The 206,690-nt window shown below is 42.4% G+C and overlaps 2 protein-coding genes and 2 pseudogenes across 7 annotated transcripts; 2 read left to right on the top strand and 2 right to left on the bottom strand.

Annotated features, from left to right (window-relative positions):
* Nucleotides 1–26,652: 26,652 nt before the first annotated feature.
* On the bottom strand, nt 26,653–27,287 carry LOC101143439 (large ribosomal subunit protein uL11-like; annotated as a pseudogene).
* A 1,418-nt stretch (nt 27,288–28,705) lies between these two features.
* LOC109029052 (chloride intracellular channel protein 1-like) lies at nt 28,706–29,513 on the bottom strand. Its single transcript, XM_055358191.2, has one exon. The coding sequence runs from the start codon at nt 29,473–29,475 to the stop codon at nt 28,798–28,800; it is 678 nt and encodes a 225-aa protein (XP_055214166.1). The 5' UTR covers nt 29,476–29,513; the 3' UTR covers nt 28,706–28,797.
* Nucleotides 29,514–39,599: 10,086 nt separating this feature from the next.
* SPPL3 (signal peptide peptidase like 3) lies at nt 39,600–177,414 on the top strand. 6 transcript variants are annotated; one of them, XM_063694410.1, is made up of 13 exons: nt 39,652–40,106; nt 72,273–72,396; nt 73,971–74,006; nt 129,717–129,794; nt 149,070–149,158; nt 156,045–156,164; nt 156,886–156,964; nt 157,884–157,996; nt 171,548–171,654; nt 172,150–172,313; nt 173,069–173,268; nt 174,286–174,395; nt 175,565–177,414. In XM_063694410.1, exons 3-13 carry the CDS (start codon nt 73,984–73,986, stop codon nt 175,634–175,636), a joined length of 1,155 nt encoding a protein of 384 aa, XP_063550480.1. In that variant the 5' UTR covers nt 39,652–40,106; nt 72,273–72,396; nt 73,971–73,983; the 3' UTR covers nt 175,637–177,414. The 6 variants fall into 6 exon arrangements, with proteins under 6 accessions (XP_030856922.1, XP_063550480.1, XP_063550481.1 ...); XM_055358174.2 differs by lacking the exon at nt 39,652–40,106 and adding an exon at nt 40,440–41,899; XM_031001062.3 differs by lacking the exons at nt 72,273–72,396; nt 73,971–74,006 and having other exon boundaries at nt 39,600–40,106.
* Nucleotides 88,208–101,198, top strand: LOC129525889 (ADP-ribosylation factor 1-like; annotated as a pseudogene).
* Nucleotides 177,415–206,690: the final 29,276 nt, after the last annotated feature.

The following is a 206,690-nucleotide window of genomic DNA, read 5'->3' as shown; positions in this document are numbered from 1 at the left end:
CCCTTTTCTTTCTTTAAACAACTTTTTTTTTTTTTTTTTTTTTGAGACAGTCTCACTCTGTTGCCCAGGCTGGAGTGCAGTGATGCAATCTCCCCTCACTACAACCTCCCCCTCCTGGGTTCCAGTGATACTCATGCCTCAGCCTCTCAAGTAGCTGGGACCACAGGCACAGACCACCACGCCCGGGTAATTTTTGCATTTTTAGTAAGAGATGTCATCTACTCCACTAGAGCCACCGTGCCTGGCCTAAACAACTTTTTTTTTTTTTTTTTTTTTTTTTTTGAGACGGAGTCTCGCTCTGTCGCCCAGGCTGGAGTGCAGTGGCGCGATCTCGGCTCACTGCAAGCTCCGCCTCCTGGGTTCACGCCATTCTCCTGCCTCAGCCTCCCTAGTAGCTGGGACTACAGGCGCCCGCCACCACGCCCGGCTAATTTTTTGTATTTTTAGTAGAGACGGGGTTTCACTGTGTAAGCCAGGACTAAACAACTTTTTAAAAACTGCATAAGAAGCTGGCACAGTGGCCGGGCGTGGTAGCTCATGCCTGTAATCCCAGCACTTTGGGAGGCCGAGGCGGGTGGATCCTGAGGTCAGGAGATCAAGACCATCCTGGCTAACACAGTGAAACCCCGTCTCTACTAAAAATACAAATAAATTAGCCGGGCGTGGTGTCGGGCGCCTGTAGTCCCAGCTACTCGGGAGGCTGAGGCAGGAAAATGGTGTGAACCCCGGGAGGCAAAGCTTGCAATGAGTCAAGATTGCACCACTGCACTCCAACCTGGGTGACAGAGCGAGACTCTGTCCCAAAAAAAAAAAAAGAAAAGAAAAAGAAAAAAAGGAAGCTGGCACAGTGGCATGCACTTATAGTCCCAGCTACTCAGGAGGCTGAGGCAGGAAGATTGCTCAAGCCTAAGAGTTCAAAGTTGTAGGATGCTATGATTGCACCTGTGAATAGCAACTGCACTCCAGCCTGGGAAACATACCGAAACCCTATCTCTTAAAAAAAAAACCATAAGCTGCATAAGGAATATGTACAATCTTTCACGTGAATGCAGCCTAATTCATTTAGTCAGTTTCCTATTCCTGCAGGTTGTTTCTGTTTTTTCCCCCACTGTCATAAGCAATCATTCCATGAATATCCTTGTAGCTAAAGATATATGCATAATCCTTCATTGTTTCTTTGGGATAAATTCTTAGCAATGGAATCTCTGGGTCAAAGTGCTTGCACATTTTTTTTCTTAGGCTTCAGAAATACATATAGCAAATAAATCCCACGCCCTTTCTATTGCCCTATGCTGGTTCCCAAGCGGTTGGCTGATGACTGGGAGGTGCCTTGAGGTTTCTTTGACGTCTCTGGCCTCAGCTGTAGGACAATGGGGAAGTGGACCCAGAGCTGCTGGCTGCATGTGGGTCTATGAAATCAAGCAAGGAAGAAGTCTGCTGGGGAAGCAAGCCCAGCTGACCAGAGGGTCTTTTTTTTTTTCTTTTTTTCTTTTTTTAAGAGAATCTCACTCTGTTGCCCAGGCTGGAGTGCAGTGGCATGATCATAGCTCACTGCAGCTTCCATCTCTTGGGCTCAAGTGATCCTCCAGCTTCAGCCTCCTAGTAGCTGGGACTACACCGCCACACCTGGCTAGTTTTTTTATTTTGTATTTTGCAGAGAAGGGGTCTCACTGTATTGCCCAAGCTGGACAGGACTTAGCCATTTTTGTATAGAGAGCATGAAAAGGGCTTCTTTTTCCAGCTCCATTCATTCATTCAAAAATTTATTAAAGATTATGTATTATTTGAATAGCTAAGCTGTGAACATAGTAAACATTCAGAAGACAAAAGGTATAGAGTGAAAAGTTCCCTTTCCACCTCATGTAGACATGCAGGTTCCCACTGTAGAGACAGCTAATCTCCTATGGATAAGCAAGCCAAAATGTACATATACTTTTTTTTTTGACTGGTTGTGGAACTGTGAGTTTTACCTTGCTGAGTATTTTTGTAATCCTATGTATATTCCGGAGCTTTTGTCTTTGAAAATGCCTACTTTTTTAAACACAAAGAATAGCATACTATACATACCATTCCACACCTAGCTTTTTTTCACTTAGCTGTACACTTTGGAGATTGTTCTATATCAGTGCACATCCATCTACTTTGTTCATTTTTAAAATCTTCCTCCTGCCTCAGCCTCCTGAGTAGCTGGGGACTATAGGCATGCACCACCATGCCTGGCTAATTTTTTCTATTTTTTGTAGAGATAAGGTCTCACTGTGTTGCCCAGGCTGGTTTCAAAATCCTGGCCTCAAGTGATCCTCCTGCCTCGGCCTTCTAAAGTACTGGGATTACAAGCGTGAGCTACTGTGCCAGCCCTGTTCATTTTTAATGGGTGTATAGTATTCCGTTGTACAGCCATGCTATGATATATTTAATAATTCTCCTTTTATGGACATTTAGGTTGTTTTCCATCTCTTGGTATTATAAACAGGGTGACAAGGAACATCCCTCACCAGATATTTATTAGGGTCCCCCAAGGTGCCAGGTAGTGAGTATAAGGTAGAAAATGAGACAGATGAGGTTCCTGCCCTTAGAGAACTTAAAATCAAGTTGGGGAGAGGCCATCAACAGTAGGGCTGGGTGCAGTAGCTCACATCTGTAACCCCAGCACTTTGGGAGACTCAAGTGGGGAGGACCACTTGAGCCTGGGAGTTCAATACCAGCCTGGGCAATACTGTAACACCTCATCTCTATAAAAAGTAAAAATAAATAAATAAATAAATGAACTGGGTGGGGTGATGCACACCTGTAGTTCCAGCTACTCCAGAGGCTGAGGCAGGAGGATGGCTTGAGCCTGGGAGGTGGAGGCTGCAATGAGCTGTGATTGTGCCACTGAGCAATGAGCTATGATTGTGCCACTGAACCACATCCTGGGCAACAGAGTGAGACCCTGTCTCTAAAAAAACAAACAGTCACAAAAACAAGTGAAGAATGTAGGGGCGGCAAGTGTGTCGTGCCCTGGGAAGCACTCACAGGGTACTGACCCACAGGGGCAGTGCCAAAGAGGGGTTGGGGGTGGGTTTAGCCTTCCTCCCTTTCATTTCCATGAGCAGGAGTAGGGAGGGGAAAGGCTGGATATTGACATGGACAATTTGTCAATCTCATGGAAAGGAAAATATTATCTTATTTCTGAATTCCCTAGAAGTGGAGTCTGAGAAAGGCATACACGATTCACTAAGGAGTGAGGGAGAGGAAGCAGGATGGGGAGGATCAGGGTCCAAGCCTCAGGTAAAGTCTATTCTTGGCCTGACCCACACCATGGGGAGGGTGTGCACTAGAGTCTAAACTGCGCCATGGAGTCCTCCCACCTTGAGGCAAGGAGGACAGCCTTTTTTTTTTTTTTAGATGGAGTCTCGCTGTGTCACCCAGACTGGAGTTCAGTGGCATGATCTTGGGTCACTGCAACCTCTGCCTCCTGGATTCAAGCGATTCTCCTGCCTCAGCCTCCGGAGTAGCTGGGATTATAGGCATGCACCATCATGCCCAGCTAATTTTTGTATTTTTAGTAGAGACGGGGTTTCACCGTGTTGGCCAGGCTGGTCTTGAGCTCCTGACTTCAGGTGATCTGCCCGCCTTAGCTCCCAAAGTGTTAGGATTACAGGCGTGAGCCACTGAGCCTGGCTGAGGACAGCCTTTTGTACCCGTTTGATGTCATTGCAGGCTGCTAGGCAGGGGAGTGGAATGGAGATGTCGTAACCTCCCAGGAGCGGCAGGGCCCCTTGCGTGAACACAGTTCTCTGGAGAAGGGAGCAGCCAACACTCCTAGCAGCTGGGGAATGGAAGCATCTGCTGAGAAAAAGGATCTGGGCAGGACACCCACAACGTCTTCTACAGTGACCAACAGGTAGCTCCAAGACAAACCCCCTCACTCTGCCCTTCCAACCTCATTACCCACCCCTAGTGCCTCTTAGTGGGAAGATCAGTGAAGGCTTCCCTACCAGGCTGGGCAACATAGCCAGACCCCGTCTCTACAAAAAAACTAAAAAATTCAGGCCGGGCGCAGTGGCTCACGCCTGTAATCCCAGCACTTTGGGAGGCTGAGGGGGGGGTGGATCACCTGAGGTCAGGAGTTCGAGACCAGCCTGACCAATATGGACAAACTCCATCTCTACTAAAAATACAACATTAGCCGGGTGTGATGGTGCATGCCTGTAATCCCAGCTACTCGGGAGGCTGAGGCAGGAAAATTGCTTGAAGCTGGGAGGCGGAGGTTGCGGTGAGCTGAGATTGCACCATTGCACTCCAGCCTGGGCAACAAGCGCGAAACTCTGTCTCAAAAAATAAATAAATAATTCACCAGCATGGTGGTGCGTGCCTGTGGTCCCAGCTACTCAGGAGGCTGAGACCCAGAGGTTGAGGCTGCAGTGAGCCGAGATCGCTCCACTGCACTCCAGCCTGGGCGACAGAGTGAGATGCTGTCTCAAAAAAAAAAAAAGAGAGAGAGAGAGAGAGAAAGAAGGCCTCCCTGAACCCTGATTTTCCCTGGAGACCTGAAGGATGAAGAAGAGTTAAAGGCAGAAGGGAATAAGGAGCCGGAGAAGCATTCCAAGCAGAAGGCCGACACTTGCAGAGGGAGGGAGGCAGGAAGGAGGATTGCTCATTTGAGGAACTGAGAGCCAGCCAGTGAGGAAGAAGTGGGGCTGGAGCTGGGGTGGAGATTGTGCTGGGTCTTCAACTTTATCCTCAGGGCACTGGGGAGCCACTGGTGGTTTAGAACACAGGAATGACATGACCTGACTTTCAAAGGACTCCTCTGGCTGCTGTGAGGAAGATGGACACTTGTGGGTTAAGGGCAGAGGCTGAGAGTCCAGTGAGGAGGTTAACGGTCTCATCCAGGCAAGCAGTAACCATGTTCACACAAAAACTTATATATGAAAGCTCATAGCAGCTTTATAGTAGTTCAAAAGTGGAAACAACCCAAATGTCCATCCACCGAGGGAACAGAATGTGGCCTATCTGTACAACAGAATAATTCTGACCATAACAAGCAATGCAGCTGGGCACAGTGGCTCATGCCTGTAATCCCAGCACTTTGGGAGGCCAATGTGGGTGGATCACTTGAGGCCAGGAGTTCAAGATCAGCCTGGCCAACCTGGTAAAATCTCATCTCTACTAAAAATACAAACATTAGCCGGCTGTGGTGGCACAGGCCTGTAATCCCAGCTACTCGGGAGGCTGAAGCATGAGAATTGCTTAAGCCTAGGAGGCGGAGGTTGCAGTGAGCTGAGATCGTGCCACTGCACTCCAGCCTGGGCAACAGAGCGAGAGTCTGTCTCAGAAAAAAAAAAAAAAAAAAAAAAAGAGGAATGCAGTACTGACACACTGCAACATGGATGAACCTTGAAAACATTCTGCAGAGTGAAAGAAGCCAGACACAGAAGACTGTAAATCGTATGATTCCATTTATATGCAATGTCCAGAATAGGCATCTCCATAGAGATAGAAATTAGATTAGATGTTGACAAGGGCTTGAGGTTGGGGGTGGTGAGAGAATGGGGAATGACGGTGAATGGGCGTGGGGTTTCTTTGGGGAAGATAAAAATGGTTTGGAAGTAGATTATGAAAGTGGTTGGGCAAGTTGACAGCTACACTAAAAACCACTGAACTGCACACTTTAAAAGGGTGAATTTTATAGTTTGTGAACTATATCTCAATCAAAAAAGGAGGAGGAGAAGGAAGAAGAAAAGAAGAAGAGGCTGGGCACGGTGGCGCACGCCTGTAATCCTGGCACTTTGGGAGGCCGAGGCAGGCAGATCACTTGAGACCAGGAGTTCAAGACCAGCCTGGCCGACATAGTGAAACCCCATCTCTACTAAAAATATAAAAATGAGCCAGCTGTAGTGGTGCACACTTGTAATCCCAGCTACTTGGGAGGCTGAGGCAGAAGAATCACTTGAACCTGAGAGGCGGAGGTTGCCGTGAGCCGAGATCACACCACCGCACTCCAGCCTGAACAGAGCGAGACTTTGTCTCATAAATAAGTAAATAAATAAATAAATAAATAAATGTGAGTAACATCCTATATTAGTTTCCTACTGCTGCTGTAGAACTTACCACAAATACTGACTTTACACAAGCTTATTCTCATAGTTGCGGAGGTCATGAATCTGAAATCGGTTTTATAGGGCTGGTTCCCTGTGAGGGCTCTGAGGGAAGAACGTGTCCTTGCCTTTTTCATCTTCTAGAGGACCACCTGCATTCCTTGGCTCACATTCCCTTCATCGATCACTACAACCTCTTGTTTCCATCGTCAAATCTGCTACCACTCACTCTGGTGTGCCCACCTCTTCCAAGGACCTGTGTGATTATATTGGGCCAACAGAGATAATCCAGGATAATCTCCTCATCTCAAAAATATTAATTTGATGCATCTACAAAGTCTCCTTTCCTATCATCATAGGTTCTAGAGTTCTAGAGATTAGGACATGGACATCTTTTTTTTTTTTTTTTTTTTTTTTTTTTTGAGACAGAGTTTTGCTCTTGTTGCGCAGGCTGGAGTGCAATGGCGCGATCTTGGCTCAATGCAACCTCCACCTCACAGGTTCAAGCAATTCTCCTGCCTCAGCTTCCTGAGTAGCTGGGATTATAGGCATGTGCCACCACGGCCAGATGATTTTGTATTTTTAGTAGAGAGGGGGTTTCTCCGTGTTGGTCAGGCTGGTCTTGAACTCCCAATCTCAGGTGATCCGGCCGCCTTGGCTTCCCAAAGTGCTGGGATTACAGGTGTGAGTCACTGCTCCCGGCAGGACCTGGACATCTTTTAGGGGTCATTATTCAGCCTACCACACACTTACCAGATTTAAAATTCTATGATGTACACTTACCTACAGTATCTCATTTAGATACTTATGAGGTGTTATCATTCCTATTTAATGAATGAGAACGCGAGTCTAGAAAGCTTCATTGCTTAGCCACAGTCATATAGTCAAAGAATTAGAAACTCAAACCAGAGTATATGGCCCTAGAGACCATGTAACAGCACCATACACCACTTCTCCTCCACCAGGCTGCCTATAAATCACTGGCCTTTGGCCTCTCATTTTCTTGTACAACTCAAAAAAAAAAAAAAGAGAAGAAGAAGAGGAAGAAGAAGAAGAGGAAGAGGAGGAGGAGGAGGAGTAGGCGGCGGCAGTGCCATGGCTCAAGCCTGTAATCCCAGCACTTTGGGAGGCCAAGGCAGGAGGATTGCTTGACCCCAGGGGTTTGAGACTAGCCTGGGCAACATGACGAGACTTTGTCTCTACTAAAAACAAAAACAAAAAAAACTTGGCTGGATGCAGTGGCACACGCCTGTAGTTCAACTAGTTGGGAGGCTGAGGCAAGAGGATTGCTTGAGCTCAGAAATTCAAGGCTGCAGTGAGCTATGGTTGTACCACATCACTGCACTCCAGCCTGGGTGACAGAGCAAGACCCTGTCTCTCTGACAGAGGAGAGAGATAGAAAGAGAGAGAGAGAAGGAATGAATTGACCTAAGAAGGAAAATGGCTGAATTTGGGATATATTTTGGATGTGGGTTACTTAGGGGACACAGTGGGGCAGGAATTGGTCCTATGTGAGTCCCTGCATCCCTCAAATGTGCCACTGGAAGAAAAGCAGAAGGAGCAGCAAGTATGGAGCCCATGTCAGGGGGTCACCAGCTCCCCAGTGTGAGCCACTCACAGAACGCAAAGGCCATGCAGTGCTGGGATTCAGAAAGTATCAGATTTCAAGGCCTGTGTGTCCTTGGGTGAGTAGCTTGGCCTCTCTGGGCCTCTGGATGGACTGGGGGCAGCAAGTCTATAAAGCCCTGAGCTGCCTTTCCTGCATTCTCAGCACATTGTTGGAACCTGAGTGCATCGTGACAGCCCGGTGTGCTGACAGCTGGCGGAGTCCACACGCCTCTTCTACGCGTGGCTTCAGCGTCCTCTCATAAACCTGACCCTGCCCGGTCAACCCCAGCTCTAAAAAGAACTGTCCAGCCCTGAGTTAGGACAGCATTTTCTCCTCTGTGACTTCACTTCTGTTGCACCCTTTTTTTTTTTTTTTTTTGAGACAATCTTGCTCTGTCGCCTAGGCTGGAGTGCAGTGGCATGATCTCTGCTCACTGCAACCTCCACTTCCCAGGTTAAAGCAATTCTTGTGCAAAGCCTCCCGAGTAGTTTGGACTACAGCTGCATGCTGCCACCACGCCCGGCTAATTTTTTTTTTTTTTTTTTTTTTTTTTGAGGTGGAGTTTCGCTCTTGTTGCCCAGGCTGGAGTGCAATGGCACCACCTCGGCTCACCGAAAGCTCTGCCTTCCGGGTTCAAGCGATTCTCCTGCCTCAGCCTCCCGAGTAGCTGGGATTACAGGCATGCGCCACCATGCCCAGCTAATTTTGTATTTTTTTAGTAGAGATGGGGTTTCTCCATGTTGGTCAGGCTGGTCTCAAACTCCCGACCTCAGGTGATCCGCCCACCTCGGCCTCCCAAAGTGCTGGGATTACAGGCGTGAGCCGCCGAGCCTGGCCTAATTTTTTGTGTTTTTAGTAGAGGAGGGTTTTCATCATGTTGCCCAGGCTGGCCTTGAACTCCTCAGTTCAGGCAATCTGCCCTCTTCGGCTTCCCAAAGTGCTGGGATTACAGGCATGAGCCACCATGCCAACCCCTTTATAGCATTGTTTTATTTTCATTTCTCCCCTGTGTTCCCTCCCAGCTTTAGCCATCCTTTAGGATGTTCCTCCATCTTCCACCCTCCACTTCCACCAAGGTGCCTCATTCCTGGCCGCCATGCCTCACATTCCTCTGCCTTCTCATGAGTCCTGAAGCACTTTACAGTTCGATTAGAAAACCAGAGTCCAGAGGTCTGGATTTGACATGTGGCTTGACCACAAGCTTTCTGTGTGACGTTGGGCAAGTCATGAGCCTGCTCTGAGGCTCAGTTTCTTTATTCTGATATTGAAAGACAAGAGGGTCAAATACTTGCCCTCACCAAGATGGATCATTTCGATGAAATCTCTAGGGTGGATGTGGTGGCTCACGCCTGTAATCCCAGCACTTTGGGAGGCTGAGGCAGGCGGATCACGAGGTCAGGAGATCGAGACCATCCTGGCTAACATGGTGAAACCCCATCTCTACTAAACATACAAAAAATTAGCCGGCTGTGGTGGCGGGCGCCTGTAGTCCCAGCTGCTCAGGCTGCTGAGGCTGGAGAATGGCATGAACCCGGGAGGCAGAGCTTGCAGTGAGCTGAGATCGCACCACTGCACTCCAGCCTGGGTGACAGAGTAAGACTCCATCTCAAAAAAAAAAAAAAAAAAAAAAATTAGCCGGGCATGGTGGCGTGTGCCTGTAATCCCAGCTACTTAGGAGGCTGAGGCACAAGAATTGCTTGAACCCGGGAGGCAGAAGTTGCAGTGAGTCGAGATCATGCCACTGCACTCCAGCCTGGGAGAGAGCAAGACTCCATCTCAAAAAAAAAAGGAAAGTAAAAAGAAAAAAAGAAATCTCTGGAAACACAAGGTGGGGGGTACCTAGAAAAAGGGATGGTCTAGAATTAATGTGGTCTCCTATGTCCCACAGTGGCAGCAGCTGTTTCTGGCAAAATCCTTAGCACTGGTTGCAGCCATTCAGCTCCCCTTGGTTTCTGCCAATTTCCTGATCCTATTTCTCTTGCCAATTCTCTAAGCTTCCAGATATCCTTCTAACAAATTCCTTTCTGGCTAAGTTACCCAGAATTAGATTCCATTTTTGGCAACTGAAGCCCCTAATGAGTTCAGACCTTCAAGTGGTCCTGTGATAGAATGATAGAGCCACACGTCTTTCCTTAAGTGTGTTATGCCTTTTGGTTGTGCATGTCTTGTGAATCTTCTGCTTTCAACCTTCTCTCCCCAGAAACAGGGGTATCTTGAGGGTCTAAACACAGTACAAAACTCAAAAACGGCTGGCTTATAGGCCCGGAACCCTTCCAAACATCACGGAGGATCTTTTAGTTCGGAGGCTCAAATTGTCAGCCTGATAGAGCTAGCATTGGATGTGCTTTGTCTGGAAATATATTAAAGTTTCAGATTCCTAGATTTTCTTGAAAAATCAGAATATCTGGCCGTACCGACCCACAGTCCCACATAGCAACATTCAGCTGAAGTTGAGTGGAACCTACCCCCTTTAGATGGGATGCGACCACTTCACTAATTTAAATAATCTATTTGGGGCCAGGTGCAGTGGATCACACCTGCAATCCTAGCTATTCAGGAGGCTGAGGCAGGAGGATCACTTGAACCCAGGAGTTCGAGGTTACAGTGAGCCGTGGTTGTACCACTGCACTCCAGCCTGGGCAACAGAGTGAGACCCTGGCTCAAATAAATAAATAAAAAATTTTTTTAAATTAAATTATTTGAATCCAGGAGGCATTTGAGTTTGCACCTCTTGGCCGGGCATGGTGGCTCAAGCCTGTAATCCCAACACTTTGGGAGGCCGAGGTGGGTGGATCACTTGAGGTCAGGAGTTCAAGACCAACCTGGCCAACTTGGTGAAACCCTGTCTCTACTAAAAAATACAAAAATTAGCCAGGCATGGTGATGCGTACCTGCAATCTCACCTACTCAGGAGGCTGACGCAGGAAAATTGTTTCAACCTGGGAGGCGGAGGCTGCAGTGAGCCAAGATCGCTCCATTGCACTCCAGCTTGGGCGACAGAACAAGACTCTGTGTCAAAAAAGAAAAAAAAAGAGTTTGCACCTCTTGTTTAGATGAGTAGAATGTTGCGGGTCATGCCTCGTTTTCCTTGAGCCTGTCTTTGGAGGCCACAACTGGGCATGGGATGTGGCTAAGTGAGAGGAGCACAGGCCCTAGCGTCACTGGAGAGCTGTGTAGCCCTGGGCAAGTCCCTTAACCTCTCTGAGCCTCAGTCTTTGCAACTCTGAAATGGAAATAATAGTTCACAAGAATGCTGCGAAAATTCATTCAGGTCCATAAAGTATGATACAGAAAAGTAGGTGTTCACTAAAAGTTTATGAAAGAGGGGATTCTGAGATCTTACATTTGGAAGGACCCAGTGGGATGCTTCGCTCATAGTGAGTGCTTGAGAAATGTTCATTCTCTTCCCCTGATTTTTTTTTTTTTTGAGACAGAGTCTCGCTATGTCGCCCAGGCTGGAGTGCAGCGGCACCATCTCAGCTCACTGCAACCTCTGCCTCCCAGGTTCAAGCGATTCTCCTGTCTTAACCTCCAGAGTAGCTGGAAGTACAGGCACATGCCGCCACATCCAGCTAATGTTTGTATTTTTAGTAGAGACGGGTTTTCACCATGTTGGCCAGGCTGGTCTCGAACTCCTGACCTCAAGTGATCTGCCCACCTCGGTCTCCCAAAGTGCTGGGATTACAGGCATGAACCACCACGCCCAGCCTCTTCCCCTGTTTTTTGTATTGTTGGGCAGAGTTCTTGGGTTTTTATTTTGCTTTTGGCTGGGCCAGGGCGGAGCAGTCACACCACAGTGCCCATCAGAGGGGTCCTATGGGCTCTGGAAAGACGCCCCCTGATAGCTGTGGAGATGGAATATGAGTGGGTAGGCACGACACCATGTGGAATGTGTGCAGCCATCCCCCTGATTTACGTGGGACCCACAGGCTTCTTGGGAAAGAAATGACATCATGTCCGGTGTCTGAACCTGGGATTCCGAAAACTCCAAACCAGCCCAACAGGCTTGGCAGGTACAGACAGAAGTTGCAGGGGCGAGAGGGGATGGGGGGGCTCCAGGAGAAAACTGCAGAAGGAAGACACCCGGCCTGCCTGACCTGAGGGCTGAGTCTGGAGATTGGAGAGAAGAGGGGTTCCAGAAACAATCTGAGGCTGTGTTTGAACCCCCAGATTCAGCCCCTCTTCATCCTCCCATAGTCTTCGCTGCTCTGAGACGAAGAGGGCTCACTTGGGGCCCAATCCACTCTTTCACAGAGCTCAACAGAAGGCACTGCAGGGGCTGGCTGGAGAGAGGGGTCAGGAGTAAGCGCCGGAGAAAGACAGGCCCTGGAGGGAAGTGGGCCGTGGTGCAGTGCCTGAGACCCACAGACAGCAGGCAGAGGGCCTTCTGCCTGCAAAGAGCAGCTCTAGCCACAGCTGAAGCATCCGCTTCCAGACCTAGAAGGAGCCCTGCTGACAACCCACAGCCCCATCGGAACCCAGAGCATTCCTGGGATACTTGGTGAAGGGAACCTGTGTGGAAGACAGGACTTTCTTCCTACTGGCCTAGATGTGGGTGTTTGGAGCATCAGGACAGAGGGTGTGGCTGTAAACAGGGCCCCTTTATATATATATATATAAAATATACATAACATATATAATACAGATATTATATATAACATATATAATACAGATATTATATATAACATATATAATACAGATATTATATATAACATATATAATACAGATATTATATATAACATATATAATACAGATATTATATATAACATATATAATACAGATATTATATATAACATATATAATACAGATATTATATATAACATATATAATACAGATATTATATATAACATATATAATACAGATATTATATATAACATATATAATACAGATATTATATATAACATATATAATACAGATATTATATATAACATATATAATACAGATATTATATATAACATATATAATACAGATATTATATATAACATATATAATACAGATATTATATATAACATATATAATACAGATATTATATATAACATATATAATACAGATATTATATATAACATATATAATACAGATATTATATATAACATATATAATACAGATATTATATATAACATATATAATACAGATATTATATATAACATATATAATACAGATATTATATATAACATATATAATACAGATATTATATATAACATATATAATACAGATATTATATATAACATATATAATACAGATATTATATATAACATATATAATACAGATATTATATATAACATATATAATACAGATATTATATATAACATATATAATACAGATATTATATATAACATATATAATACAGATATTATATATAACATATATAATACAGATATTATATATAACATATATAATACAGATATTATATATAACATATATAATACAGATATTATATATAACATATATAATACAGATATTATATATAACATATATAATACAGATATTATATATAACATATATAATGGATATATATAACACATACAATATTGATATTATATATAATATATATAATATTGATATTATATATAATATAGATATATTATTATATATAATACAGATATATTATATGTTGTATATTATATATCTATAATATATAATATATAATACATAATATATCTATATATTATATAATAATATATGTATATATAATATATAACATATAATATATAATATATAATATATAATATATATAAAATTAATATTATATATTATATATAATTATATATTATTATATACTACATAATATATTATTATATAATGTATTATATATTATTATATATTATATATATTATTACATATAATAATATATATTATAATATATATATTATAAAATATATAATATATGTATAATATGTGATATATGTATAATATATTATATATAATATATAATATGTCTATATTATACATATATTATATATAATATATAATATGTCTATATTATACATATATTATATATAATATATAATATGTCTATATTATACATATATTATATATAATATAATATATCTATATTATACACATATTATATATAATATAACATATCTGTATTATACATATATTATATATAATATAATATATCTGTATTATACATATATTATATATATCTGTTATACATATATTATATATATTATAATATATCTCTATTATACATATATTATATATAATATAATATATCTCTATTATACATATATTATATAATATATCTCTATTATACATATATTATATATAATATAATATATCTCTATTATACATATATTATATATAATATATCTCTATTATACATATATTATATATAATATAATATATCTCTATTATACATATATTATATATAATATATCTCTATTATACATATATTATATATAATATATCTCTATTGTACATATATCTATATTATACATATATATAATATCTATATTATACATATATAATATCTATATTATACATATATAATATCTATATTATACATATATTATACATATATTATATCCATATTATACATATATAATATAATATATTATATTATACATATATAATATAATATATCTATGTTATACTATATAATATAATATATCTATATTATAGTATATAATATAATATATCTATATTATACATATATAATATATCTATATTATACTATGTAATATAATATATCTATATTATACATATATAATATAATATATCTATATTATACGTATATAATATATCTATATTATACTATGTAATATAATATATCTATATTATACTATGTAATATAATATATCTATATTATACTATATAATGTAATATATCTACATTATACATATATTATATATATCTATATTATATATTATATATATTATATCTATATTATACATATATTATAATATAGATATATTATATAATAGATATATTATGTAATTATATATATTATATAATATATGTATAATATAGATATATATAATATCTGTATAATATGATATATTATCTTACATATAATATGGTATAATATAGATATATTATATATGATATATTATATTATATATAATATATGTATAATATAGATATATTATATTATATATAATATAGTATAATATAGATATATTATATTATATATAATATAGTATAATATAGATATATTATATTATATATAATATAGTATGATATAGATATATTATATATAATATAGTATGATATAGATATATTATATATAATATAGTATGATATAGATATATTATATATAATATGTATAATATAGATATATTATATATAATATAGTATAATATAGATATATTATATGTAATATAGTATAATATAGATATATTATATATAATATAGTATGATATAGATATATTTTATTATATATAATATAGTATAATATAGATGTATTATATATAATATAGTATAATATAGATATATTACATTATATATAATATAGTATAATATAGATATATATTTTATAATATATCTATAATATGATATATTATACAATATATCTATATTATACATATATTTAATATACATATATTATATTATATAATATATGTATAATATAGATATATTATATATAATAGATGTATAATATAGATATATTATATTATGTATAATAGATGTATAATATAGATATATTGTGTATAATAGATGTATAATATAGATATCTTATGTATAATATAGATGTTATGTATAATATATGTATAATATAGATATATTATGTGTAATATATGTATAATATAGATATATTATGTATAATATATGTATAATATAGATATATTATGTATAATATATGTATAATATAGATATATTATGTATAATATATGTATAATATATGTATAATATAGATATATTATGTATAATATATGTATAATATATGTATAATATAGATATATTATGTATAATATATGTATAATATAGATATATTATGTATAATATAGATATATTATGTATAATATAGATATATTATGTATAATATATGTATAATATAGATATATTATGTATAATATATGTATAATATAGATATATTATGTATAATATATGTATAATATAGATATATTATGTATAATATATGTATAATATAGATATATTATGTATAATATATGTATAATATAGATATATTATGTATAATATATGTATAATATAGATATATTATGTATAATATATGTATAATATAGATATATTATATTATGTATAATATATGTATAATATAGATATATTATATTATGTATAATATATGTATAATATAGATATATTATATTATGTATAATATATGTATAATATAGATATATTATATTATGTATAATAGATGTATAATATAGATATATTATATTATGTATAATAGATGTATAATATAGATATATTATGTATAATATATGTATAATATAGATATTATATTATGTATAACATATGTATAATATAGATATATTATATTATATATAACATATGTATAATATAGATATATTATATTATATATAACATATGTATAATATAGATATATTATATTATATATAATATGTGTATAATATAGATATATTATAATATATAATATAGATATATTATAATATATAATATAGATATATTATAATATATAATATAGATATATTATAATATATAATATAGATGTATTATAATATATAATATAGATGTATTATAATATATAATATAGATGTATTATAATATATAATATAGATGTATTATAATATATAATATAGATGTATTATAATATATAATATAGATGTATTATAATATATATAATATAGATATATTATATTATATATAATATATGTATAATATAGATATATTGTATTATATGTAATATATGTATAATATAGATATATTGTATTATATGTAATATATGTATAATATAGGTATATTGTATTATATGTAATATGTGTATAATATAGGTATATTGTATTATATGTAATATGTGTATAATATAGGTATATTGTGTTATATGTAATATGTGTATAATATAGGTATATTGTGTTATATGTAATATGTGTATAATATGGATATATTGTGTTATATGTAATATGTGTATAATATGGATATATTGTGTTATATATAATATGTGTATAATATGGATGTATTGTGTTATATGTAATATATGCATAATATGGATGTATTGTATTATATGTAATATATGTATAATATAGATGTATTGTATTATATGTAATATATGTATGATATAGATGTATTATATTATATATATCTATAATATAGATATTATATATGTATAATATAGATATATTATATATTACATATTATATATATTATACATATATTATACATATATTATATATAATATATATTATATGTTATACATATATTTTATATGTTATACATACATTATACATAAATTATATAATATATATATTATATTATATATATTATATATTGTGTATATATATATTTTTTTTTTGAAATAGAGTCTCACTGTCGCCCAGGCTGGAGTGCAATGCCATGATCTCGGCTCACTGCAACCTCTGCCTCCCAGGTTCAAGTGATTCTCCTGCCTCAACCTCCTAAGTAGCTGGAATTACAGGCGTGTGCCACCACACCTGGCTAATTTTTGTATTTTTAGTAGAGATGGGGTTTCACCATGTTGGCCAGGCTGGTCTTGAATTCCTGGCCTCAAGTGATCTGCCTGCCTTGGTCTCCCGAAGTGCTGGGATTGCAGGCATGAGCCAGTAAACTGGGTCCCTTTATATTCACAGCTCATCCATACCGGTTCTGCACCTGCTCTGTGCCAAGCTCTGTGCCCAGCTCCGTGCCAGGTGGGCAGCGAGGAGCAACAGGGTAGAGCTTCCAGGGTAGTAAAGGAGATAATAGTCAAGTAACCAGATGAGTCAAGGTAAACTCAGCAGTGATACGTGAACGGCCGAGGTGCTGGAGCTGAGAGGCCAGGGAAGACTCGGTTATTTGAGTCACCATGGAATGAGCTAGGAGCAGAAGGGTCACATCTGTTTCCTTTTCTTGGGTAGCATTCCCAGGCCTCGCCTTGTTGGGGGTCCTTGTCTCACCTGAGAAGTCAGGTTCTCCCAACAGCTGACTCAGGATAGCAGATCAGCTCTGTTTTTCCCCCATCAAGCCAACGCCAGGGGTTTCTCAGTTGGGGAATGAGGCTGACTGCGACAGGATCCTCTGAACCACTGGCAGGGGCCAGAGGGGTTTGAGACATGCTTCTACCTGCCCAGGTAGGCCCAGGCTGTAGGGCAGGGGCGTCACCTGTGACTCATCTCAGGCAACGCTGGGAGGACTATTGTCATTCTACCCTAGTGCTAGGCCTCTGGGATAGGATCTGAGCAGAGACGCTCATGAAAATCGGGGCTTGTGATCACTGGCACAACCTCCACCCCCATCCCCCAGCATGGGCCTTGGTGAAATTTGAGATTCATTTCCAACTCCTGCTGTGGGAAGGAGGTGTGGACCTTGATGTCAGCATTTCTTAGGGAGTGGCTGGACCTCAGAGACAGCATCTGAGACACTGGCTCAAGGGGACAGCCACGGGGCAGTGATTCCCCCCAAATACTCACCAGCCATTTGTTTGTTTGTTTGGAGACCGGGTCTCACTTTGTCGCCCAGGCTGGAGTACAGTGGTGTAATCACAGCTCACTGAAGTCTTCACCTCCTGGGCTCAAGTGATCCTCCTACCTCAGCCTTCCCATAGATTGGACTGCAGCGTGTGCCACTATGCTGGCTAATTTAAAAAAAAAATACTTATCATGGCACCGGCTAATATTTTTATTTTTTGTAGAGACAGCGTCTGGCTCTGTTGCCCAGGCTGGAATGCAGTGGCGTGATTATAGCTCACTCCAGCCTTGAATTCCAAGGTTCAAGTGATCGTCCTGTCTCAGTCTTCAAAGTAGCTGGGACTACATGAGACTACAGGTGTGTGCCACCACATCTGGTTTTGTTTTGTTTTGTTCTGTTTTTTGGTAGAGACAGGGTCTTGTTATGGTGCCCAGACTCGTCTCAACCTCCTGGCCTCAAGCGATCCTCCTGCCTTGGCCTCCCAAAGTGCTAGGATTACAAGCGTGAGCCACAGTGCCTGGCTGCCCTTTGCTCCTTCTTCCTTAGAATCACCTCCTTCAATGCCCACTCAGTTCCTCCCTTTGTGCCCCCATCTCAGTCACTCAAACCCAGACCCTTCCACTTCCTGGGGTACCACATGGCCCTGGATTCAAAACCTAACCCCACCATCCACCTATGACCTGTCTGCCCTTCCACCATCTCTTTACCTTCTCTATGTGTCCGTTTCAAGTTTTTGTTTTGTTTTGTTTTTGTTTTTTGAGACGGAGTCTCACTCTGTCGCCCAGGCTGGAGTGCATTGGCGCGATCTCGGCTCACTGCAACCTCTGCCTCCCAGGTGCAAGCAATTCTCCTGCCTCAGCCTCCCAAGTAGCTGGGATTACAGGCACACACCACCACACCTGGCTAATTTTTTTGTATTTTTTTAATAGAGACGGGATTTCACCATGTTGCCCAGGCTGGTCTTGAACTCCTGAGCTTAAGTGATCTGCCCGCTCCAGCCTCCCAAAGTGCTGTGATTACCACGCATGAGCCACCGCACCCAGTCTAGTTTTATGTTATATAAAACAGGAACAAAGAGTCCAGCTTATCTGGGTGTGGTGGCTTACACATATAATCCTAGCACTTTGGGAGGCTGAGGTGGAATGACTGCTTGAGCTCAGGAGTTCAAGACCAGCCTGGGCAACATGGTGAGAACTCATCTTTATTTTTAAAAAATGAAATAAAACAGGCCGGGGGCGGAGGCTCATGCCTGTAATCCCAGCACTTTGGGGGGCTAAGGCAGGTGGATTACCTGAGGTCAGGAGTTTGAGACCAGCCTGGCCAACATGGTAAAATGCTGTCTCTATTAAAAATACAAAAAATTAGGCGGGGGTGGTGGTGGGCACCTATAATCTCAGCTACTTGGGAGGCTGAGGCAGGAGAATTACTTAAACCTGGGGGGCGGAGGTTGCAGTGAGCCAAGATCGTGCCACCACACTGCAGCCTGGCTGACAGAGCAAGACTCTGTCTCAAAAAATAAAATAAAATGAAATAAAACAAAAAGAGTCCAGCCTTATAGCGTTGTTATCAAAATTCTCACCCAGCAAATATTATATGAGTTAAGAGATATGAGGCACTTTGAAGAGTCCCTGACAAATAGTAAGCCCTCAATAAATGGTAGCTGTTTTACTGCTGCCATAATTAAATAGTTAGCAAGTATCTATTCTACTAGATGTTGGGGATTTGATGAGGAAAACAGATACCATTGCAGTGATGATGTAAGATAAAGGATGTATAGCACCTGTCACCTAGGGGGGCCCCAATTAATGGTGGGTCCTCCTCTCTTCCTTCCCAGCTCTGAGGCCCCTCCATCGTTCTCATTGTCCACGGAAACCTACAGATCTGACATGTGCTGGAGGCTGAGTGAACTCTTCTGGCTGCAGAGGAACCCCAAAGGACTGCTCCAGGTGCTAGTCATCTTGGGGTGTGCCACTTAGGAAAGCTTTCCCTGGGAAGGAGTCCTGAAGAGAAATTTGCCAGATGGGAGGATGGGAGCAAGCTTTGAGGGTGTTGGCTGAGTCCTCTTCTATCCACCAACCTGCTCATCCAGCATCTAGAAATAGGGCGTTAAGTTTGACTTAGGCTGGGGGTGGTGGCTCACGCCTGTAATCTCAGCACTTTGGGAGGTTGAGGCTGGCGGATCACTTGAGGTCAGGAATTCAAGACAAGCCTGGCCAACATGGTGAAACCCCATCTCTAATAAAAATACAAAAATTAGCTGGGAGTGGTGGCAGCTCCTATAGTCCCAGCTAATCAGGAGGCTGAGGCAGGAGAATCACTTGAGATGGAGGTTGTAGTGAGCCAAGATCGTGCCACTACACTCCAGCCTGGGCAACAGAGTAAGAATCTGTCTCAAAAAAAAAAAAAAAGAAAAGAAAAGAAAAGAAAAAGGAAAACCAATTACACTCTGATGAATAATACAATCTTTATTTAAAAAAAAAAAAAAAAAAAGACCAGGCACGGTGGCTCATGCCTGTAATCCCAGCACTTTGGGAGGCCGAGGCGGGCGGGTGGATCACGAGGTCAGGAGATCGAAACCATCCTGGCTAACACGGTGAAACCCCGTCTCTATTAAAATACAAAAAATTAGCTGGGCGTGGTGGCAGGCACCTGTAGTCCCAGCTACTCGGGAGGCTGAGGAACCCAGGAAGTGGAGTTTGCAGTGAGCAGAGATGGCACTTCAGCCTGGGCGACAGAGCGAGACTGCATCTCAAAAAATAATAATTAAAAAAAATAAAAAATAGAAAAAAAAGAAAAGTTTGACTTAGCCTGGGTAACATGGTGAAAACTTGTCTACAACAAATATAAAAATTAGCCAGGCATGGTGGCATGTGCCTGTAGTCCCAGCTACTTGGGAGGCTGAGGTGGGAAGATGGCTTGAGCCCAGGAGGATAAAGCTGCAGTGAGCCATGATTGCACCATTGCACTCCAGCCTGGGTGACAGAGAGAGACAAAAAATGAAAAAAAAATTTTTAAAAAGAACTTGCCTTTCTTGGGTCCTCTTAGTTGAGCGTGGTTTCCACTTAGAATCCTCTGTCTCAGGCCCAACTCTCAGGAACAGAGGTGGGCACTTTCAACTATCTAAGTCTGGCTTTGTGATTTTAATATCCCATTCTGGTATTCAAAGTTGCCCTCACGGTGTCACTGAAGGTGTGGCCTCTAATAGGCAAGAAGGGGTAGAGCCTGGGGCTGGGAACATCTGAACCACTCCTAAGAAGTTCTTTGAGGCTTTGGGCTAGATGTAAAATGCTTCCCGTTTACCAAAGAGGGACCCAGCATGGGGGATGGATCTGTTGCAAGGATAGAGGCTGGGAGAGGGGAATTCTGAAATAGCTTAGAAGACCTAGGCCGGGTATAGTGTCTCATGCCTGTAATCCCAGCATTTTGGGAGGCCCAGGCGGGCGGATCACTTGAAGTCTGGAGCTCGAGACCAGCCATGGCTAACATGGTGAAACCCCGTCTCTACTAAAATTACAAAAATTAGCCAGGCGCCTATAATCTCATCTACTTGGGAGGGTGAGTCAGGAAGATTGCTTGAACCCAGGAGGTGGAAGTTGCAGTGAGCTGAGATCACGCCACTGCACTCCAGCCTGGACGACAGAGCAAGACTCCATCTCAAAAAAAAAAAAAAAAAAAAAATAGAAGACCTAAGTATAGTCTAACTCTAGAAGCTGGATTTAAATAGGACATATAACAGTTCATGACGGCAGAAAAACAGAGAGAATATGAATAGTTACAATCTATTGAGTGCTTATCAGGTGCCAGGCACTGTGCTAAACACTTCACATGCATTATCTATCTCATACAGAACAGCCCTTTGAGGCTGGTGTTATTATCCCCAGTTAGGAGATAAGAAAACAGTAGGCTCAGAGAGGTGGAGCCACCTGCCCAAGTTCACACAGCTAACAAGCAACAGAGGCAGAATTTGAACCTACATGGAGTGACTCCAGAACCCTCAGTATTAACCTTACCACCAGTGTCACCAACTAGGCTAGGCATGATGGAAAAGTTAGTCTTGGGCTACAGTAGACAGAATACTGGTGTAGGTACTTTGCCTTTACCACAGAAGTTCTCAACCCTGACTGGACATTAGAATCACCAGAGAAACAGAAAAAAAAAAAAAAAAAAGCCAGACTACCACTTGATCACAGGAGTTGAGGCTGCAGTGACCTATGATCGTGCCATTACACTCCAGCCTGGGCAACAGAGAAAGACCCTGTCTCTTTTTTTTTTTTTTTTTTTTTTTTTTGAGACAGAGTCTCACTCTGTCGCCCAGGCTGGAGTGCAGTGGAGCGATCTCAGCTCACTGCAAGCCCCACCTCCTGGGTTCAAGTGATTCTCCTGCCTCAGCCTCCCGACTAGCTGGGACTATAGGCGCCTGCCACCACGCCTGGCTAATTTTATGTATTTTTAGTAGAGATGGGGTTTCACCGTGTTAGCAAGGATGGTCTCGATCGCCGGAGCCCGTGATCCACCTGCCTCGGCCTCCCGAAGTGCTGGGATTCCAGGCGTGAGCCACCGCGCCCAGTGACTGTGTCTCTAAAAAAAAAAAAAGGCTGGAAACAGTGGCTCACACCTGTACTCCAGCACTTTGGGAGGCCAAGGCAGGAGGGTTGCTTGAGTCCAGGAGTTTGTAACCAGACTGGGCAACATAGTGAGACCCTGTCTGTACAAAAAAAATCAAAAGATTAGCCAGATGTGGTGACACATGCCTCTAGTCCCAGCTACTTAGGAGGCTGAGGTGGGAGGATTGCTTGAGCCCAGGAGGTTGAGGCTGCAGTGAGCCAAGACTGTGCCACTGTGCTCCAGCCTGGGCCACAGAGCAAGACTCTGTCCCCCGCCAAAAAAAAAAAAATGTTGGCCAGGCACAGTGACTCATGCTTGTAATCCCAGCACTTTGGGAGGCTGAGGCAGGCAGATCACTTGAGGCCAAGAGTTCGAGACCAACCTGGCCAACACGGTGAAACCCCGTCTCTACTTAAAATGCAAAAATTAGCTGGGCTTGGTGGTGTACGCCTGTAATCCCAGCTACTCAGAAGTCTGAGGCAGGAGAATTGCTTGATCCCGGCAGGCAGAGGTTGCAGTGAGCCAAGATTGTTCCACTGCACTCCAGCCTGGGCAAAAGAGCGAGACTCTGTCTCAAAACAAAACAAAAAAGTAGATTCCCAGTCTCTACCACTAGAGCTACTGATTCAGTAGATGAGGCCTAGCATCATAGTTTCTCAAATGACTCCGATGCTCTGGGTTGAAAGCTACTGCCCTAGCCTGAATAGGAGTTTTGAGGGCTCTTTCCTCCTTCCAGCCCCAAATACTTTCCAGAGGGCTCTAGGCTGGAATCCAAACCACCTTGAGGTGTTTAGGAATAGTGGTGAACTGGAGCAAGCATAGGATTATGTAATCTGACTGGTTTTAGATTTTGGCTCTTCCACAAACTAGCTATGTGAACTTAAACAAATGGTTTCCCTTGCAGTGCCTCTGTTTCCTCAGTTTAAAAATGGGGGACAATTATATTAGCCTTAAAGAGGTGCTCTGAGGAATAAAATGGTTAAAAAATGTAAGGGGATGGTAATAGCACAATAATTTGGTCAGAATAATCATGCCTCAGATAGCAATTATAAAACTGAAACAAGGGCCAGGTGCCGTGGTTCACGCCTGTAATTCCAGCACTTTTGGAGGCTGAGGAAGACAGATCATTTGAGGTCAGGAGTTTGAGACCAGCCTGGCCAACATGACGAAACCTCATCTCTACTAAAAATACACAAAAAATTAGCCAGGCTTGTGGTGCACACCTGTAATCCCAGCTGCTCGGGTGGCTGAGGCAGGAGAATCACTTGAACCCAGGAAGTGGAGGTTGCAGTGAGCCAAGGTTGTGCCACTGCACTCCAGCCTGGGCCACAGAGCAAGACTCTGTCTCAAAAACAAAAACAAAAACAAAAACAAAAAAAAACCTGAAACAAGGCCAGGTACAGTGGCTCATGCCTGTAATCTTAGCACCTTTGGAGACTTAGGTGAGAGGATCGCTTGAGGCCATGAGTTCAAGACCAGCCTGGGCAACACAGCAAGACTCCATCTCTATCAAAATAGTTTTCAAAAAATTAACTAGGCATGGTGATATGCGCTGGTAGTCCCAGCTACTTGGGAGGCTGAGGCAGGAGGATTGCTGGAGCTCAGGAGTTCAAGGCTGCAGTTTGCTATGATCATACCACTGTGCTCCAGCCTGGGCAACAAAGCAAGATCCTGTCTCTTAAAAACAAAACAATAACAACAACAACAAAAAACCTGGCTGGGCACAGTGGCTCACACCTGTAATCCCAGCACTTTAAGAGACCGAGGCAGGTGGATCACCTGAGGTCAGGAATTCATGACCAGCCTGGTCAACATGGTGAAACCCCTGTCTCTATTAAAAATACAAAAATTACCCAGGCGTGGTGGTGCATGCCTGTATTCCCAGCTACTCAGGAGGCTGAGGCAGGAGGATCACTCGAACCTGGGAGGCAGAGGTTGCAGTGAGCTCAGATCGTGCCATTGCACTCTAGCCTGGGCGACAAGAGCAAAACTCCATCTCAAAACAAAACCAAAACAAAAAACCAAAAACCTGAATAAAATAAACAACAACCAAACCCAAATATTTGAAGGCACTAAAGAACACCTAACAGCAATTAGAAATGTGAGGAAAATCAACTCTTGAAAGGTGGGAGCTGCCCTGTACTAGACTTATATTTTTGTGGTTATTTGTGTGAGGGCACTCTGTAATTTGTGTGGGAGGTGGAAATGCATAGAAAGCTACGGTCTTACTGGTTTGAGGTGCCGAGTACAGAGTTCTAGGCGAGAAGTGTGGCTGGAAAATTAAGAGGGAACTCACAGAAAGAAATTCTATAGAGCAAACAAGTCCCAAAATCTGTATATAAACTCTGTCCAAATCCTTGGTTGTCCAACTGCACATATGCGCAGGAGTCTCCAGGAGTCCCAGTAAAATCAGCAGCTGGGAGCAAGAACAGAGTAGGAATTCCAGCTACTGCCTTTCACAAAGATTGGAGTTTCAGTCCAACCAGGTTAATTGCCTGTTAGAACAAAATTAACACTCTTCAGAGGAACATAACAAAATCCATAGTCTTGACAATGTCCAGCTACAATAAACAAGTACTAGGCATATGAAGAAACAGAAAATGGAATCATACTCAAAACTCACTCCCAAAGAGAAAAAGTTATGACTCAGATGTTGGAATTTCTAATCTTGGGAATTAGCAGCAAGGATTTTAAAGCAACTTTTATAATTATTTTCTCTTTTTGAGATGGAGTCTCCCTCTGTTGCCCAGGCTGGAGTGCAGTGGTGTGATCTCAGCTAACTGCAGCCTCCGCCTCCCAGGTTCAAGTGATTCTACTGCCTCAGCCTCCCAAGTAGCTGGGATTACAAGTGTGCGCCACCACACCCAGCTAATTTTTGTATTTTTAGTAGAGATGGGGTTTCACAATGTTGGCCAGGCTGGTCTAAACTCCCGACCTCAGATGATCTGCCCGCCTTGGCCTCCCGAAGTCCGGGGATCACAGGCGTGAGCCATCATGCCCAGCCTTATTTTCAAGGCCTTACAGGAAAATGTAGTCATAATGAAGGAACAGATATGGAACTTCAGAAGAGAAATTTTAACTATAAAAAAAAACAAATGGAAATTCTAGAACTGAAAAGTACAATAACTGAAATGAAAAATCAACTTGACAGATTTAATAGAATGAAGATTACAAAGGAAGGAGTCAGTGAATATAAAGATAAAGCAATACAAATTATTTATTCTAAAGACCAGAGAGAGAAAAAATAACTGAAAAAATTAAACAGAGTTTTATGGATTTGGGAGGCAACATTAAAAGATCTATATACCCAGCCTGGCCAACATGGTGAAATTCCATCTCTACTAAAAACACAAAAATTGCCAGGCACAGTGGCTCACTCCTGTAATCCCAGCACTTTGGGAGGCCGAGGCAAGCAGATCACCTGAGGTTGAGAGTTCGAGACCAGCCTGACCAACACGGAGAAACCCTGTCTCTACTAAAAATACAAAAATTAGCCAGGCGTGGTGGAACATGCCTGTAATCCCAACTACTCAGGAGGCTAAGGCAGAAGAATCGCTAGAACCCAGGAGGCAGAGGTTGCAGTGAGCTGAGATTACGCCATTGCACTCCAGATTGGGTGACAAGAGTGAAACTCTATCTTTTTTAAATTTTAAAAATAAAAATAAAAATGTTTTATATACCATATGTAATTTGAATTTCAGAAAAATAGAAGAGGGAGAATGGGGCATTAAAATATTTGACAAAGTATATGCTGGTTTCTCAAATTTATTCGAAGACAATTTTTTTTTTATTTTTTTATTTTTTCCACAGTTGTCAAATGATCCTTTATTGAAATATTTTCCTTTGTGCTTAACTGGCTGGGCATTCCACAGCACCACTGTTGATGTCATCTATGATGTCTTCAGGGTGGTGGCCATCAACATTATAGCCCACAGACTGGGCAGTCCCCAGGATCTCTTTAATGGTACCAGATAGTTCTCTGGCTAAGAATCAGTACTGCATCTGTCAAGCAATGTTGACAATCTCATCAAAAGTGATATTCCCACTGTGTTTAATGTTTTTCTGTTTCTTTCTGACTCTTGGTGGTTCCTTGAGGGCTTTGATGATCAGGGCAGAGGCAGAAGGCACCACCTCAATCTGGGCTTGTCTGTTCTGAATGGTCAGTTTCACTGTAATACTCAGGCCCTTCCAGTCACCTGTTGCCTTGGCAATGTCATCACCAATCTTTTTTGGAGACAGCCCCCGGGGGCCGATCTTGGGGGCCACCGCAGAAGTGGCACCGACTTCACCTCTGGTGCACCTCGGGTATACGACTTTGATCTCAATGGGGTTGAACTTTGGCAGTGTGGTGGAGGCGGCTGGTGTTGGATGAACCCGGATTCGAGAGACTGAAGAAAGTTGCACCTTGGCCTCCTCCAAGCCAAAAGCCGAGAGTTGAAGACAAATTTATAGATTCAAAAATCTCAGTGAAGCCCAAGCAGCCTGAATACAAAACAATCTGCCAACGTATGGCATAGTCAATTTTTTTTTTTTTTTTTTGAGACAGACACTCGCTCTGTCGCCCAGGCTGAAGTGCAGTGGGGCAATCTCGGCTCACTGCAAGCTCCGCCTCCCGGGTTCATGCCATTCTCCTGCCTCAGCCTCCCAAGTAGCTGGGACTACAGGCACCCGCCACCACACCCAGCTAATTTTTTCTATATTTAGTAGAGACAGAGTTTCACCGTGTTAGCCAGGATGGTCTCGATCTCCTGACCTCGTGATCCACCTGCCTCGGCCTCCCAAAGTGCTGGGATTACAGGCATGAGCCACTGCGCCTGGCTCAAATTAGATTTCTATATCCAGTAACAGTATCCTTCAAAAATGAAGACAAAACAGAGACATTGTCAAATAAACAAAAACTGAGTTTGTCACCAGCAGACCTGTATTGTAAGGAACACCGGCTGGGCACGGTGGCTCACGCCTGTTATCCCAACATTTTGAGAGGCTTGGAAGGGCAGATCATTTGAGGTCAGGAGTTTGAGACCAGCCTGGCCAACATGGTGAAACCCTATCTCTACCAAAAACACAAAAATTAGCCAGGCATGCTGGTGGGCACCTGTAATCCCAGCTACTCGGGGGGCTGAGCCAGGAGAACAGCTTGAACCCAGGAGGCGGAGGCTGCAGTGAGCCAAGATCATGCCATTGCACTCCAGCCTGGGCAGCAGAGTGAGACTCTGTCTCAGAAAAAAAAAGAAACATCAAAGAAAGCTCATCTGGCTGAAGGAGATGATACCGGATTAAAAACTCAGATCTATAGGGCCGGGCGCAGTGGCTCACGCCTGTAATCCCAGCACTTTGGGAGGCCAAGGCAGGTGGATCACGGGGTCAGGAGATCGAGACCATCCTGGCTAACACGGTGAAACTCTGTCTCTACTAAATATATAAAAAATTAGCCGGGCGTGGTGGCGCATGCCTGTAATCCCAGCTACTCTGGAGGCTGAGGCGAGAGAATGGTGTGAACCCAGGAGATGGAGCTTGCAGTGAGCCGAGATGGTGCCACTGCACTCCAGCCTGGGTGACAGAGCAAGACTCCATCTAAAAAAAAAAAACAAAAACTCAGATCTATAGAAAGGAATAAAAAATACTTGAGATGGTAAACAGGTGAGTAAATATTTTTAAATTGTATTTACATTTTTTCTTTATTTCTTTAACAGATGCGGCTGTTTATTTTTTTCATTTTTTTCTCTATTTTATTACTGAAATATGTTGTCCTGCCCATCCCACCTCACAATAAAAATCTCACCCAGCCCCCCATTTCTTTCCCTCATCCCCTCTTCCCCACACCATCCCAAAACAAGTCTTCCAGGATTCCCTGTCCACTGGCCATTTTGGAGTGTGTCCATTGGGTTGCAATATGGAAACCACCAGGGCCTTTGTGGAGAAAATGGAGGGGGTTGAGGGAGTCCCAGGAGGGGCTTATTTGAGGGCATTGGCCCCTTGCTCATAGGCGAGCCGGATCTCCTCATCATCTGGGCAGGTGGAGACGGATTCTTCCCATGCATAAGCATTGCTCAAGTGCTGACGCGTTCCCGGGAAGGCCTCAGGGATGTTAAATCCCCGGTACTTCTTACACACCACCTGTACTATGTGTAGCTTTGGCAACAGGTTGCAGTCAGCCAGGGTGAGCTCGTTGCCATTCAGAAACTTCCTCTGCGAGATGCCCTCATCTTCAGCACTGGTTTCATCCACTTCTTTTGGGAGGGGGGATGTTAAGTAATTGTCTAAAACCTTCAGGGCTTCCAGGAGTCCCTTCTGCAGATTATCATTGAGTGCTGGGTTTGAATTCTTGATGTAGGCAGAAAATTTGGCAAATATGTCCAGCCCAGCTGTGTTGGACTCAGGGTTCAGAGCTGCCAGCTTGGGGTATCTCGGAGGGCACAGTACTGCCTCCAGAAATTCCACCATCTTGTTGGTGTCTGTGTGCACTTCAGTGCCATGCAGCAGGAATGGGAGCTGCCCTCCTGGGCACAGCTTCTGCACTCTCTCAGTCTGTCTCTTGGTGTCAGTGGTGGTAACGTTGAAGGTGACTCCTGTGACCCACAGCACTATGAACAGTCTCAGGGAGAAGGGGCGGTTTCCCAGTCTCGGCCCCATCACTGCCAGCCTTCACGCACAGTTAGACTGGCAGTTGTTCTTCCGCTGTGGTTGCATCCCTCTTTTTTTTTTTTTTTTTTTGAGACAGAGTCTTGCTCTGTAGCCCAGGCTGGACCCAGGCTGGAGTGCAGTGGTGCGATCTTGGCTCACTGCTACCTCCACCTCCCGGGTCCCGGTTCAAGCAATTCTCCCGCCTCAGCCTCCTGAGCAGCTAGGATTACAGGCACGCGCCACCATGCCCAGCTAATTTTTCTATTATTAGTAGAGATGGGGTTTCACCATGTTGGCCAGGCTGGTCTTGAACTCCTGACCTCGTGATCCACCCGCCTGGGCCTCCCAAAGTTCTGGGATTACAGGTGTGAGCCACCGTACCTGGGCCTTCCTTTTTTTTTTTTTTTTTTTTTTTAATCATATAGGCACACTGACAGATGTGGCTATTTAAGAGCTAAAGTTATGACACTGTATTGTGGGGTTTATAACAGATGTCATTTATATAATAACAACAAAAGAGGGTGGACATGGAAATAAATGGAACGATATTGTGCAAAGTTCCTACATTTTATGGCAAATAGTACAATATTAACTTTAAGTAGATTGTGGGCCGGGCGCAGTGGCTCACTTCCATAATCCCAACACTTTGGGAAGCCGACATGGATGGATCACTTGAGGTCCAGAGTTCAAGACCAGCCTGGCCAACATGGTGAAACCCTGTCTCTACTAAAAATACAAAAATTAGCTGGGCGTGGTGGTACGTGCCTATAATCCCAGCTACTTGGGAGCCTGAGGCATGAGAATCACTTGAACCTGGGAGGCGGAGGTTGTAGTGAGCCGAGATGGAACCACTGCCCTCCAGCCTGGGTGACAGGGTGAGACTCCAGCTCAAACATGATGATGATGATGATAATAATAATAATAATAATAATAATAATAAAAAATAGGCCGGGCGCGGTGGCTCACGCCGGTAATCCCAGCACTTTGGGAGGCCGAGGCAGGCGGATCACGAGATCAAGAGACCGAGACCATCCTGGCTAACACGGTGAAATGCCGTCTCTACTAAAAATACAAAAAATTAGCCAGGGGTGGTGGCGGGCACCTGTAGTCCCAGCTACTCGGGAGGCTGAGGCAGGAGAATTGCTTGAACCTGGAAGGTGGAGCTTGCAGTGAGCCAAGATCGTGCCATGGCACTCCAGCCTGGGCGACAGAGCAAGACTCTTTCTCAAAAAAAAAATAAATAAATAAAATAATAATAATAATAACAATTTTAAGTAGATTGTGATAAGTTAAAGCTCATGAGATTCACACTCACTATAGCAGCCACTTCGACTACAATTTAAAGAGGGTACAGCTTTAAAAAAGCCAGTAAAGCCGGGGACAGTGGCTCACACCTGTAATCCCAGCACTTTGGGAGGCCAAGGCAGTCAGACTGCCTGAACTCAGGAGTTCGAGACCAGCCTGAGCAACATGGTGAAAACCCATCTCTACTAAAATACAAAAGATTAGCTGGGCGTGGCCGCGTGTGCCTGTAATCCCAGCTACTCAGGGGGCTGAGGCAGGAGAACTTCTGGAACCCGGCAGGCAGAGGTTACAGAGAGCCGAGATTGCACCACTGCACTCCAGCCTGGGCAACAAGAGCGAGACTCTGTCTCAAAAAAGAAAAAAGCCAGTAGAGATATTAAAATATAATCATAAAAATTACTCAGTTAACTCAAAAGAAGGTAGGAAAGGAGAAACAGAGGAACAACAACAAAAAAGATGGAATGAGTAGAAAACAAATAGCAAAATGGCAGAACCAAACCTAAACACATCAACAATTACATCAAATGTAAATGAAATAAATATTCTAATTAAAACACAGAAATGGTTAGGCAGGAGCCGGGCACTGTGGCTTATGCCTGTAATCTCAGTACTTTGGGAGGCTGAGGCTGAGGCTGAGGAAGGTGGATCACCTGAGGTCAGAAGTTCAAGACCAGCCTGGCCAACATGGAGAAACCCTGTCTCTACTAAAAGTACAAAAATTACCCGGGCGTGGTGGCAGGCGCCTGTAATTCCAGCTACTCATGTGGCTGAGGCAGGAGAATGGCTTGAACCTGGGAGGTGGAAATTGGAGTGAGCTGAGATTGCACCACTGTACTCCAGCCTGGGGGACAGAGTGAGACTTTGTCTTGAAAAAAAAAAAAGAAAGAAAGAAAGAAAAAGAAATGGTCAGGCAGAGCAAAGAAGAATATATAAGTATATGCTATCTACGAGGCACATACGTTTTTAAAAATTTTTATTTATTTATTTATTTTTAGACAGTCTCGCTCTGTTGCCCAGGCTGGAGTGCAGTGGCACCATTTTGGCTCACTGCAACCTCCACTTCCTGCATTCAAGCGATTCTCCTGCCTCCGCCTTCCTAGTAGCTGGGATTACAGGTGCATGCCACTACCCCCGGCTAATTTTTATATTTTTGTAGAGACAGAGTTTCACCACATTGGCCAGGCTGGTCTCGAACTCCTGACCTCAGGTGATCTGCCTCCTTGGCCTCCCAAAGTGCTGGGATTACAGGTGTGAGCCATCGCGCCTGGACTAAGGCACATAAATTTATTTACTTATTTTTGTTTTTTTTTTTCATAGAGTCTCACTCTGTTGCCCAGGCTGGAGTGCAGTGGCATGATCTGGGCTCACTGCAACCTCTGCCTCCCAGGTTCAAGCAATTCTCCTGCTTCAGCTTCCCGAGTAGCTGGGACTACAGGCATGCGCCACCACACCTGGCTAATTTTTTTTGTGTGTTTTAGTAGAGACGGGGTTTCACCGTGTTGCCCAGGCTGGTCTTGAATTCCTGAGCTCAGACAATCTGCCCGCCTCAGCCTCCCAAACTGCTAGGTTTACAGGCGTGAGCCACCACGCCCAGCTGGCACATACTTTATTATTTATTTATTTATTTATTTATTTATTTATTTTTTGAGACAGAGTCTCGCTCCATCTCCCAAGGTGGAGTGCAGTGGTGTGATCTTGGCTCACTGCAAGCTCCTCCTCCCGGGTTCACACCATTCTCCTGCCTCAGCCTCCTGAGTACCGGTGACTACAGTCACCGGCCACACCTGGCTAATTTTTTTTGTATTTTTTTAGTAGAGAGTGGGTTTCACCACGTTAGCCAGGGTGGTCTCCATCTCCTGACCTCGTGATCCACCTGCCTTGGCCTCCCAAAGTGCTGGGATTACAGGCACGAGCCACCACGCCCGGCTGGCACATACTTTAAATACAAACCCACACTGAGGTTGAGAGTAAAAGGTTGGAAAAATGATCTAAAATAAAAACACACATCATAAGAAAGCTATATTAATATCAGATAAAGTAGACTTCAAAACTAAGAACTTAAGACAGGTATTTCATAATGATAAAAGGGGCACTTCATTAAGAAGATATAACAATTTTAAGTATCAACCTAATCATAGTTCCAAATACATAAAGGAAAAATTTGATATAATTAAATGAAGAAGTAAACAAATTCATAATTGGAAATTTACTTATCTCAATAATTGATTGAGCTGCTAGACAAAAAAATCAGTAAGGACATAGAATATCTGAACAACATTATCAGCCACCTTGAATTAGTTGACTATTATAGAACACCGCACCCCAAAATAATAGAATTCTTCTAAAGTGCACCTGGAATAGTCACTACAATAAACCATATGTTGGCCATAAACAAGTTCCAATAAGCTTCAGAAGACTGAAATCTTACAGAATATATTCTCTGACCACAACAGAATTAAATTAACATCAACAACAAAGAAGATATCCAGGAAAGCCCCAGGTATTTGGAAATTAAACAAGATTCTTCCAAAAAATACATAGTATCCGTGGTATACCCAAATAAATTGAAAACATGTCCACACGAAACCTGCACACAAACATTGAGAGCTGCTTTATTCATACTTGCCAAAAGTTGGAAGCAACCAAAGTGTCCTTCAATAGGTGAAGGGATAAACAAACTCTGGTACATTCATACAATGGAATATTATTCAGCAATAAAAAGAAATGAGCTATCAAGCCACGAAAAGACATGGAAAAATATCAAAAGTATACTGCTACATGAAAAGCCAGCCTGAAAAGGCTACACGCTGTATGATTCCAATGGTAGGACATTCTGGAATAGGCAAAACTATGCAGACGGTAAAAAGATCCGTGGTTGCCAGAATTTGATGGGGAGGGAGGGATGAATAGGCAGAGGGTGGGAGATTTCTGGGGCTGTGAAACTATTCCGTATGACATTATAATCGTGGTTACATACCATAGTGTATTTGTCAAAGCCCGTAGACTGTACAACATGAAGAGTAAAACCTAATATCATTATTGGCTCATCAACTGTAACAAATGTACTTACACTAATATACCATGTGATTAATAGGGGAGATTTACTGGAGGGAGAGGCCTATATGGGAACTCTCTGTACTTTCCCATCAATTTTTCTGTAAGCCTGAAACTTCTCTAAAAAACGTTTTCTGAAAACCCATGTTCAAAGAATGCAAGTGACCCCGTGTCTGATAAGCTCACCATATACCTTACTTCTGATCTGTCTTCCCGTATCTCTCTCCCCTTAAGAACTCTCACTCTTAGTCAAGGAGGGAGTTACGGAGGACAGAAGTGGATGTTGAGTATGACATCAGGCAAAACAAGTTGTTCTGGATCCTGGCTTGCCTTCCCCTTCACTCAAACATTCATTCTACAGACATTGAGCTTCTATTCTGGGCTAATCTCTCTGCTGGGCACACAGGATATAACTGGCAACCAGTTACAATCCCTTCCCAAGAAGCATTCACAAGCTAAGGGAGAAACTGACAAGTAAACAGTCGATGACAGTTCATTATGCCAAGTGTCACGTGGGTAAATTCAGAGGACAATAAGAGTGCAGAGAAGCATCTAACCCAGCCTAGGTTTTGGTCAAGTGAGATTTCCTGGAGGATGTGACATTGCAGTCAAGCCCCGAAAACTATAAGCAGCAGTTAAGAGGCAATGGGAGGCCGGGCACTGTGGCCCACACCTGTAATTCCAGCACTTTGGGAGGCAAAGATGGGTGGATCACTTGAGATCAGGAGTTTGAGACCAGCCTGGCCAACATGGCCAAAGCCGTCTCCACTAAAAATACAACAAAAAATTAGCTGGGCACGGTAGTGGTGGGCAACTGTAATCCCAGCTACTCGGGAGGCTGAAGCAGGAGAATCACTTGAACCCAGGAGGCGAAAGTTGCAGTGAGCTGAGATGGCGCCACTGCACACCAGCCTCGGCGACAGAGTGATACTTTGTCTAAAAAAAAAAAAAAAAAGAAAGACCCAATGGGAAACCTCCTGGACTTGATCAGAGGATTGGAAGCAAAAAAGAACACAGCCCGTGGGGAAGCTGCAAGCAGGTCACTATGGAATATAAACAAAGTGCACATGCGTGTGTGTGGGGGCAAGGGGTGGATGACAGAGGGGAGAAATGGGCTGGAGGGACTGGTAGAGCCAGGTCAGACCTAAGCCTTGATGTTCTCAGAAACAATGCTTAAGCAGCCCAGACAGACCTTGTAATGCCAGCTCCCTGGAGTCTGTGCCTAAAGCAGAGGACCCATCCTGGGGGAGACTCCCCAAGTCTCTTTTGAACACACTTGGTGGAAGAAGCTATCCTATAATTACTGTGGTGATAATTAGAGGCACCTGCATGGCCTCTTTCTTTCTTTTTTTTTTTGAGACGGAGTTTCGGAGTTTCGCTCTTGTTGCTCAGGCTGGAGTGCAGTGGCACGATCTCGGCTCACCGCAACCTCCGCCTCCCGGGTTCAAGCGATTCTCCTGCCTCAGCCTCCCGAGTAGCTGGGATTACAGGCATGTGCCACTACCACCCGGCTAATTTTTGTATTTTTAGTAGGGATGGGGTTTCTCCATGTTGGCCAGGCTGGTCTTGAACTCCCAACCTCAGGTGATCTGCCCGCCTAGGCCTCCCAGTGTGCTGGGATTACAGGCATGAGCCACCGCACCCAGCCTCCATGGCTTCTTTCAGCAAATACTGCACAAGCTGTAGCGCTCTCACCTGCAGTGGGGTGCAGAGAGACAAAGCACCCCTCCTGGGGGGAGCCTAATGCCTGAGTCTCTCGCGAAGCACACCTGACTCCCTGGCTGAGGCCCAAAGGTGTCACAGATACACCTGGGGCTGCTATAGCTTGGAGCTGAGTGCTGCTGGCAGGGAGACTAAAAGTCACTCCCAGTCGGGCGCGGTGGCTCACGTCTATAATCCTAGCACTTTGGGAGACCAAGGTGGGCAGATTGCCTGAGCTCAGGAGTTTGAGACCATCCTGGCCAACATGGTGAAACCCCGTCTCTACTAAAAATACAAAAAATAGCTGGGCATGGTGGTGGGTGCCTATAATCCCAGCTGCTTGGGAGGCTGAGTCAGCAGAATGGCTTGAACCCAGGAGGCGGAGGTTTCAGTGAGCTGAGACTGCGCCACTGCACTCCAGCCGTGTGACAGAGCAAGACTCTGTCTCAAAGTAAAATTAAAATTAAAAAGTCACTCCCCAGATGCCACAGTCTGGGCAGCTCCCAGCCAAGCCACAGGCTTCAGATTTATTCCAACCTTGCCCTCTGGGGAGACTTCAAGCCTGTAAAGATGTTGACTAGGATCTAGAGGTGCTGTCTACTTCTCAGCAACCTTAGCCTGAGATGCTCAAGCCATTAGTCTCTGGGCCCACACTTCATCTTCCTGGGACCAGGTACACGGTATTTCCATGGCCTGGACATCATCCCGGCCCTGGCAAGTGCTGTGTAGCTTCTTATAGGGTCTGCAGCCACATTTCCTCAAGAAACACTTCGGAAGTCTCTGGTTCACACAGAGAGAAGAAAACCTCTCCTCATTCACCACACCTTCACCAAACCCCTTCTCCCTCCTTTCTTCCACCAGATTTTTCCCACTGAAAAGAATGGTCCCTTTGCTTCTGGGAAGGCCTTGACTTTCCTACTCTAGCAGCTCCCGTTTCATTCATCCAACACCAACTTTCCATTTGGCTTTGACTTCTATGACTCACTGGGAACCAAAGCCCAAGTGAATCGCCCAGAGGCTCAGCGTGGCATTTTCGTTTCAAAAGTGACATGTCTGGTCTGTTTTGTTCTTAGCTCTCCAAAGAAAAAGCTTCTGCATCACCCAAAGCCACTTCCAACGGCTTCTGGCCTTTCCCATGGGACCTAAAGCCTCACTCTGTGCCCCTTTGAAACTCAGAATGACTGCATCACGTTCAAGGACACAGTTGGCTTTATGTAAAAGCACTTGGCAACGTTGTGAGAGCTAAATGAATGTCAAGAATTTAGCCCCTGGCCGGACGCGGTGGCTTATGCCTGTAATCCCAGCACTTTGGGAGGCCGAGGTGGGCAGATCATTTGAAGCCAGGGGTTTGAGGAGTTTAGCCAACATGGTGAAACCCCATTTCTACTAAAAATAAAAAATTAGCTGGATGTGGTAGCGCACGCCTGTAATCCCCGCTACTTGGGAGGCTGAGGCAGAATTGCTTGAACCTGGGAGGCAGAGGTTGCAGTGAGCTGAGATCACGCCACTGCACTCCAGCCTGAGTGACAGAGCAAGACTCTGTCTCAAAAACAAACAAACAAAAAAAGTAATTAAATTAAAAAAAAATTTTTTAAAAGAATTTAGCCCCTTTGCCTTCTCATCTCCCCTTAATATCCCTGCATCTGGTGGGTTTATGGCTGGACAGATCTTTGCAGGCCGGTGTCTTCTTGTGAATAGTGAGACTAAGGGTCCCTGGTGATTTGATATTTTCTTGTTGCCCTGCCTCAAACCCTCCCCTGGACCTCGATTTTTTTTTTTTTTTTTTTTTTTTGAGACGGAGTCTCACTCTGTCGCCAGGCTGGAGTGCAGTGGCGTGATCTAGGCCCACTGCAACCTCCACTCCCTGGTTCAAGCGATTCTACTGCCTCAGGCCTCCCAAGTAGCTGGGAATATAGGCATGGGTCACCACGTCCAGCGAATGTTTGTATTTTTAGTAGAGATGGGGTTTCACCATGTTGGCCAGGATAGTCATGACCTCTTGACCTCATGATCCACCCGCCTTGGCCTCCCAAAGTGCTGGGATTCCAGGCGTGAGCCATCACGCCCGGCCTGGACCTCAATCTCATCAGTGAGCCTTTTCCCAGGGCTCTCTGATAGAGCTTCGGAGGAAACACTTGGAACCTAACTGGTCCTGGCACCTGGCAGTGGGGGAATAAGGAAGGAGAGCTTTGCTTCTGAAGGGAAAGTGTACTTGGCTTTCTCTTTAAAGGGTTTCCCTTGGGGAACAGGCAAGCGGCAGATGTATGGGCAGTGGCCAACTGATCCATTTGGAGATAGATTCAGGGTGTGGTGTTCCCTGTAAGCCTGGGCAGGCCCTGGGAAACTGGAGCAGAGCTAAATTCTGGCCTAAAGTTGGGCAAGCTGCAGAGAAGCTGGAGTACGTTGGTTTCAGGTGTGTGAGTTTCGCCTTCTGCAGAGAAACTGGGGGGTGAAGGGTGGGGGTGGAGGGGTGTCCAGGAGGGTTAGTGTATCTGTTGCCCAGGCATGTTTCTAAATTCTGAAGCTGCACTGGTTAATCATTTTTATTCATGAACACAGTAACTGGCAGGGAGGCTTAGCTGGGCCCTCAAAGTCTGGCCTCAGTGCACCTTCTCAGTATATTTTCTCAACACTCCAGCACAAATCACCCATCCCACTCTTGGATTCAAGCTCACCAGGAATTGGGCCTTACTTCATGCCATTCTTTCTTTCTAGAATGCCTTTTCTTTTTTTTTTTTTTCTTTTTCTTTTTCTTTTTTTTTTTGAGACAGAGTCTCGCTGTTGCCCAGGCTGGAGTGCAGTGGCGCAATCTCGGCTCACTGCAAGCTCTGCCTCCGGGGTTCACGCCATTGTCCTGCCTCAACCTCCTGAGTAGCTCGGATTACAGGCGTCCACCAGCACGCCCGACTAATTTTTTGTATTTTTAGTAGAGACAGGGTTTCACCGTGTTAACCAGGATGGTCTCGATCTCCTGACCTCATGATCCACCCACCTCGGCCTCCCAAAGTGCTGGGATTACAGGCGTGAGCCACCGCGCCCTGCCAAAAGAATGACTTTTCTTTGATAAGCCTCTCACCCTTTCAGACGGCCTCATCCACTCCTGGGGAACCATTCCGCAGTACCTGGGGCCTCAATTAATCTCTCTCTTCTCTCTCCCTCTAAGCTCCAGATTCACTCTGTTGGTCTCTGGTCTAGCTCTACCGTGTTTATTTCTGTGCCGGTTTCCAGACCTCCAAATGGACGGTTTCCTGAGCCTTCTGCCCTTGCTGTTCCCTCTGACGGGAACTCTTTTCCTGTGGATCTTTGCAAGGCCAGCTCTCAGTCATCATTCAATATCAGCTCAAATGTCACCTCCTAAGCGAGGCCTTCCTTGACCACCCTGTCTAAAGTAACCCACACCTCTGCTCACTCTCTTTCCCCTCACCTTGTGTTACAAAATGTGTTTTTGTAAAACTTAGCAGCATCTGAAATTATCTTATTTGTGGGCTTGGACTATGTCTCTTCCTTTAGAATGTAAGCTCTAGGAAGGCAGAGTGAGTTGACACATGGTTGGCACCCAACAAATATCTGTTGATTGATTCTGTGAAGGCAAGCGTGGGGTATTCGACTTGGTGCCGGGCCTGGGTGCAATAAAGGTTGGCTGCCTGGAATATTTGCTACCTGAATGAATGAACCAAGGAACATACGAACGAAGGAATGCAGCCCTCTGCCTGTTGACTGACAGGTTGACTGACAGTTGGGGGGCCCGTGGCCAGCAGACTGTTGACTGACGGTTGACAGCTGAGTGGCAGCCAACAGACGCGCATCGGGGTTCCCGATTGGCTGGTGCAGCAGCCCCTCGGAGAGGGGCGGAAGAGGGTACCCGAGGCGACATCTCCGCGTGGGGAGGGGGGCGGCACCAGGCAGCGGGAGGCGCCCCGACAGCTCCGGCTGTGCGAGCAGCAGCCGCCTAGAACCCAGGAGCCGACGTCTCCGCGCATGGGCCCGGCTCGAGGGGCGGGGCGCGCGTCACGTGAGCGTGTTTTGGGCACGTGACCCGCGCGGGGCCAAGGCTCGCCCCCGCCCCCGCCCCTCCTCCCCTCGGCGGGTGTGATCGTGTGGCCTCGCTTCATCGCCTAGCGCCCCCCTCAGTCGCCGCCGCCTCCGCCCGCCGGCCATGTCCCCCGGCCGCCGCCGCCGCCGCCCGAGCGCGGCGCTCCCGCGGCCCCGCGCGCAGTGAGCGCGGGCCCGTCTTGCCGTTCGCCCGCCCCAGGGCCCCCTTGTTCTCCGCGCCGCCGCCGCCGCCATGTTGGGTTTGGAGCTGCAGCGGAGCCGCCGCCGCCGCCGCGGGTGAGGGAGGCCGAGAGCGGAGCCCGCCCCGCCCCGGGGCCCAGGGAGCGGGGCCGCCTCGGAGCCCGGCCTCTCCCCGCCAGCCGCCTTCCCGGACCGCCGTGCAGCCAGCGAGCCAGCGAGCGAGCAAGCACCGGACCCCGGCCGCGCCTTCAGCTACGGCCCGAGCGAGCCCGCCGCCGCCGGGCCCGGCCACAGTCTGCAGCGGAGCCCACGAGAGGCAGCGCCATGGCGGAGCAGACCTACTCGTGGTGAGTGCGGGGCTCCGGGAGGCCGGGAGGTGGCAAGGGTGGGGGTTGGGGCGCCGGCGCGGCCCGCCGAGGGGAAGAGGAGGAAGAACAGGTGCGTGTCGTGGGGGGGGGGGGCGCGGGTTGGGGTGCACGCCCCCCTCTTCCCCACCGGAGGGGGCGGCTGGCGCGCACGGAGGGCGGTGAGTGGCCGGGGACCTGGCGTCCGAGAAGGGGAATGGAGGAGGAGGCAGCGGCGGATGTCATCTGGCTATGGGTGGAGCAGGTGATGGAGAAGGGGAGCATGACCCCGGGGGTGGGAATCCCACGGATGGGAAGTTGAATCCGACACGCACCCCGGAACTGACTCGTGGGGGTGTTTCCTGGGCAGGAGGACTCGAAAGGGTGGAGAGAGGCAGGCCAGGGCAAAGGTGGGCCGCTGGGCTGAGAGGAAGCTCTAGTGAGAACAGGTGATAGAGGCAGAACTTCTAAGTTGGGAGAGTGGAGCAGCCGCCGCAGCTGCGGGGCCGCCGCTTGGCTCTGGGACAGGGAGCGCAGGGAGAGTTGGTGAGGTGGGCAGAGGCCCGGGAGTGAGGGGAGGAAAACTGCGGGGGGAGAGTCCGCGAACCTTGGAGGGGAGTCACTGGTGAAAAGGTTGGAAGAGGAGCCTGAAGAACCTGTTTCCTTTTCCTTCTGGAAAAGGAATTCGTTGGTGACGGTGGGGCATGGGCAGAGTCTTTGTAAGGGTTGGTACTATTATTTTCAGAGGAATGGCGCCCAGGGCCAAGTGTGGAGGTGGAGGACCTGCAAGTTAAGTTCATTTCTGTGGGGCTTTTAAAGTTAGTAAGTAGCTCGTTCAGGGCCGAGAAGCGAGAAGCTACTGTGTAGTTTATGGGGTGACAACCTACATACCCGGAGAAGGGAGTGCCAGGGTTTGGGGGAAGGAACATGAGTGGTTTCCCTTTAGCATGTAGAGGTGGGATATTTGCAGGACGGGTTGAAGGAATGATGGCAGTATCCATGAAGAGTGGAAATCGGGTAGTGAGAAGGAAGTCATAGCTGGAGAGTGAGGAAGCAAGAAATGGCATGATTGTAGGAGTGGGGGACCTGATTGCAATTTAGAGAAATGGTTTGAAGATGGTTTACTCTTGAAGCAAATGTGGTTTGGGACAGAACTGTAGACATTCCCTTCTTAGAAAAGAGCATAATAGAACGGGACGAGCACGGCGTGTGGAGTTGGAAGACCTATTTCGGAGGTCCGGTTTGCCACCAACTTGCTTTGTTGATACGACATGGTAGTGAGTTCTTCGGTCCTTTTTCCTTACCTATAAAATAGAGGGAATTACCTTTTCCACAGCCTGTAAGGATTAAGTGAGTACATTTAGAAAGCACTTGGCAAACTGTGAAGTGCCACAGATCTTACTACATTAATTATAATTATCCTAGAGAAACATCTAAGAAATGGGTAATATCAGAAAATAAGGAATGGTTTTAGGTAGAAGACTTTGAGTGGATTATTTATAGTGTTAGAGGTTACAAGTCAGTAACTCGTTGAGTCTTCACATAGAGAAAGGGAGTTGGGGATTGAAGATGATAATTCTTAAGAGAACTTCATTGATGTATGTGCAATCTCAAGAAGAAGGTAACTGAGAGACAAAGTAACCCTAAAGGAAGAATTAAAATCTTGGTGAACACGTGCTCTAAAAAGAGGTTTAAGCTAATTTCATAGTTTTGCGTGACAGCTGCCTTTCAGTAGCAGGTCGTAGGGAACACAAGATTACAATTTCAGCTTCCTTCTGGACGAGTAAGAAATGAAGGTAAAGGTGTTTCTGTCATGCCTTGTGGTTACTCATCTTGAGCTTCTCATACTCTGGCCCTAATGGCTGTGGCCCTGAGAGTCCTAATGGCTGCTTTGCTGTTTTTACTGTGCTGTACAGAGGCCATGGATGGTTGAAAGAATAGAAAACTCAGTGGTCAAGAAATGGGGAAAATGAAAATGTTTTACTAGGTAGGTTGGACACACACGACTCTGACATTAGTTGGCTCTATTAAGGAGGGATTACTTTGTGAAGTTTGACAATTTACAAATTTATTCTACTAAAATATTTCCTTCAATGTCAGCTCTGTTTGCTTTACAGGCAAAGAAACTCCTTGAAATCGGGGAGCTTAGCCCCTCAATCTTTAGCAGGTTTTGAGATGAAGAAAATTTTTACATCATCTGGAGAGAGGGTGGCATATAAGGGGAGACTGGGGAAAGCGGGCAGTTTCCTTTTTTTTTTTTTTTTTTTTTTAGGACGGAGTCTCGCTCTGTCACCCAGGCTGCAGTGCAGTGGCGCCATCTCGGCTTACTGCAGCCTCCGCTTCCCGGGTGCAAGCAATTCTTATGCCTCAGCCTCCCGAGTAGCTGGGACTACAGGCATATGCCACCATGCCCGGCTTTTTTTTGTATTTTTAGTAGAGATGGGGTTTCACCATGTTGGCCAGGCTGGTCTCAAACTCCTGACCCAGTGATCTGCCCACCTCGGCTTCCCAAAGTGCTGGGATTGCAGGCGTGAACCACCGTGCCCGGCCACAGCTTCCTATTTAATAGTTGTTCCTGATTCAACTGACTAATAATATAATAAAATAAGGAACTATACACATGGCATTAAATATACACATTTAATTCTCACAAGTTTGTGAGGTAGGTGATATTTCCCTGTTTCACAGAGGAAGAAACAGGCTTGGGAGGCCAAGTGATATGTTTAAAGTACTTCACTTGTGATGCGTTATTTTGTTTGACATGAATTCTCCCATCATTTTACTCATTCTTATTGAAATATAAATATGGAAAAGGTATTCCAGTAGTCTATGTAGACTGATTTTTGGATTATCTGTCATTTTGCAGTTATCTTTGACACTCTTCCCTTGGCTTATGCAAACAATCAAGAGTTGATTACTTTTTTTTTTTTTTTTTTTTTTGTGAGACAGGGTCTCACTCTTTCGCCCAGGCTGGAATGCAGTGGCCCGATCTAAGCTCACTGCAGCGTCTGCCTCCCAGGTTCAGACAATTCTCCTGCCTCAGCCCTGCAGGTGGCTGGGACCACAGACGTGCACAACCACGTCTGCTAGTTTATTTATTTATTTATTTTGTATTTTTACTAGAGACAGGGTTTTGCCATGTTGCCCAGGCTGGTCTTGAACTCCTGACCTCAAGCAGTCTGCCTGGGATTGGCCTCCCAAAGTGCTGGGATTACAGGCGTGAGCCACCACACCCGGCAATTGATCTCTTTTTTTTTTTTTTCCTTGAGACAGGGTCTCACTTTGTCATGCAGGCTGGAGTGCAATGGCAAGATCACAGCAGCGCCTCCAGGGCTTAAGTGATCCTCCCACCTCAGCCTCCTGAGTAGCTAGAACTACAGGTGTGCCCCACCACGCCCGGCTGATTATTGCATTTTTTGTATTGTGTTTCGCCATGTTGCCGGTGCTGGTCTTGAACTCAGCCCAAGTGATCCGCCTGCTTTGGCCTCCCGAAGTGCTGGGATTATAGGCGTGAGCAACAGTGCCCGGTCCTGCTGTTTTTTTTTTTTAAACAGACTTGCACTTTGTTTGTATGTGACCTTTGGAAAAACCAAACTGTGGAGACTGTTGTGCCACTAAAGATTTGTCTGAGGACGGACTCGGTGAAGAATATAAAGGCATATGCAGATGGGCTCCCTTAGGATTTTTGTATAATAAGACATGTAAATTATTGGCAGTGAGTTGATCATTACTGGAGCTGGATGATGAGTACATGGAGGTTTGTTATTCTGTTGACTTTTACATGTTTAAATTTTTCAGAATAAAAAGTTTTTTCAACAAGGCCCTTATATGTAAGTTCATGTGTGCTTGCTCTCTTCCTAGCAAATTCTATCAAAATCCTGTACTCAAGGGTTCAACTCATTCTGCTTAGCTGTGAAGCATTTTCTGACCATCCCACATGAAAATGATCTTTTTTTTTTTTTTTGAGACAGGGTCTTGCTCTGTCGCCCAAGAGTGCAATGGCATGATCTCCGCTCACAGCAACCTCCGGCTCCTGGGTTCAAGCGATTCTTGTGCCTCAGCCTCCCGAGTAGCTGGGATTACAGGCGTGTACCACCATGCCCCGCTAATTTTTTTGTATTTTTAGTAGAGATGGGATTTCACCATGTTAGCCAGGATGGTCTTGATCTCCTGACCTCAGGTGATCCTCCCACCTCAGCCTCCCAAAGTGCTGGGATTATAGGTGTGAGCCACTGTGCCCAGCGATCTTTTTATTTTTAATACTTACAGTTCGGTCTGCATAATTCCTTCCTTATCTCATGTAAATGCCTAATCTAACTGGATTGTAAACTCCTTGAGAGTAAGGACCATATGACACTAACCTTGGTTCTCCCATAGTACCTAGCACATTGTAGTACACGTAGCCCCTACTGAGTAAATACCAAGTGGTAAATATGACACTGAATTTCAGGATGGTTCATCCTTTGTTGAAAGAATATTAAACATAAGGAGGATGCTACTGAGTGAAAAATAAGTGTTTATAACCCATGTACTTATCAAAGAGGGCTTTTTGTGACTTGGTTTCCTCATGTACCAGTGCTGCAAGAATGAGGAATGCCATCCTTTATTAAAGTTCTAAATAAAAGCTATTAACAGAATAAGTTGAAATAATTGGTAGTAACATCAGAATCTTTATCACAATTCAACTACAAGATTCTGCTTATAACCTTTTTTCTCACATACACTGAGGAAGTAAAAGAATGCATGTGAAAACACAGATTGAATGTGCTAACTAGACTTTTATTAATTTGAGAAAAACACCTTTCTTCCTGTGTATTTATGAGCAGTTTTAGTGTAAGTTCTGTGAGAAACAGGAGCTCGTCTCTTGATGAAGCAAAATGTGGTACTTATATATAACTGCTATTGAACCCCTGCTCAACATTACTAATGTTGGTGTGAGGGAAAAGGAAGTCAATTTATTTGAACTCCTTCAAGTGAATTTTGTTACCAAAATGCTATCATAATAACTTGTGTATTTTCTATGTGATAGAGTTTTACAAGCATTGCTAAGTAAGGAAATTGAGACTCAAAGCATGTAAGTAACTTGCCCAAGGATGTAAATGGTAAAGGGCTCAAAGTGAAGATTATCTGACACCAAAATTCTGACACTGAATCTGTCCACTTAATGTTTGCACAGTGTTGACTGTAAGCCAGCCCTCTTTTGCTTGAGTTCCTGTATTAGCCTCTTTGCTGGGTTTCTTCCATTATCTACCTGTTGGTACCTTCTTGGCCTTCTAACAACCTAAGTCAGATCTTGGCAGTTCTCTGCTTAAAAGTATGGGTTTTGGCCACACTTAGAATAAAACCCAGATTCCTTAGTGTGGTTCTTCATGGTTTGATCTTGTGTGTGTCTCTGAGGGATGACAGACGATAAACAAAATAAGCTACATAAGGATAAAACCCTTTCTGTTTTTGGTACTCTGTCCAGTGCCTGGCATTTAATAGATATAAATAGGTGGCTGCTCTGTGCTACCCATCTTTTTTTTTTTTTTTTTTTTTTAAAAACAGAGTCTTGCTCTGTCCAGGCTGGAGTGTGGTGGCGCGATCTCGACTCACTGCAACCTCCGCTTCCCAGGCTCGAGCAATTCTTGTGCCTCAGTCTCCTGAGTAGATGGGACTACAGGCAGGCTCCACCATGCCCAGCTAATTTTTTGTAGACATGAGGTTTTGCCATATTGGCCAGGTTGGTCTCGAACTCCTGACCTCAAGCAATCCACCCACCTCGGCCTCCCAAAGTGCTGGTATTATAGGCATGAGCCACCACGCCTGGCCCATGCTACTCATTTTAAGATCTAATCTCAGGGCTGAATTATATTGAGGTGATGTATTGTTGTGATAATGGACATTACATGTCAGGTATTTGCAAATATTATTAAACCTGAGAATGACAAATAACACAGGTCTGCATATCTAGTGGAAGTCAGTTCTACTTTTGGATTACTGTTGTGTATTGTTGTATCTGGTATGATCATATCCAATTGTAGCTGATGGAAGTTTTTCAGAGAGAAAGTAGTTGAAAATTTGTGTCTAGCATTATAGAGTTTAGAAGATTTGCTCATTATTATTATTATTTTTTGAGACGGAGTCTCGCTGTGTAGCACAGGCTGGAGTGCAGTGGTGCGATCTCGGTTCACTGCAACCTCCGCCTCCCGGGTTCACGCCATTCTCCTGCCTCAGCCTCCCAAGTAGCTGGGACTACAGGCACCCGCCACCACGCCCAGCTAATTTTTTGTAATTTTAGTAGAGACGGGGTTTCACCGTGTTAGCTAGAATGGTCTTGATCTCCTGACCTCATGATCCACCCACCTCGGCCTCCCAAAGTGCTTGGATTACAGGTGTGAGCCACCGCTCCCGGCCCTTGCTCATTATTTTAAAAACATATTTTGCCTATAGTTAAAGTGCTATGATAATGTTGTTTGGGTGATGTGTGATTTAAACTAAAATTAGCCAAAGTTAACACCATGAATTTATATTTAAATCATTTTCCTCAAGGTTTTTTATAAAGCCTTCAGGGGGTAAAGAAAGCTGGAGAGTGTACCCTGTCAGCCTGTAAGTATCAGGTAGTACTATCAATTTAAATGCTTAATGATCATTCATTTCTCAAAAAGATTTCTACGTGATCATTTATTTTAGAGATGACAAATGCCATTGGATTGTGACGTGTCATTCTATATAATTGTATTTTATTTCAACATTAATAACATTAATTATTTAGTTCTCATCATTCATATCTGTTTTATCAAACCATCTCGTGAAAATTTAGAGACGTCCTAAAAAGAGAAAGAGAGTGTTGATAACCAAGTGCTGTTTTATTTAGTTGGCTGTTTTTGGCATCTGAAACTTTGTGTGACTGCTGTCATGGCAGTTCGCCATAAGTATAATTTGATTTTTAAAATTCTATAATCTATTTTTGATGTTTCTAGACTTTAATGGTTCCTTCTTAGGAATTAAAATACTGATTGTATGTGATGTATGTATAAATTAAGAAGTGTTTGCAACTTTCACTTTCCTTTTTTTTTGAAACGGAGTCTTACCCTGTCACCCAGGCTAGAGTGTAGTGGTGCGATCTCAGCTCACTGCTGCCTCCACCTCCCAGGTTCAAGCAGTTCTCCTGCCTCAGCCTCTGAAGTATCTGGGATTACAGGTGCACACCACCATGCCCGGCTAATTTGTTTTCTGTATCTTTAGTAGAGACAGGATTTCACCATGTTGGTCAGGCTGGTCTCAAACTCCTGACCTTGTGATCCACCTGCCTCAGCCTCCTAAAGTGTTGGGATTACAGGCATGAGGCACCATGCCTGGCCAACTTTCACTTTCTATAATGTATTTTCTTATCCTCACTTAAAGAGTTAGAGGCAGAATACTTTCTTCTGGAATTTTAACGTCTGAGGTGCTCAGAGGGGCTCTAAATGATCAAATTCAGTTTTACAGGGAAAAATCTAGTTAGTCCCAATGATCCTCTCAATGAATTGTTACCCCTCAGATTTTATTAATAAGTCAAACTAGGGCCACAGCTTTAAATGAAACAGCCCCACTTCATTGTTGTGGAACGACTAGGTTGAGCTCCTAAGAAAAAGTTTTTGTAGGTATCTTTAAGGTATTAGACTAAGGAGTATGCCTTAGCCTAATAGAGACCTTATGGAAAATCCCATTTCTTGGTTTGTAGGGTTTTCTCTAACCTGGTAGGAAAACTTAGTTATCTCTCTTTTGGAGTTACAGCATGGATAGTGAAGAACCACCAAAGGATTTTTTTTTTTTTTAAGTGCTCTGAAATGGAGATGTATCCTAGTTGTTTCTACATATTTTGAATTGTATCGAATATAAGTGATTATTCAAAAAGTATTCAGTTGTGTTATGCCACTCATTAAATTTTCATTTGAAATCTTGAGATATGAGCACCTCATTCTGTTAACGGTTTCTTCGAATCAGGAAATCTTTAGTGTGAGGGTGGTTTTCATCTCTAGTTAACTGTGACCTAGCCATGTCTTAGTCCTAGTGTTGTATTTGGTACAATAGTTATGCCTGTTGTACTTCACAGGGTCGTTGTGAGGATTTAGTGAGATAATGCACATAAAAATGCTTCATGCATTGCAAAGTGCTCCGTGAAAGCACGCTGTTTGTTCTGTACATTATTTGTTAGAGCCAGATAGGTTCCAGATAGAGTTCCTCACTATAGAAATGACTTTTCTTGTTTCACAATTTAGCCAGCACTTAAACTTTGAGATGTCCTTTATATTGAGAATGCCACATAATGCTATATAAAAAGAAATAATAGTCTCCAAATTGTCACTGATTTCTTAGTTTCGTAGTCCATGGCTACATTCCACAAGAAGAAAGATGATGAATAAAGCTATGTTTCTTTTTTTTTTTTTTTTGAGATGGAGTTTCGTTCTTGTCACCCAGGCTGGAGTACAATGGCGCGATCTTGGCTCACTGCAACCTCTACCTCCTGGGTTCAAGCGATTCTCCTGCCTCAGCCTCCAAAGTAGCTGGGTTTATAGCTGCGCGCCAATACACCCGGCTAATTTTGTATTTTTCGTAGAGACGGAGTTTCACCGAGTTGGCCAGGCTGATCTCGAACTCCTGATCTCAGGTGATCCACCCACCTCTGCCTCCCAAAGTGCTGAGATTACAGGCGTGAGCCACCATGCCTGACCTGTTTTTTCATGTTAGTTTTATCTTGATTTTGAAGACAGTTTCCTTCATAATCTACTTAAATGAAGAAAGAACAGTAGAGTGGATGATCCTCATCTTTCCCTGCTTTTCCTTGGAATGCATGGTACGGTTTTCTACCCTTCTAAAAATGCCTGAGGAGGAGCTGTTAGCAGGTTGGTTTGTTTGTTTGTTTGTTTGTTTTTTTGAGATGGACTCTCACTCTGTTGCCTGGGCTGGAGTGTGGTGGCACGATCTCAGCTCACTGCAACCTCCGCCTCCCAGGTTCAAGGGATCCTCCTGCCTCAGCCCCACTAGTAGCTGGTATTACAGGCATGCGCCACCACACCCGGCTAATTTTTTGTATTTTTAGTAGAGACGGGGTTTCTCCATATTGCTCAGGCTGGTCTTAAACTCCCGACCTCAGGTGATCCACCCGCCTCGGCCTCCCAAAGGGCTGGGATTACAGGCATGAGCCACTGCACCCGGCCAGCAGTTTATCTGTTTCCTTATCCCACACCATGCCTGACAGGCACACCCACTTCCCTTCATCTGAGGCCTCAGGCTTGGGCTTCACTCTTGACCTAGATAGGGCAGGTGTAGCAAAGAAAGTTTTGTTCATTGCTTCTTCAAGCTAGTTATACAGTCATTGTGACCTACGTACAGTGCCTGACATTGTTTTGTTGTTTAAGTTTTGTCTAGACCTTGTTTAGCTTGACCTTCCAAACTTGACTAAATCTTCAAGCTTTGCCTGATAGCCTTTGACTGTATACTCTGACTTTATAAACTTCTGAAATTTACACTCATTTCTTTTTTTTGTTTGTTTTTGAGATGGAGTTTCGGTCTTGTTGCCCAGGCTGGAGTGCAGTGGCACCATCTTGGCTCACCGCAACCTCTGCCTCCCGGGTTCAAGTAATTCTCCTGCCTCAGCTTCCCAAGTAGCTGGGATAATGGGCATGTGCCACCACGCCCAGCTAATTTTGTATTTTTAGTAGAGACAGGGTTTCTCCATGTTGGTCAGGCCGGTTGTGAACTCCTGACCTCAGGGTCATCTGCCTGCCTCAGCCTCGCAAAGTGCTGGGATTACAGGCGTGACCCACTGCACCCGGCCCCCTACACTCATTTCTTATAACCGCTTGCAAAAATACTACTTTTAGAAGTAAAGATTAGTTGTGAAAAACAAATACCTTTGCCACTGATTAGTGCAAATGTTTCTAGAAATGCCATCTGGGACTATGGCTAGGCTGGCTAGAACTAGTTGAAGATTTGAGGTAAGAACAATTAACCAAAAGGTAAGAGTATGGAGAGGAAAAAATGGAAGACCAGAAATTGAGGCTTGGGAAACTCACAATTAAGAAATGTCAGGAAGAAGAGGAATCAGAAGAGGCTCCATCAGAGGTAGGATAATTAGGAAAGTGCAGTGGCGATGAAAAGGCATAAGAGAATTTTTAGGGGCAGGAGTGTAAAAAGCTACAAGGATTCAGAGAGAATGAAGAAAAAGCAGGCTATTGAATTTGTAAAGGAAGTCATTACTGAGAGTGCACTGCTAAGATCAGAGTAGTGGGGGTGGAAGCCCAGTCGGGTAGGTCATAAAGAAATAAAGGCATCTTCTGGGTACTGGCCATTTGTTTGAGATGTGAAAGACTTGAGGAAAGAGAATGGTTGGTATAGACAGCAGGGTCATAAAGGTCTTATTTTTGTTTTTTATAAATAAGGGAGATAATTGTATATTTGCAGGCAGGGAGAGAAAATTGATCTCGGAAAAAAATATATTTTTTTTCACACCATTCTCCTGCCTCAGCCTCCCAAGTAGCTGGGACTACAAGCGCCCGCCACCACGCCTGGCTAATTTTTTGTATTTTTAGTAGAGACAGGGTTTCACTGTGTTAGCCAGGATGGTCTCGATCTCCTGACCTCATGATCCGCCCACCTCGGCCTCCCAAAGTGCTGGGATTACAGGCGTGAGCCACTGCACCTGACCCAGTATTTTTTTTTTTACTGTAGTTTCAGTTTAGAGATTTCTACCTTTTAAAGAATTATTAAGGGTTTCAGTTAGGGGTTGTAAAGAGAATTTCAGAGGAGTCCTTAGTGTGTACATTTAGTTTTTGTCTCTCTTGGTTTGTATATTACCCACTAAATTTTGGGTTGTATTTTTTTTTTTTTTCCGAGACAGAGTCTCGCTCTGTCACCCAGGCTGGAGTGCAGTGGCACCATCTCGGCTCACTGCAACCTCTGCCTACCGGGTTCACGCCATTCTCCTGCCTCAGCCTCCCGAGTAGCTGGGACTACAGGCGCCTGCCACCATGCCCGGCTAATTTTTTGTATTTTTAGTAGAGACAGGGTTTCACCGTGTTAGCCAGGATGGTCTCAATCTCCTGACCTTGTGATGCACCCGCCTTGGTCTCCCAAAGTGCTGGGATTACAGGCGTGAGCCACCGCGCCTGGCCTCTAATTTTGGGTTGTATCGTATTTTAATAGCCTTTGTGTTTTTTATTGCTGGAATATAAAATCTACCCTCTACAATCTGACTTTCAAAACAATCTGGTCTTATAACCCTGCTTCCCTATATTTCCTTTAAATATTACTTGTTACTTCAGCCAAACTGGGTTACTTCTGTTTCCTCTTTTATGTACGGGGACTCTTCTGCCTCGTTTGCCCTTCCAAGTCTCTAAACATGTTGACTCCTACCCATTTTTCAAGGTCTGACTGCAGTGTTTTCCCCTTGCTGTGGAGCCTTCTTTCTGATTGGCCCAGGAGAAATGTTCTTCTGATGCCTACAGCTCTTTATCTGTTCCTGTCATGTGGGCAGCACTGAGGATTTTCTGACCTTGTATTGAATGTATTTAATATGACCATCTTCCCGTTTTGACAATGAACTTTGTAAGGGTAGGTTCAAAGCCATTAATTTCATGGTGCAAGGACCTACAGATAGTAGGTGCTCAGATTTTCTTTGTAAAAGAATGAATATTTTAGGGGTGAAATTTGTTAGATGCTGGATTTTAGAATAGAATGTCTCCCTAAAAATATGGTGACAAGGCACATGGAAGAGAGGAGAGAACATCTTACTGCTCTTTGAAGGAAGTACAGAAATAAAATGGTTACTGTCAAGTTGGTTCAAGTGTTATGTCCAAATTTGCCTAACTTTCTAATATCCTGACAACACGTGGAGAAAGAAAGGGACTCAGCTAAGGGAGACATTTACAAAGGGCCACAAGCGCTTTAGAGCGCTCTTCTTCATTCAGCTTAGTCTTCTTGAACATGACCACTGACTCACTTATAAAAGTATAAGTAAAATATAAGTTTATTTATACTTTATATTTCCCAAACAGCCACTTATTAAATATGTGGCATATATTACTTGTTTCCTAAAGTGGAGACACTCAGCTGCTTTTTTTTTTTTTTAGAATTTGCAAAACAGTCTTAGGGAAAAAAATTTCAGTAACATGCTCATGTGAAAATATTTTGCAGGAAACATCTCGAGATATGAGTAACTATAAGCTGTATGTAAACTAGCTTTTGAACAATGTAATATTTCTCTCTCACTACTATTTCAGGAATTCATAGTCTTTGTATTACGCTTTTGTTTAAAAAGCTAAAAAAAAAATTTTAATAGAAACTTATTTTGCCGTTTTTTTCTCCTTTTTCTAAAAGTGTGTTTTCTTTTTCAGCTCGTTTCTTGTCCTTTGCTTTATAATTATTCAGAAAGGGCAATTGAAAAATCTCGTGGCCTGATGTGTGCATATTTTAAAGTTAATAGATATAGCAGTGCCTCAATCTTAGGTCAGAATTAAATAACACCGTCATCTGGAATAGGCATAAACCAGACATTTGGGAGATTAGGAGTTAGTTTTGTTTTTGAACCTTTGTATGCTTTGCAGTGGTGAAAACTCACAGGCCTAAGGATGATGTATTAGGCTGGATTCCTGGATAGCAAAGGTTATAAAACCATGGGCAGATGTTATCAACCAGCTTAGGAAAAAGGGAATAACAAGTAGAAGTAGGGAAGAAATGTGAATGGCAAATGTGATTGAGCAATAGAAGCAGAGGCGAAGGTTAGAGATGAAGTGGAAAAAGGAGGCAGCTACCAGAAAGTAGACAGCTAAACCACAGTCATTGTGTAGCAAAGGTGCAGATGGCCCAAGACATCTCTGGAAATCCACCTTTGTGTTCAGGTTAGATTTACCAAGTTGATAATGAGTCAACCTTTAGTGATAGGATAGATAGTCTTAGCTTGTCCTGTTAGCTGTTGAGAGCATCGAGTTTCGGCTTCACAGCTAGATACCTCGGAGACATTCTTGATTCTCATCAAATAAGTCAATAAGGCCTGTTGACTTTTCGCTCCGTGTTTGTGTGTATATGTAGAATATTATTTAATATATTTTAAATTTGCTTCCTCTCCCTTCTCCTAAATTTTTGTTCCAAGATGACCCTTCCCTTTTTTCCCTTAAAGTTTTGAGGACATGAATAATGTTCATGTGTTTATCCTCAGTGGTCTGGCACATAGTTTATTAAAAGTGAAGATTATTCTGGATTTGATTTTTTTTTTTTTTTTTTTTTTTTTTTGAGACGGAGTCTGGCTCTGTTGCCCAGGCTGGAGTACAATGGCGCGATCTCTGCTTACTGCAACCTCCGCCTTCCAGATTCAAGCGATTCTCCTGCCTCAGCCTCCCGAGTAGCTGGGACTACAGGCGCCTGCCACCACGCCCAGCTAATTTTTTGTATTTTTAGTAGGGACGGGGTTTTACCATTTTGGCCAGGATGGTTTCGATCTCTTGACCTCGTGATCTGCCCGCCTCAGCCTCCCAAAGTGCTGGGATTACAGGTGTGAGCCACCGTGCCCCGCCCTGGATTTGATTTTTTGAAAATACCCTGAAAAAGTAAAATTTTTTATTTTATTTTTTTGGGATGGAATTTCGCTTTTGTTTTCCAGGCTGGAGTGCTATGGCGCAATCTCGGCTCACCACAACCTCTGCCTCCCAGGTTCAAGTAACTCTCCTGCCTCAGCTTTCCCCAATAGTTGGGATTACAGGCATGCACCACCACGTCCAGCTAATTTTTTTGTATTTTCAGTAGAGACAGGGTTTCTCCATGTTGGTCAGGCTGGTCTCGAACTCCCGACCTCAGGTGATCCACCCACCTTGGCCTCCCAAAGTGTTGGAATTACAGGCGTGAGCCATCGCCCCCGGCAAAATTATTTTTTTTTCAAAGTAAAGTGGAAGAATATGTGATGTCTTAAATTGCTATCAGTCCTCAGTTAAGAGCCTAAAGGGACAAGCATCAAACATCGTTTATGCTTGTCTTATGTTAAGTGAAAAACTATTATTCAAGGTGTTAGGCTGGACCTACCTTCATAACAATCACTATTTAATTTGTAGGACCTCTTCATAACACAGTGGGAGAATTGGTGACTATATCGGTTAGCTATTGCCACAATAACACTGCATGACAAATTATACCAAAACTCAGTGGATTAAAATAACAATAAAATATACTTATGAATCTACAGATTGGCTGGTGCAACTCTGCTTCTTCCGATCTGTAAGTTGGTTGAGATGACTCTGCTTCACATGTGTTCATTTTAGGCCCAGAGTGAATGGGCAGCAGCCACATAGGGGAAGCTCTTCTCTAGGCAGTGCCAGGGGCACAAGAGGGCAAGTGGAAACCTGCGAGACCTCTTAAGGTTTAGGCTTAGAACTGGCACACTGCCATTTCTGCTCCATTCTTTTGGCCAAAGCAAGTCATATGGTTGAAGCCAAAGTCAATGAGCCACAAAAATAAATCTTACCCCTGTTAGTGGGAAGAACTGCAAAATCATATGGCTAAGGAGTAGATCCTGGAAAGGATGAGGAATTAGCGCCTGTAATGCAGTCTACCACAGTTAAAGTTCCCTCTTCTGTTTCAATAGGGCTACTTATTGCTTTTTCATTCTCTTCTAAAATGAAGCATTTCATATAGGCACATTTCATAGAAGTCCCTTTCTGTGGCATTCTGTTTTTCATTCTGATGTTTATATTTTATAAATAGCTTTTGAAAGATATGATTCACGGGCCGGGTGTGGTGGCTCATGCCTGTAATCTCAGCACTTCGGGAGGCTGAGGTGGGCAGTTCACCCGAGGTCAGGGGTTCAAGACCAGCCTGGCCAACATGGCGAAACCCCATCTCTACTAAAAATGCAAAAATTAGCCAGGTGAGGTGGCATGAACCTGTAATCCCAGCTATTTACTCGGGAGGCTGAGGCAGGAGAATCGCCTGAGCCCAGGAGGTGGAGGTTGCAGTGAGCTGAGATTGCACCCATTGTACTTGGCCCTGGGTGACAAAGCAAGACCCGGTCTCAAAAAATAAAATACAAGATGTAATTCACATACTGTACAATTCAGTCATTTAAAGCGTACAATTAAGTAGTTTTTATTATATCTACAGAGTTGGGCAGTCGTCACCACAATCATTTTTATAACATTTTCCTCATCCCAAAAGAAACTGTACATATTAGCAGTTACTGCTCATTACCCTTCTCCCCAGCCCTTGGCAGCCGCTAGTCTGCTTTTGGCCTCTATGGATTTGCTCTTTTTCTGTTAATCGAATGATACATAGCTTTTGTTTTGTTTCTGGCTTCTTGCACTTAGTACAGTGTTTTTAAGGCTCATCCATGTTGTAGCATGTGTCAGTGCTTCATTCTCTTTATTGCCAAATAATTTTCCTTTTTTATACCACATTCAGCTTCTGCACTCATTAGTTGACAGGCATTTGGGTAGTTTCCGCATTTTGGCTACTATGAATAATGTGGGGCCAGGTGTGGTGGCTAATGCCTGTAATCCCAGCACTTTGAGAGGCTGAGGCAGGTGGATCACCTGAGATTAGGAGTTCGAGACCAGCCTGGCCAATGTGGTGAAACCCTGTCTCTACTAAAAATACAAAAATTAGCTGGGCATGGTGGCGGGTGCCTGTAATCCCAGCTACTCGGGAGGCTGAGGTAGGAGAATCACTTGAACGCAAGAGGCAGAGGTTGCAGTGAGCAGAGATGGTGCCACTGCACTCCAGCCTGGGCAACAGAGCAAGACTCTGTCTAAAAAAACCAAAAATAGTAATAGTTATGCGATGAACATTTGTATACAAGTTTTTGTGCAGATGTATGTTTTTATTTCTCTTGGGTGAATACTTTGGAGTAAAGTTGCTGGCTCATAGTTTCTGTTTTTAACATTTTGATAAACTGCCAAACAGCTTTCCAAAACGGCTGCACCATTTTACATTACCACCAGCAATGTGTGAGATTCTAATTTCTCCACGTCTTCACCAACACTTGTTATTGTCTTTTAAATTATTGCCATCCTAGTGAGTGTAAAGTCATATCTCATTGTGGTTTTATTTGTGTAGTGTTTATATTTAATTAAGGGTTTGTAGAGGAAAAAAGCAGTAGTTTAAAATGTTAGGTCTGATTGTTTTTAGAAGTGTACTACCAAAGTTGAACCTCTGTTTTAGTCAACTAAAAATCTTGTATCAAGAACAGAAATTTAGTACACCTTTGGTTCACAGATTTTTCTTCAGGCTACTTCTTATTTCTTTTGCGTGCTGGAATAATTTAGAAAGAAATTAGCCTCAGATAATTGTTAAACTAGTTTCTTCCCTTTGGTTAAGTGATTAACCAAATTACTCTGGCAACCTGCTGCATCATCAGTAAGCTTGGGACTAGGAGTGGTTTCATGACTGAAGGTTTGGTGGGTGGAAGTGGCTGTGAGGGGTGCCTTGATGTGTCATTTCTTTGCCAGGAAGATAATCACTGGAGGAGTTAGTTGTAAAATACTACCTTTTCTAGAGCTGCACTGCCCAATAGAAGTATAATATATGGTACATATGTAATGTAAAGTTTTCTGGTAGCCACATTAAAAAGTTTTTTTAAAAAGGTGATACTAATTTACATAAAAATATTTATTTCACGCCTGTAATCCCAGCACTTTGAGAGGCCGAGACGGGTGGATCATGAGGTCAGGAGTTCGAGACCGGCCTGGCCAGTATGGTGAAACCCCATCTCTACTAAAAATACAAAAATTAGCCGGGCGTGATGGTGGGAGGCTGAGGCACAAGAATTGCTTGAACCTGGGAGGCAGAGGTTGCGGTGAGCCGAGATCGTGCCACTGCATTCCAGCCTGGGTGACAGAGTAACTCTGTCTCAAAAAAAAAAAAAAAAAATTATTATATCACTGATGGTATGTAATCAATATACAAATTAATGAGACATTTTAACATTTTTTGGTACAAGATCTTCTCAATTCAGACTAGCCACATTTCAAGTGCTCAGTAGCTACATGTGGCTAGCAGCTCCCATATTGAACAGTGCGGTTCTAGAGGTGGTAAATAACTTATGATCTAGATTTTTGCTCACATGTATGATCTATGTATCTTTAGGAAAAACAGATGAGTGTGTGAACAGTCTGTATTTCTAGTTCTTTAGTTTTATATTGTTACTGCCGGGTTTTCTTTCAGTGGGGAAGAGGGTGTTTAGAGGGTTGCAGAGAGGAAGCTCCTCATAGCTCAGATTTTTGGTTGCGAGCAGATAAATTCACAGGAGGAAGAAAATTGCCTCCCTCCTCATTAGAGATGTACCAGATTCTGTAGTTCTCAGCAAGTAAATCTGTTGGAACTGTTATTGTTTGGTCCTTGTTCTGATGGTTATAGATGTTCAAGGTCTGCTTTGGCCTGTTGTGTATCAGTTATATACCACTTGTACTGCCTAACCACACAGCTCACTTGGTTAGACAGAGTAAGGTTGTGAATTTGATCTCTGTGTTTAATGAATGACTTTATGCCTTTTGGGGCTCTGCTATAGTAACTAAAATAGAATAAACCACATCCTTTTTCATCAGAAGTTTATAGTGTTAGAGACTGGGTGTCAAATGCCAGCAGATGTAATTAAGACAATTTAGAGACAAGGAGATTTCAGAGTGGGCCGTTGTATAGATTGTGTCTCCTAGTCAGTCAGTTGATTACTAGAAGGACTGAATTTGGAAAAAAAAAATTTTTTTTTTTTTGGCCAGGCGTGGTGGCTCTGGCCTGTAATCCCAGCACTTGGGGAGGCTGAGACAGGCAGATCACCTGAGGTCAGGAGTTCGAGACCAGCCTGACCAACATGGACAGGTTAAAAATACAAAATTAGCTGGGCATGGTGGCGCATGCCTGTAATCCCAGCTACTCAGGAGTGTGAGGCAGGAGAATTGCTTGAACCCGGGAGGTGGAGGTTGCGGTGAGCTGAAATCGCGCCATTGCACTCCAGCCTGGGCAACAAGAGCAAAACTCTGTCTCAAAAAAAAAAAAAAAAAAAGTTTGAATGTTTGAATCACTTTACTCACAGCTTACATTTTCTAATTTGGCTGAGTCCCCATCACTTTCTGTTTACTGTACACTGAATCTCTACCTCGCTAATTTATGCTGTTTACCTAGCTCCTGGAGGCAATTGAGTTGTGATCCTTTAGTAATCATAGTTGTAGGTCATTGCCTCAAGGATGGTTGAAGATAGGGATAGCTGATCAGTGCTCCAGTGATAGAGGATTAAAAAAACAACTTTGTTATGGGCACTTGCATGTTTAGATACAAATACTTTAACAGGATTTGACCATTGCATTATTACTGACTATTAGATGCCTTAAGGACATGTAGTTATTCTAAGTGGTACTCACATGCTTTTGAGTTGGAGTCCATAAATGGTATTCTGACCAAGAGAACAAGGGTCATGACTTAATTTACATGCTGTACCCTGGCATTTGTGATAATATGGACCCAGGGCCCATTTGTGAGTTCACTGATTTGTTTGAATTTGAAGGCCATGTGAAATACTTATGTGTTGTAGGTCCCGTGCACAATTATGGAATTAAAGAACACCATAAGTGGTACTATCTTTTTAATCAGTTTATTTGGTGGTTCTGTTGAGTTTTTGTATACATTATTATTTTGATAATTTCCAAATATTTTATACTTTGACACTTGTTCATTAGCTTCATTTTTGAAATGTGTCTGAAAGCCTTAGCCTTACTAAGAAAGAAATGTCTTTTAGTTGAGTTTGAAATGCTTTGATTTGTTGGTATTACAAAGTATTAATATAAGGATTTTTTTGTTTGTTCCCGAGTGCAGTCTGCAGTGATTAAGCTCCAAATTAGTTGGACCAGTAGGGGTGGAATTGGAAGCCTTACTTACACTAAATAATGCCATTCCTTTAGGGGATAAAATCTGGTTTAGACCTCTTTGGTAACAAAACAAGACCTTAACTGAAGTTATTTCTAGTATCTATTTATTGAATAGGTGTGACTTGTCACCCACTTTACACGCCATTGTTACCTTTCTGAAAGCCAAAAAAAAGCTCTAGCCATAATTTTGAAACATCTCCAGCCATAAGGGTGTCAGATAAGGAATTATGAAACTGTAATACCATATTTTATTGGTGAAAATATTGAAAAGTGCAGATAAACACAAAAAGAATAGAAAAACTACCCACAATTCTACCAACACAGAGAGATCTTTCATTAAATTTGTTGCATATCTTTCAGGTTTAAAAAAAATCCATATATTGTGACAGTTGGTTTTTTTTTTTAAATTATACAAGTTGTTGAAACCCAGAAATCCCAAATAGAAGTAAAAAAAGAAAAATCCTAATTACCTAATATTTAACTTACTTAGAAAATTTATGGTAACATTTCATGTTACACTTTTGGGCATTACATATAGGAACTGTAGATCATTTTTTACACAAAAGCAGGAACAGGTTTATACTGTGCTTTCATTTTTATGTGATATTTAATATCTACAGAAGACTATATGTTTTGTATGTGTGGATTACCAATGTTCTGGAAGCCCCCTGTGTACTCTCCTTTGTCCTTCCTCATGCCTCTGTCCCCTGCCCCCGTTTAGGTGGAACCACTGTCGTGAATTTTGTTTACCATCCCTTTGCTTTTTAAAAAAACTAGATTTACATCTGCATTTTTTTTTGAGACATAGTTTCGCTGTTGTTGCCCAGACTGGAGTGCAGTAGCGTGATCTCAGCTCACAACAACCTCCGCCTCCTGGGTTCCAGCGATTCGCCTGCCTCAGCCTCCTGAGTAGCTGGGATTAGAGGCATGCGCCACCACGCCCGGCTAATTTTGTATTTTTAATAGAGACAGGGTTTCTCCATGTTGATCAGGCTGGTCTTGAACTCCCAACCTCAGGTGATCCACCCACCTTGGCCTCCCAAAGTGTTGGTATTACAGGCGTGAGCCACCACGCCCGGCATACATCTACATTTTAATGTTTTACTGTACAACATGTTTTGTTTTGCTTTTTAAAATAAGTTTATAAAGACATATATTGTCTTTTATAATTTGTTTTTTTCAGTCAATATTTTTTCTAAGATTTGTCCCAGTTGTTGCATTCCTTTCCAGTGCTGTATAATGTTCCATCCTGTGAATATATAATCACATTATTTATCTGTTCTGATAAATATTTAGTTTCCAGTTTGAGGCTATTTCAAAGGAGTCTTGTGAACATTCTTGTATATTTTCCTGGTATTCATGTTTCAGAGTTTTCTTAGGGTTTATATACCTGGGAGTAGAATCTACCATTCTCTTTTATGGTGAGTGCTTTTTGTGTCCTGAGAAATTCTTCTCTAGCCTGAAGTCTTGAAGATAGTCTCCTATATATTCCTCTAAATAGGAATAGGTTAGTGTTCAAGCTTTGCCTTTCACATAGAAGTTTTTAATCCATCTAGAATTGAGTTTGTTTTTTGTTTGTTTGTTTGTTTTTTGAGACGGGAGTCTTGCTCTGTCGCCCAGGCTGGAGTGCAGTGGTGCGATCTCGGCTCACTGCAAGCTCTGCCTGCCAGGTTCATGCCATTCTCCTGCCTCAGCCTCCTGAGTAGCTGGGATTACGGGTGCCCGCCACCACGACTGGCTAATTTTTTTGTATTTTTAGTAGAGACGGGGTTTCACCGTGTTAGCCAGGATGGTCTCGATCTCCTGACCTCGTGATCTGCCTGCCTCAGCCTCCCAAAGTGCTGGGATTACAGTCGTGAGCCACCACGCCCGGCCTTTAGAATTAAGTTTTATATATCTATGTATGGATTAGTTAGGAATCCAATTGTCCCAGAACTATATGTTGATAAAATAGTCCCTGCTTTCCTCAGCGATCTCTAGCATTACCTCTGTGATTGGTTTTAAAGAGCCAGGGTCTAGCTCTGTTGCCCAGGCTGGAGTGCAGTGGTGCCATCATAGTTAACTGTAACCTTGAACTCCTAGCCTCAAGCAATCCTTCGCCTTGGCTTCCCACAGCACTGGGTTTACAGATGTAAGCCACTGTGCCCAGGTGGAGATTGTTTTTGTATGTGTGTTTATGAAAGTAATGTTAAAATGGTAAATAGTGTTTTGTTATATGCTTTTTAAAATTTAATATATCTTGAATGTCTTTTGATACCATTTAATATATAATCAGTTTTTGTGGATACATAGGAGACCACTGTATTCAATCCCTCTAGTTTTTATTATATCACTTTTATTCCTGATCTTCCAGTCGCCCTGTCTCAAGAAAGCTTATAACCAGTTTTCTTTCTATCTTTCTAGAAATGTGTGCATGAAAACACATGTGTATACAAAGTCCTATGCAGTACCCCTGTTATATTGCAGTAAAATATACATAGCATAAAATTGACCATTTTTAGTGTCACTGAACTCAGTGGCATTAAGTACATGCACATTATTGTGCAACCTTCACCACCATCCATTTCCAGAACTTTTTAATCTTCCCAGATTGACACTGTATACAGTAGTCCCCTCTTATCCACATCCCAAGACTCCCAGTGGATACCTTGAAACCGCCGATAGTACTGAACCCTGTATGTACTGTTTATTCAATCTGATAACCAAGATGGTTACCAAATGTCAAACTGGTGGGTAGGGGTAGTGTATGTATATAGCATGAAGATGGTAGACAGAGGGATCAGTGACATCCCAGGCAGGAGGGAGCAGGATGGCATGAGACTTCATCATACTACTCAGAATGGTCCACAGTTTAAAACTTACGACTTTTTTCTGGAAATTTCCATTTAATATTTTCAGACCACGGTTGACTGCATGGAAGGTGAAACCATAGATAAGTTTAATCGGAACTACTGTACCCATTAAACTTTTAACTCCTCATTCCCCTCTCTCCCCACACCCTGGCAACCTTTGTTCTCCTTTCTGTCTCTGTGAATTTGACTATGCTAGGTACCTCATATAAATGGAATCTAACAATTTTTTTTTTTTTTTTTTGGTTATTGGCTTTTTCACTTAGAGTAATGCCCCCCGAGCTTCATCTATATTTAGCGTGTGTCAGAATTTTCTTCCTTTTAAAGGCTGGATAATACTTGACTGTATGGGTAAGACCACATTTTGTGTATCTATTCATTTGTTGATGGGCAGTAGTTGCTTCCACCTTTTAGTTACTGTGAGTAATGCAATGAATATTGGTGTACAAATATCTGTTCGAGACCCTGCTTTCAGTTCTTTTGGATATAAACCTAGAAGTGGGATTGCTCAATCGTATGGCAATTCAACATTTAATTTTTTTCCTTCTCTTCTCTTCTCTCTTTTTTTTTTTTTTTTTTTTTTTGAGGCAGAGTCTCACTCTTTTGCCCAGGCTGGAGTTCTGTGGTGCTGTCTTGGCTCACTGCAACCTCTGCCTCCTGGTTCAAGTGATTCTCCTGCCTCAGCCTCCCAAGTAGCTGGGATTACAGGCACACACCAACACGCCCGGCTAATTTTTGTATTTTTAGTAGAAACAGGGTTTCACCATGTTGGTTAGGCTAGTCTTGAATTCCTGACCTCAGATGATCCTCCCGCCTCGGCCTCCCAAAGTGCTGGGATTACAGGCGGGAGCCACCGCACCTGGGCAACATTTTAATTTTTTGAGGCTCCACCATTACCATTTTCCATAGTGACTGCAACATTTTACATTCCCACCAGCAATGTATAAGGGTTTCAGTTTTTCCACATCCTTGCCAACACTAGTTGAATTTTGTGTGTGTGTGTGTTTTCTTTCAATAGCCATCCTAATGGGTATGAAGTGGTATCTCATTGTGATTTTGATTTATATTTCCCTAGTGATTAGTGATGCTGAGCATCTGTTCACATGTTTATTGACCATTTGTGTATCTTTGGAGTAGTGTTTACTCACGTCCTTTGTCCGTTTTTTTTTTTGGCTGGGTTTTTTTTGGGCGCGAGCCACCACTCCTGGCTGGGTTATGCTTTTTCTATATGGCAGGGTTTGATTTGCTAACATTTTGTTACAGATTTTCACGTCTCTATTCATGAGACACACTGGTCTGTGATTTTTTTATGTCTTTGGTTTTGGTATCAGGGTAATGCTGGCCTTATAGAATGAGTTGGGAAGTGTTTTCTGTCCTCTTCTGGAAGATGGTGTAGAATTGATAATTCTTTCTTCAAATGGTTGGTAGATCACTAGTGAAGTTATCTGGACTTGGAGTTTTCTTTGTGGGAGGATTTTAAGCTACAATTTCAATTTTGTTACCAGATATTGGCCTGTTTAGGCTATATATTGATTTAGGGTTTGTATGTATCTTTATCCCAATTTATGTTGAAATTGGTAGTTTGTCTGTTTCCATTTCATCTACGTAGTCTAATTTGTTGTTTGTATAAGTTTGTAGGTTTTTTTTTCCTACCTTTTAAATGTTTATGACGTCTGTTGTGATGTTCCTTCTTTCATTCCTAGTGTTAGTAATTTGTACTTCTCCCTTTCTCCTGATCAGTTTAGCTAGATGATTTTATCTTTTCAAAGAATTGCTTTTAGTTTCATTGCTTTTTCTCTAGTGTTTTTCCATTTTTTTGATGTCTGCACTCATGTTTATCATGTCCTTCTTTCTTTGCATTTAATTTGTTTTTGTGTGTGTGTGTGTGTGTGTATGTATGTGTTTCTCAAGGTAGAAGCTTAGATCATTAATTTGAAAACTTTCTTCTTTTCCAGTATAGGTATTGAAAATTATACGTTTCCCTCTAAGCATTTTTTAGCTGCATGCTGTACATACTGTACATTTTGGTCTGCTTGATTTTCATTCAAGTCAAAATATTTTCTTTCTTTCTTTTTTTTTTTTTTTTGAGACAGAGTCTTGCTCTTTCACACAGGCTGGAGTGCAGTGGCGTGATCTCGGCTCACTGCAAGCTCTGCCTCCCAGGTTCACGCCATTCTCCTGCCTCAGCCTCCCAAGTAGCCGGGACTACAGGTGCCTGCCACCACGCCCGGCTAATTTTTTGTATTTTTTTTTAGTAGAGACGGGGTTTCACCGTGTTAGCCAGGATGGTCTTGAGCTCCTGACCTCATGATCTGCCCGCCTTAGCCTCCCAAAGTGCTGAGATTACAGGCGTGAGCCACTGTGCCTGGCCCATTCAAGTCAAAATATTTTCTAGTTTCCCTTATTATTTCCTTTGACCCATGAGTTATTTAGAAGTGTTTTTTCTTCTATTAATTTCTAGTTTAATTCTCCTGCAGTTAGATAATATGCTTTGTATTATTTCAGTCTTTTTAAATTGAGGGATGTAGGTTGTGTGTTTTTGGTGGTCTAGAATATGGTCCATGTTGGTGAATGTTTTAAGTACACTTGAAAATAATGTATATTCTGCTGTTACTGGGTAAAATACTGTATAAGTGTCTATGAAGTCAAGTTGGTCAGTAGTCCTTGGTGATTTGGGGGAGGGGGGGTCTGTTTGTTTTGCCAATCACTAATAATTTTGTAATATCCCTCCTAATATTCCTTGTTCCAAAGTCTACTTTGTTGATATTGACACCACTCCAGCTTAGTGCCTGTATGGTGTATGTATTTTCTTTATCCTTTTAATCTGTGTATTTATATTTAAACTATGTTTCTTATACATAGCATGTGGCCGGATCTTACTTTTTTGTCCAGTTTGACAATCTGCCTTTTAGACTAGGTGTATCATTTACATTTGATGTAATCATTGATATGCTTATGTTAAAATTTTTTTCCTTCTTGGAATTTATTTTCATCTTTTTTCTCCTTTTCCATGTTTTCCTGCCTTTTTAAAACATGAAGTATTTTTGTGATTCCATTTTATCTCTTTTCTTTTTTTTTGAAATGGAGTCTCTGTCGCCCAGGCTAGAGGGCATTGGCACAGTCTCGGCTGACTGCAACCTTCACCTCACGGGTTCAAACAATTCTCCTGCCTCAGCCTCTGGAGTAGTTGGGATTATGGGCGTCCGCCACCATGCTTGGCTAATTTTTTGCATTTTTAGTAGAGATGGGGTTTCACCATGTTGGCCAGGCTGGTCTCTTCTTGATTTACTAGCTTCACATCTTTGTTTTATATTTTTAGTGGTTGATACAGGGTGTATAGTATGCATCTTCATCACCATCTATGTTGAAATAATGTTACACTATTTCACCTGTAACTTAAGCATAATTTTAAAAATTTTAAATTTTTTCTATTTTAATTTTTTTCTGTTTTAGTTATTTTCATGGCATAAAAGGCCACCAGTAATTAGTGCCTTAAAACAACACTATTGCCAACTTAGTCTGTGGGTTAGGCATTTGGATGGGGCACAGCAGAGATGTTCTGTCTCTGCTTCATGATGCCTGTGTCCTCTGCTGACGCAGCTCAAAGCTGGGGGCTGGGAGTATCTGAAGGTTTACCCACTTGCATGTTAAGCAGTTGATGCTGGCTCAGACCTTAGCTTAGTCTGTTGGCCGGAACCCATGCACATGACCTTTTTATGTGGCCTAAATTTTCTTACAATCTGGTAGTTGGGTTCCAAAGGCAAATGTCCTAAGAGAAGAGAGCCAAATAGAAGCTATATTGGCTTTTGTGACCCAGCCTTGACTAGTGTCACTTCTGCTATATTTTTTAGGTGGAGGCAGTTACGGAGGTTTGTCTGAATTCAAGGAGAAGGTGCATAACCACCTCCTATCCCACCAGCACACACACACACACTCACACTCACACATCCTCTCCTATCCCAAACTCTCCCCCACATCACACACACCCTCTCGTATCCCAGCCCACATGCTCTGCTTCCATTGTGACATCGACAGGAATATTGATGCCATATTGGAAGCAGCAAGGCATGTGGGCTGGGAAAGGAGGCAGTCTTTGGAAAATATAGTCTACCACACTGCTGCCTTTGTGCTGCTATTACCAGGCATTTTAATTCTTTGTATGTTATGTTACACAATACATTATTATTTTTGTTTTAAACATGTCTTTTACATTTATTCTTTTTTTTTTTTTTTTTTTTTTTTTTTGCGACAGGGTCTCACTCTGTCATCTAGGCTGGAGTGCAGTGGCGCAATCTCGGCTTACTGCAACCTCTGCCTCCCAGGTTCAATCAATTCTCCTGCCTCAGCCTCCTGAGTATCTGGGACTACAGGCACCCATCTCCACGCCCAGCTAATTTTTATATTTTTAGTAGAGATGGGGTTTCACCATGTTGGCCAGGTTGGTCTCGATCTCCTGGCCTCAGGTGATTCGCCTTCCTCGGTCTTTCTAAGTGCTGGGATTACAGGCGTGAGCCACCACGCCTGGCCATATTTACCATTTCTTTCACTCTTCATTTCTTTTTGTAGATGCTCATTTCCATCTGGTATTTTTCTTCTGTGTGGAGAAATTCCTTTAACATTAGTTGTAGTAGGGTTCTGCTGATAATGAATTATCTCAGCTTTTATTGGTCTGAAGTATTTTGTCTCCATATTTGAAAACTATGTATCACGGGGTGAAGAAGTTTATATTGACTTTTTTTCCTTCAGTACTTTAAAGATCTCCCATTTTCTTCTTGCTGCATGATTTCTAATTTCATTTTTTAATTAATTAATTAATTAATTTTTTTGAGATGGAGTCTAGCTGTGTTGCCCAGGCTGGAGTGCAGTGGCATGATCTTGGCTCACTGCAACCTCCGCCTCCCGGTTTCAAGTGATTGTCCTGCCTCAGCCTCCTGAGTAGCTGGGATTACAGGCACGTGCCACCACACCTAGCTAATTTTTGTATTTTTGTTAGAGACGAGGTTTCACATGTTGGTCAGGCTGGTCTGGAACTCCTGACCTCATGATCCACCCACCTCAGCCTCCCAAAGTGCTGGGATTGCAGGTGTAAGCCACTGTGCACGGACTCATTTTTATTTTTGTTTCTCTGTGAATAATACGGCCTTTTCCTTCTGGACACTTGAAGTTTTTCGTTTTACCACTGATTTTTAGCACTTTGGTTATGATGTGCCTTGATGTGGTTTTATGTATGTTTCTTTTGTTTGGGGCTTTTTGAGTTTCTTAGATCTGTGAGTTTATGGTTTTCATTATATTATGAAATTTGCAGCCGTTATTTCTTCAAATTTTTTTTCTGCTTTCCCTTTTGCCCTTCCTGTATTCTAGTTCAGCTGTGTTAGACCACGTGATCGTGTTCCACAGGTTACTTAGGCTTTGTTAATATTTTTTCAGTCTTCACTGTGGGTACTTTTTACTGCTGTGTCTTCAAGTTAAACCATCTTTCCTTCTGCAGGGGGTCTCATCTGCTGTTACTCTCAGCCAATGTGTTTTTCATTTGAGATACTGTACTTTTAAAATCTTTACAGTTTCCATTTGGGTCAGAAAAACTATTTGTCTCCTTTCCACATCACATTCATATGAACTGTATATTGTTTGTTTTAATGTCCTTGTATTCTAATTCCATTATTTCTATCATTTGTAGATTTATTTCAATTAATTTTTCATCTGGATATGGGTCTTTTTCACTTCTTCGTATGCCTGGACATTGTGAATTTTATATTGCTGAACACTGGATTTGCTGTATTCCTCTAAAGACTGTCAGATTGTATTTGGTCACACAGATAAGTAATGTTTGGATCAGTTTGATCCTTGTGAAGCTTACTTTTAAGGTTTTTGTGGCTAGTAATAGCGGCCTTTAATCCTTGGACTAACTTGGCCCCCTACTAAGGTGTTGATCCTTCTAAGGGCCCCATGCTTTTTTCATGGTCAGAGTGACCAGCCCTGTGGGAGCTCTGGGAAGTGTTGGCCCTATTGCTTTCCAGTAGATTGTTCCCTGACCTTGGGGAGACTTCCTCTCAAGCACTTGGAAATCCGAGACTGAAAGGAACCCTTCTGCGAGACCTCCAGAGCCCTCTGCATGCAGCCCCCGCTTCTCCAGTACTGGGTCCTGCAAATTCTGGCTGCCTCAGCTTCCCCCAGCTCTGTTGGCTCCTCAGTGCATTGAGACCCTTGGATTTGGTTTCAGTGTTCTGTCCCTGAAGTACGAAGCCTGGGAGTTGTCTCCAGGCTTTAAGTTTGGTTAGTCATAAAATTTACCTTCTTTTTTCCTTTCCTGTGATCCAGGGGGATCACAGTCTTGTGCTACTTTTTGCCCAGTGTCTAAAACTTGTTATTTCATGTGTTTTGTCTGGTTTTCTAGCTGTTTATAGTGGGAGGACAGTTATTGTAGCAGTTACAACTTCATGTTCCGAATTGAGAGTCCTCCTGTTTAAATTTTGTTAATACAGTCAGCCCTCTGTATCTGTGGGTTCTGCATTATTGGATTCAACCAACCATGGATCAGAATTTTTGGAAAAGAAAATAATAACAATACAATGATAAAACAACACACATTCTTTAAAAATACAGCATAACAACAACAGGTTGAGTATCCCTAATCCAGAAATCTGAAGTGCTCTAAATTCTGAAACTTTTTGAGTGCCATGATGCTCAAAGGACATACTCATTTGAGCATTTCAGATTTTTAAATTAGGGATGTCGAACCAGTAAATATGTAATGCAAATATTCCAAAATCAGAAAAATCCCAAATCCAAACACTTCTGGTCTCAAGCATTTCAGATAAGGAATATTCAACTGTATTTATATGGCATTTACATTGTATTAGCTATTATAAGTAATGTAGAGACGATTTAAAGTATATGGAAGGATATGTGCAGGTTATGTGCAAATACTGTGCCCTTTTTTTTTTAATCCCTCCCTGAGACGGAGTTTCATTCTTGTCACCCAGGCTGGAGTGCAGTGGCACAATCTCGGCTCGCTGCAACCTCCGCCTTGCAGGTTCAAGTGATTCTCCTGCCTTAACCGCCCGAGTAGGTGGGATTACAGGCGTGCACCACCACACCCAGCTAATTTTTGTATTTTTAGTAGAGACAGGGTTTCACCACGTTGGCCAGGCTGGTCTCGAACTCCTGACCTCAAATGATCCACTCATCTCAGCCTCCCAAAATGCTGGAATTAAGCTGTGAGCCACTGCACCTGGCCATTTTATATAAAGGACTTCAGCATATGTGAATTTTGTTATCCGAGGGGGATCCTGGAATCAATCCCCCGTGGATACCAGGATACCAAGGGATGATTGTACTTTCAGTGATTTATCACTTTCATTTGTCAACAGATTTTATGTCAATTCTGCTTTCTACTTTGCCAGCTTTTTTTCTTTTTACTTTTTAAAAAACTGTGGTGAAATGTATATATAACATAAAATTTACCATTTTAATCGTTTTTAAATGTACTGTCATGTGGTATTATGTGTATTCACATTGTTGTGCAGTCATCATCACTGTTTACCTCCAGAACTTTTTCATTCTTTTTTTTTTTTTTTGGAGACAGAGTCTCACTCTGTCGCCCAGGCTGGAGTGCAGTGGCATGATCTCAGCTCACTGCAACTTCTGCCTCCTGGGTTCAAGCGATTCTCCTGTCTCAGCCTCCCAAATAACTGGGACTATAGGTGCCTGGCGCCATGCCCGGCTGTTTTTTTTGTGTTTTAGTAGAGACAAGGTTTCACCATGTTGCCTAGGCTGGTCTTGAACTCCTGAGCTGAGGCAATCTGCCCGCCTCCGCCTCCCAAAGTTCATCTTCTTAAACTGAAACTCTGTACTTATTAAACAGCAACCCCCATTTTCCTCTCACCGAGCCCCTGGCAGCCACCATTCCACTGTCTATGAATTTGACTGCTCTAGCTAGGTCACATAAATGGAATCCTATATTTGTCCTTTTGTGACTGGCATACTTCACTTATCATGTCTTCAGGGTTCATCCCTGTTGTAGCATGTATCAGAATTTAAGAATTAACTTTTTTTTTTAAAGCTGAATAATATTTGAATGTATAGATAGGCCACATTTTTCTTACCCATTCTTTCATCACTGGGCATGGGTTGCTTCCACCCTTTGGCTGTTGTGAATAATGCTGCTGTGAACATTGCTGTACAGACATCTCTCAAGACTCTGCTTTCTGTTCTTCCCAGCTTGATTTTTGCATTTATCTTTGTATCTTTTTTCTTTCTTTTTTTCTGAGACCGAGTTTCACCCTTGTTGCCCAGGCTGGAGTGCTCAATCTCTGCTTACTGCGACCTCTGCCTCCCGGGTTCAAGTGATTCTCCTGCCTCAGCCTCCCGAGTAGCTGGGATTACAGGCATGCGCCACCACGACCAGCTAATTTTGTATTTTTAGTAGAGATGGGGTTTCTCCATGTTGGTCAGGCTGGTCTCAAACTCCTGACCTCAGGTGATCCACCTGCCTCAGCCTCCCAAAGTGCTGGGATTACAGGCATGAGCCACTGCACCTGGCCCTTTTTTTCTTTATTACTTTGCTTTTATTCTGAATCTGAAGATGTGTTCTTTTTTCCATGTTGACAATATAATTTAAAAGTGAACGTTTCTTTTACGGTCTGCATCCTTTACAGTAAGCTAAACATTTTTGGTTACATTTGTTGAAAACAGTATGAAAGATTCAATGGCTTTATGTCACTGACAAATTTTCATTTTGGACAACACGCTAGTGTGAGTAGTTTCTGGTTCAGTGAAATCCAGTTTTCAGATATTCCTATTTTTGGATTCTCAGCTGTGTATTTGAAATCATCACATTTGAAATTTGTTTGTTCCAGAACATATATGTTCTCATTCTTGTTTGTACTTGAGTCATGTTTAATCACATATATTTGTAGTATGCTTAGATGTAGTAGTTTCCATTTTCATAACTACTTTTCTGTTGATCCATTATGGTGAATTGCAGCTACAAAGTCATACTGTGTAGTAGCGAAAATGCTAACATAAGAAGTAAATAGTAGCAAGCAAAGGATTTTTAAAATATCCAACCTAGTCATATATACCCATTTAGCTCAGTAGTTCTCAGCTGTGGTAATACCATTCTCTGGTGTGCATTTTTGAAATTCATGAGAACATTTTTGTTTGGCACCATAGTAGAGGTCGTTACAGGCATTTAATGGACGGGGTTTAGGTCTGCTAGATGTCTTGCAGTGTGCAGGAAAGTGCTACAGCGAATAACTATTCTGTCTCGTATGGTGTTTGAAGCTCCTTTAATTACATCTAAAATATTTTACATATAAACACAAATCATTTTTTACATGATAAACTACATTTTCTATGAATGGCACTGTTGTGTAAATCAAGGAGTGAGTAATGTTTTTTCATTTAAGGCTTTACCAAGAGTTTGCCATTTTGGTAGAATGCATCACCTACAGCAGTACTCCTCATGGTATCGTAGTCACCATTCGACACACCTGATTCAGTCTGCATTTGTTGCTGTCACATTCATGGTGATGTTTCAAATTGATGCAAGCATTTTATTATATCATGTTATTTCCTAGTGTATTGGTGCTCGAGTTTTAATATATTAAATAGTGTTTTATTATGAATCAGCTTCCTTTTCTTTATTCCCCATATTATAGTTAGGACATTGTAATTTTTTAAGTTATGTAGACTATTAATATAATTTCAATATAATGAAGAGACTTAAAATTTTTCATTATGAACAGATGTTAGGTGTGGTAAACTTGGGAGCCAGTGAATTGACTGAATTATAGCAGTCGCTATGGCACCTCCACAGCCTTTAAGATTACTTCACTATTTCTGTGAAAAGTTATTAATATTACACTTCAGATGTATATGAAAATATTATTTTATTGATTTTCCTTAGAAATTACCACACCATTGGCTGGGCGTGGTGGCTTACCCCTGTAATCTCAGCACTTTGGGAGGCCGAGGTGGGTGGATGACGAGGTCAAGAGATTGAGACCATCCTAGCCAACTTGGTGAAACCCTGTCTCTACTAAAAATACAAAAATTAGCTGGGCATGGTGGCATGCGCCTGTAGTCCCAGCTACTTGGGAGGCTGAGGCAGGAGAATCGCTTGAACCCAGGAGGTGGAGGTTTCAGTGAGTCAAGATCGTGCCACTGCACTCTAGTGACAGAGTGAGAATCCGTCTCAAAATAAATAAATACAAATAAAACAAAAACAAAAAAAGAAAAAGAAAAAAGAAATTACCACACCATCTATCTGTTGACCACTTGACAAGTGATTGGGTGATACTGGTGGTCCGTGGACTACACTTTGAAAAGCAGTGCCACATATCCTGTATTGCTTTTGTATTAACCTTGTTGTCCTCAATTACTGAATTTGCTCTGTACTCCACTTTATCAGATACCATTTTTTCCCTAACATTTTTTTTTTTTTTATTTTGCAGTGACAGGGTCTCGCTCCGTCACCCAGGCTGGAGTGCAGTGGCATGACCATGGCTCACTGCACCCATGACCTCCCAGGCTTAAGGGATCCTTCTGCCTCATCCTCCTGAATGGCTGGGATTATAGGTACACACCACCATGCTTAATTTATTTTTTGTAAAGATGAGGTCTCACTATGTTGCCTGGGCTGAACTATAATTTTTATACATAGGCTGGGTGCGGTGGCCCATGCCTGTAATCCCAGCATTTTGGGAGGCCAAGGCATGCGGATCACTTGAGGTTAGGAGTTCGAGACCAGCCTGGCCAACATGGTGAAACCCCGTCTCTACAAAAAATACAAATTTAGCTGGGTGTGGTGGCAGGTGCCTGTAATCCCAGCTACTTGGGAGGCTGAGGCAGGAGAATCACTTGAACCCGGGAGGTGGAGGTTGCGGTGAGCCGAGATCATGCCTCTCTGCACTTTAGCCTGGACAACAGAGCGAGACTCTGTCTCAAAAAAAAATTTTTTTTTAATACATGAATTGTCTAATACCATAGTTGTTCAACTCTAAGATAAACTTCTTCTCAGCACCATTAAATATGTATATATATATATATATTTAAGACAGAGTCTCGCTCTATAGCCAGGCTGGAGCGATCCTGGCTCCCTGCAACCTCCGCCTCCCGGGTTCAAGCGATTCCCCTGCCTCAGCCTCTCAAGTAGCTGGGACTACAGGCATGCACCATCACACCCAGCTAGTTTTTTGTATTTTAGTGGAGACAAAGTTTCACCATGTTAGCCAGGATGGTCTCGATCTCCTGACCTTGTGATCCACCCACCTTGGTCTTCCAAAGTGCTGGGATTATAGGCATGAGCCACCGCGCCCAGCTACACCATTAAATATTTTTGATGGTCCTTTGTAGTTCTTAATGTCAAAAGAAATTCACCAAGTGCTGTCGCAGATGTCATTGCCTGCATATATATAAACTTTGCCATGCATAGAGGTGTCTTTTCAACCATTTATCATCAGATTAAAGTTATTTGCACTGACAACATTACACATGGCTGAATTTTAAGTTAAATTTAGATATGTAATTATTTTCTGTATCTTTCTCAAAAAGAGTATGCTACAAGGATTATTTTATATGTAGGAAATAGCCTGTTCCAAGATAAATAATACAGTTAAAAGCAATAGAAATTGCTAAATCTTAGGAGTACATTGTAGAGTTTGAGAGATAATGGAGGTTACCTGTGACTGACTCATGACTTAGGATGGATTATCACTCAAGCACTAATGTTTTAAAAAACGTTCCTTATTTTTAAGAGAAACTGCTTAATTTCTAGGGACATCTATTTGAGGAAAGATGAAACTGAGTTTAAAGACAAAATTCAGAGGATTCTCAGATGTTCATTTATTTGCCTCAGAATTATGCTGTCAGTCCCAAAGATGTCAAAAAGAGCAGAATTCTGACTTTGAGAAGTGACATGTTTGATACTATTGCATAACTGGAGATGGCCAAAAGTTCAGAAAAATCATTAGACTTTGAATGTTAAGAAAGTTTCAGTTCAAACTTTTATCAGATTCTGAAAAGGAAAGTGGTATGTAACTGTTTTGAGAAATGTATGCTATTATTTTACAATCCATTGTGTCTTAGAATAGAAGAAATACATTATTTCTCCGTTTTAAATTCTTTCCTTTTTTTGAACATGCCTTTTTCAGGATAAACTTTGCCATGTGTGGAGGTGTCTTTTCAAGGTAAATCATGCCTTACTATTTCAGTTAATTCAGAAAATGACTTTTGATGATTGACTATCTTTTAATAGTTCTAAATTCCTCAAATATAATGTTCTCTCTAGAGGTATATGTCCCAACCTTGCATAATAATAGGAATTACCTAATGTGTTGTTACACGGATTCCCAGGGTCTTTCCCTTAAGTTTATGATGTATAGTCTAGGGTGGAACCCAGGAATCTAGATTTGGCGGAGGTACCTTAGGTCACAGGCCTCCATCGTTTTTGGCACCAGGGACTGGTTTTGTGGAAGACAGTTTTTCTATGGATGGGGAGGAGGGGGATGATGTTTTGGGGATGATTCAAGCACATTACTTTATGTTGCATTTTATTTCTGTTATTACACTGTAATATATAATGAAATATAATTATACAACTCACCATAATGGAGAATCAGTGGGAGCCCTGAGCTTGTTTTCCTGCAACTAGGCAGTCCCACCTGAGGGTGATGGGAATCAGTGACAGATCATCGGGCATTAGATTCTCATAAGGAGCACACAACCTAGATCCCTCGCATGCATAGTTCACAATAGGGTTCTCACTCCTGTGAAAATCTAATGCCACTGCTGATCTGACAGGAGGTAGAACTCAGGCGTTAATGTGAGCGTTGGGGAGCAGCTGTAAGTACAGATGATTTTGCTCACTTGCCTGCCTGTCTCCTCCTACAGTATGGCCCAGTTTCTAACAGGCCACTAACTGGTGGCAGTCTGTGGCCTGGGGGTTGGAGACCCCTGCCTTAGGTGATTTTTCCAGGCTAGCTTGGAAAACACTGCTGTAGAGCGTAGGCTCCTTCCTGGGGATCCTGCCTAGTCTTGACTACTGTATAAAATTTCATTGCTACAACTTAGAATGCATCTACTATCCCAGGATTATAGTAATATAATATATACTAATAAATACAGTAATATTTAGAATATTGGTAACAGGTTGTGAGCACTTAACTGTGTGTAAGGACCCATGCCAAACACTGAATAGGTTGTTGAATCCTCACAACTTTCATAGATAGATACTATTATACTCATTTTGCAAATAAGGATAAATAATCTGTACAAGGCCTTACAGCTAGTAAGTGGTAGACCCAGGATTGGAACCCAAGCAAACTGACTTTAGAGCCTGTGCTCTTAAACCACACTGTACTGGCCGTTGTAGATCAGATGCTGAGCTGTGCTGATTGTGCAGTGCATTGTAGAGCAGTGTACAGTTCACTATGAGCGTGAGGTGACAGATATGGTAAGACGTGAAACAGTGGCATTTTCATGTGGGAGGGTGTCAGAGCAGTCAGCAGTTGTATTAAAACAGTAACCAATCTTGAAGGGCCACAAAGTGATCAACTGGGTAACTGTTGATGTTTCTCTAGATTAGCACTTCTCAAAGTGTGGCCCCTATTTCCCTGGAAATCCCTGAAAATCTCTCATGGGATCCTCAAGGTCAAACCTTTATATAGTATTTCTGAGAAGTTATCTTTCTCTCTGTGTTAACATTTGTATTGATGGTACTGCTGGTGCCTAAGCGTGAATCAAGGCAGTGGCACCAAAGTGTGCTCATAGACATTGTATTCCACACACTCTACAGTTTTGTTTTGTTATTTTTTTAACCCAGTTTCACATAAGAATGCCCTTAATGAAGGAGTGAAAAAATACTCCTTTGATTAACTCTTGACACTAGATTGCACATCTTTTTAATGCTTTGTGTGATGTAATGGGAAGGTCACACAAGCCACTTCTGCTGCATGTTGAAGTACTGTGGTTGTTTTAAGGAAAAGCACCTGTAGGGTTGAGTTACATGCTGACCTACCATCATTTTTCATGGACATTTTTACTTTTAAGAATAACTAATAAACTATGGTTATTCAGATTTGAGTATTTGGCAGATTTTGTCAAAAATGAAAGGACTGATAATATTTGTTGCCAGTGATAAGATTTTTGGGCTTGATGACTTCCCAGGTTTTGTTTTTGTTTTTGTTTTTTGAGATGGGGTTTCATTCTTGTCTGGGCTGGAGTGCAATGGCATGATCTCGGCTCGCTGCAGCCTCCAACTCCCGGGTTCAAGCAATTCTCCTGCCTCAGCCTCCCAAGTAGCTGGGATTACAGGCATGTGCCACCACACCCGGCTGATTTTTATATTTTTAGTAGAGATGGAGTTTCACCATGTTGGCCAGGCTGGTCTTGAACTCCTGACCTCAGGTGATCCACCTAGCTCGGCCTCCCAAAGTGCTGGGATCACAGGCGTGAGCCACTGGGCCTGGCCTACAACTTCCCAGTATTTAAAGACTTCTGTGATGAGATCAGTGGTAATAGTAACAGATGGAATTTTTAGTATTGGATAATGAAATACATAAGCATTTTGAAGAGCTCACAACTGAGGAAACAAATATTAACTTACCAATGCATGATGTACAGAATTATGCATGGGTAAGGATCCATTCAGAGTGAAGGCAGACATGGATTTTAATGTAACAGAGTACAGAAAGTTCATTGATAGGGTTTTAGATTTTACATTGGAGCTAACCTTTAGGAAACTACCATCTAGGCTGGGTGTGGTAGCTCATGCCCGGGATCTCAGCACTTTGGGAGGCCAAGGTGGGAGGATTGCTGGAGGCCAGGATTTCAAAACCAGCCTGGGCAGCAAGCAAGGCTCCATCTCTGCAAGAAAAAAAGAAAAGAAAAGAAAAGAAAAAGAAAGCTACAAGAAAAAAAAAAAAAAAGCTAAATGTGGTGACTTGACCCTGTGGGCCTAGCTACTTGGGAGGTTGAGGCAGGAGGATAGCTTCAGCCCAGGAGTTCGAGGCTACAGTCAGCTGTGATCACTCCAGCCTGAGCAATAAAATGAGAATACATATCAAAAAGAATAAAAAAACCTACCATCTGTAGAATTTCATTTCAGTATTGAAGAATAATATCTACGATTACCCGAAAGGCTCTTAAAATACCACTCACATTTTAAACTATAGATATGCATGCAGTTGAATTTTCTTCATGTACTTGAACCAAACTATGTATCATAGTACAGATTAAATGCCGAAGCAGATACGAGAATACTGCTGACTTCGATTAAGCCAGACATTAAAGATATTTGCAGAAATGTAAAACGGTGCCATTCCTCTCACTAATTTTTACTTTCAAAAGAGTTATTTTTCATTAAAACTTTTTTTTTTTTTCTTTTGAGATGGAGTCTCGCTCTGTCACCCAGGCTGGGGTGCAGTGGTGTGATCTCAGCTCACTGCAACCTCTGCCTCCTGGGTTCAAGTGATTCTTCTGGCTTAGCCTCTGGAGTAGCCGGGATTACAGGCATGCACCACCACACCCAGCTAATTTTTGTATTTTTAGTAAAGACAGGGTTTCACCGTGTTGGCCAGGCTGGTCTCAAACTCCTGACCTCAGGTGATCCACCCACCTCAGCCTCCCAGAGTGCTGAGATTACAGGTGTGTGCCACCATGCCTGGCCTAGATATTGTGATAAATATATATTTGGTCTTTATCCCAGGTTCCTGGCATAATAGCGTTTATAATAAAGCCCTTAGAATTTCGTGATAGGGGAGAGAGGAGCATCTTTTGTTATTCATGAGAAGTCCCTTTCAACCCTACCTGAGTTTATGCTAATGAGCTGAGTCTTAGTGGGCTCCTAAATAGCTTCTGGATGATGACTGGTTGCTAGAAGAACCAATAGAGGGTTGGAAACATAACCCCTTCCCTCAACCTCTGCAGAGGGGAGAGGGGTTGGAGATTGAGCCCAGCCACGAAAGGCCAGTGATTTAATCAATCATGCCTGTGTAATGGAACCTCCAAAAAATCCTTAAAAATTGAGTTCTGAGAGCTTCTGGACTTGTGAACTGGTGCTGGGAGGACAGTGCACCCACCGAAGGCATGGAAACTTTGCACACTCCTCTCAGCCCTCCATTCCTTGCCCTGTGCATGTCTTTTATTTTTCTGCTCCTGAGTTGTATCCTTTATAATAAACCAACAATAGTAAGTAAATTGTTTTCCTGAGTTCAGTGAGCCATCCTAGCAAATGATCAAACCTGAGAAAGGGATTGTGGAAACCCCCAACTTTGTAGCTGATGAGTCAGAAGTACGGGTGACCTGGACTTGATACTGGCACCTGAAATAGAGGCAATCTCATGAGACCTAGCCCTTAACATGCAGGGCCTGTGACACCTTTGGGTAATAGTGTCAGAATTGAATTGATGAACATCTAATTATTATTGGAAAATTGGTTATTGACATGGAAAAAACCCACACATTTGGTGTCAGAAGTGTTAAGAGTAGAAACAGATCATAGAAATATGTGTAATTTATGTTAATGTATAATAAGTTTATTTTAAAATGAATAAATATGTTTCATATTCACAGTTTCAATGTCTAATATGGTAAATATCAGGAAGTATAATCTATATAAACAAATGCCCTTTGGGGTCCTCAACAAGAGTCCTGAACTAAAAAGTTTGAAAACTACTTCTCTGGACACTGTGGACATTATTTTCTGTAGTACTGCCTACATTGTAATTCATGTTCACTTATTTACTATTGTTTTGGAATCTTAATACCTTCAACTATGTTGCTCAGAATTCTAGAATTGAAGATATGAAGATGTTGAGCACTACAGCCCAAAGTGATATTCCCAATCCTTTGAGTTCCCAGTCCCTGTCTTACCCCTAACTCCGTCACAGCCCTTCTGTTCTCTCCTTTCGGTATCTCAGAAATCTTGGGTATCAGAAATCATTTCATAATACAAGTAACGAGGAATAAGATAACCTGTTAGAAGATTGGATTGGTTTTTATATGTTACAATTTCAGGCATATGATTTTTAAATCTGCCAGAGAGGTGATTGTATACTGAGTGTAATATCAGTCAGCGTACTCCCCTGCCAGATAAACCAGGACTCAGTCCGCTGCTAGGATGCGTTTCAATGAAGATATCTGACCTGTGTGGTATGTCTTCAGGGCATTGTAGTTGACAGTAGTAATGCAAGGATCTACCACAGCCTGTTTAAAATATGACTAGAAATGTGGCTGTTGGAGTAGCTAGATGAAATATAGACCACACTGATAAAAAAAAATCTTACTCTTTTTCCCTTCCTGTTATTTATTGCCAACACCCTTTTCAAGGATCTGTCCTTTTGGAGAATTTTTGTACTTTGTCTCCTTCCTTTTTCTGTTTTTCTAGCATGTTCTCATTTAAGAATAAGCAAACTATGGCCTGCAAGCCAAATCTGACCTACAACCTGTTTTTGTAAATAAAGCTTTATTGTAACACAGCCATGCCCATTTGTTTACATATCATCTATGGCTGCTTTCATGCTAGAATGGCAGAGTTGATTTGAGTACAGTTGGCCCTGTTTCTGTGGGTTCCACATTCATGATTTAGTCAACCTCAGATAAAAAATATTTGAGGGAGAAAAAACAAAAGTAATACAAATGAAAACGATATGGTAAAACAGGTATTTATATAGCGTTTTCATTGTACTATGTATTGTAAGTAATATAGCGATGATTTAAAGTATATGAGAGTCCTGTGGAGCCCTGAAATGGGAGGGGGAAAAAAGTATACAGGTGGATGTGTGTAGGTTGTATGTAAATACTACACTGTTTTATAAGGGACTGGAGCATCCAAGGATTTTAGTATCTAGAAGGGGAGTAGGGAGTTGTCCTGGAACCAGTCCCCCAAAGATTGGGAGGACTGTAGTTGCCACAGAGACCATATTACTTACAGTGCCTAAAATATTTACTCTTTTACATAAAAAGTTTGCCGCCTTCTACTTCTCTTACTATTTCTAGCAAAGTACCAGACTAATTTCTCCTTCCTCTCCCCCTCCAATTTGTCACGAACAAACTTTTGTGCGTGTGTATAAAATACAATATACACAAATTACCAGAAAAAAGAAACAAAAACTTAACAAAATACATGCCCAGATTTTTCATTATTAGAGTCAACAGACGGAAAATTACCAAATTGCTATAATGAGGTTTAAACATCCTCAGTTTTTGCACTTACCTTGACATGGATCCGTCGCTAACAGTTCATGAAGCAATACCAGTGCTAAACCCACACTTTAAACAGTCTTGTTCTTGTAGTCTGTTACTGGACAACTTTTATATTTATACAACTTATTTACTTCTTTCCTGTATTTTTATTGATTGAGTATATTATACATAAATTTCTGGTTGAGTATGCTGTATAGGCGATGATACACACTGAAAGTGATGTAGATGGACCTCCATTGGTGAGCCAAGCCCTTTCTGGATAATGTGATATAATCTTTATTGCCTTAAAGACCCTACTCAGTGACTGAGTAGACTTTATTTTTGAGGCAGGGTCTTGCTGTGTCACCCAGGCTGGAAGTGCACTGGCATGATCATGGCTCACTGCAGCCCAGATTTCCTGGGCTCAAGTGATCCTCCCACCCAGCTAATTTTTTATTTTTTATTATTTTTAGAGATGGGGGTCTCACTATGTTGCCTAAGCTCTTCTTGAACTGTTAGCCTCAAGCAGTCCCTGTGCCTTGGCCTCCCAAAGTGCTGGGATTACAGGAATGAGCCACTGCACCCAGCTAGACTTTTTTTTGTTTGAGTTGGAGTCTTGCTCTGTTGCTCAGGCTGTGGTGCAGTGGCGAGATCTTGGCTCACTGCAACCTCTGCCTCCCGGGTTCAAGCAGTTCTCCTGCCTCAGCCTCCCGAGTAGCTGGAAGTACAGGTGCGCACCACCATCTCCCAGCTAATTTTGTATTTTTAGTAGAGACAGGGTTTCACCATGTTGGCCAGGCTGGCTTCGAACTCCTGACCTCAGGTGATCCACCCGCCTCGACCTCCCAGAGTGCTGGGAGCCACCGCACCCGGCCCCAGCTAGACTTTTTGAGTCTGTATGTTTTCTGTTGTGTTTAGGTGTAGTGTAGCTTCCTTTTTAATTGGGATAATAATGGCTGTAGAGATAAGTTTCAAAAAGAATTATTTGATATCAGTGGTTCCCATAGGATTTGTGTTTCAAGTACTGTTTGAAAAAACAAAAACTTTTTTGTCAAAGTAATAATGCACACTGCTGTATACTGTCACAATTCTTAACTTCAGTTATTGCTTGAAAAGACTATTTACATAGATTCAGTCATCTTTATCTTATAAGGAAGGTATGTAAGCATTTTTAATTTTTTCTCTCATAGCACAGTACAGGTTGAGCATCTGATATCCCAAAATCCAAAATTATCCAAAATGCAGAACTTTTTGAGCTCCAACATCATGCTGAAAGGAAAAGCTTATTGTAGCATTTTGGATTTTGGATTTTTCGATTTGCAGTGTTCAACCAGTAAGTATAATACAAATATTCTGAAACTACCACCCCCCGCCACCCCAAAAAAGAGGGAGATCTGAAACACTTCTGGTCTCAAGCATTTTGGATGAAGAATACTTAATCTGTATGTTTTCTTTATAGTAAAAAAATTAAAATTTACCCATAGAGAGATTTTCTTACTATGCCTTCAAGAAATGCAATGAGGCAGAACAAAATTGAAAACATAACCATCTCTTATAAGGACCCTAGAGTGACTAAATAAGTAAATACTGATAGATTATAAAAAGAAACTGATTCATAAAAAGTTAAACAAATTTACCATGTGACCCTGCAGTTTCACTTCATAGTTTGGCTGCTTATAAATTCTCAGCTCACATTTCGTTTTCTCTATTATGTTCTTCCATAGAGCGTTGCTGTCAGAGACTAATGATATTCTCTTTAGTTATTGTTTTTAGTTTTTGTTATGGTTCCTTGCTTTGATTTTCTTCTTTGGGGACTCCTATTGTATACATTTTGGATCTTCTTTGCCTGTTTTTCTATAGATTGCCGCTCTCTAATCTTTTTATCCCTCTCTTAACTTTTCCATCCTATTTACTTTCTAGTTTCTTTAAGGCATTATCTGTTACCCGTTGGTTGTTCATTCTTGTGTTTCTTTTAGTTTAGTGTTCATTTCTGAAATTTCTGAGTTTTATCACCCCTTTTGAGTTGTTCTAATTCAGATTTATGTTGCCTCTTCATATGATGTCATTTTCTTTGTTTTTTTTTTCTTTTCTTGAGATGGAGTCTTGTTTTTGTTACCCAGGCTGGAGTGCAATGTTGCGATCTTGGCTCACTGCAACCTCCGCTTCCCGGGTTCAAGCGTCCTGCTTCAGCCTCTTGAGTAGCTGGGATTACAGGTGCCCGCCATCACACCTGGCTAAGTTTTGTATTTTTAGAGATGGGGTTTCACCATGTTGGCCAGGCTGATCTTGAACTTCTGACCACCTCGGCCTCCCAAAATGCTGGAATTACAGGCGTGAGCCACAGTGCCCAGCCATGATGTCATTTTCTTAAAAAATTTAAAATTTCAAAATAATATTGTGTTACAGTTTTTACCTGTTTTAAAGGCATGTTTTTTTTCTGGTATGTTTTCATTGTTTTTACCAGTTTTTACCTGTTTTAAAGGCATGTTTTTTTTCTGGTATGTTTTCATTGTTTTTACAGATGCTCTCTGCCTCCTTTTCTCTCTTTTTAAAATAATGACTTTGAGATAAAACCACAGTGCTTTCCTGTTGTTCATTTTTAATGAAAATTAATTTTCTTTCTTTTTAAATATATATTAAGTTCCAGGATACATGTGCAGGACATGCAGGTTTGCTACATAGGCAAACATGTGCCATGGTAGTTTGCTGCACCTGTCAACCCATCACCGAGGTATTAAGCCCCGCATGCATTAGCTGTTTATCCTGATGCTCTCCTTCCACCCACCCCTGTGACAGGCTCTGGTGTGTGTTGTTCCCCTCCCTGTGTCCATGTGTTCTCATTGTTCAGTTCCCGCTTATGAGTGAGAACATGTGGTATTTGGTTTTCTGTTCCTGTGTTAGTTTGCTGAGGATGATGGCTTCCAGCTCCATCCATGTCCCTGAAAAGGACATGATCTAATTTCTTTTTATGGCTGCATAGTAGTGTATATGTGCCACATTTTCTTTATCCAGTCTAGCATTGATGGGCATTCGGGTTGATTCCATGTCTTTGCTATTATGAATAGTGCTGCAATAAACAAACACATGCATGTGTCTTTATAATAGAATGATTTATATTCCTTTGGATATGTACCCAGTAATGGGATTGCTAGGTCAAATGGTATTTCTGCTTCTAGATTCTTGAGGAATCACCACAGTGTCTTCCACGGTGGTTGAACTAATTTACATTCCCACCAACAGTGTAAAAGCATTCCTGTTTCTCCACAGCCTCGCCAGCATCTGTTGTTTCTTGACTTTTTAATAATCGCCATTCTGACTGGTGTGAGATGGTATCACATTGTGGTTTTGATTTGCAGGAAATTAATTTTCATAAACAGAGAGAAGTGGGCAGGAAGACTTTAGCTTTCTGGCTCTAGAGCTCCCTCTTTTGACTTTTCTGGTGGAGGGGAAGAGGGAATCCTAGCACTTTCAGACATCTGGTCATTACTCTTCCTGGTTCTTTATTTGGGCCACCTTCTTCCTTTTCTTCTCCTGTCTCTGTTCTGCTGGATTCTGTTCCCAGTAGTTTCTCCTCAGTACAAGACTTTGTCCTGAAAGAGAGCTTCAGATGGTTAGCTTTTAGTTTAGAGGGTACCTATCGCTCCATCCCCTTGTACAGGCCATAAGTTGGAATGTACAGAGCTCCTTTAAAGTTCAACTGCTATTCCTAGTTCAGCTCACCTTGCTTGCCAGTACCTGTTGTCTTATTTGGGGTTTTCCTAATTTCAGATTCATCAAATACCCTGTTGCTTCCCTTTGCTGCTTCTCACACAGATGGCAATTGCACACCAGTCTTTAGCAGTCAGTAGTTTGTCCCCATCTGCTTGTCTTTTGGGTTTTGTGAGGCTACCTGATCACTTAGCTTTGTTGTAGGTGCAGATTTTCAGTTTTGTATCCAGATTGCTCAATCTGTTTTTATGGGAAAATTCAGGAGGATTCAAACCAACTATGCCCTGAATGCTGCCATCATTCCAGAATCTTGTCCCATAGTTAAATTTTTATTTTTATTTTTTGAGACAGAGTCTCGCTCTGTCTCTAAAAAAAAAAATAAAAAAATAAAAAAATAGATGAAAATTGTTCATCTCCACACCAGTGGCCAGGTGGCTCAGTGCGTAGTAAGGGTCCATGTTCTGTGTATTCTTCTGCTCTGCCCTCCAGCATGTTAACCTCACCTCTAGGCTTGCTGTGCTGCTGTTTGCAGGATAACTGCAACATTTCCGAGACATCACATCCTCAAGACCACAAAAAAAGAACCTTCTCTTCTTTGTGTTTCTTTTTTTTTTTTTTTCTTTCAGATTAAGGGAAATCTTTTCCTTCTGTCTCATTGGCCAGAATTGCATCATAAGCCTAAGCCACAAGGGGACTGGAATCTGCATTTAGGTTTGTGCTGTCCAGCAAGATAGCCACTGGCCACATGGGGCTATTTAAATTTAAGTTCATTAAAATTAAGTACAACTACAGATTAAGTTCCTTAGTTGCACTCACCGCATTTCAAGTGCTCAGTAGTCCCATGGGGCTAGTGGCTACCTGATTGGACAGTGCTGTAATATTACTAGAATGTTTTCATGATCGCAGAGTTCTGTTGAACAGTGCTGGCTTACATTAATCACGATTCACTCCCTGGGCCTTTTCAGAATTGCATTTAGTCTTGAGATTTTCTCAGATGCATTCCAGAAAGTATGTTCATGGTAAACAGCCACAGAATCTGACAATGAGACCACCCCATGTGGCTCTGGGGCTTCAAGTACACCCCCATTCGTTTGCATGAGTGAAATAATTTCTCTGTGTAGGAGAAACAAAAAGGTTGTTTTACTGCCAGAAAAAGTACTGAACACATTTCTGAAGTAAGTACTGTTTTTCTTTTCTTTTCTTTCTTTTTTTTTTTTTTTTGAGATGGAGTCTTGCTCAGCTGCCCAGGCTGGAGTGCACAGTGGCATGATCTCAGCTCACTGCAACCACCATCTCCCGGGTTCAAGCGATTCTCCCGTGTCAGCCTCCCAAGTAGCTGGGATTACAGGCAACTGCCATCATGCCTGGCCAGTTTTTGTATTTTAGTAGATATAGGGTTTCACCATGTTGGCCAGGCTGGTCTTGAACTCATGACCTCATGTGACCTGCCCGCCTCGGCCTCCCAAAGTGCTAGGATTACAGGCGTGAGCCATAGCGCCTGGCCTGTTTTTCTTAAGACCAGTCATTTTATTTGAAAATTAAGCTTTGAGGTCATAGTGCTAAATAGCCAGGGCCTATGATTTACTTGACAAAAATTGTTTTTTATACATTTGTCAGTTTCTAATTGAATAGTTGGAAAATGCCAGGAAACTATTATTTCTGTTCATTTATTGTGCTATATGGAATCTCTTATACTGAGGGGATGTACTTTATAAGTTATTAGTACAAGGATTAATCACTGATAGTCCCCTTCCCTTATCATTCTTGCACTCTCTGGGGTCTAGTGATCCGTCCATACAAGGAGAAGAAACAGTGGCTGGAGGGATACTGAGTTCCCTCTCCTCTTTCCTACACACTAGAAGTAGGGTCAGGAAAGCCCCGCATGCTTCTTCCTTCCCTGTCCCTTCCCTGCCCCTTGTGGAGGGTCGTCATGAAACAGTTACATGCAGGTGCTATAAAAATACTGACGTGTTCTTAGGTCCAAATAGTGATCTTGAATGTCATAAATATAAGAATATTCTCATTGCACTGTTTTTCCTCAGTTGAGCAGGTTTTGATTATAACAAAACAAATGCCCCGCTTCGGAAACACTTGGTAATGACTGTTATTTAAAAGGAGTAGGAATAATAGGAAGTTAGCTTCTTCTTGTTGACCTTTGGAAAGGCTTGTAACTTCATGATGCTTCCTTAGACTTTGGGGCATTCAAGCTGACTGAATTTTAGACCCAATTGACAGTCATTTTTGCTTGAGTCTTTTTGAAAATCTTTTTAGTATTATTAAAATGGTTTCTTGCCTTAATAAAATATACAGAATATATAATTTAACATGTATTTGGCTTTGATAGCACCTCAGGCTCTTGCTCATCAATTATTGTTTTAGTGATTTATAGGTGTAGCTGTTGCAAAAGGAAGGTGGTCACACAGCACATAGCTGCCATGACTTAAAAAGAAAAAAAACCTGTGCTGTTGGCTTGCTTACTTCTCCATTGTATGTTGGCAGGACTAGATTTACTTAACATCAGACTACTAGAGTATGTATATAGATACATATAATTCAACACATATCACCAAAACAGTTTCTTGAGCATTCTAAAATTGTTTAGGAGAATTTTTTAGGTGCTTCATGGTAAACCCTTGGCTTTTCTGATTTCCTTGGGTCAATTTCCTCTGCCTACATCACAGGAGGCTGCCACATGTGTTCTCACATTTACTCCTTGAAGAGCCATCAATAAAGGGTACATTGATAACTTGCACAGTCATGAGTAATTCAGTTTGAGTAGCTAGGTTTATCCTGTTTGGGGAACTGACTCTCACTGTGGGGTTTTCTTCTCCCTCTGGCCTTTTTTTTCCCCGTGTGTGTGTGTGTGTGTGTGTGTGTGTGTGTGTGTGTGTGGTGGTGGTGGTGTTTGTTTTCATGTGGTGGTTTTGGGGGTTGGGTTTTGTTGTTGTTTTTTGCTATTCCAAATACAAATTCATCTCACTTGCTTTCACAATATATTCAGTAGTTTTTCTGAATTGCTATGAAAATGTGAATTTTATCTGAAACTGATTTTTAAGGTATGGTCTTTGGACTGGTAGTAGCATCTGTATTGCCTGGGAACTTTTTAGAAATTTATGAATGCTTGGATCTGCCCCAGATCTGCTGAACCAGAAACTCTGGGGTAGGCACAGTGATCTGCGTTTTAACAAATCCTCCAGGTGATTTGGATACACCATCAGCTTTGAGAACCACTGGTCTAGAAGATCCATGAATTATTTTGAACAAATGCTGAAACTTCCTTTCCATGTGCTTTGGTGCGCATCATATCTTCTTAGTCTAAAATTTATATCAAAAGAATTAGGAATACTATGGTTTGTTACAGCTTCTTGTTTTGCTACTATTGTATACATTTTTAGAAGTTACTAAGGAAAAAATTTTACGTTTGGTGTCAGATGTTTGTCCATGTGACATTTGAATAAGTGCAATTCCTTTGGGCAGATAAAAATGTCAGTGTACTTTATTTGTCTAACAGGAATTCTCTGCTTGTAGATGTAATATAGTTCTGTAGACTTAGAAATCAAATATTTACCATATACATTTTCCTTCATTTGCTTGCCTTAGGAAAAAAAGTGGATGAGCAGATAAGATGATGGTAAAGAATGTATCTTTAGGCTGGGCGTGGTGGCTCATGCCTGTAACCCCAGCACTTTGGGAGGCTGAGGCGGGCGGATCACCTGAGGTCAGGAGTTCAAGACCAGCCTGGCCAACACAGTCAAACCCTGTCTCCACTAAAAATACAAAAAAATTAGCCAGACATGGTGGCGGGTGCATGTAATCCCAGCTACTCAGGAGGCTGAGGCAGAAGAATTGCTTGAACCCAAGAGGTGGAGGTTGCAGTAAGCCGAGAATGCACCATTGCACTCCAGCCTGGGCGACAAGAGTGAAAATCCATCTTAAAATATATATATATATGAAATATATATTTCATATATAATATACATATTATATGTGTATATATAATATACATATTATATGTGTATATATAATATACATATTATATGTGTATATATAATATACATATTATATGTGTATATATAATATACATATTATATGTGTATATATAATATACATATTATATGTGTATATATAATATACATATTATATGTGTATATATAATATACATATTATATGTGTATATATAATATACATATATGTGTATATATAATATACATATATGTGTATATATAATATACATATTATTTGTGTATATATAATATACATATTATTTGTGTATATATAATATACATATTATTTGTGTATATATAATATACATATGTGTATATATAATATACATATGTGTATATATAATATACATATATATAATATATATATGTATATATGAAATATATATTTCATATATAATACATGTATTTATATATGTAAAATATGTATATATAAATTAATATATATGAATATATAAATATAATAAAGATATATATCTTTAATAGAAAATGTCAAATTGGCATGTAACTATGTGCGATGACAAACTGGGAGTTTCCTAAATTATTTGTCTGAGCCCATTATCTGGAGCTTCAGCTATGCACTTTGCATAACAGAGAGCACACTTTCGTCAGAACAGGAGTGTACAAGCAGTAATGTGAGGAGCGCGGGCCTGCAGGTTCAAACTCATGGGGCTATCACAGAGTATTTTTAACCTTCAGTGAAACACAATGACATCTGTTAGATATCATACAAACTAATAGCTTAAGGTAGTTCACAATTCAGCATTAAATCACTAAATTCCTTTTGATGATGCCATATCTTTGCAAAGCTGGGATTTTGGCCATTGCTGTGAAATAAAAGTACTGTTTGAAAATCAGTGTGAAATGGGCCAGGTACGGTGGCTTATGCCTGTAATCCCAGCACTTTGGGAGGCTGAGGCGGGCAGATCGCTTGAGCCCAGGAGTTCAAGTCCAGCCTAGGCAATGTGGCAAAACCCTGTCTCTACAAAAAATGCAAAAATTAGCCAGGTGTGGTAGCGCTCACCTGTAGTCCCAGCTACTCAGGAGGATGAGCTGGGAGTATCACCTGAGCCGGGGAGGTCAAGGCTCCAGTCAGTCGTGTTTGTGCCACTGCCCTCCTGCCTGGGTGACAGAGTGAAACCCTGTCTCAAAAAAACAAAAAAAAATGAAACAGGAAATGAGAGTGGCAGTGTTCCATCTGATTCTAAGATTTGAGAAGTGGTGGAGTGCCCAGAAGCTCCTGAGCTGTTAGGACACAAATACTGCTTCGACTGAACAGAGCTATTAGGCATTTCTTTTGGCCTCAGGTATGCCACAAAAAAATGACTGAGATTTTAAGGGAGCCATGACCTGAGAACATATGAGGAATCTCTGATGTGGGCTACTTTTTTTGGTAGATTGCAGTTTGGACTATGAGTATGATTAAAAAAAAAAAAAAGCTGTATAAGAAAATGAGAGGCCAAAGGCCAGTGATTTACAGGCAGCCTGGTGGAGAAGTGGTGTGTGCTGCTGCTACATGGTCTCTAGGGCCATATGCTCTAGTTTGAGTTCTAGTTTTTTGACTATATCACTGTGGCTAAGCAATGAAGTTTCTAGACTCGCATTCTCATTCATTAGGAATGATAACACCTCGTAAATATCTAAACGAGATACTGTAGGTAAGTGTACTTCATAGAATTTTAAATCTGGTAATTGTGTGGTAGGCTGAATAATGACCCCTAAAAGATGTCCATGTCCTAATCTCTAGAACCTATGAATATAGGAAAGGAGACTTTGCAGATGGCATCAAATTAATATTTTTGAGATGAGGAGATTATCCTGGATTATCTCTGTTGGCCCAATATAATCACACAGGTCCTTGGAAGAGGTGGGCACACCAGAGTGAGTGGTAGCAGATTTGACGATGGAAACAAGAGGTTGTAGTGATCGATGAAGGGAATGTGAGCCAAGGAATGCAGGTGGTCCTCTAGAAGATGAAAAAGGCAAGGACACATTCTTCCCTCAGCCCTCACAGGGAACCAGCCCTATAAAACCGATTTCAGATTCATGACCTCCGCAACTATGAGAATAAGCTTGTGTAAAGTCAGTATTTGTGGTAATTTCTACAGCAGCAGTAGGAAACTAATGTAGGATGTTACTCACATTTAAAAAGGGAAAGTGTTTGAGAAACCCTAACGTCCACTGTCAGAAAACCTAACATTCTTTCATTCTTTTTCACAGTATGAAATCCAGAATAGCAGCATTTGGCTTTTTTTTTTTTTTTTTTAAAGGCTGGTCTCACTATGTTGTCCAGGCTGGTCTTGAACTCTTGGGCTCAAGCAGTCCTCCCACCTCAGCCTCCAAAGTAGCTGTGCATTCATTTGGCCTTTTAGACTTCCTTACAATGCGGCATAAACTTCTATGGTGTAGACATGTTGAGAAGATTTCCTTTGGCCTTAACAGATGGCTCTAGAGACTTTGAGTAAGTATTTAGATTTGAAAGGGGCAGCAGAGAGGACTCATAAACCTCTGGAACATCTAAGATGTGTGTCTCTGGAAAGCCTAATTTTATGGGAAGGGTTTTTGGAACTGAGTTCCCTTGGCAGCCCTCAGAGTTACCTTTTACCAACCATCCATTATATTTCTAAATCTAGCTGGTCCAACAAGTTGCTTTAGAACAGTTTCTCCAAGCCTAATGTGTTTTATATTTGCACTCCACTGGGTAGTATTTCAGAGCCTCTCAGGTGCAAACTTGGGGTTTTCCATGGCCGGGTGACTCAGCTGAGGAAAACTTCTGACCAGTGACTGCCTGTTTGTATCTACACACTCTGTTAGGAATGGTTATTTTTACTGAGTCCTTGTCAACATCCTGTCAATCCCAGATTTTCCAGTAGAAATACTTCACACTAGAATTATGTCTTTATAAAGCAGCAGCTGTCACAAAGAAGTGGTAAGGCCTGAGGACATGAGAATTGTAGGGGGAGGGTATGTGTGAGAAGATCCAGAACCTGTAACCCAGAGTGGTTTTCAGGAGTCTCGGATAAATAGGATTTTCCTGGTCCCAAAAGGTAAAGACTACGTGCATTGTGCACTAGTCAAGTTTCCTCATAGCTAACTAGCATGCTGATAGAAGCTAGAAATTTTCTTGGACATATTTTCAGATGCCACGTGCAAAAATCACTTCGTACAGAGTATATATTGACCTGTTTTTTAGAGCTATTTGGATTTTCTAAGTAAAATTCAAAGGAAATCTTCTCAACATGTCTACATTTTACCTGTATTTGCTATATATTGGTAACTTTAAGCCATTGCTAGTGTAGATGGATCATCCTATTTCACTTGCCTCTGTGGTGGCTCATTAATCTATTCGTATCTACTTAAACAATAGAATGTCTTCAGAAATTGTGTTGCCAGTTGGCTACAACTTTGTAGAAGTTGGTATCGATTACCTGAAATTATTTTTTACCTTTAGAGTACTGATTCAGATGCTTGTTAGAGTTGAGCCCATCTCTAGTAACTTTGTTAGAGGGAAAGAGAGTATCAGGTAAAGTTTAGGTTTAGTTTTACTTTTTATTATTATTGTTTTCTTTTGTTTTTTGTTTTCTTCCTCTGGTTTTAGAGGGAGGATCTCGGTTGCTCAGGCTGGAATGCAGGGGCGTTGACTATAGCTCACTGCAGCCTTAAATTCCTGGGCTCACGCAATCCTCCCATCTCAGCCTCCTTGAGCATGTCTAAGAATATAGACATGTGCCACCATGCCCAGCTAATTTTTAAATTTTTTGTAGAGATGGATATTTACATAGTAATCAGGTTTGTATTACATCCTGGGCCTTGAAAGATGGCCCAAAAAAAACCCAAAATTGAGTGTTACACAAATCACCTGTAGCTTGCTCATTGATCATTAGTGTTATTACACTAAAGTGATAAAAAGTTATTTATGCACAAAATTTTAAGGCATTTTTTTCCTTACTATTTTCTTACACATTAGATATAATGAGCTATGGTAAAAGAGCAGTAATTTAAAGCACCTGTGAGAAATATAACCTTTCCCTTTGTAACCTTTTGGATTTAACTGTGATTTTTGAGAAATGGAACAATCAGTAGTAGTTATGAAAATTGTCAATTTGGCTTATGTTAAATATATAGATTAATTTATAAGTCCATTGAAAATATGCAGATGACTAAAATAATACAGCAATTCTAAAATAATACTTGTTAGATAGACTAGCACTTTCTGGAGTGTGGGGGGGCAAGTAAGTTAGTTAAAGTAAACCCTTGCCATTCTGTTAATGATACCACTATTCTCAGTCATTAGATTGGACAAGAAATAGCAGTTTTGGTATTCCACCCTTCTTGGGCTCTCTGCCATGTTCAAGCACTTTAACTTGAGGTCTTAGTTCTGTGATTGTGAGAATAACTCTAGACTCATGGTGTCCCTGTAGTCCTCAGTGCGATCTTATGGCTGCGGTTTGGCCTTTCTTCTGACTGCTCGAGATATATCCCGATCCTGTACATTAGAAAGTGGCTGTTGGAGAACAACACTGCAAATACAACTTTGCTTATAGTACCAACCAGAGCAACCTTGAGATTCTGTCAGGGCAGTGCTAGTGAATTTCCTCTCCCTTTAATAGATTCGGCTGCTGAGTTCATCAGAAGCTGGTAAGTAATGCAGGTCAGAATCTGCTCTTACTTGTGCACATGCACCCCCACCACCTTATCTCACACCAGTGTGATGAACAAGACTAGATTTTGTTTTAAGTTTTACATAATGCCTTACTTCCCTTTTTCTGTCACCAGACATTCAGCCACTTATAAAAATCACTCTCTCCCCAAACTTGTGATTATCTCCTTTATCTCGGTAGTTAAAATGAGCACGGTTCAGATTCAATGTGGCATTTTGAAAGCCAGGGGACACACCCAGGGTGATTATGGTACTCAGGTACAGGAGAACAGAAAGACAGTTCTCTGCTATGGAATATTAATTATAAATATTAGCTCCCTTTTTACTAGATTCAAAGGCAGTTCAGTGGTTACTTTAAACCAAGGCCAGGTGTGGTGGCTCACACCTGTAATCCTAGCACTTTCAGAAGCCAAGGTGGGAGGATCACTTGAGCTCAGGAGTTTCAAACCGTCCTGGGCAACAGAGTGAGACCCGCCTCTACTTAAAAAAATAAAAAATAAGTCCAGACGTGGTGACTCACGCCTGTAATCCCAGCACCTCGGGAGGCCAAGGCAGGCAGATTGCTTTGAGCTCAGGAGTTCTAGACCAGCCTGGGCAACATGTTGAAACCTTGTCTCTACAAAAGATACAAAAATTAGCCAGGTGTGGTGGCACACACCTGTGGTCCCAGCTACTTGGGAGGCTGAGGCTGGAGAATTGCTTGAACCCAGGAGGCAGAGGTTGCAGTAAGCCAAGATCACACCACTGCACTCCAGCCTGGGTGACAGAGTGAGACCCTGTCTTAAAAAATAAATAAATAAATAAATAAATAAAAGTAAACTGAATTCATATTTCCACCCTCCCCAAAGAGACGCTAAATTCTTCTCTTTTTTTCCCTCTCTAATTAGTGTTGAAATTGATGTTACATCTCCCTTTCTTCTGGTTTATTTTGTTTGAATTTATTTTTCTCTTTTCCTTATGTTTGGTTTTATGCATAATGAAGTTTGAGGCTATTGGTGCGGGTATTCAGTAACATAAAACTTCATTTATCTGCGTTTATAAGTCAGAATCCTATTTCACCTCTCCCTGAGCCTGAGGGGAAATCTTAGAAAAGTCTATTGAGATTTAGTTATAATAAACATACTACTTAATTACTGCACAAGCTTAACCACAGAGTTTGCTGTCACAATATAAACACCCAGATGAGGGCCTGAAAGAAACCTCCACACTCCCACCCACGTGAACTCTGTTGGGTGTTTTCTTCCTGCCCTCTATCTGGCAAACAAAAATATGGAATCTGTTCCAAGAATTTCTGTGAACCCAGTTTAGAACTTTATAAATGGCTCAACTAAATGCTCAAAACATGACTACTTCTATTCTATTTTGCCAGCTTTCCACAAGCCATTTTTTTATTTTAAAAAAGTGATTTTTCTTGAGAGCTTTGTTATTCTTAAAAAATTTTATCTAATTTGTTGCAAGTTTTTAAAACTCCAATTTTGAGACTTCTCTTTCCACTCTTAAATAGCATACACTAAGTAAGCAGATCAACCGTAGCTTACTGTTTTACTCTCCATAGCTTTTATAGAATAAAACATGCTCAGGCTCTAAAATTCTAAGGTAACTATTTTAAATGGAAATACTAGCAGCTATGCGAGTAAACCAGACACTGTCGATTATTTCGTCAATTTAAAACAATAAAATTCCCTTGCTTTTAATATAATTGAAAATCTATTTAAAGAGCCCAGCATATCTCTTTGATAAAATTGCCATGCTAAACAAATATGTCATTACTGTGCATGTGTTGGAAATGAATTTATGAAGTTAGAAAATTATTTTATTGTTACTCTTGGAATGTCCCTACTTTTCAATTATTCAGTCACTTAAAATATTTACTGAGCTCTTGTTATGTATGTGCCAGGCACTGTTCTAACAGTGAATGAAGCATCAAGGCCCCTGCTCTCACAGAGCTAACCCTAAGAAAAATATCAATAATGACAGGACTTTGAGACCAGCCTGGCCAACACAGCAAAATCCCATCCCTACTAAAAATACAAAAATCAGCTGGGCATGGTGGCATGCACCTGTGGTCCCAGCTACTTGGGGGCTAAGGTATAAGAATCGCTTGAACCCGGGAGGCGGAGGCTTGCAGTGAGCAAGATTGCGCCACCGCACTCTAGCCTAGGCATCGGAGCAAGACAGTGCCTCAAAAAAATAGATAGATAGATAGATAGATAGATAGATAGATAGATAGATAGATAGATAAATAATGGATTCTAAGCAATTAAAATAGTAATTGGGGTGGCTCTGAAATTAGGTAGGCAGAAAATGCCTGTCTGAGAAGGTGACATTTAAGTTGCTGTCTGAAGAACAAGAAAGAGCCAGCCCTGGTGGGAGCAAAACCAGTACCTGGCTCGGAGCAGCAGCCACTGAGGTACCCCTCCCAGCGTCCTTCCACCTGTCCACAAGCATGGGGAACATAACATCTTTGCCAACGTCTTCAAGGGCCTTTTTGACAGAAAAGAAATGTGCATCCTCATGGTGGGCCTGGGTGCTGCAGGGAAGACCACAGTCCAGTACAAGCTTAAGCTGGGGGAGATGGTGACCACCATTCCCACCATAGGCTTCAACGTGGTAACCATGGAGTACAAGAATATTAGCTTCACTGTGTGGGGCGTGGGTGGCTCGGACAAGATCCGACCTCTGTGGTGCCACTACTTCCAGAACACACAGGCCTGATTTTTGTAGTGGACAGCACTGACAGAGGGCGTATGATTGAGGCCTGTGAGGAGTTCATGAGGCTGCTGGCCGAGGACGAGCTCTGGGATACTGTCCTCCTGGGGTTTGCCAACAAGCAGGACCTCTCCAACGCCGTGAATGCAGCAGGGACCACAGACAAGCTGGGGCTGCACTCCCTTTGTCACATGAGCTGGTACATTCAGGCCACCTGTGCCACCAGTGGCGACGGGCTCTTATCAAGGACTGGGCTGGCTGTCTAGTCCGCTCCGGAACCAGAAGTGAATGCGACACCCCTCCCTCTCACTCCTCTTGCCCTCTGCTTTACTTTCGTGGCAAACACGTGGCTCCAGTGTAAGTGCAGAAGCTGCCTCCATGGTTCGGTCACAGTGTGCATCACACTATGCTGTAAATGTGGCACATGCAGCCTGCAGCCATGCTTTTTATTCAATGTAAATAGTTTCTGTTTCCAATTAGGCAGTTTCTGTTACTCCTGTGCAATATTAGTCAGCTTTTTTTTTTTTTTTTAATTGTAAAAAGAAAAGTCAACTCACTGTTCAGTGCTGAGAGGGGATGTAGGCCCGTGGGCCCTTGGCCTCCAGGAGTCGCTGTGTTGGGAGAGCTGGGCACGCCCTTGGCTTTAGAGCTCTGTTGAGATCCATTTTGGTGGTTGGTTTTTGTCTTTTGCTTTAAAAAAAAAAAAAAAAAAAAAAAAAGCCAGCCATAAAAAGATCATAGGAAGCACATTCTAAGCAGAGGGAATAGTCCTACGGTGGGAATGAGTTGGGTATTAAAAAGCAGAAAGAAGACCAGTGAAACTGACATAGGGTTTGTATTGAGAAGTCAAAGGGCACTCAGCCATGTGTGTGGGGTGTGGGGGGTGGGCAGTCGGGAAAGAAGGGTAAGATTGAGATCAGATAAGTAGACAGGAGCTTGGGTTTTATCAGCGCGATGGGAGGTTATTAGAGGATTTTAAACAGGCACAGTAATGCACTTCAGGCATAAAGAATTGGTTGTGTGTGGGTTGAGCGAAGGAGAATGGGAGTAAGACTAGTTAGGAGACTATTGCAGTAGTGTAGTTGGTAGTGACTTGAATTAGGGTGCTAATAACGGGGAAACAGAAGTGGAAGGGTTTAGGCTATGTTTTGGAGGTATGGTTCATTTACTTGTGCTGTAGATTTTGCCATTAATGCTAGGGTGGATGGTGCCTTTACTGAAACAGTGAAAACTGGGGGGAAAGCAGGTTTTTGAGAAAAATCGAGAGTTCTATTTTGTCCGTTTTAAGTTTAAGATACCTATTAACCAATTAGAGATATCAAATTTGCAATCAAATATATGACTGGCATTCCAGGAAGAAGCCAGGGCTACAGGTGTAGGTTTATGATTAAGCAGCAGAGAACAAATGTTTTGTTTTGTTTTGTTTTATGTTATGTTATGTTATGTTATGTTATGTTATATTTATTTTTGGGAGGCATCTCGCTCTGTTGCCCAGACTGGAGTGCAGTGGCACGACCCTGGCTCACTGCAACCTCCGCCTCCCGGGTTCAAGCGATCCTCCTGCTTCAGCCTCCCAGGTAGCTGGGGTTATAGGCGCACGCCACCATGCCTGGCTAATTTTTGTATGTTTGGTAGAGACGGGACAGGGTTTCAACTTGTTGGCCAGGTTGGTCTCGAACTCCTGACCTCAAGCGATCCACCCATCTCAACCACCCAAAGTGCTGGAATTACAGGCATGAGCCACCCCGCCTGGCCTGAGAACAAATGTTTTGAAACCATTGGACTTTCTAAGATCACTGGGGAAATTGTGTACACTGGGAAGAGGAGGACACCTAGTGCCCTGGGAACTCTAGGAGAAAGGATCTGGCAGATGTGACTGAGCAGGAACAGCCAGTGAGGTGGGAGGAAACCAGTAGATGGTGGTGTCGGAGAAACCAAAAGCTGAAAATTTCAAGAAGGAGGGACTGTCAGATGCTACAGAGAGGTTAAGTTGAATAACAGCAGGAATATTGGCTTTGAGCATCACTCATAATCTTGACACGCACATTCTCAGTAGAGTAGATATGAATGGGTCAAGGAGAGAATAGAAGTGAAGGAGACTGTGATGATAGGCAAGTCTTAAATCACAAAAGATTGTATCAAGAATAGATGTAACAGGTAATTGTGTTTTCTAAGACAGAATGGGGATAGCAAACATGTACTTTTTATCTAATGTGAATGTATAGAAATGTCACTCTATGTTATAACTTGTATATGTATATCTCCTACCTGTGAACCCAGACATGTAGCGGAACTGTGATCCGTTCACCGTGAACACTGTTGAATGAAGCATAGGCACGGAGGTCCTCTTGTATCTGCACTCCTGGGGATATGCTAACTAACTGAGTCTACTAGTTTGAGGCTGTAATTTAATATATTTCAACCTAGAAATATAGTGCAAAATGTATAGTTGAAGTTGTTTTGTATGTGTACTGCCTCCTCCAGTTTCTAAGTCACTAATCAGCAGGTCCTTCTGCATTTTAAAAATGGCGGTTTTTTCTATTAACTGTGAATGTTTGTTAAGGCCTCTGTTTTCAATACTGTGTGCTGTGGTCTGAATGTGTCCCCTCCCTCCACCCACCCAATTCCTATGTTGAAACCTAATCTCCAGTGTGGTGGTGTAAGAGATGGGGGCCTTTTGGTAAGTGATTAAGTGATGAAGGCACAGCCCTCGTTAATGGGATTAGTGCCCTTATAAAAGAGGCCCAAAAGTGCTTGTTAGCCCATTCCACCATGTGAGGATGCACCGAGAAGCTGCCATCGATGAAACAGAGTGAGTCCTTACCAGACATAGAATCTACTGGCACCTGGATCTTGGACTTCCCTGTCTCTAGAGCTGGAAGAAACACATTTCTGTTGTTTACAATTACCTAGTCTAAGGTATTTTGTTATAGCAGCCCAAATGGACTAATTTTTCCTTTTCTACTATTATTGAAAAATAATTTCTTCAGGACCATGTTTTTGGGGAACATTTTATAACCTATGAGTAAACTCTTCTCCTCCATTATCTGTAGCCTCTTAGTGTATAGTGTAATGTTCTGCCCTTATCTTAGGTGAAGGAACAAGTTTCTAATAATTGTCTGTAGATGTCTTTAACTTTGTGGTGCTTGTTGCCATTATTACTTTTATGAATCAAGTACACCTTCAGGGGATGTTTATAACTGTGTTCCCTCTTCTTATCTACCTAAAAAATGCCAACTTTGTATGCACGATTCTGGGCCACAGTTTCAAATTTTGAGCCCTTCTTGCCATCACAATTTTAAACCATTTATTTTCTATCTGGAATACTGTACACAGTCTATATTGGTGATCTAAAATAATTCAGCCTGCAGATCCTCAAATTTACTATTCCAGATATCAAGAAATATTGGGACATGATGGAAGTTTTAGATGTAATAGTTTATTTAGTGTCAAATTTTGCCTTAAATGCCTAATAGTACAGGTGCACACTTAAATATACAAGCCAATAATCCTGTGACTCGGGCTATTGATTAGTGGTAAAAGCAGAAAGCTATGTTATATTGATGCTTATTTTGCTTTGAAGAAAGAAGTAATTGCTAGCTTGTCAGATATTGAGCCTCTCTGACCAAAGGAAACTCAGTTACCACTCTGTGTTTGACCTTTCACTTTCCAAACTCAGGAACTGAATAGATTTGGATAACAAGGGATACTTGTTTTTGTAACATTGGGCTAATTGTATAAAGCACAGACTGAGACTTGCCCAATTAATACATTTTGTTTCATATTCCAGAACTTCTGACTTACACAGTCAAGTAATTTAACGTAATTCAGATGAATGAACAAACTGAGGCAATTTCTCTTTCCACCCTTTTACAAAAAATAATTATAACTTGGCCTTTAGTTTATCATACTTCCATAACATGAAGGTTTCAGGACTCTATAATGAAAAACTGAGTTGAGATGGGGAGACAATCCAGATGTTTTGTGCATATATATATATATATATATATATATATATATATATATATATATAACTATTTTTTAACTTAAAAGTACACTAGCAAAGAAAACTGATGAATAATAAAGATTTTAATAGTTCAAAGTATTGTATATCTCATTGTTTCTTTTTTTTTTTCTGAGATGGAGTTTCGCTCTTGTTGCCCAGGCTGGAGTTCAGTGCCACCACAGCCTCCTCACACAGCCATGGCTCACCACAGCCTCCGCCTCCTGGGTTCAAGCGATTCTCCTGCCTCAGCCTCCGGAGTAGCTGGGGTTACAGGCATGCACACCACACCTGGCTAATTTTGTATTTTTAGTAGAGATGGGGTTTCTCCATGTTGGTCGGGCTGGTCTCGAACTGCTGACCTCAGGTGATCCACCTGTCTCAGCTTCCCAAAGTGCTGGGATTATAGATATGAGCCACTGCACCCAGCCTGTTTCTTTTTTTAGTAAGTTTTTCACGGACCGTAAAATTCATCCCTTCATAATATAGAATTCTATGGTTATTTATTTATGAATGAATGAATGAATGAATGAATGAATGAATGAAATGGAGTCTCACTCTGTTGCCCAAGCTGGAGTACAGTGGCACAATCTTGGCACACTGCAACCCCCTGGGTTCAAGCGATGTTTTTATTTTTATTTTATTTTTTTAGACCGGGTCTCTGTTGCCCAGGCTGGGGTGTAATGGCACAATCTTGTCTCACTGCAACCTCCGCCTCCCAAGCTCAAGCCATCCTTCCGCCTCAGCCCCCCAGGTAGCTTGGGACTACAGGCGCACACCACCACACCCAGCTATTTTTGTATTTTTTGTAGAGATAGGGTTTTTCCATATTGCCCGGGCTGGTCTTGAACTCCTGAGCTCAAGCGATCTACCTGCCTTGGGCTCCCAAAGTGCTGCCACCGCATCTGGCCACAGTTCTGGTTTTTAGTTGTGCAATCATCATCACTAATTTTTATCCCCGTCAAAGAGAAACCCATACGCATGAACATTCATTTTCCATTCCCTTATTTTCCCACCCCAGCCCTAAGTAACTATTAATCTACTCGCCTATTCTGGACATTTCATATAAATGGAATCATCCAATATATATGGCCTTTTGTGTCTGACTTCTTTCACTTGGCTTTCATGTTTTTAGGGTTCATCCATGTCAAGCAAGTATTAGTATTTTACTGCTTTTTTTTTTTTTTTTTGAGACAGAGTCTCACTCTGTCGCTCAGGCTGGAGTACGGTGGCGCAATCTCAGCTCACTGCAGCCTCCATCCCCCGGGTTCAAGCAGTTCTCCTGCTTCAGCCTCCCGAGTAGCTGGGATTACAGGTGCTGCCACCAAGCCCAGATAATTTTTGTATTTTTAGTAGAGACGGGGTTCCACCATTTTGGCCAGGCTGGTTTTGAACTCCTGACCTCGTGATCCACCCGCCTCGGCCTCCCAAAGTGTCTGGTTTACAGGCATGAGCCACCACGCTAGGCCATATTTTACTCCTTTTTATGGCCCAAAATATTCCATTGCATGGATATGGCACAATTTGTTTATTTCTCAGTGGTGGACATTTGGGTTATTTCTGCCTTTGGGTTATCATGAGTACTGCTGCTTTGAACATTTGTGTTCATTTTTTTTTTGTATATGTGTACATGTGTTTTCAATTCTCTTGACTATACCTAGGAGTGGGATTGCTGGGTCATATGGTAACTCTGTGTTTAACAATTTGAGGAGCTGAACTGTTTTCCAAAGTGACTGCACTGTTTTACAGTCCGTATCTTATTGTTTCTTAATATAGTTGTTGACTAGTCCAGTGAAAGAATGTGTTGTCACATGTACATACATACTGAAAAAATCATTTAGCTGCAGAGTTAGGAATTTTAGTATGCTATTTCCCACCTTCGGTTATTTAAAGAAAAAGACTTAAATTTAAGATGAGTTCAGGAAAGCTCATGAGGTTTTTGTTTTTGTTTTTGTTTATTATTATACTTTAAGTTTTAGGGTACATGTGCACAACGTACAGGTTAGTTACATATGTATACGTGTGCCATGCTGGTGTCCTGCACCCATTAACTCGTCATTTAGCATTAGGTATATCTCCTAATGCTATCCCTCCCCCCTCCCCCCACCCCACAACAGTCCCCAGAGTGTGATGTTCCCCTTCCTGTGTCCGTGTGTTCTCATTGCTCAATTCCCATCTCTGAGTGAGAACATGCGGTGTTTGGTTTTTTGTCCTTGCAGTAGTTTACTGAGAGTGATGATTTCCAATTTCATCCATGTCCCTACAAAGGACATGAACTCATCATTTTTTATGGCTGCATAGTATTCCATGGTGTATATGTGCCACATTTTCTTAATCCAGTCTATCATTGTTGGACATTTGGGTTGGTTCCAAGTCTTTGCTATTGTGAATAGTGCCACAATAAACATACGTGTGCATGTGTCTTTATAGCAGCATGATTTATAGTCCTTTGGATATATACCCAGTAATGGGATGGCTGGGTCAAATGGTATTTCTAGTTCTAGATCCCTGAGGAGTCGCCACACTGACTTCCACAATGGTTGAACTAGTTTACAGTCCCACCAACAGTGTAAAAGTGTTCCTATTTCTCCACATCCTCTCCAGTACCTGTTGTTTCCTGACTTTTTAATGATTGCCATTCTAACTGGTGTGAGATGGTATCTCATTGTGGTTTTGATTTGCATTTCTCTGATGGCCAGTGATGATGAAGCTCATGAGGTTTTTTGAGTCTGACCACTCTCTTGGAATGGTAACTATTATAGATACCAATAGGTACCTTGGCAATACCTCTAATTCTGACTTCACATATGGTCCTTGATTACTCTAAAAATTTTATCTGTTGAATGTTTGGACACAAAGAACAGACAGCCCAAATGGCTTAAGTGATAAAAAGTTTTTCCAATAGAGTAGCTGAAAAATTCAGGTACATCTGGCTTCAGCCAAGACTTGATCCTCCACACTGACTAGGACAGCGTTTCCAGGAGGCTTAAATGGAAGTCCCCGAATCAAATCTTCTTGGCCCCTGATTGATCTGCGTTGGCTGTGTGCTTGTTTTTGGTCGCAGTTTGGGATAAGCTGGAGCCGGGAGTGAGTACAGTCCAAATCAGGGTTCTCCTAGGAGAGGAAGGAAGAAAGTATGCTGGAGAAGTATCCAACAAGGGTCTACTACAGAGTCACACCTCTCCTGTAGAGCTGATAAGGAAAAAATAAATATGCATTCACTGCACTCGAGCCTGTGTCTGATAACCTACCAAATTCAGATAGCCCATCTCTCAGGAGACCATTTCTTTTTCTAGCCTTTCGTGTCTATGTCCTTTTATTCTTCCTTGTTTTGGTAAAGCATTTTATAGCTTTAAGACAGTTCCTTTGTTTTAAGTAGTAAGTATGGGCTGTGTTTATAATCACCGTGTCTGAGTTTTATTTATTTTTTATTTTTTGAGACGAAGTCTTGCTCAGTCGCCCAGGCTGGAGTGCAGTGGTGTGATCTTGGCTCACTGCAACCTCCGCCTCCTGGGTTCAAGTGACTCTCCTGCCTCAGCCTCCCAGTAGCTGGGATTACAGGCGCCCACCAACACACCTGGATAGTAGAGACTATACCATTTTGATATTGTCAGAATTTAGGCACTAGTCATGTGTGTGTGTGTATATGTAACAGCTGCAGGAAAGGTTGGAAATGCATTATTTTAAAAATCAGGATTATTTTACCAAAAAGGAGGGAGAGAATAAATGTTGGAAGGAAGTTTGCAGTCTCTGCCATATTGTAGTTTTTGATTTTTCCTTTTTAGGTGGGTATTTTTAATTGCCTAGTAAATTGTGGTAGTTGAAGTTATCTATTGACTTACAGGAGTCGCATTCCCTTCTGATAATAAATGGAAGGTTGTTGTATGATATAAAGAGTAAGTACAAATACAGTGCTAAAAAGCATTATGGAAAATTCAAAAATCTTTAATGCCTTCAAATGCAGCTAAATACCAATTTGGATTCAGGAAGAACTAAGATTTTAATATCATGTATTTCAGCTAATTGAAGACTATTGATTTAACATTATTTTTGTACCACCAATAAAAAAATGCTGCCAGTTATAAAATGCGCTCCAATTTCAGAGTTGTTAAAATATGAGGAAAGTACCTCTTTGACAATATTAACCTTTTTCATATCTGCCTTTTTTCTCTTTACATTTCTCTCTAGCCAGTTGAAGGGACAATTATTGCTTGTGATTGAGAACTGTTTGGTCAAATGCAGATAAACTAGGCAAAAATAAAACCATATTAATAATATAGCTAGTACTTATTAACATCAGATATACAGCCAGTTAGTCTTATAAATCTTAGCTAACAAGTTACATTAAAATATTACTGCCCTGTATCAGTTATCTATTATCTATTGCTGTAAAACAGACTACCGCAAAACCTAGTAGCTTAATGTCACCATTTTGAAATTTTTATTGACATGATTATAGATTCACATGCAGTTACAAAAAAAAAATGCAGAGATCTCATGTGCTCTTTGCCTGGTTTCTCCCAATGGGCAGCGTTTTGTAAAACTCTTAACAACACAACCAGGATATTGGCATTGATACAACCCATTTATATTATTCAGATACCCCTGGTTACTTGCACTCGTATATGCATGTATGCACACACACGTGTGCATGTTAAGGCGTGTACAGTTTTACCACCTGCCTGTGTTTCGGTATGCACCACCACAGCCAGGATAGTGAATGGAACTAACACTGAAAGTATCCCTTGGGTCGCCATTTTGTAAGAATATCCCACACCTTCCCGGTGCTAACCCTCCATTCTCACTCTGGTCCCTAACTCCTGGCAGCCACTAATCTGTTTGCCATTTTAAAGTTTTGTCCTTCCAGAAATGCTGTATTTGCTCATGATTCTTCGGATCTGCATTTGGGCGGAGCTCAGTTGGGATGGTTTTGTCTTTGTCCCGTGTGGTGTCTGCCGGACTCTACCAGCACTGAAGGATCAGGATGGTCTCATTCACATGCATAGAGCCTTGGTACTGGCTTTTTGTTGAGGTGTCTAAGTGCTCCTCCCCACAACCCTTCTCATGTAGTTGTCTTCTGCTGGGCTTCTTTCTCTGTGTGGCCTCTTTCCAACAGGAGAGCCTGGACTTCCTTGCATGCCAGCTTCAGGTGCCAAGAAAGCAAAAGTGGAGCCTGCTAGATCTCTTTTCAATCTAGGCCTAAAACTGGCACAGCCTGCTTTCTGTAGCAGTCTTTTGGTTGGAGAAAGTTGCAAGGATAGCCCAGATTCAAGGGGAGGGGAAATAGACTCCCCTTCTTGGTGGGAAGAGTAGCAGATATATGCAGAGATGAGAGGCATTCTTGGTGGCCAGCTTTACAGACAATGTGGTGCACACTCCAAAGTTACAGAAATGATGGCACATGGGTCTGCTTGGATTTGTTGTAAATGCTACCTTACTTCAATTTTGAAATGTGAATTCATTTGAATTCCATAAAAAGTACAAAGGAGAATGTAATATGGTTACATAGTTTTCTGTTGCTAATGCCCATTTCAGATAGAACAGTTCTGTTGCAAGGGAAATTGCCAGAATTTAAGTTACCAACCAAATCTAAGGATTCTCAAGGGGCCTGTGGTATTTGCAGAACAAGTGGTTGCTTGAAGTGGCTGTTAAGATGTTAGGAATGGTTCACCTCTCTCTCATTTTCCGAGGCTAGCTGTTTCTTGTGATCCTAGAATAGCAGGGGCTTGTATATGTGGTGTCAGAATTCTGTAATACTGACTTGGAGAGACCACACAGATTTCTGTCTTTACATTAAGCTTTTTACATCAAGGCATAAGGATATTGTTTTTCAAGATACTATCAACATAGAAGAGATCTTTTAAGAGGGAGAAGAGTTTTTCAATCAAGGAAATGAAACCAGTAAAACATTTTCTCAAGATTTTTCTGACTATAAAATGTTAAACTTCCTTCGTTTTGTTGTAAGAGTGACAGCACAGTGGATCAGAGGATAGATCTTAGACTTCATTGTCAGAATTCTTGATCATCTGTAACTCTATTTATAATATCTATGACTAACGAACAAGCTTGCCTAGATTTCTTGAAGGAGAGATAACGAAAGAACTACTGTTTAGCAAGGGCTACATGCTTAGAGTATTTCATAAATCATGAGGATGGTTAAGGGTAGGTGTGGTTTCAAAAATAAAATGAATTTTTCACTCTGAGTTTAGAATTATATGTTATTTGGCTAAGAGCTTCCTTCTGCCTTCCTTTCTGAGTGATAACTGATTTTACAGACATTTAGTATGCACTGTCGATCTGTGGAGCATATTGTTAGACATCATTAAAAGGAAGTTGGAACAGGGTCCCTGTTTTCCAGGAGACTGTGGTCTAACAGGACAAATAAGATGTATGCAGAGAGGTAATATAATACCAAGGTGATTAACATAGAAGAGTTTCAAAATGAGGCAAGAATGTTACAACAAACTAAGCTGCCCGAACCTCATTTTTCACCCCTATAAAATAGATTTGTACTGTTTTTCTTCCATCTCTAAAGTATTAATAGTTCAGAAATGTATGTTTCAGTTATTAGTTGGAGGGTTAGTTTTTATAAGATGTATCAGATTCCATGTGATGATTTGAGAGATTAATTATTGTATAGTTTTGGCACGTTTTACCTACTATGTGCACACAGTTATGAACACTTGTTTTATTATTGTTAATGAAAAGAGTACAGAAAGGGAAACACAAAAGGTTATTTTTAGCTCTGGTTTAACTAGAGTAGTATAGGACCTTCATTTACTGGTTTTCATACTAATGGTGAAAATAGCATAGCTGATCTCTGTTCACTGTGAAAGAAAAGGAGAATGAGTGTAAGATTGCAGAAGGAGTATGGCGACGGGAGAGGAAATGCCTTCATTTGTTTTAGCAAAGATTTCTAACATCTCCTTGGTTGGCAACATCCATGGTTCTCCTCTGCTTCCCACCTCCCGAATATGAAGGTGTTTACGGGGAAGCTATTCACAGCCTATCTCTCTTCTGGGCAATCTCTCAAAGGGTACTTCAGAGGGCAGAGTCCCCACCAACCACCCCTACTCAGAGCCCGCTCCAACCCCTGTTGGAGACAACCAAAAAGACTTCATGGACCACTGATCACATTTCACCACTCCATTGCCCATTTGTTAACCAGGGGCATAGTTGGCTTGGAACTGGTTAGCACATGATTGTGTTGAAGGGTCAGGCAGCTACAAGGAGTAAAAATGAACTGAAACATTCTATCTCGATTGTCTGTTATAAACTGAAGACTTAAAATTCCATCTGTAGTGGTTTCCTTTTTTCTGTATTCAGCAGATGTGGTTAACGTAAAACTGGTTCTAACTGTGAACTCGTTGGCTGGGAAGAACTTACAGGCCAAATACTATAATTTCAGGACATCATAATATTTCTCTCACAAGGTTGCTTCATAAGGATTAAAGTAGAGCACATGTGAAAATGTGTCACCCTGTATGCATGCTTATTCTCAAAGGTCAGTACTGTGCAGACTCACAGTCAGCTTCATGTGTATGTGTCAAGATGAGATCTCAGTTTTCAGCTGTAACCCCACATTTACAGCCCACTTCAGTTATATAAATTAAAAATGGATCTCACCACTTAAATATTCTTCTGTCACTTGAAACTCAACACACACACACACTCTTTAAAACTCAACAACTCTTTTTTCTCCCTACTTGTATGCATCTGTTTTTCCTCCTTTTTTTCTCTTTTTCCTTTTTTTTTTTTTCTTTTTTTTTTTGGAGAGATGGAGTCTCACTATATTGCCCAGGCTGGTCTCCCAACTCCTGGCCTCAAGTGATCCTCCCACTTCCGCTTCCCAGAGGGCTGGAATTATAGGCATGAGCCACTGCGCCTGGCTTGTTTCATGTTTTTATTAACCTACTACCATCCTCTCATTTACCCAGCTTCATTCCTACATGTCTCTTGCTCCTCATACTAAGTCATTCCCAAATGCTCTCCATCCTATTTGTTAAAATGTTTCTGGTATCTGCCTTGATTCAGACGTTCTTCCTAGAATATTATATTAGTTTCCTATCGAGGCTGTCTCCTTTTTAAGGCCTGCCACAGTCACATTTAACCTCTTTGGCCAACCCTGTTTTCCTCTGTTCCCTTTCTGGTACCCATGCTCCAAGTAAGCTCCAAGTACTTAACACATGCCCCACACTTCTTTGTCATTATGCCGTCGTTCTTATTGTACCCTTTGCTTTTGAATCTTATTCTCCCTAATGGATCTCACATTTTCAGATCCTACTTATTCTTCAAGAATAATTCGAATTTTACCTCTTCAGAAGGGGCTAATTTGACCTTCTCCAATGGAAGCAATCTCTTCTTCCTCTGAAATCCTATAGTGCTTATGTTCCTTTATTGAAATGTAGATTTCTTTGTAGTGCATTTAAAGTTATTTTATGCACATCTTATTACTTAGATTGTAATCTTGACTCAGAAGCAGTGAGTTATCACCAGATCCCCATAGTGCTGATGTGGTGCCTGAAATAGTCTCTTATGCTTTGGAAGTGCTCAGTAAAACATTTGTCTAACACACGGTTGTTTGTAAAGAGTCTTCCTGTGCAACTCAAATCTCTAATATTAAACTACAGTATGGAAACAGGCCTCCTATATGGTATAGTGAGCTTTGGACCTGCTGTGAGGGCAACCTTGGGTTTCTTCCTTGGATATAAGGATTTCAAAGTAAAATAAAAAGAATTTCACTTTCATTTCCAAATAGCTTTTTTTTTTTTTTGAGACGGAGTTTCGTTCTTGTTCCCCAGGCTGGAGTGCGATGGTGTGATCTCAGCTCACTGCAACCTCCGGGTTCAAGTGATTCTCCTGCCTCAGCCTCCCGAGTAGCTGGGATTATAGGCATGCGCCACTACACCTGGCTAATTTTTTGCATTTTTAGTAGAGATGGGGTTTCTTCATGTTGGTCAGGCTGGTCTTGAACTCCCGACCTCAGGTGATCCGCCCACCTTGGCCTCCCAGAGTGCTGGGATTACAGGTGTGAGCCACCGTGCCCGGCCCCAAATAGCTCATTTTCTTTAAGAGGTGGCACACCTGTATTTTTCTTTCTCTTTTTTAATATTAGAGTCAGAAAATAATAATATAAGGCAAAACCAATCTCATAATTCTTGGGGGATTAATTAAATGTCCTACTCTGTGGTCCACAGTCTAAATGTTGCTTCTTGCTTATCTCCAAGGTGTCCTGTTTTTATGAGTAATCATAATGAAAATTTTGTCACAGGGTTATTTTGAGTATCAAATGAGCTGATTTAGTTAAAGCACTTATTTAGCACAGTACCCCACACATAGGAAAAGCTCCATAAAACTAAGCCGGTACAGTTGCTATTGTGAATTTACAGGTTGAGGTTTCAGACTGGTGATAAAGAGGCAAGAGCTGCAGCTGGTGTTTTATGTTTTGAACTGTGCTGAGTAGTTTCTTAGGAATTAGATTAGTCCTGAAATGTTATGTCAGCTGAGAATTTTGGTTTCTAGGTGACAGTACTGCAGTAGGAACAGGACTGGCTCTCCCTTTAGAACAAAAGGCTTTCAGTGGGAATTCGTAGTGGCTTTTTTGGTGGTAGTGGTGTGAGGGGGTGGCAGTTATCAGATTCTTTCTCTCAACTCCCAGATTAAAATGACAGTGTAAAGGAGAAAATGGAGAGCCTCTGCAAAAAGGATAAGGAACTACAGAACTACAGGGGAACAGATGGCTTAAAGAGATGGGAGAAGAGAAGCAATTCATGTTTTGTTTTTATTAAGCACACACCTATTAGTGGAAATGATAAACTCCACAGTAGGAAGGGAAAGTTGTATCAGAGATACAAGTGGCTGAGACATGAATTCCCAAGGTATCCTAACCTCTGCTTCACATAAACAGTGGCATAAACAGTGAGCATGCAAAGTGAAATATAGAAATAGAATTTTGGAGAAATTTATTTTAGAGGAGTTTGGGACCTGATTAAAGGACTTACGAAGAGTGGACATTTTTACCTTTTGTAAAAGGAAACATGCTTAATTTGGGGTGAGTGCTGGAGGACCCATTGTATTAGGGTTTTCCAGAGAAACAGAACCAATAGGGTATATACGATGGGTATGTAAGAAGAGATTTATATAGGAATTGGCTCGGGCAGAGATGGAGGCTGTGAAGCACCACCATCTGCAGGCTAAAGAACCGGGAAAGCCAGTGGTGAAACTGAGTCCAAGTCCAAAGGCCTGAGAGCCAGGAGAGCTGATGGTGTAACTCCTGATCTGAGTCTGAAGGTCCAGGAATCAAGAGTGGGAATGTCTAAGGACAGAAGTTGAATGTTTCACCTCAAGGAGAGAGAGAGAGAGAATTTGCCCTTCCTCCGCCTTTTTGTTCTGTTCAGGCCCTTGGTGGATTGGATGATGCCCTCCCACACTGGGGAGGATCATCTGCTGAACTCAGTTCCCACTTCAGTGCTGATCCCCTCCAGAAACACTCTCACACACAGAAATAGGCAGTAAACAGAAATAATGTATAACCACGTAGCTGGGCATCCTTTAGCTCAGTCAAATTGATACATAAAATTAACTATAACATCCATCAAGCTACAGTAAGCAGAACTAAGTGATGGCTGGGCTTCCTTCTAGGGTCACAACAAAGTCAGCCTGATAGGACTTCTAACTGAAATGAAGGAATGCAGTGATGTTTACCCAAAGTGAAACAACAAAACTATGAGATAAGTAATGGGATTATCTCTGTTTTATACCAGACTGGAAGCTTAGAACTGAATTCCTCACCACCCTTGCTCTCCCCAACATATGCATGTACACATTCTCTCTCTCTCTCTCCTTCCCCCCTCTCCCCTACCCCTTCCCCTCCCCTCCCTTCTCCCCTCTGCTCTCCCCTCCCCTCTCCCCCCTCCCCTTCCCCCTCCCCCCTCCTTTCATCCTCCCCTTCCCCCTCCCCCCTCCTTTCCCCCTCCCCTTCCCCCTCCCCCCTCCTTTCCCCCTCCCCTCCCCCCTCCCCCTCCTTTCCCCCTCCTCTCCCCCTGACCTCTTCCCCCTCCCCCCTCCTTTCCCCCTCCCCCACCCCTCCCTTCCCCCTCCCCTCCCCCCTCACCCCTCACCCCTCCCCTCCACCCTCCCCCCTCCCTTCCCCCTCCCCCCTCCTTCCCCCTCCCTGCCCTCTCCCCTCCCTTCCCCCTCCCCCCTCCTTCCCCCTCCCTGCCCTCTCCCTTATTCCATCTCGTTTCAGCTGATGGTGTTTCATTCTCCGAGTTGCTTGGTAGTAGTCATCTTTGGCTTCTTTTTCACTCATGCTCTGTGTTCACTCTATCAGGAAATCCTGTAGATACATCTCCCAAATATTAATGTATCTAAGACCAGATAACTTCTCACAGCTACCATGAGTTTCACCCCAGTACCAGCCACCATCTTAACTGTCTTTTGACTGGGATACTAAAGTCAGATTTTTAAAGGTGTAGTTTGTGAACAGTGAAATTTACTCTTCTTTTTTTTTTTTTTTGAGATGGAGTTTTGCTCTTGTCACGCAGCCTGGAGTGCAATGGTGCGATCTCAGCTCACTGCAACCTCTATCTCGCGCATTCAAGTGATTCTCCTGTCTCAGCCTCCCAAGAAGCTGAGATTACAAATGCATGCCACCACAGCTGGCTCATTTTTATATTTTTAGTAGAAACAGCGTTTTACCATGGTGGCCAGGCTGGCTCAAACTCCCGTCCACAGGTGATCCGCCCACCTCAGCCTCCCAAAGTACTGGGATTGCAGGTGTGAGCCACCACACCCCGCCTCAGTTCTTTATTTGATATGTATTTTGCAGAATTTTCTCCTGGTCTCTGTCTTGTGTTTTCATTTTCTTGACCAGTGTCTTTCAAAGAGCAGCTTTGTTTTTTTTTTTTTTCTTTTTTGAGACAGAGTCTCCCTCTGTCACCCAGGCTAGAATACAGTGGTGCAATCTCAGCTCACTGCAACCCCTGCCCCCTAGGTCCAAGCAATTCCCCTGCCTCAGTCTCCAGAGTAGCTGGGACTGCAGGTATATACCACCATGCCAGGCTAATTTTTGTATTTTTAGTAGAGACGGGGTTTCACCACATCTGCCAGGCTGGTCTCAAACTCCTGACCTCAAGTGATCCGCCTGCTGTGGCCTCCCAAAGTGCTGGGATTACAGGTGTGAGCTACCGTACCCAGCCAAAGAGCAGTTTTTATTTTGATAAGGTCTGACCTATCAAATTTTCTTTTATGATCTGTTTTGTGTTTTAAGAAATTTTTAACCTAACCCAATGTCACAAAGATTTTTCTGTTTTCTTCTAGAAGCTTTATGGATTTCAGTTTCACATTTAAGCTTATGATCTGTTTTTGCATACAGTGTGAGGCTTTTTGTTTGTTTTGCATATTTACATCCAGTTGTTCAAACACTATTTGTTGAAAAGACTATTCCTAGTCTGGGCCCAATAACTCATGCCTCTAATCCCAGAACTTTGGAAGGCTTGAGGCAGGAGGATCACTTGAGCCCAGGAGCTCAAGACCAGCCTGGGCAACATAGGGAGACCCCCATCTCTACAAGAAATAAAAATAAAAAACTTGGCCGGAAGTGGTGGCACACACCTGTAGTCCCAGCAACTTGGGAGGCTGAGGCAGAGGATCTCTTGAGCCCAGGAGTTCGAAGCTGTAGTGAGCTGTGATCACGCCACTGCACCCCAGCCTAGGCAACAGAGCAAGACTCCATCTCTAACACAAACAAAAAAGACTTTCTTTCCTCTTGGCACTTTTGTTAGAAATTCATTGGTTATAAATTTGTGAATTTCTGGAATCTATGTTTCATTGAACAGTACGTGTATTCCTCACCAATTCACACTATAAATACTGTAGTTTTATAGTAAGTGTTTAAATCAGTTAATGTGAATCCTCCAACTTTTTTTCCCCAAAATTGTTTTAGCTATTCTACTTCCTTTGCTTTCATACAAATTTTGGAACCAGCTGATGGATTTCTGCAGAAAGGAATTTTGCAGTTTTCAGTCTCATTGATTTCTGCTCTATATTACTTCCTTCCTTCTGTTTGATTTGAGTTTAATTTGCTCTTTTTTTTCTAGTTTTTTTTTTAAGGCAAAAACTTTGATTTTTGAACCTTTTTTTATTTTCCAGTATAATCACTTAATGCTGTAGATTTGCCTGTATAAACATTGCTTTAGCTGCCTTCCACATATTTTGATATGTTTTGTTTTCATCCTCATTCAGTTCAAGATATTTTCTAATTTTCCATGTGACCTCTTATTTAACCCATGGGTTATTTAGGAGTGTGTTTAATTTCCACATATTTGGGGATTTTCACAGATTTTCCTTTGGGTGATTTCTAATTTAAACTGTAGTGGAGAGCATATTTCGTATAATATCAGTCCTTTTAAATTATTTGAGACTTAGGCCAGACGTGGTGGCTCATGCCTGTAATCCCAACACTTTGGGAGGCTGAGGCAGGCAGATCACCTGAGGTTGGGAGTTGGAGACCAGCCTGGCCAACATGGCAAAACCCCATCTCTACTAAAAATACAAAAATTAGCTAGGTGTGGTGGTGTGCACCTGTAGTCCCAGCTCTTCGGGAGGCTGAGGCAGGAGAATCACTTGAACCCGGGAGGCGGAGGATGCAGTGAGCCAAGATGGCACCACTGCACTCCAGCCTGGGCAACAGAGTGAGACTTGTCTCAAAAAAAAAAAAATTATTTGAGACCTGTTTTTATGGGCCAGTCTGGAAAATGGTCCACGTGTGGTGTTTACCATTAGCTCTTGGAGGGTGCGTTTTGATTCATGATACAACTTAATGATCCCAGCTGAGGCTGGGGGGCACAAGCCAGGTTGAGCTAGAGAGTGTTGTAAAATGGTTTAAAGCATGACCTCTGGATCTAGAACCAGGCTGCCTGGATGGGAATGCTGGTTCTTCCTTGAAGCTGTGCAGCTGTTTGACCTTGGACAAATTAGTTCATCTCTCTGCTTCAGTATCCTCATCTCTAGAGCTGATAGTGGAAGTATGTTCCTCAGGGAGATGTTGAAAAGATGAAATGAGGAAAATGTAAACAGCTTGTACGATGTCTAGCAACTCAGTAAGAGCCCCCAAAGTATTATTATTATTGTTATTATTATTATATTATTATTTTATTATTTTATTATATTATTATTATTGTTCCTGTTATTATAGCAGCAGTTATATTTCTTGGTCTCATAGGCCTTTCAAATAAGTTTTGTCTGGCTTCTTGGATAGTTTTTAAAGAACTACTTCCCTGTTAAGGGTATTTCTCATGTTTATTATATAAAGAAGTTCAGATAACTTTTGTTTGGCTGTTTGTGGCCCCCCTATATAGAGGAAAACATAGTTTGGAAAAATCTTTAAAACCCACACTTTCAAAATACTGTGATTTAAACTCTAACCAAGAATTTGACTCCTGCTAAGTCAAGTTTCCTCTGAAAACATTCTTAGGGTTGGTAGAAATCACCAACTGGAGAACAGAGTCCAGCACCCTTTACAGCTACCAAATAAAAATAACCTCTTCCAGTATATGACTTTTAAATTTTGACACTCATTTTATGAATGTCTCAATTTTGTCAGGATTAATTAGAAAATTCATAAATAAAATCACCCAGGGCATCTCATTGTTATTTTAGTTTCAAACAGTAGATTGTATTGGTGTTTTCTCCCCTCCTGGAGTCCTGGACAGCAGGACTCCAGGTATAAACTTAGGTGAAAACTCCAAGACATTATTTAACGTGAATCTTTTTAGAGAAGCTAAAGATCAAAGACCTTAGTCATTGATCCTTTGTATATACTTCTGAAAAACGAGGGTATTAAATATTCTTGTTATTGCTAAGGCCAGAGACAGCTGAGTGTCTGCTTTATGGAGCGATTTTGCAGAGACTCTTATCACTTACTAGGCTGTGTAACACTGAACAGGTTTCCCCTGGCACTGTTTGGTGGTGCTGTTTGGGCTTGCTGTTAGGTAAGCTTTAGGCCAGGTGGAGGTGATCCGTGTCAAGGGTTCTGCCTTAAGTTGTGACCTCTAACTGTCTCTGCTACATACATGAGTGCCTAAATTGGGATTTTGGTGCCCAGTCAGGTATCCAGCACTGTTAGAGGGCAAGGCAGGTAGGTCTAGGTTTGAGTTTGTCATAACCCATGGAAATTTTGACTCTTGCCCTGCTTTCTTTCTTTTTTTTTTTTTTTTGAGACAGTTTCAATCTTGTTGCCCAGGCTGGAGTGCAATGGTGCGATCTCAGCTCACCGCCACCTCTGCCTCCCAGGTTAAAGCGATTCTCCTTCCTCAGCCTCCTGAGTAGCGGGGATTACAGACATGTGCCACCATGCCTGGCTAATTTTGTATTTTTAGTAGAGACAGGGTTTCTCCATGTTGGTCAGGCTGGTCTCGAACTCCCAACCTCAGGTAATCCTCCTGTCTCAGCCTCCCAAAGTGCTGGGATTACAGGCGTGAGCCACTGCGCCCGTCCTAACTCTTGCCCTGCTTTCATTCTCTTGACCAGTGAGTGTGTCACCAGAGATAGACACCCTGGACAAAGAGAGGTCCCATTAGTTCTTCTTTCAAAATATAGTTTGTGACTATAGCACCTCCTCTTTCCACTTCTTACTAACCTAGACTTGATCACCTCGTGCTTAGATTATCATAAGAATCTTACTTGGTCTCCTTGATTCTAGTCTCTTCTGCCCAATTTATCTACACTGAATATTTCTGCCTGACTGATTTTCCAAAAATATTATACACTCTTATGATTTTTACTCTACTAGTTGAATAAAAGCAATGTTTTCAGGTGACGTTAAAACTCCAGCAGCTAAAATCCTGCTAACAAACCTTGACTTCAAGTACACCATAATTTAACCCCTCTGTAAACAGAAGCTGATCTTGCAGTGAGTCTCTCTGGAATTCCATTCTTCCGTAAGACAAGCGATATTTGCTCCTGTTGATATTCCTGTGTACATGTGCCCTGTTACTAGAGAGTTAAGATCATGACCTTTATTCTTTTGGGATTTGTTTTCTCGCCTCCACTCTCTTTTCTCTCTACCAAGCCAAAATCCTTTCAGGTGCTCAATAAACAGATGTTCTTTAGTGTTTCCTAATTCACAGAAAAATTTTTCTCTGAATACATCAGGTCTGTTTGATAACAAATTCAGTTAACTGAATTGGGGCTGCTTTTGCCATAATTTCCTTTTTAGTGTGTCAGGCTTGTTTTTTCAAACTAAATAATTGGCTGGATTATATAGTTTTTCAATTATTAATTTAGTAAAACTTTATTATTTTTGATTTAATGAATTAAAATTTGTGAACATTGTTCTGGATCAAACTGACGTTATGTAAGTTTGGATCTGTCCTTTTTTTTTAAAATGAGTTTAAGGTGTTAGTAATTAAGATTCCATTTGTGTTATAAATATAATGACTATCCAGTAGACTTAAGGTAGTGTCATATAAGGAAGGGCACACTATGAGAAAGGGACTGGGGGTGGGGGGCATGTTTACCCTTTAACATTTGTTCCATTCCATCTGCAGTTAAGCTTTCTAGAAATATTTTGTTACAGTAGCTACTGAAGTGTTTCTAAATTGTCTTTTAGTGAATAGGGCATGGAAGTTTGTTACTGTTTTCTGTGTGAAAAACAATGTCAAAAGTTTAAGAAGGCCAGGCAGCTTCACGCTTGTAATCCCAGCAAGTTGGGAGGCCAATGCTGAAGGATCACTTGAGCCTAGGAGTTCAAGACCAGCCTGGGTAATATGGCAAAACCCCATCTCTACAAAAATTGCAAACAAAAAAAAATTAGCCTGATGTGGTAGCATGCGCCTGTCTCCCCAGCTACTTAGGAGGCTGACGTGGGAGGATCACCTGAGCCCAAGGAGGTCAAGGCTGCAGTGAGCCGTGATCATGCCACTACACTCCAGCCTGGGTGACAGAGTGAGACCTTGTCTCAGAAAAAATAAAAGTTTAAGAAAACCATTGTATTTAAATTGGGCTCTTTGAAAATTAAATTCTACTATAGAACTTACTCTGTAGTATTACTTGTTAAATTCTATATCCGACTGAAGAACACAAGCTTTTAGTATTTAGTATAAGTGAAAAATATAGCCAAATCAGACATCACTAACACTTTTTTGTCTTTTTTGCTAACGTTTACACCAGAATCCTGTGTTCCATTAAAAATAAATTTTAGTGTTATTTTAAAAACTCAAATAATACAGAAATGTGAAATAGTCCCATTTTTAATAAAAGTGGTTTTATGTGATACGTAGGTCTTCAGCTTGCTTCTTCCTAACAATTCTTCTTGCCATTCTTTTAAATTTCTTTGTGGGCTGGGTGCGGTGGCTCACGCCTGTAATCCTAGCACTTTGGGAGGCTGAGGCGGGCAGATCACGAGGTCAGGAGATCGAGACCATCCTGGCTAACACCGTGAAACCCCATCTCTACTAAAAATAGAAAAAATTAGCCGCGCTTGGTGGCGGGCGCCTGTAGTCCCAGCTACTCGGGAGGCTGAGGCAGGAGAATGGTGTGAACCCGGGAGGCGGAGCTTGCAGTGAGCTGAGATTGCGCCACTGCACTCCAGCCTGGGCGACAGAGTGAGACTCCGTCTTAAAAAAAAAAAAAAAGTCTTTGTGATAGAGTGAATTATATAAAACACAATGACTATAGTAAAACAAATAGGTTAATTCACCCCACTATGTTTCTGTTTTTTCATCTGTACAAAATGGGGATCATAATGGGAAGCACTTAGGACAGTGCTGGGCACATGACTCAGTAAAAGATTGCTGTTACAACTTGGAAAAGGGAATCATCAGCCTATGTAGATGATAACCAAAGGCATGAGAGTAGACAGTATCACCCAGAGATGAGATGTGGAGTAAGAAGTAAAGAGAACTGATGACAGAGCCCTGATGGGCAGAGGAGAAGGAGAAAGTACGGAGCCAGAGAGCAGGGAAGAAATCCAGTAGGATGTCGTGGGAGCTGGGATAAAATTGTTTCAAGAAAAGGAAGTGGCTACTGTTGTCAGATCCTGCAAGGGGAGCGGGGATATCAAGTAAGATATTGACTGAAGTGTTACTAGATTAAGTAACAACAAGATTGTTGATGATCTTGGGGAGAGCAAATTCCATGGAGTGCTGGGGATAGAAGGCACAGTGTGACAAGGAGATACCAGTGAAGATGGCAAATACAGCCAGATCCCTAGCTTTGGTAGCCCTATGTGAACTGGCCTTTCTTCCTTTTGTTCTCTGTCCTCCCTGCCACCGCCGCCGCCCCCCCCCCCCCCCCCACACACATACTCTCCATCTCTCACAGACACCTTTGTGGGAATATGCTCCAGCTCTTGCTTTCTGTCTCTTGCACGCATAATCACTCACTCTTGCTCTCTCCTCTCTAGCCCGACTGAACTGCTTGACTACTTTGTGAACTCCCAGCAGGTCCCACTGTCACATAGGCCCCCATGCTGAGTTCCTGCACCTGTCTGTTTAATTTGGTAACCTGTTTACTTCTTTTTGTCTCCCTGTTAGGCAATTCTTGGTGGGTGGTAGGGGCTGAGTCTTTATCATGGAGTGCCAGTACCTAGCAGAGTCCTCATGCATGTGGTGATACATAAGGTAGGACAGAACAGTGACCAGAGGCATTTATTCTAGTTGGAGCTTGTAACAGACATTAGATACTGCAAGATGATGGAGAGATTTGGTTTGATTTTTAGATGTGTTGAATTTGAGGTGACCGTGGTATATGCAGGTAGAAGTGTGCCCCCAGGGTCATTGGAGATTTGCTACTGAAATTCAGTCTGTCTAATCCCTCCTTGCTCTGGGGCTCAAGAGACTTTCCTTCTTCAATTTTTTCATCATCCCAGACAGAAACCCTAGTTTGTCCTGATAGAAGTAAGGGATGAACTGTGATTTAAACTCTTAGGCTCCTGTTTGCTTCTCCACAGAATTTGTCACTAGGAGAGGTTAGCCCCCAGGAAATAACTAAATGTCAATCTGTAGCACTCATTTTTAAAAGTCACTGGAAATTTTCTTCATGAAGTTAGATTTTGGAATTGTAGGGATGCTTTTAAGATTTCATTTCTAGAATCATTTCTAAAACTGTTATCAGCATTAAATGGCAGGGAATAATCTTTTAATGAAACTGATACAGTAAAAACCAGTTCTTTTAGAGGTTAAGAGCAGTTTTTAAAATTTTCCTTAAGTTTTATAAAAGTTGTTATTGTAAAATATACATAACATACAATTTGAAATTTACCATTGAACTTTTTCTAAGTGTACAGTTCAGTGGCATTAAGTACATTCACTTATGTTTTGTGCAACAGTCACCACTATACATTTCCAGACCTTTTTCATCATCCCAAACAGAAACTCTGTATGCATCAAACAAAAACTCCCCATTCCCTTTCTCTCCAGTCCTGGTATTCGCTATTCTGCTTTCTCTTTCTATGAATTTGCCTAATCTAGGTCTGTCATATAAGTTGAGTCATAACAATATTTGTCTTTTTTTTTCTGGTTTATTTCACATAGCATCATGTTTTTGAAGTTGGTTTATGTTGTAGCATGTATCAGAATTTTCTTCTTTTTTAAGGATGAATAATATTTGATTGGATGGCTGTACCACAATTTATTTATCCATTCATTCACCAATAGACACTTGGGTTACTTCCACCCAACCCAACCCATTATTCACGGCCAAGCCATTGTGAAAATTGGTGGACAAGTATGTTTGAGTCCCTGCTTTCAGTTATTTGGGGCAAATACCTAGGCTTTATTAAGTTTTATGAGCAGATATCCTGAGAGGGTATTTAGATATCCAGTAGCATTTTTCTTATGAAATAATAATTTCGACCAGCATGTTAACATAGATTTTTGCAAGTTTTTAAGGAGATTTATTTTGTACAAGTTCTAAAGCAGTCTTGGATCATGATAGAAAGATACCTTCCAAAGCTGCATTATAATTTTTTTTCTGTAAATGAGTCCCTTGGCCAAATAAAAATGCAAAACTGCTTTATCCAGCTTGTACCTATTGGCTTTGTCCGAGGAAAACAGTTGCCTAATTTCTTTCCCTTGCCTTATGTTTGTTGCAGCCAGCCCAGGGCTGTTTCCGGCTGCAGTGTTGAACACAGGAACCACAGTGTGTTGCTGGTTGTGTGCGCAAGTCACGATCAAAAGCGCATGCTTTGGAAACTATGATGTGAGGACCTGTCTTAGAGGATAATTCATAGGAAAAAGTTGAAGCATATTGCCATCGAAGCCTTTAATGTGGGGTCTTCTTTCTGTTTCAGTCCCTCCCCCCAACTCCCGGCAATAAATCCTTTCTTATCTATCCTAGGCAATAAAATGTATTTGAAAACAAAATTACTCCAGATCATCTTTACTGCCTTGAAGACTAATACCTTTCTTTCATATGAATTTGCTCAGTCAGCAGATTTTGTATCTCTGATGGAAGTAATCATTTTTTCATTGTACTAGTCTTGGTAAAATATAAAATATTAACATATAGTATATTTCATATATGTCTTTCCATGAAATATTTTGTGATAATGCAGGGATAATATTTTGATATTTTTGTGGAGATGGGGTCTCCATATGTTTTTCAGGTTGGTCTTGAACTGCTAGGCTCAAGCAATCCTCCTGCCTCAGCCTCCCAGAGTGTTGGGATTACAGGCGTGAGCCACTGTGCCCAGCCTTAAGTAACTATTTTATTTACTACTTGTACCTTGCACGTAAATGGTTAAATTTAATGTATTAAATTTTTATTTCATAACATACCTATTCTGTTATTAAGCTTGCAATACATATTTGGTTTTTTCCTTTAAAATATGGGGAAATGTGGAAAACAATGATCTCCAACATTATAATGTTAGACTAATATTTTTAGATAGGCCGGACGCAGTGGCTCACGCCTGTAATCCCAGCACTTTGGGAGGCCGAGGTGGGCAGATCACAAGGTCAGGAGATCGAGACCATCCTGGCTAACACGGTGAAACCCCATCTCTACTAAAAAATAGAAAAAATTAGCTGGACGTGGTGGCAGGCGCCTGTAGTCCCAGCTACTCAGGAGGCTGAGGCAGGAGAATGGCGTGAACCTGGGAGGCGGAGCTTGCAGTGAGCCAAGGTCGTGCCATTGCACTCCAGCCTGGGCGACAGAGCGAGACTCTTGTCTCACAAAAAAAAACAAAAAAAAAAAAGGATAAAGATACAAATTAAGTCCTATTTCAACATATTTCCATAAAGGGAAAAATGAACATTTCTGTAAGCATGGAATACAAGTTTTTTTGCATATAATTTTTAAATTTGAAATTTTGGATAGCAAAAAAATTCTAACAACTTTTGGTGTTTTGTGATCTGTAAGAATTGCATGTGAGAAGGTGTTAGCAGTTTGTATAGCCAGAGCTTATGGGTAAAGGTAGAAGGCAGCAATTCCCGAAATGTGGCTGATGGACCATGGGAGATTCCTGAGACCCTGTCATGGGGTCCATAGGGTCATACGGTTTTCATAGTACTACTAACATTACTTGTCTTTTTCATTTTCGCACCTTTTTTCTCATGGTGGCAAAGCAATGGTGGGTAAAACCTCTGGTGCGCCCTCACCTGAATCAAGGCAGTGGCACCAGGCGGTCCTGGTAATCATGGTGTTCTCCATCACCAGGCACACAGCTTATCTTCTGAAATGCTATTTACACTTAGAATGTTCTTGACGAAGCAGTAAAAGTTTCTTTTGTTAAGTTTTAACCCTTGAGTACACTAAGTGATAAAATGGAAATTTTTAATGATAAAATGGAAAATTTCCACAAAGCACCTCTGCTGTATTCCAAAGTACCATTGGTTATCTTGAGGAAACCACTTGTGCAGTCATTTGAGATGCTAACTGAACTAGATTTGTTTAAAATTGGAATACCATTTTTACTTGAAAGAATGACTGTTGGGCATATTTGGCAGATAGTTTCTCAAAAACGAATCAAGTGAGCCTGTCACTTAAAGGGAAAAAAAGTGTTTTTATCAATGATAAAATTTGAGCTTTCAAGTGAAAATAGAATTTTTGAAAATTTGTATTTGCTACCATAAGCCCCAAGAATGGTAGGTACTAACAGTATGATTTTTCAGATATTGTATAATGAAAAGAGACAACATCTGGAACAGCGGCATAACTCAGCAAATCAGTATCTTCCAAATTACCAATGCATGATGTTACAAAATCATCCATGGGTAAAAGGTTCACACAAAGTTCAGGATAGTCCAGTGGATTTTAACGTAATATAGTAAAATTCAAAAAAATCCATTGAGATAGTTTCAAATTCCACATTGCAGTAAACCTTTAAGAAATTACCACTTGTTGAATTTTAGTGTAGCATCAAAGAAGAATATTGATAGTTATCTAAAAAGGCTATGAAGTACTCCTTCTTTTCCAACTATCCGTCTGTGTAAAGCTGGATTTTTTTCCCCATAGAGTTCAGTTCAAACAACATATGGCAGTAGATGGAATGCAGAAGCCGATATGAGAATCCAGCTATCTTCCATTTAAGCTAGATATTAAAGAGGTTTGCAAACATGTAAAGAATGTCCCTTGTCTCGCTTAATTTTTTTGTTCTGTTTTGTTTTGGAAAATAGATATTTGCCCTTTAAAAATGTTATTTATGTTAACATGTAATGGTTTTATTATGTATAAATAATATTTTAACTTTTTCTCAGTTTTAATTTAATATGGTAAATATCACTAACCCACATGTACTAAAGCTCTTTGGGAGTCCTCAATTTTAAGAGTGTAAATTGTTCTGCAACCACAAAGTTAGAGAAGTGCTTGTCTAAGGCAATGTCTGTGCAGTGTTAGAATAGTAGTTGCTTGGTTTTGGGGTGGACAAGAATGCTTTCATTGTATAGCTGGAAGGCTGACACATAGAACACGTTATAGAACAGTACTCTCTGTGTCTCAGTTTGGCATGATTTTTAGCAGGATATGTGTTATAAGCACTTGCTGGTAAAGTAGCTCGAAATAGATGTTTGACTGTAGAGCAGTTACTAAAATCCAGCATGGTTCTAAAAATCTTAGGGTTTAGAGTTTAGTCTTGTATATGAGAGACATTTCTGGTAACTCTTTGTCTATTAAGGTAAAGGCTTGCAGGAATGTAGTTAAAGAATTAGTGGTCTTCATAATGAATATATAAAATATTTCAACTCAACAGCTGGCCTATGCTGATAAATCAGTTGACAAAGTCTTCAAGACTGTTTTCAATACATTTGGCTAACCTGATTTTGGCGTGTCTCAAATGCATGTATTTAGTTTCTTTCTGTGTTTCAGTAAGAATTCCTTTATCTCAGAATAGAATAGTTCCTGTCTTTCATGTCTGCCCAGAGCCTCTGGGAACAGACACCTCAGTAGGAGGGCCTGAAGAATGACACATTTCTGTTGATGCTTTGGTAGAGTCTGAAATGTAGGATAGGGAGAGACTGTGAAATAAGATTGCTGGACTTTGATTTCCTATTATTGGCCAGACTTACCCACCCTTTTTCCTTGGAATACCGTTTCTTCCCTGTCTACTCCATTTATCATAGTCTTACCCCAGATCCCCAAACCCCAGCTCCTGTAGTAAAATCTGTGTCTATTTCTGAAATGCTGATGAAGGCTTGCTTTCTTTGTGTGGACAAAGAACAGAATAGAGGATGATACAGGAGGGGCCCTTTTCCTCCCTGTCGTTACCAGCAGTGAAAACCTTTAGACATTTTTGAAACCGCTCTGTGCTCATTTTTATGAGCTTGTAGAGTAGGTGAAAAGTGAGCCTACTTCAGGAGACCAAGGGCATAAACAAATATGGGATAAAGCAGTCTAGCAGAGGGAAAATGAAGAGTTTGTAAGTTAGCCTTAAGGCTGGCCACATTTTTTAAAAAGACCCTAGGGAAGAATTTCCCATGGGTTGAATAAACGAACCAGAGTTGCTACCCAGGGTAAGATGATGGCTTACCTTCATATATGTCTACTGGTATAATGTAAGATTTTATATTAAGCCATTTTTAAATCTGTAAATATTGGGTGATTAAAAGAGGAAAATACCAATTTTAGTCACCTGGAAACAGGGTCATCTGTGGCAGTGCCTCTTTGGCTATGTCAATGATGGGCAACATGAAAGATGGAAAGAGTATTTCTGGTAATATTTCTGTTTTTGAAAGCAAAACAATATAAAAATACAGACTTTTTAAATGTTTTTGAGACAGGGTCTCGCTCTGTCACTCAGGCTGAAGTGCAGTGGCACGATCATGGCTCATTGCAACCTGAAACTTGTGGGCTCAAAGGATCCTCCTACCTCAGCCTCCCAAGTAGCTGGAACTACAGGGGCGCCCCACCATGCCTGGCTGATTTTTTTTTTTTTTTAATTTTTCATAGAGTCACATCTCATTTGTTGCCCAGGCTGGTCTTGAACTTCTGGGCTCAAGCAGTCCTCCCACCTCGGACTCCTAGAGTGTCAGAATTACAGGCATGAGCCACCACACTCAGCCAAAACCTAGACCCTTGAAAAATAAAAATTAATTCGGCCTTCAAGTTTATCTGGGCCCAAAGAGGATTTTATAGATAATAGAAAGATATAAAGGATTGCCCAGGGAGGATTACATAGCTAATTCCTGTATAATTACAGATAGAAACTTCAGTTTGTCATCCAGTTTTGGGCAGATATTGAAGTCAATTTGAGAGACCCTGGAATTAGGCCACCTAAGATCAGAAGTGCATCTGGCTCTTGATCTTAAAAAACACTAATAATCACAGAGATTCACAGTTCTCCAGCCCTGGGCAACATTGTGAAACCCTGTCTCTACAAAAAATACAAAAATTAGCTGGCTGTGGTGGCACACACCTGCAGTCCTGGCTGCTTGGGAGGCTGAGGTGGGAGGATTGCTTGAGTCCAGGAGTTGGAGGTTTCACTGAGCCAAGACCGTGCCACTGCACTTCAGCTTAAGCAACAGGTGAAACCCTGTCTCCAAAAAGAAACAACAACAACAAAAACTTTTATAATGATAGTTTGAATTGAAAATAGTATATGAAATTTCAAATAACATCATAAAATAAGCTATAACTTCTAGTTATGTGATATTTGGTAAAGTTTGCAAAATTGTTGGAACTTTTTAAGATCTTAGTATAAATTATAAAATACCATGTACAATATTAGGGGTGAACTTTAATCAGATTTTCTTGTATAGGTTTATCTGAAAGCTAAAACAAAAGTTAAGTTAGAAGAAACCATTAAACATCTGAACAGTTTTTTTGAAATCAGGCATTTAGTTCTGCAGTGGGGGACATGCTCACTGCCAGGATATGGAGGTGAGATCTGGCAACCTTAGTCACACTCTTATATTTTGCACATGGTCAAACCTTCATCTAGAAAAACAGACTATGAAGAAAGTCAGTAGCTACAGCTCCTCAGAGGCTGGAGCACACCGCAGAAGATCTGTCAGGGAGGACCTGGTTTTTGAAAATTTAATCCAGGCCAGGTGTGGTGGCTCACGCATGTAATCCTGGCATTTTGAGAGGCTGAGGTGGGTGGATCACCTGAGGTCAGGAGTTTGAGACCAGCCTGGGCAACATGACAAAACCCTGTCTCTAATAAAAATACCAAAAATTAGCTGGGCATGGTGGCGGACTCCTATGATTCTAGCTACTTGGGAGGCTGAGGCAGGAGAATTTTGCTTGAACCCAGGAGGCGAAGGTTGCAGTGAGCCGAGATCGCACCGTTGCACTCCAGACTGGGCGACAGAGCGAGACTCTGTCTCAAAAAAAAAAAAAAAAAAAAAAAAAAAAAAAAAAAATTCCAGACTTCCAGAAGTCTGAGGTTAAGAGTTTCTAGAGAGTCTTCATTGATTTGAGAGATGTAGCAAAATAATTAAACAATAGTATCAGACTTTAAGGCAGTGAATTTGGGAAGTGTAGATATTTAATCTGCCTTGAGGGTAGTGACTATGCTTCAAAATACAAAGGATACAAAAACAAAGTCATCCAAGTAAGACACCATCAGAAGAAAAGTTCCTCAGAAGAAAGCCGCTCTTGTTTTTTTATAGCTCTGGAGTCTGGAGAAAACTTTAAATTGCCTTTTAAAAATACCTGCTGACCTTTAAGCATAAAAAAGAAAAGCTGCTCAATCTCACTTTAATTTTTAAATTTTAATTACAATTTTAATGCAAATAAAAACCATACTGAGATACCAGTTTTCATCTCTCAGATGGGTAAAAATTCAAAAGTTAGACAATACTCACTTTGGAAAGTAGGAACATTGAGTTCATTACGGATGAGAGTGTGAAATGGTATAACCTCTCTGTAGGGTACTTTGGCAACATCTATCAAATTGCAAGTGCATTTCCCCTTTGAGCCAGCAATCTGACTTTGAGGAATGTTATACAAATAGGTCATTTCATGTGTGTGCAATGCAGGTATAATTTACAAGGCCCATTATTACAGAATTACTTGTTAACAGCAGAGTTTTTGGAAACAACCCCAGTGTCCACCTGTAAGGAACTTGTTCTTAAAACAAAACAAAACAAAAACTGTGGGGCATCTACACAATGGACTGCCATGCTGATGTTTAAAAGAAAATTTTAAAAAGGAAGTTCTCCACATCCTCATACAGAAAGATTTCTAGGCTATATTGTAAAAGGGGGGTAGAGGGAGATACTGAGCAGTATATTTAATACTCTACCTATTTCATAAGAAGTGGTGAGAAATAATGTTCTTATATTGTATGTTTACTCCAAAAGGCTAGATAAGAAACTAAAAAATGTGGTTATTTAAAAGTTGTTATCTAAAAATGACTGAGAGGGTGGGGGTTGGGTGATGACTAGATGGGAGTAAGACCTCTGTGTATATACTTTTTAATATACTTTTGATTTTTGTATGAATATATAACCTAGTCATAATTTTTTTAAATTTTAAGAAAATGTTCCTTCTTGTTTTCAGAATTTTGGAAGATGTGTGCAAAGATTATGTCACACAGCAAGAAACATAATTTTAGAATAAAGAGAAATTGATGAAGTTCATTTTCCTAATACATGATACACAATAGCTCAGATATCTCTTGGTATGTGAGCCTTGTCTACATAATCTGGTTGTTCAAAAGAGGACCCTGGACAGCCACAGCTGCACCATTGCTGGATGGGACCCAAGAGAGAGGCTCGAGTGGCCCTCATGTCTCCTACCTTACCTTTCTCCACTCCCCGGCTGACTGAAATTTAGGAAAAGGTAGCACCCCTGTGAGGTGCTGTGAAACAGAATTCATGATCCAAAACATATATTCTTGTATTCATCTGCCTCTAGTAGTTTTAATTGTATTCAAATCGTCTTACCATCTCAAAGCCTGGTGTGGGGGGAAGAGAGAAGGATACAATATACCTATCATTCCAGCTTCATAATTTTAAAAAGTTTGCCTTTTTTTTGGTGTATCCCTCCCATGTTTTATTTTCTTAGAGTATTTTAAAGTAAATCTTAAATCTTATTATTTCACCTGTTAAAAGATAAACTTATGTTTAACTTTTGGAGAGTTTTTTTGAGCAGTGTCTCATGAATCAGGCAGCACCAGATCACAAGTGGATCACAGCTCCTTGGAGGGGGCCTGAGGGCAAAACTTTTATAAAGCTTTTGCAGAAGCAAAAGAAAGAAAATACTTGATTGGTTAAAGTAGAAAGTCTCTAGTAGAGATTAGTTGGCAGTTTCTGACTGGTAAAGCCCCTGGTTAGGTTTGACTGGCAGTTTCTGTTGGGTTGAGTTACTCTGAGTTGGATTTCAGTTGGCTTCCTTAGGAACCCAAGACACTGGAGCCATCTCAGCCTAATGGACTCCCCAGTTCATTTTTTTTTTTTTTAACATACCCATAAATACTTCAGGATGTATCTGTAATAATTAAGGATCACGCCGGGTGCAGTGGATCCTTAGCCTGTAATCCCAGCACTTTGAGAGGCCGAGGCGGGTGGATCACTTGAGGTCACGAGTTTGAGACCAGCCTGGCCAACATGATGAAACCCCGTCTCTTACTAAAAATACAAAAAATTAGCTGGGCGTGGTGGGGGGCGCCTGTAACCCCAGCTTCTCAGGAGGCTGAAGCAGGAAAATTGCTTGAACCTAGGAGGTGGAGGTTGCAGTGAGCCGAGATCGTGCCATTGCACTCCAGCCTGGACAACAAGAGTGAAACTCCGTCTCAAAAAAAAAAAAAAAAAAAAAAAAGCTGAGGATCCAAAAGCCTGCCATTATAGACCACAGCAGTGTATCATGAAAGTTTATTATATGTCTTATTTTTTACAACCATTAAAGGAAATGTAATGTCCTCCTCTGTATGCATCAGTCTTTCCTCACGAGGTTAATTTCCAGTCAGCATCAGAAAAGGTTTAGCATCTCTCACCTTAAAAAAAAAAATGTTTTAATACCTCCCTTATCCTTATATTTACACTCCAGCTGCCGTTCTTTTCCCCGCACTTTTCAAAATACTGTCTTCATTTCCTTAGCTTTAACTTCTCACCCAATTTCAATCTGACTCCATCCTCACCACTTTACTCAGTGGTCACTCCAGTTGTCTTTCTTGACCTCTCAGCAGCATTCATGGTTGGCAATGTCTCCCTCCTAATGCAGTGAGTGTGAATTGAGTATTTAATGTGTTATGTTCTTTATATGAATTCCTCATTTAATCCTTTAACAACTGTTTGAGGTTGTCATTCCCCATTTTACAGATGAAAAGCTGAAGCTTAGAGAGGCTAAGTAACTGGCTTAGCTACTAGTAAGTGGTAGAGCAAGGGATTAAATTCAGGCCACGTTTAATTCTGCTGCCTTTCTGAAATAACCTACTATTCTGGGTTTTCCTTCTCTGTCTCTCTTTCATCTTGGTTTTCTTTGCAGTTCCTTCTTCTACCTGATCTTTAAATTTGGAGATTTCCCAGGCCTTGATCCTAGGTCCTCTTTTCACTGCTGTGAGGCATTCACACACACCTATGGCTTCAGTTACCATGTGGAAGGTGATGAGCTCTCAGTATATATACATCTTCAGCTCAGAACGGTTTCAATATCCACTTGTCTCCTCAGTACATTCAAACCTTAGCTTAAAATCTGTTCCTCTGGCCAGGCGCAGTGGCTCACGCCTGTAATCCCAACACTTTGGGAGGCCAAGGTGGGTGGATTGCTTGAGGTCAGGAGTTCGAGACCAGCCTGACCAACATGGTAAAACCCCATCTCTACTAAAAATACAAAAATTAGCCAGGCATGGTACATGCCTGTAATCCCAGCTACTCGAGAGACTGAGGCAAGAGAATCGCTTGAACCCAGGAGGCGGAGGTTGCAGTGAAACAAGATCATGCCACTGCACTCCAGACTGGGTAACAGAGCAAGACTCTGTCTCAAAAAAAAAAAAAAAAAAATCTGTTCCTCCTATGTTACTTTTTTTTTTTTTTCGCCAAATGGTACAAAGCCAGCTAAGCAGAAACCTAGGGATCACCGCAGTTCTTCCCTCTGCTGGTTCCCATAAACAATCACCAGGTCCTGTTTATTGTGTCCTGTGTCTCTCTAAATCATCTTCCTCCCTAAGGAAAGCTCCCCTGTTCTTAGACTGCATCCACCTAATATACATTATCATAGTACCCTATACTTCTCTTTCTCTCTTTTGTAACATTCTTCATGATTATATTCATTCAGTTATGTTCTTTTTTTATTTCTTTAGGGTGAAATTGTTCATTTCTTTAGAAAAGACATTTAGGCAGAGACCAAGGCATTCTTATTTATTACTGTATATCCCAGTGGCTAGCAGAGTGCCTGGCATGTAAGCAGTATTAAATACTTTGCTGAATGGAAATTAAACAACAACAACAAAAAAAACCTGCTAAGATTTGTTTTAGGAAAATCCCTGACAAATAAGAATGGGTAATGTGGAGGGTGAACTCATGGAGACAGCCTTTAAAACAAGATTTCCAATAGCCGAGCCATAGAAGGGAGCTAACAAATTGGCAGTGGGACTAGGATAAATAGGGTAGTTCGGGATGTGGAAGTAAGAGAAAGAAAGGGCTGTCAAGAATGCAGCAGATTTTTAGCTTTGGCAGCTGAGGGGATGGTGACACCATTCCTTGAGAGGATCAGCTAAGATGGAGAGAGTATTTGTGGTGGACTTGTTGACTTTGAAGAACCTCCTGTAGGCCATCTAGATGGAGAAAATCAGTAGGCAGTTAGAAAAATGGAAACGGGGAATTCAGGAGATGCAGGCTTTACCTCATCACTGAGCAAAACCAGTAAAATACTATTAGTGATTGAAATGTAATTGGATAAAAGTCTGATTATTGAGACTTTTGCCATTGGCACAGATTTGGTAGATATTTTGATACTTTTTAAATTGGGGGTGGATGTTGTAAACATATACAGAGATGGGATTTTTACATTGATGTCATTTTACATGCCGTAAATATTTACTAATAATAGCTGTAAACCTACCAATTTATTCTTCATGTTAAACTAGCAAATCTCATTTTAATTGTGTTATTTTGTTAATGCTAATTTATACCTTTTTTCCTTCTTAAAGATAAAAACAAAGCTCAGTGGGGTTTATAGAACTCCATTAGACTGTAAGCTCCATTAGGACTCACTGCATGTGATTTAAATTTTTTTCCTCTTATTTCTCTAGGGCCTATTCCCTGGTGGATTCCAGTCAAGTGTCTACATTTCTGATTTCCATTCTTCTTATAGTCTATGGTAGTTTCAGGTAAGATGTTCTCAAATGGGGTTGATTTAAGTTGGAGGTGGAAGAAGGAAGCATTGCTCTGAAAGTGCTGGTACCAAAACTTACTCTGAAGAAAAACAGGACTTCGGCAGGATTTGACTCAGAATAGAGAGTTCTGCTATTTGTTCTTTAATTGGCTGCTGTTAAACACTTACTCATTGTGCTTATGAGTTTAGCATGTTAATGCTTACATGTAAAAACTAATTGCTTAAAATGCTGGTTCTAAAATTAATCACCTAATGCACTCTTTATTAAGAAGGTTAAGGAGAGAGTCTTTGACAATGATTCTAGAGTCTCAAAGGGAACAAAGAGTTTAAATGGAAGGACAATTTGAAATACGAAAAAAAACTACTAAACATCCATGTAATAAAATGACAAAGAGAACATTTCATGTTTTTTTTTCCTAACCAAAAATGAAAATATAGTTACAAAACTTTAGTAGGCTTACGAAGACCAGGGAAACCAAAGTAAAACTGTACCCAGGATGCTAATAAAGTTCTTAATCTTTGGCCGGGCAGAGCGCCGTATGCCTACAATCCCAGCACTTTGGGAGGCTGAGACAGGAGGATTGCTTGAGCCCAGGAGTTCAAGACTAGCCTGGGCAACATAGCAAGACCCCGTCTCTACAAAAAATATTTTTTAAGAAATTAGCCAGGCATGGTGGTAGTGCCTATGGTCCCAGCTACTCAGGAGACTGAGGCAGAAGAAGGATCACTTAAGCCCAGGAGATTGAGGATACAATAAGCTATGATCACACTGCTGCACTCCAGCTTGGGCAACAGAGCCAGACTATGTCTCAAAAAAAAAAAAAAAATTTTATGCTGTCCTAAAATGCTTGTAAGTAAGTAGATTATGTCCTTATGGAAATTTACATCATATTTTTCTTAATCCAAAGGCTTGACATCCAAGGTTGAGCCATACAAAATTGCTGATGGTTGACTATTAATATTTTGGCCCACAGAAACAATTTCATATGGTTCATCTTACTATTAATAGGGTTGTGCGTTGTAGCATTACCAGGTATTCTCTCTGATAACCTTGGAGATGCTGAGACTAGATCCTGCTGAGGTTCTCATCTCAGCAGGCAGCCATAGGAATAGGAGGGAAAATGTAGACACTAGAGACACACTCCCTTTTTCCACTATCCTCAGTCGAGAGGAACTTTAATGGTTGTATAACTCAAATAGTTTAATGGCTGATGAACCTACCAGAAAATGCTGCTCGAGGAATTATAAGTTGAGAACTTGAAAGGAAGTAATAGGGATAAGTGAAATACCCAGGTGTAGATTTTTACCTATGCAGTGTTATATCTGAATTTTAATGGCTACTTTGTAAAATCACAGACTTGCAGTCTTTACCTCAATACTGAGTAGAACAAGTAAAATATTACAGGTAATTTCAGTATACACCGATAAAACTGGTTTTTTTTTGTTTTTTTGTTTTTTTTAGACGGAGTCTCGCTCTGTCGCCCAGGCTGGAGTGCAGTGGCATGATCTCAGCTCACTGCAAGTTCCACCTCCTGGGTCCACGCCATTCTCCTGCCTCGGCCTCCTGAATAGCTGGGACTACAGGCGCCCGCCACCACGCCCGGCTAATTTTTTGTATTTTTAGTAGAGATGGGGTTTCACCGTGTTAGCCAGGACGGTCTCTATCTCCTGACCTTGTGATCCACCCGCCTTGGCCTGCCAAAGTGCTGGGATTACAGGCGTGAGCCACCGCGCCCAGCCAAAAGTTTTAATCACTGAGATGTCTACTGAGAACTCCAGATTCATAACCACTCTCAGAAGCATTAATCAAACCAGAGGAACTTAGAACCTTATCAGTGTAATCTTGATATTTTGCATCTCTACCCTGTGGACAAGTATTTGATTTTTTTCCCTTTGAGTATATAATGCATTAATATTTCAAAGGACTTTGCAATTAAACACAGAAGAAGCCATCTTTAGACTCACAACCCTAATACTACTTTCAGTAGTGCAGACTGCCTTCCATTTGGCATATGTTTGTATACTGTATACATTTTCATAGTTGAAATCATTTATATTCTGATTCTTTGCACCAAATACTTTCTACAAATTGTCTTCATATCGTTTTAGTAATCTGACATTTCTTTGTGTTACTCATCTTATTCCACTCTTGTTGGACAAGTGGGCTGTTACAGTGATGATAGCTTTATGGAGTATTTGCTTTTATTGAATTATATCACCAAGATAAATATCCAGAAGTGGAAATACTTCGACAGAGAGTATGAAATGGCTCTTACTACATATTACTGTATTGTTTTTCTGAAGGGCTATATCATTTTAGGATTGAGCAAGTTTTAAACCAAATTTTATGTAATACGTGTATCATAGAATTATATAGATGGAAAGGATTTCTCTGGTGAACCTCCCTGTTTACAAATGAGGAAACTGGCCAGGCATGGTCCCTCACACCTGTAATCCCAGCACTTTGGGAGGCTGAAGCAGGCAGATGCCCTGAGCCCAGGAGTTCAAGACCAGGCTGGACAACATGGTGAAACCCCATCTACCAAATATGCAAAAATTAGCTGGGCATGGCGGCGCTACCTGGGAGGCTGGGAGGAATGTTTGAGCCCAGGAGGCGGAGGTTGCAGTGAGCAGTGATCATACCACTGCACTCCAGCCTGGGTATCAGAGTGAGACCCTGGTTCAAGAAAACAAAAACAAAACAAAAAAAAAAAAAGAAAAGAAAAAGAAACTAAGAAACTGAAGCCCAAAATGAAAATGTTGATGTAACTTGACAAAGATTATGCAACCACTTGGTAACAAAGTCTGGATTGAAACAGTTTTCAGGACCTCCAGCTCAGAACCTTTTATCTTTTATAATTCAATAAGGCATTTCTGCAAAAAGCAAATCATGATGCCTTTAATTATACATTTAAATTGAACTCACTGAATAAGTTGGTGTTTTTTCCTCTTCTGTTTTATGGAAGAGATTTATGTAATTTTGTGTTTAAATGTTTGATAGGATTCACCAGTGAAGCCACCTAAAGTTGGGCTTCTCTTTGTGGGAAGATATTTTTGGTTTTTGTCTTTTTCCTGCTGAGTTCACCACCTTTCCCTTGTTCTTTTTCTTTCTCTTTTTTTCTTTTTTTTTTTGAGTCGGAGTTTCGCTCTGTTGCCCAGGCTGGAGTGCAGTGGCGCAATCTCTGCTCACCACAACCTCCGCCTCCCAGGTTCAAGCGATTCTTCTGCCTCAGCCTCCCGAGTAGTTGGGATTACAGGCATATGCCACCATGCCCGGCTGATTTTTGTATTTTTAGTAGAGATGGTGTTTCTCCATGTTGGTCAGGCTGGTCTCGAACTCCTGACCTCACGATCTGCCTGCCTCGGCCTCCCAAAGTGCTGGGATTACAGGCATGAGCCACCGAGCCCAGCCTCCCGTTTTCTTTGTAGTTGTTAGGGGCTATTTTTTTTATTGTGGTAAAATATATATAACATAAAATGTACCATTTAAACCATTTTTTAGTGTACCCTTCGGTGACAGGTAAGGGCTTTCTGAAATGCATTGTCTTTTTATTATAGCCATTCTAGTAGTAAGGTGTGAAGTGGTATCTCATAGTGGTTTGGGTTGCATTTCCCTGATATTAGGATGTTGGAAAGTTGATGAGCATCTTTTCCTGTGCTCATTAACCATCTGTTTATCTTCTTTGGTGAAATGTCTAGTCAAAAATTCTCTCAGCCATATGATTTGCAACTATAAATTTTTCCCAGTCTCTGGCTTGCCTTCTCATTTTCTTAATAGTGCCCCTTGGAATATAAACATTTTAATTTTGTTAAAGCCACTTTACCAATTTCACGTTTTATGGATCATGCTTTTGATGATGTGCCAAAAGCATGATCCATAAAATGTGAAACTGGTAAATTGGTACATGGGTACAAGGATTTTCTCCTATGTTTTCTTTCTTTCTTTCTTTCTTTTTTTTAATGGAGTCTCGCTCTGTCGCCCAGGCTGGAGTGCAGTGGTGTGATCTCAGCTCGCTGCAAGCTCTGCCTCCCGGGTTCACGCCATTCTCCTGCCTCAGCCTCCCGAGTAGCTGGAACTAGGCACCCGTCACCATGCCCAGCTAATTTTTTGTATTTTTTAGTAGAGACGTGGTTTCACAGTGTTAGCCAAGATGGTCTCGATCTCCTGACCTCGTGATCCACCCGCCTCAGCCTCCCAAAATACTGGGATTACAGGCGTGAGCCACCGTGCCTGGCTCTCCTACGTTTTCTTTAAGAAGTTTTATAGTTTTGCTTCTTACATTTAAAATTATGATTCATTTTGAGTTAATTTTTATGTATGGCATGAGGTACAAATTTAATTTCATCTTTATAAATGTGGTTATCCACTTGTCCCAGTACCATTTGTTGAAAAGACTATACTTACCCATTGAATTACCTTGGCACCGTTGTCAAAAATGCATTGCTGACATGGTGGCATGTACCTGTAATCCCAGCGACTCGGGAGCTAAGGTGGGAGGATCACCTGAGCCCCAGGTGTTTGGGGTTACAGTGAACTATGATCGCGCCACTGCACTCAAGCCAGGGTGACATAGCAAGACCCTGTCTCTTAAAAAAAAAAAAAAAAAAAAAAACGACCATAAAAGTAAAGATAGTTATTAGGTCTGGTCTTGTATGTCTCTTCTTATGCCAGTGCCAATGTTTTGATTGTTGTCGCGTTTAAAGTAAGTGTTGTTCTTTTACAAATTTTTCTGGCTACTCTGGATCCTTTGCATTTCCATATAAATTTTAGGTTCAGCTGGTCAGTTTCTACCAAAAAAAAAAAAAAAAAATCCTGCAGGGATTTCGATAGGCATTGTGAATCTATAGATCAGTTTGAGGAAAATTGCTATCTTAATGATGTTCACTTCAAATCCATGGATGTGGAATGTGTCTCCGTTTATTTAGATATTCTTTAATTTAGATGTTTTAGATATTCTTTAATTTCTATTAATAGTGTTTTGTAATTTTCAGTGTGCAAGGCTTGCACTATTTTGTTAAATTTATTCCTAAGTATTTTTTTACTTTTTGATGTTATTTTTGATGAATTTTTTTCTTCATTTTGGATTGTTCATTGCTAAGTATATAGAACTACAATTAATTTTTGTGTATTGACCTCAAATACTGTAGCTTTGCTGAACTCATTTATTAGTGCTGGTAGTTTTTTGTCTGTGATTCCTTAGAATTTTCTGCACATAGGATGATGTGGTCTGCAAATAAAGGCAGTTTTGCTGCTGCTTTCAATTCTGAAAGACTTCGTCTTTTTCCCTTTTTCTCCCTTATTGTACAGTGTCGAATAGAAGTGCCAAAGGCACACATCCATCCTTGTCCTGTTCCTAATCCTTCAGGGAAAGCATTTCCCATTAAGTATGTAGTTAGTTGTACATTTTTCATAAATGCCCTTTATCAGGTTGAAGAAATTTCTCTTATTTCTAGTTTGTGGAGAGTTTTATCATGAATGGGTATTGGATTTTATCATGCGTTCTTATGCTTCTATTGTGATGATCCTGTGGTTTTTGTCCATTCAATTTATATAGTATATTTTAACAGCTTTATTGAGATATAAATACCATAAAGTTTGGTCACTTAAAGCATACAATTCAGTGGGTTTTAGTTTATTTACAAAATTGTTCAGCCATCACTGTAATCCAATTTTAGCACATTATCATCCCCAAAGAAAATTTGTACCAGTTAGCAGTCATTCCCATTCCTCTTTCCCTACCCACCAGCCCTAGGCAACCATGAATCTACCTTTTATCTCTATAGATTTGCCTATTCTGGACCTCTCGTATAAGTGGTGTCATACAGTATGTGACCTTTTGTTACTGGCTTCTTTCACTTAGCATGTTTTTGAAGTTTATCTGTGTTGTAGCATGTTGTCAGTATTTCATTCCTTTTTATTGCTGAATAATACTTTTTGTTTTTCAATTCATTGGTTGATAGACGTTTGGGTTGTTTCCCTTTTTTGGCTTTTATGAATAATGTTACTGTGAACATTTGTGTACAAGTTTCTGTGTGGACATAACATATTTATTGCCCTCAAGCAGATACCTAGTAGCAGAATTGCTGGGTCTAATGGTAACTCTTAGTCTTAACATTTTAAGAAATGCTTCTGTTTTCCAAGGCAGCTATGCTATTGTACATTCCCACTAGCAATGTATGAGGTTTCCAGTTTCTCCACTTCTTCACCAACACTTGTTATTATCTGTCTTTATGATTATAGCTATTCTACTGTTCTGGTGGGTATAAAGTGGTATCTCATTATAATTTTGGTTTGCATTTTCTTAATGCCCACTGATGTTGAGCATCTTTTCATGTGCCCATTTGCCATCTATGTCTCTTCTTTGGTGTCTTTTCAACTCTTCTGTCCATTTTTAAATTGGGTTTTCTTTTTCTTGTTGAATTTTGAGAGTTCTTTCTTTATTGTGAAAATGGGTTTTTGTTATAAGTGCCTCTGGGTTTGTCTTTTCACTTTCTGTATGCTTATAATTGTTATCTATTTCTTGACTTTTATAAAATGTTCTTCTTTATCTCTAGTAACAGTTTCTGTCTTAACATTGTTCAAAAAAGGCTATTTAGATTTTCTTGAGTTAGTTTTTGGTCATTTGTATTATAACTCGAGAGTAACTAGTTCCTTTTTTATAAACGGAAGCACCTACCAATGCTTTCTTAGGTAATGAGGGCAGTTCATTTACGTATACCCAAACCTGCTCTAGGAAGACAACATCAGGTTAGTAAGCCTGCAGAGATACTGAGTTCTTTAATAAGAACTATACTTGATATGATTGTGATGCCCTTCATTCTAAGTGCATATACTTGTAGTTAGACCAGGGTTCACCAGAACAAGTGTCACTGTGGTTCACAATTGTCATGATGTTCTAATTGTGTGTAATATGTTAATTAACTTTTGAGCTACCCTTTTTGTCATTCCATAACTCGTACTACTTGAAGAAAACATCATACACAGAAGCCTGAACTTGTTAGATGACGTAGGGAATGGTTTTGTCCATTGCAGCGTGTGTAGACAAGTTTTTTTATATATTTAAGAATTTCATCAATTCACTATTAAATGTTCAATTTATAAAACCACTGTAAGTTTTCTAGGAACACATATTTAACTTAACCTAAGTTTAACCATGTAATGTTTACCTTGAACCAGTGAGTCCCCACTTCATTGTACTCACTTTCAATAGTAGAATTATCAAAAAACTTTTTAAAAATTTTTTATAAATTATTTTTTTGTTTTTTCACTCCTTTCTGGAGCTGAGAAAAAAATAATGTTAAGGTTAAAAATTCCAATTTGCTTTTCTCCTCCAGTATTCACAGTGTCCTCAGGTATCAGAATGCAAATGGATGAACGAGCATAACTTTCAATAAACTGATCTGCTCTCCCCTCCATTTTGCTTCCTACAATCGTTTATTTGTGCTCTGCACTGCCCGATTTCAGAGCATGTACTAACTTTTGCAAGTTACTTCAAGGAAAGATAAAATGGGGCCAAAGAAAACTAAAAGTATGAGTGGAGACAAAATAGAGCCAAAAAAGAAATGTAAAAATGCATACCATAATGCCAGCACCCCTGTTACTAGTGGTTCACAAGGACCACCATGAGCTTTGTAGCAGCCAGCTTTAAAAAGAAAGAATGTAAAACTCAGCTTCCTTCCATCAAAAGAACTCAGTTGTTCAGGTGAATTGCAACTGTTCTTGGCCTTAAGATCAGACAGACTTTTATCCTAACGACCTTCATAAAGAGGATATAATGTTAAGTTTCATTCATCTCACAGTAGGCATTCAAATAAGTGTTTGTTGAATGAATTATAGTACCTTCAATATAAGTTGGTGGCATTGCATGAAAATGTATTTCAGCAAAAGCAGTTTTGCCAAAATTGAAGGTGCACAGTGGGGAACAGGATGTTGTGGTTTAGATAACCATCTAACTGCTAAGTGTGGTCTAAGGTTATATTTTGGAATATCTGGAGAAGTGAATGGGCTGTTAATTCTTAAACTGGTTATTCTTGAATGTTGATCTGTTCATAAATATTGGTAGCAGACCAGGCATGGTGGCTCACGCTTGTAATCCCAGCATGTTCAGAGGCCAAGGTGGGAGGATCACGTGAGGTCAGGAGTTCCAAGACCAGCCTGGCCAACATGGCGAAACTCCGTCTCTACTCAAAATACAAAAATTAGCCAGGCGTGTTGATGCATGCCTGTAATCCCAGCTACTCAGGAGGCTGAGGCAGGAGAATCGCTTGAACTGGGAGGCAGAGGTTGCAGTGAGCCGAGATTGCGCCACTGCACTCCAGCCTGGGCCACAAACTGAGTGAGACTCCATCTCAAAAAGGAAAAAAAAAAAAAAAAAAAAAAATATATATATATATATATATATATGTATATGTATATATATACACACACACACATACATACATACATATATAAAAGCAGCAGCCCAAAAATGTATTCTGTTGCCAGCTAAATACAGACCTAGTTGTCTTAACAGCACTCATGGTGCATTCGTATTTTTATCAGAATGAAGGAACCTAATACCTAAATATAAGCCCATGTTTCCCCTTGTCCTGAGGCAGGCAGTGGAAGTTCCTAAAGGCAGGCCTAGAATCTTCCTCAGAAAATCCTTTTTAATCCACTCTAGGACATAAAGAAATGAGTAGTTGATTTCCTAAAGTTCTGTTCCTTGCAACTGAATTAATTCTAGCCTGAAACAAATTTAGGGCAAATATAACCAGATCTCTACCTCGGCCACACTAAAATCTTATTAAGGCACTCACAGAATATTAATATACTTCTTGATATAGTGTCTGTAATAAACTTCATGTGAAATGTACATCAAAGTGACCAAAACACCAAACTGGAATTTATACTTACACCCAATTTAAAGTTGAAGAATGTTGATGAGTTGTCATTCTAACTGACACTAATTAGCTGACAGGGTCAGTGGCCATCTGGACCTCACCCAGTTCAAGGCTAAACCATATCATTCACCTATAAAGCCTGCTGGTCTTAATATTTCTCTGTAGTAAGACAGCTCATGTGCAGCTTATCTAAAAATGATACCAGATCAAGTTTACTTGGGGAGAAATACTCTGTAGGTTTTTTTGTTTGTTTGTTTTTATGAGAAAAAAGCAGTATGTACTAATGTGGAAAGATGTAGCGCGTCAAGCAGTGAGCCCATTACTTGGTGTAACAGGGCCAAGGGAAAACTTCCTCTGTGCCTCCTGAATCCTCGCTGAAAAATCCACTGACAAATAGCAGATTAATAGAAAAGGCATACAGATTTGTTAATGTGCACAAAAGTCTTACAAAATATAAGATCTCAAAAAAAAAAAAAAAGGCCAGATGGCTGATGCTTTTATACCACCTTGAGGTTACAGAAAGAATGAGGGCTTGGAGTGTGGCAAGACAGGTTATGGTGGTAAATCAGGTTATGGTGGTGAGACAGGTTATGAGAGAGAGAGAGGAGGAGGCCCAGCTAGCACAGGTGGTCCTGTCATGTAGATGAAACCTCACAGGTCGCAGCCCGGAGAGAGAATAGATGGAATATGTTTCTTTCTGACCTTCTAAGGTGTCAGACTCTCAATTAATCTTTCCTGTGTCTGGACAAGGTAGGGCCTCAGAGAAATGCCTCCACCTCATCAATGCATATTTTCTCTACAGATGCAAATCTGCCCCACACAGCTTCTCTCAGCTATTCTTGTATTTCCAGCCCTTCTGAAAACCATCTGAAATATGTCAAAGAACTATATTTTTGGGTGAAATATTTTTGTTTCCTTCATAATTTTGCCAAGGCAGCAGGCATAAGCTGGAATTTGTGGTCACCCCACTCATGGAGTTTTTCTATGAATCAAAAGAAACCTTGCCTGTAAAGCACCTAACACAGTGCCTGACAGTATGAGCTCAATCAAGCTTAACTATTATCATCATTTTAACCCTCTGAATGTTCTCAGCTGCTGAGTCAGAGGCTGTTTCTTCCTGCCCAGGTTCTTAGTCTTTCTTTCTTAGTGTAGGTTCTATGTAAGTATCAATAATTGGACATTTGTTTACCTTCTACACCTTGACCCATAACTACTTCCTGTTCAGTCATAGTTGATGAAAAGACAAAAAAAAATAGCATATAATATGCTATAATTTAGATGGATTTTTTTTCTGTGATGGTAAATGGTTGTCTGTGATGAAAAAGCCATAGCTCAAGTCCTTCTGTTGATCATTTAAACATTGATTTCTTTTTCTTGTTTTGTTTTTTGTTTTTTTGTTTTGAGACCGAGTTTCATTCTTTTGCCCAGGCTGGAGTGAAGTGGTGTGATCTCAGCTCACTGCAACCTCCACCTCCCGGGTTCAAGCAGTTTTCTTACCTCAGCCCCCTGAGTAGCTGGGATTACAGGTGTGCACCACCAGGCCCAGCTAGCTTTTGTATTTTAGTAGAGATGGGGTTTCACCATGTTGTCCAGGCTGGTCTCGAGCTTCTAACCTCAGGTGATCCACCAGCCTCAGCCTCCTGAAGTGCTAGGATTACAAGCATGAACCACCGCACCTGACCTAAACATTGATTTCAGTACCTAGACTTGCAAATAGCCAGGATACAATTTGGATGGAATGTATATTTATAACGTTATATTAACATCATATTATATGTTACTGTATAGCAATAACAAGATTGTGAAGGCAGGTCAAGATGGAAGAGAATGAAGAGTAGTCTTCTATGAAGATGCAGCGAACTGTTCTAGGTCCAACCTAGCAATCTGATGTCTATGCACTTAATAAATTACCAAATAAGCTAAGTTAAAGGCCTATAATTGAAAATAGTCCTGGATAGCTCTGGAGGCAGAGTCTTTTGCAAAGGCTTTATTTAAACAGCTTAAGTTTGCTGTCAGCTGTGCAGTGTGAGTGACTTTACCGGACCCCAGTCATAGTGGCATGGGATCTGCTAAGCCCAGGCCCTTTAATCTTGTTGTATAAAGCTGGAAGATATGAATCTTCCCAGCTTGAGCTAATAGGTAAGGCCCTACTAACTCACTTTGCCCCATTTCTGTTTTGTGCAGCGGTGACCCATGGTCTGCTTCTAACAACCAAACAAGGCTTGATTTTAGCTAAGCTTGTTTGAGGCAGTGAGAAATTCAAAGTCTTCTAATTACAGAGAACTAAGAAGAATGCTTGCTCTCCTTACCACTCCTCCACCCTCCCCCACCATCTGACAGTACCTCATTCCTGCCTAAGGCTTTCCTGTCCCTGCTGCAGTTCTTGTCAGTTAGATGCTAAGAAAATGGACCAGCTAAAACTGGTTTGAAGTTGACCACTACTTTCTGCTACAGAAGATCCCTAGCTTACCAATGGTTTGACTTAATGATGGTTCAACTTAAGATTTTTCCACTTCATGATGGTACAAAGGCAGTATGATTTCAGTAGAAACCATACTTCAAGTACCCATACAACCATTCTGTTTTTCACTCTCAGTACAGTATTCAGTCAGTAAGTTACTTGAAATATTCAGCACTTTATTACAAAACAGGCCTTTGTGTTAGATGATTTTGCCCAACTGTAGGCTAATGTACGTGTTCTGAGCACGTTTAAGGTAGGCTGGGCTAAACTATGATGTTCAGTAGGTTTGATGTATGAATATTAAATGCATTTTGAACTTGAGATTTTTCCACTTACCTGGGCTTATTGGGATATAACTCCATTGTAAGTCAAGGAGCAGCTGTATTTGAAAAAAGGGGAAAATCTTGCCTTAAAACATCCAGGATGGAGTTATAAATAGTTCTCAACTAATAACAGATTGAAATTGAGTTATATAACCCTTCATCCTGTCCCGCGGGGGGTTCTCAGCACCTATTCTCACTAACCCAGTCTCATGGGAGAGGCTCCGTAGCAGCTGTGCCTAGGGTTAAACCAAAGAGATGACTGGCAACCTTCCAATCCAGAATAGCGATATAATGCCAACAGAAAAAGTAAGAGAAGCTGGCAATCTGTGTAGCCCCAAGGGTAGAGATGTAGATAAAAATTCCTGCACATTTAACCTGCTGTCCCCAGATTCTGAGAAGCAGAATATAACAAGTGTAGTTATTGTTATTCCATTCATAAGTGAATTTGAAAAACTCAATTTAAATTAATACATGTCTTTCCAAAACATGCCCACAGGGAAGGAGCAGTCTTCATGTTCCATTGACTCCAGAGACGTTCCCATTAAATGCATCACCAACCCTAGAGTTTAGGTCCTGCACATTGTTAGCTCTGCTGTGTGAAAACATGAATTAAAGCTTAAAAGATCATAGAAGTGAAACCGTGTACTAGAAACTACCACAGGTGCGTTGGCAGGGGAAATATATGCAAAATACATCTAGTTGGTTGTGGAACTAATTAAAATTAATAGGAAAAAGTTTTTCAGGAGCCAGTTGCCATAGCTATTCCTCTAAGGGTGACTGAGGTATGAGCAGTAAGTGTACGTTTTAATCTCTGCTAATGTGTCTTCCTCTGATGGCTGGAGAAATATGTCTCAAATACTGTATATGAATCTTCTAAAATCCAAGGCTTTTTTAAAATAAAAAAACCCCCAGGAAAGCCAACACATCAGACACCTGACCATATTTCAGAAGAGGAGTCTTAACCATGTTTCAGGGAGTCCACCACATCTAAAAGTCACTGTGTTTTGGTCCTGCTGGGGAACTGTCACCCATTGGGGCTGCCCTCCAGTGGAACAGTTTGCTAAACAGTTCGTTGGCCAGATTTATTTGAGAACAGGGTGACATGTAACCAACCAGTCTCTACTTCATAGATTATCCTCCCCAGACCCCCCATTCTAATTGAGGCTTCCTTGGTACCAGTAACAGAGAAGGGAGTTTTAGTGAATGAAAGTACAGGAAACAAGAGTGGCAGCTAGAGTCAGGCTGTTAGTAGAGGGGCAAGTCTTTCAAATCCAGTAAGAAATTTTGAGTCATAGAGGTGGGAAACTGCGAAGTTAAGATCATTATCAGTGTGACCTGAGCCCAGTCATTTGGTTAAGTTTCTTCCAGGAAGGATTATGACCTACCTCTTCATTATAGGATAGGATCCTCTGCTTTCCTAAAGAAAGGGATAAAATTCATCAATGTTTTGGTACCCCCAGGGACATGAACAAGAAATTTTAAAAGGCCTTTTCCTTCACTTAAAAATCTGTCCAGTTCAGGACCTATTTAAAAGAACTACCTAGAGCCACTTGTACTTCCAGCCAAGATAGAGAAACAGAGACTGAATTACCATCCCACATGAAACAACTTTAAAAACAGTAAAAAAATATGTAAACCCTCATAACACAGCAGTTTTCAAGATATTTTTCATCAGACAACAAAGGACAGTATTCCTGAGAGTTGAGGAATAGTTTTCCCGTCATACTTATTTTCCCGTCAAACTATCTTAAGATAGTTTCCACTCATGGTGCAGAGAGAAAGATTTCTGAAGTTGAAGAGATGGAACTGAGAGTCCAAAGAGACGGCTAGAGGCAGCTAGAGTTAATAGAACAGAGTACAAAAGAAAAGAGAGCTGCAAAATGAAAAAACCCAGAGATCTACACAGAATCCTTGAACATTCATCCCAATTTTTTTGTTTGTTGTTTTTTGTTTGTTTGTTTGTTTTGAATTGGAGTCTCACTCTGTCGCCCAGGCTGGAGTGCAGTGGCACAATCTCAGCTCACTGCCACCTCCGCCTCCCGCGTTCAAGAAATTCTGCCTCAGCCTCCCGGGTAGCTCGGATTACAGGCACCCACCACCACACCTGGCTAATTTTTGTATTTTTGGTAGAGACAGGGTTTCACCATGTTGGCCAGGCTGGTCTCGAACTCCTGACCTCGTGATTCGTCTGCCTCAGCCTCTCAAAGTGCTGGGATTACAGGCGTGAACCACCGCACCCAGCCTCACCACAGTATTAATTAGTGTATGCATATGTGGAAACCACCTAAAGTGGAGGAAAGAGTAATGTGAAAGGATTAGAAGGGAGAGTACCTGCTTCCAAAAGCCTGATTGGAAAAACTTACAATTCATTTGGCATTGGATAGAGTACTCAGATCTTGCCTCAGTGATAGAGAATAATTACCCTAGACTGAGCACTGCTTCAGACCCACCTAATAAATCATGGAAACAAAAATAAATTAAAGCCAGGTATCTAACAGCATCCCTGATCAAAGCTCAAAATTAATAGGAATAAAAAATATTTAGATAAGGTAAAATTCACAGTGTCTAGCATACGTGCAGAGATGACCAGACAGGCAAAAAAGGAAAACATGACCCAGGATGAGGAAAATAATCAGTCAATCAAAACTGACCCAGAACTGACACAGATGTTAGTATGAGCAAAGTACATCAAAACAGATAGAATTGTATTCCATATATACAAAAAGTTAGACAGATACATGGAGATTATTTTTATTTTATTTTTGAGACAGAGTTGCTCTGTTGTCCAGGCTGGAGTGCAGTGGCATGATCTCAGCTCACTGCAACCTCTGCCTTCCGGGTTCAAGCAATTCTCCTGCCTCAGCCTCCCAAGTAGCTGGGACTATAGGTTTGTGCCACCATGCCTGGCTAATTTTTGTATTTTCAGTAGAGACGGGGTTTCACCATGTTGGCCAGGCTGGTTTCAAACTCCTGTCGTCAAGTGATCCACCCATCTTAGCCTCCCAAAGTGCTGGGATCACAGTCGTGAACCACTGTGCCTGGCCAACATGGAGATTATAAAGAAGAACGAAATCAAACTTTCAGAAATGAAGACAACAATGTCTGAGATGAAAAATACACTGGATGGGATTAACAGCAATTAGAAACTGCAGAAGAAAAGATTAGTGAACTTGAAGGCACAGCAATGGAAATTAATCCAAAATGAAGTACAGAAAAGAATAATTTTTTTAAACATGAAAAGAGCATAATGGAGCTATCATTGAACATTAGAGAGAAACCTCCAGTGGCCTACTATATGGGTAATGGAGTCCCTGAAAGAGAAGAAGAAAGGGAGGGACAGAATAATACATGAAGAAATAATGGCCAAGTTTTTTCTAAATTTGATAACTATAATCTGCAGATTCAAAAGCTTAATGAACTCCAAGCACAAAAAACATGAAGAAAACTACACCAAGACACATAATCAGTAGCTCAAAATGAGTGGTAAAAGAAAATCCCCAAGGCTGCCAGAGGGGGCAAAAAAGCATGTTAGGTACAGAGGAGAAAAGATGAGGGTGATGTCAGATTTGAAAATACAAGTGAAAAGTCAATGTAACGGTAGCTTTAAAGTACAGGAAGAAAAAAACTGTCACTGTAAAATTCTACAGCAAAGATATCTTTTAAAAATGAAGGCAAAGTAAAGATGTTTTTGACATACCATACACTACCTGAAAGAATTCATCTCATCACCAGCTGTCTTACACTAAAAAATGTTAAAGGAAGTCTTTTGAGCAGAATGAAAATGGTACCAGCTGTAAATCTGTATTTACACAAGGGACTTAAGATCACCAGAAATGAACATCCATCGATAAAAGTTTTTTTCTATTTACAGTTGTGTAAAAGATAATTGACTGGAGCTGGGCACAGTGGTGTGTGCCTGTAATCCCAGCTACTTGGCAGGTTGAAGCAGAAGGATTGATTGCTGAAGCCCAGATGTTTGAGACCAGCCTGGGCAACATAGCGAGATGAATGAATGAATGAATGATAATTGACGACATAAACAAACATTATATATTGTGAGGTTTATAAGATAACATGTAAGGGTTAAATGCATGGCCACAGTAGCACAAAGGTTGAGGGAGGGAAATAAATATAAACTATTGTAAGGTGTTTATACTATACGTGAATGTTACAATATAACTGGAAGGTAGACTGTGTTAAAGATGTATACTATAAACCCTACAGCAGCCACTAAAATTAAAGAGCAAAGAGTTATAGCTCATAGGACAACAAAGGAGATCAAATTGGATCATAAAAAATGCTATATTAATCCAAACAAAGTCAGGTTAAGGGGAAATAAAATAGGACAACTAGGAAACAAATAGTAAGATGATAGGCTCAAACTTAATTGTATCACTGATCACATTCAATGAAATTGGTCTACACACCTCTTTAAAACAGCAATTGTCCAGGTGCAGTGTCTCACGCCTCTAATCCCAGCACTTTGGGAGGCCAAGGCAGGCGGATCATGAGGTCAGGAGTTCGAGACCAGCCTGGCCAACATAGTGAAGCCCCGTCTCTACTAAAAATACAAAAATTAGCGGGGTGTGGTGGCATGCGCCTGTAGTCCCAGCTACTCGGGAGGCTGAGGCAGGAGAATTGCTTGAACCTGGGAGGCAGAGGTTGCAGTGAGCCAAGACTACACTGCTGCACTCCAGCCTGGGTGACAGATTGAGACTCTGTCTCAAAAAAATAAAAATAAAAATAAAACAGCAATTGTGAAATTGAATAAAAAAGCAAGACCCAAATATATGCTGCTTACAAGAAGCACACTATAAAGCCAAAAAAGGTTAATCCCTGTTGTCTAGTGGTTAGGATTAAAAAAAAAAAAAAAAAAGTTAAAAGTAAAAGGTTAGGAAAAGATATGCTGCTTATACTCATCTACAGAAAGCTGGAATGGCTGTATTAATATAAGACAAAGCAGCTTTCAGAGTAAAGAATACTACCACAGACAAGAAGGTTATTTTGTAATGACAAAGGGGTCAATTAAGCAAGAGAACATAACAATCACAAATGTTTATGTATCTAATAAAAGATCTTCAAAACACATGAAGCAAAAACTGAGAGAACTCCAAGGAGAAATAAATTCACAAATATAGCTGAAGATTTCAGTACCACTCTCAATAATTGATAGAATAATTAGGCAGAAAATCAGCGAAGATACAGTGGATTTCAACAATACTCTTAATCAATTTGACCTAATTGACATTTATAGAATGTTCCATCCAACAACAGAACACACGCTCTTTCTCAAGTGTATGTGGAATATTTACTAATGCAGACCATATATGGGGACATGAAACAAATCTCAATACCTTTAAAAGGATTCAGGTATGAAATCTGATCTGCATTAGCCCAGGCTGCCATGAAATACCCATAGACTGGGTGGCTTAAACAGCAAATTTATTTTTTCAGAGTTCTGGAGATTGGAATTCTCAGGTCAGGGTGTCAACATGGTTAGATTCGGTTTTCCAAAGTGTCTGCACCAGTTCACATTCCCACTAGTAGTGTATGAAGGTTCCAGTTTTACATCCTTGTGTCCTTGCCAACACTTAGTTATCTGACTTTTTTATTACAGCCATCCTGCTATGTGTGAAGTGGTTTCTCATGGTGGTGGTTTTGTTTTGAGGAGACGGTGTCTCACTTTGTTGCTCAGGCTGGAGTGCAGTGGTGCCATCAGCCTTGACCTCCTGGGCTCAAGTGATCGCCTACCTCAGCCTGGCGAGTAGCTGAGACTGTAGGCACATGCCACCACACCCAGCTAATTCTTTTATTTTTTATAGAGACAAGGTCTCACTGTGTTGCCCACATGGGTCTCAAGTGATCCTCTTGCCTCAGCCTCTCAAAGTGCTGGGATTCCAGGCGTGAGCCACCGCTTCCAGCCAGTTTCTCATGGTTTTGACTTGTATTTCCCTGATGACTAACGGTGTTGAACATCTTTTCATGGGCTCATTGGCTATTTGTGTATCTTCTTTGAAGAAATGTCTCTTCAGATCCTTTGTTCATTTTAAAATCAGGTTGTCTTTTTTATTATCGAGGTGTAAGAGTTCTTTATATATCCTAGACACAAGTCCCTTATCAGATACATGATTTGCAAAGATTTTCTCCCATCCTATGGGTTGTCTTTTGACTTTTTGGTTAGTGTCCTTTGAAGCATGTAAGTTTTTTAAGTTTTTCTCTGTTTTTTACTCGTGTTTTTTGGCATCATATCTAAGAATCTACTCCAAATCCAAGGTCACAGAGATTTACCATGTGTTTTTATCTAAAAGCTGTATAGTTTTAGAAGTCAGTTCCTCTGTCCTACCAGCCACATTTCAGTGATCACATGATGTGGCTGATGTCCACAGCATTTGTCAGTGCAGATAAAGACCATCATAACAGAAAGTTCTTTTGCAAAAAAACAGCTTTTTTTTTTTTTTTTTTGAGACAGTCTCACTCTGTTGCCAGGCCGGAGTGCGGTGGCGCAATCTTGGCTCACTGCAACCTCTGCCTCCTGGGGTCAAGCAATTATCCTGCCTCAGCCTCCCAAGTAGCTGGAACTACCGGCACGCACCACCACGCCCAGCAAATTTTTGTATTTTTAGTAGAAACGGGGTTTCACCATGTTGGCCAGGATGGTCTAGATCTTCTGACCTCGTGATCTGCCCGCCTGGGGCTCCCAAAGTGCTGGGATTACAGGCGTGAGCCACTGCACCCACAAACACCTTCTTTACAGGAAAACACTAGCAGAAAATTAGCTAAGAACTTGGACAGATACTTCACAAAAAAAAGAAATAAATGAGCAAGCTTTTGTACACAACATTATTCACTGGTTAAAGAATTCTAAATCAAAGTGACATGCCATTTTTAGTTCCCCAGATAGACAGTGACTACTTCCTTCAGGTCTTGACTCTGAAGTCACTGTCAGTGAGGCCTTCCTGTTCATCCTGTCTAAAATTTCAAACCCTAACCCCTGCATTTCCTAGTTTTCCTCCTTAGCACCTGCCATGAACACACTATGTATTGAACTTATTTTTCTGGTCTATTACATCTCCCCCCTTGAATATAAAATCCAGTCTTGTGTTTGCTATTTATTGTCCCTGTAGTACCTAGAACAGTTCCAGATATAGAAGACACTCAAATTTTTTTTGTTGTTGAATTACAGCTGACAGGGTATAGGGAAATGAGTGCTCTCATACACTGCTGAGAGAGTGAACTGATGCAGCCTTTTTGCAAACAGTTGTGTGGTATGTAAAAGTCTCAAAATGTGCTTGCCCTTTGACATTTCTCCTCCTAGGCTTTTATGATAAGGAAGTAATTAAGGATATGATATGCTCAGAGGTAGGAGTGGAAGATTCAGCTGCATTGGGATGCTTTTATCTGCAGTCAGGAAAACTCTTGAACGGACACATTGGAAGGACTGAAGATTGTTTTTTAAAATGTGACAAGAGCTATTTTTCAGAGTTGTTCAAAAGAGACCTTCTTTCCTAATTCCTTGGCATTTAAAAATATTGTCATATTATGACTTTTCTGACCTTCTTTCGTAAGCAAAACTACAACTTAACTACAAAATTTTTTTCCACAGGTCCCTTAATATGGACTTTGAAAATCAAGATAAGGAGAAAGACAGTAATAGTTCTTCTGGGTCTTTCAATGGCAACAGCACCAATAATAGTAAGATATTTTATGTCAATTAACTTCTGTACATATAGTTTTCTTAATTTGGCTGTTTCTATACCTCCAGTTAATAATTTACTGGGTTCAAGGATTTATGATTGGTATAAAAAAACATTGAATTATACTTAAAATGAGTGAATTTTACGGTATGTAATTGTACCTCAATAGCGTTAATAAAAATGTTTGATGCTTATGGAAAGATTTGAATTTGAAGTGACTTGATTTGATAATATTAATACATTTATATTGAGATCTGCCATGTACTCAACATTCTGTTAGATCTTTTGAAAGATGCAAAAGTACAAGAGAAATTTTTGCCAAGATGTTCTTTAAAAAGTGCCAAGATATCCAGGCGCAGTGTCTCACACCTGTAATCCCAGCACTTTGGGAGGCCAAGGTAGGCAGATCACTTGAGGTTGGGAGTTCAAGATCAGCTTGACCAACATGGAGAAACCCTATCTACTAAAAATACAAAATTAGCCAGGTGTGGTGGCGCATGCCTCTAATTCCAGCTACTACTGAGGCTGAGGCAGGAGAATCGCTTGAACCCAGGAGGCAGAGGCTGCAGTGAGCCGAGATCGTGCCATTGCACTCCAGCCTGGGCAACAAGAGCGAAACTCCGTCTCAAAAAAAAAAAAAGTGCCAAGATACAGAGGGCAAATACCTCTTCACCTCCTATATATGGGGCAAGTACCTTTTTTCGGTGACCCTCACCATAGCCTCAGAATCCCTCTGAACATAGAGCTATTATCAGAGGAAGCTCTACAGATGAAATCATTTTGATATCCATGTAGAAAGAGCATAAAGAGACCCGCAAGTCAGGTGAGCAGCAATGGGTCAGTTAAGGTTTCTTTACAAGAGAAGGTGGGTTTGACTTAGTGAATGTGGATTGGTGGAGAAGTCGTCATTTCAGGTTAGGGGAACATATAATAACAGGCACAGAGATCACGACCTATAGAACAGGGTAAGGTCGCCACCTAAGAGAGAGGAAATGCTAGAGATCTAATTAAAAGGTAGATCAAATATTGATTGGAGGACCATGGATGTTAAATTGAAAAGAGATCACTTATTGTGTATCTTAGTTTCTTCAGTTATTATAGCGCACTGTCAACCTAGTTGTATTTGCCCAGTTTTCACCAGGCACAGGCCCAGTCACATGGGTTTCATTGTGCCTGGCAGTGCCAAAGTGGGCATGATGAAGACGGTAAGTCGAATCATTTAAATATAATGAGTCTTTTCTTAAATTTATGACATGGATCCTTGTATGATATAAAATTCCATACCAGTAGTTATTACTAGTGCAAGGAACCACATAAAACCTGGTGCAAAATCTGATTTTTAGATTAAATTATTACATAGCAGCTTACCTTCTGTCAACATTTTAAGCCAAATCAGTTTATACTCCTGAAACTCTTTTTAAAAGTCCTGTATTATGTAGCACATATGCAAGTGATGTTCTTAAACCAAATTATAAATCTGCTGTACATTGCATCACAGAAACCTAAAGAAATCTACCTATATTATTATGTCTAAGTTTACCTCAAAAACAAACAAAAACAAGAAATGGTTGTGTCAGTCCGTACAGTGGAAAGAAGTTACCTGGTAATACAGCTCTTTTTTTTTTTTTTTTTTTTTTGAGACGGAGTCTTGCTCTGTCATTCAGGCTGGAGTGCAACGACGTGATCTCGGCTCACTGCAACCTCTGTCACCTGGGTTCAGGCAATTCTCCAGCCTCAGCCCCAGGGGTAGCTGGGATTACAGGCGCTCGCCACCATGCCTGGCTAATTTTTGTATTTGTAGTAGAGATGGGGTTTCACAGTGTTGGCCAGGCTGGTCTCAAACTCCTGATCTCAAGTGATCCATCCACTTCGGCCTTCCAAAGTGCTGGGATTATAGGCATGAGCCACTGCACCCAGCCAACATAAGCTTTTTTATTTTTTGTTCATGAAGCACAGTTTGAAGAGTGGTAGAATACTTCTTTTTTAAATGCTCTTTTTCTTTTTTTTTTTTCTTTTTTGTTTTTTTGAGACAGAGTCTCACTGTCACCCAGGCTGGAGTGCAGAGGTGCAATCTCTGCTGACTGCATCCTCCGCCTCCCGGGTTCAAGTGATTCTCCTGCCTCTGCCTCCCGAGTAGCTGGGATTACAGGCACCCACCACCACACCTAGCTAATTTTTGTATTTTTAGTAGAGATGGGGTTTCACCATGTTGCCCTGGCTGGTCTTGAACTCCTGACCTCAAGTGATCCTCCAGCGTTGGCCTCCCAAAGTGCTGGGATTATAGGCATGAGCCACTGCACCCAACCTAAAGGTCTTTCTTAACTCTGCCAGCTATGTTGTACTAAATTATCCTTGACAACATTTCTTCAGTGCCTGCTCTGAGCAGTGGATGCCAATAGGATAAGGACAGATTAGCATAGACTGCAAAATTCACTTCCTCAAAGAAGAACATAATGAAGAAGCCATTACAAAGACGGCCGACCAGTACTTGATTATGGAATATAAAATTATTACAGATTGAAAGGATGACATGGAAAACAGGATGAATTTATCAAGAATCAAAGAAATAATAGCCAGAAAGATGAACAGAGAAACAGAGAGGTGTAGGTGCTAAGGAGATGGAAGTCCTGGATGATTAACAATGTGGAACAATTGGGGAGAAGGTTTTGAGAAAAAGAAAGTATAAATTTGGTGTTAAGATTTTGTCAGGAGTGTTTCAGACTGATTGAAGGAGACAGTAATCAGATAGATGTTTTTAAAAGATTGTAGCTACCCACTCCCAAAATAATAAGAAACAAGGAATTTGTAAAGAGACAGGAGACCAGGAGAAGTTGTAGGTGTAGCCAGCGTCATTGGTGGGGTACGTGGGTGAAGGGTTACTCTTACGATTACATGCTTTGAATATGTCAGAAATGATTCAACTGTCCTTGATTATAATAGGAGCTAGGAGAAGGAGACGCATTAAGTGAGACTCAACAGAGGGTTAGATGGGCCATGTGACTCATGCCCCAAAAAATCAGAACTTAAAAATGGAGAAATCAGTTTGTAATTGAAAGTTTCTCGCTGCAGGGTGCCCTAGGGTATTTGACCAAAAGACTGGGTAATTATTACTTCAGATTATAATAATGTTCCACCTATCTGGGCAACTCGAAACACATGGAAGTAAGAGGAAGAGTTGATCAGGCCTGCCAGGAACTATGGCACTCAACTCATTAGAAAGCAGAAAAGTAAAAGTGAAGACAGTAATGAAAAAGCACTACACGCCCACCACCAGAATAGCTAAAATTAAAAACCTTGACCATTCCCAGTGCTGATGAGGATGCACAGCAACAACAAAGAACCCTCTTGCGTTACTGGAGAGCATGCGTTAGCACAGTCACTTTGGAAGGCAGTTTGACGTTTTACCTACTAAAGGTGACAGTATAAATACCCTTGGACCCAGCAGTGTCACTCCTAGTTATATATCCAGCAAATACAGTCACATGTGCATCAAGTCATGTGCAAGAGTGCCTAGAGCAGCAGCATTTGTAATAACCAAAAAATTGGAAACAACCCAAATGTCAACCGTAGAATGGATAAATTTTACTGTATTCATACAGTGAAAACAAGTGAACTGCTATAGCTACATAAAACAGCATGGATAATTCTCACAAATCATATTGAGTGAAAGAAGCCAGACACAAAAAAATAACTCCATAACTCTATGCATATAAAATTTAGGAAACAGGCAAACTAGTATTTAAGGATGCGTGCTTGGGTGGAAAACGTGTCATAAAAGTCAGGATAGCGGTTCCCTTCAGGAGAATGAGAGAGAGAGAGAAAGTAGTGATTGAGAGGGACACAAAGGAAGATTTCTGGGGTTGGTTTGTTTCTTGACTTGAGTGGTATTAAATATGTAATAATTCATTTTTGTGCTTTTCTGGGTGTGATGCTTCACCATAAAAAAGGTTAGAAAGTGACAGGAGTGAGGGTGGAGGGCAAGAGTTCCCTCCAGGTCCTCTGATTTCCCCTGACCTTGTTCTAACTTCTCTGCCTGCCCCCAAGAAGCCAATATAGAAATTTATTTTCCCGTGGCACATCAGTCCTTCATTTAAGTAGTATTAAGTGGAATTTTAAAAAGAAGCCATGTACACCCCCCGCCCAATTATCTGACATCTTAAAGACTTTTACTAAACTTCAGTTATAATTTATTTGAGTTATAAAGATTGATGGAGATGTATAGTTGGGATTCTCATCTTTAGTAAAGGTATACATCTTAATCTCCTTGCTTAGATTGTAAACTTCATGAGATCTGGAAATGACTTTCTTTTAATCCCTCCTGTTGCTTACTATATAATAAGTGTTCAGCAAATAGTCAAAAGCATCGTTCTTACAGGGAGGTGTAAAATCAGTAATTTTCTTAATAGTTATTGGTTTATTGCTCAGTGTCTATTCCATACCAGACGTACGTTTAGCCTGTAGCCATGTTCATTGAATGTTAAAAATGATGTTGCTGTACAAAATTTTTAATTCCATTACCAAGCCTATTTCCTATGTTGATTTTTGCCTTAAAGATAATGCAACTGAACTTGCATATGTCCTCCTAATTATGGCTACTCTGTTTTGCTTTGCTCAGTTTTGCTTTGTTTTTAAGTTACTGGAGTTTGGCTAAAATTTCTAATTAATTACCTCTTTCCCATTCAAGACCTTTATCTCCAGAACTTTAGGAAATGGAGTACTGAGGTCATGGACGTTGTTTTAGGTAGCATATTGTCAGGAACTAAAGGCGCTTTACTTGCCCTGTGACATTGCCTCCTGGTTCAAAAATCTGTGGTTTAAAAAAAAAAAAAAATCTGTGCATTCTATCTAATATGCCAGAAAGGTCCTTTGTAGTCAGTTTTGCATTTAATTGCAGACTGAACTTTTAAAATTTAGCTTTATTATAAACAAATGCATCTCTTATATACCTCACCACTACAGTCTTTATTCTAGCTAGCCATTTAATTTTCTCTTTATACTTTGAATCAGTATAATCTGTCTATAGACTCCATGATGCTTTGTTCCCATGATAAAGTTATTTATCTGAGAAACCATTATTTTCTGTAGTGAAAGGCACTGAAAATCTGTAGCTTCCTCTAGCAGTTCTTTGAACTACTGTAGAGCACTTACATTTAAAAACTATTTAGGTAAAATTTAGTTAGAGATTTCATAGAGTTTTGTCTAATGGATACACTTCCCGAAGTGATCCTTGGGCCAAGCTGAATGGATTTGACTAGGGTCAAGACAGACTGCTTCCAAGATAATTTCTGTTTGTCATGACACATAGTTCACTTTTCCTAAATTGAATTGTCCTATTCCTAAGTGAATTACTTCACTCATCTACCTAGTCCCTGAGAAGCATTTTGTTTTATAGATTTAGTCAATCAAAAACCCTAAATAACTCTTTTGGGGACAAGCAAATTTAAATACTTAAGAGAAATTTTGTTGATCATTGTAACCCTTTGTGTCTTGCTATGTTTATCCTGGTTACATATCTTATTTGTAGCCTTAATATAATGAAGAGACTTCCTTTTTTTTTTTTTTTTTTTTTTGCCTTGGACTCCTGGGCTCAAGTGATCCTCCCACTTCAGCCTCCCAAGTAGCTGGAACTACAGGCTCAAGATAACATGCCTAATTTTTTTTTTTTTTATTTTCTGTAGAGATAGGGTCTCCTTAGTTTGCCCAGGCTGGTCTTGAACTCCTGGCCTCAAGTGATCCTCCTGCCTCAGCCTTTCAAAGTGCTGGGATTACAGGCATGAGCCACCACACTCAGCCTTTTTCTTCTATTATTTCATCATTATAGATCATATGAAGATTTCTTTGATTCCTTTTGTGTGCTTTTATGACATCTCAATAGAGTTAATTTGGAAGTGAGACAAGATAAAACTGGTAATTTTTTTTTCATTCAGTGGTTATTAGAGTTTGCCATGTTTTCCTTCTCTACCAAAAATACTCTATTAATGGTTCTCCACCCTAGATGCAAAATACAGTTTTGTGAGGAGTTTTTAGCTGGGCCTAACCCCTGTGATTTCATTTAATTTGTCTGGGATTGGACCTGGGCTTTGTAATTTTTTTAAAGCTCTAATGGGAAGCCAAGAATTGAGAACCCTTGCGCTAAATCCTACTCTAGCCCAAGAGATTATTTTCCCGTATTCATCTCCTATTCTGGTACCTTAAAATGTTCCCATAAAATAATTTTTTTTTTGTAAATATTAATCGATAGAAATGGGGGTCTCGCTGTGTTGCCCAGGCTGGTCTTGAACTCCTGGTCCCAAGCCATCCTTCCACTTCAGCCTCCCAGAGTCCTGGGATTACAGGTGTGAGCTACCACATCTGGCCAAATAAAATTTTTCTGATTTGCTGTTTTCAGCTATGACTTGTTGTCCTCCTTCTCCCCCATCAGCCAAGTCAGTTCTCAACTATTAGCAACAATGGGAAAGAGTGAAAATGAGTACCTTAAACCCACAGGTGATGAGAAGTCCTTTTAGTCAATGGGTTTAAACCACCTCTTTTACCAAACCTATATTCAAGACCACAAATTTACCCAAATGGACTAATCTTGGTTTTTACTACCTCTTAATGTTCTCAGTGGTGGTTTGGATCCTGTCATCCAGATGGTTAACACCAGGAGGTAGTAGTTCACTTCAACAAATATTCCTGAGCGTCTGCTGTAATGAAAGCACCATGAAGAGAACAAGGAGCTCATAATCTCGTTGGGAAAGAAAGACTCATAGGGCCTGGATAATCCATGTCCTACATATAATCCGTAGAACTGTCTGCATTTTTGCAAATTAATGTATATGAAGTGCATAGGCACAGTGCCTGGTGCATAATAAGTTATTAATCTGTCTGTTTTTCTCTTTCAGGTATCCAAACAATTGACTCTACCCAGGCTCTGTTCCTTCCAATTGGAGCATCTGTCTCTCTTTTAGTAATGTTCTTCTTCTTTGACTCAGTTCAAGTAGTTTTTACAATATGTACAGCAGGTAAATATGAGTGTCTCTGTCTAGTCTTAACATACTAAAAGGAAAATTTTTCACCTTTATCATTGTTCAAAAATTAAGATTTATATACCATGTCATGTAAGTTTTTCCTTATAAATCTTGGCTTCGCCTTCTCCGTCTCAACCACGCCACCCTTCCCCAACTCCTCCTTGAACCACTTGATCCACGTCATCTGTTGAGACCTGCCCACACAATCTGAAAGAAAGGCTGGAGACGTGAAAGTGCAGGAATTCTATGACACCAGAGCAGTATTGCTGTGCTTTGGCTGTGGCCCTTTTTCTAGATTACCAGAAGGTTGAGCTTGGCATAGAGCCCATTGTCAGCCTCTACCCACGTTCTTGCAGGTAGAAACATGGATAGCTAATCAAAGTGATTGGACTGTCAGCTCTTTGATGTGTTTTCAAGCTAAGTATTGATGGAAATGTAAAAAAAAATCGGCAAAATGCTACAAGACTTGTTAGGAGGTCATCCCCTGGCCTGCTGTTTATCTTTTAGAAAACTTACCTATGCTTTCCCCTACTTCAAATCAGGTACTTTTTTTTAATAATGAAGAGATTTTTTGTGCAGTATTAAAGGAAGACATTTTTCTTCTCTAGTCAATTAACCGTATCCACTTGTCTAGTGTTTGGCGGAATGAAGTTTCTATAAGTCATGCCATTTTTCTTATAATTGTTTAAAAAAATTATACCTTTTCTTTCTCTAGTTCTTGCAACAATAGCTTTTGCTTTTCTTCTCCTCCCGATGTGCCAGTATTTAACAAGACCCTGCTCACCTCAGAACAAGTAAGGACTTGGGACTTTCCTCTTAAATTATAAACTTGTATATATTTTTCTCTCATGTTTGATAGCATTATTAGGATTCTCAATTTCTGGTATTGGCTGGAGCACAGAAATGCCAGAAGACCAGGAAGTGACACATTTGATCTTTAAAGCCAGAAGCTAGTACTTCCTTTTGTACCTTCTCATGTCAGAGGAAATACAAACAAAACTTAGGAAGTCTGAGTCATTGTAATGTGCTTCCTACTTAGATCATTGAAAGATGAGCAGTTTTCTTTTGAAACGGTGCTTTCATTCCTTTACTGTGAGTTGATGAAATATGAGAATAGTGGTTGAACTCAAACGTTCTTCTTTGCCTTTGGTCTTCGGTGGCCTAGATATGCTACCTACTTGCGTTTAATCCTAGTGTTCACACCTTAACTCTGAAAGTCATTGCTGCACGGAAACAAAATTCTGTGCTAATGGAGATGCTGAACGCACTTAGGAAACCAGTCACTGGTGGCAGCTGATGTTCGCAGGAATTAGTGATAACCAAAAGATTTACAGTCTTCTAAATAGAGTGATACCATCTTTGGTAAATGAGTTGAATTGTTGGCATTTCTTCATTTTGTTTTCCTCATAAGAATAGAATTTCCTCCATACTTACTAGCTTTTCCAGAGGTCGATATTATCACTTCAAACTTCTAAATGCCCATGTTGATAATTGGTCCCAAAAAGACATTATCAGTTGGTGCAGAAGTATATTCCTGTGAGCTTTCCATAGGTTTCTCCAAAAAAGGATTGGGTATTTTGGATTTCCAGCTATCTTGGTATTATCTGCTATTCTCATCCAGCCATCATGAACTCTGATCATGAAATACCAAAGGAGAATTTGGTTACTGAATAAAGTGTGCCCACTGTCCAATAAGTGTTGTGTGTTTTCCAGGATTTCCTTTGGTTGCTGTGGACGTTTCACTGCTGCTGAGTTGCTGTCATTCTCTCTGTCTGTCATGCTCGTCCTCATCTGGGTTCTCACTGGCCATTGGCTTCTCATGGATGGTGAGTGACTAATTTGTGACAAATTGTAATTTTACTTTATAGAGTTGTATAGATACTTTAGGATATTCACAGAGCTGTACAGCCATCACTACAATAAACTTTTAGAGCATTTTCACACCCACCCCCGCCAAAACCAATGAGCGGTCATTCCCCTTACCCACCACCCCAGCCCCAGGTATCCACTAGTCTCTACTTTCTGTTTCTATGGATTTCTCCATTCTGGACATTTTCCATAAATGGAATCATACATTATGTGGCCTTTTGTGTCTGACTTGTTTCACTTAGCATGTTTTCAAGGTTCATCTGTGTTGTAACCTGTATCAGCACTTCGTTTTTATGGCTGAATACTGTTCCATTGTATGGATACACTAAATTTATTTATTCATTTACCGGTTGTTTCCACTTTTTAGGCTATTATGAATGATGCTTTTTTGAATATTAATGTACAAGTTTTTGTGCAGACTATGCTTTTTTATATAAATGGAAGCTTGGCACAATGGTTCATGCCTGTAATCCCAGCACATTGGGAGGCTGAGGCAGGAGGATCATTTGAGACCAAGAGTTCAAGACCAGTCTGGACAACATAGCAAGATCCCATTTCTACAAAAATAAAAATCATCTGGGCATGGTGCACCTGCAGTCCCAGCTACTTGGGAGGCTGGGGCGGGAGGATCCCTTGAGCCCAGGAGTTCAAGATTACAGAGAGCTATGATCATGCTACTGCACTCCAGCCTCAGCAACAGAGTGAGACCCTGTCTCTTTAAAAAGTAACAATAAGGGCTGGGCATGGTGGTTCATGCCTGTAATGGGAGGCTGAGGCAGGCGGATCACGAGGTCAGGAGATCAAGACCATCCTGGCTAAAATGGCTAAAATGGTGAGACCCCGTCTCTACTAAAAATACAAAAAATTAGCTGGGAGTGGTGGTAGGCACCTGTAGTCCCAGCTACTCGGGAGGCTGAGGCAGGAGAACTCAGGAGGTGTGAACCCGGGAGGCGGAGCTTGCAGTGAGCCAAGATCGAGCCACTGCACTCCAGCCTGGGCAACAGAGCAAGACTCCGTCTCAAAAAAAAAAAAAAGTAACAATAAGGAGATGGGATTAGACTGTATAATGCATCATATTATGCTCTATATTATATATGTAGTATATGTAATATAACATGTTATATATAACCTGCATTATGTATGTGATATACATCATACACTTTTATGTAATGATATAAATACATGTCTATATCATTACATAAAAGTATATCATATCCTTTTTAATAACTCCAGAGTATTAAGGATGACTACCTAGACATGAAATTCCTAGAACAGAATTTTTGCATTAAAAAAATCTATACCTATTATTATACTGCCTTTCAGATAGGCTATAGTAGTTTATACTCCAACCTGTAGCATATGAGAATTTCTCTTCATTGATGATAAGGATGAAGTAATAATGACAATAATACCTAGGATGAATTGAGTGCTTTTTATTGATTAGGCAGTCTGCTAGGTGCTTTACATGGATTATCTCTTTTAATCCTCAGAACAACTCTTTGAAGTAGGTACTGCTGTTTGTTCCCATTTTCAAAAGAGTAAACAAAGGTTCAGAGAACTAGCTCATCCCAGCCACAGACCCCTTATGTAGAATTCATACTTACCACCAAAGCATCTTGGAGGCTGTTTCTGAAAATCACCCATAATTTTCCTGGTTTTTCCCTTAAAACCTTTTTTTGGGGGAGGGAGTTTCGCTTTTGTTGCCCAGGCTGGAGTGCAATGGTGTGATCTTGGCTCGCTGCAGCCTTCGTCTCCCGGATTCCAACTATTCTCCTGCCTCAGCCTCCCAAGTAGCTGGGATTGTGGGCACACGCCACCATGCCCAGCTAATTTTTGTATTTTCTTTTTTAATTTTTGTATTTTTTAGTAGAGACGGGGTTTCACCATGTTGGTCAGGCTAGTCTCGAACCCCTGACCTCAGGTGATCCACCCACCTCAGCCTCCCAAAGTTCTGGGATTACAGGTGTGAGCCACCACGCCCAGCTTTTTTTTTTTTTTTTTAAATAGAGACAGGGTCTCTTCATGTTGCCCAGGCTGGTCTTGAACTCCTGGACCCAGGCGATCCTCCCGCCTCGGCCTCCCAAAGTGCACAGGCATGAGCTACTGTGCCTGGCCTCCCCCAGCTTTTTTTGTTTTGTTTGGAGACAGGGCCTTACTCTGTTGCTCAGGCTGGAGTGCAGTGGCATGATCAATGCTTACCCAACTCTTGAACTCAAGCAGTCCTCCCACCTCTGCCTCTCAAGTACACAGGCACAAGCCACCATACCCAGACAATTTTTTTTATTATTATTTTATAGAGATGGGTCTCACTATGTTACCCAGGCTGGTCTTGAACTCCTGGCCTCAAGCAGTCCTCCCAAAGTGCTGGGATGGGGCCAGTGCATTGGCTCCCAGCACTTTGAGAGGCCAGGATGGGAGGATTGCTTGAGGCCAGGAGTTCAAGACCAGCCTGGGCAACATAGTGAGACTGCATCTCTACAAAGCACTGGGATTACAAGCATGTACTGAGCCACGAGGCCCAGCCCCTTGAGATGTTTTTAAACTTTTCTTTTAAACTGTATCATTCTGTTTCCACTTTTTTTTTTTTTTTTTTGAGATAGAGTCTCACTCTGTTGCCCAGGCTGGAGTGCAGTGGCGTGATCTCAGCTCACTGCAACCTCCGCCTCCTAGGTTCAAGTGATTCTCCTGCCTCAGCCTCCTGAGTAACTGGGATTACAGGTCCCCACCACCACACCTTGCTATTTTTTTTTTTTTTTTTTTTTTTTGTATTTTTAGTAGAGACAAGGTTTCGCCACGTTGGCCAGGCTGGTCTTGAACTCCTGACCTCAGGTGATCCACCCGCCTCAGCCTCCCAAGGTGCTGGGATTACAGGCGTGAGCCCACCGCAGCTGGCCTTCACTTCCTTTATATGCAGTCCTTACATTTCCACAGTTCACTTTTGTAATCTCAAAAAATTTTTATCTAACTGCTCTGCCCCACAAAGTAAAATTCTTTAAAAGGGATTGTGAACTATCTCCTTTTCCTTTCTTTTGGTCGTTCCAAAGAGAAGAAGGTTAAAATATAAAGACAGTCAATTTTATACTACTTGTAATTCCAAAGAATTTTTAAGGGAAGAATTTGAAAATTTGGGGTACAGGTATGGATTGCATCTATTCCTGTTACCTACTCCAAATAACCACAAAGCTACTCCAGACTTTGGAGACAGAGTTCTTTGGAACCAGTGCCAGGTCTGGGAGGCTCCTCTGCACTCCACCAGGCAGTGTTTCCCTGCAGCTCTGGGGCTGGCTCAGAGGTGATGGGGTTGATGTTCATCATTGTCTGAGCCCAGAGCCACCCAGAGTGATGCTTACTGTCACTGCCTCAAGTTTGGAGTAGCTAAGTTAGTCAAACAGTTTCTAAGTACCGATCTTATAGGCTATATATACTTTGTATGACTGATCTTAAGTTTGCTGCATAGTATTTGGTCCATTGTTTGGGGTTTTTATTTTTAATTTGTTTTAGAGAAAGGTTCTTGCTCTGTTGTCCAGGCTGCAATATGGTGACGTGATCCTAACTCACTGTGACCTCAAGCTCCTGGGCTTAAGTAATTGTTTGGATTTTTTTTTTAGAAGACATTTGCATCAAATATATGAATTAACTCAAAACCAAGGATGTTCTATTCATGGTCAATTTGGATAGAATTTGACAAAAATGATTGTACACTATTTTTTTTCTTGATCCAGAATCAGAATCATCTTAATAAGAAAGAAATTTTAAACTTTAAGGAAAACAAAAAACTTGTCCTTCTGCATCTAGGAATTTTTTTTCCTCGTAAGTGACTTTGACCAGTACAATGATTTGAATGTCTGTGTGTCAAGTAAGTTAGTAAAATGTCATAAGAAACTGAGTGTTCTGTGGAAATAAACTAGCAAGTGGATTGCAAATTGTAAAGCATACAAATATAAGTTATACTTAACAATTTTAAAATACATTTGTTAAAAAGACAAGATTATAGTGATGGAGAACAGCTCAGTGGTTGGCAGGGTTTGTGTGGAGGAGTAGGGTGACTATAAAGAAAAAACACGGGTTTTGGGGGGTGATGTGACCATTCTCTATGCTGAGCATGGTGGTGACTCTGTAAATGCATGTGGGAACTTTCATAGAACTGCTACATCTAAAGAGAAACTGTCAATTTTACTGTTCAGGCTGGGCGCGGTGGCTCATGCCTGTAATCCCAGCACTTTGGGAGGCTAAGGCAGGCACATCACCTGAGGTCAGGAGTTCGAGACCAGCCTGGCCAACATGGTGAAACCCCGTCTCTACTAAAAGTTCAAAAATTAGCCAGGTGTGGTGGTGTGTGCCTGTAATCCCAGCTACTCGGAATGGTGAGACAGGAGAATTGCTTCAACCCAGGAGGTGGAGGTTGCAGTGAGCCGAGATCACACCACTGCACTCCAGCCTGGGCAACAGAGTAAGACTCCGTCTCAAAAAAAAAAAAAAAATTTACTTTTCAGTCATTTTGGAAATAAAATGTTAAATATGTTTTTATTTTTTACAAATATGTAAATCTGTTTTCATAGTAGTTATTCAATGCTTTTTTTGAGTGTCTACCATATACCAAGCTATTAAAACAGTTCCTTGAGTTTGCAGACCAAGTTACCCTCTAGACTATACAGACCTTTGATGACGCAGACAGGAAAGGCAAAGTCAAAATCACCCGTGCCCGTCTGTGTAGTAATTCACCTTTGCTGATTCTGACAGGTTTGGTCATTTGTTTAGCATCTTGTATTCCCTTATAAAAACATGTGCTGTGATTGTTTGCTTCAGTACTAGAGAACCCACTATGCATATAAGCAGTCTGAAGTGCAATGGCTACCAGACCTGATTTCCCAAATCAAGTATTAATTAGTGCTTTCAGTAGCTTATGATTTGTGTTACGATACTTCAGTGCTTCCGGAAGTTGACGACATTGCATTCAAAGTAATACAGCAAGTTGCTTGCCCAGCTTATGGTGAAAGGGTGGATAAGTGCTGATTCTATAAGGACTAGTTATTATTAAGAGTGATAAAGTGACAGCTATGTGCATTAGACTTTTCCGGAGAGTAGCATTTGTTGAATTCTGCAAACAATGATTTGTTAAAGTAGGGAAGAAGTGATTCATGTATAAACAGAGCATATAGGGAATTCTGAAAAACTTTAGTAAAACCTAATCTTTTAAAAATATGTGTTATATAATATTAAGGAATCTTGATCATGATAATTATTGGGGCACAGAGAATAAATTTTAGTCCAGATCAATCTCATAGCTTCTTTTATGAGTATATCCCTTAAATCTTACCTAGTCCAGTGGCTTCCTGATGAGGAAACAGGCAGATGTTTCTCCTGCTATTACTTGTGAACAGAAACTATTTAGAAATTCCAGTTAGTTGGTTAGAATCTAAACCAGATTTTTTCAGTGCATGTAAGTTGGCTGTTTGGATGACTGTGAACCACATATTCCTAAGAGAGACTGTTTTATGATGGTGTCTTTAAATGACAGATTGAGAGGCCACCCCCATAATGATACACTTAAATCCACCTAAACAAATGTGGAATGAGACAATGAAAGCACCAGGTGCTACTGGTTTAATGTAAAGCAGTAATCACCTAAGCAGGATGATTAGTTTCAATGCTAGCAGATGCAAAGCCCATATTATGACAAATGATATTTTAACTACCTTGAAGTCTCAGTCCCCAATGTGGTCTGAGTTTCTCAGTAATCCCACTGCTAACTTTTTGATGGCTCTCCTTTCTTGAACCTCTTTATTCACATGTCCAGACACACATGATACTATTTACATGTTTTGCTGAGGGTTTAAAGTGCTTACTAAGCCGCTGACCCAAAAAAGATGAGCTGTTTCTCAAAACAATAAGCAGTGTGGTCTTTCTACCCTCAGCTCTGCCCTATCTTAGCATTGCAGAGAACAGAAAAAATGCCTGTTTACTAATAGTGTGTTACCAAAAAAAAAAAAAAAAAGTTCAGCATGGTGGAAGGTGACATTCTTTTCACAGCCATTGGAAACATACACTTTAGAGCAAGTTGGGAGAATTTTCTTCATTGTACTTCTGCAGACAGGTCTGGAATGGGTTTATCAGACTCACTAAAGGAGGAATGGGGTGAGCACCTCTCTGTAAGACATACTAAAGGATCTGTTTTACTATGCGAGTCCCTTCCTCTAGACTGTACAGTTGATAGAAAATTGGCCATAAAGAACAAACTCTTTTCCCCAGTGGCCGCTATCAGAAGTACATTTCCATTGGAAAATTCACTTCATAGTTGAAAAGTTTTGCTGAGTGTTCAGTGAAGCTCCCCAAAACCCTAATTAGAATTTTACCACGTTTTTCTGTCATTATTGCAGTTTCCCAGTATTACTTATCCACGGATCTCTTCTTCCTGCCGGTTTGCACTGGTTGAAACGCCCTTGTGACCAAGGATGGAATTTTTCCTCAAAGAGAGCCTTTGAGCTTTTCGTTTGTTTCTCAGACTAGTGGTTTGACTTGTTTTCTGCTGTCACAGTAGTCTGGCTTTCTAGCCATGTTGTATAATACACTGTAGTGTCTTGCTCTCTGCCGTGAATATTATCTTTCAGACTTCTCTGCAGAATCTGAAATCATCTTGTAAGCAGTGATATTTGGTGGCTGGGTTTTTTTTTAAATTAGTGTTTCTTAACTGAAGTCTGTTCTTTGAAGTTAATTTAGAGTGAAAACAGGATAATAAATTATTTTCAGGGCCACACTAAGAAGTATTAACATTAAGAATGGACTTCAGGATTTTCCCGAACTGAAGTCTAGGGCTGTTTTATCTACTCTCAGTTTCATCTGGCAAATTAACCTTTCAAATTTGGGAAGACTTGAAAGAGTTGGACCTATGGGTGATGGTATGTTAGCTAAAAGCTGATGAATATTGAGTACACACCCCTAGTGATCAAGGATCATAGAACCTGGTTTACAGTCTATCCCCTGCCTAGTTCAGGGACTAACAGAATCTTGACAGATGTCTGATTCAGTCCCCTCGTTTTATAGCAATTGCTACTAACCTATGATTAGAACATGTTTAGGGCCAGAAATCTAACAATTGATATTTTGTTTTAAAATGCTACACTCAACCGGGCACGGTGGCTCACACCTGTAATCCCAACTCTTTGGGAGGCGAAGGCGGGCAGATCAGTTGAGGTCAGGAGTTGGAGACCAGCCTGGCCAACATGGTGAAACCCCATCTCTACTAAAAATAAAAAAATTAACCAAGGCGTGGTGGCATGCACCTGTAGTCTCAGCTACTTGGGAGGGTGAGGCAGGAGAATCACTTGAACCTGGAAGGCAGGGGTTGCAGTGAGCTGAGATTGCAGCACTGCACTCCAACCTGGGCAACAGAGTGAGACTCTGTCTCTAAATAAATAAATAAAATGCTACACTCTTGGTGCGCTGACTCCACACAGGGCGTAGATATCTAGAGAGCCTGTATCGCGAATGTGAGCACTGCTTAGAAACCTTACAGGTTATGTCATCCTCATAGAGAACATTTGAGCTCGGTTTGGTGTCACTGTCTTTGTCCCTGACCCACTGGTTGTAGAAGACAATGTGATACAGAGATATCAGTGATAAATTGAAAATAACTCTAGCTAAATGGCTAAGATTAATCATTTACTTCCCCCAACACTTTTGGTTAATGTACATTTAACCAAAACTTAAGTGTGTTGGTGAACCTATAAGAGAGAGTCTCAGGAGTGTCTAAAGCCGCAAGGGAAAGAGAGCACCTCCCTTCACTTTAGCCTTGAAAAGCCCTGAGGAGGAGGTAAGATTTTTTAAGGGTTACTTGAATGACAGAATGAAAGGCAGGCAAACTAGATTGAGAGCATGTTCTGGGAATACGACATTGCTTGTGGCAGTATTCGCTGGGTCAGAGTGGTATTTATTCCACATGCCTCTAAGAGCCTTCTCTGAGACAGTCAAAAGGATGCCTTCTGCCTCTTCATACATGGAACTTAGAGTGGGGAGGACCTAGATGGTCTAATTGGAAAGAGGATGTTCAGCTTAACGCAGATGGAGAGAAGGGATAGGCTGAGGAATAGGAACCCATTCAGACAGATGCCAAGGCAGAGCCAGCATGGTGCTCAGCTCCACTCTGTGGAGGTTGTGCCTCCTCAGTTTATGCAACTTTATAATTAGACTTGATTCGTCATAGAGAAGGGAACGTGGTGACCTTCAGGCAGGAAATTATGTGAACAGATGTTTGACAGTGGCAGTGAACAGTACATGGGAAAGAGTAAGAGGGAGGGAGGGAGGGAAAGGAGACACAGCAAAGTAGGAAGTGGGTGGAGGTGTGAGCAAGGTCTGCAGTAACAGTAAAGGATAACACCTCAGAATGGCTGCAGATTTCATGTGTATGATGAGAGGCTGTGCTGTGTTGAAGATGAACCCAGACTTTCTTATTTGGAAGGTTAGGATAGAATGACACTGTCTGGAGTCATGGAAAACCCAGTCACTGAGCAGTCTGTTCCATGTTTAGTTTAGACGCAGGTGGAGGAGGATTAGCATGAGATGAATGACAAAGCAGCAGGTGGATGCTTAGACCCTGTGACCTTTCAAGGCTCCTGCGCAGTTAGGATGAAGTGATTCTATGGTAAATTGAGTAGAAAAGTTCAGGAAGGGCCAGACGCGGCGGCCCATGCCTGTAATCCCAGCACTTCGGGAGGCTGAGGCAGGTGGATCACCTGAAGTTAGTAGTTCAAGACCAGCCTGACCAATATGGTGAAACCCCATCTCCACTAAAAATGCAAAAATTAGTTGGGCATGGTGGCGGGCGCCGGTAGTCACTTGAGAGTCACTTGAACCTGGGAGGCACAGGTTGCAGTGAGCCAAGATTGTGCCACTGCACTCAGCCTGGGCGACAGAGCAAGACTCCATCTCCAAAAAGAAAAGGTCAGGAAGGGACAGGTCGTCTGCATGTGTCACAGAGGCGAATAAACTTACCCCGAGGAGCCTGGCCTCTTGCTTCTCTGTTCAGTCTGTTTCCCTGCCCCGCTTTTGGTTACTGGTGAGCTGCATCATTCAGTCCTCTGACCCTCACTCCCCGCAGACTCCTGTCTCCCATCTGTCCATCCTAGGCCTTCTGTTACTTTCTTCGTGCCCTTGATGCCTTGCATTCCATGTATTCACCTGTAAGTCCATGAACAGATCACCCTAGCCAGTATCTATACACAAACCTGTGTCTCACCTGTGCTCTGGCCCGATGGGCTTCCCACCTACTGCTGACCACTGTTGTTCCTCCAGCCGGATGAGCTGCTCCCTGGTAATGTCCTGGTTATTGACTCATGACACAACCAAATCTTTGTTTCCTAAAGATGATGATCATGGGAGGTCCCGTCCTTTCAAATATGCGTGTGAGTTGATCAGAGCAGGGGCTCTGGGTACATCTCTCAGTGTCCTAAACATCATGTTTCAATCATCCCTTTGCAGCTCTGAATGCTCTGAGCTTGTCAAGCCTCACTGACTAATACATTTCATTGGGTTCATTTCAAATGACATGCATTTGTATACATTTTACCAGGTTGGTTGTATGAATTTATTTAAAAATTAAAGGAGACCTTAGTATAATAAACATCCTATATGATTATAAAGTCAGGAATTAGATCTTGACCACATCTCTCCAGAACTCACACTGCAGCTCACCCCATAACTCAGTGAGTGCTTGATAACAGTGATGATAGTGGAGATGAAGATATATATATTTTGTTCTTCCTAGGTTGAATACTGTCTTTCCAACTCTGAGTTGCAGGGATGAGGCAGCTTTTTCTCCTCTGTGTTTATATTAGCACCGTGCACACAGTAGGAACCCATGAAATAGTAATTTAGTTGATGTGTCCAGGGTCTGCCAAGGTGCTGTATTTATCCACTTTATTACATATATTGACAATTTACCACCAGTTCTATGAAAATGAAATATATCTGTTCATATGGCTTTTTACTTTCCTTAGAATAATTTGAAATTTGAAGTTAATAGAACACAGTTTTGCATTCATTCAGCAAGTATTTGTTGAATGTCTACTCTGTCAAGTGCTAGGGATCCACAGAAAGAATCAGACATGGTTTCTGTTTCCCAGGAGCACGTGGTCAGCTAGCACAGGGAATAAACTTACCAGTATGTAAATATTCACACGGTCATAGAATGGACGAGTGAGTTGAGAGACATTCAGCGTTCTATGGCACATCACATAGAAGAAGCAACTGGGCCGGGCGTGGTGGCTCATGCCTGTAATCCCAGCACTTTGGGAGGCCGGGGTGGGTGGATCACCTGAGGTCAGGAGTTTGAGACCAGCCTGACCAACATGGTGAAACCCTGTCTCTACTAAAAATATAAAAAGTAGCTGGGTGTGGTGATGTATGCCTGTAATCCCAGCTACTCGGGAGGCTGAGACAGGAGAATCACTTGAACCCAGGAGGTGGAAGCTGCAGTAAGCTGAGATTGCACCATTGTACTGCAGCCTGGGCAACGAGCAAAACTCCGTCTCGAAAAAACAAACAAAAAAAAGCAGCAGCAACTGACTGGTTGGATCAGGAAAGACTCTGAGAAAGGACTCCTGACCTGGCTCTTTCAGAATGAGGATGGATTTTCCAGATGAAGGAGCCGGGGGCAGGACCTTGTGTGTAGAGCGTGAAAAGAACACAGTATGTGTGGAGAGCGGGGAATTGTGTTGAACTGGCTAGAAAACAGAGCCACAGGAATGCGTGTTGAGGGCTTGGGCTGTACAGTGGAGAGTGCCCTCCCTGGCCAGGGAGTTGGACATTCATCCCACCACAAGACCCCATGAAGAGTTCCTCAACAGCTCTGTGTCCTCATCAAATCTGTTTGCAGAACAGTGGAGGAAAAGAGCTGAAGGAGGGGAGAGGCCCTGCACCTGCCAGGCCCTGGCCTAGACTACAGGGGTGAGCACTGAGCCATGCTCTCGGGGAACCTTCACTGGAGTTGAGGGCAGTGAGAATGTTTAAAAAAAAGAAGAAATTTTGTATATCAGATGTTGAGAAATGAAAAATAAGACAAGGGCAGGAAGTATAATATTAAATATAATTGCAGGAAAGTCCACCTGTCATTGAGAAGCTAGTACTTGCGTGAAGAACTGTGAAAGACGAGGAGCGGAGCCAGTTGGGTTCTGGGAGGAGATTGTTCAGGCAGAGGGCACAGTAAATGCAGAGCACTGAAGCGGCGGCGTGGCCGAAGCGGCGGCATGGGGGGGCAGAGTGAGGAGGCTGCTGTGGCTGGCACAGGAAGTAGCAGGAGGTGACCTGAAGGGTCACCGTCACAGCAGGACCTTGTCAGCCAGTATGAAGGCTGTGGCTTTTACTCTGTGGGAAGTTGTTTAAGAGTTTTGAGCTAGGGGCCCCATAAAACCTGCCTTAGGATTTAAGAAGCTGCTTCTGTCTGCCCTGTGAAGAAGAGACTTGTTAGGGGTTAAGTTGGAGGCAGAGAGGCCAGGGAGGAGGTCATTGCAGCAATGCACGCCAGGAGAGGATGGCGGCTTAAGCCAGGCAGGGTGTAAAAGAGAGACGGGGTCAAAAACGACATCACAGATTTCCATCTGCACAATTGGAAGCAAAGAGTAAATGCTCGGAGACAGAAGACTACACTGTTAAGTGCTGAGTTTGGACATGTTAGATTTGAGAGGCCAACTAGACAGCCAAGTATATATGTTTCTTAGGCCACAGGATGTATGAGTCTGGAGCTCCAAGAAGAGATTCAGGCTGGAAATTAAAATGTGTGAGTTGATGACATATAAGATAGTGTCAAGAGCCTTGAGATTGGACGAGATCACTGAGAGAGGAAAAGATCTGAGGAAAGGCCCGTGGAGTTCTGGGAATTGAGGAGGAGCTACAGAGAAGCCTGAAAAGGCCAGTGAGTGGGGAGGAACAGGAGAGTACATTGTCCTGAGAATCAGGGGAGAAGGAGGGAGCCATTAGCTGGGCGGGTTGCTGCCTAAAGGTCGGGTAAGAGGAGGACAGGTCGATTACTGTGTCTAGCAATGAGGGGATCCTTGGCAAGCCCCCAGGAGCAGTGTCAGTGGAGTAGCAGGGATGAAAGTCCTGCTGGAAGTGATCGAGCGCTCAAATGATAACATCTAATTTATGGGAAATATATGGGATAGAGGAAAAGCCAACCACCGCAATAGAGAAGCACAGAAAAATCCAGATGACTCCAGTTTCAGCAAGTCATTAAAAAAAGGACTTTAGGCTGGGCATGGTGGCTCACACCTGTAATCCCAGCACTTTGGGAGAACAGGGTGAGAGGATTGCTTGAGATCAGCCTGGGCCACATAGCAAGACCTCATCTCTACAAAAAATACAAAAATTAGCCAGGTGTGGTGGCACATGCCGGTGGTCCCAGCTACTCGTAGGAGGCTGAGTATTGCTTGAGCCCAGGAGGCAGAGGCTGAAGTGAGCCAAGATTGCATGACTGCACTCCAGCCTGGGCGACAGAGCAAGACCCTGTCTCAAAAAAAATAAAAGTGGTGGGGTGGACTATGCCAGATTGGAAACCAGCACGGACAAACCATCTGCAAAAGATGTTTTGGGGTCTATAGAGAAATTTGATTAAATGAGGTGAAAATTCACCCAAATGGAAACTGGGGGTTGTTGGCTTTGGTGGAGTGGGGGAACAGATTGTGTGATCTCATTAGATTAAAAAAAAAAAGTATGTAAAAAATTCTTGGCTGGGTGCAGTGGCTCATGCCTGTAATCTCAACACTTTGGGAGGCCAAGGCAGGTGGATCACCTGAGGTCAAGAACTCGAGACCAGCCTGGCCAACATGGTGAAACCCCATCTCTACTAAAAACACAAAAATTAGCTGGGCGTAGTGGTGGGCGCCTGTAATCCCAGCTACTCGGGAGATTGAGGCAGGAGAATCATTTGAACTCAGGAGACAGAGGTTGCAGTGAGTCGAGATTGTGCCACTGCACTCCAGCCTGGGTGATACAGCGAGACTCCATCTCCAAAAAGAAAAAAAAAATTCTAGGAAGATACTGAACAGTGGTAATCTCTGAAAAGTGGGAATGTAATTTTTTTATTTTGCTTTACTGTATTCTCTAGTTTTCTATAACGCAGTTAATGAATTGCTGGGATGATGCCTCCAGTGAATGAAAGCGGGTGCTATCTAGGGTGTGAGTTCACTTTAAAGCAGGGAGCAAGGACAACACATCCACAACATTGGAGGGAAGGCAGGAAAAGAGAGCTTGGAGGTCTCGGACTGGTTTCCTGGGTCTCCAACAGCCGAGCACTATGTCTAGGAGGAGGAAAGCAATCACCCCAAATTCCACAAGTCCAAACAGGCTGAAGAAGTGGGTGCTTTGCACCAGTTGCGTGTAAGTTTCTGAAGCTGGAGCTTAGGGCTGCCTGATTTTTGAGGGAATTGCAAACTCTGTGAAGGGGCATAGCTTGTGGAAAGAGGATGAGCCTGGAGTCCACACTGACTGCTGCCTGCTGTACCCTGTCTCCTCCCCAGCACTGGCCATGGGCCTCTGTGTCGCCATGATCGCCTTTGTCCGCCTGCCGAGCCTCAAGGTCTCCTGCCTGCTTCTCTCAGGGCTTCTCATCTATGATGTCTTTTGGGTAAGCGTTTATGTCCTTGGAGCCCCTCGCCTTCTTTGTGTTGAAGTGAAGCATTCACGCCTGAAAACTATTAACTAGAAGTATCCAAAGTCGGGCTTGCCCGGCCGCTGATCACTCTCTCTCGAGTCCTTAACTGTATCATGGGTGTGCAGTCCGATCCTTTTGTTTGCTGAAAAGTTGTACAGTAGGTAGTGTGTGTGTATATAGTGTATATAGTGTGTGTAGATAGTGTGTCTATCCTAGGATAGAAGAGGTAACAGGCTGACAAGATTCGCTGCAGTGGGGGCCACCCTGTCAGGGAGTAATCTCTGGGTGTGGAGAGTGCAGAAATTGGCAAGTACACAGGAAGAGCAAAGATTTTCTCAAATCATACAGTCAAAGAAAGCATTGCAGTCACAGCATTCTGAGACTCTGCTCTTAAGAGCAAGGAGGGCTGATGCTGAAAGCAGGTTGCTTCCAACTCCTTCTGTTAAAGGCATCTCTCCAACTCGGCAGGTATTTTTCTCAGCCTACATCTTCAATAGCAACGTCATGGTGAAGGTGGCCACTCAGCCGGCTGACAATCCCCTTGACGTTCTATCCCGGAAGCTCCACCTGGGGCCCAATGTTGGGCGTGATGTTCCTCGCCTGTCTCTGCCTGGAAAACTGGTCTTCCCAAGGTAAGACCTCATGCTGTGACAGGACCACACTGTCTTCCTGTGCCTATCTGTTCCTGGCCTTGATCAGTCTCTTATGTCATCAGCATTCTGATCCCAACCTGGGGCCATTATCTCCATGCTGCAGAAGAGGAAATGAGGATGAGATTCTTGGCTTGCCAAGAAGGATCACTAAGTGATCCAGGCGGTGCCTTTTATTATTGATTAATGTCAGCAAACAGCCATGCCTTACTGCTGTTTCCACTGTTTAGAGTTGGCTGGAGGGAGTTAGGAGAATCTCGATCCTTTTAACTTGTAAGATATTTATAAAAATAAGTTCTAATGGTAGAATTATACAACTCCTGGTAATATAATCTTGGCAGAATGAATGTGCTGCTTTAATCTTCCACCTGTAATAGTAGCCTCAACAGTGAATGTGTCACAAATGATGAATTGTTTGACATTTCTAGAGGAAGCAGCACTTATGCAAATCACTTCAGCAGTCACTTCCAAGGGGCTCTCCTGAAACACAGGGGGCCAGGTGGAGACCTCTAGTGCCAATACTGTTGCAGCTTTTTCTCTCTACACTCTTAAAACTGATGTTCCATCAGAAGAGTTTTCTCTCTACACTCTTAAAACTAATGTTCCATCAGAAGAGATTTCCATCTACCATGCAGATAAGCTCTTTGACTCCTTAAAAAGCTAACAAACTTTGCACAAAAGGAATAGAAACTGGATTGTAGAGTGTGACGTCACTAACCTGTGAAACTGCATTCCAGCTCCACTGGCAGCCACTTCTCCATGTTGGGCATCGGAGACATCGTTATGCCTGGTCTCCTACTATGCTTTGTCCTTCGCTATGACAACTACAAAAAACAAGCCAGTGGGGACTCCTGTGGGGCCCCTGGACCTGCCAACATCTCCGGGCGCATGCAGAAGGTCTCCTACTTTCACTGCACCCTCATCGGATACTTTGTAGGTAAGAGAACCAGAGAGACTGCAGATGATCCTCGCTCTGGCTGTCCTCCAACCTTGGGAATTAAATCAGGTCTTCTAGCTACAGTTACTGGATGGAAGGAGAGCAAGAATTCTGGGTGCTGTAATAGCCTGGCCCGTGAGATGCTAAGTGTTCTGTGTACTGGATAGGCCAGTTCCCTCTCCAGCTGTGTATCTGAAGAACGTTGTAGGAAAAGCATGTCAGTCCTCAAAGCCAAGGACACACAGCACATAGTGCAGTGGATTAGTCTGTGCTTAAATCTTCCTCTAGAGTTGAATGACTGTCGTATTTATTTCCTACTTTATTCAATAGATACTTACTTACATTCATTAGTTCTACATTTCTGCCACTCTGACCTAGGCCAAGTTTTGTAGCCAGCTCATGTGTAGGCAGACAGGAGATGATTGTGATGGGGCTGGGAAAAGCAGTAACCTGCCTACACATGCAACTGCTCCCGCACAGTGACTGGAAAGGAGCTTTTGCACTCCGTACCTCCTCCTCAACCCCAGCACTGTCCTCGTCCCACAGCAGTTCATTCACATGGGTTCATTTCAGTCCACAAACTCAGAGGGGCAAGGCAAGTGGCATTATCCCCATTAGACAGATGAGCAAGCTGAGGCTTGGAGAGGTGGAAGGTCTGAACTACATTTATGTTAGCTATTGTGAGTAGCAGAGTTGGAACTTGAACCCAGGTCTTCTGCCTCCCAAGTCCAGCATCACAGGAGACAGAGGCACACTCGGAGCTGGAGGGAGGGTTTGAACCCAGGAACCTGAGCAAGGAGTGAGACTTGGGTCAGTCATGTGTCCTTGGAGTTGTAGGTGTTTTTTAAAGCTGTGCTGATCCACATTTCTTCAACTGCCCAAGCTGGGCATTTCACACCCCAACCATAGAATGGACGACGGCACATTAGATCTGTACAGTTGCAGGACTTTGCCCAGCAGCAGCCAGGTGACACGGGTTCCCTCTCCTGTCTCACAGATGCCTCTCTCTCCTCACAGGCCTGCTCACTGCTACTGTGGCGTCTCGCATTCACCGGGCCGCCCAGCCCGCCCTTCTCTATTTGGTGCCATTTACTTTATTGCCACTCCTCACGATGGCCTATTTAAAGGTGAGAGCAGCAGTTATAAACCTGTGAAAGCAATAACTTGGATTGGCCTGTGCCTCGGTTTGCACTCTCCTCGCTGGAGGTGATTCTGCTTAAGCCCCTGAGTGAGCTTGTGATCTCGACTGTGCGTGTGTGTGTGTGTGCGCGCGCTACCCTGGCGTTAGCAAACGCTTCCAGATTCGTGCACCACTGACAGAAAATGCTGATGAGCTAGGCCACTACACCACCTGGTCGGGAAATAACTAATTGAAAGCCCCAGAGCCCAGCTGAGGGTACTTCCTGCTTCTGTTCAAAGCAGTGGCCTCCCGCCACCTAACAGCTTAACACTACGTTAAAGTTTGGGAATAATTAAGATTGAATAGTGTTGAGGCAGCATATGATAAAACCAGAGTTCAAGAGCACATTATTTCCCAGATATCTATTCTCAGCCCCGTTTTACAGATGAGGAAGCAGATACAGAGGTCAACTTACTTGCCCAGCTCACTTGACTCACTACCTCTAGAGAGTTGATAAAAGCCCTTTCTTGCTCAGGGAGCCTAAAAGCACCCCTTCTAGGGAGTCCTCCTAAAAATAGTGGATTATTTTTGAATGGGTAAGATTTAAATGCTCTTTGATTTCCCGCAGAAGCAATCTGATCTCAGATCAGGCATCAGAAAGGGGGCAGGGCGCATGGTGGCTCACGCCTGTAACCCCAGCACCTTGGGAGGCTGAGGCAGGCGGGTCAAGAGTTCAGGACCAGCCTGGCCAATATGGTGAAACCCTGTCTCTACTAAAAACACAAAAATGAACTGGGCATGGTGGTGAGTGCCTGTAATCCCAGCTACTCAGGAAGCTGAGGCAAGAGAATCGCTTGAACCCAGGAGTCGGAGGTTGCAGTGAGCTGAGATCTCGCCACTGCACTCACTCCAGCCTAGGTGACAGAGTAAGAACCCATCTCAAAAAAAAAATATCAGAAAGGGGCCAAGCGCAGCAGCTCATGCCTGTAATCCTAGCACTTTGGAAAGTCGAGGCAGGAGAATTGCCCAAGCCCAGGAGTTTGAGACCAGCCTGGCCGATATAGGAAGACTTCATATCTGGAAAAAAAATTTTTTTTTTTTTTTTTTTTAAAGAATCAGACAGCTGTGTGTGCCTCATGTTTAAATCTGTAACTTAGAAAGTCCCTTGTTTCCCAGGGCGACCTCCGGCGGATGTGGTCTGAGCCTTTCCACTCCAAGTCCAGCAGCTCCCGATTCCTGGAAGTATGATGGATCACGTGGAAAGTGACCAGATGGCCATCATAGTCCTTTTCTCTCAACTCATGGTTTGTTTCCTCTTAGAGCTGGCCTGGTACTCAGAAATGTACCTGTGTTTAAGGAACTGCCGTGTGACTGGATTTGGCATTTAAAGGGAGCTCGTTTGCAGGAGAGAGGTGCTGGAGCCCTGTTTGGTTCCTTCTCTTCCTGCGGATGTAGAGGTGGGGCCCCTTCCAAGAGGGACAGGCCTCTCCCCGGCGCGCCTTCCTCCCACGTTTTTATGGATCTGCACCAGACTGTTACCTTGTGGGGGAGATGGAGATTTGACTGTTTAAAAACTGAAAACAGCGAGGAGTCTTTCTAGAACTTTTGAACACTAAAAGGATGAAAAAAATTAGCAAACCGAAGTTTCTTCAATGACCCCTCGAGAACTTTGGGACCAGTTTCCTATGGGGGACTCAGTTTCAGAGAACTGAGACAGAAGCTCTTCTGTCGTTATATTCTTCTTTCCTTTTTTTGGATTTATTAAATATTTTCTGTGGTGTGAAGTGACTTATTAAATCCACAGACATTGAGTGACTTCTTACAACATCCACATAGGAATTTGTTGTAATGAGTTCATGTCCACCCAGATGTTGTGTTGGCAGTGAACAAGGGCACGGTTTTTATACATACGTACATATATATATATATATAAACACACACATAGATATATATGAATAAACAAAAATGAAATCCTGCTAAGATCACGCTGTGTAGCTGACAGGGGCTTGCTGTCGTTTTGAGCATGTCGCGCAGTTTACTGTGGCTTCCTCGTATATGGATAAGCTGCTGTCCTTCCCCTTCACGACTGACCCCGCAGTTACAAACCAGTATAGCCTTTGTGCTGATAGACTCATGGACTTTAGGAGCCCTTACTTGGTTTTGATCAGTGTAGCAAATTAGGGATGAAGAGTTCAAACCTTTTGGCCCTTTCTTTCTTTTCTAGGCTTCTCCCTCGCAGGGTGTTCCGTAGTTTCTTCTCGAGCCAATGCATGTATTATAGCAGCAGGTGTCTTTGTGCTTTCTCATCATAGTAATGTACTACTTGTAAATACATTTTTCTATTTTCTATTTTTTTGTATTTTTTTTGACATTTTGTTTCATTGGTGTGCTGTATATTTTCCATGCCCTCACTCCTTTAAGAAAAAAAAAAAAAGGAAAAAAGCAACACAATCCTGTCCTTGCTGTTGTGATTATAGTCTTGGTTTACCTGTGGTGACAACCGGGTGTTGGGGACACATATCAAATGCCCCTCTGAGATGGGCCCTAAATTCCAGTAACTGGGGAAAGAACCAGCTGCTCTGTCCTGAGAGCCTGGCCCTGTGCTGTGGTCTCTGCTGCAAGCCCAGATTTCTGGGAGTAACTAGTGTTAGGTCTGCTGACCTTTACCTAAGCAGCCCCTGCCTGGTAAGAAGGTGCCCATTGTTCAGAGGCAAAGAGAAGCCTGCGGTTGGCATGAGGATGCCTGACAACAAAGGCTGGAGAAGGGCCCTGAGTTCCAGCCTCTCCCCAAGGGTCCCCGCCCCAGTGGCTGCCTCTGTCTTGACCTGTGTAATGAACTAGTGTGCTGTGTCACTGTGGCTTGAAGTCACTGTGGATCAAGCTCACAGGGGGCACCCATCCTGTTGTCAACAGAGTCTGAAGCAGTCAGGGTGTTGGATTCCTCTGTTGTTGTCATCAAATCCTGCTGAGGGGTTTCTGGGGTTTTGTTTTTAATAAATGACTCCTTTGTAGCCTTTGTCACATAATCTTCACTTTGGTTGTTGGTACCAAACAGAGCTCCCAGCCATCTCCTCCCTGTTCTGGAAGACTGATGGGAAGACTCTGTCTGTCCCCAGACCTGGTCACCTGCAGCTCTGGCCCAGTCATAGATACATCAAAGAACTGAAGCTTCTGCTGTCCACAGAACTCAAAACTGCCTCTGCATTGGGCGAAGACTAAAAATCCACTTGCGGACTCTCCCTTCCTTCCTTCTCAGCCCTCGAGGATGCATAAGCTAATTAAGCAGGCCCAGAGACAGGAAGGGGGGCTCCAAAATGACTCGGATTAAGGGCAAGTGCCAGTGATGGGTAGAAATAACGTTATCCTTCATGCCTGTAATCCCAGCACTTTGGGAGGCCGAGGCAGGTGGATCACAAGGTCGGGAGCTCGAGACCAGCCTGGCCAACATGGTGAAACCCCGTCTCTACTAAAAACACAAAAATTAGCTGGGCATGGTGGCAGGCGCCTGTAATCCCAGCTATTTAGGAGGCTGAGGCAGGAGAATCGCTTGAACCCGGAAGGCGGAGGTTGCAGTGAGCAGAGATTGTGCCACTGCACTCAAGTCTGGGCGACAGGGTGAGACTGTCTCAAAAAAAAAAAAAAAAAAGAAATGTTATCCTGGCAGTGGGTCATTTTAATTTTTCTGTCTTTGTTTTCATAAGAAAATTAAATTCCAGACAGAAGGAACGTCGTTATTTTGTCATTCTCACTTCTGTGCAGGTTTTGGGGGGAAATACCCACACAGGGTTGTGAATGCACCCTGGATTCCAGTTGCTAATCTTCAAAGCCCTTAAAACTTTGGCAGAGAAACAGCAAATACTCTACTCGTCTCGGAGGGTTGAGTGGGTGGGCCGCAGTTAAAGCACACATTAGACTTCCCTTCCAGTGCTCGTGTGCTCCCCGCTGCCTGATACACTTAGGTCCGCCTCTTATTCTGTTTTCTCAAATACCATGGTTTAGGGGTTTCCTAGGAAGTCTGCTGCATTAGGCATGGCATGTTCATGAAATTTCAGCAGATTCCTTCCTCACTGATCTGAAGTCCTTTTTCCTCACACAGAGACTGTGTGTTACTAGAACTCCCGCTTTTTAATAACTCTTTTTTCTAGTTTGAGCTAATATAGATACGACAGTAAAGTCTGTCCAAAGCCTAGTGTGTTCCATTGCTGTTATTACAGTGCATACGCTTTCTGAATGTGACAGTGACAGCTCCCCGCATAGGAACGGTTCAAACCAGGGTGGCTTGGGACTAAGCTACTGTCTGAATTACTTTTGTAGCAGGCTCACAGGCTTTGGGTAAACAGGTAAGTTAGGTCACCCACAAGAAAAACAAAAGTACTCGTTCTCTGTGAGGGTGGAGGGGAAGGGAGTTCCATTTTGCCAATCAAGTGTTAAAAATAGAACCTGCTGTGTCTGCTTAGCAGCTCTCACGTTACTGCTCACCAGATCCCATGTTGTGTGTACATTTCTGTTTTGTAAAGCCTAGCGTTTACGTCAGAGCCTGGGAATGCAGCACTCGTGTCTATACATGGGAGTACATGCCTTAGGGACATCATTTATACAACCCCCTTCTCTACAGAGCTATGTCATCGGTACAGGCTCAGAAGGAAGCCATCTCGGTCTTTCTGGTCTTCAGTGCACAGTGGCCAGGACAGCCTCCCCCACTTCACCGAATCACATTTCTTCAGCAGTTTCCAACAGTGAAATCATTTCTAGAACAATGGCTGCTAACACGTGTCAGCTGAAGCACTGCAGATCGAGTCATCCAACTCAAGCTTCTTCCTCTTATTTCTGGAAGGGATAAACCAGGTAAGACTTTTTAATCCAGAAATTATTCCTATTCCCTGCAATGTATAGGGTGCTTTCTATCTGCAAAACTCTAAACTCAAATTTCTGCAGGTTCAGATTCCAACTGTCTCATGCGCAGAGCCTCTCCCATCACAAAATTCTTCCCGCTCCAGCCATCATCTGTTTCCTCCTCAGCCTTTCCCTTGAAATCCAGAGCCCTTTCCTGTCCGTTAGAGGCAATCAGTCATGTTTCAGTGAAGCTTGAGGCACTGGGCCCCCCAGTGAACAAAACCAGACATCCCGACCCCCTACTCCTGCGGTCTGTGCAGGGCTTGCTTTAGCATGCTTGGCTTGTGGGGAGGGGGTGTGGCAGCCATTCCCACACAAGGTCACGCAGGGATGCCACAGTGCGTTCAAGAGTAGAATCCACAGCCTTCTCTCCGTAACTCTGGGCCTTGCTGTAAATAGCAGAGGCTTGGGATGGGGATCCTGTGTCACTGGACGGGATGTGCCAACGAAGAGAAGGCTGAGAAGCAAGTTGGCGTAGGAGAAGCCCAGTGCTCCTGGTGGACACAGGCCTGCATTCAACCAAATGTCTGAAGACAGGCGAAAGCTTACAGCCCCAAGCGCAATGATCTTTCGTCACTACAGGTTTCGGAAGTCTTACCGCACGGAGCCAGCGGTTAGCGGGTGCTTGATACGAACATCCTGCAGGGAGGCTGTGAAGATTCTAACTCTGCAGCACTTACGGAGGAGCACTTTAGCGTGCGGTAGATTTCCTAGATAACCTGAGTTCTTAAGAATTCATGCGGCAGACTCCGCTTCACTTATGGTTCCTTTCATTTGGAGTCTGCCTAACCAGTTTTTCTCTTAAGTTCCAAGACATCTTCTTCCTGTTGAGTAGAACCTGTAAAACATGCCACCTGTCTGCAGGCGAACAGAGGCTCTGAAGGTTCCAAAATAGCTAAGCCCACGAGCTGTCTCCAGCCCCCGTGGAGTCCTGGGATTCTCACCAGATCCAAAGATGACAGGAATGGGAACCAGTTAGGCAGAGGAAGCAAGACTTGAGAGACTGGGAGTGAGGAAGCCGCCAAGCAGTGGGCAGCTGGCCTGCGCTTGTGAGGAATGGGAGACAGGAAGTGGGTGTCCACAGGACAGAGACGGAGAGGGACAGCACGATGGTCACTGCGTTCAACCAAATGTCTGAAGACAAGAGATCCAGCCCCGGGATCCCGACACCAGTTGCTCTGTCTCACCAGAGAGCCTCTCTCCAGGCGGACCACCTGTCAGCCTTCTACTGCCACCTTTCACTCTGCCCACCTGGAGCTGCTGAGTGTAGCCACCACGTGAGCTTCTAGCTTTTGTGTTTGAGCCTTTGCCATTGGAGATTGAATTTCCTCACACCTGCGGTTGCTGTCGTGCCTTGATGGGGTTTTTATCCCCAGGCAGACAGTAACACATCCTGTGACAGCTCCCGGGGGAAGGCAGAAACCAATTTCAGAGAAAGAGGCTGAGGGCTTGCTAGTGCAGGGAGGAACTAAGATGACGAAGCATCGCACGGATGAGTCGTGGCCTTGCCAGCTTGACGGCGGGTAGAATGCAGTGCCACCCTCCCCAAGACCACCATCCGGCCAGGAGCCCCGGCCCCACCTTTCCTCCTTCCCTTGTGCCTCCTGGCACTTCCCGCAGCCCTCCCCTGTTGAGTGTAGGCGTTCTGCCCGGGGCAGTTGCTGTGAGAGAGGCCATGGCCTGGACTAAGGTGATGCGAAGAATAGAACTTGCTACTAGATTGGATGCAGGGGTTGGGGACTCCACAGTGACTCCACACTTCTTAACCTGAACAATGAATTGCCAAAATAGATAACAGAAGAAATTGGGGAAGAAGAGTTGTTCTAGCCAATAGAGCAGCTAAAGCCAAAAAAAAAAAAAAAAAAAGTCTTCAGTGATGTAAAGCCTTGCAGAGTAAGCGAGATGACCTGGACAGTGAGAGGCAGGAGGAAGACTGCTCCGTGGTGCTCTGAGTGTGAAGGCATTTGTCATGCGCATCCCCCACACAGCCACCATGGGGCTCTGGTTAGGGACGGTGCCCCCTGAGTCTGAGCTGCTTCATCTGAAATGGGGATGAGGGTGCCTCATAGAAAGTATTGAGTAAATATGAGGCGCTCTTCTGGTTTACTGTGTTCTCATATATTTCACACACAATGCTCAGAGAGTTGGAATACAGTTAAAATCATTAGATCTGTACGCTGTCATTATTCAAACCACCACAGCTCCCGGTTCATCATTAGGAGTACTGGTTCTCTACCCCCTGCTGAGGGGTGATTTCCCCCACCCAGGGTCTTGAAATTTTCTTCTACACACTGAAAGGCTTAGCACAAAGCTCCATATGCAGAGGGGGATGGTGGGTGACCCCGCCCATGCAGTTCCTCATTTTGGCTTCTTAAGGCCAAGAAGATCAACCTCTACCCAGATTCTGCACACAAACCAGTGTTGACGTTTTTATTTTTCTGTACTTTTTTTTTCCATAATAAACACTACATGTGCCCTCTTTAACTTCAGTGTACTTTAAAGTCTTACTGCTTGTTTTGAGGGAAAAGTTTACTACACTGTGAAGCTCCCATTCTGTCTTTTGTGGGCCTGTATTAGTTGATACATCTTTAGGTTTTTCTTGAACACCCTTGGAACAAAAGACTCATGGGCCAGGGCCGGGCTCGGTGGCTCACGCCTGTAATCCCAACACTTTGGGAGGCCGAGGTGGGTGGATCACCTGAGGTCGGGAGTTCGAGACCAGCCTGACCAACATGGAGAAACCCCATCTGTACTAAAAATACAAAATTAGCCGGGTGTGCTGGCATATGGCTGTAGTCCCAGCTACTCGGGAGGCTGAGGCAGGAGAATCACTTGAACCTGGGAGGTGAAGGTTGCAGTGAGCCGAGATCGCACCACTGCACTCCAGCCTGGGTGACAGAGCGAGACTCCTTCTCAAAAAAAAAGACTCATGGGCCAAACTCCTATCCTGTGTTAAAATAAAACAGTGTCATTCTAAGCCACTTGGCTCAGTTCAGTCCACTGAATAGGAGAGGGACAGTAGCCAGACTAGAGAGAGTGTAAGAGGAGATTCCAGCCACGCATTTGGAAAATTCTCAGTCCTCCAGGACACAGTGAAGCAATCAGGGCTGAGGCACCATCTGATGAAGCAGATCAATAACTGGTGGGATGACCCATGACCCTCCCCAAAAGTTGCTGATGAAGGAGCTGATGCTACCTTGAAGGGATGGGCCCGGGCTTTGTCCTCAGCCCTGTCCTGTCCCACATCCCTCTTGATCATTTGGCCAGGGACACAGTTGCCAGGCTTCATTTGAGGAGAACGTGAAGCAAGGAGAAGGGACATACTCATGACCTAAAGAAAGCTCAGAGGCCTGGGGTGTCAAAGCAGATCTGGGGAGATCTGCTGGAGAGAGCCCCAGCCAATGATGGCCACACACGGGGTGTCAGTCATGCCTCCCAAGAGCCCTTTAATAAAGGCAGGTGCCATTACTGTCACCATTGTCACAAAGGAACTCGCGAAGACCCCAAGATCACAAATTGCTAAGTGGCAGAATAAGCTCTAAACACTGTCCCTAATCATTATATTCCATCCTCATCCCAGGATTAGAAATGATCTCCACCCCAGAAAATACGGGTAAGGCATAAACACTGATGGCTCGAGGGCCTACTCTTAGTTCCAAATACATTTAAATCCATCCACTGCCTGTAGCAAATGAAGATTCTTGCAACAGCGTCTGCCTGGGTCTCCCTAACTGCAGAGTGTGTTCCATGCTGTGGGCCAGAATGGTGGCCTGTCATCTCAGATCTTCAGTCTCATTATGTAACAGCAGATTTTATCATCCATTTTATGTACCCAAAGTTTCAAGGGCAGCTAATTTGCCCCAGATCTTCCTGCTTCCAGAGACTGAGCTCATTGCCCAGATTATGAGAAAATAATCACAGCCAGGTTTTGTATACACGACTTGTTTAGCATACATACAGAACTGTGGGGAGTTTCTATAAACAGGGAAGGACCATGCAAACAGCATCGTATTGGAGATGGAGATCCACCAACCCTAGTAGGTGGCAGGAAAGAGCTGGGGTTTTGGTTGCCTAGCCCTGGGCTGACCCAGCTGCTGTCCAGAAGGGGCATGCCGACACCTTCCTCTCCAATAATGCTGCAGCAGTGTTGACCATTACTCATTCATGAGAGGGTATCACCTCACAAAAACTAGGAGTCCCTAGGAGGAGGGGACCAGGATGCATGCCTCCTAGCAAGCCAGGCTCAAACTAGAATCTTTGAGGCATTCAAAGCAACTGGATTTCATTGTTAAAATTATGACTACCCTATTGCTGATTTTTTTTTTTTTTTTTAAGACAGGGTCTTACTGTGTTGCCTAGGCTGGAATGCACTGGTGCAGCCATAGCTTACTGCAACCTCCTACTCTTGAGCTCAAGCAATCCTGCCTCCCAAAGTGCTGGGATTACAGGCATGAGCCACCACACCCAACCCACTGCTGATATTAAAACAAGCCATAAAAACATAAAAACAACTGTCAGCTGCTGTTCTGATCCCCAGTAATACTGGGCTGTTATTCAAACCAATCCTCTGGCTAAAAACAACTTTAAAATATACATGAAATACAGAAAATACCATGTATAAGCCCTGCCTAAATCTGATTTCTGAAATACACAGAGGGCAGACTCTAAACAGCCCAGCTAAGGCCAAAAGAAATAAAGACAAATTTCAGCTGCTGCCCATCAGAGGAGGATCAAAGGGTTTTTTTTGCTTGTGTTTTGCCTTTTCTTTTTTTTTTTTTTTTTTTTTTTTTTTTTTTGAGACTGAGTCTCTGTCGCCCAGGCTGGAGTGCAGTGGCGCAATCTCGGCTCACTGCAAGCTCCGCCTCCCGGGTTCACGCCATTCTCCTGCCTCAGCCTCCAGAGTAGCTGGGACTACAGGCGCCCGCCACCACGCCCGGCTAATTTTTTGTATTTTTTTTAGTAGAGACGGGGTTTCACCGTGTTAGCCAGGATGGTCTCCATCTCCTGACCTCGTGATCTACCCACCTCGGCCTCCCAAAGTGCTGGGATTACAGGCGTGAGCCACTGAGCCCGGCTGCCTTCCTTTTCTTAAATTTGAGACAAGGTCTGTGTCTGTCACCCACACTGCAGTGCAGTGGTACAATCGTAGCTCACTGCAGCCTTGATCTCCTAAGCTCAAGCAATCCTCTCAGCTCAGCCTCCCAAGTATTAATAGCTGGGACTACAGGCACATACCACCAACTACTTGGGAGGTTTTTATTTGTAGAGATGGGGTCTTGCTGTGTTGCCCAGACTGGTCTCAAACTCCTGGCCTCAAGCCATCCTTTCGCCTTGGCCTCCCAAAGTGCTAGGATTACAGGCATGAGCCACTGTCCCTGGCTGGAATCAAAGTTTTAAATCTTGAGTTCAGCCGTTAAATGCCTGCTGTTAAAAAAAAAAAAAAAAAAAAAACCACCAGATTTTCTGCAATTATATAATTCAAAACTGCTATACATATGAACAAGAAAATGTGATCCATGCTCAAGAAGCAATTGATAGAAACTGACTCTGATATGACTGACATGTTGGAGTTAACATTTAAGATGTTTAAAGTAATTATAACCGTGCTCCAGGATGTAAAGGAAAATATGCTCATAACGAGCAAATAGGAATTGTCAGCAGATAAATCGTGACAAAAAGAACCAAATAAAAATTCTAGAACTGAAAAATACGACACATGAAGTCAATTCACTAGATAGGATTAACAGCACATTGGCAGATTAAAGAATCATTAAACTTGCAATAGAGCTGGGATTAGTAAACCTGTGAGGGGTCAGGTAATATTTTTAGCTTTGTGGGTCAAAAACCCCCTTTATAACTATTCATTTCTGCCATCATAGTGTGGAAGCAAGCAGCCACTGTAAATGAGAATAAACATTCCACCTGTGGCCAGTTTCCCAAACCCTGAAATATCCAATCTAAAAAACAGAAAAGATACAGAAAAAATGATCAGAGCCTCAGTTATCTGTGAACAGTGTCAAGCAGTCTAACGTATATATAGTTGGAGTCACAGAATAAGGGAAGAGAGAATGAGGCAGAAAGGTTTAAAAAAAAATGGCCAAATTTGGGGAAAGAGTCAAGAAACATGGCAAATCTCAAGCAAAATAAATAAAGGAACATCACACCCAGGGACTTCATAGTCTGAAAACTAAACATAGAAAGTCTTGAAAGCAACAAGAAAAAAAATGACACACTGCATAGGGGAACAACAATAGATTTACATGAATTTCAGCAAAATTCTCATCAGAAATAGTGAAGACTAGAGGACAATGGAATGACACCTTTAAAAAAAGTAAAATGTGTCAACCCAGAATTCTATATCCAGTGACAATATCTTTCAAGAATGAAAGTGAGGGCCAGGTGCAGTGGCTCATGGCTGTAATCCCAACACTTTGGGAGGCCAAGGCAGGAGGACTGCTTGAGCTCAGGAGTTTAAGACCAGCCTGGGCAACATAGAACCAATCTCTACAAAAACTACAAAAAAATTAGCCAAGTATGGTGGCATGCACCTGTAGTCCTAGCTACTTGAGAGGCTGAGGTGGGAGGATGGCTTGAGCCCAGGGGTTTGAGAGTGCAGTGAACTAACTATAGTCACTACTGCAATCCAGGCTAGGCGACAGAGCAAGACTCTCTCAAAAAAAAAAAAAAAAAAAAAAAAAAGACAAAAATTGGGAGGAAGTATTTGTAAATCATATATCTGATAAGGATTTAATATTCAGAATATATAAAGAATTCTTACAACTGAACAATAAAAAAGACAATCCAGTTATTTTAATGGGCAAAAGATACAAATAGAAATTTCTCCAAAAAATATATACAAATGGGCTGGGCACGGTGGCTCACACCTGTAATGTCAGCACTTTGGGAAGCTGAGGTGGGCAGATCACGAGGTCAGGAGATCGAGACCATCCTGGCCAACCTGGTGAAACCCCGTCTCTACTGAAAATACAAAAATTAGCTAGGCATGGTGGTGCATGCCTGTAATCCCAGCTACTCGGGAGGCTGAGGCAGGAGAATCACTTGAACCAGGGAGGCAGAGGTTGCAGTGAGCCAAGATCATGCCACTGCACTCCAGCCCGGGCAACAGAGCGAGACTCCGTCCCAAAAAAAATAAAAATAAAAATAAAAATAAATATATATATATATATATATATATACACACACACACACACACACACACACACACACAAATGACCAATAAGCACATGAAAGGGATGTTCAGCACCATTAGAGAAATGCAAATCAAAACCACAGTGAGACATCACTTCACACCCACTAGGATGACAATAACTTTTTAAAGACAATAACAAGAGTTAGCAAAGATGTACAGAAAATGGAGCCCTCATACCGTTGTTGGGGTCGGGCAGGGTGGCTCACACCTCTAATCCCAGCACTTTGGGAGGCCAGGTGGGCAGATCACTTGAGGCCAGGGGTTCGAGAGCAGCCTGGCCAACACAGCGAAAGCCCGTCTCTACTAAAAAATACAAACATTAGCCAGGAGTGGTGGTGGGCACCTGTAATCCCAGCTACTAGGGAGGCTGAGGCACGAGACTCACTTGAACCCGGGAGGTGGAAGTTGCAGTGAGCCGAGATCGCGCCACCACACTCCAGGGTGATAGAATGAGACTTCATCTCAAAAAATAAATAAAAATTTTAAAAAAAAATTTAAAAAAAAACACCATTGCTGGTGGAATTATAAAATGGTGCAGCTGCTTTGGAAAACGGCTTCACAGTTCCACCAAAGGTACCATAGTTACCATATGATCTAGCAGTTTCATTCATAGTTACAGTTTATAAGAATTAAAAATCTGTATCTACCAAAAACTTATACATACATGTGCATAGCAGTATTAATAACCGAAAAGAAGAAACAACCAAAATTGTCATTAACTGAACAAAATGTGTATGTGTACAGATTATTATTCAGGAATGAAATGAATAAAGATGAGGACCACAACCTATACTGTATATTTTCTTACCCGTCCTGAGCTAGAAACCAGGGCTACCTTTGGAGAGGGAACTGGGAGTCACAGAGGCTGCCTATAATTTTGAACGCATAACAATATTTTTATTCAAGAATTAAAAATTAAAATCTTCAAAATGTAACACTGCTGTAAACTCTTAATCAAACTACATAAGCAAAACTGCAACACGAGAAATCGACAGAAATAAAAATGTAATTGAAGAATAACACAATTTCTTTCAGAGCCCTTCTCCCTCCATCCCCATGACCAGGAAATGCATCACTGACTCTTGTCTGTTTAACCTGCCTGCCATTCCAGGGATCCATCCATTTCTTTCCATCTCCTGTCTCCACCCAGATCCAAGATACCATCATCTCCCTCTTGGATCATTACAGGAGCCTCCTAACTCTCCTCTCTGACCAACCTCCTCTTTCCACACCTCCTCACTGCTCTGCACACCACAGCCAGAGGGGATCTTTTCAAAACAATTTTTTTTTTTTTTTTGAGACAGAGTTTCACTCTTGTCGCCCAGGCTGGAGCACAGTGGTGCAATCTCAGCTCACTGCGACCTCCGCCTCCGGGTTCAAGCGATTCTCCTGCCTCAACCTCCCAAGTAGCTGGGACTACAGGCATGCACCACCACACCTGGCTAATTTTTTGTATTTTAGTAGAGGCCAGGTTTCACCACGTTGGCCAGGCTGGTCTCAAACTCCTGACCTCAGATGACCCACCGGCCTTGGCCTCCTAAAGTGCTGGGATTACAGGCATGAGCCACCACACCTGGCCTCAAAACAAATATTTTCAGACCAGGTGTGGTGGCTCATGCCTGTAATCCCGGTGCTTTGGGAGGCTGAGATGGGAGGATCACTGGAGGCCAGAAGTTTGAGGTTGCAGAAAGCTATGATTGTGCCACTGCATTCTAGCTTGGGTGACAGAGAAAGACTCTGTAAAAACAAACAAACAAAAACATTTGTACACCATCTCTCTGAGTCAAATGCGCCAAAGTCTTCCTTGTCACTTCCAGGACAAGGCAGAAATGTGACCCATAGGACTGTACCCGAGATGGCTGTCTGCCTCTCCAGCTCATCTCACGCCGTGTTCCCACTCCGTCCTCCAGCCATTCTTCCATTCCTTGAAGACCATGCTCTCTCCCACCACAGGGCATCTGCACAAGCCATTTCCCAGGCCTGGGCTTTCCATCTCTAGGCTGTTTGTCTCATTCACGCCAACTCATCCCTCAGATCTCAGCTCAGCTGTCACTTGGTCAGGGAAGCCTTTTGTGACTCAGCATTCCAGCTCAGGTTCCTCTATTTTAGTCTGTCCTAGAACTCTGCTCCTCTCCTGCGTTGCATGCATCCCATTGAGGCTGCGATGTGATTAGTGTCTGCACTAGCACCACCACCACTAGCTTGCCTGCAAGGACTGTGAAAAAAGGAATTGTTTCTGCTCACCCACTGTTTCTCCCAATGGTTTGCACAGTATCTTAGATATAGTAGCTGCTGCAATATGAATGAATGAATCAGAATAAAATTATCAACATTAGTTCAATTTTATTAATCTCTACCATCATACAAAACATAACCTTTTCAGTTCTCATGGACTCTTGATGGAAACGGACCATGTATTCGATTCTCACAAGGCCTCATATTCAGAAAAGTGAAAACAACTGACCACCTTCTCTCACTACCGCACAGTGTGACTGGGAAGAATTAAGAAAACAAGAAACTGCCAGGCGCAGTGACCCATGCCTATCATCTCAGTATCTGGGAGGCCAAGGAGGGAGGATCTCTTGAGGCTAGGAGTTTGAGACCAGCTTGGGCAACATAGCAAGACCCCGTCTCTACAAAATAAATAAGTGGGTCACGGTGGCGCCACCTGTAGTCTCAGCTACAGAGAGGCTGAGGCAGGAGGATCTCTTGAGCCCAGGAATTGGAGGCTACAGTGAGCAGTGATCACGTCACTACACTCCAGCCTGAATGATAGAGTGAGACCCTGTTGCTTAAAGAAAAAAAAAAAAAACTGGAATCCAAAATCAACAAGGGTTCAGGCATAGTGGCTCATCCCTATAACCCCAGCACTTTGGGGTTACAGGAGGATCACTTGAGCTCAGGAGTTTGAGATCATCCTGGGCAACATAATGAGACCTCCACCTCTACTAAAAATTTTAAAAAGGCCAGGCGCAGTGACTCATGCCTGTAATCCCAGCACTTTGGGAGGCTGAGGCAGGTGGATTGTCTGAGGTCAGGGGTTTCAGACCAGCCTGGCCAACATAGTGAAACCCCATCTCTACTAAAAATACAAAAAATTAGCTGGGCATGGTAGCGGGTGCCTGTAATCCCAGCTACTAGGGAGGCTAAGGCAGGAGAATCGCTTGAACCCAGGAGGCAGAGGTTGCAGTGAGCCGATATTGTGCCATTACACTCCAGCCTGGGGGACAAGAGCAAAACTCCATCTTAAAAAAAAATAAAATTTAAATTAAAAATAATTAGCTTAGTGTGGTGGTGTGCACCTGTAGTCCCAGCTATGTGAGAGGCTGAGGCAGAGGATCACTTGAGTCCAGCACTTTGAGGCTGCAGTGAGCTATGATCATGCCACTGCACTCCAGCCTGGGTGACAGAGCAAGGCCTCATCTCAAAAAAGAAAAAAAAAAAAAACAAGGGCTTTGTCTTTTTCTCTGCTGTATCTCCAGCACCTAGAATAAGTGCTCAATACACATTTTTGAACAAACAAATAAGAATAGAAAAATAAAATTGATGATCTGCTCAAACACAGGAGTGTCAAAGTAGGAAAATAGGAGAGAAAAGAAAAGTAGAGGTTCGACCAAGAAAGTACAACATCAGACTTCTAGGAATTTAGAAAGCAAACCAAAAAAAAGAGTGAATCAAGCTGGGTACAGTGGCTCACACCCATAATCCCAGCACTTTGGGAGGCCAAGATGGGAGGATCACTTGAGCCCAGGAGTTTGCGACCAGCCTGGCAACATAGCAATACTCCGTTTCTACTAAAAATAAAAATAAAAAATTAGCCAGGTCTGGTGGCAAATGCCTGTAATCCCAGCTACTCGGGAGGCTGAGGTGGGAGGATTGCTTGGGCCCAGGAGCCTGAGGCTGCAGTGAGCCATAATTGTACCACTGCACTCCAGTGTGGACAACAGAGCAAGACCCTGTCTCAAAAAAAAAAAAGTGAATAAAATTATCAAAGAAATAATGTAATATTTCCAAGAATTAAAGAACATGGAGGAAAAAAAACATGGATCTCTAGATGGAAAGACCCACCACGTGCCCAGCTAAATGAATGAAAAATGACCCACATCAAGGCACATAACCTTGAAACCTCAGAACACCAGAGACAAGGAGAGGATGCTACCACTTTCAGAGAGAAAATTCAGATCACCTGCAAAGACTCAAGAATCAGAATAGATTTAGACTTCTAAATAGCAACACTGGACACTAAAAGACAATTGATGCCTTCAAAACTCTGAAGAAATAGAATTTCCAAACTAGAATTCTTCACCCTGACAAACTACCAAGGGCTTGATAAAAATTAGAATAAAAATATTTAAGATATGCAGTATATTTTTAAAATGCCTTCCATGCACATTTTCTCAGAAAGCCACTAAAGGAAATACTCCACCAAAACTAGGTAATAAGACAAAAAAGATCCAGGATTCAAGGACTGTAACATAGGAAACATAGAAAGGTCCAGAATGACACTGGGTCTAAGTCAGTGTAGTGAGTCCAGATTGATATGAAGATGTAAGTATGGGCCAGGTGCAGTGGCTCATGCCTGTAATCCCCACACTTTGGGAGGCCAAGGCAGGCGGATCACTTGAAGTTGGGAGTTCAAGAACAGCCTGGCCAACATGGCAAAACCCTGTCTCTACTAAAAATACAAAAATTAGCTGGGCATGGTGGTGGGTGCCTGTAATCCCAGCTACTCAGGAGGCTGAGGCAGGAGAATTGCTTGAACCTGGGAGGTGGAGTTTGCAGTGAGCTGAGATCGCCCCACTGAACTCCAGCCTGGGCGACAGTGAGATTCCCTCTCAAAAAAAAAAAAAAAAAAAAAAAAGATGTAAGTATGGTAGCCATGAAAATGCAACTCTCAGATCTCAGATCTCCAAGCACAGGGAACCATACTTGGCCAAGGACCTCAGCTGCTGTCCTCTAAACGCATGCTCAAGTTTGGACCAAGGTCATCCCTCCCACAAGTTGCTCTGGGTTAGTGACCAAGTGCAACAAGGATCCTAAGGGAGAGCCGTGCCTGCAACTCCTCTGATGGCTGAATTTGGCTGGAGACTCTTCATGGCTTTGCTGAACCTTCCTCACACTGTTCGTCAGTCCAGGATGTTCCACCCAACCCTCTCTCCTTCACTTGGGGTCTGATGCTTCCCCGGCCTCCTCTAGCTCCTCCCTGTGGTTTCTCCCAGAAGCACGTCTCCTACATTCTTACATGTTCAATTTCATCTTGGTGTCTGTTTCTCCAAAGACCCAGGCCACCACAAGTGGAACCAGGAGTGGTCTGAGGAAACGGGAGGTGAGATAGGGATGGGAATGGTCTCACCGACTGCCCAGCGGGGGAAGAGGACACAGTCCTGGTCAGCAGGTGGCGTAAATAGATCCCAGCCCAACGTGGTGGCTCCATTGCTAAAGATCTGATCAGTGGTGACCTGGGGAATGTCCTGGAGGAGGGAATGCTGTGGCAGCTGTGATGATGCAGAATTTGAAGGCTATCCAGGGTGGAGGTGGGACAATGCCAGGGAAACTGCCGAGGCGGCTGCTCACTGCTCAATCGTCCTGATGCCGTATCTGCAGCAAGTGAGAAACTGAGAACTGTGAACAAGCAGTTCACGGCTAAGTGTGAGCACCAGAGAGCCTTGGTATCGAGGAGTGTTAAAAAAGGCTTTTTTTTTTTTTTTTTTTTTTGAGACAGAGTCTTGCTCTGTCGCCCAGGCTGGAGTGCAGCGGCACCACACCATTCCACTGCACCCTCCGCCTCCGCCTCCCGGGTTCAAGCGATTCTTCAGCCTCAGCCTCCCAAGTAGCTGGGATTACAGGCGTGCACCACCACGCCCGGATAATTTTTGTATTTTTAGTAGAGTCAGGGTTTCACCATGTTGGCCAGGCTGGTCTCGAACTCCTGACCTCAGGTAATCTACCCACCTGGGCCTCCCAAAGTGCTGGGATTACAGGCGTGAGCCACCATGCCCGGCCTGAGTGGATAATCTATTGAAAGAACTAACGAAGTTCTTCAACATAACCAGATAAACACAGAAATAAAAACGAAATATGTCAGCAATAAACAATTTTTTTTAATAGTGGGTGACTTCTGGTTTGCCCCAAGGTGGTGAACTAGCATATAGGTTGTTGGCTTCCTGCCTTAGCCAAACCCTGAGTGCTATAGACATTAAAGGAAAGCATATTGATTCAGGGAACTAAAGATCAGAAGAAAATTCTAGGGAGAGAAGGTGGTTGTGAGAAAATGTAGACGGGAGCACAGCAGACCTGAGTGAGGCAGAGCTGGGGGCTATGGCGGATGAATCGGGACCCCTTCCTACTTCAGTTCTTAACTAGAAGGATTCACATGACCTGATGAGGTTATATCACAGCTAAGGTTGACTAAGCGAAGGATACACCATGGGACCAGAGAGAAAGATACACATAGACAAAGTCCAGGGAGGCCAAGAGCAGGTTGCACGGTGTGTTTTCTTTCCAGGTGTGAACCACAGAGATGTGAGATGTCTCTGCCCAGGGAAACTCACCCAGGTCTCAAAACCCGTTGTTCTAAGAATAAGATGGTCACATAGGCACTTTCCTGCCACATGACCAGCCATGGTAACCAAAACACAGCACTCCAAAACAGAGGCCAGACGCACATCCTAAGTTTTGTTTTTTTTTGAGACAGAGTCTGTCTCTGTCCCCCAGGCTGGAGTGCAGTGGCACGATCTTGGCTCACTGCAAGCTCCGCCTCCTGGGTTCACGCCATTCTCCTGCCTCAGCCCCCCACCCCCGGCCCAGAGTAGCTGGGACTACAGGCGCCCACCACCACACCCAGCTAATTTTTTGTTTTTGTTTTTGTTTTTAGTAGAGACGGGGTTTCACCGTGTTAGCCAGGATGGTCTCGATCTCCTGACCTCATGATCCGCCCGCCTCGGCCTCCCAAAGTGCTGGGATTACAGGCGTGAGCCACCGCGCCCGGCCGCACATCCTAAATCTTGATGTTAAACATTCTGACATCTGACAGGCTGCTCATCCTGCCCCAGTGCACCAGGCCTACAGATTAACATTCATCAGTAACTACGTGCACCTTCCAAGAGTTTCCTTCTCAGCTTGTCCCAGGTCAGTGCCATAGCTCCAGGCACTCCCAGAGAGCAGCAAAGACTGAATAAGCCAGGCCTGCTCACAAAAGAAATGCAGACTGTGGAAACCCTTGGCCTTTCCTCTTGCCTCTTTTAGAACTCTCAATAGAGCCATCTGGGCCAGATACCATGGTTTTTTTTTTTTTATTTAAAAAAAAAATACTGAGCTGGAAGCATTAATGTCCACCTATTTTAAGTGTACAGCCTTCATGACTCTTTCCACATGACTATGCCTGAACCACCACCACTCGGATCAGAATATAAAACCTTTCCAGCACCCAGCAAGCTTCTCTTGTGCCTCTTGTCAGTGGCCCCCAAGGTAACCACTGTTCTAATTTCAGTCACCACAGATTAGTTTTGCTTGCATTTGAAATTCATGTAATACAGTGAATACATTATGAAGTCTTGACTATAAACTTTGTTGAGACAGAGTCTCGTTCTGTCCCCCAGGGTGGAGTACAGTGGTGCAATCTCGGCTCACTGCAACCTCCGCCTCCTGGGTTCAAGTGAGTCTCCTGCCTCAGCCTCCTGAGTAGCTGGGATTACAGACATACGCCACCATACCCAGCTAATTTTTGTATTTTTAGTAGAGACAGGGTTTCACCAGTTTGGCCAGGCTAGTCTCAAACTCCTAGCCTCAAGTGATTCACCTGCCTCGGCCTCCCAAAGTGCTGGATTACAGGCGTGAGCCACCATTCCCGGCCTGAGTATTACCTTTTTTTTTTTTTCTTTTTGAGACAGTCTCGCTCTGTCACCCAGGCTGGAGTGCAGTGGCGCAATCTCAGCTCACTGCAACCTCCACCTCCCAGGTTCAAGGGATTCTCCTGACCCAGCCTCCTGAGTAGCTGGGATTACAGACAAACGCCACCACGCCCAGCTAATTTTTGTTATTTTTAGTAGAGACAGGGTTTCACTGTGTTAGCCAGGATGGTCTCGATCTCCTGACCTCATGATCTGCCCGCCTCGGCCTCCCAAAGTGCTAGGATTACAGGCGTGAGCCACCGCGCCTGGCCGCACATCCTAAATCTTGATGTTAAACATTCTGACATCTGACAGGCTGCTCATCCTGCCCCAGTGCACCAGGCCTACAGATTAACATTCATCAGTAACTACGTGCACCTTCCAAGAGTTTCCTTCTCAGCTTGTCCCAGGTCAGTGCCATAGCTCCAGGCACTCCCAGAGAGCAGCAAAGACTGAGTAAGCCAGGCCTGCTCACAACAGAAACGCAGACTGTGGAAACCTTTGGCCTTTCCTCTTGACTGTTTTAGAACTCTCAATAAAGCCATCTGGGCCAGATACCGTGTTTTTTTTTTTTTTTATTTAAAAAAAAAATACTGAGCTGGAAGCATTAATGTCCACCTATTTTAAGTGTACAGCCTTCATGACTCTTTCCACATGACTATGCCTGAACCACCACCACTCGGATCAGAATATAAAACCTTTCCAGCACCCAGCAAGCTTCTCTTGTGCCTCTTGTCAGTGGCCCCCAAGGTAACCACTGTTCTAATTTCAGTCACCACAGATTAGTTTTGCTTGCATTTGAAATTCATGTAATACAGTGAATACATTATGAAGTCTTGACTATAAACTTTGTTGAGACAGAGTCTCGTTCTGTCCCCCAGGCTGGAGTACAGTGGTGCAATCTCGGCTCACTGCAACCTCCGCCTCCCTGGTTCAAGCGATTCTCCTGACTCAGCCTCCTGAGTAGCTGGGATTACAGACATACGCCACCACGCCCAGCTAATATTTGTTATTTTTAGTAGAGACAGGGTTTCACTGTGTTAGCCAGGATGGTCTTGATCTCCTAACCGCATGACCCGCCCGCCTCGGCCTCCCAAAGTGCTGGGAATACAGGCATGAGCCACCATGTCTGGCCTACCTTTTTTTAAATTTAACTTTGTTTGCTTGTTTTGAGATGGGGGTCTCCTTATGTTTCCCAGGTTGGTCTCCAACTGCTGGAGCATCCTCAAGCAATCCTCCTACCTCAGCCTCCAAGTAGCCAGGGTTATAGGTGCACGCCACTGTGCCCAGCTTTGAGCCTAACGTTTTTTGCTTAATGTTACATTTGTAAGATTCAGCCATGTTAGCAATTTATGGTCAGTAGTTCATTCTTTTTTATAGTTGTATGTATGCTCATTGTTGGAATACAGCATTTCTCCTCAATAATTGTACCAATTTACCCTTCCGCCTGCTCTGAGAGGCAATTCCAGTTGAGTTACAATTCCACTGACTCTGTTAGGAGATGCCTTTTGTGGGGACAAATGTTTAACTCCTTTTCAATTTGTTCTAGTCTTACTGGTCTGTTTTTTGTGTTTGTTTGTTTGTTTTTTCTGCCTTCTCTAGAATCAATTCTGTGTATTTGTTTTCCTGGAAGATAAATCATTTATGTAGATTTTAAATTTCATCAGCATGAGTATGATAGTTTTTTTTTGTTTTGTTTTGTTTTGTTTTGTTTTGTTTTTGAGACGGAGTCTTGCTCTGTTGCCCAAGCTGGAGTACAGTGGCACTATCTCGGCTCACTACAACCTCTGCCTCCCTGGTGCAAGCGACTCTCCTGCCTCAGCCTCCTGAGTAGCTGGGACTACAGGTGCATGCCACCATGCCCAGCTAATTTTTGTATTTTTAGTAGAGATGAGGTTTCACCATGTTGGCCAGGCTGGTCTCAATCTCTTGACCTCGTGATCCTCCCACCTCGGCCTCTCAAAGTGCTGGAATTACAGGCGTGAGCCACTGCGCCCGGCTGAGTATGATAGGTTTTGATATGCCATGTTTTCGTTTTGTGTATTAAATATAAAATACACAAAAATCAAATTGTATTAAAATCTTGTACCAAAAACATGAGTCCCCTGACTCACCCATCTCACTTCCTTGGACTCTTTTAGTATTTATATGTTTATGCTTTTTTTTTTTTTTTTTTAAGATGGGGCCTTGCTATGTTGCCCAGGCGGGTCTTGAACTCCTGGCCTCAAGTGATACACTGACCTCAACCTCCCAAAGTGCTGGCCCATTTATGCTTTTTTAAAATATATGAATTTGAGGCTGGGCACAGTGACTCACACCTGTAATTCCAGCACTTTGGGAGGTCAAGGCTGGCAGATCACCTGAGGTCGGGAGTTCAAGACCAGCCTGAACAACATGGAGAAACCTTGTCTCTACTAAAAATACAAAATTAGCTGGGCGTGGTGGTGCATGCCTGTAATCCCAGCTATTTGGGATGCCGAGGCAGGAGGATTGTTTGAACCCAGGAGGTGGAGGTTGCAGTGAGCTGAGATCAAACCATTGCACTCCAGCCTGGGCAACAGGAGCGAAACTCCATCTCGAAAAAAAAAAAAATATATATATATATATATATATATATATATATATATATGGCTTATGCCTGTAATCCCAGCACTTTGGGAAGCCAAGATGGGCAGATCACTTGAGGTCAGGAGTTCAAGACCAGCCTGCCCAACATGGTGAAACTCTGTATCTACTAAAAATACAAAAATTAGCCGGGCATGGTGGCGGGCGCCTGTAATCCCAGCTACTCAGGAGGCTGAGGCCGAGTCACTTGAACCTGGGAGGCAGTGAGCCAAGATCACACCACTGCACTCCAGTCTGGGGGACAGAGTGAGACTGTCTCAAAAAAAAAAAAAAAAAGCAAAACCAAACAAAAAATGGAAAACAGAACTGTCAGGGAATCCCCCAGCCAATGCTGGCTGTGAGACCTGCCTTCGTGCTTTTGCTGCGCTGCCTCCTTGGTGGGGAGGGCCCTGTGGGAGGTGTGGCCTCAGCACAAATGCAGGGTGGATTTCTTCTTTTTTTGAGATGGAGTTTCGCTCTTGCTGCCCAGGCTGGAGTGCAATGGCGAGATCTCTGCTCACTGTAACCTCTGCCTCCAGGTTCAAGTGATTCTCCTGCCTCAGCCTCCCAAGTAGCTGGGATTACAGGCACGTGCAACCACGCCAGGCTAATTTTTGTATTTTTTTTTTTTTTTTTTGGCAGAGATGGGGTTTCTCCACATTGGTCAGGCTGATCTCGAACTCCTGACCTCAGGCAATCCGCCCACCTCAGCCTCCCAAAGTGCTGGGATTACAAGCGTGAGGCACCGCGCCTGGCCTGCAAGGTGGATTTCAAAGCTCAGCAGCGTGGACACCTGGTCAGTCATGCTCCTTGCCGTTGGAGGTCTGTGAGGTGCATTTTCACATCTATTTCTCCACACCTAATGGGGAAGCAGCAATTCTGGCATTTCTGTGGGCCTTGCTTCCTCAGGGGCAACTGGGAGGGAGGAGACAGTGAGGTGAAATGCAGCCGGTGTTGACCTTGGGATTAAGCCGGGTGCAGTGGCTCACGCCTGTAATCCTAACATTTGGGGAGGCCAAGGCAGGAGGATGGTTGGAGGTCAGGAGTTCGAGACCAGCCTGGGCAACATATCGAGACCCCCATCTCTATTAAAAAAAAAAATTATGCACCTGTGTTCCCAGTTACTCTGGAGGATGAGGACAGAGGATGGCTTGAGCCTGGGAGGTCGCGGCTGCAGCGAGCCATGATCACGTCACTGCACTCCAGCCTGGGCGACAGAGTGAGACCCTGTCTCAAAACAAAAACCAAAACCCTTGTGATTGCAGGCTGTGCTCATCTTCCCCTCCTCCAGTACCCATTCTAAATTCCTCTCCCCCCAGCAATTCCTGGCAGGTGTCACCGGGCTGCCTGGTGGAGTGACACAAACCTTCGTTTCTGAAGGGTCTGAGCACTTACGGATGGGCACCCCCTTCTCAGTCTGGGGTTGCTGCAGATGCCTGTGCACAGATAACAGTGGGGGAGGGGAGTTCCCGAAGGCATCCCAGTGATCACGCAGGGCTGGAGATGCTGCTCTCGTCCCCGCTGTGGGAAAGCAGCCCCACCTTCTGCTCATCAGTGACCTCTGCCAACGTGCTGATTCCTTTTTTCTCCTGCTGGCCTGGCAGCAGCTGGAATTGTACTTATTGCTGATCCCCTTTGGTGACCAGGACATCCAACCCCGTGGAGCCCAGAGCTGTGGCGTGGGAAGCACAAGATGGCAAGTGGGGCCTCTCCTGTTTTCACCCCTTGTTTCAGTCAAAAGTCATGTGTCTTGGCCGGGCGTGGTGGCTCACACCTGTAATCCCAGCACTTTGGGAGGCCGAGGCAGGTGGATCGCTTGAGGCCGGGAGTTAGAGACCAGCCTGGGCAACATGGCAAAATCCCATCTTTACAAAAAATTAGCTGGGTGGTGGCATGTGCCTGTAGTCCTAACTATTCGACGGCTGAAGCAGGAGGATTGCTTGAGCCCAGGAGGTTGAGGCAGCGGTGAGCCATGATCACACCACTGCACCCCAGCCTGGATGACAGAATGAGACACTGTCTCAAAAAAAATAAAAGGAAGTGGAGGACCTTTCCAGGCTGTAGTCAGAGAGGGAAGAGGTGCCTATGGGAGAATGGTCAGAGTCGCAACATTGATGGCTTTGAAAATGGAGGAGGGGGGCCACGAGCCAAGGAATGTGAGCAGCCTCTAGAACTTAGAAAAAGTGAGAAAATGGATTCTCCCCCAAGAGCTCCAGAAAGGAACACAGCCCTCCCGACCCCAAGATTTGAGCCCAGTGAGACCAGTGACACACTTCTGACCTACAGAACCGTAAGACCATACATTTGTACTTTTTATTTTATGTTATTTATTTTTTGAGATGGAGTCTCACTTTGCTGCCCAGGCTGGAGTACAGTGGCGCCATCTCGGCTCACTACAGCCTCCATCTCCCAAGTTCAAGCGATTTTCCTGCCTCAGCCTCCCAAGTAGCTGGGATTACAAACATGAACCACTACGCCTGGCTAATTTTTGTATTTTTAGTAGAGACGGGGTTTCACCATGTGGGCCAGGCTAGTCTTGAACTCCCAACTTCAAATGATCTGCCCACCTCAGCCTCACAAAGTGCTGGGATTATAGGCATGAGCCACTGCACCCGGCCCATTTGTACTTTTTCAAGCCACTACATTTGTGGCGGTTTGTTACAGCAGAAGTAGAAAAACAGTAGAGAGATCACATTCCTTAACCATCTCTACAACCTCAAGCTCCTTGGGAGCCTCCCTCCAGCCTTGCTGGTCTTTCTAGTAATTGTGGTCTCCTGGCTTCTTGCAATTAAGTGCTGTCACTTGGCATATGTGACCGGTAATGAATCCAGCTCTGTGACTGCTTCGCCTGCACTCTCTGGCCTGCAGAGGGGAGTCACCACCGACCTGCTTAGCAAGGCTTGCCTCTCTCACCAGCCTTGCTGATGGTGCCGGGGGAGGGGGAATCCTCTGGTGGGCCTTCTACCTTACACAGCACGTTCATTCCAGCGTGCCCCCTTCACTTACTGTCTTTAGTCTTCAACTTGATCATTTGAACTCCACTGATAAGTGGGTATCATTTTTTCCAGGCTTTTTTTTTTAGATGGAGTCTCCTTCTGTCACCCAGGCTGAAGTGCAGTGGTGCAATCTCGTCTCACTGCAACCTCCACCTCCCAGGTTCAAGCAATTCTCCTGCCTCAGCCTCCCGAGTAGCTGGGATTACAGGCACCTGCCACCACACCTGGCTAAATATTTTTTTATATTTTTAGGAGACGGGGTTTCATCATGTTGGCTAGGCTGGTCTCAAACACCTAGCCTCAAGTAATCCGCCCGCCTTGACCTCCCAAAGTGCTGGAATTACAGGCCTCAGCCACCGCGCCCAGCCTTTTCCAAGCTTCTAACAGCTACCTGAGCAGTAAGTTTGCTCCATCTCCTGGGTTTGCGGTTTGGCTGTTAAATCCCATGTCCCAGGAAAGTGCCCAAAGTCAACGAGTTATTGCATATCCAAGTTGCAGCCTCCTTTATGAGGCACCTTCAAAATCTATCCCAGGAGTACGCCCCGACTCCTGCGCGTACATGCCAGCCGGCTCCTGCAGTTCTTCAGTTGTGACAGCAGGCGTGACTCTACTATGGTTCCCTGGGGTGCTTCCGTAGAGCCTCTGAGCATGGGCAGCGCCCGTGAGCATGATGGAACTCACTCCATAGTTAGGTGACATCACAGGGCATCTGCATCATATGCAGATGCAATGAAGGTTTCAAATCAGTTTATTCTGAATTAAGAGGGAGTTTATTCTACTTTATTCTAGAGCTTTTTTCTTTTTTCTTTCTTTTTTTTTTTTTTTTTGAGACAGAGTCTCACTGTGTCACCCAGGCTGGATTGCAGTGGCACTGTCTTGGCCCACTGCAATCTCTGCCCCCAGGGTTCACGCCATTCTCCTAAGCTGGGATTACAGGTGCCTGCCACCACGCCCAGCTAATTTTTGTATTTTTAGTAGAGACGGGGTTTCACCACATTGGCCAGGCTGGTCTTGAACGCCTGACCTCGTGATCTGCCCACCTCAGCCTCCCAAAGTGCCAGGATTACAGGCATGAGCCACTGCACCTGGTCTATTCTAGAACTTTTAAAGGGCTCGACCTAATCAGTGAGCCTTTAAGTTCTAGAGCAGGGGTGTCCAATCTTTCCCTGGGCCACCTTGGAAGAAGAAGAACTGTCTCGGGCCACACATAAAATACCAACGATAGCTGATGAGTTAAAAAAAAAAAAATCACAAAAATCTCATGTTTTAAGAAAGTTTACGAATTTGTGTTGGGCTGTCCTGGACCATGGATTGGACAAGCTTGTTCTAGAGTCAGAGATGTTCCCTTGCTGGCTTTGAGAGGAGGGGCCTGTGGAAAGAACTTCAGGAATTCCTAGGGGCTGAGAGTGGCTTCCAGCCGAAAGCCAGCAAGAAAGAAGGGACCTCTGAATTCTGCTAATGCTCACGTGAGCGTGGAAGGGAACGGAGTTTCAGATGAGACTGCAGTCCCTTGCTTTCAGTTTGTGAGACCCTGGACAGAGCATCCAGCTAAGCCACGCCCAGACTCCTGAACCATGAAAACTATGAGATGGGTTTGTTTTTTTGTTTTTTTGACAGGGCCTTGCTCTGCTGCCCAGGCTGGAGTGCAGTGGTGTAATCTCAGCTCACTGTAGCCTCGAACTCCTGGGTTCATGTGATCCTCCTAATTTAACCTCCCAAGTAGCTGGGAGTACAGGCATGCATCACTGAGCCTGGCTAATTTTTTTTTTGTAGAGACAGGGTCTCACTATGTTGCCTAGGCTGGTCTTGCATCCCTGGCCTCAAGTGATCCTCCCTCCTTGGCCTCCTGTGTAGCTAGGACTCTAGATATGCGGCACTGCATCCAGCTAATTTATTTTTTATTTTTTGTAGAGATGGGCTCTCCCTGTGTTGCCCAGGCTGCTCTTGAACTCCTGGGCTCAAGCCATCCTCCCACCTCGGCCTCCCAAAGAGCTGAGATTACAGGGCTGAGCTGCTGTGCCTGGCCCTTTAAGATGGGTATTTCTTCAAGCCACTAAGCGTGTAGTAATGTGTTACTAGAGTAGAAAACCAATACCAGTGTAGCGTCGCTTTCTCATCAGCTCCAGCCTGTCCCCAGCTGGGTGACACTGGGCTTCGACCGCAGTCATGGGCCCGGCAGCCAGGAGAGGAGGTGAGGGCCGCTGCAGAGGGGCACCTGTGGCCTTGTTGGGAGCGGCTTCCGCAGACTCTTCCAGTAGCAGAAGCGCTCACCTTCCTATGGAGAGGCAGCCACCCTCTGCACCCTGGAGAGTTTGGGCTGGAGAGCAGCATCAGGGGCATCCGTTCAGATGGCTCCGTTTTCCGGATGCCAGGTTTTCCTTCCCACGCCCCTGCCCTTGGCCTAAGCAATCTGCCGGGGCTGAGTCTTCAGGCTCTGGAGCTCTGCAAATTCCTGTTAGGTCTCTGGCCTGCCTGCACCATGTCTGCCCTTCTGCTACACATAAGAGCTTTTTTTTTTTTTAAACCTGATACACAATAATTGTACATATTTATGGGGTACGTGTGATATTTTGATCCATGCATAAAATGTTTAATGATCAAATCAGGGTAACTGGGTATCCATCACCTCAAACATCTATCACTTCTTTGTGTTGAGAACATACTAAATCTTCTAGTTGTTTTGAAATATACAAAAAATACTGATAACTATAATCACCATATTGTGTGAACACTAGAACGTATTCCTTCTACTAAACTGTATTTTTAAAAATTTTCTTTTCCTAAGATGAGTCTTGCTCTGTTGCCCAAGCTGGAGTGCAGTGGCACAATCTCCACTCACTGCAACCTCCACCTCCCAGGTTCAAGCAATTCTCCTGCCTCAGTCTCCCGAGTAGCTGGGATTACAGGCGCACACCACCATGCCTGGCTAATTTTGTATTTTTAGTAGAGATGGGGTTTTGCCATGTTGGCCAGGCTGTTCTCGAACTCCTGACCTCAGGCGATCCACCCGCCTCCACCTCCCAAAGTGCTGGGATTACAGGCGTGAGCCACCGCACCTGGCTGAACCCATTTTTTAAAAGGGAAGGCTGGGTGCGGTGGCTCACACCTGTAATCCCAACAGTTTGGGAGGCCAAGGCGGGCCGATCATGAGTTCAGGAGATTGAGACCATCCTGGCTAACACGGTGAAACTCCGTCTCTACTAAAAATACAAAAAATTAGCCGGGTGTGGTGGTGGGTGCCTGTAGTCCCAGCTACTCGGGAGGCTGAGGCAGGAGAATGGAGTGAACCCAGGAGGTGGAGCTTGCAGTGAGCCAAGATCACACCACTGCACTCCAGCCTGGGCTACAGAGCGAGACTCCATCTCAAAAAAAAATAATAAATAAATAAAGGGAAAACCACACACTGTATGAGTCCTTTTGCAACCAGATATCTGACAAATGATTAGTATCAAGAATAAACACATGGGACAATTACAAATCAATTACAACCCAAAGAAGAAACAGACAATGGCAATTCACAGCAGAAACCAGAATGACCAATCACCACGCGAAAAGACATGCAGTTTCTCAAGAAACCAGGGAGATGCAAGTTAAAATCACAACCATATTGAAGAACGTTTGTAAAATCTGTGGGTGCCAAGGAACGGGGAGAATGCGTGTCATCAACCCTCGCATGTGCATACAGGGTGATCCGACCACTGATCCAACCTCTGGAGGGCCATTTGGCAATATCTGGTGAAGCTGAAGAAATAAACAGCCTTAAGGCCCAGCAAGCCCACTTCAATTTAAATGCTCACAAGTTCTCACATTAGAAAAACAACACACATGCCAGAATGTCCACTGCATCATGGTTTATAGAATAAAAAGCAGGAAACTACCTCAATATAGTTTATCCCATGGGACACCATGCAGCAATCCACATAACTGAACTAGAACTTCACGTATCAACATGGAAAAACCAAATTGCTAATATTCAATCTTCATAAAAAGTAACTTAGTGCCATGAAGCACATCTCAACAGATTTCAAAAAATTCATATAGTGCAGGAAATGTGCTGAGACCACAATGCAATTAAGGTAAAAACCAGCAACAGTAGGTATGGAGTTTCCTGCTGGGGTGATGAGAATGTTCTGGAACTAGATGGTGGCAATGGTTGCATAACATTATGAATGTCCTAAATGCCACTGAGTGGCATTGGTTGAAAATGGTTAAAACTGTAAACTGCGTCACAGTTTTTAAAAATCATTAACAAAAAATACCTCAGAAAACCCCATATTAATAAAATAATACTCTTTGGCCAGGCATGGTGACTCACATCTGTAATCCCAGAACTCTGGGAGGCCAAGGCGGGCAGATCACTTGAGCCCAAGAATTTGAGACTAGCCTGGGCTGGTCACGTGTTTAGTAGAGCTGGTGAAACCCCATCTCTACTAAAAATACAAAAAAGAGCCAGGTGTGGTGGCGCCTGTAGTCCCATCCACTTGGGAGGCTGAGGTAGGAGGCCCACCTGAGCCTGGGAGGTCAAGGCTGTGGTGAGCTGCGATTATACCACTACACTCCAGCCCAAACGAGAAGAGACCCTGCCTCAAAAAATAATAATACTCTTCTAAATAACTGATAAATCAAAATAGAAAGCACAATGGGCCTCAGAAAACTGAGTAATAAGGAAAATATGACACTAAAATGTATGAGATGAAGCAAAAGCCACACTTAGAAATGTATGACTTCAGGCCAGGCATGGTGGCCCACGCCTGTAATCCCAGCACTTTGGGAGGCCGAGGCAGGCGGATCACCTGAGGTCAGGAGTTCGAGACCAGCCTGGCCAACATGATGAAAGCCCGTCTCTACCAAAAATACAAAAATTAGCCAGGCGTGGTGGCACGTGCCTGTAACCCCAGCTACTCGGGAGGCTGAGGCAGGAGAATCGCTTTATCGCTTGAAACCAGGATGTGGAGGCTGCGGTGAGCCGAGATTGTGCCACTGCACTCCAGCCTGGCAACAGAGCGAGACTCCATCTCCAAAAACAAAAAAGAACCAAAGCATGGAGAACTTGTCCCAGAGGGCTAGAGGGAAGGAAACAGGTGGCCTCTCAGCTACATGCAATGCAGGCCCCTGGACCTTGAGAAGAGCTGACTTCGCAGACACCATGCCGGCTGGCACAATCCGAGTGGAGTGTGCAGATGTGAAAGTTGACCAGGGTGGGAAACGGTCCTGTTGTTCTGTAAGTGAACGTCCTTATCCTTAGGAAATCTACACTGAGGAAACTGTATCCAGAGGGGCATGGGCTCTAGGACAGTTCGGGCTCCAGTGCCCCGGGGGCAGAGTCCACATTCAGTTCCAAGCTAGGAGGAGCTTCCACTAACGGGCAGCACCCCGTCAATGCCAAGGGTTTGTGCCGACTCTCCCTCACTGAAGGACAGACCCTGGACCCACGACGGCACCTCAAAGCCCCCGAGTGCACAGACTGGCTCTTGGGTCGGAGCCTGGGTTGCTTCATCTGAAATGGAGGACCCCAGGCCTCCGAGGCTGCACTTCCTGGAAAGGCTCTTCGTGGCCACCTGAACGAGCCCTCGGCAGGTCTGAGAAGCAGAAACCCCTCCAGGGCTGCCACTCGGCCTGTGCTGACTCCAGCCCTCTGCCCTGCTGGGAGCGGTGTGGCTCAAGTCAGCTACCTTTGACCCTCCAGGGCCGAGACCCTTCTCAGCGGGTAGAGCAGGGGAGCTGAGGGGCCTGAACTCCAGCCAAGACAGCCAGGTCCCCAGCCTGGGATGAATGCTGTTTGGGTTCCTCTCCCCCATCACCTGGAGGAAGGGCCCAAAGACAACCTCAACCCTGCGCCGCATCTGCATCAGGAGCAGCGCTGCCTCGCCGGGCGGGGGCACAGCGCCTCCAAACACCCCCTTCCCACTGTCTCCGGGCTCATGGGGACAGGGAATGACAGGTCTTCATCTGCCCCCAGGTGGAAGGGCTCAAATGCGCTGCTTCTGGAAGCGTCCTGGGTCCCCCTCTGCTCTGGTACCTTTGGCTTGCACCTGAGCCCAGGGCAGGGACAGGAGCAGATCAGGAGACCCCAAGAGAGTGTGAGCCAGGAGCCAAGACCCTGCGGCGCTTACCTGGAGCCAGGAGGAAAGCCCAGGGACCCAAACTTCTGCAGGCGGCGCTTACCTGGAGCCAGGAGGAAAGCCCAGGGACCCAAACTTCTGCAGGCGGCGCTTACCTGGAGCCAGGAGGAAAGCCCAGGGACCCAAACTTCTGCAGGCTGCGCAGGACGCCACTGACCTCGGGAGCCCAGGAGGACGCGCTTCCCAGGAGCCACAGGTGTGCCTCGTTAGCAGGGAACACACTACCCGTGGGCCCTGCGCACACCCTGCCTGTGGGGTAAATCAAGACCTAAATTCGCTCAAGGAAGCGCACTCCTATTCCCCGGGGCCCTGGACCAGGCCCAGGGCAGGGCAGGGTCAAGGGCAGAGCTGCCCCGCAGAGCAGCAGCTCCAGGCTGGATCCTTCGGCTGCGGGGCACCAGCGCCTGGCACAGAAATCCCACTTGGGAGGCCGAGGTGGGAGGATCACTTGAGCCCAGGAGTTCAAGACCAGCCTAGGCAACAAAGCAAGACCCCATCTCTACAAAAAATTTAAAAATTAGCTGGCCATGGTAGTGTGCACCTGTAGTCCCAGTTAGCTGGGAGGCTGAGACGGGAGGATCACTTGAG

This window comes from Gorilla gorilla, chromosome 10, assembly GCF_029281585.2.
Source record: "Gorilla gorilla gorilla isolate KB3781 chromosome 10, NHGRI_mGorGor1-v2.1_pri, whole genome shotgun sequence".
Classification (NCBI taxonomy): Eukaryota; Metazoa; Chordata; class Mammalia; order Primates; family Hominidae; genus Gorilla; species Gorilla gorilla.
Note: the sequence above shows the minus strand (reverse complement) of the source record. Positions and strands in the feature narration are given on the sequence as shown.

Excerpts from the sequence above, each read along its gene's own strand:
- LOC109029052 (XM_055358191.2), bottom strand. The coding sequence starts at position 29,475 with ATGGGGCCGAGACTGGGAAACCGCCCCTTCTCCCTGAGACTGTTCATA.
- SPPL3 (XM_063694409.1), top strand. The coding sequence starts at position 40,356 with ATGGGTGGAGCAGGTGATGGAGAAGGGGAGCATGACCCCGGGGGTGGG. Across the intron at positions 173,269-174,285 it reads CCTCATCGGATACTTTGTAG|GCCTGCTCACTGCTACTGTG; the intron begins GTAAGAGAACCA and ends CTCTCCTCACAG. Across the intron at positions 174,396-175,564 it reads TCACGATGGCCTATTTAAAG|GGCGACCTCCGGCGGATGTG; the intron begins GTGAGAGCAGCA and ends CTTGTTTCCCAG.